Genomic DNA, 288,358 nt, shown 5'->3' on the forward strand with positions numbered 1-288,358 from the left:
AAGGGCAAGGTCCAGAGAACAGTTAGAGGTCGGAGTAGCACTATCTCAAGTAGTACTACGACAGCACGGGTGGATTCTAAATATTCCAAAATCGCAGCTGATTCCGACGACACGTCTGCTGTTCCTAGGGATGATTCTGGACACAGTACAGAAAAAGGTGTTTCTCCCGGAGGAGAAAGCCAGGGAGTTATCCGACCTAGTCAGGAACCTCCTAAAACCAGGCCAAGTGTCAGTACATCAATGCACAAGGGTCCTGGGAAAGATGGTGGCTTCTTACGAAGCGATTCCATTCGGCAGATTCCACGCAAGAACTTTTCAGTGGGATCTGCTGGACAAATGGTCCGGATCGCATCTTCAAATGCATCAGCGGATAACCCTGTCTCCAAGGACAAGGGTGTCTCTCCTGTGGTGGTTACAGAGTGCTCATCTCCTAGAGGGCCGCAGATTCGGCATTCAGGATTGGGTCCTGGTGACCACGGATGCCAGCCTGAGAGGCTGGGGAGCAGTCACACAGGGAAGAAATTTCCAGGGCTTGTGGTCAAGCATGGAAACGTCACTTCACAAATATCCTGGAACTAAGGGCCATTTACAATGCCCTAAGTCAGGCAAGACCTCTGCTTCAGGGTCAGCCGGTGTTGATCCAGTCGGACAACATCACGGCAGTCGCCCACGTAAACAGACAGGGCGGCACAAGAAGCAGGAGGGCAATGATGGAAGTGGCAAGGATTCTTCGCTGGGCGGAGAATCATGTGATAGCACTGTCAGCAGTGTTCATTCCGGGAGTGGACAACTGGGAAGCAGACTTCCTCAGCAGACACGATCTTCACCCGGGGGAGTGGGGACTTCACCCAGAAGTCTTCCACATGATTGTGAACCGTTGGGAAAAACCAAAGGTGGACATGATGGCGTCCCGCCTCAACAAAAAACTGGACAGATATTGCGCCAGGTCAAGGGACCCTCAGGCAATAGCTGTGGATGCTCTGGTAACACCGTGGGTGTACCAGTCAGTGTATGTGTTCCCTCCTCTTCCTCTCATACCAAAAGTACTGAGAATCATAAGAAGGAGAGGAGTAAAGACTATACTCGTGGCTCCGGATTGGCCAAGAAGGACTTGGTACCCGGAAATTCAAGAGATGCTCACGGAAGACCCGTGGCCTCTACCTCTAAGAAAGGACCTGCTCCAGCAGGGACCATGTCTGTTCCAAGACTTACCGCGGCTGCGTTTGACGGCATGGCGGTTGAACGCCGGATCCTGAAGGAAAAAGGCATTCCGGATGAAGTCATTCCTACCCTGATCAAAGCCAGGAAGGATGTAACCGTACAACATTATCACCGTATTTGGCGTAAATATGTTGCGTGGTGCGAGGCCAGGAAGGCCCCTACAGAGGAATTTCAACTGGGTCGTTTCCTGCATTTCCTGCAAACAGGACTGTCTATGGGCCTCAAATTAGGGTCCATTAAGGTTCAAATTTCGGCCCTGTCAATATTCTTCCAAAAAGAACTGGCTTCTGTTCCTGAAGTTCAGACGTTTGTCAAGGGAGTACTGCATATACAGCCTCCTTTTGTGCCTCCAGTGGCACCTTGGGATCTCAATGTAGTTTTGGGATTCCTAAAATCACATTGGTTTGAACCACTCACCACTGTGGACTTAAAATATCTCACATGGAAAGTGGTAATGCTGTTAGCCCTGGCTTCAGCCAGGCGTGTCTCAGAATTGGCGGCTTTATCCTATAAAAGCCCTTACCTAATTTTTCATACGGACAGGGCAGAATTGAGGACTCGTCCTCAATTTCTCCCTAAGGTGGTTTCAGCTTTTCACTTAAACCAGCCTATTGTAGTGCCTGCGGCTACTAGGGACTTGGAGGATTCCAAGTTGCTGGACGTAGTCAGGGCCGTGAAAATATATGTTTCCAGGACGGCTGGAGTCAGAAAATCTGATTCGCTGTTTATCCTGTATGCACCCAACAAGCTGGGTGCTCCTGCTTCTAAGCAGACGATTGCTCGTTGGATTTGTAGTACAATTCAGCTTGCACATTCTGTGGCAGGCCTGCCACAGCCAAAATCTGTAAAAGCCCATTCCACACGGAAAGTGGGCTCATCTTGGGCGGCTGCCCGAGGGGTCTCGGCTTTACAACTTTGCCGAGCAGCTACTTGGTCAGGGGCAAACACGTTTGCTAAATTCTACAAATTTGATACCCTGGCTGAGGAGGACCTGGAGTTCTCTCATTCGGTGCTGCAGAGTCATCCGCACTCTCCCGCCCGTTTGGGAGCTTTGGTATAATCCCCATGGTCCTTTCGGAGTCCCCAGCATCCACTAGGACGTTAGAGAAAATAAGAATTTACTTACCGATAATTCTATTTCTCATAGTCCGTAGTGGATGCTGGGCGCCCATCCCAAGTGCGGATTGTCTGCATTACTTGTACATAGTTATTGTTACAAAAATCGGGTTATTGTTGTTGTGAGCCATCTTTTCAGAGGCTCCTTCTGTTATCATGCTGCTAACTGTGTTCAGATCACAAGTTGTACGGTGTGATTGGTGTGGCTGGTATGAGTCTTACCCGGGATTCAAAATCCTTCCTTATTGTGTACGCTCGTCCGGGCACAGTATCCTAACTGAGGCTTGGAGGAGGGTCATAGGGGGAGGAGCCAGTGCACACCAGGTAGTCCTAAAGCTTTTTACTTTTGTGCCCAGTCTCCTGCGGAGCCGCTATTCCCCATGGTCCTTTCGGAGTCCCCAGCATCCACTACGGACTATGAGAAATAGAATTATCGGTAAGTAAATTCTTATTTTTTTTTGACTTGGCTATCAGCCTCCAATACGCTGCCCTTGGATGGGGGGGGGGGGGGGGGGGGACACAGCCTTGGGCTTCACCCCTGGCCCTTGGGTGGCTGGAGGTGGGGAAACCCTTGATTTAAGGGGTCCCCACTCCCCCAGGGTGCCCCGGCCAGGGGTGACTAGTTGGGGATTTAATTGCACGGCCGCAGGGACCGGTATAAAATTGTCCCCCGGCTGTGGCATTATCTCTCTAGCTAGTGGAGTCCGGTGCTGGTGTTAAAAATACGGGGGACCCCTATGTGTTTTGTCCCCCGTATTTTTGGCACCAGGACCGGACGCAGAGCCCGGTGCTGGTTGTTAAAATACGGGGGATCCCCTGTCATTTTTTCCCACGTATTTTTACGACCAGTACCGACTCAAAGAGCCCGAGGCTGGTTATGCTTAGGAGGGGGGACCCCACGCAATTTTTTTCAGGTTTTTTTTTAATTTTTTTTTTTAACACTTTTGTGCCGTCCATTGAAGTCGAATCCAGGACGCATACTATCGTCAATTGGTCCGTTTTTCGACAGCGGAACTGTCAAATCTGTTTTTTATTGAATATGTCGAATTCGGGTCCCGGCAGCCGGGATTCGACTGTCGAATTGTGTAGAATCCAAAAATGGTCGAATTCCAGACGGAGTTCGACCGCAATTGCATATACCCCATTGTGAGGTACCACAGCAGAAGACAGAGGAGGAAACTCAAACAAGCTGGTTTTTAGAAATCTGATCAGCACAAAGTACTGATAGCAAAAAAAGGAAAAAGAGGTAATGGTGGCGCTGGCAGGCCTGTGTGTGTGTGCACCCTGGGATTAGCTGCCACCTGGTGAGGAGGTAGCCGGCCTCCTCAACAAACAAAGCAATTAGGAAAATTACCAGGTCGGCGCTTAATACCAATTGGTGAACACAATGATAAAAATTAAACCAATTTAATGACAACAAATCACAAAAAACACATAAAAATAAATAAAATTATACATAAACAGGACCACAATATAATAATATAAAACTGAGGTTCCAGGAACCTCTAAATTAAGCAGTAAATTGAACCTTAATTGGGTATACTCAGAGGGCCGTCACAGTACCTATGTTAAAGGATAATTCTTTTTTAGCTGTTTAGCTACATGAAGTTTTCTTGCCAAGATGTAAAAAGGCACAACAGTACTTAGCACAATTGTGCATATAGGTGTCCTCACTTTATAATTTGTTTTCCAATTGGGAAAAGTTCATCACTTGCCAATTTTAGTGTGGACTGTGCAGAGGTAAGCAGTAAAGGGATAGCTGTTACTCACAAACTGGACGGTATTTTCTCTTGTTGTACCGCAATGGTACCGGCGTGCATAGCCGCTCTCTATCACCCTTAGCACGGGTGAGACATCCGTCAGCGGTAGGACTCGTCCGTGGCGTGAGTAGTTGGTAGCGTCAGCTAAACGACCGCTCTCTCCTCCGGCAAAGTGTGAGTATACCGGTACAGCGTGTTCCACTCTCAGTATTGGTGGAATGATGTTCACCAAATTCAGGTGTTCCCAGTGTGATCCGAGGGGCTAAATGAATCAGTCACGCTAGAAAGTGTAGCAATTACCGGCAATGGTTTTTGATAAGCTGCTGGGAGGACACACTTCAGTTCTTATTGGCAGTAGGTACTGGGGCTCCTTCTCTCTGTATCCTCAACGCGTTTCTCCGCACCCCAGGCGGCTTCTTCAAGAGGCAGAGTGTTCTACTCAGAGTGTTGCTTCTCACTCTTTTATACCTTGTCAGTTCTAATTAGTGAGAGCAGGTGTATATGAAAGTTCAACAGGTGCATTCTCATTTGCACTCTCATATAGTAATGCTTAACTTAGAATGTTAAAAATGGTCCATATAAATTATACAGCAATAATTGACATTTAAAAACATTGCAATGCGGACAGAATATAAACAAACGTGATACTTTTTATTTATTGTACAATTATAAAGCAATATATTAGCTTTAGTAGTAAGCAAATCAATATTACTACTTTCTTAATCACATCTAAATTTCTCAATTATATAGATCACTCGTGTTTTGATTCCTTTATCTATGTGTTTACTTTCATTTAATTTTTATTTGTTATTTCTATTTATATCAGTATATTTTTACATTTTTACATTTTTACATATGCATAGCTGTAATGTGAAGACCTCTCAAGCTCTATATTTTTACACATACATTCACAGTATATAAGGAGGAAAACTCTGTTACTATGTGATTTTGACTAGCGTATATATTTTAAAAAAGCATTCTAAACATTTTATCACTAAGGAAACCCAATTAGATAGTGCATGAATGGTTAGATAAAATTTCTCAGATTAACGTATAGACTGATACCCAAAATCGTGAGCCGACCAGGGAAGTGACATGCCGCTAGCAATATAGAGAAAATGTCAAGTCCGCACACGACCATGGGCACCAGCTACAATTGTTCTATTTCGTCCAAGGTAACCTCTTTGGACGTAATCTTATTATAAATAGAGAACTATGAGAAATATAAGAAATAGGAAGAGTTCGACCGCAATTGCATATACCCCATTGTGAGGTACCACAGCAGAAGACAGAGGAGGAAACTCAAACAAGCTGGTTTTTAGAAATCTGATCAGCACAAAGTACTGATAGCACTGAAAGCTGGAAGGCTAGGATGGGACCTAGGAGAGTCCACAGGGTCCAGTTTATACAGTAATATAGAAATGTCTAGGTTGAATCTGGGTACCCAAGAAGAATAGGCACCTTTCAAGACTATTTTTGTAATCTCACACAAAATCAATTCTTAGTAAATTTTCCCCTATGTCTCAGCATGATAGCCCCACTGATTATGTTTACAATTAGGGTGTGCAGTCCTAGGTGTTCAAACACCTCCCCATCCCCACCCCACATTTTGTCCCTAACTCTGTCTAACTTCAAACACTGATTGTGGTACTTAGATGAGCTTCAACATGAAAACTTCTACTGTTTAATGACTGCTCCAGAATTTTCTTCAAAGCCCACTTAGTATCAGCCTCGTATTCTCTGTGATGACCTTCCCATTTCACTTTAACTCTAGTTTCCTGGTGAACGATAGTGTGCACAGGTATTTTTTTTTTTTTTTTGGTCCCTTGCCCTATCCCCTGACTCTGGTTGCAGTCTCTGCAGTTCACGCTGGTGGGCTGTGGGTAAAAGTCAGATCTATACTAAGTATATTGAAAAAGTTGATGCCATCTTAATAGCGAGATGAGGAAATTTCACACGAAAATTCTGTTACATCCTGCCCTTATTTGCCTGCTCACAGGCAGTGCCGAAATTTAGGGTGGGTGGGAGGTACGGACCACATTGGATGACCTCATCAGTGGGGGTGACACCAACCCCAGTGACGCCATTGCATACAAGCATTTTGATTGCCAATATGCAGAATACTAACCTTCCAACGTTTGATGAGTTGTCCCAGTGATGAAAAGACTTATGGGTTTGTGACCCCAGTAGTCCTGTTGCGCATGTGTGGCTACACGGCTTTTCTGGGTGTGCGTGTGTGTGCATTTAGCATGGATCCATTTCTTCCAATAAAGTTTGGTATAGATTCTGCTTTTTCTACATTGTTTGTATAGATCTGCCTTTTCCAGTACAGCTTGTATAGACCCATCAGGATCCATCTTTTACTCTGCCTCTGATGATGACCCCTGTACCACTGTGCCGAGTACCCATCCGTCATGGTGGGCTTCCCTGCAGAACAGTGTGATGGAGCAGCAGAACCCTGGGTTGGGTGAAGAGTCCAAGCTCAGCGCCTAGGTAAGCACAAGCACTTTGGTCATTGGGGCCAGGGCTCTTCTCGCACAGGCACTTTGGTCATTGGGGACAGGGCTCTTCTCGCACAGGCACTTTGGTCATTGGGGACAGGGCTCTTCTCGCACAGGCACTTTGGTCATTGGGGACAGGGCTCTTCTCGCACAGGCACTTTGGTCATTGGGGACAGGGCTCTTCTCGCACAGGCACTTTGGTCATTGGGGACAGGGCTCTTCTCGCACAGGCACTTTGGTCATTGGGGACAGGGCTCTTCTCGCACAGGCACTTTGGTCATTGGGGACAGGGCTCTTCTCGCACAGGCACTTTGGTCATTGGGGACAGGGCTCTACTCGCACAGGCACTTTGGTCATTGGGGACAGGGCTCTTCTCATTGAAAGGAGTACACTGTGGCAATTATGTGATTTTTGTCAGGCAAGAGAATTCTAGTATAAATTGGCAAAACCACTTTGGAGCTGTATTTGTAAAAGAAAATTGCCGTTTTATATCAGCATTTTTCTTCTAACCATCTGGCATTCCTGAAATGCTTGTTAGGCTTGAAATACTCCAGCAGTGTACAGAGTGGGGGCTGGGATGTGCTGCATAATACAGAGAGCTGCTCCAAAGTTGTTGTGTTTAATGTTCTGCAGATAATTGCACAGCAGCAAGTTCCACCAAACTAGTAGTAGACAGCGTTAACCTTAAATGTCCCCGATGTTAAATAAATAGAGAGAAAAAGGGATGACTCAAACTATGAACAGCCCAGTTACTTAACTAGTGGTTTTGGTTTATTGATAGTTACATGTACACTGGTGATAGAGTGGTGGTTCAGTGGAGTTGGGTTTCATATAGGTCACCAGCCAGTGACTGTATGCTGTAAACATGGACTAACAAGGGGGTTGAAGTATAAAACATTGAAAGAGTGGAAAAGTGGGCCAATGGAGAAGTTGCTCATGGCAACCAATCTGCTGCTATGTATAATTTTATAAAATGCACTAGATAAATGTTACCTCAAAGCTGGCCCACTTCTCCACTATTTTCACTGCTTCATACTGTACATCTACCTCCAGTTCTCTTATAGGTGCTAAACAGGAGACTTCTGTCACCCACAGGGTCACGCTGCACAATAAAAAGATGAGCTGATCCCTGCACATTCTCAGTAGAGATCTTGACGGCCATCTTGGGATACTGATTGAAGCCTCCTTGGAGAACAGCAATACTGGAGTCTGCCACAGTAGTGCATGCCTCTTCAACAAGTATGGACCAGCTGGACACATATTCTATATAATAAAAAGCTAATGCTGCTCATCTCTTTGGGGGGAATTCAACATAACATGAACTAAGACACTACAATGGGCATAACATGAACTATGGCACTACTATGTGGTATAAAATCAACCAAGGCACTACTCTGGGATTTAAATGAACTAGGACACTACTATAGGGTAATTACTATTTCTCTGACGTCCTAGTGGATGCTGGGGACTCCGTAAGGACCATGGGGAATAGCGGCTCCGCAGGAGACTGGGCACAAAAGTAAAGCTTTAGAACTACCTGGTGTGCACTGGCTCCTCCCCCCATGACCCTCCTCCAAGCCTCAGTTAGATTTTTGTGCCCGAACGAGAAGGGTGCACACTAGGTGGCTCTCCTGAGCTGCTTAGTGAAAAGTTTAGTTTTAGGTTTTTTATGTTCAGTGAGACCTGCTGGCAACAGGCTCACTGCATCGAGGGACTAAGGGGAGAAGAAGCGAACTCACCTGCGTGCAGAGTGGATTGGGCTTCTTAGGCTACTGGACATTAGCTCCAGAGGGACCAATCACAGGCCCAGCCATGGATAGGTCCCAGAGCCGCGCCGCCGGCCCCCTTACAGAGACAGAAGACAGAAGAGGTCCTGTCTTCAACAAGGTAGCGCACAGCACTGCAGCTGTGCGCCATTGCTCTCAGCACACTTCACACTCCGGTCACTGAGGGTGCAGGGCGCTGGGGGGGGGCGCCCTGAGACGCAATAAAAACACCTTGGATAGCAAAAAATGCATCACATATAGCTCCTGGGCTATATGGATGAATTTAACCCCTGCCAGAATACACAAAAACGGGAGATAAGGCCGCCGAGAAGGGGGCGGAGCCTATCTCCTCAGCACACTGGCGCCATTTTCCCTCACAGCTCCGTTGGAGGGAAGCTCCCTGGCTCTCCCCTGCAGTCACTACACTACAGAAAGGGTTAAAAAAGAGAGGGGGGCACTAATTACGCGCAGTATTAAAAATACAGCAGCTATAAGGGGAAAAACACTTACATAAGGTTATCCCTGTATATATATAGCGCTCTGGTGTGTGCTGGCAAACTCTCCCTCTGTCTCCCCAAAGGGCTAGTGGGGTCCTGTCCTCTATCAGAGCATTCCCTGTGTGTGTGCTGTGTGTCGGTACGTTTGTGTCGACATGTATGAGGAGAAAAATGATGTGGAGACGGAGCAGATTGCCTGTAATAGTGATGTCACCCCCTAGGGGGTCGACACCTGAGTGGATGAACTGTTGGAAGGAATTACGTGACAGTGTCAGCTCTGTATAAAAGATAGTGGTTGACATGAGACAGCCGGCTACTCAGCTTGTGCCTGTCCAGACGTCTCATAGGCCGTCAGGGGCTCTAAAGCGCCCGTTACCTCAGATGGCAGATATAGACGCCGACACGGATACTGACTCCAGTGTCGACGGTGAAGAGACAAATGTGACTTCCAGTAGGGCCACACGTTACATGATTGAGGCAATGAAAAATGTTTTACACATTTCTGATAATACGAGTACCACCAAAAAGGGGTATTATGTTCGGTGAGGAAAAACTACCTGTAGTTTTCCTGAATCTGAGAAATTAAATGAGGTGTGTGATGATGCGTGGGTTTCCCCCGATAACAACTGATAATTTCTAAAATGTTATTGGCATTATATCCTTTCCCGCCAGAGGTTAGGGTGCGTTGGGAAACACCCCCTAGGGTGGATAAAGCGCTCACACGCTTGTAAGAACAAGGGCTCTACCCTCTCCTGAGATGGCCGCCCTTAAGGATCCTGCTGATAGAAAGCAGGAGGGTATTCCTAAAATGTATTTACACACATACTGGTGTTATACTGCGACCAGCAATCGCCTCAGCCTGGATGTGCAGTGCTGGGTTGGCGTGGTCGGATTCCCTGACTGAAAATATTGATACCCTAGATAGGGACAGTATATATTATTGCCTATAGAGCATTTAAAAGATGCATTTCTATATATGCGTGATGCACAGCGGAATATTTGCCGACTGGCATCAAGTCTAAGTGCGTTGTCCATTTCTGCTAGTAGAGGGTTATGGACACGACAGTGGTCAGGTGATGCGGATTCCAAACGGCATTTGGAAGTATTGCCTTATTAAGGGGAGGAGTTATTTGGGGTCGGTCTTTCAGACCTGGTTGCCACGGCAACAGCTGGGAAATCCACGTTTGTACCCCAGGTCGCCTCTCAACATAAGAAGACGCCGTATTATCAGGCGCAGTCTTTTCGTGGGCAAGCGGGCAAAAGGTTCCTCATTTCTGCCCCGTGACAGAGGGAGAGGAAAAAGGCTGCAGAAATCAGCCAGTTCCCAGGAACAGAAGCCCTCTCCCGCCTCTGCCAAGCCTTCAGTATGACGCTGGGGCTTTACAAGCAGAATCAGGCACGGTGGGGGCCCGTCTCAATGAATTTCAGCGCGCAGTGGGCTCACTCGCAAGTAGACCCCTGGATCCTTCAGGTGATATCTCAGGGGTACAAATTGGAATTCGAGACGTCTCCCCCTCGCCGTTTCCTAAAGTCGGCTTTACCGATGTCTCCTTCTGACAGGGAGGCAGTTTTGGAAGCCATTCACAAGCTGTATTCCCAGCAGGTGATAATCAAGGTACCCCTCCTGCAACAGGGAACGGGGTATTATTCCACACTGTTGTGGTACCGAAGCCGGACGGCTCGGTGAGACCGATTCTAAATCTAAAATCTTGAACACTTACATACAGAGGTTCAAATTCAAGATTGAGTCACTCAGAGCAGTGATTGCGAACCTGGAAGAAGGGGACTACATGATGTCTCGGGACATCAAGGATGCTTACCTTCATGTCCCAATTTACCCTTCTCACCAAGGGTACCTCAGGTTTATGGTACAGAACTGTCACTATCAGTTTCAGACGCTGCCGTATGGATGTCCACGGCACCCCGGGTCTTTACCAAGGTAATGGCCGAAATGATGATACTCCTTCGAAGGAAGGGAATTTTAGTTATCCCTTACTTGGACGATTCCCTGATAAGGGTAAGATCCAGGGAACAGTTGGAGGTCGGTGTAGCAATATCTCAGGTAGTGTTGCGGCAGCACGATTGGATTCTCAATATTCGAAAATCGCAGCTGATTCCGACGACTTGTCTTCTGTTCCTAGGGATGATCCTGGACACAGTCCAGAAAAAGGTGTTTCCCCCGGAGGAGAAAGTCAGGGAGTTATCCGAGCTAGTCGGGAACCTCCTATAACCGAGCCAAGTCTCAGTACATCAATGAAAGGGTTCTGGGAAAAATGGTGGCTTCCTACGAAGCAATCCCATTCGGCAGATTCCACGCAAGAACTTTCCAGTGGGACCTGCTGGACAAATGGTCCGGGTCGCATCTTCAGATGCATCAGCGGATAACCCTGTCACCAAGCAGAAGGGTGTCTCTCCTGTGGTGGTTGCAGAGTGCTCATCTTCTAGAGGGCCGCAGATTCGACATTCAGGACTGGGTCCTGGTGACCACGGATGCCAGCCTGCGAGGCTGGGGAGCAGTCACACAGGGAAGGAATTTCCAGAGCTTATGGTCAAGCCTGGAGACATCACTTCACATAAATATCCTGAAGCTAAGGGCCATTTACAATGCTCTAAGCTCAGCAAGACCTCTGCTTCAAGGTCACCCGGAGTTGATCCATTCGGACAACATCACGGCAGTCACCCACGTAAACAGACAGGGTGACACAAGAAGCAGGAGGGCAATGGCAGAAGCTGCAAGGATTCTTCGCTGGGCGGAAAATCATGTGATAGCACTGTCAGCAGTATTCATTCCGGGAGTGGACAACTGGGAAGCAGACTTCCTCAGCAGACACGACCTCCACCCGGGAGAGTGGGGACTTCACCCAGAAGTCTTCCACATGTTTATAAAACTCGACAGTAGACGCTCTGGTAACACAGTGGGTGTACCAGTCAGTGTATGTGTTCCCTCCTCTGCCTCTCATACCCAAGGTACTGAGAATTATAAGATGGAGAGGAGTAAGCACTATATTCGTGGCTCCGGATTGGCCAAGAAGGACTTGGTAACCGGAACTTCAAGAGATGCTCACGGAGGATCCGTGGCCTCTACCTTTAAGAAGGGACCTGCTCCAGCAAGGACCCTGTCTGTTCCAAGACTTACCGCGGCTGCGTTTGACGGCATGGCGGTTGAACGCCGGATCCTGAAGGAGAAAGGCATTCCGGATGAAGTCATTCCTATCCTGATCAAAGCCAGGAAAGATATAACCGCAAAACATTATCACCGCATTTGGCGAAAATATGTTGCGTGGTGCGAGGCCAGTAAGGCCCCGACGGAGGAATTTTCAACTAGGTCGATTCCTACATTTCCTGCAAACAGGAGTGTCTATGGGCCTGAAATGGGGGTCCATTAAGGTTCAAATTTCGGCCCTGTCAATTTTCTTCCAAAAAGAACTAGCTTCAGTCCCTGAAGTTCAGACGTTTGTGAAAGGGGTACTGTATATACAGCCTCCTTTTGTGCCTCCAGTGGCACCTTGGGATCTAAATGTAGTTTTTGGGTTCCAAAAGTCACATTGGTTTGAACCACTTAAATATGTGGAGTTAAAATATCTCACATGGAAAGTGGTCATGCTGTTGGCCCTGGCCTGGGCCAGGTGCGTGTCAGAATTGGCGGCTTTATCCTGTAAAAGCCCTCATCTGATTTTCCATTCGGACAGGGCGGAATTGAGGACTTGTCCTCAGTTTCTCCCTAAGGTGGTTTTCAGCGTTTCACCTGAATCAACCTATTGTGGTGCCTGTGGCTACTAGGGACTTGGAGGACTCCAAGTTGCTAGACGTTGTCAGGGCCCTGGAAATATAGGTTTCCAGGACGGCTGGAGTCAGAAAATCTGACTCGTTGTTTATTCTGTATGCACCCAACAAGCTGTGTGCTCTTGCTTCTAAGCAGACTATTGCTCGTTGGATTTGTAGTACAATTCAGCTTGCACATTCTGTGGCAGGCCTGCCACAGCCAAAATCTGTAAAAGCCCATTCCACAAGGAAGGTGGGCTCATCTTGGGCGGCTGCCCGAGGGGTCTCGGCTTTACAACTTTGCCGAGCAGCTACTTGGTCAGGAGCAAATACGTTTGTAAAATTCTACAAATTTGATACCCTGGCTGAGGAGGACCTGGAGTTCTCTCAATTGGTGCTGCAGAGTCATCCGCACTCTCCCGCCCGTTTGGGAGCTTTGGTATAATCCCCATGGTCCTTACGGAGTCCCCAGCATCCACTAGGACGTCAGAGAAAATAAGAATTTACTTACCGATAATTCTATTTCTCGTAGTCCGTAGTGGATGCTGGGCGCCCATCCCAAGTGCGGATTGTCTGCAATACTGGTACATAGTTATTGTTACCAAAAAATCGGGTTATTGCTGTAGTGAGCCATCTTTTCTAGAGGCTCCTCTGTTATCATGCTGTTAACTGGGTTTAGATCACAAGTTATATGGTGTGATTGGTGTGGCTGGTATGAGTCTTACCCGGGATTCAAAATCCTTCCTTATTGTGTACGCTCGTCCGGGCACAGTATCCTAACTGAGGCTTGGAGGAGGGTCATAGGGGGAGGAGCCAGTGCACACCAGGTAGTTCTAAAGCTTTACTTTTGTGCCCAGTCTCCTGCGGAGCCGCTATTCCCCATGGTCCTTACGGAGTCCCCAGCATCCACTACGGACTACGAGAAATAGAATTATCGGTAAGTAAATTCTTATTTTTGGAAGAAGATTATGGTGATATGAGAGGATGTGAAGATGATGAAGTGACTTGAGAATGTTGATGCAGTAATATAATAGGAGGTAGTAAGCATGCCCACTGGGCAGCACTTGGCATGGTCACTATGGTGGAGCACTGTGGAGAGTGGTGTCCCTTTTATTTATATAAAGCTATGTTTTTGTCTGAAACATGTTGTACCTTTGTTGCATGTTTTACACCTATGTACGCATGATGCTCTGGAGCCTGTGTGGTGCCGTTTAAAGAAAATACAATAATAGTATTAGTGAACAGTTATTTAGCACATACATATTACACAGTGCTTTTACATCTGTACTAGCCCCAGTGGAGCTTTCACTCTATGGGGCAGATTTATTAAGCCTGGTGAAGTGATAAATTGCACGGTGATAAAGTACCAGACAATCAGCTCCTAACTGCCATGGTACAGACTGGGTTTGAAAAATTACAGTTAGTAGCTGATTGGCTGGTGCATTATCACCCTCCACTTTATCACTTTATAAATCTGACCCTATATTCCATACTAAATATACTAGGGTTCATTTTTATCAGCAGCCAATTAACCTACCTATGGACCTTATTCAGTAAGGATTGCAATTTCTGCTAAAAAGCAGTAGCTGCGATCAAATAGTTGCCGCCCGAAACTGAGAAGTTCGCCCAATGCAGAAATTGTGAATGCATCACAAAATATGCGGGCTGATCGCATAACCACACGCAAACATCGAAGAATTTTCATATCTGCGCCATGCAAGGACATTCACAATTCTTGCGACACAAGAGGATGGAAGTGGTCATCGCTGATGTCAGAGGCCCTCCTTAAAAACGCCTGTGCAACGCTGCGTTTTTTCAGACACACGCAGAAAATGTCAAGTTTCCGCCCAGAAACGCCCGCTTCCTGTCGGTCAAACAGCGGCTGCATTCTGATCACGATCTGTACGCAATTTTTTACACTTTTTACTCGCACATGCGCAATGCGAATGCTGCGCATGTGCAGTCATTTGATAATCGGACGGATTGCGAGTCGCAAATTTTGCAGTCCTTACTGAATGAGGTCCTATATGTTTTTGGTTGGGTCTCCTTCGTGTCCTCGGGTGTTCTCCCTCACTCCAAACAAGAGAAGGTATAACTCTACATTTGAAGTCTTAGTTGCTAGTGAATACATGAGCCCAGTGCTAAGGCAGTAATACTAACCAATGTTTTAGGTTGTAATTACCTAAATTATGGTACCCAACCATTCTAGGTTACCCTAATCTGCTGTAGCTGTTATTCTTGAGATTTAAGTCTTGGAACCTGAAGTCAGAGGCTCTTTTAAAAATGTCATGGCAGAAAGACTTTGTTCTCTGTCATAACTTACATTACACCTACTGTTGACAGTGGAGTAGGCTACTGTGCAGGCTCCTTGTTGCTACTCCTCCAGGGAAGCTTCATTCTCTCTACCAAGATGGCCTCCGAGGTTACTACGGAGCATGTGCAGAACCATAGTGGGACTGTGTGAGACTACCACAGTGGAAGACTGAAGAGATACCCGTGATTATCTGCTGTGTTATGCTGGCCATACACCAAGACGACCAGAATTCGATCTGATTCCAGGCGCGATTTCCTTTCATTTTCCCTGGCAGCTCTGGACACATGATTTGGGGCTCTGGACACAGGATGGGTTGTTAAACGATCGATGGTGTGTCTCATTAAAAAAATAAAAAAATAATAAAAATGAAATGTGCCACTCAAAATCGTACGATGTGCATTAAACATGGTACGATGTGCATGCGATTATGACGATCTCATTGGAATCATGCGTAAAACATGCACAATGTGCACACAATCAATCGACGCGTCAATATTGTGTATTCATACACAATATCGACCTGATGTATAGCCAGCATTAACTGCTGCTCCAGCATCCTGCACTGCTACCTGGTACCTACATATACTCACAAGGTGGTGAGCAGTATGACACCCACTCAAGCTCCGCTCCATCTACCAGTATGTATGACAGTGAGTACGGCTGTCAGAGCCGTAACTAGACTGTTTGGTGCCTGTTCCAGAAAGAGAATTGGTGCCCCCTCTCCCTCATTTTTCCAATAGGTACATGACAAAATTGATCCCAGAGAAAGCCCATATTATGATGCCACTTCCCAAACATGCCGTCATTCATCCGCAATACTCCTAATTAAATAACAAATTTGAATATAATGTCACAGCCAGGACTCAAACCCAGAACCTGCTGCATCCCAGCCGAACACCCCACCCACCGAGCCACTTGATCCCGCATAAAAACTTTAAGATTTCTAACTATTTGACGCTACCTGTACCCCATAAAAAAATAACCGGCACCATAATTAAGCAGATCCTTGCAGTGTGCAGCCACACATCCAATCCCATGCAGCCACACACTGCATAGATCTGCTCAGCTGCAACGCTGGTCAGCCCTTCACTCTCCAGCTTGGAATTCTCTAGCTTTCTATGCAAGGGCAGATAGCTCAATGAATAGAGCAGGGGTGGGGAACCTTTCCTCTGCCAAGGGCCATTTGGATTTGTTCAACATCACTCGTGGGCCATTTTTGAAGTGACTCCCCCCCCCCCCCCCCACACACACACACACACAATGTATGCGCTCTCCTAGTAAAGTGGCGTGGCCTTACACATAATGGCCACAATAATAGCTGCTCACACATACTGCCCCCAATAATGCCAGTTAGGCTTAATGCCCCAGTATAGTATCTGTTACACATAATGCCCCAATATAGTGCCAGTTATACATAATGCCCCAGTAATAGTGCCAGTTACACATAATGCCTCAGTATAGTGCCTGCAGGGCACTCCTCACCACTGCAGGACAGGTCCCATCCAGACTCCTGCACACCACTGGTCCAGGTCCTGTATTCAATCTACACCACAACACAGCTATTCCTCCGGCCTGCAGCCAGCAGAGCAGACCTCCGTTGAGAATCTCTCCAAAGCTGCCTCACATCACTGCACGGAGCCGTCTTCTACGCACTGCATCATGGGAGATGTAGTTTTCTTACATTGTACACTGTATACAGTGCACTGTGTGAGAAAACTACATCTTCCATAATGCCGAGCCCGGTGTATAGTTCTACACTCTGCCTTGGCCTTGGCAGGGCCCCAGGCCGGACAAAATGCTTCTCCGGGCTGTATAAGGTTCCCCACCCCTGGAATAGAGCATCTGACTGCAATGTCAAAGGCAACGGGTTCGAATCCTGGGCACATCAGCATCCCGAAATTTAATAAAGGACAGTGCGACTGAACAACAAAGCTCTCAAGTCAAGTCCATGAATGCTGTATAGGTATTAGCAACAAAAGGGGTGGGGGTAGGAGACGGGCAGTTTTGTAAGTATTTGTAAGTAACCCTTCACTATGATATTCTTTTTCATATGAAGACTGTGTTTTATTCACTCACCCAATAGCTCCTTCTATATTTTCTGCCTCAAGAATCAAGTAATTACTGTACAAATATGTTATCACATGCCACTTTGTTTTTCTTAACCACGTAGGTTAATGTGTAGGAGAGTACGACATAATTAAGTAACACACTGCTTTCAGTTTTAGGTATGGGCTTTTTCATTTAGAAGTTGTGTTTTATGGACAGTAATTGCAATAAATGTATTAACAGCAGCTTCTATTACACCTAGGACCCGATGCTGAGACACACCCTATGATAATATGTCCACAGTTGTTCGATGAGTTGAGTACTGTGCATGTGTCTGAGTCGTACTGCGTATGCATTGCAATTGTTACCGCAAGGAGACGCAGAACAAATTTGGTCGCAGGCAGGGCCACCAACAGCTCCACTGGGCCCTGGTACTGGGAGGGGGTGTAGTCAAGTCAGGATGGTATGGATAGGCCCCTCCATGGGAAGTATAAAAAATTAGAGTACATGTACAGCCGCAAAGTGTCAGCGTGTGCTATCACCGGGGGGTGGGTCGGGGGGGGGGGGGCTGATGGCAGATCATGTGGGTGGGGAAAGGGGCGAGTGCAACCGTCACACCCCTCACCCCCGCACCATGCAGGAAGAGCGAGAACTGCCTCTCTCCCTGCCCCAGCACGCAGCAGCAGTCTCTCCTCTGTCCCTGGGGCCGAAGTGCCGCTACCTACAACCAGCGTCGTGGTGATGGGAAAGGCGGTGGCGGGACGCAGACTGGGTAAATAGTGCCTGCCCCCCTCGGCACCTTTGGTTGCAGGGAGTGTGGATTTTGGGCCTAATTGGGCCAAACGTCGGTCACCCATACCCAACCCAATCCATCTTGCTGTATCTTTAGGTTGCACCATTAAAACTTGCATCACCCATAGCCGGGGTTACCTCCCAGGAAAATCCACTAAAGGGGGTAATTCAGATCTGATCGCAGCAGCAAATTTGTTAGCTAATGGGCAAAACCATGTGCACTGCAGGTGTGGCAGATATAACATGTGCATAGAGAGTTAGATTTGGGTGGGTTATTTTGTTTCTGTGCAGGGTAAATACTGGGTGCTTTATTTTTACACTGCAATGTAGATTTCAGTTTGAACACACCACACCCAAATCTAACTCTCTGCACATGTTATATCTGCACCCCCTGCAGTGCACATGGTTTTGCCCAACTGCTAACAAATCAGCTGCTACGATCATGTCTGAATTACCCCCCATGTGCACTGCAATTATTATACGTTCTTCACCTTGACAAAGGGGCCAGGAAGCCCCGAAACGTTGGAGAGTTTTTCTCGTGAAATACAGTTTTGGATATTTACAGACTCCGAGTGCCTAGGCTTACCATACTGTCCCTTTAAACCGGGAAACACATGAATTACACAGGTTCTGAAATGCAGGCTTCAATTAAGCCGGCCACAGAACCTGTGTAATATATGAGTGTCCTAGTTTAAAGGGATAGTATGGTAAGCCTACAGATGGAGCCAGCTTTATCTTGGCCTTTAATAGGATTAATTTAGCCAGGGCAGTTGGACTTAATCCCCTGCTGTAATGACTTAATACCCTGATGTATTGTTCTCTCTGTATTGTATTGCAGCTGAGAACAATAGATGAAGGGTTTATGCTAATAAATCATGTTGTGACTAGGCGCAGCAGAGAAGCCAAGATAACCGTGGCTCCTTCTGTATGTTATATGCCCAGCTTGCACTTAAAGCACTATGAAGAACCAAAGTCACCTCTGCAGACTTTGATTTGGCAAGACTGGAGTGACACTGGCTCTGACTGACTGAACCCTGACTATGTATATTACTAGCGCCCTGCTGCCCGGCTTCCCACTAAGCCCGCACCACTTCTGGTAGCTTCTTGGCTTATTCATTGGCGTCCACACTAATATCAGCCGGATGGCGTGATGTGCTCCATTTAAAGCCAAGAAAGTTTCTTCTTCTTGTTTTTTGTACAGTCACATGAAGTACATCAATGCATAATCTCTGGCACGGAACCCACCAGCATTCCACAAACTCTCATGCCAGGGACGTCAATGCCCTCTTTTACAGCACCCAATGATTTAGACTTTTATCTTTGTTTTAGTTGAGTTATTGATTCATTTTGCTTAAACTGCATAAACTCTGGCAAAGATCCCACCAGCATTCCACAAGGTCTCCTGCCAGATTCTGGCCCCACCCTTGCTAACAGTACTTTGGACATAACAGACGGAAGCAGCTTAGTGCACAGGCAGACAAGATAGTCAGTGCTTATCCCTGAGCGCAGGAGGAGAAATATGTCTGATTTCACAGATGCAAAGGTATATGAAGAGCAGTTTGATCCCCGGCTGTATCTGGAAACATATTTCCATTTGGGATCAGGAAGCCTGGCAGATAACTTCTTGAAGTTTGCTCTTGAAAATCTGCATGAGACTTTCAAATCAGGTATGTGCAGTCCTGTAGCCAAAAGGAAGAGTTCTGCTTTGCTAATTGTACTCTAGTCTGCTGATATATTCTTAGTACTCAGCTGCATATTATTTACTAAGCATCAGCTTTTGCAAGTCGCCACTTCACGGCGCAAACTTTTAAACTGTAATGATATTTAAAGCAAACTATCGACGTTCTTAAATTTTGTGCGTGAACACACCAAAGAGTGGCACCTTGCAAAAGCCTCCGCTAAGTGAATTAACATCGAACGCTGACTTATAAATGTAATTATGTCAGGCTAAAATATAGCTATTTATGGAGCCCTGTAAAGAACGGTCTATGGCAGAGGTTCTCAAGGCACACAAACACTCTAGGTTTTAAGGATAGTCATACTTGAGCACAGGTAACTTTTAATTAGAATCTCTGTTATGTTGAATTACAGTAACCATATGTGTGCTCCAGTAGCAGATCTTGCCCCGGGCAAGCAGGACTTTTGCCCGCGGCGCCGCCTTCCGGAGGGCGCCGCACCATGGCAAGATCCGCTACTGCTGTGCCCTCCACTGCCCGCTGTGTCCCCCGGCTGTGTCCCCCTGTGAAGGGAACTAGACGCTACGCGTCTAGTTTCTTCGTGGATAGGACCTTTGCTGTGCCACCGCACAGCATTTCAGCGGCGCTTATCTACTGTACAGGGGGCGTAACTGACCATGCCCCCTGTATGAAACCAGGCCCCTATTTCCTGCCTGGGGCGCAAAAAGGGCTCGAACTGGCCCTGGTGTGCTCAAGCATGGATATCCCTAAAACCTGGACTGTTAGTGTGCTTTGAGGGCCGAGGTTGGGAAACACGGCTCTATGGTGAAAGCAGCTGTTATCACGCTATAATGAGACATTGGCCCATATTGAGTGCAGACACTCTGTAAATATTGTGAAATTACAATTGGCAGGACGCATCACTGTAATTGTGCAAAAACACGTTTTACCCCTGTTATATATTAACAATGTTCCAGTAGTGGATGGGAACAGTAAAGCAGGTCAGATCCAGAACTCTGCTGATGTTATCAAAGAGTAAAGGGGGGTACACACTAGAGAGGTGTGTGCTGAGCGATCTATCACAGACCGCTCAGCACACATCTCTCCCCCCGCTCAGCACTCAGCGCGATGTGTGCTGAGCAAGGGGGGTGGGAGGCGGGACTGGGGGCCGCTCACTTCACACAGTGCTGAAGTGAGAGACCCAATAGCGACGCGCGAGGCCGCGTATCGCTATCACTGGGGGGCATACACGCGAGAGATCCGTGCTTAAAATCTAAGCAATCTAGTCACATTGCTTAGATTTTAAGCAGGGATCTCTCCGTGTGTACCCCCCTTTAAGTGATTCTGGGCCACTGATTTTACGGGGCACAGCAAACAATGGGATATAGGGGCTCATTTATCAACAAGTGATAAAACTCGTTGCGTATGATAAATGGTGCCCAGCCAATCAGCTCCAAGGTCTCATTTTTCAAACAAGTCCGGAGAAAGCGTAGGTGCGGCATGCAGCCCACATACTCACCGCCATGAGTAATTTCCTTTCAAGTGGTGGTTTGCATCGTATAAATATATTTCTCTAACGTCCTAGTGGATGCTGGGGAATCCGTAAGGACCATGGGGAATAGACGGGCTCCGCAGGAGACAGGGCACTTTAAGAAAGAATTAGGAATACTGGTGTGCACTGGCTCCTCCCTCTATGTCCCTCCTCCAGACCTCAGTTAGAATCTGTGCCCGGACAGAGCTGGGTGCACTTTAGTGAGCTCTCCTGAGCTTGCTAATAAGAAAGTATTTTGTTAGGTTTTTTATTTTCAGAGAGATTTGCTGGCAACAGACTCTCTGCTACGTGGGACTGGGGGGAGAGAAGCAAACCTACTAACTGCGGATAGGTCGTGCTTCTTAGGCTACTGGACACCATTCGCTCCAGAGGGATCGAACACAGGAACTCACCCTTGGTCGTCCGATCCCGGAGCCGCGCCGCCGCCCCCCTCGCAGAGCCAGAAGGCAGAAGCCGGCGAGAGAAGCAAGAAGACTTCAAAATCGGCGGCAGAAGACTCCTGTCTTCATATGAGGTAGCGCACAGCACTGCAGCTGTGCGCCGTTGCTCCCACATTACACCTACACACTCCGGTCACTGTAGGGTGCAGGGCGCAGGGGGGGGCGCAGGGGGAGGGGGGGGCGCCCTGGGCAGCAATTAGAGACCTCTTGGCAAAGTGGGCATATATACAGTTGGGCACTGTATATATGCATGAGCCCCCGCCATTATTTTACACAAAATCGCGGGACAGAAGCCCGCCGCTGAGGGGGCGGGGCTTCTTCCTCGGCACTCACCAGCGCCATTTTCTCTCCACAGCTCAGCTGAGAGGAAGCTCCCCAGGCTCTCCCCTGCAGAAGCATGATAGAAGAGGGTGAAAAAGAGAGGGGGGGCACATAAATTTGGCGTAAAAACAATATACAGCAGCTACTGGGTTAACACTAAGTTACTGTGTGATTCCTGGGTCATATAGCGCTGGGGTGTGTGCTGGCATACTCTCTCTCTGTCTCTCCAAAGGGCCTTGTGTGGGAACTGTCTTCAAATAGAGCATCCCCTGTGTGTGTGGTGTGTCGGTACGTGTGTGTCGACATGTCTGAGGTAAAAGGCTCCCCTAAGGAGGAGATGGAGCTAATATGTGTGTGAGAGGGTGTCTCCGTCGACAACGCCGACACCTGTTTGGATATGTGTAAGTGCTAAGGTGAATTTATTGCACAAAAGATTAGAGAACAGACAGGAAATCTACCCAGGTCTGTCCCTATGGCGCAGAGACCTTCAGAGTCTCACAATGCTCACTATCCAAAATAATAGACACTGATATCGACACGGAGTTTGACTCCAGTGTCGACTACGATAATGCAAAGTTACAGCCAAAATGGCAGAAAAGTATTCAATATATGATTATTGTAATAAAGATGATTTGCATATCACTGATGACTCATCTGTCCCTGACACAAGGGTACACATGTTAAGGGGAAGAAAGCTGAGGTAAATTTCCCTCCTCTCATGAGGAAAAAGAGCGGGAATCTCCAGACAAGAGACTGCAGCTTCCCACAAAGAATTCTCAGGCAGTATCCTTTCCCCACTAGGGCCAGGATGTGATGGGAATCTTCCCCCAGGGTGTCACGTTTGCCCAAAAGGTAGCCCTGATTTAAAAAGCTATCCTCAGGGATCCTGCAGATAGCGTGCACATTTTGGTACACTACTCAGACCGGCGATTGTGTCGGCATGGGTTTATAGCGCTGTGGCAGCGTGGACAGGTACCTTATCAGCAGAAATTGAGACCCTAGTATGTATGTATATATATATATATATATATATATGTAGAGATATATATATATATATATATATATGTAGAGATATATTTATAGATATATTAAAGACAGAGCCGGCCCTAACCAATATGATGCCCTAGGCAAGATTTTGGCTGGTGCCCCCTAGCACCACCGCTGGTTCTGCCTCTGACCTTGCACCTCTTTCCCAGCACCATCACCCCTCACCCATAGCAGTCCTTGTACCCCCTATATTTTAAATAGGAACAGTTCGCACATTTGACGCACAGCCCAAAAAGGGGCATCTTCTTGCTGGGAAGGGGCATGGCCACACAATAGTAACCCCAATTCCAATTACGCCACACAGTACTGCAACTTTATTCACATTTTATAATGCGATAGTGTCCATAATTCATATTACATCCCACAGTAGTATCACTTTACCTTATAAACGTTACTCCTCACAGTAAAGCCCCTTATTCACATTACATCACACTGAATTGCTCCTTATTCACATTACACCACACCTTATTGCTCTTTATTCACATTAGACAACACAGTAGTGCCCTTTCTATATGCAACGCCACATAGTAGAGCACCTTATACACATAATTCCACATATTAGTAATGCATTTATACACAATTCCACACAGTAATGCCCCTTACACATATGAGACACATTAATGTCCTTATAAACATAATGCGCCTTACACATTATGACAACCTTTATTAATGTCCCTTACACATATGCCGCACATTATTAATGCCCTAATACACATAATGACACACACAGTGCCCCCTACACATTTTCTTAGTGCCCCTATACACATAATTACACACATACAGTAGTACCCTGTTATACATATGCTGCACATTATTAATGCCCTTATACACATAATGACACACATAGTGGCCCTTTACACATATGTTGCACAATATTAATGCATTTTTACATGACACACATAATGCTCCTTACACATATTCCGAACACTACTGCACAACCAACCCACTCACATGCACACAGCACTCACACTTCCACTAACACTGTGACCTCTGCCTCTGCTTGGATACAGATATGTCCTCACAAATCTTGCATCAATGCTAACGTCGGGCACATTTTGTTAATGAAAATGCATCTTATTTGCATTGCTATGTGGCTAGGATGCACAAGCAGCTTCTGCTGATTAAACTGATATGCAGCATGCCTATATACTGTGTGAGACTGTGGCTGTATCTGCATATGAAATGCTACATACAGAATATAGGCATGCCGCATATCATTTTAATCAGCAGAAGCTGCTGATGCCCCTAGGCATATCAAATGCCCTAGGCAATTGCCTAGTTTGCCTATGCCTATGGCTGGCTCTGATTAAAGATATATATCATAAAACATGCCCAAAGAGACATGAGTATACTGGGTCCTAGAGGCAAAGCTATGTCGATTTCTGCTTGACGTATACTGTAGAATATGCAATGGACAGATGATGCCAACTTAAGTGGCATATGGAATGCTGAGGATTGTGTGGAGAAGGGTTCTCGGACCTGGTCTCCACAGCTATAGCTGGTAATTCTGATATTTTGCCTTATATTCCTGCACAGCCTAGGAAAGCACGTCATTATCAACTGCAGCCTTTCGAACAAAGAAACAAGAAAGTCCGATGTGCGTCCTTTCTTGCCAGAGGCGGGGGCAGAGGAAACCAGCTGCACAACACAGCTAGTTCCCAGGAGCAGAAGTCCTCCCCGGCCTCTACGAAAATCCAGGCGGAGCTAGGCCCGGTGGGGGCACGCCTTCGTAAGTTCAGCCACAAGTGGGTTCACTCCCTGTTAGATCCCTGGGCAATAGATATTGTGTCTCAGGGATACAAGCTGGACTTTGAGAAGATGCCTCCTCACTGAAGGCCCTGCCGGCTTCTCCCCCCGAGAGGGAAACAGGGTTAACTGCAATTCACAAATTGTATCTTCCACAGGTGGTGGTCAAGGTTCCCCTCCTTTAACAAGGAGGGGGTTATTATTCGACCATGTTGTAGTCCCGAAACCAGATGGTTCGGTCAGACCCATATTGAATTTAAAATCCCTGAACATATACTTGAAAAGTTCAAGTTCAAGATGGAATCGCTCAGAGCGGTCATCGCAAGGGAGGGGGATTTTATGGTGTCTCTGGACATAAAGGATGCTTACCTTCATGTCCTCGTTTATCCACCTCATCAGGAGTACCTCAGTTTTGTGGTACAGGATTGTCATTACCAATTCCAGACGTTGCCGTTTGGTCTGTCCACGGCACCGAGAATATTTACCAAGGTAATGGCAGTAATCATGGTGCTCCTGCGAAAGCAAGGAGTCACAATTATCCCATACTTGGACGATCTCCTCATAAAGGCGAGGTCCAGAGAGCAGTTGCTGATTAGTGTAGCACGCTCTCGGGAAGTGTTACAACAGCACGGCTGGATTCTGAATATTCCAAAGTCGCAGCTGATTCCTACGACGCGTCTGCCCTTCCTGGGCATGATTCTGGACACAGACCAGAAGAAGGTTTTTCTCCCGACGGAGAAGGCTCAGGAACTCATGACACTGGTCAGAGACCTCTTAAAACCAAAACAGGTGTCGGTGCATCACTGCACGCGAGTCCTGGGAAAGATGGTGGCGTCATACGAGGCCATTCCCTTTGGCAGGTTCCATGCGAGGACCTTTTCAATGGGATCTGTTGGACAAGTGGTCCGGATCGCATCTACAGATGCATCGGCTGATCACCCTATCCCCCAGGGCCAGGGTGTCTCTTCTGTGGTGGCTGCAGAGTACTCACCTTCTCGAGGGTCGCAGGTTCGGCATTCAGGACTGGGTCCTGGTGACCACGGATGCAAGCCTCCGAGGGTGGGGGGCAGTCACTCAGTGAAGAAGTTTCCAAGGGCTGTGGTCAAGTCAGGAGACTTGCCTTCACATCAATATCCTGGAACTAAGGGCCATATACAACGCCCTAAGTCAAGCGGAGGCCCTGCTTCGCAACCAATCGGTGCTGATTCAATCAGACAATATCACCACAGTGGCTCATATAAACCGCCAAGGCGGTACAAGGAGCAGGGTGGCGATGGCGGAAGCCACCAGAATTCTTCGCTGGGCGGAGAATCACGTATGAGCACTGTCAGCAGTGTTCATTCTGGGAGTGGACAACTGGGAAGCAGACTTCCTCAGCAGGCACGACCTCCACCCGGGAGAGTGGGGACTTCATCAAGAAGTCTTCACACAGATTACAAATCGATGGGAACTGCCACAGGTGGCAAAAAGCTATAAATGTATTGCGCCAGGTCAAGAGACCCTCAGGCGATAGCTGTGGATGCACTAGTGACACCGTGGGTGTTCCAGTCGGTTTATGTGTTTCCTCCTCTTCCTCTCATACCCAAGGTGCTGAGAATCGTAAGAAAAAGAGGAGTGAGAACAATACTCATTGTTCCGGATTGGCCAAGAAGGACTTGGTACCCGGAACTACAAGAAATGCTCACAGAGGACCCATGGCCTCTGCCTCTCAGACAGGATCTGCGTTTGACGGCATTGCGGTTGAACGCCGGATCCTAGCAGAAAAAGGGCATTCCGGATGAGGTTATTCCTACGCTAATAAAGGCTAGGAAGGACGTGACGGCTAAACATTATCACCGTATATGGCGAAAATATGTTGCTTGGTGTGAGGCCAGGAATGCCCCAACAGAGGAATTCCAGCTGGGCCGTTTCCTTCACTTCCTACAGTCGGGAGTGACTTTGGGCTTAAAATTGGGGTCCATTAAGGTCTAGATTTCAGCCCTATCCATTTTCTTTCAAAAGGAACTGGCTTCTCTTCCTGAAGTTCAGACGTTTGTAAAGGGAGTACTGCATATTGAACCCCCTTTTGTGCCACCAGTGGCACCTTGGGATCTTAACGTGGTGTTGAGTTTCCTAAAATCACACTGGTTTGAGCCACTTAAAACCGTGGAGTTAAAATATCTCACGTGGAAGGTGGTCATGCTATTGGCCTTAGCTTCGGCTAGGCGTGTGTCAGAATTGGCGGCTTTGTCACGTAAAATCCCCTATCTGGTTTTCCATATGGACAGGGCAGAATTACGGACTCGTCCGCAATTTCTGCCAAAAGTGGTGTCCTCTTTTCATTTGAACCAACCTATTGTGGTGCCTGCGGCTACTCGTGACTTGGAGGATTCCAAGTTACTAGATGTAGTCAGGGCTTTGAAGGTTTATGTAGCCAGAACGGCTGGAGTCAGGAAAACTGAGTCGCTGTTTATCCTGTATGCATCCAACAAGCTGGGTGCTCCTGCTTCAAAGCAAACTATTGCTCGCTGGATCTGTAACACGATTCAGCAGGCTCATTCTGCGGCTGGATTGCCGCATCCAAAATCAGAAAAAGCCCATTCCACAAGGAAGGTGGGCTCTTCTTGGGCGGCTGCCCGAGGGGTCTCGGCATTACAGCTTTGCCGAGCAGCTACTTGGTCGGGTTCAAACACTTTTGCAAAGTTCTACAAGTTTGATACCCTGGCTAAGGAGGACCTTGTGTTTGCTCATTCGGTGCTGCAGAGTCATCCGCACTCTCCCGCCCGTTTGGGAGCTTTGGTATAATCCCCATGGTCCTTACGGAGTCCCCAGCATCCACTAGGACGTTAGAGAAAATAAGATTTTACTTACCGGTAAATCTATTTCTCGTAGTCCGTAGTGGATGCTGGGCGCCCGTCCCAAGTGCGGACTTCTTCTGCAATACTTGTATATAGTTATTGCTTAAATAAGGGTTATGTTATTGTTGCATCAGGTTGACCTGTTGCTCTGTTCTTGTTCATACTGTTAACTGGGTAAGTTTATCACGAGTTATACAGTGTGATTGGTGTGGCTGGTATGAGTCTTACCATGGATTCCAAAATCCTTTCCTTGTACTGTCAGCTCTTCCGGGCACAGTTTCCTTAACTGAGGTCTGGAGGAGGGACATAGAGGGAGGAGCCAGTGTACACCAGTATTCCTAATTCTTTCTTAAAGTGCCCTGTCTCCTGCGGAGCCCGTCTATTCCCCATGGTCCTTACGGAGTCCCCAGCATCCACTACGGACTACGAGAAATAGATTTACCGGTAAGTAAAATCTTATTTTTTTCTAGGCAGCATGGAGGAAAGAAAAGAATAAAAAATAAATCTAGGGGACACCGTATAAAAAGTATACTTTTAATCTACAGTGTAGTAATTAGTATTTAATTACAAATATAAAATGACAGCATGTAATGGCAATACTGAAATACAGCTAAATGGATCGCCTACCATAGTCATCAGAGACACCCCGAATCCTTCCCAGGTGGTCACCAGGTGATGTATAAACTGTTCCTTTTGATTGAAGTTCCCTTGTGGTGATAGTATTAAGATCCTCTTCTCCCTCTACTTGTCTTAGTATGGATTCCTTTTTCCAAAAGCAAGTGTCCCTACTACACTGTTGAGGAAAACTACCCTCCATGCTCCCCGGGAGAAATATAATTCTATGATGTAGCACACCACATGAGAGGTAGAACTATGGTTCACATCTAAAGGCTCACTACAAACACATTTAAAGCAAAGGAATTTATTCCACACACGTGTGTATGTTGTGTGCCATCTGAGATTTATTGAGAAGAAATCTATTGGTGATGAAATCTCATTATCTATTGGAACGGGGCTTCTTTTTTTCTTTCTAGTTCTTAATTTCTGCCTTTTGTCCAAGATAATTGTACATCATGGAGTAAATGAGAGATCATCATCCACAACGCTGTGAGGGCAGTACTTGTATGTCCATATTAAAGTAGTTTTGTCCAATGTGTTACTAAAAAGCGGACTCCTATAAATACACATGCTGTATGGTATCATTATAACAGGCCCATGCCTGTTACCCTATTCCACAAAAAATCCCCTTGGTTCCAAGCCAGGCCAGACCTGTTCCCACTGCAGGTCCAACACAGGTTATTCCCGGGTTGACCATGTTCACATTACACACTGGTGCAGTCTGTCTTCTGCCAGTGCTTGGAGATGACATCATCCCCAAGTGCAGGGAAATCTTGGCTCTCCCATCTTTGGTGGAGACCCCAAGGCGTGGCCTTGGTTCCGTTAGGCCATGCTCCCTCATTGATGGCACTCCACGTCCCCGTGGGGGCAAACCCAGAACTCTGGCATCTGCTGAGCTGCCTCCAGCATCCTCTGTGCACCATTCACCGTCACCAGCAGCACAGATTGTCCCCCAACCTCCTGACCGCCCGTGGGAAACTGCAAATGGGAGGTATGGTCCCTCCATGCTGTAAACAGGTCCTGGGCTAGATGACTCGGGTTACACGTTTACATTGCAGCCTTTTCTGGGTCTTTCTAGGGTCTAACCCTGGTCACAACCTGTCTTGGATTCCAGGGTCACTGGTCACCCATTTCCACTGACATACAGTACGTAGGGTGTTGATGTACGTTCACGTGCAAAAACCCTGGGTCTTTCATGTCGGCGGAAAAGGGGTATGATGCAACAGTTACAGGTATTTGGTACTTAGATACCTTCCAGGAAACTCCCAGTTTTTTTGGGGGGGGAGTGGGAGGTGTCCAGTGGTCTCTCCCTCTTTACTGTGAAACTGGGTGGTTTCTGGAAGTATGGACTACATTTACGGGAGTCTCCTGTACATTTCAGGGTGTTTTGCTACAGGGTCATGCAAGGAATACAGTTCATGTCCAGTTTATCCTATAGTATAAATAAATGGTGTCCATGCAAAATACAAATTTCACAATTTTCATAATATACAGATGAATTTATTGTCCTTGGACAAATATACGATGCATAGTACATTGCTGTCACTTGAAACCTCTGACAATGAAAATATCTTGCTTTCCAGGTTATCTGTCATTTCCCTGCATTTCCGCAAGTTGTTATAATATAATGTATGGTAACAATCATTTAATTAGGTGCTGCAACAGGATCCACTCTCATTGACATTGGAACAGCCCCATCTATTTACCAACTTCTCTCAGCGTGTGATCACTTTAATGAAATTACAGTAACCTGGCATACCAAGAGAGAGCTAGAGGAGCTTCAGAAGTGGCTGAATAATGAACCCGACGCGTTTGATTGGTCTTCTATAGTGAAGCATGTGTGTGAATTAGAAGGAAACAGGTGTGTATCAAACAATATAGTTCTATTAACTGGTTGTGGACAACTATATTGTGCAGATACATATGAATCCAAAATGAACTGTGGTTAAACAAATGTAATTATAATATACAAAAATGTTTCAGGGGGAATAAAATATAAAAGTGCTATTTAAATAGTATTATTATTATTATTATTATTATTAGGATTCTGTTTTATACTTCACTACTTTTCTGTTTATCTATCTGGGAGTTCAGGGCAGTTCCAGGTGGGAGGGTTGGGTGTGTGGCACTATAGAATGCCTCATCGGATAGCTAAATGCGTCTCCACACCCCACTATGGGATACAGTATTGCACAGTGGGGTAGTGGTGATTAATAATGTTAATCGTATCACCAACCTTTCCCCCCAATTTGTCCCACCTGGACCTCCCCTCCAAAGTTTTCCTGCATGGGAGTGTGGGGGGTGGGGGGTCCCTAACAGTCCATACAGCTTTCTAAATGACAACAAGGAGGTAGAATTACTATCCTCACCCAAATGGAGCGGAAGCTACATTTGGCTAGATATGTTGAGAGCGATCAGTGTATATTTAACTAGGATGGAGGATCTTATTAATGCGGTGCAGCTATTTGTGATTCCAGCTACAATAAGATCATGCCATCCCCCAAGCAAGCCATTTCCAGTTGGATTAGAGAAGCACTTACACTGACATACGAGAAGACCTGGCATAAGGAGTCATAAACTCTAAGACGCCACTCATCATGAGCGATGGCCGTGGGAGTCATAAAAAAAGAAAAGAAAAATGTATTACGGACGATTGGTCTCTTTTCAATAAAATACACAAATATATGCACGCTTTGTTGTGAAGGCCATTGGTCATTTTATTATTATTATTATTATTGAGAATTTTATTTTTATTTTTTTTGCATTGTCTATTGTAGAGCAAGCTTGAAAGAGAAGGAAGAGAAACTGAAACAAAAAATCAAACAGTGTTTGAAGTGTGATGTCAGTAAGAGGAACCCGCTGGCTCCTCTTGAAGCTCCCAAAGTAGACTGTCTTACTGCAACAGTTTGTCTAGAAGCTGCCTGCAAGAGTTACGAGGGCTACGGTACAGCTCTGAGGAACCTCTCCAATCTCCTTAAACCAAAGGGGCACCTGCTCATGGCAGGAGACCTTGGATGCAACTACTATGAGGTTGGAGCCAATAAAGTATTTTCCCTTCCCGTGAGTGAGGTGTTTCTGAAAAAAGCCTTCAGTGAAAATGGATATTGCATCAAAAAGTTGGTGTCTTTTGGGAAGCCAGAAGATGCAGGTGCAGATGCCTCTGATTATGAGGGCTTTTATTTTGTTCATGCACAGAAAGTGTAGAGATTATGTTCGGTTTCCTTATCTACACCGTGTTTAGTGTGGATTGCTCTAGACCACAAGGGCCGTTAATTAAATAAAAAATATATATGCTGTGTTTTTTTTGTTAGTGGTTATTTAATCTGAAATATCCCAATCATCTAAACAGATGTTGGACTAAAAATTGCATGTTTATTTGTGAGGAACTACAAATCTGTAACAATCAGTAGTAGGGAAAGTACTGGAAAAACTATTAAAAGAAATAGTTGTGGAATATCTTAAATCAAACAATTTACAGGATCCAAAACAGCATGGATTTACTGGTGGGAGATCATGGCAAACAAATCTTATTGACTTTTTTGACTCTGTGACGAAAATAATAGATCAAGGCGGAGCTGTAGATGTAGCATATCTAGACTTTAGTAAGGCATTTGACACTGTCCCACATCGCAGACTGCTAAAGAAACTTGAAAGAGTGGGGGTGGATTATAAAACCGTTAAATGGATAAGAACCTGGTTGCAGGATAGGAAACAATCTATGGAGGGAAATGTTACCAGTGGAATACCCCAGGGATCTGTACTTGGTCCAGGTCTCTTTAATATATTTGTTGGTGACATTGCAGATGGTATTGAAGGGAAGGTATGCCTTTTTGTAGATGATACAGGGTAGACACACCGGGAGGAGTAAAACAAATGATTGATGACCTAGGTAGGCTTGAGAAATGGTCAAGTCATGCACTTGGGTCTCAAAAACCCAAAGGCTAAATATAGTATCAAGGGTACTATAATGGAAACTACTGAGGAGGAAAGGCAAGTCAGATGCTTGGTTGCATAGGGAGAGGAATCAGTAGCAGGAAAAAAGAAGAGATAATGCCACTGTATATATAGGTTATTGGTGCGGCCCCATCTGGAATACTGTGTCCAGTTCTGGAGACCATGGGGGTCATTCCGAGTTGATTGCTCGCTGCCGTTTTTAGCAGAATTGCGATCAGGCTAAAATCCGGCAGTTCTGCGCGTGCGTATGGGCCGCAGGGCGCACGCGCTAAGTACTTTCACACAACAAGATGCAATTTTACACAGGGACGATTTACGCTTTTCAGTCGCTCTGCTGATCGGTGAGTGATTGACAGGAAGTAGGTGTTTCTGGGTGTTAACTGAGCGTTTTCCGGGAGTGTGCTAAAAAACGCAGGCGTGCCAGACGAAAACGCAGGAGTGGCTGGGGAAATGGGGCAGTGGCTGGCCGAACGCAGGGCGTGTTTGTGACGTCAAACCACGAACCAAACAGTCTGCAGTGATCGCAATCTAGGAGTAGGTCTGGAGCTACTCAAAAACTGCAGGGAAATATTTAATAGCAGAACTGCTAACCTTTCGTTAGCAATTCTGCTAAGCTAAGATACACTCCCAGAGGGCTGCGCCTAGCGTTTGCAATGCTGCTAAAAGCAGCTAGCGAGCGAATGAATCTCCAGAAGGATATAAATACATTAGAGTGTTCAAAGAAGGGCAGCTAAAATGATGCATGGCCTACATCACAAAACTTACCCGGAAAGGCTAAAAGATCTTAACATGTATAGTTTGGAGGAGAGAAGGGAAAGACATGATAGAAACTTTCAAATATATCAAGAGTCTTAACAAAGTTCAGGAGGGAAAAATTCTTCAAAGGAGGAGAAATATTAGAACTCAAGGACATACACGGAGACTGGAGGGGGGGAGGTTCAGGGGAAATTTAAGGAAAAATGACTTTACAGAAAGGGTAGTGGATAAGTGGAATAGCCTCCCATCAGAGGTGGTAGAGGCTAAGACGGTAGAGCAATTTAAACATGCTTGGGATAGGCATATGAATATCCTTTACAAAGAATTAAGGTTAAAAAATGGTTGAGATTACCTAAAGGATAAAAAAAAGGGGCAGACTAGATGGGCCAAGTGGTTCTTATCTGCCGTCAAATGCTATGGGGTATATGCAATTAGCTGCGAATCGCGGCAATTTTTCAGCCGTTTTTTAATTCTAGACAATTCGACCGTCTAATTTCGCCAAGTGGGTGCCGAAATTGACCATATTCAATGAAAAACGGATTCGACAGTCCCGCTGACGAAAAACGGCCGATTTGACGGATTTTGTTACGATTTTTTAAAAACGGGGAAAAACGGGAAATAACGGGCAAAAAAAAAAATGGCGTGGGGTCCCCCCTCCAAAGCATAACCAGCCTCGGGCTCTTCGAGCCGGTCCTGGTTCTAAAAATCTGGGGAAAAAACTGACATGGGATCCCCCGTATTTTTAAAACCAGCACCGGGCTCTGCGCCTGGTGCAAAAAATACGGGGGACAAAAAGTGGTAGGGGTCCCCCGTATTTTTTACACCAGCATCGGGCTCCACTAGCTGGACAGATAATGCCACAGCAGGGGTCACTTTTATACAGCGCCCTGCGGCCGTGGCATTAAAATATCCAACTAGTCACCCCTGGCCGGGGTACCCTGGGGGAGTGGGGACCCCTTCAATCAAGGGGTCCCCCCCCCAGCCACCCAAGGGCCAGGGGTGAAGCCCGAGGCTGTCCCCCCCATCCAAGGGCTGCGGATGGGGGGCTGATAGCCTTTGGAAAAATGAAAGAATATTGTTTTTTCCAGTAGTACTACAAGTCCCAGCAAGCCACCCCCGCAAGCTGGTACTTGGAGAACCACAAGTACCAGCATGCGGGAGAAAAATGGGCCCGCTGGTACCTGTAGTTCTACTGGAAAAAAAATACCCAAATAAAAACAGGACACGCACACCTTGAAAGTAAAACTTTATTTCATACATGCCGACACATACATACTTACCTATGTTGACCCGCCGACTGCCACGCCCCCCTCGTCACTGAAGAATCCGGGGTACCTGTGAAAAAAATTATACTCACCTCAATCCAGTGTCCAGGTTATAATCCACGTACTTGGCAAAAAAAGAAAACGAACACCCGGACCAAACGGACTGAAAGGGGTCCCATGTTTACACATGGGACCCCTTTCCCCGAATGCCGGGACCCCACGTGACTGCTGTCACAGAGGTCCCTTCAGCCAATCAGGAAGCGCTACTTTGTTGCACTCACCTGATTGGCTGTATGCGCGTCTGAGCTCAGACGGCGCATCGCACAGCTTCCTCCATTACTTTCAATGGTGGGAACTTTGCCGTCAGCGGTGGGGTTACCCGCGGTCAGCCGCTGACCGCGGGTGACCTCACCGCTAACCGCAAAGTTCCCACCATTGAGTATAATGGAGAGAGGCTTTGCGATGCGCTGTCTGACAGCTCAGACGTGCAGCCAATCAGCAGAGTGCCAGGACGTTGCGCTCGCTGATTGGCTTAAGAGACCTTTCTGTGACAGCAGTCACGGGGGGGGGGGGGTCTCTGCATTCGTGGAAAGGGGTCCCATGTGTAAACATAGGACCCCTTTCAGTCCGGCTTGGTCGGGTGTTCGTTTATTTTTTTTGCCAAGTACGAGGATTTATATCTGGACACTGGATTGAGGTGAGTATAATTTTATTCACAGGTACCCCGGATCGTCGGATCAGGAGACGTGGCAGTCGGCGGGTCAACATAGGTAAGTATGTGTGTGTCGGCAGGTGTTAAATAAAGTTTTACTCTCAAGGTGTGTGTCTCCTGTTTTTATTTGGGTATTTTTTTTCCAGTAGTACTACAGGTACCAGCGGGCCCGTTTTTCTCCAGCATGCTAGTACTTGTGGTTCTCCAAGTACCAGCTTGCGGGGGAGGCTTGCTGGGACTTGTAGTACTACAGGAAAAAAACAATATTCTTGTCATTTTCTCAAGGCTATCAGCCCCCCATCCGCAGCCCTTGGATGGAGGGGACAGCCTCGGGCTTCACCCCTGGCCCTTGGGTGGCTGGGGGGATGACCCCTTGATTGAAGGGGTCCCCACTCACCCAGGGTACCCCGGCCAGGGGTGATTAGTTGGATATTTAATGCCACGGCCGCAGGGCGCTGTATAAAAGTGACCCCCGGCTGTGGCATTATCTGTCCAGCTAGTGGAGCCCGATGCTGGTGTAAAAAATACGGGGGACCCCTACTCTTTTTGTCCCCCGTATTTTTTGCACCAGCACCAGGCGCAGAGCCCGGTGCTGGTTTTAAAAATACGGAGGATCCCCTGTCATTTCCCCCCCCGGATTTTTAGAACCAGGACCGGCTCGAAGAGCCCGAGGCTGGTTATGCTTTGGAGGGGGGACCCCACGACATTTTTTTCCGGGATTTTACCATTCCATCTTAAAAAAAATATAAAAAAATAATAATAATATTTTTAAAAATATATATATAATACTTGTGCCTCCCAAAAAGACAAACCAAGTACCTAATCCCTTCTAATATAAATAGATATGCTATTACCAATAAAAAAAACACCAAAAAAAACATGTTTTAATTTTTTTTATTAGATTCACCCACCAAAGTGTGGCGGATTGAAAATGACGAATTTACTGTCTAAAAGCACTGTTGTCGAACTTCCAAACTTCAATTGAATATACTTTTGTCGAATTGCCGCATTTGTACCATTGCAGAAATGTCGAATTTGACAAATGTTGAATTTCAAAAAGTCGAATTTTGAAAGTCCGTTTTTTTGACGGAAAGTACTGAATTGCATTGTTTTTTTTGGGCGAAAAAGTCAAGTTTTTTGACAATTTCGGGAATTCGACCGCAATTGCATATACCCCTATGTTTCTATGTAACCGTTTACCCCGATGGGGTGATTTTTTTGCATAGTGTTAATGCCAGCGACTTTTTCATCCACACTTGCATCTGCTGCCACAAGGGGGATGCTGGTTCATTGACTTTTTGTCTGGCTTCCAGCAGGTTCCTGGCTGGTCATCATAGAGACATCAGTCCATGCCTAGGATCACCCTGCTCTCTCAGGTGCCATGAGTAATATTGAAAGGGTTGGGATTCTTGCTTGCAGCCTATTGACTAGGGTTAGATTAAATGACTAGGGTTAGATTAAATAGCTGCTTTGTGATTTATCCAGTGCCAGTGATAGTTTCTCTTGCTGAACCTGCAGTATATGTATTGTGGATTTCTCATCGCTGACTTGGTTTTCTTTCCGGGATTAACCTGATTTTCTGCCCCCGATCTTGGCCTGTCTCTGGAATATTTATTGTCTGCAACTAGCACTGACTCAGCCTGCCTAATAGTACATGCCTGTCTACCACCAGTGTGTCTAATAACTTTTGTTTGTCTGCTGCTTGCCCTGACCCAACCTGTATAATCATGTCTGCCGCCAGCCCTCACCGTCTTACCATTTTTGTCTATTTGCTATCTGTCCTTCCTTTTGCTATGTGCATCCAATGTAATGTCTTGTCTATTCTAGCCAAGGCAATTCCTTGTTGTGATAAACCTCTTATTAGCTGGAGTGGAAATCCTGAGGGTTTCCAAGGACTGATCAACATATTTAGCTTTCAGGAAATTGCAGCTTGCTAAAGACTAAGGGGGCCATTCCGAGTTGATCGTTCGCTAGCTACTTTTTGCAGCGCTGCTATCTGATTGTCGCCGCCTATAGGGGAGTGTATTTTCGCTTTGCAAGTGTGCGAACGCTTGTGCAGCCGTGCAGTACAAAAAAGGTTTGTGCAGTTTCTGAGTTGCCCAGAACTTACTCAGCCGCTGCGATCACTTCAGCCTGTTCGTGTCCGGAATTGACGTCAGACACCCGCCCTGCAAACGCTTGGACACGCCTGCGTTTTTCCAAACACTACCAGAAAACGGTCAGTTGACACACACAAACGCCTTCTTCCTGTCAATCTCCTTGCGATCGGCTGTGCGAATGGATTCTTCATTAAATCCATCGCTCAGCAACGATCCGCTTTGTACCCATATGACATGCATGCGCATTGCGGTTCATACGCATGCGCAGTTTAGACCTGATCGCAGCGCAGCACAAAAACCTAGCATGCGATCAGGTCGGAGTGACCCCCTTGAATCTTCAAGACGTGATCAAGATCTTATTAACATTCAACTGGTATTTTCCTAATGCACATTATCCTTTTTAAATGTGATTTCTGATATATTTTATACAAGGTGGAACATTATCCTATGGAAGGACGTTAGGTTTTGTGATCATATAAAATATGGCTGGGATGTAATGATGTCAGAGTTTGGCCGGCATCTTGCATGAGCGCCGAACGCAGATTTCATTACATCTCGCCAATGTCTCAAGCTAATGTCCTTATTTATCAACGAGTAATAGATTTCACTGTGAGTGATAAATTGCACCAGCCAATCAGCTCCTAACTTCCATGTCACAGGCTGTGTTTGAAAAATGACAGTTAGGAGCTGGTTGGCTGGTGCAATTTATCACTCGCAGTGAAATTTATCACTCATTGATAAATAAGAGCATAAGTGCTTTTATAAGGTTCACAAAATTCCAGGGTGTAGGCTTGGGCCAGTTTTGCTGTACTTGTATTTGGGTGAGTTGGACCCAGTTTATTAGCTGGCTGGGGCTGAAAATGTTATAGGGTCTTCTTTTGCAAGTAATAATTATGCTGTTTTAAATTCTACGGCCAAAAACCTGATAATTGGGGAAAAGTCGCTGTTTATTAAATATGCCCCATGGCATAATTTCTTATAATTTGTTTGGGTGATCCCAGACTTGCGAACCCTCTCATACTGTATACAATCGCCTATATCTCCGGAAGTTTAATACATTTTCATGTTACATGTGATAAAACTTGTTTTTCATGACTAGAAAATTTGCACACAGCAAAATGTTTAGATACATGCATAGTTTGTGAAAAGAAACGCATACAAATAGTGTTTTTGCTTTCTTTTTATTAATTTAATACTTTAAATCGGGATTATGGCATTTTTGCATCATATTTTCTTTAGCTGTAAGCATAAACTTGCGGTGTTAAGAGGGATTTTTGCCAGAATAGAGATACGGCACACATCAGCAATAAATATCAGATGTAATATTGATATTTACACATTATGGCACAATGTACAGGTCCGGTGCCTAGATACAATACTTTAACATTTTCCCCATATTGAGAAAGTTAATACGCAAACCACTGTACAGTAAGGGTGTAATTCTAACACAAAGGTTTAAGTCAAGTGTAGCTTACAGTAGACCAGTCTCTATAAGCATTTTATTACATAGTACACATGATTGCCAATATGCCTCCTGCTAATTGCCTCTATTAGAGGTTCTTACTTGTTATACTTATAGTTTAATCACCTATTCCTCACTATGAAGCATTTGGTATAGGTTTGTTATTGTGTTGCTACAATAATGTATGTAGTGGCAGTTTACAATTTATTTATATAATGTTTTAAACATATCAGTGTGTGAAGGTAAATGGATGGGAAATAAGTCTGCTTTAAATAAAGCTATACACTATCCATTCAATGAAGGACAATGATGGTTAATAATCGCTTAAAACAGTATCTTGTACCATTCGCAAACATAGGCATCAAAGTAAGCAATGATTGTAAATATACTGTAAATCATTATTATGCATCATCTAGAGCGAAGATAGCCAAATCCCAATATTCCCTGCCAACCAAATACTGGTAGAATATACTGGGATTTATAACACCACTGCAAATTGGATCTAGAGCAACATACATCCTTCCATACACCGCAATGATTACATTTAAATATGGAAATTATGGAGAACTGGAACTAGTTGATGCACAAGAAAAGATTTTGGGTAGAGAAAGTATCTCCCGTCAATAATGGACATGCCACATTAGTTATTAGGGTGTTGTCCCTTTATTTCCTTTAGGACAAATCATCCATGCCCTACTGGCACACCACCAAGGTTGGGCAGTGTAGCAGAGGCTCTTCATCCCTGTTATGCTACAATAACAGAATCACAGCCATATGATGGCATCATCGGTGACTATTGCTAACCAATCATGGAGTAGCTGGTTGTGACCTCTTAGTCTGTGTCCCAAGTTCTAGGTCAAAGCCCAGAGGGTAGGAAGGGGATTTATGGACCTTGCCTCTGTGACTATTAAGGGTGGTATACAATTGGGGTGATGCGGCTTGAGTGCACTGTGGGCAACAGGTGGAGAATGGGTGGTGATAATTGTGGACAGTTGGAGGAGAGTGTATGTATATGGTCGACAATCTCAGGGCTGTATACAGTTGATAATTGGGGAATGATGTGTGTGTCGTGGACTTAGTATAGACTGCCATTAGAGATACTGATGGAGCATTTGGCTATACTACTTTGGTGGCTACACATTAAACTACACATTAAAAATATTGTGTGTCACTGGAAAGTATACTGGGGCTGTGGGTGTATCTTGCGTGTTTTTGCATTGTGCAAAGCTCCACAGCCAAGTGTAAGAAGGTACCGGTGATGCTGAGTAGTACGCAGCCACTTGTGGCTAAATGGGCATAACTGAGTGGTACCTGGTTGATGGCACCCAGACTAAGTTTAGTGAGTGTGTGCATAAATACTGTATGCTTGCAATCCTATTTTTATGCACTTAGGGGGAAGCAATGTTTTCTTTATGTTCCGGATTCCGGAGTAATCGGAGCTACATCTTTTCGCAAAATATGAACATAATCCCAATGCAACAGATGATTACCCGTATACAGTGCAGAAAGTCAGGAATGGAAAAGAAAAATGAAGTGTTGTGTTTGGTGACTACTCTATACATGTATGTTCCCTCATCTTCCAATCCGATTGCTGCCCCTATTACAGAATACTACTGCAGGAATGGAATCTTGTCTCATATAGCAGTTATCCTCAAAGGTCTCCCTTATACTTAAATTGCCTTTTGGGACTTTTTTGTGTTTTTAATAACCCTTCAATTTAAAAATAAATAAAATAAAATATAAAATAAAAAAATAATTGGTGTTCTTCATATAGATGTTGCTGAGGAACGTCTTTCATATTTATTTTAGGTGCCTCTTGTAATTGCTAAGTGATGTCAGCTGATGCTTTTCCTGAGATTCCTTATAGTCACAATCAATATATTTGTGAACACAATTTTGGATTCTTTCTTTAAAAAACAACTTGCAATTGAATTGTAATTTTTCATTAACCACCAAACGCAAACCTCATCGCTCAGTTCTGTGTACATCTGAATTTGCCAATATATTTGCAGGTGAAAATAATATGGTATTTGGTACAGTGTCTCCAGCGCTGTAACAGGGTGGCAGTGCTCACCGTGCCGGCCCCACCCCATAAACCCATGATGTCATGACATGACATCAAGTGTAGGGGGAGGGGGGGCTGCCAACTCTGGGAAGCCAAGCTCTGCCCGAAGCCTCCTAAGGACACTCTTGCAGGTCTACCGGCTGCAGGGTGCCGGCCAGGAGCGTCCCTTGGATGCATGAAACATATCCCAGAGATGCATAAAACATGTTTACATACCAAGAACTATTCCACAAAGTTGTTCTACAATTATGTACAACTTTCATGTGCCACTTCATTAACAAATAGGAGATGGCTAAACCTGAATAGTAATAATTATACCGAAGAGTAAATAAGAATAAAAGCTAAAGTTATGTGAGGTCTTGAATTTAAAGTGTATATATTTAGTTGGTCCTTAAATTGTATCTGAGCAACCAGAAACACCCGATTTGGCCAAATTTCCCATATATTTGTTAAACATACAGTCATTTATTGCTTGAAAAAAATCACACAAACTGCATTTAATAAAATATCTGAGCATACATTTATAGAATGTCTTTTCCTTCTCCCTTTCATCTTGCGAAACGTGGTTCCCAAGGCTACAGATTGCCAAAGTCTTGGATTATTTTATTTAAAAAAAAATAAAAAAAATTCAAAAGCTTTTTCCTTATTGTCCAGTTTTATAAAAAATATCCAACCACAGACAACTGATGTATGATCATATAGAGAAACCACAGATGATGTTCTGGTGAGGAACTTGACACTGAAACAAAATAAAGAATTATCTGAAAGTAGACCGTAGATTATAAAATAAGGATCATTGATTAATTAAACTTAATTTCCTCTATCTCTAGTATTATTGTTAAACTAGACCCCAAGCACATTTTGCCACCCCCAGATACATTGGTCACAAACATTCTCAGTGCTGTGACTAGTCTCCCTACTTTGCCTATGATACTGAAATGTGTATGGCACATATACTGAATGAAATGCATTACCTCAGGGAGATGTCTCAAACCTTGGAGAGAGATGAAGCAGCAACCAACCAATCAGCTCCTGCCATTCATTTTACAGACTGTGGGGCTGATTCGGTAAGGATTGCAAATTCTGCTAATTAGCAATCCTTTTGTTTGCATGCTGGGGGCCGCCCATCACAGGACAAGGCCACCCAGCATGCTGACCGCCGCCGCCCCCTTTCCCCTTGAGGAAGCAGAAATTGCGATCGCATTGCAATTTCTGCTTCATCGTAGAATTTGTGGTTGCCTCCTGCCGACACAGCTTAGCTGCCTCTGCAGGTGGCCTGCAGCCATGTTTCTGATTGCAGCGGCTTTGTGTGAAGTCACGTAGATGCCGCGATCACGCCCACGCAATGCCCCCAGTTTTCAAAATACCGACCTCATTTGGCCACCCCGTAATGCTCCGTCTCTGCCCCCCCCCCTTGTGACTGCCTCTGCCTGATTGACAGGCAAAGGCGATCACATTTTCTGCGCCCCCCACAGAAAATGCAGGTGCATGCGCAGGATGGACGCGGCGCATGCGTCCGCATCTTTTTTTTTTTTTTGCCGTAGGATCGCGTTTTGCGATCCAACCAGAATTCGGCCCTGTGTTTGAAAAATGACAAACGCTGATTGGCTGGTACTTTCTTTACACATTGTCGCTCTCCAAGCATTGATAAGTCTGCCCCACAGAGTACATACCTTTAGTTACTGCGGTTTCTGTTACAATTGCTATTACTTGCCAAAAGTGTGAGCCATAAACCTATAGGGTGCTGGGGTGCCACTATAAACATTCACCTTGTCAAAACAAAAAGATGGACACAAATGGGGCTGGTTTATAAATGTCCAGCGGTGGCTTTGCCGCAGACAGTCTGTATTCTGCATGGGGATTTGGACATTAGCAAGTGACAAGAGTACATTTTAAACTTTTAAGGTGATAAAAAATATTCCTGGGAAATGATCACTTGGGGTGTTGGGTTAATGTTTCTTGGAACATAACGTATATTGCAGATAATAAACTGCAATTGCTCACATGGTAAATAGGAAATGTTAAAGTCTGCAAAAGTTTTCACAATGTCATCATTTGGACATGCAGAGTTCTGTTTAACAGAGAACGCTGTTGATCTTACAGTATTTACTATAGAGCCCCATGGTTCACAGTCATTAAGAAACACTATCAGCCATAGTACAAAAATGAATATACTGTAGGTTAAGTGATGGCAAACTAAACATTAATAGCTTGGCCCCTATATATGGATTGAATATAATTGACACCTAAATCTGAGGATTGTGGATTTCTACATGGAAAGAAGAAAATCCCCCTGGATCCCTGGACTTAGGACAGAAATACATTGGAGAAAGAGGGCTGTGTGGGGATTATCTATATAATAAAGTCAACTGCTGATAAAAAGATGTCATCATGTTGGAATGTTATGACAGTTGGTATGACCTGTGACTCCTCCCACTAGTGTTAGTGATGCACAGAAGAGAGTGAGGGGGTGGTGTTAGAGAGATAGCAAGGGAAGGGAGAAGGATAGGCGGGGCGAAAGTGATGGAGAGGAGAGATGGATAGAAGCAGAAGGTGGCTGGAAATGGAGAGAAAAATAAATAAATGAAAGCCAAGCAACACAGAATTACAGCTAATAATTTTTAAATTCTGTATTTGTGTCTTTTTAACATCATTTATCCTTGTAACACTCCTTGTGGTTCCTCAAGTCTCAGCGTGTCCTCCAACTGTGGGTGATATTTCTAAAGTGCTTCTCAGCGGGTTATATTTCCAAAGTGCTTCAAGATGGGTTTGACCTCAAAATGTAAAGCTTTAATTTATAGAGTTAGAGTCAATGTTTACTCTACACAACTGTACCACTGCCACTGTGTATGGGAATTTCTCCCTCTCATCTGGGTTTCACATTTCAAACTTGTCTTGGTTGTCTGTTATTCCATTTGTTACTGGCAATGTAACCCTATACAGAACTGGTTCATAAAATCTGCCTGTACTGTATATGGGCCCTCATTCCGAGTTGATCACTCCCTAGCTACTTTTTGCAGCCGTGCAAATGCATAGTCGCCGCCCACGGGAGAGTGCATTTTTGCTTTGCAAGTGTGCAATCGCATGTGCAGCCGAGCAGTACAAAACATTTTGTGCAAAACAAGACCAGCCCTGTAGTTACTTATCCTGTGCGATGATCCTAGCGACGGAGGTCCCGGAATTGACGTCAGATACCCGCCCTGCAAACGCCTGGTCACGCCTGCGTTTCTCCTACCACTCCCAGAAAACGGTCAGTTGACACCTATAAACGCCCTCTTCCTGTCAATCTCTCCTTGCGAATGGCTCTGCGAATGGAATCGTTGCCAGAAGCATTGCACAGCAACAATGATGTTTGTATCTGTACGACGCACGTGCGCATTGCAGTGCATACGCATGCAAAGTTTTGCCATTTTTTTACTTGATCGCTGCGCTGCGAAAATCGGCAGAGAGCGATCAACTCGGAATGACCCCCTTGATGTGCTGCTGCCAATCCAATACCTCATTACCATCTTTTATAAGTTCAGCTCTGGAAAGAAGCCCAGATGATTAAGGTTCCTGAGTATACTGTACAAAGTCGGAAAAAAAAGTGCCAGCATGTACAGCTGGCAGATGGGTTTAACCCCAATTTCTAGCCTTGGTGATCTTAATTTTATCCTTCTTATACAAACTTTTTATTGTGTAATTTTTATTGGAAATTTCAAAAGTTACACCCAGACATTAAAGAGGCATATGAATTGTAAGGCAAACATGAGGAATAATACAGGAGGGCATAAACAGTGTATAAATTACAAAATAAAGATTAGCCACCAAGCCATCGGACATGAGAAATGGAACAATAGCAGGATATAGTAAAAACAATGACATACAGAATACCCCAAATCAAACACTGATAACTTAATCGCCACCCGAAGGCGCCATTCGGGTGTACACATGAGAGAACCAGATTTATAATGGGGCACAGGTGACATACCATAAATGAAAATATAAATAACTCACATCCATCAGAATATCAAAACAAAAAGCCTCACATTCCCCCACACCCCATATACCCTAACCTACAAACAAAACAAATACACAAAATAAAATAAAGACACCTAAAGCAAACCTCCCAAGAACCCCCCACCCTGTATAACCTAACCCCAACCTAGGCATACCTGGATCCCCATAAGAACCCCATCCCTAACTACACTACACCTAAAGGCCTAACATCCCCCCACCCCCCAACCCCATAACACAGGATAAGTATACCGTATAATTGACAGGGGCAGCTAAAATAAATGGTCATAAACTAAGTGGAGCAGGTTACACCCACAGAATAGTATAGTAGTATGCAAATACGGAGTTAGCTGAGCTTAAAGACAGAATATATATATAAATGGCTGTGGAACTAAAACAAGCGACTACAGACTAAGTATGTCAAGCTTCTCTGACAAAATGGTCAAAAGTGCACACGTTCTTAGATACAAGGAGCTGGAAAACAGACATAATACTGATGTAACACTATATTAAGGGCCATTCACCAGTTAGAACAGGATTCTCTCGGAAAGTAAGTGTTACACGCAAATATTTAGCTATAATGAGCACGAGGATAGCAGAACAACAAAACTGTAGCTACAGGATAAGCACACAATATACTGTAAATGAAAGGGGCAATTAAATAAAAGACCATAAACTAAATAGAGCAGGTTATACCCATAGAATAGTAAAGTATAATGCAAATACCAAGATAACTGAGTCTAAAGAACAGACATAATTATAAAGATAAGTGGCTGCGGCATTAAAATAAATGACCACAACCTATATATGGGAAGTTGCTCCTGCAAAATAGTGAAAATGCACATACGGTAGATTTAGATGCACTGAGCCGGAAAACAGACAAATAATTATATAAGTGACAATAACACTAAATAAATGGCCTTAAACATTAGAGCAGAATTCTCCTGGAAAATAATTAGTTGTATGCAAATATCTAGACTGAGCGCAAGAATAGCAGTATAACACAACTGGAACTATGAAAGGACATACAAACAATATGAAATTACGCAGTAGCTAACGAGAATCAGTATACAGAACAGAGCACAGTAAGGGTCTCAGCAGCCAGTGAAATGGTTCCCAGTCCCAAGTTGAGCAAAATCAGCCCGGAGGATGAGTCCACCCTGGAACAAAGTAATCCAGCCAAATGACAGTCCCTCGAGAGTGGGCAGAAGGATAAACTGTGCCATCAGCCGTCACACACATCTGTGTCAAAATAAACGTATAGGGACAAGTGGCAGCTGAAGAAAACCGGATTAGGGACAAAAACCTCCATCCGTGGGTTACACCGAACCACTGTTCCAAATAAATATTAGAGTGGAAAGCCATTCCCTCTCGCGGACTGCCAGCAAACTGGAGGATGTTACATCGCCATTCTCCCTCTTCATCGGATAAGTGACTCTGTGTGACTGCAGATTGAGTCTTCACGCGGGACCATGGAATCACCACTAAAGAAACACAGACTGCTGGAGGATCCACACGCGCCATCACCAGCCGTAGTTTACTGTGAATATGCGTAAGGTCATCCCTCAGCTCCTCCAGTCTATTAGTAATTCGTTGCTCGGAAGAACCCACAGCGGTAAGCACCTGCTGTAGTGTAATAGTAAGTGGTGCAGATAAAGTCTCACTGAGGGGCCCTGAGAGCTGCTGCACTGAATCAGGATAAAAGCACATAGAAGCAAAGCCATCCTGCTCACCAGCTACAGAGTTGTGGTAGAATTCACACATTATGACAAAGCTGGAGACAGGGCACAGAAATCCACAGGATGCTGCCACCAAAACCTCTGCAGAGCACACTGGCCCCAGCAGCTGAGTGAGGACAGAGCTGCAGCAGGAGCACCAGCCACACTGAGAGCAGAGTCTGTCTCAGGATCCAGTCACAGACTTCACCAGCCAGTAAGTTCGGACTCTTGGCACCGAGGATCCCAAAATTCACACTGCAGGAGCAGAGGGGAGTACTGCACTCCTGAAGAAATTTTCAGCCACAGAACACCAGAGAAACAGGAGATAGATCAGGATATTAACAGGAGCTCTGGCAGGAAGCTGCCTACACCATGCTGTGTCAAGCCACGCCCCCTTATACAAACTTTTTAAAGCATTAATCAGATCTATACGTTGGGTAATAGATCAGAAGGAAGCATGTCTATCATTGCAAATATTTTGTACCTTTTTATCTTGTTACTTACAGGTTTTTCTCTTTAGTCTAATCACGTATTTTCTATTTCATGTGAAAGATAAAACTCACCTGTATGGACAAATCATTCTGATACTTACAAAATAAGGGTGTTGGCCTCTCACTTCCTAATATAAGATACCATCTAACATGACCCATGGCAATATAGAAGACCAGATAGTGCCCCAAACAGAAAGGCTTGGGCTGACGTGAAGCATAATACAGTACATCTGACTCCCTATGACTCCCTTTACCCTAACAAGGCAACCTCCCATGCAGATTGGACTAAAGCTATTACATATAGCATCCAGGACAGCTATGGTGGTCTCCAACATGGCTGAGATAAAGGTGCTATGAAATGGAGACTTTTTTTCTCTATTAACTACTCTGACGGTACCGTCCCCCCTTTATATGCTGAGGATCTTTTTTTTCACAGTACATTTTCTCCTTCTGTTGTCATGTATTTAATCCTACATCCTGTTTAGATTATATCTATATCAGTATCTTGGAGCCATCATTCACTGGGTCTCTAGCTATTGTGCCCGGCATTTTTCCTTCCCGTCAGTCTACCTTCTCTTCCCCTCTTTATTCCATATCCCACTTCCACTAGAGACTAGACAGACACATTAGCAGATTACATAACAGATTACTTTATTGTATGTATAATTTCAATTTACAGTCTGTATGCGATTACTATTAAGTGAATACATTTTGTGACCTGTTCCCTGCCCCTCCCTCATCTCCTGTTCTTTGTTCTGCATATCCCTGTCTTACAAAAGTAAATGAAAAAATAATTGGGAAAACAAATGTGCAATGCCTTACCTCGGCAGCTTCGCCCGTCCTCCTGTAGGGTTCCAGTCACACAGCTACATAAAGGTCCATCCAGTCTGCTTGTGCAGATTTGCTCACATCCCCCATTCTCCTCGCACCAGTCCAAACCTTCAGGGCAATAAGAGGTGTAATCACAATCCAATGCTGTGAAGGGGCTGACCCAGAGTTGACCTGAAATCAGCAGCAATTTCTCCCACATTGCCAATATTCACCCATATACAGAGTTACAGTCACCTCAGCTGTTAGACCACCCCTATCTGTATGCTAGCTCTACCCTGAGCCCCATAATCTGCATGTCCAAACCAGTAGCGGATCTTGCCACGGGCAAGCAGGACTTTTGCCTGGGGCGCCGCCTTCCGGATGGGCGCCGCACCATGGTAAGATCCGCTGCTGTGCTACTGTACCCCCCGCTGTGTCCGCTGTGCCCCCAGCTGTGAAGGGAACTAGACGCTACCCGTCTAGTTTCCCTTCGTGGAGAGGACCTTTGCTGTGCGGTGCGCGATGAATTCATCGCGCACCGCACAGCATTGTGGGACTGACACAGACGCTAGGGGTCATGATTGACCTCTAGTGTCTGTCTATGCTGCGCTATGGGAGAGACGTCATGACGTCTCTCCCATAGATCCGAGGAGAGGAGCGGCGCCGGCGGAGGTCTACAGCGATCAGGAATCAGGAGCAGGGATAGTAAGTATTAATTTTTTTTTTTTTTGTGTAAGCGGCACTACTCTACAGGGGGTGTAACTGACCATGCCCCCTGTATGAAGCCATGCGCCTATTTTCCGCCCAGGGTGCCAAAAGGGCTAGAACTGGCCCTGGTCCAAACTAACCTGCATAGCACTTCACTAGGGTGTTCTCCAATATATACTTCTATTTCTGAATAACCTAGCTTACAGTATTTCATACGATACTTATATCTCAAGCATTACTGGAAGATATAAATATTGGAATTGTTGCTTCATTGACGACTGCAATGAAGAGTAATTACTTATCTGATTTTTCCCTGTTAAACTGCACAATGGAGCTTTGTTACCAGGGGTTTATATTTACTAAAATCTGCAGGAGAGGATAAAAAGCTCACTCTGGGACACTCAGGGTATACTCTGTCTCTTGACAAAGCCACACCAAAGTGCGGAGAAACGCGTTGAGGAAATGGAGGGGAGACCTCTGGAGTGACAGACCAGTGAGACAAGGCACCAGCTCACGGCCCATCTCATCTTATGCTTTGCCGTTACCGATTCATCAACCTGTGCCTGTGACGGTTTTCTGCAACAAACCCTGTGCAGCGCTACATCCAGCGGCAGCATAAAGTGACTGCTCGACATCAAATCCGTCCCGGGATACCAGCAGCCGATTCAGCGGCATTCAGCATTTCTATCTGCCGCTTAAACGTACGGGTGAACATACCCCTCTGACAGACCGGGTGCTGGATGTAGCAGCCACACTCAGCATTCAATAGCACCACTGCACTCAATACCCGCTGGGCAGCGGTCTGTTTAGCGGCATTACACCACCGGGTAGGATTCCCACCGTTCTAAACAACGGCATATGGTTCCGGTATCTGCTCAATTAGTGACAGCACAGCACTCTTATTGACCATCTTCATATGGACTTAAGCGTTGAGACTGACTGAACTGTACTGAGAGTCTCCGCTTGCTATATACTGCACTGGTAATTATACTTAGTAATCAATTTCTATCTTTCACTCCAGAGACTCCAAAAGCTACAAATTATTTGTATCAGCTTGGTCACTACTACTTGGTCTCTACTACTACTATTTTGTGATTCAGGCTGATTATTATATATATTTTTTAACTGTGTCTAATATGTGTGATATGTGTATATTAAACTGTATTATTATTTTTAACTACCTTGGTCAAGCGCCTGCCTGGTATATTTTTGTTTTTAGGTTTACACACTAGAAGAGGCCAGGTACCTCTTCACCAGGTGGCTGCTGACCAACAGGTTCATTAACATATCTGCCTGCACGGCGCCAACAGACCCTTTAACTTTCTTCTTATATTTACTAAAGGTTGATTTCTAATAGATGAAAATAGATCTAAATCGATGTATTTAGAGGCACACGTTTACTAACATTTAAAAATTACTATAAAAAACGATCTGTTAGTACATGTGTGTTTCACCTCAGAATCACAACATTGATTCAGATCATTTTTCATTGATTTAAAATTGACAGAAATTGATCATAAAAGTAAATACAGTGCATCCCCAAGTTGAGCTGTTAGTACTATGACCTGCAGGTGGTGCTGTCTAGAGGGGATAACTGCCTTTTTATTTATGGGTTGTATCTAACCTTTTCAGTCACATATAACTAAAATGTGCTCCAGACAGGAATATGTTGTATAACCAGGTCTCTGTAACAATTTTGTGACTAGACAGATTTAATATCTCAATAATGAGACCACAAAATGATGTGTCAATGAACAATTTGTCTCAATGGACAAATTGTATTTTTCCAACCTCAGAAACTATGTTACTATACAACTATGGGCACCATACTACAAAAAGGATTTCCTGGAACTAGAAAAGGTTCAGAGACGGGCGACTAAATTGATTAAGGGGAGACACTAGAATACGAGGAAAGGATTGCTAGGCTAGGCATGTTTACACTGAAAAAAAGGAGATTAAGAGGGGACATAATTAACATTTACAAATATATAAGGGGTCAATACACAGAGCCAGCGGGGGATTTGTTTTTGGTTAGATTATCACAAAGGACACGTGGATACCCTCTTAGGTTAGAGGAGAGGAGATTTCGCACACAGAGACAGAAAGGTTTCTTCACAGTAAGGACAATACCTATTTGGAATTCCCTGCCTGAGAGAGTAGTAATGGCGGACTCGGCCATTACCTTTAAGAATTGGCTAAATAAATTCCTAATTGATAAGGATATACAGGGTTATGGTGGGTAAATCATGCATTACAGTAATAAAATCAAATAATTAAAAAAAGGAGAAATTTACATAACAGCTAAACATTCACCACAGTTAAAATTAGTCTTAAAAATATTACAGTGTAGGAGATCACCAACAGGTTGAAGTTGATGGACAAATTGTCTTTTTTCAACCTCAGTTCAATACAGACACAGGAATAAATATATTCCTCATTTATGCTCATTATATGGGGAACACCAAACAAAACTGAGCAATGTATAATTTATCATGATTCTGTTCTTCCGTCACATTTACATACTGTATCTCCCAAGTATGTCTTTTTTTTTTTTTGATGGGGAGCATTCCCTTGTACTACATTCCATACATTGTCCCTGTTTGCTTCCAAATAGTCCCTCTTTCATATCAAAAGAGTCCAGTTTTTGATGGACAGTATTGATTTCCAATGGACGGAAACTGGAGGCATAGTCACGCGCACTCCAGGGTATGCTCTAATTAGTTTTGCTGCATTTTATGATCATCTGTAGAGGGAAATCTGCAGAGGTGCATGGAACAGGTCCTACTGCAATATGAAATCCATTTATCTTGCAATTCTAGCAGTTATTTCTAATTCTGAATGTGATATACCATACACTGGCCCCTGGTACCAGCACTGATGAAGGAGCATATCCTATACAGCTGTCGGCTAGCTAAATCATTTTGGACTCCCGACCTCTTAAAAGGCCCACAGACAGAAATGTGTCTGCCTCCAAAGTAATACATGGACAGTACTGATCTATAGCAGCAGCAGAGAGGGAAAGTGAAAGGTATTAAATACTAACGTTTTCGTCTAATGGGACCAACAGAAATAATTTGCTCCTTGGAATCCTGCACATGGTCAGCGGCACTTCTGGAGTTCTGCGGACAGTTCTGCCAAAGTGGGAAAATGATGGAAGACAGTTAAGAACAATTTTTTTTTCTTTATTTCATTCTGTAGCATTAAATGAGTCCATTGGCAAAAGCATTCCTCCAGTCACACCCTATCCTTCCGCCATAATGATTACCCGCCTCCAGTCACACCCTATCCTTCCGCCATAATGATTACCCGCCTCCAGTCATACCCTATCCTTCCGCCATAATGATTACCCGCCTCCAGTCACACCCTATCCAACCTTCCTCCCTGAGATGCCATAATGATTACCCGCCTCCAGTCACACCCTATCCTTCTGCCATAATGATTACCCGCCTCCAGTCACACCCTATCCAACCTTCCTCCCTGAGATGCCATAATGATTACCCGCCTCCAGTCACACCCTATCCTTCCTTCCTCTCTGAGATGCCATGATGATTACCCGCCTCCAGTCACACCCTATCCTTCCGCCATAATGATTACCCGCCTCCAGTCACACCCTATCCAATCTTTCTCCCTGAGATGCCATAATGATTACCCGCCTCCAGTCACACCCTATCCTTCCTTCCTCTCTAAGATGCCATGATGATTACCCGCCTCCAGTCACGCCCTATTCTTCCTTCCTCTCTGAGATGCCATGATGATTACCAGCCTCCAGTCACACCCTATTCTTCCTTCCTCTCTAAGATGCCATAATGATTACCAGCTTCCAGTCACACTTCATCCTTCCTTTCTTCCTTCCTTCCTCTATCCTTTCCTTCCTTCCTTCCTTCCTTCCTTCCTTCCTTCCTTCCTTCCTTCCTTCCTTCCTTCCTTCCTTCCTTCCTTCCTTCCTTCCTTCCTCTATCCTTCCTTCCTTCCTTCCTCCTTCCTTCCTCTATCATCCTTCCTTCCTTCCTTGTGCAACAAAATAAAATCTTGTTTTTGCATGTTTGTGTAAGATGCAGCGACACTGGTGTCTACAGTAGACTGCGTTTAGTTATCAATGCCTCAATGCACCTAACTTGTACCCTGCCAATAACATTTTACACCCATGAAGACTCCACAATCTAGGGGCCTAATGCAGACTGCCCAATCTAGGGGCCTAATGCAGACTTCTCAATCTACGGGCCTAATTCAGACCTGAACGCTCCTCTGCGATTTTGCTGTGGTCTGCGATCAGATAACCGATAGAGAGTGAAAACCAGCCCCGTGCAGGTGTGCAAATGCATGTGTACGCCATGTGAAAACTTCGCCAGACAGCGGACATCTGCAAATCCGTTCGCAACTCACTGACCATGGAATGATTTTTCCAGTCTGTGCAGTCTGTGCACAGCCCAGGACTTACTCCTACAGTGCGATAGAATCAGGCTGATCGGGGCCAAAGCTGACGTCACACACCCTCCCTGAAAACCCTTGGGCACGCCTGCGTTTTTCCTGACACTCCCAGAAAACGGCCAGAGTCCACCCCCAAACGTCCGCTTCCTGTCAATCACTTGCGTACGCCTAGCAATCGAAATTTTCGCAATGATTCTTTCGCAGTATGGCCTCACGCGTGCACATTGTGTTCCATACGCAGTCATTCGATAATCGGCCACTGTGCGATTTCGCACAACAACGATCCGGACTGAATTAGGCCCTAGGCCTGCAAATACATTAATCTGTCAGAACAACGGGCACATTTACCCAACCACAGGCACATTACGTCACAAAACAGCATTTAGACAGCTTTGGACTTAGGTAACTGACACTATGAGCATGTGAAGCCTTTCTATCAATGCTACTTTTCCAGAGCACTTTATACACAAAGTACTGTAGCAAGTGCTTATCACTTCAATCAGGACTGGGTTCTGCCATCATTCTTTATACACAGATCGTCTCAGCCACAGAAACTCTAACACTCTCCGGGTTTAGTCAGAGCTCTCAGTCTTTGTTGATTCCACAAAAGATTTCAAGATGACCTACAGATATTTTGTTATTCCATTAGGTTCTAAAAGAAGGTATCAGCCTCTTTCAGGACCATTGTGCATTGATTTTTCAAGGTGATCCAAACAGCCTATTGTTTATAAGGAGAGAACATTCCTGGAGGGATGTGATACACAGAAGTGGAAGAAAAGGGCTGAGAATCACTGGAGAAGACAATGGTACCAGCTAATTAGTAATATCAATTTCTATTTATTTTTTGCAGCACAGTAACAAGTGATCAGACATCGGAGAGGCAGAAATTGAATGAACTACTAATGAACACACTAAAAACTCTATTTCTATACAAAAACAAACAAACAAAAATATTAATCTAATTAAATTCCACCAAATGGGAACAGCAATAATGAACTAGACTGTACGGCACTCTTGCATATCTAGGTCAGCGATATATTAGTAATTGAGTTGACATGATGTATTCATATAGTCCTAATCATTATATAGTAAATAGCTTCAATTTAGGATTGTTCTTCCTTGAAGACAGAGGCCCTCATTGTTTGTGTGTCTGATTTCCCTAGGGAATTCATCCCCATGGTGAACAGGCTGGGGCTAAGTCCCACCTTGACAGGGAGACGCCATACTGTGGGTTTCCAAGTTATTGGGGTATCTCAGTTAGCGTCTGTCTTTACTGTGCAGCTAAAGATCAGGAACTATCAAATTAATAGCAATTTCCCCATGTGGTAAACCTATGGCTTACTGCGTGTTAATCCATAGATTCTGGGTTAAGTGCCCAGGAATTTATGGGTTACCCCATGCGGTAAGCCCCAGAGGGTGCATTTAACACAGATTTTTCTTTGCAGATCCTGAGGCTGTGCGGAAAAACCCACAATAAGGTGGTCATTCCGAGTTGATCGCTCGCTAGTTAGTTTTAGCAGCCGTGCAAACGATATGCCGCCGCCCACTGGGGAGTGTATTTTAGCTTAGCAGCCGAGCTCTGCAAAAACAGTTTGTGCAGTTTCAGAGTAGCTCTGAACCTACTCAGCGCTTGCGATCACTTCAGCCTATTCGTGCCCGGATTTAACATCATACACCTGCCCACGCCTGCGTTTTTTCAGACATGACTGTGTTTTTGCAAACACTCCCTGAAAACGGTCAGTTGACACCCAGAAATGCTTCGCTAGAACCTGTTTCACAACCACAAAGAGCTTTGTACCCGTACAACGCACGTGCGCATTGCGGCCCATACGCATGCGCATAAATGCCGCTTTTTCACCTGATCGCTGCTCTGCGAAAATCGTCAGCGAGCGATCAACTCGGAATGACCCCCTAAGTGCACTCTCTTTGGCTTACCACATGGGGAAGTGGCATTAATTGAATAGCTCAGGGCAGAGCTTTAGCCCCGTGTTAAGCCCCGTGGCTAATTGAATCTGCCCCATGGCGTAACCTGCCCATAGCTTGGTGCTGGTTGTGGCTCTTGAGGGGGAACTCTGCAAAGTTTGTTCCGCAATGATTTATTAATTTCATTATTATTATTTTTTTTTCTTACACTGCAAAGGTTTGTAGTGATGATGAAGGTGATGATGATGATCAAAATTTGCTTGGATATTTACTCTAGGGATCTCACCTAACAGCCCCATCTGCAGAAATGCTAAGGGGATAATTCAAGAAGCTGTGAAAAGTGTTGAGAAGTGAGCCAGTGGAGAAGTTGCCCATGGCATCCAATCAGTGTTGACATAAAATGTATAAAGTGCATTCTATAAAAGTATAAGTAGCTGCTGATTGGTTGCCATGTCCAGCCTACTCTACTGGCTCATTTATCCACACTTTTCACTGCTTCATGAATAGACCCCTTAGTTGTAATGAATGTAAATATTTATATTAGATATTATATATTCCCTATATTCACTTACAGAACCTAGAGCAGCACAACTGTACATATAGCCTTGCTTTATATGGAAATCTAATAATGATGAAAGTGCCATTAGTTGTTCTATTCTCTGTACATTGCACCAGTTTACATTTATTGATGACCAATGAGATGAATGCCTTTCTGTTGCTCTTGTGTTGATGGATGGTGAACGAGGATACAAGAAGACAGCACTATATCATATTAAATATATATTTGCGCTTTTCATGTCATTGTACGAGTAACGTCACTGGACCCATGCTTTTGTCACTTAGACCTCCCAGAGACTACAGTAAATCCCAAAAGGGACATGCATCCCAAGATATCAGCCATTGCACCAACTTCATACTGATATAACTGGTGGACAAAATGACTCTCAGTGACTGGCTGTTGAGGATCATTTTAAAAGTCTTGCCAGATATTTTCTAAAATTGGTTATTATTAAACCATTATCAGCAGCAGAATTATTATTCCAGATTTATACATGGAAACTAATTTCCTAGTACGGTACAATATGGCACACATCAATAAACTGGAATAAGAGGGGTAGAAGTCTCACTTAAAGGGTAGGGGGGTACACACTAAGGATCCATGCTTAAATTCTAAGCAATCTGACTAGATTGCTTAAATATTAAGCATGGATCTCTCCGTGCGTATACCCATAGCGATGCGTGGCCCCGCGCATCGCTATCACTGGCTCTAGATTTGGCATGTATGCATGCCATAACACTTATTATAAAACAAAAACTTTGTCACCAAAAGTTGGTTTTGAATCCACAGGTCAGATGCAAACCTTTGATTTCTTGTTGAGACAATAGTTTCAGAAGGTCTATTAGGGTGTAACCAGGGGCGGATTGGGAACAAAAAGCGGCCCTGGAAAAAAATGTGTACTAGTGTCCCCACATGGGCAGCACCAGAGGTGTAAGGTCTAGCCATGGGCCATGGCAGCAGCACCCTCCCCCCAAGACTTTCCAGATAGTGGGGATGTCCAGCATCAAGGGGGAAGTTAAAAGGAAATAAAATTAAATATTATGAGCACATTATATGATACACCTTTAGAATTTAGGAAACTATATAATTCTTTAGAAAGATATATTTTCTTGCTTATTACACCAACCGTATCCCAATCACTATTCACTCAATCTTATATGTCAGCCAAGCAGGCAGACAGAGCATACACTAGATCATCTGCAATCACAGGCTAAGTGGCAAAGTCATTTTCATATATGCAAATTATTTATCATCTTATTCAGTATGTCTATAAATAGGACCACGTGTCCTCAAACAAAACAGGCCCCACGGGTGCGTCGGCCCACCGGGAATCTTCATGTGTAAACCCTATGGCCAATCTGCCTCTGGGTGTAACATGGTAGCTAACTGGAAGTACAGATGCATCGCAGTTCCTAGAACTCCAAGTCTGCAGCATTTGCACATTGGCACTTACTGATACTACTGGTGGAGCTTGATTAGTTTATATATATGGACCTGTCATACAGTACATTGGTTGCACCATACTCTTCTAATTACTGTCACTGTTCTACATTGGGGTGTGGGGACAGTTTAACACAGTCAGGCATATCCACTGCAGTAAAGGTATCATCAGTTTATACCAAACTCCCCATTAACTCATGATCCAGCTGTGTCTTCTTTTTCACAAATACAAAGTGACAACTACAGTATAGATCATGAAGATGTGGGTGACTCACAGAAGAGATTGTGTGGTAGGTCTGGCTCTATTTATCTGTAGAAAGTTCTCTGTGGGATATTGCGATATTACAGAAGAAGCAAACATACAAAATAAACCAGCTTCCACGCCGTATTACATATAACAGTGTTTCTCTAACATACTGGGCAACAGTTTGGTTAAAACGTTATATACATATGAATTAAGAGATACCTAAAAAATAGCTAATTCATAAAAAGTACAGTAGTAGGTGCTTAAAAGTCTATGACTGGAGGAAGGCATGGAGTGGTAGATTTACATTTTCTAAAAATATACTATGGATCTATTTAATAAAACCTTGGATGGCAATAAAGTGAACCCTCAAGGGCCCTCATTCTGAGTTGATCGCTCGCTAGCTACTTTTAGCAGCCGTGCAAACGCATAGTCGCCGCCCACAGGGGAGTGTATTTTAACTTTGCAAGTGTGCGAATGCCTTTGCAGCCGAGCTGTGCAAAAACAGTTTGTGCAGTTTCTGAGTAGCTCTGGACTTACTCAGCCCTTGCGATCACTTCAGTCTTTTTGGTCCCGGAATTGACATCAGACACCCGCCCTGCAAACGCTTGGACACGCCTGCGTTTTCCCAAACACTACCAGAAAATGGTCAGTTGACACCCATAACCGCCCTCTTTCTGTCAATCACCTTGCGATCGGCTGTGCAAATGGATTCTTCGTTAAATCCATCGCCCGGCTATGATCCGCTTTGTACCCATACGATGCACGTGCTCATTGCGGTGCATACGCATGCGCAGTAGTAACCTGATCACTGCGCTGCGAAAAAATGGCAGCGAGCGAATGACCCCCAGAGTACCAGCCAAAAAGCTCTTAACTGTCGTTTTCCAAACCCAGCCTGTAACATGGCAGTTAGGAGCTGATTGGCTGGTACTTTAGCTCCGTCCACTTTATCTCCATCCAAGACTTAGTAAATAGACCCCTAAAAGTTATGCTGTAGCCCGTAGCAATCAGATTTTGTCTATCATTTCTCTGTTGCATCCTAGAAAATGATAAACAAAATCTGATGATATGGGCAACACTTTCACTTGTCTGTTTTAGACACTTTAGTAAATCTCCCCAGTAAAATCACCTCATTTGAGATCCAAGGGCATCTATCTGCACAACAAACTGACATTAGTACTCACAATTTTACAGGAGGTTTTTTCGGCGTCACACAAAGACACAGCGCAGTGCAGGTGAACTTCGTCATAATCCCCTATGAATTTAAAAACGGTCACGTGAAAACGACAGGTTAGAGAGATCCCATTCTCTTCAATGCCAATGGTGTTGTCTTTGATGTTCGGGCACCTACAGCAGTTAGGAAAATTTTTCAAAGTAAGATATTAACTTATACAATGAGTGTAATCCAACACACCTTTCAGAGAGTTTGTAAATGCAATGGAAATAATAGTGATTTTATTAGACTGTTGATGGTCAATGTAGTCTTAAGAATTGCTGCTTGCAATCTTCATCATCTGTTTGAATGTATGTGATATAATGTGTTTCTTGTCATTACATATGTTTATGAAGGAATTTATTGTGGATTAGTTTAGAGTAGTTTTTGCCTGTTTACCCACCCAGTGTAATCTATGTTCTTGATCAATTAGCATTTCAATCAGGTAACCAAATGTTCAGAGGTAGGACTGTATCTTAATCAGAGACAGTATTTCTTTAGATTCAGTCAAGGGGTCAGCTTGCTGGGGGTTAGCTTGCGTGGAATTAACAGGTGTGAAATTAAAGAAGTGTGTTATCTGAACAGTTAAAAAAAAACAGTTGAAAAAACATTGAGCACCATCAAGGAAAGGTAACTTACTTTAAATAACTTATTCTTACACCACTTGAACCCAAATTTAACTCACAAATGACCACAGCATGTTCACCAAACTACTGTTTCTTATTTCAATTCATGGAGTTCTCACCAAATTTAACACATTCTACACTCACCCTAAAACTCACCCCTCTGTGCACATTACAGCTTCTATTCTCCACTCCCCTCTTCTAAACACTCATGAGCTTTATACTTACTTCTCTGCAAGTACTTTGACAACCACAATTGGCCACCAGAATAAACACTCGCAAACATCCACCAATATTTATCTCACTCTTCTGCTTTTATTAGCTGGTGACATATCACCAAATCAAAGCCTAACCACCTGTCCCACTCACACTCAGCTGATCCGCTCTGTCAGTCAATGGAGGATTGGTTACTGGTAAATATTAAATATTAAATATAAAATACTTTTACTTACATACAAGACTATTAACCAAACTGCACCATCATACATCTCCTCACTCATCTCAAAATATCTCCCTACCAGACCTCTCCGCTCTGCACAAGATCTGCATCTCTCATCCACATGTATTACTTGTTCCCACTCAAAATTACAGGACTTTAGCCGGGCTTCACCCACTCTGTGGAATACCCTCCCATGCACAATAAGACTCGCCTCTAGTCTCTAAACCTTTTAACGTTCCCTGAAAACTCACTTCTTCAGACAAGCCTACCCTGAGCCGGCCCTAACCAATATTATGCCCTAGGCAAGATTTTGGCTGGTGCCCCCTAGCATCACCGCTGGTTCTGCCTCTGACCTTGCAATTCTTTCCCAGCACCATCACCCCTCATCCATAGCAGTCCTTATTTTGGTGTTTGTACCCCCTATATTTTAAATAGGAACAGTTCGCACATTTGGCGCACAGCCCAAAAAGAGGTGCTTTTTTGCTGGCAAGGGGCATGGCCACACAATAGTAACCCAAATTCCAATTACGCCACACAGTACTGCACTTTATTCACATTTGATCATGCGATAGTTTCCATAATTCATATTACATCCCACAGTAGTATCACTTTACCTTATAAACGTTACTCCTTACAGTACAGCCCCTTATTCATATTACATCACACTGAATTGCTCCTTATTCACATTACACCACACCCTATTGGTCTTTATTCACATTAGATGACACAGTAGTGCCCTTTCTATACGCAACGCCACATAGTAGAGCACCTTAAACACATAATGCCACACAGTTATGCCCCTAACATATATGAGACACATTATTAATGTCATTATAAACATAATGTGCCTTACACATTATGACAACCTTTATTAATGCCCTTTTACACATAATGTCCCTTACACATATGCCGCACATTATTAATGCCCTTATACACATAATGACACACATAGTGCCCCCTACACATTTGCTGCACATTATTAGTGCCCCTATACACCTAATGACACATACAGTAGTATCCTGTTACACATGCCGCACATTATTAATGCCCTTATACACATAGTGCCCCTTACACATATGTTGCACATTATTAATGCATTTTTACATGACACGCATAATGCTCCTTACACATATTCCGAACACTACTGCACAACCAACCCACTCACATGCACACAGCACTCACACTGCCACTAACACTGTGACCTCTGCCTCTGCTTGGATACAGATGTGTCCTCATAAATCTTGCCTCAATGCTAACTTCGGGCACGTTTTTTTTAATGAAAATACATCTTATTTGCATTGCTATGTGGCTAGGATGCATAAGCAGCTTCTGCTGATTAAAATGATATGCAGCATGCCTATATACTGTGTGAGACTGTGGCTGTATCTGCATATGAAATGCTACACACAGAATATAGGCATGCTGCATATCATTTTAATCAGCAGAAGCTGCTGATGCCCCTAGGCATTTCAAATGCCCTAGGCAATTGCCTAGTTTGCCTATGGCTATGGCCGGCTCTGAGCCTACCAAATTCCAGACCCACCCACATAACCTTCAATGCTTCACTATCCAATTACATCCTCTCTGTACAGTCCACAAAACCTCACATATTTTGTCTTCCAACATTGCAGGGCGATCATATCATACAACCCATTAAGAACCTAGCAATCTGGTGGACCATTATGCAATAGGTAGCATCTATCCTTGTGTATCAATGCCTATTTCCATATAAATTGTAAGCTTGCGAGCAAGGCTCTACCTCTATGTCTGTCTGTCTTTTCCCAGTTTTGTTCTATAACTGTTCTAATTGTAAAGCGCAATGGAATATGCTGCGCTATATAAGAAACTGCTAATTAATAATAATAATAATAATAATAATAATAAAAAATAAATAAAGAATTACTGAACACAGAGACACCCAAAAAGGTGTTATCTCTGTAACCATTGTTTCCTCAGACAAGATTTTCCAGTTCATTCATGAGATCTAGGCTTGGACTGGCCCACAGGGGTACAGTGGAAACCACCGGTGGGCCCTACTGCCTGGTGTCCCACCTCCTGCTCTAAGGATCAGGTTCCAGACTGTGCACTTGATTTATACATTATACATATGTTACCTTATACTGGACTATGGTGTATTTTCTACAGTGCATTGCTGTTATTAATGTTATTAATCTGGTACATTATCATGCATGCAGCAGCTGAATTTACTGTATATATTTTAGAGATGAGCGGGTTCGGTTTCTTTGAATCCGAACCCGCACGAACTTCACTTTTTTTTCACGGGTCCGAGCGACTCGAATCTTCCCGCCTTGCTCGGTTAACCCGAGCGCGCCCGAACGTCATCATGACGCTGTCGGATTCTCGCGAGACTCGGATTCTATATAAGGAGCCGCGCGTCGCCGCCATTTTCACACGTGCATTGAGATTGATAGGGAGAGGACGTGGCTGGCGTCCTCTCCATTTAGATTAGATTTAGAAGAGAGAGAGAGAGAGAGATTGCTGTGATACTGTAGATTAGAAGAGAGTGCAGACAGAGTTTAGTGACTGACGACCACAGTGACCAGTGACCACCAGAGACAGTGCAGTTGTTTGTTTTATTTAATATATCCGTTCTCTGCCTGAAAAAAACGATACACAGTCACACAGTGACTCAGTCTGTGTGCACTGCTCAGCCCAGTGTGCTGCACATCAATGTATTGTATATAAAGCTTATAATTGTGGGGGAGACTGGGGAGCACTGCAGGTTGTTATAGCAGGAGTACATGATAAATAATATTATATTAAAATTAAACAGTGCACACTTTTGCTGCAGGAGTGCCACTGCCAGTGTGACTAGTGGTGACCAGTGCCTGACCACCAGTATATTAGTAGTATTGTATACTATCTCTTTATCAACCAGTCTATATTAGCAGCAGACACAGTACAGTGCGGTAGTTCACGGCTGTGGCTACCTCTGTGTCGGCACTCGGCAGGCAGTCCGTCCATCCATAATTGTATTATAATATATACCACCTAACCGTGGTTTTTTTTTCATTCTTTATACCGTCGTCATACTAGTTGTTACGAGTATACTACTATCTCTTTATCAACCAGTGTACAGTGCGGTAGTTCACGGCTGTGGCTACCTCTGTGTCGGCACTCGGCAGGCAGTCCGTCCAACCATAATTGTATTATATACCACCTAACCGTGGTTTTTTTTTCATTCTTTATACCGTCGTCATACTAGTTGTTACGAGTATACTACTATCTCTTTATCAACCAGTGTACAGTGCGGTAGTTCACGGCTGTGGCTACCTCTGTGTCGGCACTCGGCAGGCAGTCCGTCCATCCATAATTGTATTATAATATATACCACCTAACCGTGGTTTTTTTTTCATTCTTTATACCGTCGTCATACTAGTTGTTACGAGTATACTACTATCTCTTTATCAACCAGTGTACAGTGCGGTAGTTCACGGCTGTGGCTACCTCTGTGTCGGCACTCGGCAGGCAGTCCGTCCAACCATAATTGTATTATAATATATACCACCTAACCGTGGTTTTTTTTTCATTCTTTATACCGTCGTCATACTAGTTGTTACGAGTATACTACTATCTCTTTATCAACCAGTGTACAGTGCGGTAGTTCACGGCTGTGGCTACCTCTGTGTCGGCACTCGGCAGGCAGTCCGTCCAACCATAATTGTATTATATACCACCTAACCGTGGTTTTTTTTTCATTCTTTATACCGTCGTCATACTAGTTGTTACGAGTATACTACTATCTCTTTATCAACCAGTGTACAGTGCGGTAGTTCACGGCTGTGGCTACCTCTGTGTCGGCACTCGGCAGGCAGTCCGTCCAACCATAATTGTATTATAATATATACCACCTAACCGTGGTTTTTTTTTCATTCTTTATACCGTCGTCATACTAGTTGTTACGAGTATACTACTATCTCTTTATCAACCAGTGTACAGTGCGGTAGTTCACGGCTGTGGCTACCTCTGTGTCGGCACTCGGCAGGCAGTCCGTCCATCCATAATTGTATTATAATATATACCACCTAACCGTGTTTTTTTTTTCATTCTTTATACCGTCGTCATACTAGTTGTTACGAGTATACTACTATCTCTTTATCAACCAGTGTACAGTGCGGTAGTTCACGGCTGTGGCTACCTCTGTGTCGGCACTCGGCAGGCAGTCCGTCCAACCATAATTGTATTATAATATATACCACCTAACCGTGGTTTTTTTTTCATTCTTTATACCGTCGTCATACTAGTTGTTACGAGTATACTACTATCTCTTTATCAACCAGTGTACAGTGCGGTAGTTCACGGCTGTGGCTACCTCTGTGTCGGCACTCGGCAGGCAGTCCGTCCAACCATAATTTTATTATATACCACCTAACCGTGGTTTTTTTTCCATTCTTTATACCGTCGTCATACTAGTTGTTACGAGTATACTACTATCTCTTTATCAACCAGTGTACAGTGCGGTAGTTCACGGCTGTGGCTACCTCTGTGTCGGCACTCGGCAGGCAGTCCGTCCAACCATAATTGTATTATAATATATACCACCTAACCGTGGTTTTTTTTTCATTCTTTATACCGTCGTCATACTAGTTGTTACGAGTATACTACTATCTCTTTATCAACCAGTGTACAGTGCGGTAGTTCACGGCTGTGGCTACCTCTGTGTCGGCACTCGGCAGGCAGTCCGTCCATCCATAATTGTATTATAATATATACCACCTAACCGTGGTTTTTTTTTCATTCTTTATACCGTCGTCATACTAGTTGTTACGAGTATACTACTATCTCTTTATCAACCAGTGTACAGTGCGGTAGTTCACGGCTGTGGCTACCTCTGTGTCGGCACTCGGCAGGCAGTCCGTCCAACCATAATTGTATTATAATATATACCACCTAACCGTGGTTTTTTTTCATTCTTTATACCGTCGTCATACTAGTTGTTACGAGTATACTACTATCTCTTTATCAACCAGTGTACAGTGCGGTAGTTCACGGCTGTGGCTACCTCTGTGTCGGCACTCGGCAGGCAGTCCGTCCAACCATAATTGTATTATATACCACCTAACCGTGGTTTTTTTTTCATTCTTTATACCGTCGTCATACTAGTTGTTACGAGTATACTACTATCTCTTTATCAACCAGTGTACAGTGCGGTAGTTCACGGCTGTGGCTACCTCTGTGTCGGCACTCGGCAGGCAGTCCGTCCAACCATAATTGTATTATAATATATACCACCTAACCGTGGTTTTTTTTTCATTCTTTATACCGTCGTCATACTAGTTGTTACGAGTATACTACTATCTCTTTATCAACCAGTGTACAGTGCGGTAGTTCACGGCTGTGGCTACCTCTGTGTCGGCACTCGGCAGGCAGTCCGTCCATCCATAATTGTATTATAATATATACCACCTAACCGTGGTTTTTTTTTTCATTCTTTATACCGTCGTCATACTAGTTGTTACGAGTATACTACTATCTCTTTATCAACCAGTGTACAGTGCGGTAGTTCACGGCTGTGGCTACCTCTGTGTCGGCACTCGGCAGGCAGTCCGTCCAACCATAATTGTATTATAATATATACCACCTAACCGTGGTTTTTTTTTCATTCTTTATACCGTCGTCATACTAGTTGTTACGAGTATACTACTATCTCTTTATCAACCAGTGTACAGTGCGGTAGTTCACGGCTGTGGCTACCTCTGTGTCGGCACTCGGCAGGCAGTCCGTCCAACCATAATTGTATTATAATATATACCACCTAACCGTGGTTTTTTTTTCATTCTTTATACCGTCGTCATACTAGTTGTTACGAGTATACTACTATCTCTTTATCAACCAGTGTACAGTGCGGTAGTTCACGGCTGTGGCTACCTCTGTGTCGGCACTCGGCAGGCAGTCCGTCCAACCATAATTGTATTATAATATATACCACCTAACCGTGGTTTTTTTTTCATTCTTTATACCGTCGTCATACTAGTTGTTACGAGTATACTACTATCTCTTTATCAACCAGTGTACAGTGCGGTAGTTCACGGCTGTGGCTACCTCTGTGTCGGCACTCGGCAGGCAGTCCGTCCATCCATAATTGTATTATATACCACCTAACCGTGGTTTTTTTATACCACCTAACCGTGGCAGTCCGTCCATAATTGTATAATAGTATCCAATCCATCCATCTCCATTGTTTACCTGAGGTGCCTTTTAGTTCTGCCTATAAAATATGGAGAACAAAAAAGTTGAGGTTCCAAAATTAGGGAAAGATCAAGATCCACTTCCACCTCGTGCTGAAGCTGCTGCCACTAGTCATGGCCGAGACGATGAAATGCCAGCAACGTCGTCTGCCAAGGCCGATGCCCAATGTCATAGTACAGAGCATGTCAAATCCAAAACACCAAATATCAGAAAAAAAAGGACTCCAAAACCTAAAATAAAATTGTCGGAGGAGAAGCGTAAACTTGCCAATATGCCATTTACCACACGGAGTGGCAAGGAACGGCTGAGGCCCTGGCCTATGTTCATGGCTAGTGGTTCAGCTTCACATGAGGATGGAAGCACTCAGCCTCTCGCTAGAAAACTGAAAAGACTCAAGCTGGCAAAAGCACCGCAAAGAACTGTGCGTTCTTTGAAATCCCAAATCCACAAGGAGAGTCCAATTGTGTCGGTTGCGATGACTGACCTTCCCAACACTGGACGTGAAGAGCATGCGCCTTCCACCATTTGCACGCCCCCTGCAAGTGCTGGAAGGAGCACCCGCAGTCCAGTTCCTGATAGTCAGATTGAAGATGTCAGTGTTGAAGTACACCAGGATGAGGAGGATATGGGTGTTGCTGGCGCTGGGGAGGAAATTGACCAGGAGGATTCTGATGGTGAGGTGGTTTGTTTAAGTCAGGCACCCGGGGAGACACCTGTTGTCCGTGGGAGGAATATGGCCGTTGACATGCCAGGTGAAAATACCAAAAAAAAAAGCTCTTCGGTGTGGAGGTATTTCACCAGAAATGCGGACAACAGGTGTCAAGCCGTGTGTTCCCTTTGTCAAGCTGTAATAAGTAGGGGTAAGGACGTTAACCACCTCGGAACATCCTCCCTTATACGTCACCTGCAGCGCATTCATAATAAGTCAGTGACAAGTTCAAAAACTTTGGGTGACAGCGGAAGCAGTCCACTGACCAGTAAATCCCTTCCTCTTGTAACCAAGCTCACGCAAACCACCCCACCAACTCCCTCAGTGTCAATTTCCTCCTTCCCCAGGAATGCCAATAGTCCTGCAGGCCATGTCACTGGCAAGTCTGACGAGTCCTCTCCTGCCTGGGATTCCTCCGATGCATCCTTGCGTGTAACGCCTACTGCTGCTGGCGCTGCTGTTGTTGCCGCTGGGAGTCGATGGTCATCCCAGAGGGGAAGTCGTAAGCCCACTTGTACTACTTCCAGTAAGCAATTGACTGTTCAACAGTCCTTTGCGAGGAAGATGAAATATCACAGCAGTCATCCTACTGCAAAGCAGATAACTGAGGCCTTGGCATCCTGGGTGGTGAGAAACGTGGTTCCGGTATCCATCATTACTGCAGAGCCAACTAGAGACTTGTTGGAGGTACTGTGTCCCCGGTACCAAATACCATCTAGGTTCCATTTCTCTAGGCAGGCGATACCGAAAATGTACACAGACCTCAGAAAAAGAGTCACCAGTGTCCTAAAAAATGCAGCTGTACCCAATGTCCACTTAACCACGGACATGTGGACAAGTGGAGCAGGGCAGGGTCAGGACTATATGACTGTGACAGCCCACTGGGTAGATGTATGGACTCCCGCCGCAAGAACAGCAGCGGCGGCACCAGTAGCAGCATCTCGCAAACGCCAACTCTTTCCTAGGCAGGCTACGCTTTGTATCACCGCTTTCCAGAATACGCACACAGCTGAAAACCTCTTACGGCAACTGAGGAAGATCATCGCGGAATGGCTTACCCCAATTGGACTCTCCTGTGGATTTGTGGCATCGGACAACGCCAGCAATATTGTGTGTGCATTAAATCTGGGCCAATTCCAGCACGTCCCATGTTTTGCACATACCTTGAATTTGGTGGTGCAGAATTTTTTAAAAAACGACAGGGGCGTGCAAGAGATGCTGTCGGTGGCCAGAAGAATTGCGGGACACTTTCGGCGTACAGGCACCACGTACAGAAAACTGGAGCACCACCAAAAACTACTGAACCTGCCCTGCCATCATCTGAAGCAAGAAGTGGTAACGAGGTGGAATTCAACCCTCTATATGCTTCAGAGGTTGGAGGAGCAGCAAAAGGCCATTCAAGCCTATACAATTGAGCACGATATAGTAGGTGGAATGCACCTGTCTCAAGTGCAGTGGAGAATGATTTCAACGTTGTGCAAGGTTCTGATGCCCTTTGAACTTGCCACACGTGAAGTCAGTTCAGACACTGCCAGCCTGAGTCAGGTCATTCCCCTCATCAGGCTTTTGCAGAAGAAGCTGGAGGCATTGAAGGAGGAGCTAACACGGAGCGATTCCGCTAGGCATGTGGGACTTGTGGATGCAGCCCTTAATTCGCTTAACAAGGATTCACGGGTGGTCAATCTGTTGAAATCAGAGCACTACATTTTGGCCACCGTGCTCGATCCTAGATTTAAAGCCTACCTTGGATCTCTCTTTCCGGCAGACACAGGTCTGCTGGGGTTGAAAGACCTGCTGGTGACAAAATTGTCAAGTCAAGCGGAACGCGACCTGTCAACATCTCCTCCTTCACATTCTCCCGCAACTGGGGGTGCGAGGAAAAGGCTCAGAATTCCGAGCCCACCCGCTGGCGGTGATGCAGGGCAGTCTGGAGCGACTGCTGATGCTGACATCTGGTCCGGACTGAAGGACCTGACAACGATTACGGACATGTCGTCTACTGTCACTGCATATGATTCTCTCAACATTGATAGAATGGTGGAGGATTATATGAGTGACCGCATCCAAGTAGGCACGTCACACAGTCCGTACTTATACTGGCAGGAAAAAGAGGCAATTTGGAGGCCCTTGCACAAACTGGCTTTATTCTACCTAAGTTGCCCTCCCACAAGTGTGTACTCCGAAAGAGTGTTTAGTGCCGCCGCTCACCTTGTCAGCAATCGGCGTACGAGGTTACATCCAGAAAATGTGGAGAAGATGATGTTCATTAAAATGAATTATAATCAATTCCTCCGCGGAGACATTGACCAGCAGCAATTGCCTCCACAAAGTACACAGGGAGCTGAGATGGTGGATTCCAGTGGGGACGAATTGATAATCTGTGAGGAGGGGGATGTACACGGTGATATATCGGAGGGTGAAGATGAGGTGGACATCTTGCCTCTGTAGAGCCAGTTTGTGCAAGGAGAGATTAATTGCTTCTTTTTTGGGGGGGGTCCAAACCAACCCGTCATATCAGTCACAGTCGTGTGGCAGACCCTGTCACTGAAATGATGGGTTGGTTAAAGTGTGCATGTCCTGTTTTGTTTATACAACATAAGGGTGGGTGGGAGGGCCCAAGGATAATTCCATCTTGCACCTCTTTTTTCTTTTCTTTTTCTTTGCATCATGTGCTGATTGGGGAGGTTTTTTTGGAAGGGACATCCTGCGTGACACTGCAGTGCCACTCCTAGATGGGCCCGGTGTTTGTGTCGGCCACTAGGGTCGCTAATCTTACTCACACAGCTACCTCATTGCGCCTCTTTTTTTCTTTGCGTCATGTGCTGTTTGGGGAGGGTTTTTTGGAAGGGACATCCTGCGTGACACTGCAGTGCCACTCCTAGATGTGCCCGGTGTTTGTGTCGGCCACTAGGGTCGCTAATCTTACTCACACAGCTACCTCATTGCGCCTCTTTTTTTCTTTGCGTCATGTGCTGTTTGGGGAGGGTTTTTTGGAAGGGACATCCTGCGTGACACTGCAGTGCCACTCCTAGATGTGCCCGGTGTTTGTGTCGGCCACTAGGGTCGCTAATCTTACTCACACAGTCAGCTACCTCATTGCGCCTCTTTTTTTCTTTGCGTCATGTGCTGTTTGGGGAGGGTTTTTTGGAAGGGCCATCCTGCGTGACACTGCAGTGCCACTCCTAGATGGGCCCGGTGTTTGTGTCGGCCACTAGGGTCGCTAATCTTACTCACACAGCTACCTCATTGCGCCTCTTTTTTTCTTTGCGTCATGTGCTGTTTGGGGAGGGTTTTTTGGAAGGGACATCCTGCGTGACACTGCAGTGCCACTCCTAGATGGGCCCGGTGTTTGTGTCGGCCACTAGGGTCGCTTATCTTACTCACACAGCGACCTCGGTGCAAATTTTAGGACTAAAAATAATATTGTGAGGTGTGAGGTATTCAGAATAGACTGAAAATGAGTGTAAATTATGGTTTTTGAGGTTAATAATACTTTGGGATCAAAATGACCCCCAAATTCTATGATTTAAGCTGTTTTTTAGTGTTTTTGGAAAAAAACACCCGAATCCAAAACACACCCGAATCCGACAAAAATAATTCGGTGAGGTTTTGCCAAAACGCGTTCGAACCCAAAACACGGCCGCGGAACCGAACCCAAAACCAAAACACAAAACCCGAAAAATTTCAGGCGCTCATCTCTAATATATTTATGAAGGGGCCCAGATGTTGCACTCTCTAATGGTTAGTCAAACCAATGATGTGGCAGGCCACACCCCCTCTGCAGACTGGCCACACCCCTAACATAGGCCTCTACCACTGCATTCCCCCGGCGGGCCCTACATGCCCCAGTCCGACACTGATGAGATCTAATCATGGTTAAGCAACCACTAGAATGCTTACTTACATGTTGTATGCAGACTATGGGGGCCATTCAGGTAGTGGAGATGGATGTGAGGTGACTGTGTTCCAGTTGTTTCTCTGCCACCTCACTGCCACGAACATCGAACATCTTCCATGTTGAAGTTGCAGCTGCATATTGCAACTACACATTGCTGGGCACTGAATTGCCTCCTATATTTTTGGAGATATAGCTTCAAGCAATAGTTTCACAGAGACTTCACAGAGGAGTCAGAAAGTTATATAACTGCTCTAAGATGATTTAATTAAGGTTTAGGAACTTTCCTGGAGAGCTTTCTTTTTTAAATGAATATCCAGTTTATTACATAAAGAGAGAAGACAGAATAGAATGTAGTAACTGTAGGTTCATCCTTGAGCAAATCTGAAAAATCTTGCCAGAAGATGACAATAAAACAGTCATAATTTCACATGGATTTAGAAGCAAGGGTCCGTAACTGAACAGCATATCGGCTTACAGTCCAATTACACTGTTGAAGTTGCCAAAGAAAGGGTATTTGAAGTCATATAAAAGGATATGTTAAACGGGAAGAACCCAAGCATGTTACTAGAATCCACTCAACCAGTCGATATACAGTATACATGAACACCTAAAGATAACATGACCAGATATGTGTAGAGAATAGAAACCACAGAATTTCCTCCCTCACTATGTGTAAATCCATCCAGTGGAAGGACCATAACAGGCTTCCTGGGTCAAAATTCTGAACAGCGCGTTCCGCTGTGAGGTTCGACCGGGACCTTATCACCCATAAAATCTGGCCAGGAAACAACGGGACCACCTCGCGTTAGTTTCATCCCAATCAGTGCAGGGGTGTCTGAATGCATAACCGGACAGGCAAACACACAAACAGAGCAATTCATTTTAAATACAGGATATATATATGGCTCTGGCCCTGACAGGGGTGGATTTTCAAGTTTGCAAGTATTTTCAATTGTGTAATGAGGGGTATGTGTGCAAAGTTAGGTCCAGATCCATACATCTATACATACATATTTCCACTTTAATATATATATATATATATATATATATATATACACACACACACTGCTCAAAAAAATAAAGGGAACACTTAAACAACACAATGCAACTCCAAGTCAATCACACTTCTGTGAAATCAAGCTGTCCACTTAGGAAGCAACACTGATTGACAATCAATTTCACATGCTGTTGTGCAAATGGAATAAAATGGAATAGACAACAGGTGGAAATTATAGGCAATTAGCAAGACACCCCCAATAAAGGAGTTGTTCTGCAGGTGGTGACCACAGACCACTTCTCAGCTCCTATGCTTTCTGGCTGATGTTTTGGTCACTTTTGAAAGCTGGCTGTGCTTTCACACTAGTGGTAGCATGAGACGGAGTCTACAACCCACACAAGTGGCTCAGGTAGTGCAGCTCATCCAGGATGGCACATCAATGCGAGCTGTGGCAAGAAGGTTTGCTGTGTCTGTCAGCGTAGTGTCCAGAGCATGGAGGCGCTACCAGGAGACAGGCCAGTACATCAGGAGACGTGGAGGAGGCCGTAGGAGGGCAACAACCCAGCAGCAGGACCGCTACCTCCGCCTTTGTGCAAGGAGGAACAAGAGGAGCACTGCCAGAGGCCTGCAAAATGATCTCCAGCAAGCCACAAATGTGCAAGTGTCTACTCAAACGATCAGAAACAGACTCCATGAGGGTGGTATGAGGGCCCGACGTCCAAAGGTGGGGGTAGTGCTTACAGCCCAACACCGTGCAGGACGTTTTGCATTTGCCAGAGAACACCAAGATTGGCAAATTCGCCACTGGCGCCCTGTGCTCTTCACAGATGAAAGCAGGCTCTCACTGAGCACATGTGACAGACGTGACAGAGTCTGGAGACACCAAGGAGAACGTTCTGCTGCCTGCAACATCCTCCAGCATGACCGGTTTGGCAGTGGGTCAGTAATGGTGTGGGGTGGCATTTCTTTGGGGGGCCGCACAGCCCTCCATGTGCTCGCCAGAGGTAGCCTGACTGCCATTAGGTACCGAGATGAGATCCTCAGACCCCTTGTGAGACCATATGCTGGTGCAGTTGGCCCTGGGTTCCTCCTAATGCAAGACAATGCTAGACCTCATGTGGCTGGAGTGTGTCAGCAGTTCCTGCAAGATGAAGGCATTGATGCTATGGACTGGCTCGCCCGTTCCCCAGACCTGAATCCAATTGAGCACATCTGGGACATCATGTCTCGCTCCATCCACCAACGCCACGTTGCACCACAGACTGTCCAGGAGTTGGCGGATGCTTTAGTCCAGGTCTGGGAGGAGATCCCTCAGGAGACCATCTGCAACCTCATCAGGAGCATGCCCAGGCATTGTAGGGAGGTCATACAGGCACGTGGAGGCCACACACACTACTGAGCCTCATTTTGACTTGTTTTAAGGACATTACATCAAAGTTGGATCAGCCTGTAGTGTGTTTTTCCACTTTCATTTTGAGTTTGACTCCAAATCCAGACCTCCATGAGTTAATAAATTTGATTTCCATTGATAATTCTTGTGTGATTTTGTTGTCAGCACATTCAACTATGTAAAGAACAAAGTATTTAATAAGAATATTTCATTCATTCAGATCTAGGATGTGTTATTTTAGTGTTCCCTTTATTTTTTTGAGCAGTGTATATATATATATATATATATATATATATATATATATATATATATATATATAATGTAGTCACATTTCTTTTAGATTTTCAACCGAACCAAAAAACAAATCTGTACCACAATACTTGAGGGTGGTTTTGCCAAAACCAAAAGATGATGACCAGTTAGAATCAAAACACGGGGGTCCGCGCACATCTCTCAGTATAATAATAATAATAATAATAATAATAATAACAACAATTTCCTCTGGAAATCCAAACAGGTGATCCGATGAAAGATCAAAAGCCTTCTCAGTGTCCAATGATAGCAAAAACTGAGATTCTGTTATAACAGCGGACAGGGTTGGACTGGCCCACAGGGGAACAAGGGAAACCCTCAGTGGGTACCACTGCCTGGGGGCCTACCCCCTCCTCTAGGGATCAGGTTCCACATTGTGCATTTGAATTATACATTAAGCCTATGGTACCTTATACTGCACAGGACTATGGTATATTCTCTACAGTGCATTGCTGTTATTAATCTGGTATATTATCATGCATGGACTAGCAGTATTTACTGTGTGTATATATATATATATATATATATATATATAGCAAAATAATATAAGACTATTAAGTCTTAACAGAGGGCACTCACCAATCCACAGTTTATAGAACTTTATTTAGTACATCCAAGACATGAAGTCTATGTCGACGTTTCGGCACAAATGGCCTTTTTCAAGACGACCATCAGAGGCAACTGTCCAGCATGTCAAATGTGAGCATGCTGGACGGTTGCCTCTGATGGTCGTCTTGAAAAAGGCTATTTGTGCCGAAACGTCAAAATAGACTTGATGTCTTGGATGTACAAAATAAAGTTCTATAAACTGTGGATTGGTGAGTGCCCTCTGTTAAGACTTAATAGTCTTATATTATTTTGCTATATTGGAAAACCTTATCAGGCTTTTCTGTTGAGCACCCCATTGACGACAGCCTTACAGACGAGAGTGCGGACACAATATTGGAATATATATATATATATATTTATTTATTTATTTATCAAGGGGCCCAGCCCATGCACTTTAATGGTTAGACAAACCTCTTGGGTGGCTGGCCACACCGCTTCTGAAGGCAGGCCACACACCCAAACATGGGCCCCTACCACTGCACTCTCCCCCCGGTGGGCCCTTTATGCCCCAGTCCGACACTGCCAGCGGATGAGATCCATTCTACTGCTGTTAATACCTTACGAATATTGCTTACCAAATGCCAACCACAAATATATCCTGTCTGGTCTGCATCAATAACATCTGGGAGTACTAACTTAATTTGGGCAGTACGGATGGTGTAATGGTTAGCATTACTGCCTCACAGCACTGAGGTCATGGGTTTGATTCCCTCTATTGCCCTAACGGTGTGGAGTTTGTATATTCTCCCCATGCTTGCGTTGGTTTCCTCTGGGTACTCTGGTTTCCTAATTGATGAAGTTTTATATAGTAAACAAAGTTCTCTTCTTCTTTGAGGGACACGATTAATTATACGACCTCGAATAACTGTCTTTGAGACTTGCATCAAATAACAGTGTCCTTATTGTACGTGCTGTGCATTATCTATCTAGAACTCCTCCCAAAATAACTAAATTTTCACCTTAAACTTCACAGATGATAATACATTAGCTGAAAATCTCCATTACCTATAAGATCACCTAAATGCTACTTTAATACAAAATGTTGAGGACAAAACTGAGGCCCTTTGGGTCACCACGGAAACTGGGGAGAAGGACATTATTCGCATTGGGGTGATCTATAGACCACCAGGCCAGGGGCAGGATTTGGACAGGAACCTATTGTTGGACATCTCTAAAATGGCTTTAAAGGGAGAAGTCATAATCATGGGAGACTTTAATTTACCTGATGTAAATTGGGAGGGGTCCTTTGCAAGTTCAGCTACAAGTGGCAAATTTCTAAATTCCTTACAGGGAGCATCTCTCAAGCAATTGGTGAGGGAGCCCACTCGCAAAGACTCAATATTAGATTTAATTCTAACAAATGGTGACAGGATATCAGACATATATGTGGGTGAGCACCTGGGATCCAGTGATCATCAAGCAGTATAAAGACAGGATCCAACTCCTGTCACACAAAAACAAAGGTGTTGGATTTTAGAAATGCTGACTTTGCAAAAATGGGGAGATGTTTAAGTGATTCATTGGCGGACTGGAGGAACTTGGAAGGGGTGCAGGAGAGATGGGAAAAACTGAAAAGTGCAATACTAAGGGCAACAGACTTTTGTATCAAAAGGGTTAGGAAAAGCACCAGGAAAAGGAAGCCAGTGTGGTTCACAAAAGAAGTATCAACTAGTGTGAAAGCAAAAAAGATGGCTTTTAGGAAATACAAACAGACTCAAAATAACAATGACAAAGAGGTGTATCTTGACAGACGGAAGGATGCTAAGAAAGTGATCAGACGTGCAAAGGCAGAAGCGGAGGAGAAAATGGCCCAGTCAGTAGATAAAGGGGGCAAAACTTTTTTTAAGTATATAAATGAAAGGAGAAAATCAAATGGAGGAATAATAAGACTTAAGACAGAGAGTGAGAATTTGGTGGAGGGAGACAAGGCAATACCAGATCACCTAAATAATTATTTTTGCTCAGTATTTACTACAGAAGGAGAAGGGAAGGGTCCCCAGTTATGTTGCAAGGACATTCATAAAAATAAGGTAGATGAAAGTACATTTACAGAGGAGAAGTTCCTAACTGAACTTTCAAAACTAAAAGTGGATAAATCAATGGGGCCAGATGGGATACACCCAAGGATACTAAAAGAGCTAAAAGATGTGCTGGTGGCACCATTAACAGAATTATTTAACCAGTCACTAAATACAGGTGCCATTCCAGAGGACTGGAAAAGAGCAAATGTAGTTCCACTGTACAAAAGTGGAAGCAAGGAAGAAGCAAGTAACTACAGACCAGTAAGTCTTACATCAGTAGTAGGGAAAGTAATGGAAAAACTACTAAAAGAAAGAGTTGTGGAATATCTTAAATCAAACAACTTACAGGATCCAAAACAGCATGGATTTACTGGTGGGAGATCATGCCAAACAAATCTTATTGACTTTTTTGACTCTGTGATGAAAATAATAGATCAAGGGGGAGCTGTAGATGTAGCATATCTAGACTTTAGTAAGGCATTTGACACTGTCCCACATCGCAGACTGCTAAATAAACTTGAAAGTGTGGGGGTGGATTATAAAATAGTTAACTGGATAAGAACCTGGTTGCAGGATAGGAAACAGACAGTTGTAGTAAATGGAGTGCAATCTATGGAGGGAAATGTTACAAGTGGAGTACCCCAGGGATCTGTACTCGGACCAGTTCTCTTTAATATCTTTGTTGGTGACATTGCAAATGGTATTGAAGGGAAAGTATGCCTTTTTGCAGATGATACAAAGATATGCAACAGGGTAGACACACCAGGAGGGGTAAAACAAATGATTGATGACCTAGCTAGGCTTGAAAAATGGTCAATAACATGGCAACTACAGTTTAATGCTAAAAAATGCAAAATCATGCACTTGGGTCTCAAAAACCCAAAGGCTAAATATAGTATCAAGGGTACTATAATGGAAACTACTGAGGAGGAAAGGGATTTAGGAGTCACTATTTCAGGTGACTTAAAGGCAGGAAAGCAATGCAACAAAGCAATGAGAAAGGCAAGTCAGATGCTTGGTTGCATTGGGAGAGGAATCAGTAGCAGGAAAAGAGAAGTAATAATGCCACTGTATAGGTCATTGGTGCGGCCTCATCTGGAATACTGTGTCCAGCTCTGGAGACCATATCTCCAGAAGGATATAAATACATTAGAGAGTCTACAAAGAAGGGCAACTAAAATGGTGCATGGCCTACATCACAAAACTTACCCGGAAAGGCTAAAAGATCTTAACATGTATAGTATGGAGGAGAGAAGGGAAAGGGGAGACATGATAGAAACTTTCAAATATACCAAAGGTTTTAACAAAGTTCAGGAAGGAAACATTCTTCAAAGGAAGAGAAGCAATAGAACTCGAGGACATACACTGAAACTGGAGGGGGGGAGGTTCAGGGGAAATGTAAGGAAAAATTATTTCACAGAAAGGGTAGTGGATAAGTGGAATAGCCTCCCATCAGAGGTGGTAGAGGCTAAGACTGTAGAGCAATTTAAACATGCTTGGGATAGGCATATGAATATCCTTACAAAGAATTAAGGTTCAAAAAGGGTTGAGATTACCTAAAGGATAAAAAAAAATGGGCAGACTAGATGGGCCAAGTGGTTCTTATCTGCCGTCAAATTCTATGTTTCTATGTTTCTATGTATCAGTCATCAGGCCCGTAGACAGTTTCATAGGGCCCCCGGTAATGAAAGCGGGCGTGGCTAGTCAAAGAGGTGTGGCTACGTCCCTTAAAAAAAACAGCTATAGAAAAGACTATTAATGCGCCACGAAGTGCCGCTGACCTGCACAGGCGGGTGCCGTGTGTCCTCCAGCCATGGTCAGATCCAGGTAGGGGGCACGATTAGTATAATAGCTTCCCCTCACTGCAGACAGAGAAGTCTCCCTGGACCTGCTCCAGCCAAACACACAGCAGCGTGTGCTGGGCTGGGGAAAGCAGCTGCTATTAGTTATAGGTAAGAGGGGAGACAGTGTGGGTGGGTTGTGCCGACCCCGGCCCCTTCAGGAAGACAGGACCTGGGTAATTAGTACCCATTTCTCCCCCCTCTCTGGACCACTGTCTGTTGTGATGGTGATCCTCATCCAAATGAATGAATGATCAGACAAGCACATAGGTTTCATCCCAGTATCTAAAACATTAGGAAATAAGAAATCAACCACAAGTATGTATGTAATCTATTCCTGATAGAGCACCGTGTGCTGCTGACAACCATGAATATTCCTTATCCAAAGGATGATGAGCTCTCTATACATCTGTCAGTAACAAATACTGCGTAAAATAAGGAAGACCAGCTTAACATTAACTTTAGTATTAGTGTCCATATATTTGGATGGTAGAAGATTGAAGTCACCGCCTACAATTAAGAGAAAAGACAGGGCCGGTCCTAGACCTTGTAGCGCCCAGGGTGAATGTTTCCTTTGGTCCCCTTCCCCCCCATTCAAAACAGGGACAGTGCACAGCAAAAATATAGGGACGTGGCTTCATGGGGAATGCGCATGGTCACAGAATAGTACCGATTCACATTACACCGCACAGTAGTGTCCGGCAGTCACATTACATCACATACTAGTACCCCTTATATACATTATGCCATGTAGGATCCCCTTACAAGCATTACACTACAGTAGGGCAGAGCCCCTTATACACATTATGCCAAGTAGAGCCCCTTATATATGTTCAGGTAGAGCCCCTTATACACAATATGCCAGGTAGAGCCCCTTATATATGTTCAGGTAGAGCCCCTTATACACATTATGCCAGGTAGAGCCCCTTATATATGTTCAGGTAGAGCCCCTTATACATATTATGCCAGGTAGAGCCCCTTATATATGTTCAGGTAGAGCCCCTTATATACATTATGCCAGGTAGAGCCCTTTGAGAGAGTGAGTGTGAGTGTGTGTGTGAGTGCTTAGCTCTGTCTGGACGCAGCAGTAGGTCCCCCCAGCTCATCTCTCCTACAAGCTGGACTTCACTAGCAGGAAGTGCCCGGCAGGGTGAGGACAGCGGAAGGCGACTGGTAAGGTACAGGCTGGATTTCACTACCAGGAAGCGCACGGAGTGGTGCAGACAACGGAAGGCGGACATCAGGGATTGGGAGCCGGCCAGCGCAGTGCAGGAAATGGGCGGCCACATGAACATCTCATGGCGCTGCCGGGATGACGGCAGCCGTGCCCTGCTAGCCCGCACCTAAAACCGCCACTGCTCTGATTATGTATTAAGAGTATATACTGTATATAGCACATATCTGGTTTGATTAATATGCACATCTGTAATCAAATATTGGCCTTATGCCGTATGTAGCACATCGTCCTTCAATGGTTTTCTAACCTTAATGTGTTTTAATTACTGTATTTAACAACTGTTTAACTTGATGTAATAAGTTATGGCATTGTCAGTGTATTGACTATATTTGCAGGTAAATTAAATTTTAATTTCATGTAATCTTTCAAAAACTATAAATTTTTTAGCACTTCCAAACTCCTGTCCACTGTCACTGTCCTATCCCAGGTCTTGTACTCACCCTCCTTCTATGATGAAGTAACGGAGTTTGTCATTGCTGTCTCTCGATGGGGTGGCATAGCATTTGTTTAAGGTCAAAATCAGGTGAGTGGAGTCCGCTCCCACCACAAAGACACCAACAAAGAGCACATCCCGAGTGGTAAGTACTACTTCTCCTTGTCGGTACGGGTGCTTGTATGATGCATTTTTATAGAGAGCCATCTTAGTGGTGAAGCTTCCCTCCTGAGTGGGGACGGTCAGATTGATTACACTGCAATTGTTAAGTAAAACAATTTTATGCTCCATGCAATTAGAAAGCATCAGCAATATAATCATGTTAAACATACAATACTATCTGTTGCAGGACTGTGCAAATTAAGTAATTAATATTTGTATTGTTTGAAAATAGGATTTTAATTACCTACCGGTAAATCCTTTTCTCGTAGTCCGTAGAGGATACTGGGGTTCCATCTAGTACCATGGGGTATAGTCGGGTCCACTAGGAGCCGTGGGCTGGCTCCTCCCTCTATGCCCCTCCCACCATACTCAGTCTAGGAAACTGTGCTCGAGGAGACGGACATGCTTTGAGAGAAGGATATACAAGGATAGTGGTGAGATTCCAACCAGCACACACACACAAGAGGAAAGCCAAGCTAACCAAACTTAAACAGGAACAACAACCAACATTACTTAACCAAGTAACAGTGCAGGACGAACGAAGCACTGGGAGGGCGCCCAGTATCCTCTATGGACTACGAGAAAAGGATTTACCAGTAGGTAATTAAAATCCTATTTTCTCTTACGTCCTAGAGGATACTGGGGTCCATTTAGTACCATGGGGATGTACCAAAGCTCCCAAACTGGGTGGAAGAGTGCTGAGGTTCCTGCAAAACTGATTGACCACACTGAAGGTCCTCAGAGGCCAAAGTATCGAACTTGTAGAACTTAGCAAACGTGTTCGAACCTGACCAAGTAGCTGCTCGGCAGAGCTGTAAAGCCGAGCCCCCCCGGGCAGCCACCCAGGAAGAACTAACTGACCTAGGAGAGTGGGCCTGTACAGATTTTTGGACATGGCAAACTTGCTGTGGTATAAGCATACTAGATAGTAAGTCTGATCCAGCGTGCAATAGTCTGCTTTGAAGCAGGACACCCAATCTTATTGGGATCATAAAGAACAAACAGCGAGTCCGTCTTACTGTGACGAGCTGTTCTTTTCACATATACCTTCAAAGCCCTCACAACATCCAAAGACTTTGAAGTAGCAGAGGTGTTGGTGACAAATGGGACCACAATAGGTTGGTTGATGTGAAACACAGACACCACCTTAGGAAGAAATTGCTGACGAGTTCTGAGTTCAGCTCTGTCCTCATGGAAAATCAAATAGGGACTTTGTGAGACAAAGCCCCCAGCTCCGACACACGTCTTGCTGAAACCAAGGCCAACAGTGTGACGGTCTTCCACATAAGAAATTTTACGTCCACCTCCTGTAATGGCTCAAACCAGCCCGATTGGAGGAAATACAGCACCACATCAAGATCCCAAGGTGCCGCGAGAGGCACAAAGGGAGGTTGGATGTGCAGAACAACTTTCAAGAACATCTGGACCACAGGGAGAGAACCCAATTGTTTCTGAAAGAAAATGGACAAGGCTGAAATATGGACTTTTATGGAGCCCAGACGTACGCCCACATCTACCCCTGCATGTAGAAAAAGCAGGAACCGTCCTAGATGGAATTCCACCGCAGAAATTTTTCTGCTCTCACACTAAGAGACGTATTTCTTCAAAATACGATGGTAATGCTTAGACGTTACCCCCTTCCTGTCTTGGATCATAGTTGGGATAACCTTGTTAGGGATCCCTCTCCTGGCAAGAATCAGCCGTTCAACTTCCATTGCGGAAGATCCTCGCGAAGAGGTAGAGGCCACGGATCTTCGAGGAGCATCTCCAGAAGGTCCGCGCCGTTCAACTTCCATTGCAGAAGATCCTCGCGAAGAGGTAGAGACCACGGATCTTCAAGGAGCATCTCCAGAAGGTCTGCGTACCAGGCCCTTCTTGGCCAGTCTGGCGCAATAAGAATTGCTTTAACCTTTTTCCCTTTATTCTCTTTAGTAATCTTGGGATCAGAGGAAGTGGAGGAAACACATACACCATCTGATAGACCCATGGAGTCATCATGGCGTCTGCTGCCACCGCATGTGGGTCTCTTGACCTGGAACAATACCGCTTGAGCTTCTTGTTGAGACGAGAGGTCATCATGTGGATCTGTGGATATGATTGGAAGGATGACTTCCTGACTGGACCATCTTTCTTGAAACTGCACCCCCTGAGTGACTGCTCCCCAATCTCTGAGGCTTGCATCTGTGGTTAGCAGAATCTAGTTTTGAATTCCGAACCTCCGACCCTCGACGAGGTGAGAAGGCTGTATCCACCACAGAAGGGATATCCTGGGTTTTGGCGACAGACGGATCCTCTGCTGCATGTGAAGATGCGATCCGGACCATTTGTCCAACAGATCGAGCTGGAAGGGTCTTGCGTGAAACCTTCCATATTGAAGAGCCTCGTAAGAGGCCACCATTTTCCCCAGAAGGCGAATGCATAGATGCACCGATATCCAGGTTGGCTTCGGGACATCCTGAACTATCAACTGGATTACTAATGCCTTTTCCAACGGAAGGAACACCTTCTGTGACTCCGTATCCTGTGTCATTCCCAGGAATGAGAGCAAGGTGAGATTTTGCAAGGTTCAGAATCCACCCATGATCCTGGAGAAGTTTGGTTGAGAGAGCAATGCTGTTCAGCAACCTTTCCCTGGATGGTGCTGTTATCAGGGGATCGTCCAGGTACGGAATTATGTTCACTCCCTTTTTGCGGAGTAGAAGCACCATCTCTGTCATCACCTTGGTGAACACCTTCGGTGCCGTGGAGAGGCCAAATGGCAGGGCCTGGAACCGGTAGTGACAGTCCTGCAGTGCAAACCGAAGATAAGCCAGATGAGGCGGTCAGATCGGAATGTGAAGGTACGCATCCTTGATATGCAGAGACAATAGGAATTCCCCCTCCTCCAGACCTGAGATCACTGCTCTCAGAGACTCCCTCTGGAATTTGAACACACGTAAGTACGGGTTCAACGACTTGAGGTTCAAATTTAGTCTTACCGAACTGTCCGGTTTCGGTACTACAAACAAGTTGGAATAGTACCCCTTGTTGAGCTGATGAGGTGGAACTGGAACAATGACGTGAGTCAGTACCAGTTTTTGGATGGCATGTTGTAAAGTTATACTTGCCTCTTGTGAAACTGGCAAGCCTGATTTGAAGAATCTGTGAGGTGGGAGCTCTTAGAACTCCAGTCTGCAGCCCTGGGAAACAAAATTTATGACCCTGGAATCCTGGCACGGATTTGACCAGATTTTACTGAAGAATTGTAGGCGTGCTCCCATCTGACAGCCTTCCAGGCATTGCGGTCCACTGTCATGCTGAAGTCTTTGAGGAAGCAGAGCCTGAGCTCTGTTCCTGAGTACCTGCTGTTGCTGGTTTGCGCGGTTTACCTCTTGCGCCACTGGAGGACGTAGAAGCACCTCTGGATTTGCCCTCGAACTTGGCCGTCCGAAAGGACTGTAACTTAGAAGCTGAATAAGTCTACTTGGTTGGGGGGGGGGGGCTGCGGCAGGAAGATACAAAGACTTACCCACAGTAGCTGTGGAGATCCATTTGTCTAATTCATCTCCAAACAAGGCCTCTCCTGCGAATGGTAGGCCTTCCATGCCTTTCTTGGAATCCACATCAGCAGTCCACTGGCGTAGCCACAATCCCCTGCATGCCAACACTGCCATAGCGGTGGTGTGTGCGTTAAGCACGCCTATTTCCTTTATGGCTTCCACCATAAAGTTTGCAGAGTCCTGTATATGCTGCAGGAGTAAGACAACATCCCCCCTAGATAAGGAATCTAACCCCTCAATTAGGTTACCTGACCATTTAGCAATGGCTTTAGTGATCCATGCACATGCAATAGTGGGTCTCTGGGCCACCCCAGCAGCTGTGTACAATGATTTGAGGGTAGTCTCAATTTTACGATCAGCCGTGTCTTTCAGGGAGGCTGCACCAGGAACAGGCAATACAATTTGACGTGACAGCCTAGAGACTGATGCGTCCACTATCGGTGGATTTTCCCATTTTTTCCTATCCTCCAGAGGAAAAGGAAAAGATGAGAGTAACTTTTTAGGGATCTGAAACTTCTTATCAGGATTAACCCATGGTTCTTCAAACAGGGTTTTCAATTCCTTTGATGCAGGAAAAGGACTTCTTTTTCACATTAAAATAAGATTCCTCACACCCCTCTGACACCTTATCAGGAATATGCAGAACATCTCCGATAGCCTCTATAAGAGCCTCTATTCCCTGTGACAGAGCCGCATCCCCCCCATATGAGTCCACCTCCTGCTCCTCCATGTCTGATCTGTCAGCGTCAGAGTCAGACTGCAGGATATGGGCCAGAGGTCGCTTCTGCAGACAAATGAGAGGGGACCGAGACGCTGTCTTGGGGACTGAGTCTCTGTTCATAAACTCATCCACAGTATGTTTTAAGTATTGTGCCTCTTTCTCATTGCGGGACAACTTTGTAGAAAGAGTTGAGATCATTCCCTTAAGAGAATTAACCCATTCCGGTTCAGCCCCGCTAGCCTGTGAACCCTGAGTACCCAGTAGTGAGCCCCTTGGTGAAGAGGAACACTCTGCGGTACAAGAAACACACTTTTTTCCTGACATAATGTATATGTTACAGCACACACACACACACACACACACACACACACACACACACACAAAAAGGTTAAGCACAAATAACCCACAAGGAGCCCTTCAGGGAGAGACAGAGTTCTTTGGAGCCAGCCCCCGCCACGCCTTTACCGCTTATGTCATGCTCAGCTGGGTCGCAGACTAAGTACCCTGATCGGGGGCTTAGTACACTAATAGTCACTCCCCCCCCCCCTGCTATGACCCCCTGGTACCGCTGAGGTAATCTGGAGTCACACTGGAGGAGCTGCGCATCCCTGTCCTGTCAGTATCTGTGTCCACTGCAGAGGGAAAATGGCGCTGGTGAGCTGCTGGATCCTCTCACAGTGATACACCGCCCCTTCAATGACGCAAAGTCTTCCCGCTTTTTTTATACTGGCTGAGGAATCTGGTGCTTAAAATGGAGAGAACCGTTTTAAGGCTGTTGTGCCAGTATGGGTACTGTGTACAGGGACGCAGTTGTGTATTGTGTCCAGAGACGCATTCCGCCCCGTTTAGAAGCTGTGCATCTCCGTACCCTCATCCCGCCATAATGGCCAGCGCCCCGCTAGTCAGGACACCATCTTAGTACTCACCACTCTTCATTCTTCTGGCTCTGTTAGGGGTGGCAGCGTGCTGCGGGAATGTACGCTCACCATGGTGGGGCTTGCGAATAGTTCCCTCAGGAGCTCAGTGTCCTGTCAGCGGGGAACGGGACCATTAACCCTTCAAGAGGTTGGGACATTCCCCCCCTAAGTCCCACGAAGCAGGCAGGCTGGTGCCAACCAGCCCTGCCTGAAAATAACAAACATATAAAATAAATGCAGAAAACTCTTCAGGAGCTTCCTTCAGCGTGACCAGCTCCTCCGGGCACATTTTCTAAACTGAGTCTGGTAGGAGGGGCATAGAGGGAGGGGCCAGCCCACACTATCAAATTCTTAAAGTGCCCATGGCTCCTAGTGGACCCGTCTATACCCCCATGGTACTAAATGGACCCTAGTATCCTCTACGACGTAAGAGAAATATTATTTAGTATGTCCTCATTGTTTAGGCACATTATTAATGTCAACAATGGGATTTTTAATACAAAGCCTCTGACCTGACTTGAAGATTTTCCATAGCAACTAGGTGAGACTTTATACTGTTTTTAGTTATAGCTACCAGCAAGTAGCTGTAACTAAAAAAGGAAAATAGTCAGGTAAACAAAGCAATATGAGAAAACGCAAGCTGATTAGTGATGTGCCTACAGAGGAAATATAGTACATTGGACATTCATTGTCCAATCAAGAGTTACTTTCAATATAGTACCCATATAGTAGTTTCCTGAAGCACGCAGGATGGGTTGGGTGAGCTGTCTTATCCAGAGCCGTCTTAACAGCAGTGTAGGCCCCTGGGCACAGCAATGCACTGGGGCCCCTACCCACCCATCAGCGGTAGGGATGGGGGGTGCTATCAGCGGCAGCTTTGATGTCCAGCGGGGGGTTCTATCTTTCGCTCAGCATGTAGGACCCGGAGAAATCATTTCTACTAATTACTCCTTTACTGCACAAGTGGGGCGGGAAGGAGAAAACTAAACTGTAGAAGGGGACATTGTGCTGAATAAAGGGGCCGTGGTACATGACTTCCAGGATGGTAGGGGGTGTTTAATAAACAGGGGAGGGGTGGATAGTGGAGTGGGCTTAATATTCATCATTTTCCAGGGGTCAGGGCAGCTTGCTTTACTGAAGATATCTCCAGTTCCTGGAAATAGATATTTTAGCTTTAATGGGATAAAGAAAAAGCTAGAGAGTTCCACCTTTCAGGAGGTACTGGGGACTTGGGGATCAGACTTCAGGAGCCAGAGCAATCCACCAACAAAAATATAAAACTGCATATTAGGCGTGTGGAGCTAGAGCAGGGACCAGCTGCTTGAAGGATAATATCTCTGGTTCTGGGCATAGTAGATACAAGCTGCCAGTGTCTACTGAAAGGGGAGAGTCCCATCTTTTGGTCTATATCCTCAGAAAAACTCTAAGTTAGACAAAACCCAAGATATCTGGCTGGGAAGAACAATTAACAGGCTTGGATGGGGACCACTGCTTTGAAGTCATATATCTCCGGTTCCCCAGGGCGGATTTTCAAAAACCTGGTACCGCTGGAAAGAGGGGACCCTCAGCTATCAGCCTAGGGCCCTTTTACTCCTGGGGACCTTGGGCAAGAGCCCAATGAGCCCATACGAAAAGACGGCCCTGGTCTTATCTCCCTGTGGCCGCCACTTTCAGTGGAGGTCCAGGTTAGAGGAGCTTCCCACTAGGCAAGTGATGTAGTGTTGGGAGGTCGGGGGAAGGTGGGGGGGGGGATTAATTTGGTTTTGATGGGTGGTGGGAATGAGGGAGGGGGTTGGGGCTGGCGCATATATTGTTGTGCCCAGAGATGACCTGACCACTAAATCTGTCCTTGCTAGATATCCCAGGTTGTCTGAAAATGAGTGACCCTTTGGCTGCTATAATGAGGACACTGATATGTAGCACACAGTTGCATGTCCTAGAATTTCTGCAGTATCAGACTAAATTAGCCTTCAATAGCAATAGAAATATTTACAGCTTTTCCCGTGACCCTTATCCAATGCAGGCTGGCAGGCCGTACAAAAGATGTATAAGGAAATGCATTTTCCCTTGACAGAAACATATTGGAAGTGTCTTCTGATTAGGTATAGGCTCTTACCTAAGCATGGGTCTTATGACAGAGTCCAGGGAGATTTTGATGTCTAACTCATAGGCACAGGAGAACTCCACATTGATAGTCCTATCTCGTGTAATTATGTTACCAGTGTTGTTTGCGCTCTCTATCCAGACAGTGTTCTTGTACATGATGTGAGTGCCGTTGGACTAGGAGGCAAGAATAAAAGAATACAACGTTAAAATTTAAATTAGTAGCAGTGACTAGAGCAGCAGATCATCCCGAATCATATCACTGCGCCCAGTCCCAGCCACTGTGGCCAGTCCCAGCCACTGTGTCCAGTCCCAGCCCTATGCACAGGACGGAGCCATGATTTCTTTCCTGTAAGTTCTGCAACGTATGCAGCTCTCTCCTCTGGGTTATCACCAAAAGAGCAAAAATAACAATGACCTTGAAGAAGTCCCACACTACAGCCCTGGCTCTCCGTTGTACACTATTTGCATCGCTGCTGTGTCCACAGATGCTAATGCTGCAGGAGGCGTCTGAGATGCCCACTATCCACATTGCAGTCCAAAGAAGCAGCTTAAGATCACCATTGGGCAGCCATCAGCCATTACTGGTAAGCCTAAGCTTACGGAGAATAGACGCCCGAACTTGGCACCCAAGGCCAGTGAGTCTACATCGGAAGACACAGACATTGGCCTTGGCATACTCCCAGAAAATGGGGCCAACATGTCCATATCTTTGGAAACGGCCACTCTCCCTGCTCCCAAACTGACTGACAGGCAGAGTATTTCCGGACACTGCGACCAAAGCTGCATCACAGCACTTGTGTACTGCAGCTGAAGCACATGTGCTCTCCACCCACCAACACAGTTGTACCTAAACCATCAGCTTTACATATAACTCTGAATCCGAACCTATGCAGATTGGCACAGTGGTTTTCAGCCCAGAACCGGGTAACAGCCAGTGCTTTGACTTGATATTTTAGCTTTGTACCCCAGGAACAGGGGAGTGTAGCACAAATAGCCCATAAGAGTGCCTGAGTAGATGGACAGCGTCACGGCATGGTGTGATGTCAGTCATGTCTTTACAGAAACAGGTCATGCTGACGTTGAGACCACAGTGTAAAAGTTTATATGTCAGTCGGTGCCGGGGGTTCCTGTACCTGCACAATATTCCCGCAGTTTCCTTTTGTATTGTTGATTTGGAAAGATATGAAGTCTTCTCCCTCGATGCCAGGGCAGTGTCTGTCATTAATCCGGACTCCTTCCCTCTCAAACCCAAGCTGAAAGAGTTTGCATTTTGATATAGACACTTCCATCTGGGCAGCTTTGCAGGTCACTTCTGCATCGATGATGTCATGGGTGTCTGCACAAACACAAAACACAACATATAGCGGAACAAGAAATATAATAAGAGCTTAAAGGCTTCAGGTAAGAACTGGCAAACTGCTGCCCACTCTTCTCACCATGTCATGTGAAGGGTGTAGTAGGGTATGCCGGCGGCCGGGCTACCGGCGACCAGCATAACAGCGCCGGAATCTCAACCGCTGGCATACCGACAGCTGGGCAAGTGCAAATGAGCCCCTTGCGGGCTCGCTGCGGGCACAGTGGCGCGCTACACGCACCACGATATCTATTCTCCCTCCAGGGGGGTCGTGGACCCCCCATGAGGGAGAAAAAGTGTTGGTATGCCGGCTGTCTGGATTCCAGTGCCGGTATACTGTGCGGCGGGATCCCGACAGTCGGCAAACTGAAGACCACCCCATGTGAAAGGTAGCCTTGGCCATTTGAGCTTACAATCTAAGAGGTGCAGGAACTATTGTAGCTATTGGTGGAAAAAGTTTGTGGCTACTGTAAAGCAGATGATAATGCAGCCACTGGCAATTCTGTGGCAGATACCGCTGGTGTTCTACAGTATAGTTGGAAGCAGATGACAGCCATAACTGTGTTTCACTATTTACATTGACTGAACCTCCTTCTGCCTTTTGGAGATGGATCACACATTTTTAATGCATGGGCAGTCTTGTGGTTATTATATATATAATAAAAGGCTAATGCAGCTCCTCACCTCTATGGGGGAATGCAAGAGTTTTGCACGCCGGTGGCCACTGGATGGCACCTGACGGAGCAATTCAAGTCTTGCTCCGTCTTGCCGCGCACAGGTTCTGGTGCTGATATTACTGTTATGTTGTTCCATCATTTTGACGGGCTGATAACTAGTACTGTATAATAAACTAGACTATAAAAAGACAAATCTGTGTTGACGGTAATTTGCAGAGAAATCCGATCTGACAAACTGTTGCAGTTACTAAGTTTATTTTAATTAAATGAAGGTCTCAGCTGCCTCATATATTGGTAAAGAATACAGACACTGCTTTCTACATGAGGAATTAGTTTTCCGTGTTCTAAAAATAACATTAGACCCCCCCCCAACGTTATACTTCCACCCGTACCAAATACTCTGTTCCAAAAATACTCACGTCTTTCACATTGCAGTTACCTGTGCTGAATTAGTTAATTGAAGAGATAGATGTTGTAAAACATTGGATATATAAAAGTCTACTGAATTTCGAGTTTCTGTAATATTTTATCCCATAAAGCGACTTATCATTATACACAGTTCCTTCCTTTCTGCATGAGGACATCCCCTGTCCTGTCTTGGAATACCCAATTGTTTGGTACTTGTCATACTGGCCATACCATTCCCATAGACCGGGGGATCCATGCAGCCACAAAGCTCTCCTCCATTGTCCACCTCACAGCTCCTGTTGGGGCAGTCTGCACCTACACAAGGATCTTCAATCACTCCTGCTATAAATGAATAATAACAAGGGATAATATGAGCCTCCTATTCAATAACAGGGACATTCGTACTCATATTTTTGATCTACAGTTTTAATATCAACGTTTAAGCAGTGCTACTATGCATCGCATCTGCAATGTGATATCCCGCCAATTGTCACAAAGGACAGTTCTCCCTATAGGAGCTGTCCTCTGCAATCACATGACCTCTGTGCAGGGGTGCTGGGAAGGAACCAACTGGATCCCTCTCAGAGGGAAATGCTATAAGAAGCATATTCAGAGTTTTGATGGCATTTCTGGCCTTAGTACATCCCGGTATCCGGACTCTAGGTCGACACATGTTAGGTCGACACAGGAAATAAGTCGACACAACCATTAGGTCAACATGAACAAGGTCGACATGAGTTTTTCAATTTTTTTAACTTTTTCATACTTTACGATCCACGTAGACTACAATTGGGAACGGTAACCTGTGCCGAGCGCAGCGAGGCACCTTGTCTGAAGAGGACACAGTGCACTAATTGGGGTTCCCCGTCACTTTACGGAGAAAATGACACCAAAAAAACATAAAAAAACTCATGTCAACCTTTTTCCATGTCGACCTAATGGCCGTGTCGACCCATTTCCTGTGTCGACCTAGTCACTGTTGACCAATAGGTGTCGACCTAATGTGCGTCGACCTAGACACTGTCGACCATGAGTCCCATACCCGTACATCCCACCCTGTGGTCTTCACATGGAACATCATTACTGTAGTCACTCCAGGCCCGATTCAGCGTCGCACGCAATGCCGATGTTTATGGAGTTGAGTAATTTTTTGCTAATGTGCGAAAATCCCCATAAACTCATACAGTGCATACAGAATGTTACACAGAGTATACGCACAAAGGTGCAGTTGAGATTGAGACGCACTGTATGAGCTGGGTATTCCTGGGCGGTGACTGGGAGGTGGCTATTTAAGACACACAAAAATGCTGGGCATATATGGAAGTGTCGCAGGTGGGTCGCTGAAGTTTTTGCGTACACAGACTCTTATGTCACTCACAAAGGAGGCCACACTCAGACAAAGATCTGCATCTACCACAGGGCTGGTGTAAGGTTTGATGGTGTAACCAATGGTGGAGTCTAAAGACGCACCAGGCTGTATCACAGCATCTGCAGATGCTCAACGTGGGTGTCCCAGTCCTGGCACATTCATACTCACAGTTGTACACCAGGGGTGGGCTTTGTAGTGGCATTTGCATAACGTCACAGGCGGGGCAACTGCCAAAACATGCAGCCATGACACACCACTGAATCAGGCTCTAAAGTGCACTTACTATGGTTTGCTCTGCAATACTCAGATAGTGTATTAATTGCATTCCAGCCATTTTGCGGGTCATTTCACAACTTACATTTATTGCATCTGGTTTGCAGTAAGATTTTCTTTAGATAGATCAGTGCCTATGTTATTTATAATCAAGAGAATGATCATTATACCCAGAGTAAAACAGGGAGGATTGGGCAGGGGGCGCTGATATGCCGGCTATGTGTCTGATGGAAGCCACGATTACATGTTCCTGACTTCATCACCACAATGCTCAGAAACATCATATACCCTGCAGCCAATGAGCACAACACAAATCAACAGAAGACTTAAACTTACAGCAATTCTCCTTCTCAATCCACTCCGTGCTGAGAATGCCAAATGATCTGCAGGCTTCCCCATAGGCCGCTAAAGAGCCGCACAACTGGATCTTCTTATTGTTGTAGCATCCGTCCAGAAAGCAGGACTCATAGAAGGGCACCGGGTCCAGGAGTCCATAACACGGCTGAAAGAAGCCCTTCATGTCCGTCAGTTTCAGACAGTATCCGTCACTCTGAAGCTTCTGGATTTGGACATTGTCGCAGGTGGAGGCATACTGAGAGTACTGCAGCTCATTGCAGCTGAAACATTAAATAGGAATGACACTTTGTAACTACTACTAGCGATGAACCACATCCACATTACAATGGGCGATCCCTGTCTGCTCACTGTATCCGCTACTACCACAACTAGTAGTCAGTGGGAGAGCAGCATGTGTAGTGGAACTGCTTAGATTGTTGGTTTTCAGTGGAGAATTTATGTGAGGACATTTATAGAGAGGAGCTATAATCTCTGTGCCTGCCGACTGTGTGAAGGTCTTTGCTTTTTATCTAGTTCTCAACTCAGCTCAAACTTAGATACATCAAGCTGGTCCGAGATCCCCAGCGTGCACCAAATTATAGATACTCTGAAACAAGGATCAAGTCAGATGACCTCTCAATGAACAGCATGCTGCACATTACATCGTATGGGCTACAGAAGCAGAAGGCCTGTCCATACACCATTACTATCTGCTACCAATAGGGTGAAATGTCTCCAGTTTGCTCAAAAATACAGGACTACAGGATTTGGACAGTAAATGATCATGTAGTTTGACCAATCATGTTTTCAATTACACTGTGCAGATGGTAGGGTGCGGATATGGAGACCCCAGCGTGAAAGCATGGATCCTTCTGGTTCCACTACCGTCAAACCTTCAGGAAGTGGAAGATGCAGTTCATCATATTGCGACTAATATTCCCAGCGGAACATAACAACATCTAGTAGAATCCATGCCTAGATGAATTCAAGTGTAAAAGATGGCCCAACAAAGTACTAACCTAGGGGGGGGGTCATAATAATTTGCCCACTCAGTATATATACACATTGCCCCTTGGATCAAGTATTTAGTTAGAAGTGTCCTCACTGTGGACAATCTATCCTTGCTGCCTACACCTGACACAGTGGAATGTGATCATTTATCTTATGGTGCTACTCCGCAAGATAGCTAGCGGGGGGTAATCAAAATTATTACTCAGACTCTTAAACAACCATAATTTCCATCCCATGATCACGTCTTTCTCGAAAGATACTATCAGTTGTTTCACCCCGTACATCTGTATATTAGCTCTCTTTAACAGTCAAACCTACAAAGCCTCCAACAATTCTGTCCCACTCTACATGTGCACCACCATCTGATAGTTCTCTCCCCACTCCATGGTTCCCCATATAACACCTTAGTACAAACCTTTTTTGCATGCCATTTGTTTTCCAGCTCTGTGCCAGTACCACGCTGCTGACTACAGGCTTCCCTCTCAGGGTAACATAGTCATCAGTTAGGTCTCCATTGAAGTTGCCACATAGCCCGCAGACTTTGTTCTGGAGTCGCTCACTGATGGTAATTTTAATGATGTTGAATCCATTGTAATGAATCTGAATGTCAGGGCTTGTGTCAATGACCAAAAATCCCTCCATGTTGTATATTTTAGTTGACAATCCAGTTACAAATGGGACAGATACTTGTGTTCCATTTACCTATAATAAAAATAGATAGATAGATAGATAGATAGATAGATAGATAGATAGATAGATAGATAGCTATTGACCAAGCTGGTAATAAAATATTAGTAAGTGCATCATAAAAGCTTAAAATTGCACTGTCCTTTAGTGATATGAGTGCAGAATAAAACTGCTGCTTTTATGTCTGTCCAATGATTACTGTGAATACTCATGTATAGTCTGGGCACTTTATACCTTAGCACAAGCAGACGCAGGGTGGTTCCCAGTTGCCCAGAAACTGCCTCGCCTGGCCTGGCCAGCAGCTCCAATCATGACCACAATAGCAGTTGTATATAATATGATTTTACTAGATCTGCAGCCACAACATTCAGTATAAAGGATAAGACAGGCAGACTAGAGAGCAACTGCCAGCAAGAAGAGACAGGTGTCTTACCATGAGGCGGGAGAACTCACCTTGTGAGAAGAAGTATAACTAACAATGCAATAGTTTACATTACTTAAAATATAACAAACAACTTGGATATGTATTTTGTATATATTGGATGAACATGTATATTCTAGGTTTTTTGAAGAATGTCTGAACACAAATTCCCCGAATATTGACAGCAGCAAAATGGGCTTCCTACAGAGACAGCTGTACATAATAAGAAAAAAAGTTAAGTTTCCTGGAGAAGCCCGGAGAGGTGACTCTGCTGTCTAATTCGGGGGAAAGGGGGGTGGTGTTGGGGTTTGTCACGTCACTAGGCTCTGCCCCCGTCATGGCAAAATGCAGCAATTAGAGGGTTAACATGTTGTGACATCATTTAGCCCCGCCTCCTCCATATGGACCCACAAATCCTTCTCAGCCTGCCCACTTCACTAGGAAGCGGTGGGATGCCCGAGATCTTGCGGGCAAGTATACATAATACTCCCCATCCCACTGTGTTACTGATGAAATTCATCATAGGCACTGCTATCTCTGGAAATCTAATAGACTGTAATTGAATCTTATCACTGCACTAGAAGGAAACGGTCTCTGTGAGATCTTTGGGACATACTGTGTCATATTTAATGAGCCGCAGTCTTACCACGGGAGGATAACGTTAACACCCAGAACTATTCCATTTTAAGCCCATTAACCCATAGGCCCTGTGTTAAGTGCCCAGATCTATGGGTTAGTGTGCTTGCAGTCATCCAGTAACATTTACTTAAATAATTATCCTCTGAGACGTCGGTCTTCTTTTTATATTTATTGTGCGTCTTGAATGGGTCTCTGGCATCAATCGCTGAATCCTCTTGAAGGCTGGTCCTCCCTCTGACACAGAGACATACAGTAGTTAAGTGTAACAGGACCTCACTGTGGGGATCCGGTCTGAAGATCGACAGTGCCTAGGTCGACAATTTTTAGGTCGACCACTATAGGTCGACAGTCACTAGCCACTATAGGTCGACTGGGTTTCTAGGTCGACAGGTCAAAAGGTCGACATGAGTTTTTCAAAAAATGTTTCTTTTTTTGAACTTTTTCATACTTAACGATCCACGCGGACTACGATTGGGAACGGTAAGCTGCCCGATGCTCTAATGAACCACACCCCTCACTGTGGAGGTGAGATAACTACAGGGTAAGAACAGTTACATGCTCCAGTACTACAGAACTGCACACTATACTTTTTCAAGCTGTCAGGCAGGGATTATGGTATAATTACACAGCGCTGGTGTATCAATTTACCGAAGTAATGTCCTACTCAGGAATAAAATCTTGCACCTCACTAGAGTCAAAGTCAGGTTATTTAATTTATACTCCACACTTCCAGGTCTGCATGAGTGAACTTCAAATCAAATTTACTTGGCTAGTGACCAGCAACGCTTTCCCTCCTACAATATGCCAAACTGTCTTATCTCCTATATTATCCATACTTGCAGACCTTTGGGCAGCCAGTTTGGCACTGCAGGGAACACGGCAGAAGTGGGCGGTGTGGGGGCATGGCAAGACGGTTGCATCATCATGGCCCCGCCCCCTCTGTAGAATGCTGCGAATACTGGCATTGTGAAGAGGAGGGGGGCACTATGTCAATATTCATGTCATCAGCTGAAGCGGGCAGCTCCAGGAGACTTTCCCACTGCTCCAGGTGTCCTGACGTGCCCCCTAATTTTTAGTAGTCTCCCGGGTGATTCGTGAGAGTAGGCAAGTATCCTCTAAATCGGCGCATTGTATATCAATAAAACATATGCCAACAGGTTTGTTTACATACTGTATCTCATTTCCCTCTTCCCCTTCGGTGTTCTCTCTTCTAAAGTAATTCTACATTCCCTTGTGGGAAATGTAATCAACAGCGTCATATATTGTTTTTTTTAAAGACAAAATCAGCCTGGTGCAATAGTGATTTATGGGGAGATGTACTAAGCAGTGATAAAAATGGAGAAGTGAGCCAGTGGAGAAGCTGCCCATGGCAACCAATCCGCATTGAAGTAACATTTATAATTTGCATACTATAAAATTATACAGAGCAGCTGATTGGTTGCCATGGGCATCTTCTCCACTGTCACTTCTCCACTCTTAACACTGCTTCTTACATCTCCCACTTAATTCGAAGATGCTGGCTAGTAGGAGTAAAATGTAATACCAATTTTATATTTCATTTAAATGTATGAACTCTGTTTTCTATAGAGGTGTGTCTGACACACCAATCTTACCACAACAGTTGGAGAGGAGCCATGGGGGGCCTAATTCACAGTTGATCGCAGCAGCAAATTTGTTAGCAGTTGAGCAAAACCATGGGCCTAATTCAGACCTGATCGCACACTAGCTATTTTTTGCAGCGCTGTGATCAGATAGTCGTCGCCTACAGGGGAGTGTATTTTTGTTTTGCAAGTTTGCAGCCGAATGCATGTGCATCCGAGCGGTACAAAAATGTTTTGTGCAGTTTCTGAGTTGCCCAGAACTTACTCAGCCGTTGCGATCACTTCAGCCTGGCCGGGCCTGGAATTGACGTCAGACATCCGCCCTGCAAACGCTTGGACATGCCTGCATTTTTCCAAACACTCCCAGAAAACAGTCAGTTGACACCCACAAACGCTTTCTTCTTGTTAATCTCCTCGCGATCGGCTGTGCGAATGGATTCTTCGTTAAATCCATTGCACAGCAACGACACGCCTGTGCATTGCGGTGCATACGCATGTGCAGTTTTGACCTGATTGCAGCGAAAAAAACTAGCGTGTGATCAGGCCTGAATTACCCCCCATGTGCACTGCACATGGGGGGTAAATTGCAGTGTAAAAATAAAGCAGGCAGTATTTACCCTGCACAGAAACAAAAAAACCCACCCAAATCTAACTCTCTCTGCACATGCCCCACCTGGAGTACACATGGTTTTGCCCATCTGCTAACAAATTTGCTGCTGCGATCATCTCTGAATTACCCCCATAGTACGTACACACTATGGGGGGAATTCAATTGTTTTTCTCGCAGCCACCACTAGATGGTGCCCGACAACAACAATTCAATTGTTCTGCTGTTCGGGCACCCAGCAGCCACAGAGTACACATTTTTTCTCGCAGCCTCTGGAGTTTGGATGCCCAAAGCAGGCATTTAGATGGGTGTAGCCATTTTACGTGGTTAAACCCTGTCTGTTTAGGTGCAACATGCATGATATACATGTGCGCCCAAACAACAATTGAATAGTGACAATTGTTTGGGCGTCTAAAAAGTCCCATTTAGATGGGAAAATTAGACGCCCAGAACAATTGAATTCCCCTCTATGTAATAATAAGGACGGTCAAATGAATGCTCGCTCCGATAATATCAAAGTGTGCACAGCACCTTATCGTTTCAAAAGCAGTTGGACCAGATGATTGGATCGGAACTCATGCATGACATTTCTCCAAACCAGGAGCTGATATTTTATAGTGTGTATACAGCAAATATCCGTTCATCTGTCTGTCATTTCTGCCCATAGTTTATTAGAAACATCACCTTTGCGACGATCTTAGGACAGATAACTTGCTTAAAATAATATGGGGTCTATTTACTAAGCCTTGGAGAGAGATAAAGTGGATGGAGATAAAGAGACAACCATCAGCTCCTAAATGTCATTTTTTAAACACAGCCTGTAACATGACAGTTAGGAGCTGATTGGCTGGTACTCTATCTCTGTCCACTTTATCTCCCTCCAAGGCTTGGTAAATAGACCCCTAAATCACTAGTGTGTACACTCACAATCTGATGTTCTCAAGACTGTCTAACAACTTTAAAAATCATAAAATCTGTCGGATTGTGAGTGAAAGGTGTGTACCGAGCCTAACTCTGTGCTGTCCGGGGTCCTGCTGCTCCCACTCAGAGACCATACGCTAATATGGGCCCTACACACTGGGCGATATTACTGAAAGATATGAACGATCCTGTTCATTAATGAACGAGATACCGTTCATATCTTTCAGTGTGGAGGCACCAGCGATGAACGATGCGCGGCCCCGGGCTCGTTCATCGCTGGTGTCCCGTTGCTTTTGCATGCAGGCCAATATGGACGATCTCGTCCATATTTGCCTGCACTGCTATGGAGCTGGGTGACGGGGGGAGTGAAGAAACTTTACTCCCCCCCGTCACTGCCCCCCCCCCCCCCCCGCCGCCGGGTCGCCCGTCGGCCGTATCCACCGTCGGGCAGCTCGGCGGCAGATTGCAAAGTGTGTAGGGCCCTTAAGTCTGACTTCACATGACTGGCCTCCATTCCTGGCAGCCATGGCTTCACTTACACAATCCTACAACTGGACAGATCACTGCTCCTCATGAGACCTGCAAAGTCACCTCCTAAAGTACTCAGTACTAATGTCAGCAGCATTCTGGTGATCTGACGGTATCCGCTCTGTAGATCTACACTAAAAAGGTATACACTCACTAGGTCGACCACTGATGGTAGACATGCATTAGGTAGACAGGGACAACATTTTGACATGTAAAAGTTACAGTTCAAAAGGTCGCCAGGGTCGACACAAGTTTTTTTACATTTATTTTTCATTTCTTTCAACTTTTTCATACATTACCATCCACGTGAACTATGATTAGGTATAGTAACCTTGCCCGAAAGACTGGCGAGTGAAGCGAGCCGTGCGAGGGGACGTGGTACACTAATGGGTCTTGTTTGTGGCAGATCAGTGACAAAACACCTAAAAAAAATGTCTACTTTTTTTGTGTAGACCATTTCCATATTGACCTTTTGACCCTGTCTACCTCTCCTACTGTCTACCTATTTCATGTCGAGCTTTTCACGCTGGTGACCTAATGCATGTCTACCATTAGTGGTCCACCTATTGACTGTAGACCTTTTTAGTGTAGATCTAATAATCCACACCACACCTGAAGATAAATACAAAATTTGATTGAGAACCTAGTCAAACGTTCCTTAAAAATGTTAATACAAGGAAAATCAGCAATTGCAGACTATAGTACAGCATTGGACAGCCAAAGTATGAGAAGCGCTATGAGAGGCAACATCAATAGATATTGGGCGGGATGTACTAATGTACATCGCCGTCCATCGCCGCCCTGCGCCACGATGCTGATCGCATATGTACTAACATATGCGATCAGCATTGCGGAGGACAGCTCTTCCGATAAGAGCTGTCCTCCGCGATGCGCAGCGGCAGCCTGACTTCCGGGATTCGGCCCCAGGAGTCAGTCTGCGCATGCGCGGGGTGACGGGGGGCGGCCGCAGGGCATGCTGGGAGGGATCCCTCACACAGCGCCGCGGAGACAAGCCCATAGGCTTCTATGGACGTACGTACCCCGCCGCGGCGCTGTCCTGCCGGCCGGCGGTTAGTACATCAGGAAAATGCGGTAAACAGGGAGTTTACCGCATTTTCCGCTTAGTACATCCCGCCCATTAGGTTTATTGCCTCAGGGAATGTACTCAGGTATCCCACCTCCCATCTCCATGAATGGAAGCCCTACACCTTAGCTGCATCAAACACTGACCTGGACATTATTCTGTGACGGCGATGGGTCGGTTGTGGGTGGAGGATAACCAACTTGACGTGACAGTCCCTTACAAAAGTCTTCATACCCTGGGGCATTTCTTACAGTCTGCTGCCTAAAATTAAAAATGCATAACAGAAGAAGTTTGTCTCACCGATCTACATAAGACATTCTACACTTTCAATGTGAAAGAGCAATTATACAAATAACTAAAATGTATTTAAGGATAAAATATCCAGATTTTTAGGAAAATCCCTTTCGAGAATTGATAGCAGTGAGCCATTTAGAAGTAACATCCACCATTGCTAAATAACACTATGGTACAATGTTTGTCCAATCTTTTTATTTTTCTTTAATCAGATGCGATTGGCTGTGGATTCCAGTTTTCATGTGTTTGTACAGATCCAGGGTTTTGGCTTTACATGGACCACATGATATTTACTTATCCCCGCCTAGTCCCTCCGCTGTCACTGTTCCTTTTTGTTTAGGGTCAGTATTCTTTAGGAAACGATACGGAGCCTTCTGTTGTCCATCATAGGTCTGATCATAGGTCTCTACGACTTCTCCAAAAACGTTGACAACTATCAACAACTATTATTAATTGTCGAACGTTGATGTTGACATTGGTGTTTTATACTACAGTATATTGCCTAACATTGCCACTGAGAATTTCAGTTGGGTCTTTTCTTTATGCACCATCCTGTATATGTTTCTACATGGCGTAAAATCTGGCTCTTCTTCAGGGATGGCTTCTCCTTGTAACTCTCTCATACAGGCAACGTTTATGAAGGAACCTAATGTGTTTAACCATCAGTATTTCCTTCATTCTCCAAGGTCACTGTAATCCATTTAAAGGATGTTCTTGTTAATGTTAAAACAATGACATTTTCCATTGAGGAATCAGGAACCACTCAAGATATTTTCTCATCTTCAACTATATAAACTTTTCATTCCGTTTATCCTGACGATCTTCCGGAATGTCCTTATTGCACCTGTATTGTTTGTCCTTTCATGTCACCTTCACACAAGTGATACATATTTGGCTCCAATCATTTCAGTGGACTTATGGCTGCTATTGAGGATTCCTAGGTTCAATGTCATGTACTGCTGAGTTCTAACAATTATTGTTGCTAAACTAATTAGGGTTGACAATGGCAAGAAGAAGATGTGTACAATGTTTTTTTAATTCTTAATTGGCAATTTAAAAGTTGTATAATTGTTATATCACCTTGAAAGTGTAGAGAATGTAGTATAGATCAGCAAAACAAAATCCTGCTCTTATGCATCATTTAACCCTCATCCTTTCCACCTTGATACATACAGGTTTTTAATACCAAGTCCAGCATTGCGCTTCGTAAATGCTGTGAACAAAGATTAAGGCCCGGATGTAATGCCAGCCTAGTTGGGCGGCCATGCGGGATGCCGACCGAACTCTGACTTTTTTTTAAAGGGGCAATCACTTACAAGGCAAAACCATGACTGTGGTGATTGCCCCTTTAAAAAAACGTCAGAGTTTCGTCTGGCATCCCACACAGCCGCTGAATTTGGGCAACATTTCATCCGGCCCTATATAGCAAATAGGTTTACAGACTGTATAATAAAAGTATCAATAGAAAATCATTTCTGTATGACGCAGCCTTTTAAAATGTACTTGTAAGCTGTGTTACCCCGCAAGTGTCTGGACAAATTCCATTTAAAGAATTACCGATACTATGGGCAGATGTATTAACCTGGAGAAGAGATAAAGAAGAGATAAGCCAGTCATAAGTGGAAGGTGATAACGCACCAGCCAATCATTATGGATTTGAAAAATGACAGTTAAGAGCTGATTGGCTGGTGCGTTATCACCTTGCACTTATCACTGCGTTATCCCTTCTCCAGGCTTAATACATCTGCCCCAGTATGTCCTCATACACCTATCATTTTTGTGATATATGCGGCGGGATGTAATGGCGTCCGAGATCGCCGGAGGTGTGGGATGTTAGACGGTGTTGGACATTTTTTTAAAGGAGCAATCACTTACAAGGCAAAACCATGCCTTATAAGTGATTGCCCCTTTAAAAATCTGCCCAATAGTTTCCTAGGTATTTAGGATTAATGTTTTTGCAGCAGAGGAATTGGTATGAATTACAGATTAAGCATAGCGATGCATAACGTGAATCACTTATATCAGTCCCACCGGTCTTTTGCCTTTTTACCCAGGTTAGAGTCTGAGTCGCACACAGCAGTTGCATGAACTGGTAGCATCAATATCCAGGGTACCCGTATATTGTACTTTTGTCACATTAGTGATGTGAATCACTGGCATCACTAGGGGTATTCAGGGGGTGTAGACCACACCAGGTGTCACTTTCTGTGGTGGTGACAGCAAAATGCTGGCTCCTCCTCAGTGACTGGGAGTCGGGTTCTGCACTGTTACGTTATCGTGCAGCACCTAGCCCCTGTCACCGACGAAGAGCCAGCAGTTTGGGTCTTTGAGTGAAGCCCAGCATCTACAGCAATGCTGGCCACGCCCCCGGAGTGATGAAAACAGAGGCATTCCATAAGGCCACGCCCCCAGGGTGATGAAAACAGGCGTTCCATGAGGCCACGCCCCCGGAGTGATAAAAACAGAGGTATTCTCCACAAGGCCATGCCCCTTTACATCGAAGGAGCGTGCGGGGGAGATATTTGGCACACTGGGTGTCACTGGCCCCTGTGACTCCAGTGATGCAATAAGATGCATATTTTGTGAATAAGTGTGTGGTGAGACACATGGGGGGGGCTTATTGCAAAGTCTGTGGTGCCCCGCACAGATCTATATGGTTCAGTTTACAGATAGCTGTATGTGGACACATCTGCAATGCTAATATAATTATACATACAAAGTGAGCTATGCAAGCACTTTACCTTGACGGTGTTGCGATCGCTAATGAGGATTTGCTCTTCGTTGATGTAAAAGTAAATAGGCGATATAACAGTTAGGTTTGGGGAGGACCATTTGTCAAAGTTGATGATTAGCTGGAAGGATATATCTGGCAGCTTTTGGCAGATTGTAGACAATACAAATGCGCAGTTTGCGGGAAAGCGTAGGAAAGCCCCATCAAAGGTCCTAAAGACGCCGCCTCCTGCGGCAATGCAGTAGGAACTCTTCTTGCTGAAGCAGCCACGTACTCCATTCCTTAGTGCGCACTCTTCGTCGGACTTACAGTGCCGCGGGTCACACTGGATGAGATTCCTGCCGAAGCAGCGGCAACGCCTAGTGCAGTCACTGTTCCAGAAGAGCTGCTTGGGCTGCAGACAGAATACAGCAAACACAATATCAAAAATGAACCAAAGCAAGATGGCTGCACAATTTCATACCACAGTCTCACCTCACCTGCTAGGAATGTGGCATTACTATCCTGGGCTGCTGTTCATGTTTACTGTAATTGCCTTGCAAATCTGTGCTGCTACTAACATTCTATTATATAATAAATGAATAATCAACTAGAAACACCCACAGATATAAAGTCTGCAATAAGGTATATACAGTAACCAGCACTGCTGCTAATAGTGGATGTATCTCACTTGCCATTCCAAGATGTGTGAGACATGGGGCCAAATGTAATAGAGTGAGAGTTTCAGAAAGTGAGAGATTTGGTAAGGTTTTTCAGGTTTTTTTTTTAAAGTGGCAATCATTTACACTGCAAAACCAGGTTGATCTTGCTGTGTAAATGATTGCCACTTTAAAAAAAAAAGCAAAACCTTACCAAATCTCTCACTTTATGAAACTCTCACTCTATTACATTTGGCCCATGGTGTTGTGGGTCATACCATCCTCCCTCCCCCCTTCACACACACACACACACACACACACACACACACACACACACACACACACGCACGCACGCACGCACGCACGCACGCACACACACACACACACAAACACACACTTTTCATGCCACAACTGTGCCATCGCGGAGTGTGGGGCCAGGTCACAGAGACACTATTCACCACAAAGTGTGTCTTCAATCCCAAGTCCACCCATTTCACTGGGGAAGTTTTCAGAATACGGGAGGCTGGTCTGCTAATTCAGGACTTGGGGAGCTCCCTGCAATTCTGTGGTTTCCCTGACATTCTGAGAGAGCAGGAAAGTGCGACTGGAGCGCAGAGGAAGTAGGCCGCAGAACAACCTCTCTGACCATGTGACTAACAGTCCATCTCTGCTAAACCCTGGCTCAAAAGGACCAAACCGTGAGCCTGAAGAAACATTAACCGTGGTTCATACTGACCCACAGTATGTAGGTTATCCATACTGACCCACAGTAATTAGGTAATCCATACTGACCCACAGTATATAGGTAATCCATACTGACCCACAGTACTTAGGTAATCCATACTGACCCACAATCCTTAGTTAAACCATATTGACCCATAGTACTTAGGTAATCCATACTGACACACAGTACGTAGGTTATCCATACTGACCCACAGTACATAGGTGTATTTAGGTAATCCATACTGACCCACAATCCTTAGTTAAACCATATTGACCCACAGTACGTAGGTTATCCATACTGACCCATTGTACTTAGGTAATCCATACTGACCCACAGTACTTAGGTAAACTGTACTGACCCACAGTACTTAGGTAAACTGTACTGACCCACAGTACTAAGGTAAAACTATACTGACCCACAATCCTTAGTTAAACCATATTGACCCACAGTATGTAGGTTAGCCATACTGACCCATTGTACTTAGGTAATCCATACTGACACACAGTACGTAGGTTATCCATACTGACCCACAGTACATAGGTGTATTTAGGTAATCCATACTGACCCACAATCCTTAGTTAAACCAAATTGACCCACAGTACGTAGGTTATCCATACTGACCCATTGTACTTAGGTAATCCATACTGACCCACAGTACTTAGGTAAACTGTACTGACCCACAGTACTTAGGTAAACTGTACTGACCCACAGTACTAAGGTAAAACTATACTGACCCACAATCCTTAGTTAAACCATATTGACCCACAGTGTGTAGGTTATCCATACTGACCCACAGTACTTAGGTAAACTGTACTGACCCAAAGTACTTAGGTAAACTGTACTGACCCAAAGTACTTCGGTAATCCATACTGACCCACAGTACTTAGGTAAACCGTACTGACCCACATTACTTAGGTAAACCATACTGACCCACAATCCTTAGTTAAACCAAATTGACCCACAATCCTTAGTTAAATCATACTGACCCACAGTACTTAGGTAATCCATACTGACCCACAATCCTTAGTTAAACCATATTGACCCACAGTACGTAGGTTATCCATACTGACCCATTGTACTTAGGTAATCCATACTGACCCACAGTACTTAGGTAAACTGTACTGACCCACAGTACTTAGGTAATCCATACTGACCCACAGTACTTAGGTAATCCATACTGACCCACAATCCTTAGTTAAACCATATTGACCCACAGTACGTAGGTTATCCATACTGACCCATAGTACATAGGTTATCCATACTGACCCACAGTACATAGGTTATCCATACTGACCCACAGTACATAGGTTATCTATACTGACCCACAGTACTTAGGTTATCCATACTGACCCACAGTACTTAGGTAATCCATACTGACCCACTATCCTTAGTTAAACCATATTGACCCACAGTACGTAGGTTAGCCATACTGACCCATTGTACTTAGGTAATCCATACTGACACACAGTACGTAGGTTTATCCATACTGACCCACAGTACATAGGTGTATTTAGGTAATCCATACTGACCCACAATCCTTAGTTAAACCATATTGACCCACAGTACGTAGGTTATCCATACTGACCCATTGTACTTAGGTAATCCATACTGACCCACAGTACTTAGGTAAACTGTACTGACCCACAGTACTTAGGTAAACTGTACTGACCCACAGTACTAAGGTAAAACTATACTGACCCACAATCCTTAGTTAAACCATATTGACCCACAGTATGTAGGTTAGCCATACTGACCCATTGTACTTAGGTAATCCATACTGACACACAGTACGTAGGTTATCCATACTGACCCACAGTACATAGGTATATTTAGGTAATCCATACTGACCCACAATCCTTAGTTAAACCATATTGACCCACAGTACATAGGTTATCCATACTGACCCATTGTACTTAGGTAATCCATACTGACCCACAGTACTTAGGTAAACTGTACTGACCCACAGTACTTAGGTAAACTGTACTGACCCACAGTACTAAGGTAAAACTATACTGACCCACAATCCTTAGTTAAACCATATTGACCCACAGTGTGGGTCTGACCAACAGTACTTAGGTAAACTGTACTGACCCAAAGTACTTAGGTAAACTGTACTGACCCAAAGTACTTCGGTAATCCATACTGACCCACAGTACTTAGGTAAACCGTACTGACCCACAGTACTTAGGTAAAGTACTTAGGTAAACTGTACTGACCCACAGTACTAAGGTAAAACTATACTGACCCACAATCCTTAGTTAAACCATATTGACCCACAGTGTGGGTCTGACCCACAGTACTTAGGTAAACTGTACTGACCCAAAGTACTTAGGTCAACTGTACTGACCCAAAGTACTTCGGTAATCCATACTGACCCACAGTACTTAGGTAAACCATACTGACCCACAATCCTTAGTTAAACCAAATTGACCCACAATCCTTAGTTAAATCATACTGACCCACAGTACTTATGTAATCCATGCTGACCAACAATCCTTAGTTAAACCATATTGACCCACAGTACGTAGGTTATCCATACTGACCCACAGTACTTAGAGCAACGTCAACTATAAATACAGCACCAAGCAGAGTGAGCTGTGGTGTCCGGAGGCGCTGAGGTAGATTCAGGCATTACATATCCGACCATCTTGTGATTTAACATATTAATGGAATACATACAGCACATTTCCCATGACTATTATATATTAGTATGCTCTCGCTATATCCTGTACTACAGTAAGAGAAGCTTTCAGGCAGCCACAAACACATCTAATGTATGACAAATGGTATTGTTTCTTACCTCATAGTATTTGCCGTCAGCGTAGCAGCCGCAGTTGTGAGGAAGGATGCAGCTCTTCCCATTCAGCACATAGCCAAGGTCACACTGGCAGCCCTCCACACAGTAATGGTTACAGTCACTCTTCAGTCGTATGGCAGCACAGCGAGGCTGGCACACACTCACACAGCTCTCATAGTGACTGTACGCAGGACAGGTGACATCTGCAGGTCACACCACAATGCATGTAAGACAAGACAGAGGCCACTGGCGAAGGTGTAATGTTACTATAGCACTGTCCCAAATTGATGGCTGATTACATATGAGGGTCAGATAAAGTTCTTTACAAGAAAAGATAAATGTAATGAGGGAACAAGTCTAATGCAGGCCATACACTAGGTTGATAGCGTTATCTCTGTGGCTCTGAAGCTTTCTCGGTGAACAAGTGCAAAGCCAAACTGACAGTGCTATCTGGATTTTTGCTAAATCATAAGAAAGAAAGAAATAAAAATGTTTCTTTGTCTTTACATTTTTTTTCTCTACAAATATTAATAATCAAGAGATGTCATATTTTGTACAAGTGATGTGATAAAGTTGAGACTTACAGCAAGACGTATAGTTCCTCCAGGCAGTGACAGCAATTCCCTGAGTTTGGCATGTACTTGCGTAGTTCTGAAGCCAGCTACAAGCCGTCTGCACAGCTCCGCCATCAATGCACGAGTCAAATAGGCAATTTTTGAAGAAAAATCTGGGATTGACCTTACTATGGCACTTGGCAAACACGCTGTTCCTGTTGGGAATGAAGCTGCACAGCTGCTGGGCCTTCCAGAAACCGTCCACCTTTGTGCAGGTCGGACATCTATCCCCACAGCCAACTTGGCAAAATGTATCTCTCTTCACCCAGCTATGGCCAAACTCGTTGACATTCATACTTATAAAGCCACTTGAAGTCTGCAGGTCATCCTCCATATTGCCGTTATACCTCCCGCACAGGCCGTATGTGCTGTTCTGCAAGTAGCGCGGGATTGTGACAGAGAGGAACGTCTTCCAGTCATAGACAACCTTCAGGCCAAACTCTGTCTCGATAACGATGTGAAAACCGAAGGCAAAAATATTCACTTTCCCGTGGCCCAACTTCAGAGGCAAGTACAGTCGTTCATTATTCACCTGACAAAAGAGGGAACAATTATATATTGGATGGCATCGTAATAGGCTGCAACTAGACTTGCAATGACTTGTATATAGGAGGAAGATACAGTGGGGGCCTGATTAAGGGGTGATTAAGGGGTGAACGCAGTCTGGGTCGGTACTGCGTCCTCGGTCGCAGCGGATCTGAGAACTTATGCCAGTGCCGCAGAAAGTGTCTTTTGTAATGAGACACTTCTCAGATCCACCGCTAGCGTCCGAAGATGCCGCAAAAGATCACCAACCCAACCATTTTGTAAGCCAACGGACATCTATGGGCCCTGGTAGAGGTATAATATCTATGGGCTCTCATAGAGGTAAAATACCTATGGGCCTTGATAGAGGTATAATACCAATGGGCCCTGATAGGTGTATAATACCTATGGGCTCTGATAGCGGTATATTACCTATGGGCTCTGATAAAGGTATAATACCTATGGGCTCTGATAGGTGTATAATACCTATGGGCTCTGATAGAGATTAAATACCTATGGGCCCTGATAGAGGTATAATACCTATGAGCTCTGATAGAGATATAATACCTATGGGCCCTGATAGAGGTATAATACCTATGGGCTCTGATAGAGATATAATACCTATGGGCCCTGATAGAGGTATAATACCTATGGGCTCTGATAGATGTATGATACCTATGGGCCCTGATAGAGGTATAATACCTATGGGCTCTGATAGAGGTATAATATCTATGGGCTCTGATAGGTGTATAATACCTATGGGCTCTGATAGCGGTATATTACCTATGGGCTCTGATAAAGGTATAATACCTATGGGCCCTGATAGATGTATAATATCTATGGGCTCTGATAGAGGTATAATACCTATGGGCCCTGATAGAGGTATAATACCTATGGGCCTTGATAGAGGTATAATACCTATGAGCTCTCATAGAGGTATAATACCTATGGGCCCTGACAGAGGTATAATACCTATGGGTCCTGATAGAGGTATAATACCTATGGGCCCTGATAGTGGTATAATATCTATGGGCTCTGATAGAGAAATAATACCTATGGGCCCTGATAGAGGTATAATACCTATGGGCCCTGATAGATGTATAATACCTATGGGCCCTGATAGATGTATAATACCTATGGGCCCTGATAGAGGTATAATACCTATGGGCTCTGATAGAGGTATAATACCTATGGGCCCTGATAGAGGTATAATACCTATGGGCTCTGATGGAGGTATAATACCTATGGGCTCTGATAGAGGTATAATACCTATGGGCCCTGATAGAGGTATAATACCTATGGGCCCTGATAGAGGTATAATACCTATGGGCCCTGATAGAGGTATAATACCTATGGGCTCTGATAGAGGTATAATATCTATGGGCTCTGATAGAGGTATAATACCTATGGGCCCTGATAGAGGTATAATACCTATGGGCTCTGATAGAGGTATAATACCTATGGGTCCTGATAGAGGTATAATACCTATGGGCCCTGATAGTGGTATAATATCTATGGGCTCTGATAGAGGAATAATACCTATGGGCCCTGATAGAGGTATAATACCTATGGGCTCTGATAGATGTATAATAACTATGGGCTGATAGAGATTAAATACCTATGGGCCCTGATAGAGGTATAATACCTATGGGCTCTGATAGAGGTATAATACCTATGGGCCCTGATAGAGGTATAATACCTATGGGCTCTGATGGAGGTATAATACCTATGGGCTCTGATAGAGGTATAATACCTATGGGCTCTGATAGAGGTATAATACCTATGGGCCCTGATAGAGGTATAATACCTATGGGCCCTGATAGAGGTATAATACCTATGGGCTCTGATAGAGGTATAATATCTATGGGCTCTGATAGAGGTATAATACCTATGGGCCCTGATAGAGATATAATACCTATGGGCTCTGATAGAGGTATAATACCTATGGGCCCTGATAGAGGTATAATACCTATGGGCCCTGATAGAGGTATAATACCTATGGGCTCTGATAGAGGTATAATACCTATGGGCTCTGATAGAGGTATAATACCTATGGGCTCTGATAGGTGTATAATACCCATGGGCTCTGATAGATGTATGATACCTATGGGCCCTGATAGAGGTATAATACCTATGGGCTCTGATAGAGGTATAATACCTATGGGCCTTGATAGAGGTATAATACCAATGGGCCCTGATAGGTGTATAATACCTATGGGCTCTGATAGCGGTATATTACCTATGGGCTCTGATAAAGGTATAATACCTATGGGCTCTGATAGGTGTATAATACCTATGGGCTCTGATAGAGATTAAATACCTATGGGCCCTGATAGAGGTATAATACCTATGAGCTCTGATAGAGATATAATACCTATGGGCCCTGATAGAGGTATAATACCTATGGGCTCTGATAGAGATATAATACCTATGGGCCCTGATAGAGGTATAATACCTATGGGCTCTGATAGATGTATGATACCTATGGGCCCTGATAGAGGTATAATACCTATGGGCTCTGATAGAGGTATAATATCTATGGGCTCTGATAGGTGTATAATACCTATGGGCTCTGATAGCGGTATATTACCTATGGGCTCTGATAAAGGTATAATACCTATGGGCCCTGATAGAGGTATAATACCTATGGGCTCTGATAGAGGTATAATACCTATGGGCCTTGATAGAGGTATAATACCTATGAGCTCTGATAGAGGTATAATACCTATGAGCTCTGATAGAGGTATAATACCTATGGGCCCTGATAGAGGTATAATACGTATGGGCCCTGATAGAGGTATAACACCTATGTGCTCTGATAGAGGTATAATATCTATGGGCTCTGATAGAGGTATAATACCTATGGGCCCTGATAGAGGTATAATACCTATGGGCCCTGATAGAGGTATAATACCTATGGGCTCTGATAGAGGTATAATACGTATGGGCCCTGATAGAGGTATAACACCTATGTGCTCTGATAGAGGTATAATATCTATGGGCTCTGATAGAGGTATAATACCTATGGGTCCTGATAGAGGTATAATACCTATGGGCCCTGATAGTGGTATAATATCTATGGGCTCTGATAGAGGAATAATACCTATGGGCCCTGATAGAGGTATAATACCTATGGGCCCTGATAGATGTATAATAACTATGGGCTGATAGAGATTAAATACCTATGGGCCCTGATAGAGGTATAATACCTATGGGCTCTGATAGAGGTATAATACCTATGGGCCCTGATAGAGGTATAATACCTATGGGCTCTGATAGAGGTATAATACCTATGGGCTCTGATAGAGGTATAATACCTATGGGCCCTGATAGAGATATAATACCTATGGGCTCTGATAGAGGTATAATACCTATGGGCTCTGATAGAGGTATAATACCTATGGGCCCTGATAGAGATATAATACCTATGGGCCCTGATAGAGGTATAATACCTATGGGCTCTGATAGAGGTATAATACCTATGGGCCTTGATAGAGGTATAATACCTATGAGCTCTGATAGAGGTATAATACCTATGAGCTCTGATAGAGGTATAATACCTATGGGCCCTGATAGAGGTATAATACGTATGGGCCCTGATAGAGGTATAACACCTATGTGCTCTGATAGAGGTATAATATCTATGGGCTCTGATAGAGGTATAATACCTATGGGCCATGATAGAGGTATAATACCTATGGGCTCTGATAGAGGTAAAATATCTATGGGCTCTGATAGAGGTATAATATCTATGGGCTCTGATAGAGGTATAATATCTATGGGCCCTGATAGATGTATAATACCTATGGGCCCTGATAGATGTATGATACCTATGGGCCCTGATAGAGGTATAATACCTATGGGCCCTGATAGAGGTATAATACCTATGTGCTCTGATAGAGGTATAATATCTATGGGCTCTGATAGAGGTATAATACCTATGGGCCATGATAGAGGTATAATACCTATGAGCTCTGATAGAGGTATAATACCTATGAGCTCTGATAGAGGTATAATACCTATGGGCCCTGATATGGGTAAAATACCTATGGGCCCTGATAGAGGTATAATACCTGTGGGCCTTGATAGAGGTAAAATACGTATGGGCCCTGATATATGTGTAATACCTATGGGCCCTGATAGAGGTATAATGCCTATGGGGTGCTGACAGAGGTATAAAACCTATAGGCTCTGATAGATGTATAATACCTGTGGGCCCTGATAGGTGTATAATACCTTTGGGCCCTGATAGAGGTATAATACCTATGGGCTCTGATAGATGTATAATACCTATGGGCCCTGATAGATGTATAATACCTATGGGCCCTGACAGAGGTATAATACCTTTGGGCCCCGATAGGGGTATAATACCTTTGGGCCCCGATAGGGGGTATAATACCTATGGGCCTTAATAGAGGTATAATACCCATGGGTCCTGATAAAGGTATAATACCTATGAGCTCTCATAGAGGTATAATACCTATGGGCCCTGACAGAGGTATAATACCTATGGGTCCTGATAGAGGTATAATACCTATGGGCCCTGATAGTGGTATAATATCTATGGGCTCTGATAGAGGAATAATACCTATGGGCCCTGATAGATGTATAATAACTATGGGCTGATAGAGATTAAATACCTATGGGCCCTGATAGAGGTATAATACCTATGGGCTCTGATGGAGGTATAATACCTATGGGCTCTGATAGAGGTATAATACCTATGGGCTCTGATAGAGGTATAATACCTATGGGCCCTGATAGAGATATAATACCTATGGGCTCTGATAGAGGTATAATACCTATGGGCCCTGATAGAGGTATAATACCTATGGGCCCTGATAGAGGTATAATACCTATGGGCTCTGATAGAGGTATAATACCTATGGGCCTTGATAGAGGTATAATACCTATGAGCTCTGATAGAGGTATAATACCTATGAGCTCTGATAGAGGTATAATACCTATGGGCCCTGATAGAGGTATAATACGTATGGGCCCTGATAGAGGTATAACACCTATGTGCTCTGATAGAGGTATAATATCTATGGGCTCTGATAGAGGTATAATACCTATGGGCCCTGATAGAGGTATAATACCTATGGGCCCTGATAGAGGTATAATACCTATGGGCTCTGATAGAGGTATAATACCTATGGGCCTTGATAGAGGTATAATACCTATGAGCTCTGATAGAGGTATAATACCTATGAGCTCTGATAGAGGTATAATACCTATGGGCCCTGATAGAGGTATAATACATATGGGCCCTGATAGAGGTATAACACCTATGTGCTCTGATAGAGGTATAATATCTATGGGCTCTGATAGAGGTATAATACCTATGGGCCATGATAGAGGTATAATACCTATGGGCTCTGATAGAGGTATAATATCTATGGGCTCTGATAGAGGTATAATATCTATGGGCTCTGATAGAGGTTTAATATCTATGGGCCCTGATAGATGTATGATACCTATGGGCCCTGATAGATGTATAATACCTATGGGCCCTGATAGATGTATAATACCTATGGGCCCTGATAGATGTATAATACCTATGGGCCCTGATAGGGGTAAAATACCTATGGGCCTGGTAAAGGTATAATACCTATGGGCCCTGATAGATGTATAATACCTATGAGCCTTGATAGAGGTATAATACCTATGAGCTCTGATAGAGGTATAATACCTATGAGCTCTGATAGAGGTATAATACCTATGGGCCCTGATATGGGTAAAATACCTATGGGCCCTGATAGAGGTATAATACCTATGAGCTCTGATAGAGGTATAATACCTATGGGCCCTGATATGGGTAAAATACCTATGGGCCCTGATAGAGGTATAATACCTGTGGGCCTTGATAGAGGTATAATACGTATGGGCCCTGATATATGTGTAATACCTATGGGCCCTGATAGAGGTATAATGCCTATGGGGTGCTGACAGAGGTATAAAACCTATAGGCTCTGATAGATGTATAATACCTGTGGGCCCTGATAGGTGTATAATACCTTTGGGCCCTGATAGAGGTATAATACCTATGGGCTCTGATAGATGTATAATACCTATGGGCCCTGATAGATGTATAATACCTATGGGCCCTGACAGAGGTATAATACCTATGGGCCCCGATAGGGGTATAATACCTTTGGGCCCCGATAGGGGGTATAATACCTATGGGCCTTAATAGAGGTATAATACCCATGGGTCCTGATAAAGGTATAATACCTATGGGCCCTGATATATGTATACTACCTATGGGCCCTGATAGAGGTATAATACCTATGGGCCCTGATAGGTGTAAAATACCTATGGGCCCTGATAGGGGTATAATACCTATGGACCCTGATAGGGGTAAAATACCTATGGGCCCTCATAGGGGTATAATACCTATGGACCCTGATAGGGGTATAATACCTATGGACCTTGATAGGGGTATAAAACCTATGGACCTGATAGGGGTATAATACCAAGGAGTACTGAGTACAGTAACTCTTTCAGTGACTTTAATTAGTCCCAGCAGTGTGGTGAGGAAGAAACCCCAGGTCGAAATTATTCTATTCAAAACAATCAAAACTATTCTTAGGAGGTAATCCCATCCATCAATCCTTATATGCAATAACATAAACATTAGAATCAGGCTAATCATACAAAAATGTATCACTTGCATAACTGACACAATGGTTTTCCAGTTTTCTTCGTGATATACACAATATATTTGCTGATCAATTGGATTTGTGTGTATAGCATCGTACTGTCCAAGAATTAGCAAACTTGGGGCCTAATTCAGCGTTCCATGCATTCTGGATCCATGAAGAATTTCATAGATTTTTACTTCAAGATAGAGGAAACTTCCCTTGGTTCTGAAAGTCAAGTCAATGGTACTAGAAGCTGTGGATGGACAACCCATAACACCAGCAACTGTAACCCAAATGTCTATCCGGATGCTAAAATGGGTTGATTCCAATAATTGGGAGCTGATCTCATTCAGCACATCCACTTCCTGAAGAGCATCCATCCTGGGTTAGCCATCGTTCTACACATATAACACAAGGGAAAATGCATGCCCAATCACTTGTCTACAACCAAGTAAAATGACAACTGGCCATATGGATGAGACAACTGAAACTGACTAGCTGCACTTAGAGTACCAGGGTTTCTGCAGGGATTTTGAGAAAGCAGACAGAGGCACTAACACCTCACAGAAAATGTAGCTGCTCAATTGAAATGCTGCCTGGTGCCATACCATCAAATGTTAGGAAATTCTCATTACCAGATTCTTAGATAAGGTCCAAGATCATGTACATACAGAATAACATTGAGCAAAGGTTCACCACAAGCCCAACTCCCAACCCATTGTTGGGGTGATTTTCATGGCAAAGAAGGGTGATTTTAACTAATGTGGTTCAACAAAATCACAATGCAGAACTGGTACCTCTTTAACTGATATTGGACGGAAACTGTGAGAAACCTACAACGTGATATGTGTCCAGTATGGGTATGAATGAAAGAGATCAGCTAGCCATTGTGAACAATGGATCGTGCTGTTCATCCTTTGCAAAGCCCCAACTGTCTTCCATGCATGTGTTATTTACAGTACCTCTTTAAGGATTTGCAAGAAACATCAGCACTCTCTCTGGATGATATACTGATGTCTCAAGCAGCTTCAAGAGCACTGTGAATATGTGAGAGTGGTATTGCAGAGGCTCCTAGATAATAATGTGTTTGACAAAAAACTCTTCCTTCCAGTTCAGAGTCATTACCTAGGACACATTATTTCAGCATAGAGCATAAAATGTACCTGGTGAAACTCTCAATTAGTTGATGCACAGATGAGTCAAAGAAATACAGGGGCTTATTTGGTTTAGCAGCTACTACAAATTTTGCAAAGTGTTAACCCTGTAATTGTTTTGGCCAAACAAAGAGTATCCAAGGACTCATGTACTCCCAAGCACAGGAGGTTTTTGAAATCTTGAAATGTCTCTTCCCCTCAGCGCCAATCCTGAGCATATCCTGACCCCAGTTTAACCTATAGCTTTGAAGTTGAAGCATCAGAGAGCGGAGAAAGAGCTGTGTATTCCCAGGGTTACAACAAAGTGTTGCTTCACTCCTGCACTTTCTTTTCAAAGAGCGTCACGTCTGCCAGGGTCAACTACGACATGGGAAACAGGAGTCACTGGCCTACAATACTCCATGAAGGGTGAAGAACTTTAACTTTCAGCAGGCCCCGAGGGCACTACTTTATCAGAACATACCTGTCTGGATCCAACAATGTTAAGGCTTCATGTTCCTGGGAGATTAACCCTCTCCTGACTTTTCTCCCCTGAATAATCTATCATGTAGAGCAAAGCCATCATCCCTTCATTTCTGATTCTGGAAGTACAGTATCTCCCACTCTGTACTTGCTGGACAGTATCCAGATCAAAATGGCAGAAATCACTAAGGTACTCATAGAATCTGGAGACAAGAAGTGTGCATTCCTGGCTGCCTGCTGAATGTCCTTCAGTAGGAAACATATGTATTGGCAGTGCATCCTGGGATCAGGAAACTTGTGTATTTGCTCCACCAGGAAGTTTGGTGACCTTCTGCATGCAGCAAGGTGCCCATTCTACAGAATTCACAGACCAATGTCTACATGGATTTCATCACTGACTTCAAAAGTCACCATGACATTGCTGCTTTTTTGTTTCTGGGCTGTTGTCATGGAAACCCCTGCAGCATCCATTTCTTCCTCTGGGCTGCCTCACTTTCCCTTGTGTAGTGCCTGTCAGTTGCGAGAGGGCTTAAATTTGCTACTTGACTTGCTACTGGAGGTTTAAATAGCTTCTAGGCCATTTCACCTGTGCTGGTGACAGTTCCCACATTACTAAAAGATGAAAGCTGACTCATTTTGGAATTTATTACTCTATTCTGTACTGACTTTGGATTGCTGTCAGCCCTGACTTTGGATAGTATTATCCCAGATAGTGCATTTATTATTGCTTGTCTGTCAACAGCCCTGACCCCAGGATTATATCCCTGTCATTGGATAGTATATCTGTGAAGTCTGCCATGCGTTTAGTTCTCTTGCCTGCAGGCATAACATTGTTAGCTAGGTTAGCTAACAAAGTTAGCTTTGGCAATACCATCGGCCAGCTGCTGCCCTGTTCCTGTACCACCTAGCTAATAGAGGGTGCTCTGACCATTGTTGAACCCAGGTAATTCCTTGGAGTGATAAGCATTTACTACCTGGAGTGGGAGACACGGGGTCATCCCAGTACCAGTAAACAAGAACAACTTTATGGAAAAGGTGGTTTGCTATAAGTGAAGACCTTCTGTAGGCGTTCTAAAAGGTCTTGTTACTGCTGGTTTTGCCCTAACATCAGCATTCTAACACAAGATAACACAGTGTATACTAACAGTAACAGAAAGATGTCCACTCTTTACTGAGCTATGAATCATCTAACCCAGTGGATCTCAAACTGTGTGCCGTGGCACCCTGGGGTGCCTCGGGACGCTTGCAGGGATGCCTTGGGTTAATGGCCCAGGACCAATTCAAATTATTTATGGTCAAAGTAATAGGCAAAACCATTGCTGGTGGCTGTCAATCATAAAATATGTGGACAGAAGCACATTTTGTCCCTCACCACATAACTGAGCCTAAGGATGACATATAAACACAATTTACTTAAATTCATATTTCTTCTAAAATTCTCAATACAAAACTTTTGGCCTAGGGGTGCCATGACAAAAATTCTAATACTCTGAGGTGCTTTGATTCAAAAAAAGTTTGGGAACCACTGATCTAACCTATCTGTCCCTGAGCACTTTTATCTTAATCATTAATAAATGGATATGATGGAGAGCCTGGACATCCAATGCACTGTCAAATTAATAATGCCACCTAATAACTGGGTATCTCCTGCACTTAGTCAATCAGGTACAGTACTACTTCTCATTTGAAACAGTGTGCTAGATCTTCAGGTTTCATAGTCAGCAAAAACTAGTAAAGAAAACTGAGAGGTGGGTTTACATTTTCTGCCACCTTTTTTGCTGTGCTGCCCCTCTAATCCCATTGTCACAATGTAGCGTGTCCTTAACCCGCACCTTATCCCATTTCTATAATATAAATAAATGTATTCGTCTACTCTAATTTTCAAAGTTCCCAAGTACACCAGTACACTAATGAAAACATAGTGTAAGATGAAACAATGGCAAACGTTCTGTTCTCTGAATATTGCCACCATAAACCCAACCGCTTTAATTAGTAAAAAAAATTTTATATTTAGGTTCATGTCTCTCTCTCTACAAAAAGAAGTTATGTTAATGGGAATATACTGTGGTTTCATGTCTATGGCAGCACCCAGGACTAGCTGAGGGTGAGTCTGTGCTTATGTCTACACTAGGACCAGATAAGACGACTGTTAGCAGTACTCAAATTATTTTAGAGTAGTGAACTGTGTCGAATTATTAGTAAAATCTGCTACTCCTAATGAACATGATTAGTGTTAGCTTCCCTTTGGAAGTGAATGATTTGTCTTTCTTTACTTCAACATAAGTTATTACTACCTTGTACATTGTTTTTGCTCCCAGTACCATGCTATACTTTGTATCGGAATGCAGTCATATCAACAATGTGCACCACAATGTCAAGCTGTACAGGGAGTTCAAAAAGTCCCTCTGCACTGAGCACTGTCTCAGGCTGCAGATCTCCTCTACAGCCGTGGGAGGCCAGAGAGGGACAAAGCAGTGGGGAAGCACAAGCTTAATTCATGTATGTAAAGTGTTTAAATATAAATGATGTTGTCATATTACTTAGCACACATTCTCTGCGGGGAGAATTGCTTAGCACACAGTCATTGCGGAGGGACTTTTTGAACTCCCTGTACCCCGCTGAAATGGTTAAAATGTCAGCATGCTAAGGAAATGGAAAATTACTTACAGTAACAGCCAATTAAACATGCTGGGACTCTTGAATAATGTCGCTGCAATGATAATATTGGAATACAAAGCAGTGGCAGCAGATAAATTATTGTTGATTGTCTTTGTATAATAAGTAACATTCTGAAAATGTAGGCTAGGAAGGACGACAACATTCTATGGCATTTGGTGAATGGAGCCATTAGAGTTTGTGTTAGTAGGAAGCTAATGCTATTTGCATATAGGGAGTAATTCCAAGTTGATCGCAGCAGGAAATTTTTTAGCAGTTGGGCAAAACCATGTGCACTGCAGGGGGGGGGGGGGGGGGGGAGCCAGATATAACGTTTGCAGAGAGAGTTAGATTTGGGTGGATTATTTTGTTTCTGTGCAGGGTAAATACTGGCTGCTTTATTTTTACACTGCAATTTAGATTGCAGATTGAACTCACCACACCCAAATCTATCTGTCTCTGCACATGTTATATCTGCCTCCCCTGCAGTGCACATGGTTTTGCCCAACTGCTAACAAAGTTCCTGCTGCGATCAACTCAGAACTACCCCCATAGTAACATAGTAACATAGTTAGTGAGGTTGAAAAGAGGCAAAATGCCTATCGGGTTCAACCTGTATTTGTATCAAGCTGAGCACATTATAATGCACCAGCTGAAGTAATGGTATCGTACCAATGAACAACTATATTTCGTGCCACTCCCAGATACTTAATGTCAATATATTAAATGCTATAGCCTTGGATACTTCTTTCTGCTAGAAAACTGTCCAATCCGTTTTTAAATGCATTTACAGAGTCTGCCATTATTACCTTCTCCGGCAGGTAGTTCCAAATCTTTATTGCCCTTACCGTGAAGAACCCTTTCCTACATTTTGTATGGAATTGCTAACTCCTTGTCAGTGGCGGATCTTGCCACGGGCAAGCAGGACTTTTGCCCGGGGCGCCGCCTTCCGGAGGGCGCCCCACCATGGCAAGATCCGCCACTGTGCAGAGTGCCCCCCCAGGAGTGCCCCCGCGCTGTGCCTCCCCCCGCTGTGAGAAGGGAACCAGACGCTACGCATCTAGTTTCCCTTCGTGGCGCTGGTCCATCCCGCTGTGAAGGGAGTCAGACGCTAAGCGTCTAGTTTCCCTTCATGGAGAGGACCTTTGCTGTGCGGTGCGCGATGACGTCATCGCGCACCGCACAGCATTGTAGCACAGACGCTAGGGGTCATAATTGACCTGTAGTGCCTATGCTGTGCTATGGGGGAGACGTCATAACTGACGTCTCTCCCATAGATTCGAGGAGAAGAGCGGCGCCGGGGGGAGGTCTGCAGGTCTGGAATCAGGAGCGGGGTATAGTAAGTATACTTTGTTTTGTTTTGTTTTTTTTCCTTTCAGCGGCGCTACAAATGGGGGCGTGACTGACCACGCCCCCGAATTAAGCCACGCCCCTAACTTTTGCCCGGGGCGCCACAAGGGCAAGAACCGGCCCTGCTCCTTGTAATGACCCTTTACATATATCCAACTTCTTTTGAACTATACAGCAGTTATACAATTATGCTAAGTATCACTTACTGTGCAATAAATTGCAGAACAATAGGTATTTTTAGAATACCCAGTAAATCAGGATATTAATGTTGCCGAACACGTTACTGGTGAAAGGTCAAAGCTCTTAGGTGCAATTCACTTACCAGAACGGTGTGCTTGTATGCGCGATAGATGACAATATTGTAATTGTAAATCTCCACCTCCACTTGCTTTACCCAGAGTGCGAGGGAAGGATCTCTGTCCTCATTCTTGGCTGTGACTGTAAATTTCGGGACAGTGTCTGCTTTAGCACTAGTCACAGTAGTGCAAAGGATCAAGGAACAGCTGCTCTGGAAATCAAATGGTAGCCCATCAAATGTAAGATAGTGTCCATATCCCGAGACTATACAGGATGCATCTGTACGTGGCTGGCAATAGTACAGCCGATTATCCTCCATGCAGTACTCCTCATCCTTACACGGTGTAGTCTCACAGTACACACTGTTGTCTGACCCATTGCAGTAACAAAGGGATTTACAATCCATGTCAATCCAGAAAGTCTGATTCGTTGAAACTTGGTGGCCCTCAAAGTTACAGCCACACTCGCTCTTCGGGACACACTGACTGCCCTGCAAGGCAAACCCTTCATCACACTGACATCCTTCTGTGCAGGTGTCAGAGCAGACCCGGCCGGAAGAGAGCGTCTCGCACGTTTCTGTACACATGATGCATTCTTCAAAGTGGCTGTTCTCAGGACACATGAGAGCTACAACAGGATGAACAACATCATTATCACAACTTTTTCTTTATTCATACTATAACAAGCAAAAAAAAAAAATCTATTTTAGAAGAATTCTACAACAGATTGTTTGCATTCGACGCGTTTTACCTCCTTGGAAATGGAACAGGGATGCGATTTATCTCATCAATTTTTTTTTTAGCTATTTATGCCTCTAAAGATAGAATATTAAAAATGTTTTATTTGAGTGCTCTTTGCACTTGCAAAGCTATCTGGGTATTGCAAAGGCCTATCAAAAATATGCATGGAAAGATGTGATAAATAGAATAGTTATTATTCATTATATGATCATTCTCCAATACAGGTTGAGAATCTCTTATCCAAAATGCTTGGGACCAGAAGTATTTTGGATATCGGATTATTCCATATTTTGGAATAATTGTATACTATAATGAGATATAATGACGATGGGACCTAAGTGTAAGCACAGAACGCATTTATGTTTCATATACACCTTATACACACAGCCTGAAGGTCATTTAATACAATATTTTTTATAACTTTGTGTTACTTTGTGTGCAATGAGCCATCAGAAATCAAAGGTTTAATTATTTCACTCTCACTCAAAAAATTCCGTATTTCGGAATAATCCGTATTTCGGAATATTTGGATATGGGATACTCAACCTGTAATAGATTTGCGAATAGCTGGTATAATCTTTATATCATTAATAATATTATTCTTTCTACCACTTCTGGAAGAATATCAGTAGATCATAGAGTATTCTCTGGTTTTCTGCTGACATAAACCTACTATATGCAAACACAAGTAAACACAAGTCTTGATCACCACTAAAGTGCACAAATTGAAAGAAAAAAAAGGAAACAATAAGAAATGTTCTCATCTCATACGAAGATAATTTCTGAAGGTGAAAGCACTGGTTGGGCATGACGGGAAACCAAACTAAAATGATACAATGCTTAAACTTACGGCAGAAATTCCTGCTCCTCCACTGACCAACGTCTACTGCAGCATTTTGGCAGGCCATAGCATAACGGCTGACGGAGTCACAGAGTTCTGTTTGGTTACCTCCACTTTGGCACAAGCGAAATAGGCAAGTCCTGTAGTATGCCGATACGTTAACCACAGCGTGGCAGTCCAGGAAAGAGCTGTTGCTGGGATCGTTAATAATTCCACACTTGGAACGACTTCTATAATACTTGAGAAGCTCAGAGTCATTGTTGCAGGCCTTCAGCAAGTCTCCACATTCCCCGTTGCAAATCTCATCAAAAGTGGTCCAGCTCTCTAGGAATACAGCCACGTTGTCTGTACATTTACCGTTTGGGAAGCAGAACTCATCGTCGCTATTTCCATTGAAGTAACCACATAGTCCTCCAGTGCAATTGTAGTAAAAGGTAGAAAGAGTGATGTGAAGAAGTCCTTGGTCGGAATATTGTATTCTAACAAGTCCTTCAGACTCAATAACTGTTCCATTTCTGTTACGGTACATTTCCAGTTCACCAGATGGCAGGTAATATGGCAGCTCAACTAGAAATCCATTAACCTAGAAAAGGAAGAAAGTACTCATTAGCAGTGATTACAGGAAAGGGCTCTTTTCCAGAGTAAACATACTTAAGGGGTCTATTTACGAAGACTTGGATAGAGATAAACTGGACAGAGATAAAGTACCAACCAATCAGCTCATAACTGTAATTTTTCTAACCCAGTCTGCAACATGGCAGCTAGGAGCTGATTGGCTACTACTTTACCTCAATCCACTTTATCTACTTCTAAGGCTTAGTAAATAGACCCCTAAGTTTGTATGATCTGCCCTAGAAGTATGAGCTTCATTATTGAGTGACAGATACCTTAATCGGACAATGGGGGTCATACCGAGTTGATCGCTCGTTGCCAATTTTCGCAGCGATCAGGTGAAAAAACGGCATTTATGCGCATGCATATGGGCCACAATGCGCACGCATATGGGTACAAAGCTCTTTGTGGTTGTGCACAGTTTCTAGCAAAGTTTTTCTTCGCACTGACAGCCGCAAGAAGATTGACAGGAAGGGGCATTTCTGGGTGTCAACTGACCGTTTTCAGGGAGTGTTTGCAAAAATGCAGGTGTGTCCGAAAAAACGCAGGCGTGGCTGGGCGTTCGCTGGGCGGGTGTATGATGTCAAATCCGGACACGAATAGGCTGAAGTGATCGCAAGCGCTGAGTAGGTTCAGAGCTACTCTGAAACTGCACAAATTGCTTTTGCAGAGCGCGGCTGCACAACCGGTCGCACTTCTGCTAAGCTAAAATACACTCCCCAGTGGGCGGCGGCATAGCGTTTGCACGGCTGCTAAAACTAGCCAGCGAGCGATCAACTCGGAATGACCCCTAATGTTTTATAGTCCTACCAGGTGTTGCTGTATAAGCATTATCGTACCTGTGTACTCATATGAAATTATTATTTTTTCTCAGTTATTGATGGTAACTGACACATACTGTATTTCTGATGCATGGTTTTATACTTTCCAGGGGGACTATCCAGCTTGTTAGATGCAGGTGCAGAACGGGTCCTGCGATCACGGTGCAGGTATACGAATGCTTCTGCTTGATTGACACGCAGAGGCATTCATAGGGAGGGACGGAGGAGTGGCTGGCCGAACGCAGGGCGTGTTTGTGACATCAAACCAGGAACTAAACGGACTGAGGTGATCGCAATCTGGGAGTAGGTCTGGAGCTGCTCAGAAACTGCAGGGAAATATTTAATAGCAGAATTGCTAATCTTTCGTTCGCTATTCTGCTAAGCGAAGATACACTCCCAGAGGGCGGCGGCCTAGCGTGTGCAATGCTGCTAAAAGCAGCTAACGAGCGAACAACTCGGAATGAGGGCCTATAACCATAATCAAGTATATAATGTAGACAAAAGTGATTAGACACCGCACACACACACACCCCCTGCTCGCAAGCGAAATGGCGTGCTCCTGCAGTAGACACGTGTTCGTGAATGGATAAAACGGGTAGAGGGGCACGGATGAGATCATTTGCTAATGAAATGGATTACTGGAATTAGCAAACCGAATCCGGGGATCATCGCAGGGTGCGCAATGTCATGTTTCCAGGCGACGCTGGTCTGGATACAGAGAATTCGGTAACCTGGATGGACTGACCAGCTCAGAGTCCAGATTTTACCCCAATTGAGAACCTCTGGGATGAATTGGAGTGACGGGTGCGTTCTAGACTGACTCAACCTTCTTCTGTGTCATAGCTGGTCACTGTACTGCCGGCGGAATGGTAAAAGATACCGCCTGCAGTTATCCTGGAACTTGTGGACAGTTTGCCAGGAGGGGCTTCTGCAGTAATCACTGCACATAAATCAAAGAGCACAGTATTAGTACTACACTATTGGAGGTGTTAGTCATTGACTGCAGTCTATACAGTTTGCTGTGTTAAGTGAGGTTAATATTAAGATTGTATTTCATGGACCAGAAACAAAATATATCAATAGTTTTCAATGTTGACAAACTGCACAGTACAATTTCAACTAGGACCTAGGGCCTAATTCAGATCTGATCACTCCTCTGAGAATTCGCAGAGGTTTGTGATCAGATAGTCGCCGCCCAGCCAGAGTGAAAATACGCCACGTGCAAGTATGCGTACGCCGTGCAAACAGTTTTGCAAACAGCGGTCAGCTGCAAATCCGTTCGCAACTCACTCACCATCTAATTATTTTTCCAGTCTGTGCCTAGCCCAGGACCTACTCCTACGGTGTGATAGAATCATGCTGATCAGGGCTGGAGCTGACGTCACACACCCTCACTGAAAACACTCGGGCACACCTGTGTTTTTACAGACACTCCCAGAAAACGGACGGTTACCACCCCCAAATCTCCGCTTCCTGTCAATCAATCTGCTTACGCCTAGCGATCAAAAAAGACGCAGGATATTTTCGCAGTTTGGCCTTGCGCATGTGCATTACAATCTGTACCCATGCGCAGTCGTTTGATAATCGCCCGTTTTGCATTTCGCGATTTCGCACAACAGCTCAGGTCTGAATTAGGCCTCTGATTCACTAAGGATTGCAATTGCAAAGCTGTTTGCAGCAGCTTTGCAGTTGCTGCGTTTTAGCCTGACACGCCTGCGTTTTTTAGCAGACTCCCGGAAAACGCTCAGTTTCCGCCCAGAAACACCCACTTCCTGTCAATCACTCACCGATCAGCAGAGCGACTGAAAAGCGTTGCTCGGACCTGTGTAAAATTGCATAGTTTTGTGGCCCATACGCATGCGCAGAATCGCCCATTTTTAGCCTGATCGCTATTCTGCTAAAAACGGCAGCGAGCGAACAACTCGGAATGACCACCACAGTTCCTTACCTTAATCTCAGATGTGCTGCCCCCGCCAATTCTTATCTCTTGTTTGGCCACTTGGATTCTTAGAGGTCTCAACCAATTGGCACCGGAGTCTGGTTTCTTCTTGCTGATGTCAATCTCAATAAACTCTGCTTTGTCAGGGCAAGTCTTTAACAGGGTGTAAGAATACTCCATAGGATATGGGAAGCTTACAGAGTCGAATGTGTGGATCACTTGGTTCTGGCTCACCAGGCACACGCTTTCCCGCCTTGGATAGCAGCCCTGAAATCCATTCTCCACTGAGCAGATCTCCCCATCCCGGCAGGAGGTGTTGAAGCATGCCATATCCCCTCCATCTTCACACCAACATTGTACCATACAGTCTGGAGATGTCCAGAAGGAATCACCGACCACATAATATCTGCCATCCATCTCGCAGCCACACTTGTTTATGGGAACACATAAATCTGCACTGAGCACGTACCCGTTATCACACTCACATCCTTCTGTACAGGGGATATTGCAGAACTGCGGAGCTGTCAGGTCAGAACAGGTAGCTGGACAGCTGCTTGTGCAAACTGAGTAATGGCTGAATTCAGTGCACTGTATAGCAGAGGCTGCAAAGGGAACACAGAGAAAGGAAGAGAAGTAAATGGCCAGTCACTTCAAACAAGTGGTTTCTATTAAATATATTAGGTCCAAACATTCACATATGCCAATGTAATGTATCATCATTGAGTTTTGGTTTAGAAGATGAAACATCATCTGGCTGCCTGTGGAGTAATCCTGTGAACCACTTGTTATGTATCATTAAGTATATGTCCTCAGACTTTCTACTACATTACATTTAATACCTTCTTTGCAACTCAGTTCATTAAAGGCACTATATAACTACAATAAAATGCAAATAAAATCTGGCACGCTCTGCGGTACTATAGGCATGAACTACAGGCATCTAGAAGCACTTACCGTATAAACCTATGGACAGTTATTTGTGCAAGGGAGTAGCAAAACTAAAGAAACCACCCACCTACAGAGGATCACACTATGGGGGTAATTCAGACTGCATCGCTGTAGCGGCAGCGATCGCAGTCTGAATTACTTTGTGGAGTGCGAATGCGCAGCGGCCGCACTGCGTGTGCACACCCCGGGTGCCCAGTGAGATTCTATCAGCATCTCACTGGCTGCGATCGCCTCTGCCGGATTGACAGGCAGAGGCGGTCGCGGGGCGGGAGAGGGCATGCCCACGGCGTTAGAACGCCTTTGGTGGGGCACGGTCCGGACAATGGAGGTGTCTCCGAACCATTGGAGGGTCAGGACGCGCAGCCGCTGTGACCCGGAAGTGTCGAATACTGTGACAGAGGCAACCTGCTGTAGGCCTAACAGTTATATATATGTACTACGGGATAGTACGTATATTATGCATACATATGATAATTATAATATCAAGGGTCCTCATATTCACTAGTATAGTATAAAAGCATAAGAGAATCCATCTTGATTCTAGCTAGATGATACAGCAAATTCATCTTCAACTTTGTACACACTGAAAGACGAGAAAAACAATTTTGTTGGCTAAGTATTAATTCCACCTACGCACATCCTAAAAGCTCATAGAGTCCAGATTTAATTCCTAATATGGACACAGTTGAAGATCACGAGTATCTTTGAGTATTCTTGACAATTGTCCTAATATTGCATAACACTATTGCATAACACTGTATTCCAGATGTATGAAATCATATGGGAGGATTTATAAAAATGGGGCGTAACTGTGTATTATATAAAACTCATTGTTGTTACGTGTATCTGTTGTTAAAGTATTTTGATTCAGGCGTGAGAGGATGTCCCTCTCGGCCTGTATACGGGCGTGGCCTTTTTAATAAATAATAATTTATTTTTATAAATCCATTTTCAATTCATTCTTTTACCTAACAACCCAAACAGCAACAAGATGGTTAATTTAGTTAACCCTAGAAATTCAACAATTTGGGGGCTATGTCCTTGGAACTATAGATCTCGATCTCTTCATCAAATTCTCAAAGGGGTGTGCCAGCCAGCCAGCAGTTGAGGATGGAAGGAATGTCCCAAGTCATTACAGCACTGGTAAGTATAGAATACCATGGTATGTGCTATATTCCAGTACATGCTGTTTCTATACCTGCCAGCTGTCTGTGTGATTGTATTTTTTATAATATGAGAATTAGGAGTGGAGAGATTGACTAAACTAGGAAAATAACTCAGGGACCTGTTTGTTGTTGCTTGTTTGTAAAATGAATACCAAAGGTGTGTTCAAGTCGGTTGAAGGACCAAGTAACTCGGGAATGATGGTGATAAAGAAAGCTATAGCATGTTTACTGCAGATGTTTGGGTTGATTAGAAGTGTACATGGTGTTTTGGCATGGGACCAAAATAACAAATTATGTGATAATAAGAGGGATCGTGATGGTGATAAAGAAAGCTATAGCATGTTTACTGCAGATGTTTGGGTTGATTAAAAACAACATTGTTTTAATACAACATAGTTTAATGCTAAAAAGGAACTATAGTATGTGTAACAGGTGTTAAGGGGTTTGAGAAATGAATAATAAGGCCAGAGCTGTGAGCTATTGTTTCAAAGACAGTAAAGTTTCTTTACTGATAGAAAGAGTTTATAGGAGTTTGAAAAATATTTTGTGTTTAATATGTGTAATGTTGAGGAAAAAAAAAAGTCATAATGTGACAAGGAAGGTTTAAAGAATCAAGCATTATTAATCTACAAAAGAGACAGGAAAGGCAGAATTTGAATCATGGCATGGTCCAATCGTTGGTTCAATAGCGGTAGAATTACACCTAAGCCTCTGCTTAGTCTCTCTTCTATATCATTTTTTGTTATTCTTTTTGGAATCCAGCAAAGATATATTATCCAGAGCAAATATATATTATCCAGAGACTGATTCAAAAACTACAAAATGATTTGACGATTCAGATGTGTCACACAAATATTTAAACAGTTACAAGAATATCAAAAGCTGCAAGAACCTTGGAAAGATATTTAACCAACACGAAAACACACAGTCCGGCACAGGACAATCACTAAGAGAGTGAAGATGGTGTTATTGTGAGAAGTTGCTTATGTTTCGGTTCCATTACAGATCGCATAGGATGGTCCTTGGCAAGTACCGCTGACTACTGATACAGCCGTTGCAAAGGCTGTAGAAGAAGGACACCTAGATCCATGAGCTTGCAATGAAATGAAAAGGTCAGAGACCAGAGCTTAAAGGAACCTAACACTAAAAAACAATTGCATGGAGATACAATACAGAGACTGTTACTACCACAGAGTTGTATTTGAATGAACCCTTCAATCAAGATAGAGATTATTATGATCATTGATAATAGACTATGTGCTTATAAGCTAATATCCTACAGAACTTTTAACATTTCTGAAAGTATACGGGAGCGACGTTATTTATAACAGCATTAGGACTTAATTTATTTATTTTTCTTTGAAGAGAGAGCGAGCAAACGTGTGGTGTAGGTATGAGTACTCATCCATTATTGTGGATGGGAATTATTTCAATAAGACCCTTCCTTCCTCTTTTCTTTTCAAAGCAGGAAATCCAGAGAGATTTATGACCGGTGTAACAAACGCACTTTGAAAAATGTGGTTGTGAGTATTATACTCCACTTGAAGACAGATGTATAGATAAATGCATGGATAATTTAAATAATTTAGGATATTATTCTGAGGAGTATCCAGTCCAGCAATACCATTAATTGTTGGAAAGATTTTAAGTACTGCAGCTATATAAATTGTATTGCTAATCATTATTTAAGATTATTATAATTGTTAGATATGTATACATAGACACTAGCATTGTATAATAGCAGGCCAAAGTTCTCTATGCAAGTTACATTTGATGTGATTACCAAAACTTTATAGAGTCGTGATAATAGTGAAACACGGTACATGTGTATAGATACAACAGTATCTCAAGAAAGAACCACTGGTGATAATATCAGCTACACATATCGGGTGTATTTCAGTTAATGGAAATAAAATAGGTCAATGATACAGGGAAAAAAAAAAATTAACTTATGAAGATAGGAAAGATTGATTTAAGGGAATGTGAAAGGATTGTTACAATATACTAACCTAGACATAATGAGTTAGGTATATAAATAGTAATGGTTACATATGATGTTCATTAAAGTTTATGATTTAATAAATGTATTTTACCAGGAGTAGATTCAAAGGTTAAAAGAAGATATCATACATAACGGGGAATGGTAGTTGTCACCATGTCCTTAGGATATGATATATAATTGGTTACCTATTAATTCTAAAAATGTTTGTTATTTAAGAAGATTGATTTAGCAATTTTATACAAAAACATATATTAACTTGAGAAAAGTTTTCTTGCAGAATGAACTATTCCTAAAAAGAGTAATTGACTCAGTAATCAGGAAACATGTTCCTGCCACCAGAGTATCAATAAAACCTCGAATTGGTAAAGGTGGCTAATAAGTTCTCCTATGGCTAATGAAGTCGTATGATTAATCAACTGGGAGTTGATGTTTTATTTCATTTACGTTATTGATAACATGATTGGACATTTGTGATGATTCCAGGACATTGGACATGAACTATTACGATACCATATTGTTCTACATTCTTTAATACCACAAATTGGAGGATATTGTTGATTTCCGGAAACAGCACTTTGAGCTCACTGCTGTGCTTATTTGACCAAAGACATTACGGATCCTGATACGTGTATTGCCAAGTATATAAAGGAGGCCCATGATAAAAAAAGAACTTTAACCAAGGCATTATGATATGGACTGGAAAAGATAAATGTTTATATCCTAGTATTCAATTCTCAGGATTAGGAAAATGTTTTTTAAGTATATTGTATGTGATTGTATGTGATGAAGTATTCTGTGAGGTTTATTCTTTGGTGACCCCGACCCCGATGTGATTATAGCCATTCATCTGATGTTCACCGCCTACAGGTGCGGCCTATGTTGTATTTAGAAGGCTACTGCCTGGCGCAGAATAGTAATATTACATGAAATGATTATTAGTGAACTATACGTTCCCAGAAATTCTCCTGAGATGACAGGGCACATGGATAATGTCCCTGATCAAAGGGTGGAGCTGTCGAATACTGTGACAGAGGCAACCTGCTGAAGGCCTAACAGTTATATATATGTACTACGGGATAGTACGTATATTATGCATACATATGATAATTATAATATCAAGGGTTCTCATATTCACTAGTATAGTATAAAAGCATAAGAGAATCCATCTTGATTCTAGCTAGATGATACAGCAAATTCATCTTCAACTTTGTACACACTGAAAGACGAGAAAAACTATTTTGTTGGCTAAGTATTAATTCCACCTACGCACATCCTAAAAGCTCATAGAGTCCAGATTTAATTCCTAATATGGACACAGTTGAAGATCACGAGTATCTTTGAGTATTCTTGACAATTGTCTTAATATTGCATAACACTATTGCATAACACTGTATTCCAGATGTATGAAATCATATGGGAGGATTTATAAAAATGGGGCGTAACTGTGTATTATATAAAACTCATTGTTGTTACGTGTATCTGTTGTTAAAGTATTTTGATTCAGGCGTGAGAGGATGTCCCTCTCGGCCTGTATACGGGCGTGGCCTTTTTAATAAATAATAATTGATTTTTGTAAATCCATTTTCAATTCATTCTTTTACCTAACAACCCAAACAGCAACAAGATGGTTAATTTAGTTAACCCTAGAAATTCAACAGAAGGAGCCGGGTTGCTCCCTGCCAGAGTGCAGGAGCTGCACAGGAAGGGATCTACTCCCCAGGTACAAAGGGGATAATTCAGACCTGATGGCTGCTGTGCATTTTCGCACAGCAGGCGATCAGGTCTGTACTGCGTATGTGTATGCACCACAATGCGCAGGCACGATGGACCGCAGCAACGGGGATCGCCGGTCAGCGATGGGTTTGTGCGAAGGATCCATTCGCACGGGCGTTCGCAAGGAGATTGACAGGAAGAGGGCGTTTGTGGGTGGCAACTGACCGTTTTCGGGGAGTGTCAGGAAAAAACACAGGTGTGTTGTAGCGTTTGGAAGGGGGGTGTCTGACATCAAATCCAGTCTCAATCAGGCTGATGTGATGGCAGCGGCTGAGTAAGTCCTGGGCTGCGCAGAGACTGCACAAAATCAGTTTGCGCAGCTCTGATACACATGTGTTCGCACACTTGCTCAGCTAAAATACACTCCACTGTAGGCGGCAACTATCTTTTCACAGGGCTGCAAAACTCGCTGCCCAGCGATCAGGTCTGAATTACCTCCAAAAGCATCGCCGACATGCAATGCTTTTATACCTGTGTGGGGGTGGCAGGGCCTGACATGCGGGGCGTACTAGCCCTGTGCTGGGCGTCCCCCGGCATGTCAGAGTAAATGATCGTAGATGTGCTACATTTATCACATCTACGATAAAGTCTGAATTACCCCTCCCCCATGTACTTACAACCTGTATTCATAAAGAAAACCCTTCTTCCTGCAGATTACAAAGTCTCACCAATCACCATCCAGTCAAGACACTGACATTTATTTCTACTGCAGTCATAGCCATGTATAGCATACAAAGGGTGTGAATTATACATACCTATAGTTCAACTATGAAATCCCCGCGCACGGCATCCCGGCATTTGTAATACTGACGCCGGGATCCCACTGGTGAAATAGCGGACAGGGATGAGTAAGGGGTGTTCTCCCCTCTCCCCACCCCCCTAACCCTAACCCTCCCTACCCAGTGCCTAACCCTAACTACCCCCCGGAGGTGCCTGAACCTTACCCTTCCCATCCCCCTTTTTACTTCTTTATACAGCTGTAATTAGTGTAATCCAGTCTTATTTTTCACCGGATGAGTCTCTATACTCCCCATATACTTTAAAAATGTTCTCTTCTACAGCTACACATCTCATTGACCATAGTTCAACATTGCTGTGTGACTGGATCATATAGCCCACCGAGCACCTCTGCAATCTGTCAGGGCCAATATGTAGCACCTATCCTTGTGTATCAATTACTATTTCCCTATAGATTGTAAGCTTGCGAGCAAGGCCCTCTTTACTTGTCTGTCTGTTATTACCCAGTCTTGTTTTATTACTATTCTATTACTGTTTATTACTAATTGTAAGGTGCAACATAAGATGCCGGAGCTACAGAACTTAGGTGGTCATTCCGAGTTGATCGCTCGCTTGCAGTTTTTAGCAGCCGTGCAAACGCTATGCCGCCAACCACTGGGAGTGTATTTTAGCTTAGCAGAAGTGTGAACGAAAGGATCGCAAAGCGGCTACAAAGTTTTTTTGTGCAGTTTCTGAGTAGCTCTAAACCTACTCAGCGCTTGCGATCACTTCACACTATTCAGTTCCTGTTTTAACGTCACAAACATGCCCTGCGTTCGCCCAGCCACGCCTGCGTTTTTCCTGGCACGCCTGCGTTATTCCGAACACTCCCTGAAAACGGTCAGTTGACACCCAGAAACTCCCATTTCCTGTCAATCACTCTGCGGTCAGCAGTGCGACTGAAAAGCTTCCCTAGACCCTGTGTGAAACTGCATCAGTCGTTGTAATAGTACATTGCGCGTGCGCATTGCGCCGCATACGCATGCGCAGAAGTGCCTTTTTTTGCCTCATCGCTGCACATCGAACGAATGCAGCTAGCGATCAACTCGGAATGACCACCTTAGATATGTAAGTATGTATGTATTTGTTAATCAATAAAAATAACATAGGGGCAGGCTGGCAGTACTGTTGGGAGGCTTCATTTCCCCAGACCAGTATATTTTTCCTTTTTTAGGCACACCAGCTGTCTGCAGCCACATTCTGTAAGGATGTGGTTGATGGTTGTGAAGCAGGCTTAGAAAATTCCATGGCTGTGCTGATTGTATTTTAAACACAAAGAGAACAACTGAGGAGCATCCTTTGCTGGCTTCTTAATGACCAGCCACCTCCATGCCTTGTGCATCCATACAGTTATTGTCCACTCAACATTCAGAGTGGAGGGAGGTTTCTACACACTGATTGCTAAATGGATCCATCCAACAGTAAGAGTGCAGGAAGCTATCACATACTCTCAGCGAAACAATCAAGAGTCAATAAAGAGTAAGCTGAAATCTGATTGTCTGATGATTACAGATATATTTTATTTTGAAATTCTATCGTTTTTACTGAGCTCATAAAGATTGAATAGTTTTATCACATGCTGTAGCAGTCAATGGTAAAATCAGATCCTCTGTCACATGAGAGTTCTTCAACGATAGGTAGTAGAGGTAGGCTGAGTATGAAAGATATGAGACAGGACAATAGAGGTAGGCTGAGTATGAGAGTTGTGAGACAGCACAATAAAGGTAGGTTGAGTATGAGAGATGTGGGGCAGGACAGTTGAGGTAGGCTGAGTATGAGAGATGTGAGACAAGACAGTAGAGGTAAGTTGAGTGTAGGAGATGTGAGACAGGACAGTAGAGGTAGGCTGAGTATGAGAGATATGAGACAGGACAGTAGAGGTAAGTTGAGTGTGGGAGATGTGAGACAGGACAGTGGGGGTAGGCTCAGTGCGAGAGATGTGAGGCAGGACAGTAGAGGTAGGCTGAGTATGAGAGATGTGAAACAGGGCAGTAGAGGTAGGCTGAGTATGAGAGATGTGAGACAGAACAGTAGAGGTAAGTTGAGTGTGGTAGATGTGAGACAGGAGAGTAGAGGTAGGCTGAGTATAAGAGATGTGAGGCAGGACAGTAGAGGTAGGCTGAGTATGAGACATGTGAGACAGGACAGTAGAGGTAGGCTGAGTATGAGAGATGCGAGGCAGGACAGTAGAGGTAGGTTGAGTATGAGAGATGTGAGGCAGGACAGTAGAGGTAGTATGAGTATGAGAGATGTGAGACAGGACAATAGAGGTAGTCTGAGTGTGAGAGATGTGAGGCAGGACAGTAGAGGTAGTCTGAGGATGAGAGATGTGAGGCAGGACAGTAGAGGTAGGCTGAGTATGAGAGATGTGAGGCAGGACAGTAGAGGTAGGCTGAGTATGAGAGATGTGAGACAGGACAGTAGAGGAAGGCTGAGTATAAGAGATGTGAGACAAGTCAGCAGAGGTATGTTGAGTATGAGAGATGTGAGACAGGACAGTAGAGGTAGGTTGAGTATGAGAGATGTGAGACAGGACAGTAGAGGTAGGTTGAGTATGAGAGATGTGAGATAGGACAGTAGAGGTAGTCTGAGTATGAGAGATGTGAGGCAGGACAGTAGAGGTAGGCTGAGTATGAGAGATGTGAGGCAGGACAGTAGAGGCAGGCTGAGTATGAGAGATGTGAGAAAGGACAGTAGAGGTAAGCTGAGTATGAGAGATGTGAGACAGGACAGTAGAGTGAGGCTGAGTATGAGAGATGTGAGACAGGACAGTAGAGGTAGGTTGAGTATGAGTGATGTGAGACAGGACAGTAGAGGAAGGCTGAGTATGAGACATGTGAGACAGGACAGTAGAGGTAGGCTGAGAATTAGACATATGATACAGGACAACAGAGGTAGGCTGAGTATGAGAGATGTGAGACAGGACAGTAGAGGTAGGCTGAGTATGAGAGATGTGAGACAGGTCAGTAGAGATAGGCTGAGTATGAGAGATGTGAGGCAGGACAGTAGAGTGAGACTAAGTATGAGAGATGTGAGACAGGTCGGTAGAGGTAGGTTGAGTATGAGAGATTTGAGGCAGGTCAGTAGAGTGAGGCTGAGAGATGTGAGATGGGACAGTAGAGGTAGGCTGGGTGTGAGAGATGTGAGACAGTAGAAAAAGGCTAGTGGAAAATGTGAGACAGGAAAGTAGAGGTATACTGAGTGTGGGAGATGTGGCAGGACAGTTGAGATAGGCTTGGTATATGAGATGTGAGACAAGGCAGTAGAGATAGGCTGAGTGTGGGAGATGTGATTGGGCAGCTACCATTGTTTGTTTGCATGTGGGAGATATGAGGCAGGACAGTCGAGACAGGCTGAGTGTGAGAGATGTTTCAGGACAGTAGAGGTAAGCTGAGTGTGAGAGATGTTACAGGACAGAAGAGGTAGGCTGAGTGTGAGAGATGTTACAGGACAGTAGAGGTAAGCTGACTGTGGGAGATGTGAGACAGGGTAGTAGAGATAGGCTGAGTGTGGGAGATGTGATGGAGCAGCTACCATTGTTTGTTTGTTTGCATGTGGGAGATGTGAGGCAGGACAGTCGAGATAGGCTGAGTGTGGGAGATGTGAGGCAGGACAGTAGAGATAGGCTGAGTGTAGGAGATGTTACAGGACAGTAGAGGTAAGTTCAGTATGGGAGATGCAAGGCAGGACATTAGAGGTAGGCTGGGTGTGAGAGATGTTTCAGGACAGTAGAGGTAAGCTGAGTGTGAGAGATGTTACAGTACAGAAGAGGTAGTCTGAGTGTGGGAGATGTTACAGGACAGTAGAGGTAAGCTGACTGTGGGAGATGTGAGACAGGGCAGTAGAGATAGGCTAAGTGTGGGAGATGTGATTGAGCAGCTACCATTGTTTGTTTGCATGTGGGAGATGTGAGGCAGGACAGTCGAGATAGGCTAAGTGTGGGAGATGTGAGGCAGGACAGTAGAGATAGGCTGAGTGTGGGAGATGTTACAGGACAGTAGAGGTAGGCTGAGTGTAGGAGATGTTACAGGACAGTAGAGGTAAGTTCAGTATGGGAGATGCAAGGCAGGACATTAGAGGTAGGCTGGGTGTGAAAGATATTTCAGGACAGTAGAGGTAAGCTGAGTGTGAGAGATGTTACAGGACAGTAGAGGTAAGCTGAGTGTGAGAGATGTTACAGGACAGAAGAGGTAGGCTGAGTGTGAGAGATGTTACAGGACAGTAGAGTTAAGCTGACTGTGGGATATGTGAGACAGGACAGTAGAGGTAAGCTGAGTGTGGGAGATGTAAGACAGGACAGTAGCAGTAGGTTGAGTGCAGGTGATGTGAGGCAGGACAGTAGAGGCAGGCTGCGTGTGGGAAATGTGAGACAGGACAGTAGAGGTAAGCTGAGTATGGGGGATATGAGGCAGGACAGTAGCCTGCCTTTCAATTGGTTTTACTGTAAGTTGTGGCTGCTATTCAGATGGTTTTACTGTAAGTCATGCCTGCTTTTCAGTTGGTTTTACTGTAAGTCCTGCTAGCTTTTCAGTTGGTTTTATTGTAAGTCATGCTTGCTTTTCAGTTGGTTTTACTGTAAGTCATTCCTGCCGTTCAGTTGGTTTTACTGTAAGTCATGTCTGCTTTTCAGTTGGTTTTACTGTAAGTCATGCCTGCTTTTTGGTTGGTTTTACTGTAAGTCATGTCTGCTTTTTGGTTGGTTTTACTGTAAGTCATGCCTGCTTTTCAGTTGGTTTTACTGTAAGTTATGCCTGCTTTTCAGTAGTGATGAGCGGGTTCGGATCCTCGGGATACGAACCTCCCCGAACTTCACCCATTTTACATGGGTCCGAGGCAGACTCGGATCCTCCCGCCTTGCTCGGTTAACCTGAGCGCGCCCGAACGTCATCATCCCGCGGTCGGATTCTCACGAGATTCGTATTCTATATAAGGAGCCGCGCGTCGCCGCCATTTTTCACTCGTGCATTGGAGATGATCGTGAGAGGACGTGGCTGGCGTCCTCTCAGTTTCTATGTTCAGTGGGCTGCAAATTGTGCTGCAAATATCTGTGCTCAGTGTGCTGCAAATATCTGTGCTCAGTGTGCTGCAAGTGCAAATATCTACGTTCTCTGCCTGAAAAACGCTCCATATCTGACTGTGCTCAGTGTGCTGCAAATATCTGTGCTCAGTGTGCTAATTGCTTTATTGTGGGGACTGGGGACCAGCAGTATTATATAGTAGGAGGACAGTGCAGAGTTTTGCTGACCAGTGACCAGTGACCACCAGTATTATACGTTCTCTGCCTGAAAAACGCTCCATATCTGTGCTGCATTGTAGTATATAGCAGGAGGACAGTGCAGAATTTTGCTGACCACCAGTATAACTATATATATAGCAGTACGGTACAGTAGTCCACTGCTCTACCTACCTCTGTGTCGTCAAGTATACTATCCATCCATACCTGTGGTGCATTTCAGTTTTGCACAGTTTGCTGACCACCAGTATATACTATATAGCAGTACGGTACAGTAGGCCACTGCTCTACCTACCTCTGTGTCGTCAAGTATACTATCCAGTCATACCTGTGGTGCATTTCAGTTTTGCACAGTTTGCTGACCACCAGTATATACTATATAGCAGTACGGTACAGTAGGCCACTGCTCTACCTACCTCTGTGTCGTCAAGTATACTATCCATCCATACCTGTGGTGCATTTCAGTTTTGCACAGTTTGCGGACTACCAGTATATACTATATAGCAGTACGGTATAGTAGGCCCCTGCTCTACCTACCTCTGTGTCGTCAAGTATACTATCCATCCATACCTGTGGTGCATTTCAGTTTTGCACAGTTTGCTGACCACCAGTATATAATATATAGCAGTACGGTACAGTAGGCCACTGCTCTACCTACCTCTGTGTCGTCAAGTATACTATCCATCCATACCTGTGGTGCATTTCAGTTTTGCACAGTTTGCTGACCTCCAGTATATACTATATAGCAGTACGGTACAGTAGGCCACTGCTCTACCTACCTCTGTGTCGTCAAGTATACTATCCATCCATACCTGTGGTGCATTTCAGTTGTGCGCAGTATATATAGTAGTAGGCCATTGCTATTGATATATTGGTATCCGGACTCCAGGTCGACAACAAAAAGGTCGACACACCTTAGGTCGCCGCCAATTGGTCGACACACCTTAGGTCGACATGGACAAAAGGTAAACATGGACAAAAGGTCGACAGGAACAAGGTCGACAGGAAAAAAGGTCGACATGAGTTTTTCACAATTTTTTCTTTTTTGGAACCTTTTCATACTTAACGATCCACGTGTACTACGATTGGAACGGTAATCTGTGCCGAGCGAAGGCACTATGCCCGAAGCGAGCCATGCGAGGGGATGCGGTGCACTAATTGGGGTTCTCGGTCACTCTACGAAGAAAACGACACCAAAAAAACATAAAAAACTCATGTCGACCTTTTTCCATGTCGACCTTGTTCCTGTTGACCTTTTGTCCATGTCGACCTAAGGTGTGTCGACCAATTGGCGTCAACCTAAGGTGTGTCAACCTTTTTGTTGTCGACCTGGAGTCCCAGACCCTGATATATTACTGGCATATAATTCCACACATTAAAAAATGGAGAACAAAAATGTGGAGGGTAAAATAGGGAAAGATCAAGATCCACTTCCACCTCGTGCTGAAGCTGCTGCCACTAGTCATGGCCGAAGACGATGAAATGCCATCAACGTCGTCTGCCAAGGCCGATGCCCAATGTCATAGTAGAGAGCATGTAAAATCCAAAAAAATAAAGCTCAGTAAAATGACCCAAAAATCTAAATCAAAATCGTCTGAGGAGAAGCGTAAACTTGCCAATGTGCCATTTACGACACAAAGTGGCAAGGAACGGCTGAGGCCCTGGCCTATGTTCAAGGCTAGTGGTTCAGCTTCACCTGAGGATGGAAGCACTCATCCTCCTGCTAGAAAACTTGAAAGAGTTAAGATGGCAAAAGCACAGCAAAGAACTGTGCGTTCTTCTAAATCACAAATCCCCAAGGAGAGTGCAATTGTGTCGGTTGCGATGCCTGCGCCTCTTTTTTCTTTCATTTTTCTTTGCATCATGTGCTGTTAGGGGACTATTTTTGGAAGTGCCATCCTGTCTGACACTGCAGTGCCACTCCTAGATGGGCCAGGTGTTTGTGTCGGCCACTTGGGTCGCTTAGCTTAGTCACACAGCTACCTCATTGCGCCTCTTTTTTTCTTTGCATCATGTGCTGTTTGGGGACTATTTTTTTGAAGTGCCATCCTGTCTGACACTGCAGTGCCACTCCTAGATGGGCCAGGTGTTTGTGTCGGCCACTTGTGTCGCTTAGCTTAGTCACACAGCTACCTCATTGCACCTCTTTTTTTCTTTGCATCATGTGCTGTTTGGGGACTATTTTTTTGAAGTGCCATCCTGTCTGACACTGCAGTGCCACTCCTAGATGGGCCAGGTGTTTGTGTCGGCCACTTGGGTCACTTAGCTTAGTCACACAGCTACCTCATTGCGCCTCTTTTTTTCTTTGCATCATGTGCTGTTTGGGGACTATTTTTTGGAAGTGCCATCCTGCCTGACACTGCAGTGCCACTCCTAGATGGGCCAAGTGTTTGTGTCGGCCACTTGTGTCGCTTATCTTAGTCACACAGCTTCCATCTTGCACCTCTTTTTTTCTTTGCATCATGTGCTGTTTGGGGACTATTTTTTTGAAGTGCCATCCTGCCTGACACTGCAGTGCCACTCCTAGATGGGCCAGGTGTTTGTGTCGGCCACTAGTGTCGCTTAGCTTAGTCACACAGCGACCTTGGTGCGCCTCTTTTTTTCTTTGCATCATGTGCTGTTTGGGGACAATTTTTTTGAAGTGCCATCCTGCCTGACACTGCAGTGCCACTCCTAGATGGGCCAGGTGTTTGTGTCGGCCACTTGTGTCGCTTAGCTTAGCCATCCAGCGACCTCGGTGCAAATTTTAGGACTAAAAATAATATTGTGAGGTGTGAGGTGTTCAGAATAGACTGAAAATGAGTGGAAATTATGGTTATTGAGTTTAATAATACTATGGGATCAAAATGACCCCAAATTCTATGATTTAAGCCGTTTTTGAGTTTTTTTTGTAAAAAACACCCGAATCCAAAACACACCCGAATCCGGCAAAAAAATTTCAGCGAGGTTTTGCCAAAACGCGTCCGAATCCAAAACACGGCCGCGGAACCGAATCCAAAACCAAAACACAAAACCCGAAAAATTTCCGGTGCACATCACTACTTTTCAGTTGGATTTACTGTAAGTCATGCCTGCTTGTGCATCTATATCAGCGCTTCCCTGTTTCAACATATACACTTGAACATCTTGGAGTAAACAATAGATACACACCGTGTATTTGAACACACCCAGGGATTCATACCCTCCAACTGTACCTTTTTAATAGGTACAGTACCTTTTTTTTATGGTCTGCTCTGTACTGATTTTTGGTTCTCCAAACTTCCATTGAAAGTATAGGAAAATGGGCGTGGCCAAGCCCCCTTTACCCGTGGCCATGCCCCCTTTTCTAATTTGTACCGATTTTTATGTGTAAAATGTTGGAGGGTATGGGGATTTAAAACAAATAATTATCTTTTGAGAATAGTCCTAATAATGCTGGATAGTCCAATAAAGGTGCACTTTTCTTTGAAGTAAATCCACAGCAATATCCAAATAATACAGCCACTTCCTGTTTAGATCCTGGAACAACAGATGTGTCCTCCTTCCATATAATGGCTGTAGTCAGTAGCTGAGAGGTGGTAGTGACAGTCCACAACGGCCCCCCCTGGGGCCACTCCATGGTCACCCTGTGGCTGCAGCTGGTGGTGATGGCGTCTGGCTGCAGCACTGTCAGTGGAGAGGGGGCATAGACACAGGTGTGAAGGAAGACAAAAATACAGGTGGGGAGGGGAAGATAGAGGCAGGGAGGGGGAGATACAGGCGGGGAGGGGGGAGATACAGGTGGGGAGGGGGAGATACAGGCGGGGAGGGGGGAGATACAGGTGGGGAGGGGGAGATACAGGTGGGGAGGGGGGAGATAGAGGTGGGAAGGGGGGAGATACAGGTGGGAAGGGGGGAGATACAGGTGGGGAGGGGGGAGATAGAGGTGGGAAGGGGGAGATACAGGTGGGAAGGGGGGAGATACAGGTGGGGAGGGGAAGATAGAGGCAGTGAGGGGGAGATACAGGTGGGGAGGGGGGAGATACAGGTGGGGAGGGGGGAGATAGAGGTGGGAAGGGGGAGATACAGGTGGGAAGGGGGGAGATACAGGTGGGAAGGGGGGAGATACAGGCGGGGAGGGGGGAGATAGAGGTGGGAAGGGGGGAGATACAGGTGGGAAGGGGGGAGATACAGGCGGGGAGGGGAAGATAGAGGCAGGGAGGGGGAGATACAGGTGGGGAGGGGGGAGATACAGGTGGGGAGGGGGGAGATACAGGTGGGGAGGGGGGAGATAGAGGTGGGAAGGGGGAGATACAGGTGGGAAGGGGGGAGATACAGGTGGGAAGGGGGGAGATACAGGCGGGGAGGGGGGAGATACAGGCGGGGAGGGGGAAGATAGAGGCAGGGAGGGGGAGATACAGGCGGGGAGGGGGAAGATACAGGTGGGGAGGGGGAAGATACAGGCGGGGAGGGGGAAGATACAGGTGGGAAGGGGGAGATACAGGCGGGGAGGGGTGAGATACAGGTGGGGAGGGGTGAGATATAGGTGGGGAGGGGGAAGATACAGGCGGGGAGGGGGGAGATACAGGTGGGGGAGGGGAGAGATACAGACGGGGAGGGGTGAGATACAGGTGGGGAGGGGGGAGATACATGTGGGGAGGGGGAAGATACATGTGGGGAGGGGGAAGATACAGGTGGGGAGGGGGAAGATACAGGCGGGGAGGGGAAAGATACAGGCAGGGAGGGGTGAGATACAGGCGGGGAGGGGGAAGATACAGGCGGGGAGTGGTGAGATACAGGTGGGGGAGGGGAGAGATACAGGCGGGGAGGGGTGAGATACAGGTGTGGAGGGGGGAGATACAGGTGGGGAGGGGGAGATACAGGCGGGGAGGGGGAAGATACAGGTGGGGAGGGGGAAGATACAGGTGGGAAGGGGGAGATACAGGCGGGGAGGGGTGAGATACAGGTGGGGAGGGGTGAGATATAGGTGGGGAGGGGGGAGATACAGGCGGGGAGGGGGGGAGATACAGGTGGGGGAGGGGAGAGATACAGGCGGGGAGGGGTGAGATACAGGTGGGGAGGGGGGAGATACATGTGGGGAGGGGGAAGATACATGTGGGGAGGGGGAAGATACAGGTGGGGAGGGGGAAGATACAGGCGGGGAGGGGTGAGATACAGGCGGGGAGGGGGAAGATACAGGGGGGAGTGGTGAGATACAGGTGGGGGAGGGGAGAGATACAGGCGGGGAGGGGTGAGATACAGGTGGGGAGGGGGGAGATACAGGTGGGGAGGGGTGAGATACAGGTGGGGAGGGGTGAGATACAGGCGGGGAGGGGTGAGATACAGGTGGGGGAGGGGAGAGATACAGGTGGGGAGGGGGGAGATACAGGCGGGGAGGGGTGAGATACAGGCGGGGAGGGGGGAGATACATGTGGGGAGGGGGAAGATACATGCGGGGAGGGGTAAGATACAGGCGGGGAGGGGGAAGATACAGGCGGGGAGGGGGAAGATACAGGCGGGGAGGGGTGAGATACAGGCGGGGAGGGGTGAGATACAGGCGGGGAGGGGTGAGATACAGGTGGGGAGGGGAGAGATACAGGTAGGGAGGGGGAGATACAGGTGGGGAGGGGGAAGATACAGGTGGGCAGGGGGAAGATACAGGTGGAGAGGTTAGATACTAGTGTAAGAGCAGCAGATGACAGGGGAGGAGTAAAAATGGCATCAGGGGGGTGCAGCATGTTCACAGGAAGAGCTGCGACCCCTGTGTTAACGGTGCATCGTTAAATTCCGTGCAACTAAGTAGCAGACCTCTGTACTAAATGATCTACTACTCACAAACGCCCCCCCCCCGGCAACCACACTGACCCCCAGCTCTACCCACCTGCTGAAGATCCAGCTTCAAATTTCTGACACTGTCAGCAGAGTCTGCAAAGCTTCAGACCATCCATGATCCAATGGTGCACAGGAGGCGGGGCTTTGGACGGGTCCCGGGGGCGGAGCTTGGATGGATCCCGGAGGCAGAGCTTTGGATGGGTCCCGGGGCGGAGCTTGGATGGATCCTGGAGGTGGGGCTTTGGACGGGTTCCCGGGGACGGAGCTTGGACGGATCCCAGAGGATGAGCTTTGGATGGATCCCGGAGGCGGAGCTGTGGCCGGATCCCGGAGGCGGAGCTTCTTTCAGGTCTGGGAGGTGGTGCTTACTGCTTAGGGTGGCGGTGTCCCACAGTCTGACAGGAGGGACTAATGTCGGACGGCTCTGGTCAGGGGGATAGTGAGCTGGGCTGGTGGTGACAGGAAAAACTTTTTCCTGTCAACACTGGCAATACTGCAAGGGATGCTGTGGGCCTATTTTGAATGGGGGGCCAGGAGCTGCAGCTCCATCTGCCCCATTGATAATCCGGCCCTGCCTGCAAGTGTCCCGAGGCACCTCAGGGAGCCACGGCACACAGTTTGGGAACCACTGCTGTAAGTCATGCCTGCTTTTTGGTTGCTTTCACTGTAAGTCATACCTGCTTTTCGGTTGGTTTTACTGTAAGTAATGTCTGCGTTTTGGTTGTTTTTACTGTAGATCATGCCTGCCTTTCAGTTGGTTTTACTGTAAGTCATGTCTGCTTTTTGGTTGGTTTTACTGTAAGTCATGTCTGCTTTTCAGTTGGTTTTACTGTAAGTCATGCTTGCTTTTCAGTTGGGTTTTACTGTAAGTCATGTCTGCTTTTCAATTGATTTTACTGTAAGTCATGTCTGCTTTTCAGTTGGTTTTATTGTAAGTCATGTCGGCTTTTCAGTTGGTTTTACTGTAAGTAATGCCTGGTTTCAGTTGGTTTGGTTTTTACTGTAAGTCATACTTGCTTTTCAGTTGGTTTTACTGTAAGTCATGCCTGCTTTTTCGGTTGGTTTTACTATGTCATGCCTGCTTTTCAGTTGGTTTTACTGTAAGTCATGCCTGCTTTTCGGTTGGTTTTACTATAAGTCATGCCTGCTTTTCAGTTGGTTTTACTGTAAGTCATGTCTGCTTTTCGGTTGGTTTTACTATAAGTCATGCCCGCTTTTCAGTTGGTTTTACTGTAAGTCATGCCTGCTTTTCAGTTGGTTTTATTGTAAGTCATGCCTGCTTTTCAGTTGGTTTTACTGTAAGTCATGCCTGCTTTTCAGTTGGTTTTATTGTAAGTCATGTCTGCTTTTCAGTTGGTTGTACTGTAAGTCATGTCTGGTTTTCAGTTGGTTTTATTGTAAGTCATGCCTGCTTTTCAGTTGAGGTGCACTGCTGAAAAAGCCTGGTGCACTTGCTTGTGTTTGCGATCCAACCACTGGTGAGGACCAGGGCAATTATTAGTAAGACTGGGTCTAATGGAGTGTCAGTTGTGCCACCCCAGTTGTTCCAATATACAGAAATGGACAGAACAATTTTTCTAATAAACTGAAATGAAATAAAATACTCCCTCTCAATTCCTTGTTTACCACATAAAACATATTTCATCTATTTTGCTTTTTGGATCCAAATTGAAAAATAGTAATAATGATATAAATGTCTAGAGAATTACCATCACAATACTGGCAACCAATACTAAATTATTATAGCCTACAGTCCAAAGTGCTCCCCTTCGCCAATCAGGTAACACCAAGTGTTTTCCTTTGCCAGATAGCTTCAAGTAGCTAGCAGGGGAAAATCTGAGGAATCTATGGTAGATGCAGGTAGGTCATGTTTTATGAGGATTTGTCTGGTTAATTGGTTCTCTTTTCATTTGGATAGCATGCAATGAAAAAAAGAGAGAAGATGCTTTTTCTCTAAATTAATAAAGCAATATTGATGATTCAAATCATGTTAATTACCCTGGCCACCACAGCCAAGGAGGCTCAGAAAGAAGAACCCAATTTATTTTTTTGTCTGGTAGCTTCTGAGGTACAGTAATTGGCACACTGGTTTCAGTATCTCCTCAACTAGATGGGAAACCTGCTTATAGGGGGCCATTCCGACCCGTTCGCACACAGCGGTTCTTCGCTGCGGTGTGAACGGGTATGGAAAGCACATGCGAGGCGTGCGCATTGCTGCCCGGCGACAAGCGTCACCGGGCAACGCCGCTGGATACGAAGAAAGCAGTCGCAGCAGCGACCGCAAGAAGATTGACAGAAGGAAGGCATTCCGGGGTGTTACCTGTCCATTGGCGGCCATTTTCGGGGAGTGGTAAGGAAAACGCAGGCGTGTCAAGGCAAACGGAGGGCAGATGTCTGACGTCAAAGCCAGGAGGAACGTCGCTGGATCCGTCGCACAGGGTAAATAGTTCCAGCCTTACTCCTAGGTTGCTGGAAACTTTTTTAGCTTAGCAGGGCTGCACAAGTGATCGTAGCCCTGCTAAACTAAAATACACTGCCCCATAGGCGTGGATTAGTTGATCGCACCAGCAGCAAAAAGTTGCTGGCTGCGATCAACTCGGAATGACCCCCATAATGTCTAGTGCTTGGACTGGTTTAAAGTTTGGGAAGGGGGAAAGTTCTGATGCAAAAGACGTGAGTAATTTTCACATGGATGTTTCCGTCCCAAGTGAGGCAAGTGCAGGAGGGTTAGTGTTCACTCATAGAAGTACTCAACACTACAACAGAGTGGGGAAGAGTGTGATCGAGAAATATAGAATAGGGCTTGATATGATCAGATAGAACATGGGTGACTGTATCTAAGAATGTATATATGTAATAGTCTGTATTTTGAGTAAAATGGATCCAGTTTTATAGACTCACTTACTGTCCATTTTCCACAGGAGAAACGCAGTAATTAAAAAGAAAAAGGAACATTAAGGTCGGTTGCACATATTTTGCCAATATCCTGTTAATGTTCTCTGGGAGATACAAGAGGGAAGTCACAGGTGGCAGGTGTGGGAGCCACGGGTTGCAACAAAGGTGGGTGGTGCTTTTATGATGCAAATCACTGCAAACGCCGTCATCAAGCTCCCGGATCACTCACTTCACTGGGGAAGAGGATGGTCTATTCTTTCAAGAGTCTGGGATATCACCCTGAAATTCCAAAGTCTCCTAGACATTCCAGGAGAGAAGACCACTGTGTATTTGAAAACATTCTAGTCACCAGGCATAAGTCTGCATTTGAGTCCAGTAGGTGCTTTAGTGTGAAAAAGCATAACAATACCAAACACTAGCCAACAATGGATTGAGCTTGAGGTTGGTTTTGCCTTTTTTAATTATTGGCACTGTAAAAATACAGGCAGACTCCCTGCAATCTCGCTTGAGCCTGCATCTCGCAGACTAGTGTACATAAGCCCCCAAGAGACTTTAGGCTAATCCTACTGTAAGTGGTGGTCTTCCACTCAAAGGTAGTCATAAAGGCATACAAACTCTTAGGAATCAGCAGGGATATCTTTCTGAACAACACAAGCAGGCATTCAGTCTGCTTGCCACAAGCTCCATCTGTGTCTGCTGGAGCTCTTTGGGTTGCACCACCAACTGATGCAAAATTCAAAAATGACTCTATGTTAGCACATTAAAATAATCAAGGACAGGACCAAACTTTATCCCACTCTTACACCAAGTTGTCACAGGTAAGCTTGAAGACACAAGATAGGAACCTGCATTCAAGTTCAATATTGTGGAAAACTACAGCATAGCACAGCACAGAACAAAACAGCATTGTAGAATTAAATACAAAATTCCAGTAGATAAAGGATCTTTAATGCGGAGGTGTAGGTCAAGTTCCCCAAACACTTGCCAAGTGTTGACTGAGCTTTGGGCTTATCCATGCCATTCCTCGTGCTGACATAACCTAGTGTCGCTCACCCACCCCACCACCACCCATTTTGGCCTCCTTCTCCAGCATCTACTGGGTAGACCAGGTAAAAAGTCAGGAAGTGGGAGGGGCGTGGCTTGGCAGCCATACAGGAGAGACGTGCATCCTCTGAGCTCCAGCCCTGGGCAATCTAAACTGCGGCTACCCGGAGCTATCTTCCCTCATCTTCGACCCCAGTATACTGCAAGAGAGCACGCTTGTCCGCCCCCTAGTGTGGCGCCGGGTTCGCGGAGCCGGGAGGGGGTTTTACTCCCCTCTGCAGGTTGCGGCCTGGTTCGTGCGCTGGAGCCGGGGTGTCGAATTCCGGCCAGGCCCGGGACCGGAAGTCCCGTATTTCACAGATACAGACGCGGCTGAACATCTAGGCCGGGCGAGGAGTGACGAGCTGCCCGCCACCCACTACATACTTGGCCGAGGATGGGCTGGAGCTGCCCCTAGCGGGGGTGCTCGCCCCATTCTGCCGCCAGCCAGGCCTCCGGAGCTGCTGCGTCTTCTGCACGCTCCCTCCCTGCAAGCCTTCAGCCTGGGACTGTGACCGCTGCTGCGGCCCCTGCGGTGTGCTCCTGGCGTGCCCGCTGGGCCCCTCTTTGTCCCTCACAGCTACCCTAGGACTCATTACACTGCCCCAGCAGCACTTGGCCTCCAGAAGCTAACGCTGCCGCCCGCAATTTTGCCACCCTCCCACCCTGCTCCATTGCTCTCTGGTGGCTTTACAGCAGCTGCAGGTGGACAAGTGCCCTGGAGACTACATGATACACCCCTGCATCACCACCAGCAACACCCTTGTATAGAGGTACTTTGGGAGATTGGCGGGGGGACCTGCTGAAGTGGGGAGGGATTTCTGTGCCCAGCTGGAGGTGAATGGGAGCGGATGAGAGGCAGTGGCAGTGTCTCTGCACAAGAATTTCTCTCATAGTGAGAAGTTGGCTTCTTTTTCATTAACCATCCTCTGCTTCTCACCAACGCCTCAGGTTGCGTGTTGCTATATGTATACAGCGCAGTCCTCTCTGCTTGCTCAAAATATGCCCGCAGGGCAGATGGAAGATTGTAATACACTAGAGATGGCTGCCTATCCCTCCTGCCACTAATAGTGTTTCTAAATGGGTCTCTGGCTCTAAAGAATTGTTTATATGCCTCATAGTGTGCAGCTCAGCTTACCTATGCCATAGCCATACTACTGTGATGAACATAATCGCTCTGCTCTGTCTTCATATTCAATTGATCTCCTGGGAAACCCAGTTTTATCATTATGTCTCTAAAGAGAGGGGGGAAGACCCCCAGGAAGCTTGCACCTATACAGTTTCCTAAAGCTTCCAATACTAATCGTACCTTCCCCTCCCCATCACCTGCAAACACCAGATCGCTCATAACCTTGCCGAAATCTTCGGCTCCCCAGCCATCATCTGACCTGGATATGAATCTAGACCCTCAAGTGCCCCTTACCACTCAAACGATGCTCAAGTGTTTTCAGCGTTCCGCTCAGATATCTTATCAGGGGTAGATTCTTCAATCCAAACACTTAGGGCTGATCTTAGTGGCATAATGGGGCGGACCGAACATCTCAAAGAAAAAATGCAGGAATTGGTGACTTCGCATAATAATCTTCTGGTATCCCACTCGGACCTACAAAATGATGTCGTTTTGATGCGAGAAGATTGCAGACCTGGAGGACAGATCGAGGAGAAACAACCTCAAAATTCATGGTATACCCGACTCTGTAGCTCCGTCAGAATTGCGGGAGTATGTCTCTAAATTATTTCAGACTCTTCTCCCAATGGCATCTGTTCAGGATTTGCTGCTAGACCAGGTCCACCGATTGCCTAAACCAAAAAGCGGGTATTCCTCCAGCTTTTCGAGAGATGTCTTATTAAGAGTCCATTTCTTTCACGTCAAGGAGGACATTCTTAGAGCTGCCATACAAGCGGAGGATTCTGACGTTATGGGCGGTCTGCAAATATACCCGGATCTTTCTCAATTCACCTTGGATAAACGGCGTGTATTACGCCCGATCACATCGGCATTAAGGGACAACGACAGCCTTTATAAGTGGGGTTTCCAGGTCAAATTGATTATCGGCTATAAATCTTCTTCCTACATCATCTTTTCCTATGAAGCTGGAGTGAAACTACTCGACGACTGGGACAATCCAATTGCACAGCCAAAGGCTGCCGCACCTGCTCCGGTGTCGGATACCTGAGTTGCAGAACTTTTGTTTAGAGCGTTTTCACTTTGTTGCTCTTAGATACGCATTTGAAGATAGAGCGGGTTAGTATGGTAACCCCAGATTCACATGTATATTGGGGCTTCATGTACACCTTGATTTAGTTTTTCTTATTGCTTTTATGCTATATGTCACGATCCGGGTATCTGGACGCCATTTCTTACCCATCAGATGCCTCCTAAGGCTGGCTCAGCGCTCCAGGACCGGATCCCATCTGTTATCCTAATGTTCACATTCCTGCATCCTCTCCTGTCTCTCTGAGACGCTGTCACAGTAACGCCTTATTACATCTGGCATGGCGTCTCCCGCGGCCTCCGCCGCCGTCCCTGAACTTCTGCATGCAGAGTGTCTGAGTGGCGATTACGTCAGCCGCGGCCTCCGCTGTGTCCGCGTGGTTGGATGTGCATCTGTCAGCCTGGCGCCTCCTGTCTCCAGTGGCCGGCGCCGCCATTACTGTTTTCATTACCACATGGATTACAAACCAAACTTCCCTCCAAGTGTCTGCATGGGCGCAGCCATCTTGGATTCTGTCAGCTGATCATTTACTCCAATCTGTTGTCAGTATTGTTAATCTGCATAATTGCCTAGCCAATCCCTTCCTTGCTGCAGGTATAAATACACTGTGCCTGAGCAAGGAAGGCGTCAGTGCTTTGGTTGTCAAACCTAGTTCCTGTTTGTCTCTCTCCTGTGATTGTCTTCCAGGTTCCAGCTCCTGTCTCAAGACTTCCACCATAGAGACCCGCACCAGCATTCCACCTGCGGTGTAGCCTGACTCTCCAATCCATTGTGGATTCATCTGTTTCCAGCTACAACATTACCTGCTTCCAGCCCAGCTTCCAGCAGAGTACAGCTTCTCTTAAAGGGCCGGTGTCCTTTCTACACTTTACCACTCTCCACCGGTATTATTATTTCTCCGCTCTCAAGTTCTACATTTCAGTTCATATTTCATCGCTCCCAAGTTCATTTATTATTTAACTGGTTCCAGCCAGTATCCACTCCGTGCTAACAACAGTCTGGTTCCAGCCAGTATCCACAGCAGCCGTTTTATCTTCAGCAACCCAGCTTTTCCTGGAACACCAGCTGGTACAATCCTGGGTTATCTCCATTGCTACAGTCGGGCCTGGTAAGGACTTTCCATCTAGAAGATTATAAGAACTATCTCACACTACCAGTGCCCTGTGGCTCCTGCCATCCTGTAGTACCCAGGAACTGTATTTATTCTTTGCTGACTTTTACGTTTTCTTTTACTGCTGCTGTGTTGCGGAGTTGTCATAATAAACATCATTGACTTTTATCCAAGTTGTCGTGGTCACGCCTTCGGGCAGTTATTATTCATGTTACTTACATGTCCAGGGGTCTGATACAACCTCCCAGGTTCCGGTACATCTCAGCCCCTACAACTGAGGCTGCCTCCCGTCAGCTCAGGCCCTCAGTTGTGACAGTAAGCACTGACCTAATGAATCCAGCCGGAGACCAGGATCAAGCGGCCAGGCCGATGCAAGAACTGGCAGCCCGACTAGAACATCAGGAGGCTGCACAGGGCCACATCATCCGCTGTCTCCAGGATTTCTCTACTCGGCTGGATGGGATTCAGACAACTCTCCGTGGATCAGGCGCGTCTGGTGCGTCAACCACAGTGACTCCAGCTATAACCCCACCCACCTTACCCATTTCTGCTCCACGTCTTCATCTGCCAACGCCAGCAAAATTTGACGGATCTCCAAGATTCTGCAGGGGATTTCTCAACCAGTGTGAGATTCAGTTTGAGCTACAACCTGGCAATTTTCCCAGTGACCGTACAAAAATTGCCTACATTATTTCTCTTCTCAGTGGCTCAGCCCTTGATTGGGCATCACCGTTATGGGAGAGGTCCGACACCCTGCTATCTTCCTACACTGCCTTCGTGTCAACATTCAGGCGCATCTTCGACGAGCCAGGCCGGGTAACCTCAGCTTCATCCGAGATTCTCCGTTTACGCCAGGGGTCACGTACTGTAGGACAATATCTGATACAGTTCCAGATCCTGGCATCCGAACTGGCATGGAACGACGAGGCCCTGTATGCTGCATTCTGGCATGGCTTATCTGAGCGTATTAAAGATGAGTTAGCTACCAGAGACTTACCTTCTAAGTTAGATGAGCTAATCTCACTCTGCACGAAAGTTGATTTACGTTTCAGAGAGAGAGCAACTGAGCGTGGAAGATCATCTGCTCCAAAATCTTCTGCTCCTCCTCCTCGTCAACTGTCACCATCTAAAGATGAGCCCATGCAACTTGGCCGTTCCCGTTTAACTCCTGCTGAGCGCCGAAGACGTCTCTCAGAGTCTCTCTGTCTCTATTGTGCAGCTCCGTCTCACACCATTAATGCCTGTCCCAAACGTCCGGGAAACTCCAAATCCTAGCTCGCCAAGGAGAGGGCCGGCTAGGAGTAATGATCTCCTCTCCATCTCCTCAAGATTGTAATCTCCCAGTCTCGCTTCAAGTTGCTCAACGTTATCGGAACGTCATTGCCCTCCTTGATTCCGGAGCAGCTGGGAACTTTATTACCGAAGCCTATGTTAAACGGTGGTCCCTACCCACCGAGAGACTTCCTTCGTCCATTTCTTTAACTGCCGTGGATGGCAGCAAAATTTTTGATGCAGTTATTTCTTTAAGGACTCTACCAGTTCGTCTGAGAGTGGGAGTTCTTCATTCCGAACTTATTTCTTTTTTAGTGATTCCAAGAGCCACACATCCTGTGGTCCTGGGCCTTCCATGGCTCCGTCTTCACAATCCTACAATTGATTGGACGACTACGCAAATCCTGGCATGGGGTTCCTCCTGTGCTGAGACATGTTTGTTTAAAGTATTGCCTGTCTGTTCTTCCTCCCCCAGGTCGTCTGATGTTCCACCTCCTCCATATCAAGATTTCACGGATGTGTTCAGTAAAGCTTCTGCTGATATCCTTCCTCCTCATAGAGAATGGGACTGCCCGATTGATCTCGTTCCAGGGAAGATTCCACCTCGAGGCCGAACTTATCCGTTGTCTCTGCCTGAGACGCATTCTATGGAGGAATACATTAAAGAGAACCTAGCAAAGGGGTTCATTCGACCTTCTTCTTCCCCAGCCGGCGCAGGCTTCTTTTTTGTAAAAAAGAAAGATGGTGGTCTGCGGCCGTGCATCGACTACAGAGGTTTGAACGACATTACCATCAAGAACCGTTATCCTTTACCCCTGATTACTGAGCTCTTTGACAGAGTTAGCGGAGCTACCATCTTTACAAAGCTGGACTTGAGAGGTGCATACAATCTCATCCGGATCCGTGAGGGTGACGAGTGGAAGACCGCCTTTAACACCCGTGACGGACATTATGAGTACCTCGTCATGCCCTTCGGATTGAGTAATGCTCCAGCTGTCTTCCAGCATTTTGTCAATGAGATCTTCAGAGACATTCTATACCGTCATGTCGTGGTCTATCTAGACGATATCCTCATTTTTGCCAACGATTTAGAGGAACATCGTTTTTGGGTTAAAGAGGTTCTGTCCCGTCTCCGTGTCAATCATCTCTATTGCAAATTAGAGAAATGCGTCTTTGAAGTCAAGTCCATTCCGTTTCTAGGGTACATTGTGTCCGGTTCCGGACTAGAGATGGATCCTGAGAAACTACAAGCAATCCAAAATTGGCCGATACCCTTAACCCTCAAAGGGGTCCAGAGGTTCTTGGGGTTCGCCAACTATTACCGAAAGTTTATACGAGACTTTTCCACCATTGTGGCGCCTATTACTGCTTTCACTAAGAAGGGTGCTAACCCGTCCAAGTGGTCTGAAGAAGCCATGCAAGCATTTCATCTTTTAAAACAAAGGTTCATCTCTGCGCCTGTTCTGAAACAGCCTGACATCGACTCTCCTTTCATCTTAGAGGTGGATGCCTCCTCCGTTGGAGTAGGAGCGGTGTTATCTCAGAGGGCTAAAGATGGCCATTTACACCCTTGCAGTTTCTTCTCCCGGAAGTTCTCCCCAGCTGAGCGCAACTATGCCATTGGCGACCAGGAGTTGCTAGCCATCAAGCTCGCTCTAGAAGAGTGGAGGTATCTGTTGGAGGGAGCTTCTCATTCAATCACCATACTTACAGACCACAAGAACCTTTTATATCTGAAAGGCGCACAATGTCTCAACCCTCGTCAGGCCAGATGGGCACTTTTCTTTTCCAGGTTCGATTTTAAACTCCAGTTCTGTCCGGGCTCTCAGAATCGCAAGGCCGATGCCCTTTCCCGCTCATGGGAGCAAGAAAATGAGTCAGAGTCTTCAGACAAGCATCCTATTATAAATCCGTTGGCATTCTCCACGGTAGGGATGGACTCTACACCCCCATCAGGGAAAAGTTTTGTGAAACCGATGCTAAGGAAGAAGCTCATGCATTGGGCCCATGCTTCCCGTTTTGCCGGACATACAGGTATCCAAAAAACCCTGGAGTTTATCTCTAGGTCCTATTGGTGGCCAACTCTGAAAAAGGACGTCTTGGAGTTTATTGCATCTTGCCCAAAGTGTGCTCAACATAAGGTATCCTGCCAGTCGCCTGCGGGGCAACTGGTTCCACTATCTGTTCCCCGTCGACCTTGGACCCATTTGTCGATGGATTTTATTACAGATTTACCCATGTGCAACAAGTTCAATACCATCTGGGTGGTAGTTGACCGGTTCACCAAGATGGCACACTTCATTCCTCTCACCGGTCTTCCATCAGCTTCCAAGTTGGCTCAAGTATTCATACAAGAGATCTTCCGACTCCACGGTCTTCCTGAAGAAATTATCTCAGATCGAGGAGTTCAATTCACAGCCAAATTCTGGCGAAGTTTATGTCAAGTCCTTCAAGTCAAGCTAAAGTTTTCCACGGCTTACCATCCTCAGACCAATGGTCAAACCGAGAGGGTGAATCAGGACTTGGAGGCCTTCCTCCGCATCTATGTGTCCTCCTCTCAAGATGACTGGGTTCAATTACTTCCCTGGGCCGAGTTCTGTCATAACAACCAGTATCATTCTTCATCTGCTTCAACACCATTCTTCACTAACTTTGGATTCCACCCTAAAGTCCCTGAGTTCCAACCGCTTCCAGCAACTTCTGTTCCCGCAGTGGATATCACCTTGCATCAGTTTGCCAATATCTGGAAGAGCGTACGATCAGCTCTGCTCAAGGCATCGTTCAGGTACAAGAAGTTTGCGGATAAGAAGCGTCGAGCAGTTCCTGCTCTCAAGGTGGGTGATCGGGTATGGTTATCCACGAAGAATTTGAGGTTAAGAGTTCCCAGTATGAAGTTTGCACCTCGCTATATCGGTCCTTTCAAGATTGAACAAGTCATCAATCCTGTTGCTTACAGACTTCAGTTGCCTCCCTTCTTAAAAATACCCAGGACATTCCATGTTTCCCTGTTGAAACCGCTGATCTTGAATCGGTTTCATTCCTCACTTCCTCCAACTCCGAAAGTCCAAACTCAACGAGGCGTTGAGTATGAAGTGGCCAAGATCCTGGACTCACGTCACCGTTACGGTCAACTACAGTATCTTATTGACTGGAAGGGTTACGGCCCTGAGGAACGTTCATGGACCAATGCTTCTGATGTCCATGCTCCTGCCTTGGTCCGGAGATTCCATTCCAAGTTTCCTCAAAAGCCAAAGAAGTGTCCTGGGGCCACTCCTAAAGGGGGGGGGGGGTGCTGTCACGATCCGGGTATCTGGACACCATTTCTTACCCATCAGATGCCTCCTAAGGCTGGCTCAGCGCTCCAGGACCGGATCCCATCTGTTATCCTAATGTTCACATTCCTGCGTCCTCTCCTGTCTCTCTGAGACGCTGTCACAGTAACGCCTTATTACATCTGGCATGGCGTCTCCCGCGGCCTCCGCCGCCGTCCCTGAACTTCTGCATGCAGAGTGTCTGAGTGGCGATTACGTCAGCCGCGGCCTCCGCTGTGTCCGCGTGGTTGGATGTGCATCTGTCAGCCTGGCGCCTCCTGTCTCCAGTGGCCGGCGCCGCCATTACTGTTTTCATTACCACATGGATTACAAACCAAACTTCCCTCCAAGTGTCTGCATGGGCGCAGCCATCTTGGATTCTGTCAGCTGATCATTTACTCCAATCTGTTGTCAGTATTGTTAATCTGCATAATTGCCTAGCCAATCCCTTCCTTGCTGCAGGTATAAATACACTGTGCCTGAGCAAGGAAGGCGTCAGTGCTTTGGTTGTCAAACCTAGTTCCTGTTTGTCTCTCTCCTGTGATTGTCTTCCAGGTTCCAGCTCCTGTCTCAAGACTTCCACCATAGAGACCCGCACCAGCATTCCACCTGCGGTGTAGCCTGACTCTCCAATCCATTGTGGATTCATCTGTTTCCAGCTACAACATTACCTGCTTCCAGCCCAGCTTCCAGCAGAGTACAGCTTCTCTTAAAGGGCCGGTGTCCTTTCTACACTTTACCACTCTCCACCGGTATTATTATTTCTCCGCTCTCAAGTTCTACATTTCAGTTCATATTTCATCGCTCCCAAGTTCATTTATTATTTAACTGGTTCCAGCCAGTATCCACTCCGTGCTAACAACAGTCTGGTTCCAGCCAGTATCCACAGCAGCCGTTTTATCTTCAGCAACCCAGCTTTTCCTGGAACACCAGCTGGTACAATCCTGGGTTATCTCCATTGCTACAGTCGGGCCTGGTAAGGACTTTCCATCTAGAAGATTATAAGAACTATCTCACACTACCAGTGCCCTGTGGCTCCTGCCATCCTGTAGTACCCAGGAACTGTATTTATTCTTTGCTGACTTTTACGTTTTCTTTTACTGCTGCTGTGTTGCGGAGTTGTCATAATAAACATCATTGACTTTTATCCAAGTTGTCGTGGTCACGCCTTCGGGCAGTTATTATTCATGTTACTTACATGTCCAGGGGTCTGATACAACCTCCCAGGTTCCGGTACATCTCAGCCCCTACAACTGAGGCTGCCTCCCGTCAGCTCAGGCCCTCAGTTGTGACACTATATATGTTTTCTTTTCCTCTAAGTGGGCCATTACTTCCTCAGAATCCAGATACAATTCAGATACTTCTTCCGATGAAGATGGCGTATATACTGACCCCTCAGACACTGATGCAGATGCTTCTGATGGGGAATCTATTTCACAGGTGGATGTTCCTGACCTACTGGAGGCTATCAGGCTGATTCTTCAAATTGATGATGAAACAGAACCTGCAGATTCCTCTAAGAAACCTGATAGGTTCAAACGTCAGAAGGTTACTAAATTAGTTTTGCCTCATTCTGACCCCTTGGTTGAAATACGTCAGGAATCCTGGGAGAATCCACGAAAGAAATTCACACCTCATAAGAAGATGCTAGCTCGCTATCCCCTCACTGTGGAGTTAAGTAAAAATTGGGAAACGCCACCTCCGGTGGACTCGCAAGTCGCTCGGCTGGTGCTGTCATCTGCTCTGCCTGTCACTACCGTCACCTCTCTGAAGGAACCGACGGATAAGCATGTGGAGGGTTGCTTAAAGACTATTTACACACTTGCAGGAGCTGTGCATAGGCCCACTATTGCAGCTCAAATGGAAAAGCAAAGGCCAGACGCACTGTCACTGCTGCCACTATTGCGGCTTCTTGGGCTGCAGAAGCTATTGCAGCCTGGGTTCAGGAGGTGGAAGCGGAACTGCCGTCTAATTTTCCTGATAATGCTAGACAACGTCTTTCATATATTGTTACAGCCTCTCAATACATTCAGGAGGCGGCTTCTGATGCCAGTGTTCTGGCGGCCAAAATGTCTACTACGTCCAATCTGGCTGGCCGGATTCTCTGGTTGCAGTCCTGGTCTGTAGATCTGGACTCTAAGAAAACCTTGGAGGTGCTCCCTTTTAAGGGGAACATCCTTTTTGGAGAGGATCTCAACAAGATTGTTGCTGACTTAGCTTCAACAAGATTGTTGCATGTCTACCTAGTACTGCTCCTTTGGCTCCGAAGGTTAAGAGTACCTCCTTTCATTCCTTTCAACCTCCAGGTAAAGCAAATGGTCAGGCGTACCCGAAACAGTCTCGCACTTCCAAAACCAATAAGCCCAAACCTAAGCGTGCCTGGGCCACCCGTCAGCCTGCTTCCAAAACAGACAAGCCTGCTGTATGACCGAGCGGGCGTCCCCCTGGGGGATCCCAGGATGGGAGGCCGACTTCTACGGTTTACCCAGGTATGGTTGAGGACCACTTTGGAATCCTGGGTAAGGGAAGTCGTCACTCACGGATACGCCATATCCTTCAAGAAACGTCCCCCTCATCAATTTGCCTGACAAACATCCTTTCGGATCAGGTAAAGGCAAAAACTCTCCGTCTGGTGGTACAATCCCTCCTGGATCCCTCCTCCTTTGTGCGTAAGTTTTCTCCGCAATCATATTGTCTTTCTTGTTGTTGTGGGCCATATCTCTCTCTCTCTCTCTTCTCCTCTTTCTCTCGTATTCTCTTAAACGTAATAGTATTGTATTGTATTTCATGTGTAGTTATCTGGTTAGGTAGTCTATGTTATATTGTAGTGTATGACTTGTATTGTATTAATTCTTTTGCAAGTATAACATTCATAATATATATATTAGGCGTTGAACCCTAAGCACGGTATCTGTGTATTTCTTATAGTGTTAAGTATTCTCAGAGCGTCGGTGACGCTCAAACAGCTTTTAAGTTAATAAGGTTACACTGTGTTGCATCTACACCCTATCTCTACACTAAGGTTTTACAGCATATTACATTGTTTATGGTTTAGATATAAAGGTTTAACATTGTGAGCGTCTGCGCCGCTCGTGATCTCCTCGTGGTCTCGAGCGTCCGCTACGCTGATAGCGTAGCATTACGGTAGTCGCTCACCTATAAGTGTGCCTGATACCAACAGCGTATTCTCGTGAGCGTCTGTATCGCTCGAGCAGCCTGCTCCCGATACAGCGTCCGTTACGCTATAGCGAATCATTACGTTAGTCGGCAGCCAATAGCGTGCCTGCCTGTGATCTCTTGGCCGTGAGCGAACGTGACGCTTGAGCGTCTCGACCACGGCTAAGCGATTGTTACGCAACGAGCGTACCCTTACGGTACTCCATACGTAAACAGCGTACAGTGTTCTTAGACCTCATAAAGGGTTTTATATAAGATAAATATTTAGCTTTATCAATTGGCGGCTCGTCCTGTCCTTCACATATCTCTGCTAGGTAATTTCAGCAGACATTATCCATCAGCAAAGGGCGGGAGATCATATTCTTCGCAGTGCTGACGGGATAAGCGTCTGCTTCGCTTAGTAAAGGGTGCTGAAGGAATCCGGAACCGGAGGTAAGAACAACACACTAGTGTCTTTTAAAACTGTTTATTTCTGTCTTGCGTACACACGCACATATCTGCATTTCTTTTTCATTCGTGTATTTTCATATATCACTCTCCTGTTTGCCATTTTATAATTGATAAAACGTGCTAAAGAGAGATTTGTCGCTATTTCATAGTTAAAGTGTAAAAGTAATGCGTTAAGGGATAAAGTGTAAAGCACACACAGCTCTACCTAAAGGTAAAAGGAGAGATTGGTGTGTTGCGCGGTAGACGATCAAGGATCATCTACATTGATAAAACGTGTTAGTTGTGTTACGGTGGACATTGGTTTTGTGTACACGTGTCTCTAACAAAGGACTGAGACTCGCGTGCGCAAAGGCCGACGCACGCAGCGTAAATTACGCAACGGAGCGTCTAGGTACGCCCACGTAACTCAAGTCACACGATAGTGTTGATTTTTAAGTAGCGCAACAGGCGATAAGTAGCGCAACAAGCGATAAATAGCGCATCAGGCGATAAGTAGTGCAAATCTATTTTAAATCCGAAATTTAAATTAACAGATCCTTCTCCAAATTTACAACACATCTGGTCTAAAGAAAAATTTCTGCGCAGAAATAGAAATAGAAACAAAAGTGTGTATGTGATGAGTGAGTGTTTTTAAGTTTTACAATTTTGGGGATTGAACCACAGAAATCATCGAGTTCTCGTGAAGGTACATACGTGTAAGTGACATACATGGTGGCTAGGGAGGCATCTCTGGTTAAACATATATAAAATTTGAGCATTAGAGTGTAGCAGACTAGGAGGTCATACTGTAACAGACCAGGAGGTCAGACCAGGAGGTCGCATAACAGACCAGGAGGTCCAGGTACAGCAGACAAGGAAGTCCGCTATAGAGACAAGGCACAACACCAAAGAAGGGTTGGTGCGACACCCATATAGGAAAATAAAGCTCAGGCTGAAGGAATTCGCAGCTGCTGAATGTCGATTCCACTGGTCGCTCCGTACATAAGATTAGTTGCTTATGTGCTGAACGACTGTACCGCACGTAATTGTGTGCATTAGTAACCTGACCAGTACCATTTGTGTACGAACCCGGTCATAAACGCTATTTGTACATTCTAACGTGATTTGTGTAATTTTTTATTTTAACCAAAAAGGGAAATTCTCTGGTCACTCAGGAATTATCCGACAACCCCACCTTTACTGGAAAGGGTTAATGCTCTTCGGATCACACCCACATGTTCCAGTAAACTCAGGTTAATAGGGGCCCTGGGTCGAGTACGCCAGCACTATATCAGTGTGTGGGCATATTGGTCGGCGTGGGCGAGTGAGTGAGGTGCTCGGTAAACTTCACCGTCAGCCTATCTTTGAATATTTTGGTTTTTTTGTAAGGGTTCGCTGAAGACCCTGATATAAAGGTCAAAGGTAGAGCAAGCAACACCTGCAAATTATGGGGGCCAGTTGTTCAAGAAGGGGGCGATCAACCTCGGTTCGGGTTGATTCTGTAAACCGACCAGTCGGGTCGGCAAGGTACGTAATGTGTGAAAAATACGGAAGGCACACAGAAATTTTATGTGATGAATGGGAGAAAATGACTGTACATGACGGGGAGAAATTCCCAAGAGTAGGTAGCTTCAGCCCAGAAGTGTTAATGAATTTAAGGAGAAGGATATGTCTCATTAAATCAGCAAAGAGACGAATCCAACATTATGATTATTTGCAGCTATGGCAACAGGAGGGTGAAATACAGAGAGGATTGGCTCAGGTGGCGGGATCTGGCCCTATCAGAAAACTGATAGCCACGGCCCCGCCGCCACCATACATATCAGGAGAGAAATTGGTTGCGGAGAATGACGCATCAGGGGGTAACAAACAGGCACTTAGCAACTGTATAAATGTTAAGGATAATGTTAATAAGTTAACCCATGCAAGTATTAACCCGTGCAAGTTGTACCCTGTTTTGAACTTTCCCCAGGAGTGTGATCAGGAAGACGAATCGGCAACAATATCGGCGCTCTCTCTAGCAGCCACCATATCAGAAACAACAGTAGGCACGGCCCAACCCATAAGATTAGTAACAAAGCCCCCTAGCGGAGGGACAGGTGAGGTCGTATCAACGGGTAAGTACGGCACCATACACTATGCTGAGACTATTTCACCACAGACTGTAGAACCTACACAGAATGATGTTGTTAGAATTAATCCTGTTAAGGTAATAGTAGTGCCAAATGGGAAAACGGACACTTCAGGAGTCACTCCTGTTAGGAACATTGCCATGTACAGCCCGTTTTCCCGAATGGAATTAAGGACCATAGTGTCTGAATTCCCTGACCCCAGAAAAGATTTAGTTGCTAGCCAAAAATACATCAGAGACCTAGGAAACACTTTAGAGCCCAATAACAAAGATTGGCAGGTATTGCTGAGGGCATGTTTACCCTCCAATGTCGACGCAGCTCAATTTTTAGCTGACTGTGGACTGGATCAGGATGTACCTCTTACAGATGTGTACAACAAAGATAACGTAAAAAGAATAAATTTACAGTTAAAGGAGTATTTCCCAGCTGTAGCCAAATGGAATAGAATTTTTTCCATTAAACAAAAAGAGTCAGAAACAGCTGCAGAATATTTTCACCGGGCATTATTAGAAATGGCAAAGTACACTGGCATAGAGGACATTAGGACCAATGCAAATCATCAAGAAGTAGCAGTATCTGTGCTAATGGATGGTTTAAAAGAGGCATTAAAGACCAGGGTACAGACCACACAACCATGTTGGCGAGGTCTGTCGGTGGCTACTTTGAGAGAGGCTGCTATTGATCACGACCGGAATATCACCAGACACAGGGAGTCGCAAGGTGATAAGTTAATGGCCGTAAGTATACAGGCCCTGACCACAAAACAGCCTGTGTTTATATCACCAAACCCTGTGGGTAAGTCAAAGGTGGTAACATGTTATTTTTGTCATAAACAGGGACACATAGCACGAGACTGTAGAGCGAAAAATTCGCAAAGATCATACCAACCCCCTAGACAACGACACGACACACGACATTGGGAGCAAGGTCCGCAGAGACGGAGTTATGAGCCACATACAGGGGAAACAAAAAGATACCCCCCGAACAGAGACTGGCAAGCCACTGGTAGTTCCCATTTCACCCCTTCACAAGTAGTTGCTGCCAGCGGGATTCAGGGAGGTCACCATACCCAATAGGGGTGTGGCCATACCTGTAATCTGCAGCCAGTAAAATTGATTGCAAGTCTTGGGAGTGAACCAGAAATTGCAATCAATGTAGCTGGTAAATCATTAAACTTTCTTGTAGACACAGGGGCGGCCAAATCAGTGATAAATTCGACAGTGGGCATGAGAACCACTGGTAAGACAATTCCAGCCATAGGAGTAACAGGAGTAGTCCAGCACTACCCCGTTAGCAAACCAGCCGAGATTACAGTAGGGCCGTTACATACCAAGCATTCCTTTTTGCTGGCTGCATCGGCACCGACTAATCTCCTGGGAAGAGACTTATTGTGCAAAATGGGGTGCGTCATTTATTGTACTCCTGAAGGTGTATTCTTGGACATACCTGAGAATCACGCTCAGGAAGTGCGAGACATGTTAGACTCCCCGTCAAAATTAATGTCACATACCATTATGACAAATAGGACTCCATCCCAAGTAGAGGAAATGACATCCCAGATACCAGAGTCACTTTGGACTAAAGATGGACAGGACACTGGATTAATGGCAAACGTAGCTCCGGTAGTTGTACAAGTAAAAGATGGTAGGATAGCTCCAAAAATCCCACAGTACCCTCTGAAGCCAGAGGTGGAGTTAGGAGTGTATCCCGTAATAGAGCGCTTGCTACAACAGGGCATTCTGGTAAGAACGTCCAGCACTGCCAATAGTCCCATCTTCCCTGTTAAAAAGAGTGGGGGGAGGGGTTACCGGCTAGTGCAGGATCTAAGGGGGATTAACAAAATAGTTGAGAGTCAGTTCCCCGTGGTGCCAAATCCAGCTGTCATCCTTATGCAAATCCCTCCCACTGCGAAATTTTTCACTGTTATTGACCTCTGCTCCGCTTTCTTTTCGGTACCTCTGCACCCTGACATCCAATATTTGTTTGCATTCACATACAGAGGAGTCCAATACACATGGACTCGATTACCACAAGGTTTCATAGACAGTCCAAGTATCTTTTCCCAGGCTTTGCATGATTGTTTACAGTCTTTCCAACCAGAGAGTGGATCAGTATTAATACAGTACGTGGATGATCTACTACTGTGTTCTGATTCATTGGAAGCATCCCTGAAGGATACGAAACAGCTCCTGTTTCATCTTTCAGACACAGGACACAAGGTTTCCAAAGACAAGTTGCAATTATGCCAAACTAGGGTAAAATATTTGGGACACTGTCTAACACAAGGACTGAGACACCTGACCGCTGATAGAATTCAAGCAATTAGAGACATGACTCTGCCACAAACCCAGCAACAGATCAGAACATTTTTAGGAATGTGTGGGTATTGCCGTAACTGGATCCCAGGGTTTTCCATTCTAGCGTTACCTTTGCAGGAGATGGTTTCCTCAAACAAACCTGATCGGATTTCGCATACAGACGAGTCCGAGATGGCATTTGAGAGACTTAAACAGTGCCTAACGCAGGCACCAGCATTAGGTATGCCAGACTATGGGAAACCCTTTGAGCTGTACGGAACAGAAAGTGCTGGTTGCGCGGCAGGCGTCTTAACCCAAAAGCACGGTGATGCCAGCAGGCCAGTAGCATACTACAGCGCTCAGCTAGACACGGTAGCGCGATCCCTCCCCACATGCTTGCGAAGCGTTGCTGCGATAGCATTGCTAGTAACGAAAAGCGAAGATGTAGTGCTAGGTCACAACCTCACAATTCATACACCACATGCAGTGTCAGCCTTGCTAAATTCTGCCCAAACCAGGCACGTCTCATCAGCGCGGTTTACAAGATGGGAATTGGCACTAATGGCCCCCGTAAACATCACCATAAGGAGATGCAGTGCATTAAATCCTGCAACATATCTCCCAGGTGTGCCTGGACAGGCACAAAGGGTGGAGGATGAGAGTGGTGGGGAAGGAGAATTTAACACAAAGGAAGACACACATGATTGTATGGAATATTTGACCCAAAATGTTACCGCAAGGCCTGACATCAGTGACAACCCACTGGAAGATGTAGATCTAACTTTCTACACGGACGGTAGTTGTCACAGACAGTCAGACTCGGGAGACTTGTGTACTGGATACGCAGTCGTAGATGACCAAGGCACCATAGAAGCGGAACCGCTAGGCCCACCTCACTCAGCCCAGGTTGCTGAACTGGTCGCCCTAACCAGAGCATGTGAATTGGCTAAGGGCAAATCAGCCAATATCTACACCGACTCTAGATACGCATTCGGGGTAGTCCATGATTTCGGAGCCCTATGGCGCCTCAGAAATTTCATGACGGCAGCTGGTACACCGGTAGCGCATGCAGCTCACATCAAAAGGCTTCTAACAGCGATACAGGAACCCAACAGAGTGGCTGTTATCAAGTGTAAAGCACACACATATAGCCAGGACCCAGTATCACTTGGTAACAGCCGAGCAGATGAAGCAGCTAAGTTAGCAGCTGGTACCCCCAGACAGACAGACACCACGCAACTGATGGTATTTAATACCATCAACACACAGAAGTTGTGTGAAATGCAAAATTTGTGTTCCACACAGGAAAGGGCAGTCTGGAAGGCAAAGGGATATGGCCAGGAGTCCTCAGGACTCTGGACGGATGGACAAGGTAAACCGGTGGCCCCCAGAGCATATCTTCCATGTTTAGCTGAGGCAGCACACGGGCTGACTCATCTGGGCAAGGAGGGAATGTGCAAGTTGGTAAGAGCATATTGGTGCGCCCCAGGATTTTCATCTCATGCAGGTAAAAGAGCAATGTCATGCCTTACCTGTTTGAGAAAGAACATCGGAAAGGCAATACCAACAGAACCATCTCATATCCCACCTGCAGGCGGCCCTTTCCAGGTAATACAGATTGACTTCATTCAATTACCCCCTTGTCGAAATTTGAAATATGTACTTGTTTGTATAGATGTTTTTTCAAATTGGGTCGAAGCATTTCCTGCGGCCACAAATACCGCTATGTTTACTGCTAAGAAAATTGTGCAGGAATTTGTATGTAGATATGGTATCCCTAGAATAATTGAAAGTGATAGGGGTACCCATTTTACAGGTGATGTCTTTCAAGGAATGTGTAAGTTGATGGGAATTGATAGCAAGCTGCACACTCCATACCGTCCACAGGCGAGTGCGAAAGTGGAAAGAGTGAACAGCACTATTAAAAATAAACTGAGCAAAGTTATGGCAGAGACCGGATTGACATGGCCAGAAGCTTTACCCATTGTACTATACAGCATCAGAACCACTCCCAGGTCCCCTCTTAATCTGTCTCCCTTTGAAATCTTGTTTGGTCGACAACTGCATGTTATGATTAACCCTCAGGATGATTTGAAGTGTAACAATGAAGTGACTGTAAAGTACTTGATTAACATGAGTAAACAGCTAAGGAATCAAAATGATAATTTGAAGTTAGTGATTCCTGATTTACCAGATAGTAATTGTCATGACATTGAACCTGGGGATTATGTAATGATACGGAATTTTCTACGCTCAGGTTGCCTTATTGACAGATGGGAAGGACCATACCAAGTCTTATTGACTAGCACTACAGCATTGAAGGTTGCCGAGAGAGAGACTTGGGTTCATTCGTCCCACTGTAAGAAGTTTGCTGATCCAGAGAGGTCCCGTGATAAGGAACAGACGGTAGAGGAAGTTGTATCACTGGAGTGTCTGTTCCAGGAGGACTGAGGCGGCACCTGAGCATCGAGAATCACAAGATCAAAAGCAGTTGTCGATCCCCCGTTTCCCTTTTATTGTTTTTCTCCACTTCCCATCCCCTCTCCCTCAAATTATTTTTCCCCCTTCTCATTCTTCTTCGTTTCCTCCTAAAATGGACTTGCCTCAAGAGACTGTGATCCGGATTTTCCTGTTGACCATGATGTTGACCAGAGCAGTCTGTTCCGGCGAGAGTACCATGGAGTTCGAGAGAGGTTCTGGAATGGGTTCTGATGACAGAGATGGAGGCGTAGTTTTCCAAGAACAACTTAACCAACAAGCAAAGGCGAGTATCAGAAAACGATCCGATAGCATTGACCATAGAAGGAATTGTGAAGGATTGTTAGCTGAGGAAAACTGTATCTGTAGACTCTGTGACAACGTAGTTGAGGATGGGTGCATCAAGAAATGCCAATCCAGTTTTAATATCCACATGGACCGGCATCCATTGAGTGACTATCACTCCTTAGTGGGTAGTGTGTTAAATCAAACAGATTGTTGGGTATGCTCTCAAGTACCTCAAGGTCATAGCAAATCAGGACTAGTACCATTTCCTTTAACGATAGGGGAGGTACTTGAGCTAAGTGGTGGGAGGCCGGTGGACAGGAGGTTTAATATCTCCAGTCCTCCTAGTTTGAAGCTCCACCAATATCATGTGGATAGATCCCTCATATGTTTTAACATTTCCAATCCCCGAAAGCCGGGAAATTGGGAAGTGTCATGGAGTAACCAAACCATGACCTTTTCATATAGAGCAGATAGAATGCCGACAGATACAGAGCTTATACGCCACATAGCCAGTAGAGGAAAATCTTTCCGATATAGGTATACCCTAGGAAATAGGATTACGAGAGTTGGAGAGGTATCACCAGGATACTGTGCACATATCGTACAAGCTGATACGTGTACTAGACAGATGGGAGAATTAGGGTTAGGAGATTTCACATGGAAGATGTGTAATATGGTTATGTCCTACTCCGTCCCATATGTTCTCCCCGATGATGCATATTTCATATGCGGGAGGAAGGCGTATAAGTGGCTTGCCCCAAACTCTGAAGGATTGTGTTATATTGGAAAAGTACTGCCTGAAGTAATGACTGTATCACATGCCAAAATGAAGGATATACACCGTGTTGCCCAAGCTCCTTATACTCACACCCATTACGAGCACGTAGTTAAACGGCACCTGATAGAAAGAACAGAGCATCCGGCCTCTGACATGATCCATGAATCCACCGGGATTCAGGTTCTAATCGCGTTAGATTTCACTCGCACCGCCAGAGGAGTGTTGAATTATAAATACATATCTGCGCTCGCAAATTTGTTAGACAATATCACAGAAATGTATGATGACACGTTTAGGTATACTGGAAGAGAACTTCAAGCTTATAAAACAGAACTAGTTAAGCATAGAATGATTCTCAATTATCTCACAGCAGTAACAGGTGGATATTGTGTCACACTGGCAACGCAGTACGGCGTGAAATGTTGCACATATATTACAAATAGTACCGAGGACCCGGTCGAGGTCATAGACCAAAAGATGGACGATATTCTCCAATTGAAGTGGGAATTTCGCAGGAGACACAATCTCACCCTTGCTGCTGTGAGTAATGAGCTGACTGGTTGGGTGTCATGGTTGAACCCGCGAAATTGGTTCTCCGGTTTAGGAGAATGGGCTCAAGGAGTCATAATGGATGTAGGGAAGTTTCTCCTATGTATCTTAGGTGTTATCATAACGATTGGCTTGATATTTAGATGCGGTCAGGCTTTAACGAAGTGCAAACGAAGTACCAGGGTGATGAGTTTAAGGAGTGAGGAAATTGTAATTCCAATGGATTTGATTTATGACCCAAATGTAGAAACAATGATGTGATGAAAATGCGATTTCTACGGTCCGTTTCTTTCACCTGTTTTTCCGTTTTCTCCAAGGTAAAAAGACCCACTTGGACGAGGAATTTGATGATCCTGTATACAGACAACAGATGGATTAAAGAAGAAGTTTTGACAACCTTATATACAGATTTTTGATGAACTATGCCATAGATCCCCAGTTTCCCTAGAAATTTTAAAATTACGCTAGCCCAACACTTTTGTAAATCTATGGACATTGACAAAGCTTTTGCTCGCACCTTATGGGCAAAAGCACAAAGAAGACTGCAACCAACAGACACCGAACAAGACTTCAACCGACAAATGTTCATTTACCTGACATAGAATACCACTGCATTTACCGTAATTATGTCTTTTCTTCATCTCTACAACCTTCAGGTAATTACACACATAGTATTGGGAATACAGGCACAGATATCAGCAATCACATATTCCCCAATTTATGTATCATCAACTAAAATGTGCTCCCCATTTTGTTACAACCACAGCCGAAAAGAGCTCGGTAAAGTTTGACAGCCCATCCACAGACCCGTACCACGGGATAAGAAGGAATTCAAATGTATACTTCGCAATGCCTCGAAGCTTGATTTAAAACACGTACGGCACGATGATACATGACCCCCAAGCACGGATCCATACACACATGCTTCTGCTATCACACTAGGTCATGCCCTTTTCCTACCTTCTCCTCTCCTCCCCTACCCAACCATGTAAATGTATTAACCCCTGACATATATTTTTCTCTTTTTGAAATGTTTTAGGAAGTGGCAGTTATTGTTGACTGCCAAAGGGTGGACTGTCAAAGTCAGAAAAATATCACGATGCACACTGCCATATTTGCACCTCACACAGGTCTGCGCTGCGCATGCGTGCGCTCTCCCGTGCGTGCGCATACTCGCTGTTGCAGGCACCCGCGGGCGCGCGGTATGTGCATTTACGGTAGAGTTCATGTGTTCGTAGCGTGCGACTCAATCGTTACATATTTCCACTATATAATGTATTTTGTAGATCATGGTCCCTTTGATAGAATCTGAAAGTTTGGTTAATGTAGAATGTTCATGAACAGAGAAATCCCCCTTTGTTTGATACGAAGGGTCAGACAGGAGTAATACAGTGGTGTTTAGTATCCATCGGAAGAGTATTTAATTAGCAATATTCCGGTGTTGGTTTGAAGCGGATTAATCGCTCGTGCGAATAGTTATGGACATAAGAAGTTTATGTCCATTTACTATTATTTGCACTTAATTATCCATGCGGCGGGAAACCTAGTTTCCCACCCACCTGAGCAGTTGGAAATCGTCACAGCCCACCTGTATGAAGCAACCTATGACCTTTTGTTATAATTCGAGGAGGAATTCCTGTGTCCAATGAACAATGAGATTGTAGGGACTATTGAATTGTATTGTGTGTGGGGCATAAATAGACAAGCCGATCACATCCAGCTCTCACTCTTCAACGGTTATCATTGCTGAAAATCGGGAGCTGGATGTCCAGAGGCGCATGCGATCGTTTCCTTTGTGCGTAAGTTTTCTCCGCAATCATATTGTCTTTCTTGTTGTTGTGGGCCATATCTCTCTCTCTCTCTCTTCTCCTCTTTCTCTCGTATTCTCTTAAACGTAATAGTATTGTATTGTATTTCATGTGTAGTTATCTGGTTAGGTAGTCTATGTTATATTGTAGTGTATGACTTGTATTGTATTAATTCTTTTGCAAGTATAACATTCATAATATATATATTAGGCGTTGGACCCTAAGCACGGTATCTGTGTATTTCTTATAGTGTTAAGTATTCTCAGAGCGTCGGTGACGCTCAAACAGCTTTTAAGTTAATAAGGTTACACTGTGTTGCATCTACACCCTATCTCTACACTAAGGTTTTACAGCATATTACATTGTTTATGGTTTAGATATAAAGGTTTAACATTGTGAGCGTCTGCGCCGCTCGTGATCTCCTCGTGGTCTCGAGCATCCGCTACGCTGATAGCGTAGCATTACGGTAGTCGCTCACCTATAAGTGTGCCCGATACCAACAGCGTATTCTCGTGAGCGTCTGTATCGCTCGAGCAGCCTGCTCCCGATACAGCGTCCGTTACGCTATAGCGAATCATTACGTTAGTCGGCAGCCAATAGCGTGCCTGCCAGTGATCTCTTGGCCATGAGCGAACGTGACGCTTGAGCGTCTCGACCACGGCTAAGCGATTGTTACGCAACGAGCGTACCCTTACGGTACTCCATACGTAAACAGCGTACAGTGTTCTTAGACCTCATAAAGGGTTTTATATAAGATAAATATTTAGCTTTATCAGATTGAGCAGGGGTCGTCCCTCCTGGATCTCTGACTGGGTCCTCCTGACAACGGATGCCAGTCTGAGGGGTTGGGGCGTGGTGTTGGAGCAACACTCTCTTCAGGGTCGATGGACCAGGGAGGAGTCTCTCCTCCCGATAAACATTCTGGAATTGCGGGCGGTGTTTAATGCTCTGAAACTGGCCCAGCATCTGATACAGAACAGGCATGTTCAAGTATAGTCGGACAACACCACCACGGTGGCGTACATAAATCATCAAGGCAGCACTCGAAGCTGCATGGCAATGATGGAAGTGTCAAGGATTCTTCAATGGGCGGAACGCCATCTGCCAGCCATATCGGCAGTGTTCATTCCGGGGGTCCTCAAATAGGAAACGGACTTCCTCAGTCATCAAGAGGTACACGCTGGAGAGTGGAACCTTCATCCAGAAGTATTTAAACTCCTAGTGGACAAGTGGGGCCTACCAGACGTAGACCTGATGGCGTCTCGACACAATCACAAGGTTCCGGTCTTCGGAGCAAGGACAAGGGATCCTCAAGCAGCATTCGTGGACGCACTGGCAATTCCAAGGATCTTTCGGCTGCCGTACGCATACCCTCCGGTGTCACTCCTGCCCAGGGTAATAAGGAAGTTCAAGCAAGAAGTAGGAATCCTACTGTACTTCTGATCGCTCAAGCGTGGCCCAGACGGCATTGGTTCTCAGACCTACAGGGTCTCTCGTTAGAGCGTCCTCTTCTGCTTCCGCAACACCCAGAACTCCTCGTTCAGGGCCCTTGTGTCTACCAGGATTAAGCCCGGCTGGCTTTGACGGCGTGGCTCTTGAAGCATCAGTTCTGAGGGCCAAAGGATTTTCTGAGGCGGTCATTCAAACTATGTTGAAGGCCCGTAAACCGGCTTCTGCTCGGATTGACCATAGGGTCTGGAATTCTTACTTTGCTTGGTGCGCGTTTAACAATCATGACGTATACAAGTTTAGTACGGACAAACTTTTGGCTTTCCTGCAACAGGGCCTGGACTTGGGCCTTCGTCTGGCCTCCCTCAAGGTTCATATTTCTGCCTTGTCGGTATGGTTTCAGAGAAAAATTGTGACTCTGCCTAATGTTCATACATTCACTCAGGGTGTTTTACGGATTCAACCTCCCTATGTCCCGCCTGTGGCTCCTTGGGATTTGTCGGTTTTTCTGGAGGCCTTAAAAGTGTCTCCATTTGAACCTCTTGAATCTGTGGACCTTAAGTGGCTTACTCTTAAGGTCTTGTTTCTGCTGGCTATTGCCTCTGCTAGACGGGTTTCAGACTTGGGTGCCCTGTCCTGTCGGTCACCCTTTCTGATTTTTCACCGTGACCGGGCAGTTCTCCGAACTCGTCCTGGTTATTTGCCTCAGGTGGTGTCTGCTTTCCACCTTAACCAAGAGATTGTGGTTCCGACCTTTACCTCTCAAGGTTTATCCCCCAAAGAGCGATCTTTGGATGTGGTACGGGCTCTTCGTATTTATGTGAAGAGAACGGCTTCGCTTAGGAGATCTGATTCTCTCTTTGTCCTTTTTGGTTTTCACAAACGTGGCTGACCTGCTAACAAGCAGACCTTGGCCAGATGGATTAGAATGGTGATTGCCTCATGTACAGGCTGGCCTTCCAGCTCCTGATACCATCAAAGCCCATTCTACTCGGTCTGTTGGACCTTCTTGGGCGGCCCGCCGTGGTGCTACCCTTGAACAGTTGTGCAAGGCGGCTACGTGGTCCTCAGTGAACACCTTCATAAGGTTCTATGCCTTCGATACTTCCGCCTCCCAGGATGCCTCCTTTGGACGCCAGGTTCTTGTGCCGGCTACAGTGCTTCCCCTCCCATGGGAACTGCTTTAGGACATCCCCAATGTTATCCCTGTGGAACCCCAGTGTACCCCGCTGCAGAAAAGGAGATTTATGGTAAGAACTTACCTTTGTTAAATCTCTTTCTGCGACACTGGGTTCCACAGGGCTCTCACCCTGACGCACTTAGCTTCTTTGGGTTTGTGTGGCATTAGCCGCTGACACCTTCTCCTGTCGTGAGAATGTGGTGTATGTGGCTACTAACGGTTGTCATCTCTTTTACCTGCTACTGCATTGGACTGGTCAACAAAACTGAGCTCCTGTGCATGAAGGTGGGGTTATAGAGGAGGTGGCACTGTGCATACTGGGAAGAGTCAAAGCTTTTAACCTGTTGGTGCCTCAGATCAAGATTCTACTCTACACCCCCAATGTTATCCCTGTGGAACCCAGTGTACCTCGCAGAAAGAGATTTAACAAAGGTAAGTTCTTATCATAAAGCTCCTTTTCTGCAGCAGATTACATTGTTTTCCACAGGGAAACATCGGGGTGTAGAGTGGATCTTGACCCAGAGGCACCAACAGGCTAAAGCTTTAGGCTGTCCCAGGATGCACTGAGGCCTTCTCTATAACTCTGCCTCCAGGCATTGTGAGCTCAGTTTCAGCTGGTGTCTGCAGCAGTAGGTCACTTAACAGGTGGGCTGCACTGAGCAGCCCTGAAAAGCTTTTTCTGACAGAAAATTTCTCCAAAACTGGGCTGCCAGCACTGTATGTTATGGTGACACTTCAGCGCTGTAGCTCCATCACCTCCCAAGCGGGGTCGCATACTCCTGCGGCCTGTTCCCAGGTACTTGAGGCGGAGATGCTCTGACTTTAGGCACACGTTCGCAGTCGCTCTCCTGGTTCGCATGGCTGCTACAGGGAGGAGGTAAGAGGGTCCCCAGGCGGGACCCGCCATTAAATTGCGTTCCGTCCATGACCTAGGGAGACGGGTCCCAGCGCTGGCGTGGACACTGTCACTGAGCAGGGACCTCACGAGACCACCAGGGCAATAGAGCACAGGTCGGGTGTACTAACGCCCCATTTAATAAGGCTCACTAGTACCTGTGGTGGAAGTCCAGCATATGGGAGCTGGCGCTTGACCTGTAGCCTCTCCCCGGCCCAGGGTGACATCTACTGCAGAGTTTCCTGCCCTGGAGCTGCCTCACACTCTCCCTCACTCCCTGACTGAGACGCAGGGCACTTTCTTATAAGCATAGTTGCGGCTAGTCTCTGGGACTGCAGAGCAAGGTCTCCCTTGTAAAGCCACCTGTATACAGTGCTGTGTCTTTACAAACTCTTGAGTATTCTACATGTCTTTATACAGACAGCGTTAGTTAAGAAAATGTGTACCTATTACAGGATATATTGTACGAGTATTCTGATATATACCTCTGGTCTAGGACTATGCTGTGTTTTATTTATATATATATATATATCTCTGTACATATACTAGTCCAGTGCAGTTTTATTGTCATAATAATTATCTGCATTGCTTGTGACTGTGTGTACCTGTATCTGCTGTGTGGTTTCACTTTGTGTTTCCCAGATATATCTATCACTATATTCTGTATCCTAAGGGACTAGGTGCGTCAGGGTCATATATATAGTGCGTCACAGTATTTACCAATTACGTGTATTCTACTGTGTACTCAGTAGAGATGAGCGCCTGAAATTTTTCGGGTTTTGTGTTTTGGTTTTGGGTTCGGTTCCGCGGCCGTGTTTTGGGTTCGACCGCGTTTTGGCAAAACCTCACCGAATTTTTTTTGTCGGATTCGGGTGTGTTTTGGATTCGGGTGTTTTTTTTTTAAAAAACACTAAAAAACAGCTTAAATCATAGAATTTGGGGGTCATTTTGATCCCATATTATTATTAACCTCAAAAACCATAATTTCCACTCATTTTCAGTCTATTCTGAATACCTCACACCTCACAATATTATTTTTAGTCCTAAAATTTGCACCAAGGTCGCTGGATGACTAAGCTAAGCGACACTAGTGGCCGACACAAACACCTGGCCCATCTAGGAGTGGCACTGCAGTGTCACGCAGGATGTCCCTTCCAAAAAAACCTCCCCAATCAGCACATGACGCAAAGAAAAAAAGAGGCGCAATGAGGTAGCTGACTGTGTGAGTAAGATAAGCGACCCTAGTGGCCGACACAAACACCGGGCCCATTTAGGAGTGGCACTGCAGTGTCACGCAGGATGTCCCTTCCAAAAAACCCTCCCCAATCAGCACATGACGCAAAGAAAAAAAGAGGCGCAATGAGGTAGCTGACTGTGTGAGTAAGATTAGCGACCCTAGTGGCCGACACAAACACCGGGCCCATTTAGGAGTGGCACTGCAGTGTCACGCAGGATGTCCCTTCCAAAAAACCCTCCCCAAACAGCACATGACGCAAAGAAAAAGAAAAGAAAAAAGAGGTGCAAGATGGAATTGTCCTTGGGCCCTCCCACCCACCCTTATGTTGTATAAACAAAACAGGACATGCACACTTTAACCAACCCATCATTTCAGTGACAGGGTCTGCCACACGACTGTGACTGATATGACGGGTTGGTTTGGACCCCCCCCAAAAAAGAAGCAATTAATCTCTCCTTGCACAAACTGGCTCTACAGAGGCAAGATGTCCACCTCATCATCATCCTCCGATATATCACCGTGTACATCCCCCTCCTCACAGATTATCAATTCGTCCCCACTGGAATCCACCATCTCAGCTCCCTGTGTACTTTGTGGAGGCAATTGCTGCTGGTCAATGTCTCCGCGGAGGAATTGATTATAATTCATTTTAATGAACATCATCTTCTCCACATTTTCTGGATGTAACCTCGTACGCCGATTGCTGACAAGGTGAGCGGCGGCACTAAACACTCTTTCGGAGTACACACTTGTGGGAGGGCAACTTAGGTAGAATAAAGCCAGTTTGTGCAATGGCCTCCAAATTGCCTCTTTTTCCTGCCAGTATAAGTATGGACTGTGTGACGTGCCTACTTGGATGCGGTCACTCATATAATCCTCCACCATTCTTTCAATGGTGAGAGAATCATATGCAGTGACAGTAGACGACATGTCCGTAATCGTTGTCAGGTCCTTCAGTCCGGACCAGATGTCAGCATCAGCAGTCGCTCCAGACTGCCCTGCATCACCGCCAGCGGGTGGGCTCGGAATTCTGAGCCTTTTCCTCGCACCCCCAGTTGCGGGAGAATGTGAAGGAGGAGATGTTGACAGGTCGCGTTCCGCTTGACTTGACAATTTTCTCACCAGCAGGTCTTTCAACCCCAGCAGACTTGTGTCTGCCGGAAAGAGAGATCCAAGGTAGGCTTTAAATCTAGGATCGAGCACGGTGGCCAAAATGTAGTGCTCTGATTTCAACAGATTGACCACCCGTGAATCCTTGTTAAGCGAATTAAGGGCTCCATCCACAAGTCCCACATGCCTAGCGGAATCGCTCCGTGTTAGCTCCTCCTTCAATGTCTCCAGCTTCTTCTGCAAAAGCCTGATGAGGGGAATGACCTGACTCAGGCTGGCAGTGTCTGAACTGACTTCACGTGTGGCAAGTTCAAAGGGCATCAGAACCTTGCACAACGTTGAAATCATTCTCCACTGCGCTTGAGACAGGTGCATTCCACCTCCTATATCGTGCTCAATTGTATAGGCTTGAATGGCCTTTTGCTGCTCCTCCAACCTCTGAAGCATATAGAGGGTTGAATTCCACCTCGTTACCACTTCTTGCTTCAGATGATGGCAGGGCAGGTTCAGTAGTTTTTGGTGGTGCTCCAGTCTTCTGTACGTGGTGCCTGTACGCCGAAAGTGTCCCGCAATTTTTCTGGCCACCGACAGCATCTCTTGCACGCCCCTGTCGTTTTTTAAATAATTCTGCACCACCAAATTCAAGGTATGTGCAAAACATGGGACGTGCTGGAATTTGCCCATATTTAATGCACACACAATATTGCTGGCGTTGTCCGATGCCACAAATCCACAGGAGAGTCCAATTGGGGTAAGCCATTCCGCGATGATCTTCCTCAGTTGCCGTAAGAGGTTTTCAGCTGTGTGCGTATTCTGGAGACCGGTGATACAAAGCGTAGCCTGCCTAGGAAAGAGATGGCGTTTGCGAGATGCTGCTACTGGTGCCGCCGCTGCTGTTCTTGCGGCGGGAGTCCATACATCTACCCAGTGGGCTGTCACAGTCATATAGTCCTGACCCTGCCCTGCTCCACTTGTCCACATGTCCGTGGTTAAGTGGACATTGGGTACAACTGCATTTTTTAGGACACTGGTGAGTCTTTTTCTGACGTCCGTGTACATTCTCGGTATCGCCTGCCTAGAGAAGTGGAACCTAGATGGTATTTGGTAACGGGGGCACACTGCCTCAATAAATTGTCTAGTTCCCTGTGAACTAACGGCGGATACCGGACGCACGTCTAACACCAACATAGTTGTCAAGGCCTCAGTTATCCGCTTTGCAGCAGGATGACTGCTGTGATATTTCATCTTCCTCGCAAAGGACTGTTGAACAGTCAATTGCTTACTGGAAGTAGTACAAGTGGGCTTACGACTTCCCCTCTGGGATGACCATCGACTCCCAGCAGCAACAACAGCAGCGCCAGCAGCAGTAGGCGTTACACGCAAGGATGCATCGGAGGAATCCCAGGCAGGAGAGGAATCGTCAGAATTGCCAGTGACATGGCCTGCAGGACTATTGGCATTCCTGGGGAAGGAGGAAATTGACACTGAGGGAGTTGGTGGGGTGGTTTGTGTGAGCTTGGTTACAAGAGGAAGGGATTTACTGGTCAGTGGACTGCTTCCGCTGTCACCCAAAGTTTTTGAACTTGTCACTGTCTTATTATGAATGCGCTGCAGGTGACGTATAAGGGAGGATGTTCCGAGGTGGTTAACGTCCTTACCCCTACTTATTACAGCTTGACAAAGGGAACACACGGCTTGACACCTGTTGTCCGCATTTCTGTTGAAATACCTCCACACCGAAGAGCTGATTTTTTTGGTATTTTCACCTGGCATGTCAACGGCCATATTCCTCCCACCGACAACAGGTGTCTCCCCGGGTGCCTGACTTAAACAAACCACCTCACCATCAGAATCCTCCTGGTCAATTTCCTCCCCAGCGCCAGCAACACCCATATCCTCCTCATCCTGGTGTACTTCAACACTGACATCTTCAATCTGACTATCAGGAACTGGACTGCGGGTGCTCCTTCCAGCACTTGCAGGGGGCGTGCAAATGGTGGAAGGCGCATGCTCTTCACGTCCAGTGTTGGGAAGGTCAGGCATCGCAACCGACACAATTGGACTCTCCTTGTGGATTTGGGATTTCGAAGAATGCACAGTTCTTTGCTGTGCTTTTGCCAGCTTGAGTCTTTTCATTTTTCTAGCGAGAGGCTGAGTGCTTCCATCCTCATGTGAAGCTGAACCACTAGCCATGAACATAGGCCAGGGCCTCAGCCGTTCCTTGCCACTCCGTGTGGTAAATGGCATATTGGCAAGTTTACGCTTCTCCTCCGACAATTTTATTTTAGGTTTTGGAGTCCTTTTTTTACTGATATTTGGTGTTTTGGATTTGACATGCTCTGTACTATGACATTGGGCATCGGCCTTGGCAGACGACGTTGCTGGCATTTCATCGTCTCGGCCATGACTAGTGGCAGCAGCTTCAACACGAGGTGGAAGTGGATCTTGATCTTTCCCTAATTTTGGAACCTCAACATTTTTGTTCTCCATATTTTAATAGGCACAACTAAAAGGCACCTCAGGTAAACAATGGAGATGGATGGATACTAGTATACAATTATGGACGGACTGCCGAGTGCCGACACAGAGGTAGCCACAGCCGTGAACTACCGTACTGTACTGTGTCTGCTGCTAATATAGACTGGTTGATAAAGAGATGTAGTAGTATGTATGTATAAAGAAGAAAGAAAAAAAAACCACGGGTAGGTGGTATACAATTATGGACGGACTGCCGAGTGCCGACACAGAGGTAGCCACAGCCGTGAACTACCGTACTGTACTGTGTCTGCTGCTAATATAGACTGGTTGATAAAGAGATGTCGTAGTATGTATGTATGAAGAAGAAAGAAAAAAAAACCACGGTTAGGTGGTATACAATTATGGACGGACTGCCGAGTGCCGACACAGAGGTAGCCACAGCCGTGAACTACCGTACTGTACTGTGTCTGCTGCTAATATAGACTGGTTGATAAAGAGATGTCGTAGTATGTATGTATAAAGAAGAAAGAAAAAAAAACCACGGTTAGGTGGTATACAATTATGGACGGACTGCCGAGTGCCGACACAGAGGTAGCCACAGCCGTGAACTACCGTACTGTACTGTGTCTGCTGCTAATATAGACTGGTTGATAAAGAGATGTCGTAGTATGTATGTATGAAGAAGAAAGAAAAAAAAAACACGGTTAGGTGGTATACAATTATGGACGGACTGCCGAGTGCCGACACAGAGGTAGCCACAGCCGTGAACTACCGTACTGTACTGTGTCTGCTGCTAATATAGACTGGTTGATAAAGAGATGTCGTAGTATGTATGTATAAAGAAGAAAGAAAAAAAAACCACGGTTAGGTGGTATACAATTATGGACGGACTGCCGAGTGCCGACACAGAGGTAGCCACAGCCGTAAACTACCGTACTGTACTGTGTCTGCTGCTAATATAGACTGGTTGATAAAGAGATGTAGTAGTATGTATGTATAAAGAAGAAAGAAAAAAAAACCACGGGTAGGTGGTATACAATTATGGATGGACTGCCGAGTGCCGACACAGAGGTAGCTACAGCCGTGAACTACCGTACTGTGTCTGCTGCGACTGGATGATAAATAATGATATAAAAAATATATATATATCACTACTGCAGCCGGACAGGTATATATATTATATAATGACGGACCTGCTGGACACTGTCTGTCAGCAGAATGAGTTTTTTATAGAATAAAAAAAAAAACACCACACAAGTGAAGTCACACGGCGAGTGTTTAACTTTTTCAGGCAATCACAATATAGTATACTACTAACTATACTGGTGGTCAGTGTGGTCAGGTCACTGGTCAGTCACACTGGCAGTGGCACTCCTGCAGCAAAAGTGTGCACTGTTTAATTTTAATATAATATGTACTCCTGGCTCCTGCTATAACCTATAACTGGCACTGCAGTGCTCCCCAGTCTCCCCCACAATTATAAGCTGTGTGAGCTGAGCACAGTCAGATATATAATATATACATAGATGATGCAGCACACTGGGCTGAGCAGTGCACACAGATATGGTATGTGACTGTCTTGTACTCCTGGCTCCTGCTATAACCTATAACTGGCACTGCAGTGCTCCCCAGTCTCCCCCACAATTATAAGCTGTGTGAGCTGAGCACAGTCAGATATATAATATATACATAGATGATGCAGGCATGCTGCACACTGGGCTGAGCAGTGCACACAGATATGGTATGTGACTGAGTCACTGTGTGTACCGTTTTTTTCAGGCAGAGAACGGATATATTAAATAAAACAACTGCACTGCTGGTGGTCACTGTGGTCAGTCACTAAACTCTGCACTCTCTTCTACAGTATCAGCCTCAGGTCAATCTCTCTCTCTCTCTCCTAATCTAAATGGAGAGGACGCCAGCCACGTCCTCTCCCTATCAATCTCAATGCACGTGTGAAAATGGCGGCGACGCGCGGCTCCTTATATAGAATCCGAGTCTCGCGAGAATCCGACAGCGTCATGATGACGTTCGGGCGCGCTCGGGTTAACCGAGCAAGGCGGGAAGATCCGAGTCGCTCGGACCCGTGAAAAAAAACATGAAGTTCGTGCGGGTTCGGATTCAGAGAAACCGAACCCGCTCATCTCTAGTACTCAGTCAGATAATACCGGATTTATTTGCCGGTGTTATGTACTGTGTCTACAGTCACATACTAACGGATTTATTCACAGGTATTGTACTCTGTCTGGCTTTATCGTACTAACTCGCTCTGTTGTTGCATTTGTGTACAATGTCTAATAAGAAGGGCAGTAAGTCTGTGGACGGTCCTGCATCATGCAGAGCATGCACCAAAGATTTACCAGAGGGGGAAGCTGTGTATGATGGTCTGTGTATCATACATCTCCCAGTCAGTACACAGCTCCTGTAAACAATCAGTAGCCACCTTGGGCTGCGTTCACAAACCTACTGGGTACTCTGGTGAAACGCCTTATGCCCCCTATGGGACCACCTGTGCCATTACAGCCGCAAATTGTCCCTATGGTTAATCCGCCTTGGGCGGAAAATTTGTCTAACCAGTATCAGCAATTAAATCATTCCTTGGTCAGACAAAAATCTACTCAAGGTCACTTTAGTGTCTCTGGGTCATCTAAGTGGGCTGCTTCCTCCTCACAATACATTAATCTCTCAGATGTTTCATCTGAAGAGGAAGGGGTGCATACTGTCCTGTCAGTCACTGAATCAGGTGTTTCTGACGAGGATTCTCCATTGCAAATTGATGTCCCTGCCCTTGTGGTTGCTATTAAGCAAATCCTACAAATCACTGATGAGGATTCCACTACTGTGGCTAAGAAAACTGATATGTTTTAACGGTAGAAGGTGGTTAAAAATCTATTACCCCATTCTGACCATGGGTATGGGTCGTTGGGTCAACACAACTTAATTTGACGGTGATTATGTCAACCACTATTGGTCAACATGCATTAAGTCAACGGGGTCAATAGGTCGACATGATCATTAGGTCGACATGTACTAGGTCGACAGGTCAAAAAGTCGACATGAGTTTTTTTTACTCTTTTTGGTGTAGTTTTCTTCGTAAAGTGACGGGGAGCCCCAATTAGTGAATCATGTCCCCTCGCATGGCTTGCTTCGCTCGCCATGCGAGGGCAAGGTGCCTCGCTCAGCTACCGCTGCACTTGGCACAGATTACCATTCCCAACTGTAGTCCACGTGGATTGTAAAGTATGAAAAAGTTCAAAAATTTTAATTTAAAGAAAAAAAACATGTCGACCTTATGGACTGTCGACCTAGTACATGTCGACCTAGTGATCATGTCGACCCAGTGACCCTGTTGACCTAATGCATGTCAACCAATAGTGGTCGACCTAATGACTGTCTACTAGAGATGTGCGGCGGGCACTTTTCGTGTTGTGTGTTTTGGTTCTAATTCCCAGCTTGTGTTTTGGATTGGTTTTGCCAAAACCACCCTTTCATGTTTTGGTTTTGGTTTTGGATCTGGATGATTTTTGAAAAAAACATAAAACTGGCTATTAACCTCAGTAACATTCATTTACACTCATTTCCAGTCTATTCTGAATACCTCACACCTCACAATATTGTTATTAGGCCAAAAGGTTGCACCGAGGTGGCTTTATGACTAAGCTAAGCGACACAAGTGTGCGGCACAAACACCTGGCCCATCTAGAAGTGGCACTGCAGTGGCAGACAGGATGGCACTTAAAAAAAACTAGGCCCCAAACAGCACATGATGCAAAGAAGAAAAAGAGGTTCAAGATGGAATTGTCCTTGGGCCCTCCCACCCACCCTTACGTTGTATAAACAGGACATGCACACTTTAACAAACCAATCATTTCAGCGACAGGGTCTGCCACACGACTGTGGCTGCAATGACTGGTTTGTTTGCGCCGCCACCAAAAAAGAAGCAATCAATCTATCCTTGCACAAACTGGCTCTACAGAGGCAAGATGTTGATCTCATCCTCCGATTCCTCACCCCTTTCATTGTGAACATCCTCCTCCTCACAGAGTTTAAATTCGTCCCCACTGGAATCTACCATCACAGGTCCCTGTGTACTTTCTGGAGGCAATTGCTGGTAAAGGTCTTCCCGGATGATTTTATAATTCATTTTGATAAAAATCATCTTCTCTACATTTTGTGGAAGTAACCTCCTACGCTGATCGCTGACAAGGTTTCCGGCTGCACTAAACACTCTTTCGGAGTACACACTGGAGGGGGGACAACTTAGGTAAAATAAAGCCAGTTTATGAAAGGGCATCCAAATTGCCTCTTTTTCCTGCCAGTATACGTACGGACTGTCTGACGTGCCTACTTGGATGCTGTCACTCATATAATCCTCCACCATTCTTTCAATGGTGACAGAATCATATGCAGTGACAGTAGACATGTCAGTAATCGTTGGCAGGTTCTTCAGTCCGGACCAGATGACAGCACTCGCTCCTGACTGCCCTGCATCACCGCCAGCGGGTGGGCTAGGAAATCTTATCCTTTTACTCGCAGCCCCAGTTGCGTGAGAAGGTGAAGGAGGAGCTGTTGACGGGTCACGTTCCGCTTGAGTTGACAATTTTCTCACCAGCAGGTCTTGGAACCTCTGCAGACTTGTGTCTGCCGGAAAGAGCGATACAACATAGGCTTTAAACCTAGGATCGAGCACGGTGGCCAAAATGTAGTGCTCTGATTTTAACAGATTGACCACCCTTGAATCCTGGCAAAGCAAATGAAGGGCTACATCCACAAGTCCCACATACTTTGCGGAATCGCTCAGTCTTGGCTCCTCCTTCAATTTCTCCAGCTGCTTCTGCAAAAGCCTGATGAGGGGAATGACCTGACTCTAGCTGGCAGTGTCTGAACTTCATGTGTGGCAAGTTTGAAGGGCTGGAGAACCTTGCACAAGACGGAAATCATTCTCCACTGCACTTGAATCAGGTGCATTCCACCTCCTTTGCATATATCGTAGGTGGATGTATGGGCTTGAATGGCCTTTTGCTGCTCCTCCGTCCTCTGAAGCATATACAGTGTTGAATTCCAGCTCGTTACCACATCTTTCTTCAGGTGATGGCAGGGCAGGTTCAGGAGTGTTTGCTGGCGCTCCAGTCTTTGGCTCGCGGTGGCTGAATGTCAAAAGTGGCCCGCAATATTTCGGGACACTGACAGCATCTCCTGCATGCCCCTGTCATTTTTCAAAATATTCTATACCACCAAATGAATAATTAATTGTATGTACAAAACATGGGACATGCTGGAATTTGCCCAGACGTAATGCGCGCACAATATTGATGGCATTGTCTGGTATCACAAATCCCCAGGAGAGTCTAATTGGGGTAAGCTATTGTGCAATGATGTCCCTCAGTTTCCGTAAGAGGTTGTCAGCGGTGTGCCTCTTACAGAAATCGGTGATACATAGCGTAGCCTGCCTAGGAACGAGTTGGCGTTTGCGAGATGCTGCTACTGGTGCCGCTGCTGTTGTTGCTGTGAGAGGCCATACATCTACCCAGTGGGCTGTCACAATCATATAGCCTTTAGTCTGCCCTGTTCCACTTGTCCACATGTCCGTGGTTAAGTGGACAGTGGGTACAACTGCATTTTTTAGGACACTGAGGACACTTTTTCTGACGTCTCTGTACATTCTCGGTATATCCTGCCTAGTGAAGTGGAACGTAGATGGAATTTGATACCGGGGACACAGTACCCCAAACAATTATCCCACTGAACTAATGGCGGATACCGGACGCACGTCTAACACCAACATAGCTGTCATGGCCTCAGTTATCCGCTTTGCAAAAGGATGACTGCTGTCATATTTCATCTTCCTCACAAAGGACTGTTGGACAGTCATTTGCTTAGTTGAAGTAGTACAAGTGGTCTTCCAACTTCCCTTCTGGGATGACGATCGACTCCCAGCAGCAACAACAGCAGCGGCAGCAACAGCAGGCGTACCACTCAAGGATCCTCCGGAGGAATCCCGGTTAGGAGAGGACACCTCAGTCTTGCCAGGCACATGGCCTGCAGGACTACTGATGTTCCTGACTGAGGAGGAAGTTGAAGTTGAGGGAGTTGGTGGTGTGGCTTGCAGGAGCTTGGGTACAAGAGGAAGAATGGATTTAGGCGTCAGTGGACTACTTATGCTCTTACCAAAAGTTTCACAACTTGACACTGACTTCTGATGAATGCGCTGTAGGTGACGTGTAAGGGAGGATGTTCCTAGGTGGTTAACGTCCTTACCCCTACTTATTACAGAGTGACAGAGGCAACACACGGCTTGACACCTGTTGTCCGGATTTGTGGAGAAATAATTCCACATTGAAGATGTGGCTTTTTTGGTATTTTGCCCAGGCATCACAATGGGCTTATTCATTCCACGGACAACAGGTATCTCCCCCGGTGCCTGATTTAAACAAACCACATCACCATCAGAATCCTCATCGTCAACTTCCTCCTCAGTGCCAGCAACACCCATATCCTCATCCTGGTGTACTTCAACAGTGATATCTTTAATTTGACTATCAGAAACTGGACTGTGGGTGCTACTTCCAGCAGTTGCAGAGGGTGTGCAAATGGTGGAAGGAGCCACCTCTTCCCATCCAGTGTTGGGAAGGTCAGGCATCGCAACCACCGACACACTTGGACTCTCCTTGGGGATTTGTGATACCATCTTAGAACGCACAGTTCTTTACTGTGCTTTTTCCAGCTTAACTCTAATCATTTTTCTAGCGGGAGGATGAGGGCTTCCATCCTCATGTGAACCTGAACCACTGGTCATGAACATAGGCCAGGGCCTTAGCCGTTCCTTGCCACTCCGTGTCGTAAATGGCATATTGGCAAGTTTATGTTTCTTCTCAGACCATTTAAATTTATTTTTTTGTGTCTTTTTACTGAACTTTGGCTTTTTGGATTTTACATGCCCTTTACTATCACATTGGGCATCGGCCTTGGCAGACGACGTTGATGGCTTTTCATTTTCTATTTCTATGACTAGTGGCAGCAGCTTCAGCACTTGGAGGAAGTGGTTCTTGATCTTTCCCTATTGTATCCTCCAAATTTTTGTTCTCCATTATAATTCTGGAGTTATATAACAATATGCGGTACAGGAGAGCGTACCTCTACACCACACAGGGAAAACCCTGTGAAAATTATTTGGATTAAATATTAGTAACCCCTTTATTTGGAGTAAATAATATACAGCACAGGACAGCACCACTGAATTTATATGGCAGCACCACTGTACTGGACTTATACGGAATTATATGGATTTATATGGAATTATACGGCAGGATCACTGGATTTATATGCCAGTACCACCAGAATTATACACAGGATCACTGGATTTATATGCCAGTACCACTGGAATTATACGGCAGGATCACTGGATTTATACGCCAGTACCACTGGAATTATACGGCAGGATCACTGGAATTATACGGCAGGATCACTGGAATTATACGGCAGTATCACTGGACTGGATTTATACGCCAGTACCACTGGAATTATACTGCAGGATCACTGGATTTATACGCCAGTACCACTGGAATTATACGGCAGAATCACTGGAATTATCTGCCAGTATCACTGAATTTATACTGCAGTACCGCTGGACATATACGGCAGTATCAATTTACATACATGGCAGTATCACTGGACATATACGCCAGTACAACTGGAACTATACGGCAGGATCACTGGAATTATTTGGCAGGATCACTGGATTTATACGGCAGTACCACTGGAATTATACGGCAGGATCACTGGATTTATACGCCAGTACAACTGGAATTATACAGCAGGATCACTGGAATTATACGGCAGGATCACTGGAATTATATGGCAGTATCACTGGACTGGATTTATATGCCAGTACCACTGGAATTATACGGCAGGCTCACTGGATTTATACGCCAGTACCACTGGAATAATACAGCAGAATCACTGGAATTATACGGCAGTATCACTGAATTTATACTGCAGTACCGCTGGACAAATATGGCAGTATCACTGGACATATATACGCCAGTACAACTAGAACTATACGGCAGGATCACTGGAATTATTTGGCAGGATCACTGGCTTTATACGGCAGTACCGCTGGACATATACAGCAGTATCAATGGACATATACGGCAGTATCACTGGACATATACAGCAGTATCACTGGACTGGACTTAAACGCCAGTACCACTGGAATTATACAGCATTATCACTGGACTTATACGCCAGTACCACTGGAATTATACGGCAGGATCACTGGATTTGTACAGCAGTACCGCTGGACATACATGGCAGTATCAATAGACATATACGTCAGTATCAATGGACATATATGCCAGTACTACTGGAATTTCTCTTATGTCCTAGAGGATGCTGGGGTCTACATTAGTACCATGGGGTATAGACGGGTCCACCAGGAGCCACTGGCACTTTAAGAGTTTGAGAGTGTAGGCTGGCTCCTCCCTCTATGCCCCTCCTACCAGACTCAGTTTAGAAAATGTGCCCGGAGGAGACGGTCACAGCTAGGGGAGCTCTACAGAGCTTCTTTAGTAAAGTTTGTTGTTAGAGTTTATTATTTTACAGGGAGGCTGCTGGCAACAGCCTCCCTGCATCGGAGGACTAAGGGGGGGAGTAGTGTCTGCCCTAGGGGGTCTGAGCGACTATCTCCGCTGACAGGACACTGAGCTCCTGAGGGGATAGATCGTTCCCCGCCACAGGGTATCGCTCACCCCAGCAGCATGCCACCACCCCCTTACAGAGCTGAAGTTCAGTGGCGAGTGAGTCACCGACCCACCTAACAAGCGGGGGGCCGGTGTGAAGATGGCGGCAACAGGGTAGGAGCACAGTGCTAACTGTGTTCCGGAGGCTCAGCTGTACTTAGTGCGGCGCTGTGAGGGGCGCCCTGGGCCAGCGCCTACACCCTACACTGGTCATTAAGCGTGTCGGGGTCCGTGGATATCAGCCAGCACTTTACCTCAGGCCAATATAATCTTTGGGAAGAGCGGGAAGACAGCGCCATTTTGGGGGCGGAGCTTCTCCTCAGAGCGGACCCATCAGCGTTTCAGCACCATTTTCCTGCCTGCACAGTGCTGTCCAGGAAGAGCAAGTCCCTCCACAGCAACTCCAGCTATCTCTCACAGTACCAGGGGGTTGTAGAAGAGGGGGGAGGCTGCATTAAGACTGTGCAACCTATTAAGGTGCACAGTCAGCGCTAGTAGGGGTCTCCCTTTACTTTAAAAGTGCTGTGTGTGTGTTGGCTCCAATCTCTGTGTCTCTCTTGCCATTCTTGGGGGTGAAACTGTGTGTGTGTGTGTGTGTGTGTGTGTGTGTGTGTGTGTGTGTGTGTGTGTGTGTGTGTGTGTACCCAGACTCTCAAAAAAGGAGGTGGTTTTACCTGTTCCAGGATCTACCGCCTTGAAAGAGCCGGCTGATCGTAAAATTGATAATACGCTCAAATCCATGTACACGGCTTCTGGAGCAATACTACGTCCCACTATTGCCAGTGCTTAGATTGCCAAAGCTATAGTAAAGTGGTCAGGCACGTTACTTGAAGACTTGGATACTATGGAGAAATGTGATGTTGAATTGTTTTTATGTAACATTCAGGATTCGGAAGGATTTCAAGTAGAATCCATGAAAGACCTGGGTTCCATGGCTGCGGGGATTTCTTCCATATCTGTATCAGCTCGTCGAGGACTGTGGCTCCGCCAGTGGTCTGCCGATGCAGAATCTCCAGGAGAAGTGTGGAGACCCTACCCTACACAGGTCAGGCTCTCTTTGGGGAAGCGTTAGATACGTGGATCTCCACGGCTACGGCTGGTAAGTCACCTTTTCTTCCCTCAGCTACACCTGCTCTGAAGAAACCCATTTCTTCAGCTACTTCACAGCCCTTTCGGTCTACCAAGCCCAGAAAGGCCAAGCTGTCCAACACCTTCTTTCGGGGAGGTCGGCCCAAGTCCAAGAAACCTGCGGCTGCAGGTTCCCAGGAACAGAAACCTGCTTCAGGTACTCCAAAGTCCTCCGCATGACGGTGGACTGCACGCCCCAGAGGTGGGGCTGGGCGGAGCGAGACTCAGGCATTTCAGTCACGTTTGGTTGCCTGGACCCCTGGGTGCAAGATATTGTGTCTCAGGGGTACAGGCTGGAATTTCAAAATCTCCCTCTCACCAATTTTTCAAATCAGGCTTGCCAGCTCTGCTGGCGGACAGGACTGTCCTGCAAGAAGCCTTCCAGAAGTTGGTGGAGGCACAGGTCACTGTACCAGTACCACCTCATATGCAAAACAAAGGTTACTATTTGAACCTTTTCGTGGTACCAAAACTGGATGGTTCGGTCAGGCCCATTCTGAACTTAAAATCACTAAACCCCTTTCTGAGGGAGTTCAAGTTCAAAATGGAGTGTCTAAGGGCAGTGATATCAGGTCTGGAGGAGGGGGAATTCCTGGTATCCCTGAATATCAAGGATGCGTACCTCCACATTCCGATTTGGCTGCTGCATCAAGCTTATCTTCGATTCGGACTGTTGGACTGTCATTTTCAGTTCTAGGCCCTGCCATTTGGCCTCTCCACAGCACCGAGGGTGTTCACCAAGGTGATGGCGGAAATTATGATTCTCCTCCGCAGACAGGGGGTGAACATAATTCCATATCTGGACGATCTGCTGATAAAAGCATTGTCCAAGGTGAAGCTGATACGGTCCATAGCTCTCACGACCCAGCTTCTCAGGGAACATGGCTGGATCCTGAATCTTCCAAAGTCACATTTGGAACCAACCAGGAGGTTGTCCTTTCTGGGAATGATCCTCGACATGGAAAAGCAGAGGGTGTTTCTTCCAGAGGAAAAAGCGTTGGTGATACAAACAATGGTCCGGGATGTCCTGAAGCCAACCCGGGTGTCGGTTCATCAGTGCATTCGCCTTCTGGAAAAGATTGTAGCCTCTTACGAGGCCCTGCAGTACGGGACGTTTCACACTCGGTTCTTCCCACTGGTTCTCCTGGACAAGTGGTCAGGATCCCATCTACACATGCACCAGAGAATACGTCTGTCTCCAAAGGCCAGGATTTCACTCCTCTGGTGGCTGCAACTGTCTCACCTTCTGGAGGGCCGCAGGTTCGGGATTCAGGACTGGATCCTTCTAACCACGGATGCAAGTCTCCGGGGCTGGGGCACAGTCACTCAAGGGGAAACCTTTCAAGGAAGGTGGTCAAATCTGGAAGCCGGCCTGCCGATAAACATTCTGGAACTAAGAGCCATCTACAACGGTCTTCTTCAAGCGGCCTATCTTCTGAGAAATCAGGCCGTTCAAGTACAGTCGGACAATGTGACAGCGGTGGCTTACATAAACCAACAGGGCGGAAGAAGAGCAGAGCTGAAATGTCAGAGGTAGCGAGAAGCATCCTTTGGGCAGAAAAACACGCATTGGCGCTGTCAGCAGTCTTTATTCCGGAGGTGTTCAAGGAGATAACAGATCTTTGGGGCGTACCCCAGATCGACATGATGGCCTCTCGTCTCAACAAGAAGGTTCGGTGGTATTGTTCCAGGTCGAGGGACCCGCAAGCAATGACAGTGGATGCCCTAGTGACTCCGTTGGTGTTCCAGTCAGTGTATGTGTTTCCTCCACTTCCACTCATCTCAAGAGTTCTAAAGCTCATAAGGAGAGCAAGGGTTCAAGTGATCCTCATTGCTCCGGACTGGCCAAGAAGGGCTTGGTACGCGGATCTTCTGGATCTACTGTGAGAAGAGACGAGGCCTCTTCCTCTTCGGGAGGACCTGCTGCAGCAGGGGCCATTCGCCTATCAAGACTTACCACGGCTACGTTTGACAGCATAGAGGTTGAACGCCTGATACTAGCTCAAATAGGCATTCTGAAGACGGTTATTCCTACACTGATACAGGCTAGGAAAGGAGTAACGTCTAAACATTACCATCGTATTTGGAAAAAATATGTATCTTGGTGTGAGTCCAAGAAGTTTCCTATGGTGGAGTTTCAACTGGGATGGTTTCTCCTCTTCATGCAAGCAGGTGTGGATATGGGCCTCAAATTGGGATCTGTAAAGGTCCAGATTTTGTCCCTATTCATTTTCTTCCAAAAACAGTTGGCTGCCCTCCCTGAGGTTCAGACTTTTTTGAAGGGAGTTTTGCACATCCAACCTCCCTTTCTACTGCCTACGGCGCCCTGGGATCTTAACGTGATGTTGCAGTTCCTCCAGTCGGACTGGTTTGAGCCTCTACAGGAGGTTGAGGTCAAGTTTCTCACGTGGAAGGCTGTCACTTTGTTGGCCTTAGCTTCTGCTAGACGTATGTCGGAGTTGGGAGCTTTGTCATGTAATAGCCCATACTTGATCTTCCATGAAGATAGAGCTGAGCTCCAGACACGTCAGCAGTTCCTTCCCAAGGTTGTGTCGGCATTTCATATCAACCAACCTATTGTGGTGCCACTGGCTACTGACTCCTCAGTTTCATCAAAGTCCTTTTATGTTGTAAGGGCTCTTAAAATCTATGTGAAGAGGAATGCTCGTCACAGAAAATCGGACTCTTTGTTTGTCCTGTATAATCCCAAGAAACTTGGGTGTCCTGGTTCTAAGCAGACTATCTCCCGCTGGATCAGGTTCACTATCCAGCATGGTAATCTACGGCAGGTTTGCCGTGTCCTATGCAGGGCCGGTTCCAGGGCTTCTTGCGCCCCAGGCGGCATTAGTGGTCGTGGCTTCATACAGGGGGCGTGGTCAGTTACGCCCCCTGTACTGTAGTAGGATGTGCGGTGCGCGATGACGTCATCGCGCACCGTACAGCAAAGGTTCTCTTTACGAAGGAAAACTAGACGCTAAGCGTCTAGTTCCCTTCGTGGAGAGGACCTTTGCTGTGCGGTGCGCGATGATGTCAACGCGCACCGCACATCATTACAGTTAAGGTCCTCTCCAGGAAGGGAAACTAGACGCGTAGCATCTAGTTTCCCTTCACAGCGGGCAGCCCACGAAGGGAAACTAAATGCGTTGCGTCTAGTTTCCCTTCACAGCGGACAGCGGGCAGCGGCAGCGGGGGGCACCACAGCAGCAGCGGATCTTGCCATGGTGCGGCGCCCTCCGGATGGCGCCGGCGCCCTCCGGACGGCGGCGCCCCGGGCAAAAGTCCTGCTTGCCCATGGCAAGATCCGCTACTGGTCCTATGTCTGTTAAGGCCCACTCTACTCATAAGGTGGCTTTTTCCAGGGCGGCTGCCCGGGGTGTCTCGGCTTTACAACTTTGCCGAGCTGCAACTTGGTCTGGGTCGAGCACATTTGCAAAGTTCTAGAAGTTCGATACTTTGGCCTCTGATGATCTGAAGTTCAGTCAATCAGTTCTGCAGGAGCTTCCGCACTCTCCCTTCCATTCTGGGAGCTTTGGTACATTCCAATGGTTCTAATGTGGACCCCAGCATCCTCCAGGACGTAAGAGAAAATAGGATTTTGGTTACCTACCGGTAAATCCTTTTCTCGTAGTCCGTAGAGGATGCTGGGCGCCCGCCTAGCGCTTCGTCTTCCTGCTAGCGTTATTTGGTTCAGTACAACTTTGTTTTAGTTGAGTACTGCATTGTTACTTAGTAAGTAATGTTTCAGTGGTTGCTGAGTTTTCAAGCTAAGTTAGCTTGCCGTGCCTTGTATGTGTGAGCTGGTATGAATATCGCCACTATCTGTGTTAAATCCTTCTATCGAAGATGTCCGTCTCCTCGGGCACAGTTTCTAGACTGTGTCTGGTAGGAGGGGTGTAGAGGGAGGAGCCAGCCCACACTCTCAAACTCTTAACGTGCCAATGGCTCCTGGTGGACCCGTCTATACCCCATGGTACTAATGTGGACCCCAGCATCCTCTACGGACAACGAGAAAAGGATTTACCGGTAGGTAACCAAAATCCTATTTATACGGCAGGATCACTGGAATTATACAGCAGGACCATTGGATTTATACGGCAGTACCACTGGACATATACGGCAGTGTCAATGGACATATACAGCAGTATCACTGGACATATACGGCAGTATCACTGGACTGGACTTATACAGTAGTACCACTGGAATTATACGGCAGGATCACTGGATTTATACGGCAGTACCGCTGGACATATACAGCAGTATCAATGGACATATACGGCAGTATCACTGGACATATACGGCAGTACCACTGGACATATACAGCAGCACAGGGACACCACCACTGGATTTATGCAGGACAACACAGTACCACTGCAATGGACTGGACTTATACTGCAGCACTGGACATATGGCAGCAGAGGACACCACCCCTGTGACTGGACTGATGCAGCACAACACACCACCACTGGACTGATGCAGCACAACACAGCACCACTGGACTGGACTCATACAACAGCACTGGGCATATGTCAGCAGAGGACACCACCACTGTGACTGGACTGATGCAGCACAAGACACCACCACTGGATGATGCAGCACAACACAGCACCACTGGACTGGACTTATACAGCAGCACTGGACATTTGGCAGCAGAGGACACAACTACTGTGACTGGACAGATGCAGCACAAGACACTACCACTGAAGACGGAGACACATCCTCTCTCTACACTCTCCAATGCCAGAGTGAAAATGGCGGGGACGCACGGCTCCTTATATGGAATCCAAACCCCGCAAGAATCCGAAAGTGGGATGATGATGTTTTGCCTCATTCTGGTTTCCGAGTCAGGCGGAAAAACCCGAGCCTGACTTGGATCCGGGCTCAGATAGTGAAGTTCGGGGGGGGAGGGGGGGGGGGGGGGTTCGGTTCTCTGAGAACCGAACCCACTCATCTCTACTGTCGACCTAATGACCGTATCCCCTGACCATTTGGCGGACATCAGGCAGGAGCCCTGGTCTAATCCAAGGAAGAAATTCCCTCTGTCTAGATGGGGCTTGGCTCACTATCCTCACTCTGCAGAGTTCTGTAACTAGTGGGAAAATTCACCACCAGTGGATTCTCATGTCACCTGTCTAGTGGTGTCGTCCACCATACCTGTCACCACTGTCACTTCACTGAAGGAACTGACAGATAAGCATGTGGAGGGATGCCTGAAATCTATTTACTCCCTTATAGGTGCTGTACATAGACCCACTATTGCGACCTCTTGGGCTGCAAAAGGAATTGAAGCATGGGTTCAGGCATTAGAGGAAGAGCTGCCCGAGGATATATCTGACAATTCCAGACAATACCTGTCTCACATTACCACCACCACCTATTACATTCCGGAGGCGTCCTCTGAGGCGGGTGTGTTGGCAGCCAAGGCGTCGACTACGTCTGTCCTGGGTCGCCGTATTCTGTGGTTGAGGTCATGGAAGGTGGACCTAGACTCCAAAAAGACCTTGGAAGTACTCCCCTTTAAGAGGGAGATTTTGTTTGGGGAAGACCTAAATAAAATTGTGTCTGAATTGGTGGCTGCTAAGACTGCCTTTCTCCCGAATACTAATCCTTTTGCACATAAGGCTAAAGGTACCACTTTTCGTTCCTTTTGGCCTCAAGGGAAAGCAAAAGGTCAGGCATACCCGAGACAATCTCATGCTCCCAAAACCACTAAGCCCAAGGCAAAGCAGTCCTGGGTGGCCCGTCAGCCTGCTTCTAAACAAGACAAGCCTGCCGCATGACAGGGCGGGCCTTCCCCTGGGGGACCCCAGGGTGGGAGGTCGACTTCTGCAGTTCACCCAGGTCTGGTTAATGACCATTTTAGATGCATGGGTGCGAGAAGTTGTCTCTCACGGGTACGCAATCTCCTTCAAGAGATGTCACACTCGCCAGTTTTGCACCACGGTTATCCCTTCAGATGTGTTAAAGGCGCAAGCTTTGCAAAAGGTTGTGAGTTCTCTCCTGAATACAGGAGTGGTAGTGCCGGTTCCTCTGGCCCAGAGAGGCTACTCAACCCTGTTTCTAGTTCCGAAACCCAATGGGTCTTTCCGGTCTATACTTAACCTCAAATCACTGAACAAGTTTGCGAGAGTGTCCAAGTTCCGTATGGAAACACTGCACTCAACTATACTGGCTATGGAACCTGGAGACTATATGGTATCCCTGGATATACAGGATGCGTACCTGCATATAGCTATTGCCATGTTGCATCAGCATTATCTGTGGTTTGCTATTGGCAACCTCCACTATCAGTTCCAGGCTCTGCCATTTGGACTGGCTATGGCTTCTCGGATCTTCACCAAGGTCATGGCCGTAAGGACGGCCCATCTCCGTCGCCAGGGAGTCAGGATCCTGCCGTATCTGGATGATTTGCTGATTCTGGCAAACTCCCACGATGTCCTTCTCAGTCATCTACAACTGAAGATAAGCTTCCTACAAGCCCACAGTGGCTCAACAATTGGTAGAAATCCTCGCTGGTCCCAGCTCAGAGCATGGTGCACCTGGGTGCACTCCTGGACACACATAGTCAACGACTATTTCTGTCTCCAGAAAAAGTCCTGAGACTTCAAGACAGGATAAGATACTTCCTTTGTCACCCCAGAGTGTCGATACATTCGACGATGCAAGTACTTGGCCTGATGGTGTCGGCATTCGACATGGTAGAGTATGCTCAACTTCATTTTGCCCTCTGTAGAGGTTAATCCTTTCCAAGTGGGACAGCCTACCTCATTGGATCAGATCTCACATGATCACTTTGACTCTGGAGGTTCGTCTGTTGCTGACTTGGTGGCTACAGGACCAGCAATTGAGCAGGAGTCATCCCTTCTGGATCCCCGACTGGGTCCTGCTGACAACGGAAGCCAGTCTGAGCGGATGGGGTGTGGTGTTGGAGCAACACTCTTTTCAGGGTCGCTGGACCAAGGAATAGTTACTCGTCTCAATAAACATTCTGGAGTTGCTGGCAGTGTTCAATGCATTGACTCTCGCCCTGCCTCTGGTACAGAACAGGCCGGTTCAAGTACGGTCAGACAATGCCACTTAGGTGGCATACATAAACCATCAAGGCGGCACTCAAAGCCGCATGGCTATGATGGAAGTGTCAAAAATCCTTTGTTGGGCGGAACGCTATCTGCCAGCAATATCGGCAGTGTTCATTCAGGGTGTCCTAAACTAGGAAGCGGACTTCCTCAGTCGCTAGGACGTGCATGCCAGAGAGTGTAATCTTCATCCAGAAGTCTTTCAACTCCTAGTGAACAAGTGGGGCCTACCAGACGTAGAACTGATGGCGTCTCGACACAATCACAAGGTTGTGGTCTTTGGATCAAGGACAAAGGATCCTCAAGCAGCGTTCGTGGATGCACTGGCAATTCCATGGAACTTTCGGCTGCCCTACGTGTTCCCTCCAGTGTCACTCCTGCCCAGGGTCCTGCGGAAGATCAAACAAGAAGGAGGATTTCTACTTCTATTCGCTCCAGCGTGGCCCAGACGGCATTGGTTCTCAGACCTGCAGGGTCTATCGATAGAGCGTCATCTTCTACTTCCTCAGCGCCCAAACCTCCTCGTACAGGGCCCTTGTCTTTATCTGGACCTGGCCAGGCTGGCTTTGATGGCGCGGCTCTTGAGGCATCACTCCTGAAAGCCAAAGGATTCTCTGAGGCGGTCATCCTAACTATGTTAAAAGCCCGCAAACCGGCATCTGCTCAGATGTATTACAGGGGATTCTTACTTCACTTCACTTCACCTGGTGTGCAATAAGAATTATGATGCATACAGATTCAGAACTTCCAAAATTCTGGCTTTTCTGCAAAGAGGCCTGGACTTAGGCCTTCGTCTGTCATCCCTCAAGGTTCACATATCTGCCTTGTCGGTATGGTTTCAGAGAAACACTGCGTCTATACCTGACGTTCATACATTCACTCAGGGTGTCTTACGGATTCAGCCTCCCTATGTCCCTCCTGTGGCTTCCGGGTGTCCATTAATTACAGGTTGTTCCAGAAGGGGCGCGCATCTGCAATTTTGTATTCATATTTAGGACTTTCTTGGAGTGGTGGTGACCACTCCTGCAGCTGCTGCAGCACCATTGAGTTGGAGCGCGGGTTTTAAAATATATCTTTTTGCTCCATGGGATCTGTCTGTTGTCCTGAATGCCCTGTGTTGAATGCTCGGATTTTTGTTTGCATGATCTTACTCAATCACGTGGATATATTAGCATCTAGTGAATATTTCATGGTTACGTATAAGGGAACACAGCCAGGAAAGGTGCTGGCATTTCAAACCACCTGGAAGGCACTGAATGCACCCATTGTGGCTGACAGATGTAATAGGAAGCTGTGTTGTGGCTGTTTAAGGCAACCTGTTTAATTCTGTCAGCTGCACTATGTCCTAGTTTAAAACAGGATTCTTTATTTGAACTTCATGAACAAGCAACTCCCCCTTCCCAATACACCACCATCCAAATAGTTCATAACAAAAACTTTTTCTGGGATAACCAGATAATAAAAGCAAGTTCATATTATGCCGTATATCATAAAGCATGACCGGCTTTCCCATAGACTATACTGACCAGAACTGAGTACACTTTAAATACTTCACGGCTCCCTATTCCTCAGTGGTCTATTAAATAATATATGCAGGATATATTACGGCAGTTTTGGGGGGGGATATGCACAAATATTAAGTGTCCCCCCAGTGGCAAATGCAGGATTTAGTAAGGGGGGTTTCCACCATGGAGTGAGTGTATGTATGTATACAGAGTACATATATATATATATATATATAAATCCAAAAGTAGATCCGGCACTCAAATAGTCAAAAAACCAATCACCTGTGTGCCATTGCAATAATCCATACATCTACCAAAGTTCCGAATGATGCACATTTAGAACAGGCAAGGCACTCCAGGACTTTTTAAATGAGATGATTTAATGTAAGCAAGAAAGTTAGTACATCACCATGAGCACTTAAACATCCAAACGATGCTGCATTTCGGGCCCCGCAGGGTCCCTTCTTCAGGTAGGTGAAAGTGCTGTAAAAAGAGGACAAACATGTACAAACAACATAAAACACTTACCTAAATAGACTCACCCTGCTTGCATGTGCGGCTTCAGCACGGCGTGGTGCTTCCGGTGGGCGACGGGCGCAGTCCTGGTGACATCATCCAAATGCGCGGTAACCATGGCAACCCGTGTGCACCGCAGACTTCACAGCCGCTGGAACGCATGACGCTTGCACTGGGAGGCTAATTAGGGAAAATACATAAATAGAGAACACATCACTGATAACAAAGTACATTGTAGTAGCATGTAACAAAAACATATACCGCATGAATATAAAATAATATGCTCAGGGGCAATATAACAACCCTGAATAAACATGCATATTATATAAAGGGAAATAAATATTCAGGAGGAATAGATAAGAAAACTGACTAGAGAAGACTATATAATATATAATGCAAAATCTAAAGTCATAACTCAAAATAACTAGAAGACTCCAAATTAGCCACAAGCGCAAAAAGCTGGAAATAATGAGACTAATCAAAAAGAAATGTTAAGACTAATAAACAAAAATGACACAGTCAAAAAGTGCGAAGGGCATTCCAATTAATTTTTTCATTTAAGCCAGATGGTTGTAAGGCATTAAGTTTTAGAATCCATCTAGCTTCTAATCTGTGTAAAGCCAGAATTCTATCACCTCCCCTATGCAAGGGGGGAACATGATCAATAAGTTGATATTTTAAATCAGATAAAGCATGGGCTTTAGCACAGAAATGCCTAGATACCGGCTGGTCATTAGACTTACCGGCTAGTGCTTGATTAATATTAGAGCGATGTAATGCCATTCTATCTCTCAAGGTGCGACTAGATAGACCTACGTAAATTAATAAGCAGGGGCAAATGATACAATAAATAATAAAACGAGTGGTACATGTCATGACGTGTTGTAATTTAAATTTGTGTTTAGTTGAGGGGTGGACAAACTCAGATCCCGGTATCAAAGCAGCACAGGTTGTACAAGATAGGCAACGATAGCTGCCAGGTTTTTTGCTGGTACCAAAAATACCCAATTTAGGTAAATAGTCAGTGATGTCAGTCTTGACTAAAAGATCCCGTAGATTCCGTCCTCGTCTATAGCTGGTCATGACTTGTGTGTCATGAAAACAGGCTAGTGATTTATCTGTCTTGACAATGGGCCAAAGCGCTCTAGTGGCCCGAGGGATAATAGGACTAGCCGTAGAGTATTTAGTCGACCAGATGAATTTATGCTGAGCCGGATTAGACTGAGATCGTGAATGAAATAGGGTCTCTCTATCCATGTCCATGATCTTAGATTTGGTCTCCTTTAGATCTCTCATGTTGTAGCCCCTTTTTGCAAATTTATCCACTACTATTTGTAGTGCGTCATCTAAAAGTGCATGATCACTCGTAATTCTTGCCACCCGGAGCATCTGTGAGCGAGGCAACCCTCTCTTCAATGCAGGTGGGTGGTGGCTGCTGGCATCTAATAACGAATTCCTATCAGTCGACTTGTAAAAGACCGTGGTGGTCAATTTACCTTCTTTCAAATGGACTGTGACATCCAGATAGTCTATTTGATTGGTACTATAAAGATATGTAAACTTAATCGGGCCAGGTTGAGCATTGATGGTATTCATCATGGTTTCAAATGACGAACCGGTCCCATTCCATAAGATGAATAAATCATCTATGTATCTGATGAACCATAAAATTTTTTGTGAGTAGGCAGGATTGTCAAAAAATAGATGTTGTTCTTGTTGGAACATAAAAACGTTGGCATACGCCGGGGCCACGCTACTCCCCATGGCACAGCCTGCCAACTGAAGATAGAAACTGCCGTTAAACAAAAAATAGTTCTTAGTGAGAATCAATCTAAGTAGCTGTAAAAATAATGGTTTGTCAAAATTAAAGTCTTCTTCCAAGTTGTAAATAAACGACTCCATGGCCTCGATGCCAGCTTCATGAGGAATCGATGTATATAAGGAAGAGACATCCATGGTACATAGTACCGTATCTGGAGGTAGATCTTCTAAAACCATGATTTTTCTCAAAAAGGTAGAGGTATCTTTCAGATATGTCGCACGTTTGGTGATGTGTGGTTGTAATATAGAGTCCAAGAGTTCAGCCACTGGTTGGTACAGGGAACCCCTCGCCGAGACGATGGGGCGACCTGGAGGGTTATCAAGGCTTTTGTGAACTTTAGGTAGTGTGTACAGGCAAGGAATAATCGGGTGTTTGGGGATCAGCGCCTCTTTCAGTTTCAAGTCGAGTTGTTTATTCAACACCGCCTGATCCAGTACCTGTAATAGTTCTTTCTGAAAACTCTCCGTGGGGTCACGATCTAATTTGATGTAGGTAAGAGTGCAGGATAACTGTCGCAGCACTTCTTTGACATATTGAGATCGATCCTGTATAACCACACTACCACCTTTGTCTGCTGGTCGTATTACGATTGTCGTGTCCTTGCTTAGTTCTTTCAGGGACCTTCTTTCTTGAAATGTCAAATTCTGATGTACTTGGCCTGGTGTGGCTAAGAAGCGGTTCACGGAATCGTTCATCAGACGACTGTATGTTTTCAGCGACGGATTGGATGATACAGGATCAAAAGTAGAAGTAGTATATTTCTGTGTGATGTGATGCCTAGGTTCTTGATCCTCATCCATGTGCTTATTCTGAAAGAACTCTTTTAGTCTCATCTTGCGGTTCATCTGATGTAGGTCGGTTTGCCATTCAAAAGGGTCATGGAAGTTGGTAGGGACAAAGGAAAGGCCTTTGTTAAGTACAGACATTTCGGTAGTGGTGAGAGGACGTGATGATAGGTTGAAGATCAAGTTGTCTTCTTTGCTTTGCTTGCTTTTATTGATCCTTTGGTTTTGTCGGCTCCTCCTTGTGGGCTTGGGCCAGCATCTGCTCTGGCCCTGGTGGTAGCCCCTAAAGGGGGACGCTGTGCCGACACTGAATCATCTGAATCTGCCATGGCGAAGTCACTGTCACTATTTGAAAGTTGAGATCCCTTATCAGATCGTCCCCTGCGTGATCTCTGCGATGGTCTACCGTATGCTCTATTCTGAAACTTCAAAGTGTCTGTACCCGTTAGCCAGCGATACACTTGATGGTCTTCATAGTCATTGCGGACTGTTTGTAGCTTAGATTTTTTAAATTTCAACAGGTCACGTTTATGATTCTCAACCTGTTGAGTTAATTTAGCCCATGTCGCGGCATATCCTGGGTCAGACAGTGTTTCCATTTGAGATGTATTTAATGCATCAATCTTAGCTCTGGTGATTGAAAGCTCCCGACCTGACTCCTCTATGACGAGGAGCATCAGATCGAAGCTGCATTTATTGAGCACAGCGATCCATCTGCGACAAAAGTCTGGATTCGTTCTCCCTATAGTGGGAGCATTCCGGACACAGAATCCGCGGGGGATCATTTTCTGTCTATAATAGTCGGACAGTGTGGAGCCATGTAGTAAGTAGTAGTCAGTCTCCCGCTTGCGAACTCTGATAAGGGATCTCAACTTTCAAATAGTGACAGTGACTTCGCCATGGCAGATTCAGATGATTCAGTGTCGGCACAGCGTCCCCCTTTAGGGGCTACCACCAGGGCCAGAGCAGATGCTGGCCCAAGCCCACAAGGAGGAGCCGACAAAACCAAAGGATCAATAAAAGCAAGCAAAGCAAAGAAGACAACTTGATCTTCAACCTATCATCACGTCCTCTCACCACTACCGAAATGTCTGTACTTAACAAAGGCCTTTCCTTTGTCCCTACCAACTTCCATGACCCTTTTGAATGGCAAACCGACCTACATCAGATGAACCGCAAGATGAGACTAAAAGAGTTCTTTCAGAATAAGCACATGGATGAGGATCAAGAACCTAGGCATCACATCACACAGAAATATACTACTTCTACTTTTGATCCTGTATCATCCAATCCGTCGCTGAAAACATACAGTCGTCTGATGAACGATTCCGTGAACCGCTTCTTAGCCACACCAGGCCAAGTACATCAGAATTTGACATTTCAAGAAAGAAGGTCCCTGAAAGAACTAAGCAAGGACACGACAATCGTAATACGACCAGCAGACAAAGGTGGTAGTGTGGTTATACAGGATCGATCTCAATATGTCAAAGAAGTGCTGCGACAGTTATCCTGCACTCTTACCTACATCAAATTAGATCGTGACCCCACGGAGAGTTTTCAGAAAGAACTATTACAGGTACTGGATCAGGCGGTGTTGAATAAACAACTCGACTTGAAACTGAAAGAGGCGCTGATCCCCAAACACCCGATTATTCCTTGCCTGTACACACTACCTAAAGTTCACAAAAGCCTTGATAACCCTCCAGGTCGCCCCATCGTCTCGGCGAGGGGTTCCCTGTACCAACCAGTGGCTGAACTCTTGGACTCTATATTACAACCACACATCACCAAACGTGCGACATATCTGAAAGATACCTCTACCTCTTTGAGAAAAATCATGGTTTTAGAAGATCTACCTCCAGATACGGTACTATGTACCATGGATGTCTCTTCCTTATATACATCGATTCCTCATGAAGCTGGCATCGAGGCCATGGAGTCGTTTATTTACAACTTGGAAGAAGACTTTAATTTTGACAAACCATTATTTTTACAGCTACTTAGATTGATTCTCACTAAGAACTATTTTTTGTTTAACGGCAGTTTCTATCTTCAGTTGGCAGGCTGTGCCATGGGGAGTAGCGTGGCCCCGGCGTATGCCAACGTTTTTATGTTCCAACAAGAACAACATCTATTTTTTGACAATCCTGCCTACTCACAAAAAATTTTATGGTTCATCAGATACATAGATGATTTATTCATCTTATGGAATGGGACCGGTTCGTCATTTGAAACCATGATGAATACCATCAATGCTCAACCTGGCCCGATTAAGTTTACATATCTTTATAGTACCAATCAAATAGACTATCTGGATGTCACAGTCCATTTGAAAGAAGGTAAATTGACCACCACGGTCTTTTACAAGTCGACTGATAGGAATTCGTTATTAGATGCCAGCAGCCACCACCCACCTGCATTGAAGAGAGGGTTGCCTCGCTCACAGATGCTCCGGGTGGCAAGAATTACGAGTGATCATGCACTTTTAGATGACGCACTACAAATAGTAGTGGATAAATTTGCAAAAAGGGGCTACAACATGAGAGATCTAAAGGAGACCAAATCTAAGATCATGGACATGGATAGAGAGACCCTATTTCATTCACGATCTCAGTCTAATCCGGCTCAGCATAAATTCATCTGGTCGACTAAATACTCTACGGCTAGTCCTATTATCCCTCGGGCCACTAGAGCGCTTTGGCCCATTGTCAAGACAGATAAATCACTAGCCTGTTTTCATGACACACAAGTCATGACCAGCTATAGACGAGGACGGAATCTACGGGATCTTTTAGTCAAGACTGACATCACTGACTATTTACCTAAACTGGGTATTTTTGGTACCAGCAAAAAACCTGGCAGCTATCGTTGCCTATCTTGTACAACCTGTGCTGCTTTGATACCGGGATCTGAGTTTGTCCACCCCTCAACTAAACACAAATTTAAATTACAACACGTCATGACATGTACCACTCGTTTTATTATTTATTGTATCATTTGCCCCTGCTTATTAATTTACGTAGGTCTATCTAGTCGCACCTTGAGAGATAGAATGGCATTACATCGCTCTAATATTAATCAAGCACTAGCCGGTAAGTCTAATGACCAGCCGGTATCTAGGCATTTCTGTGCTAAAGCCCATGCTTTATCTGATTTAAAATATCAACTTATTGATCATGTTCCCCCCTTGCATAGGGGAGGTGATAGAATTCTGGCTTTACACAGATTAGAAGCTAGATGGATTCTAAAACTTAATGCCTTACAACCATCTGGCTTAAATGAAAAAATTAATTGGAATGCCCTTCGCACTTTTTGACTGTGTCATTTTTGTTTATTAGTCTTAACATTTCTTTTTGATTAGTCTCATTATTTCCAGCTTTTTGCGCTTGTGGCTAATTTGGAGTCTTCTAGTTATTTTGAGTTATGACTTTAGATTTTGCATTATATATTATATAGTCTTCTCTAGTCAGTTTTCTTATCTATTCCTCCTGAATATTTATTTCCCTTTATATAATATGCATGTTTATTCAGGGTTGTTATATTGCCCCTGAGCATATTATTTTATATTCATGCGGTATATGTTTTTGTTACATGCTACTACAATGTACTTTGTTATCAGTGATGTGTTCTCTATTTATGTATTTTCCCTAATTAGCCTCCCAGTGCAAGCGTCATGCGTTCCAGCGGCTGTGAAGTCTGCGGTGCACACGGGTTGCCATGGTTACCGCGCATTTGGATGATGTCACCGGGACTGCGCCCGTCGCCCACCGGAAGCACCACGCCGTGCTGAAGCCGCACATGCAAGCAGGGTGAGTCTATTTAGGTAAGTGTTTTATGTTGTTTGTACATGTTTGTCCTCTTTTTACAGCACTTTCACCTACCTGAAGAAGGGACCCTGCGGGGCCCGAAATGCAGCATCGTTTGGATGTTTAAGTGCTCATGGTGATGTACTAACTTTCTTGCTTACATTAAATCATCTCATTTAAAAAGTCCTGGAGTGCCTTGCCTGTTCTAAATGTGCATCATTCGGAACTTTGGTAGATATATATATATATATATATATATATATATACTCTGTGTGTATATATATATATACACACATATATATACTCTGTATATATATACATATACTGTGTGCGTGTGTGTGTGTGTATATATATATATATATATACACACACATGAAAACTTATATGCAGTATATATATATATATATATATATATATACACATACATACACACACACACACACACACACACACATACATAGCATACGCATTCATACATACACAAACACACATACATACATACATACATACATACATACATATATAAACACAGAAGCACACACACATACATACATACAAATTTCATATACAGTATACATACTGTATATGTTATACTTACATAGGGCATAGGAGGCGGGGGCAAACCAGCGGCAATGTGTGAGGACGGAGGGAGCTGCTGTGGCTGAGCATGCGCAGCCAGCAGCTCCCCAGGGACACTCTCTATACTCTCTGCTGCAGCAGCTCTGCTATCGCGGTCGTGTACGCGATCGCAGCTTTTACTGAGATGGAGACACTGCAGTCTCCGTCTCAAAAATAAAAAACTTGTCTCATCAGGGGGGGTTTCCAGGTACTCGGAACCCCCCCCCCCCCTGTGTGTGCGAGTGTCCCCCTGTGCCATTGAGGCACAGCAGCAGCTTTCTCCATATCTGCTGCGGTCCTTCCATTTCAGACTGCAAATACATTCCCCATGGGGACCTGACCCAGGAAGCAGTGTGAGACCGTTATACTATGTTATCGAACCTGGCAAGAGAAATTTAGCAAATTTGTGGGAAAATATGAATAATAATTACATTAATAATGCGGATTGTGATAAATATGTCCCATAGATAGATCAGTAAAAGCATTGCAATATGATGTCAGTTCTGGACAAATTCAGATAGAATTGTCTCTAAGGGGTCTATTTACTAAGCCTTGGGTGGAAGTAAAGTGCACGGAGATAACGTACCAGCCAACCAGCTCCTAACTGTCATTTTTCAAACCCAGCCTGTGGACATGACAATTAGGAGCTAATTGGTTGGTACTTTATCTCCGTCCACTTTATTTCCATCAAAGGCTTTGTAAATAGACCCCTAAATCTCTGTGCACTGTATCGCCGTCCCAGGCTTAGTAATTAGACCCCTAAATCTGCAAGCACTGTGCAGGCACCCTTTGGGGCAGATGTACTAGTCAGGCTTGTTTAGCATTTACGGGTCTGTGTACTAAGCCTTGAAGAGAGATACAGTAAAGTGTACAGAGATAAAGGTGGTCATTCCGAGTTGATCGCTAGCTGCTTTCAGTCGCTGTGCAGTGATGAGGCAAAAAAACGGCACTTCTGCGGATGCGCATGCGGCCTAATGCGCACAAGCGGCGTACTATTACAACGAACGATGTAGTTTCACACGGGGTCTAGCAATGCTTTTCAGTCGCACTGCTGGCCGCAGAGTGATTGACATAGGCCCTCATTCCGAGTCGTTCGCTCGGTATTTTTCATCGCATCGCAGTGAAATTCCGCTTAGTACGCATGCGCAATATTCGCACTGCGACTGCGCCAAGTATCTTTGCTATGAAGATAGTATTTTTACTCACGGCTTTTTCATCGCTCCGGCGATCGTAATGTGATTGACAGGAAAAAGGTGTTACTGGGCGGAAACAGGCCGTTTTATGGGAGTGTGGCTGAAAACGCTACCGTTTCCGGAAAAAACGCAGGAGTGGCCGGAGAAACGGGGGAGTGGTTGGGCGAACGCTGGGTGTGTTTGTGACGTCAAACCAGGAACGACAAGCACTGAACTGATCGCACAGGCAGAGTAAGTCTGGAGCTACTCTAAAACTGCTAAGTAGTTTGTGAGCGCAATATTGCGAATACATCGGTCGCAATTTTAAGATGCTAAGATTCACTCCCAGTAGGCGGCGGCTTAGCGTGTGTAACTCTGCTAAATTCGCCTTGCGACCGATCAACTCGGAATGAGGGCCATAAAGTGGTAGTTTCTGGGTGTCAACTGACCATTTTCAGGGAGTGTTTAGAATAACGCAGGCGTACCAGGAAAAACACAGGCGTGGCTGGGCGAACGCAGGGCGTGTTTGTGATGTCAAAACAGGAACTGAACAGTCTAAAGTGATCGCAAGCGCCGAGTAGGTTTAGAGCTACTCAGAAACTGCACAAAAAAACAGGATAACAGGGTGTGGCTCTGCATTTGTGGGTGGTAACACGGTGTGTCTATTCAAATGCAGGTGTGTTGCTACCATTTTGGGGCGTGTCACAGCTTGTGGTGGCTGCGATTCTGTATGAAGTAAAAATGGCTCCGGCATCTTACTGCTGATGACCATGCTGCGTGACCACAGGGTTACTTAAAAATTTGAGGATCGACTGATGTGCGCCTGACCGTTGCATCATTGTCATAGATGGCGGATCTGAGATGCTGCCAGTGGACATCTCATTTCTAATCCTGAGGGCTGAGCCATTTGCATATGTTCACACAACAGCTGCGTAAAGCTGCAACCATCTCTGAACCACACCCTAAGACGCTTATGTAGATTGTTTGTGGTACCGGTCCAGATTAAAGTGGGTCGGATGGGACTACAGCCCCAGGCCTTTACATAAAAATAGGCACATCACCATGACAGCATGATGATAACCATCCGCCCCGCTAGCCACACGGTCGCCCCCACAGACTGTAAGGGGTCTATTCATGAAGCAGTGAAAAGAGTGGAGACATGAGCCAGTGGAGAAGTTGCCCATGGCAACCAATCAGTGTTGAGGTAACATTTATAAAGTGCATTCTATAAAATTATACGTAGCAGCTGATTGGTTGCCATGGGCAAATTCTCCACTGGTTCACTTCTCCACACTTTTCACTGCTTCATGAATAGACCCCTAAGTAATAAAATTGTACTTCTATTTTCCTAAAAAAAATGCTGCAATGTTTCCACTTTTAGATAATTAAAGAGACATTGGGGGTCATTCCGAGTTGATCACTAGCTGCATTTGTTTGCAGCGCAGCGATCAGGCTAAAAAACGGCAGTTCTGCGCATGCTTATGCGCAGGGTCTAGTGATGCATTTCAGCCGCACTGCTTGCCGCAGAGTGAGTGATTGACATGAAATGAGCGTTTCTGGGTGGCAACTGACCGTTTTCAGGGAGTGTGCGGAAAAACGCAGGCATGCCAAGAAAAACGCAGGTGTGGCTGGGCGGGTTTGTGACGTCAAATCCGGAACTGAATAGTCTGAAGTGATCGCAAGCGCTGAGTAGGTTTTGAGCTACTCTGAAACTACACAAAAAAAATTTGTAGCCGCTCTGCGATACAACCGTTCGCACTTCTGCTAAGCTAAAATACACTCCCAGTGGGCGGCGGCATAGCGTTTGCACAGCTGCTAAAAACTGCTAGCAAGCGATCAACTCGGAATGACCCCCCTTATGACTGATAGTGTAGGGCAGTGATTTTCAACCTCTTTGAACTTGTGGCACACCGAACAATATTTTAAAATTGCCAAGGCACACCATCAGACACCCACAGGAAAAAAACACACACATTGTCCCCCACAGTAAAAAAACAACAACCCATACACACATTGGCCTCCACAGAAAAAAAAATTACATTACTCCCCATATAAAAAACAATGACATTGCTCCCCACATAAATCACAATGCTCCCCACATAAACCAATCATACTGTATTGCTCCCCACATAAATTACATTGTTCCCCACAAACAAATCATACTGTATTTTTCCCCACATAAATTACATTGCTCCCCACATACAATACATTATTCCCCACATAAGCTACATTGCTTTCCACAGGAAAAATAAATTAACAAATATTGGCCCCTACCGTCATCTGTCCTCCTCCCTGTCCCTCAGCGGTGGTGGTTGCTTACAGTGCTGCAAAAACCCACCCACACAGCACTGGCCACACCCACACAGCACTTTCCACACCCACATGGCACTGGTCACACCCACACGGCACTGGTCCCACCTCCTTTGCTTCTCACAATAGGCCCCTGATATTTTCAGACCTAGGCCCATGCGCTATTAATACTGCCCTGTGCGGTGTCATTACTTAGAGTGGAGGTCAAGAGATAAAATATTACAGGAAAATTACATCAGCATTCAGCATTCATTCAGGTCTACTTACCACAACCAGTCTGAGTTCTCCAATCACCCACCGTAATCCCCAAAGCTTGGCACACAAGTGCATACGCTTGGATGGCCTGGCACAGGCTTGTGCCATTGTCCTTGGTCCCGCAAAGGTCATAAACACAGCTGTGGACAAAGGCAGTGGGATCCACCACAGTGCCGCATTCCCACAGAGGGCTCCCGGTAAGATTTATAAACCCACAATATTCCGAGGTAAAGTAAAGTGATTCCATAGCTGCATCACACAAGCTGCAGTTATCTACACAGCCAGCAGAGCATTTCCAGTCTGGGTGATACACTCTCCAACTCTCTCCTAAATCTATCACAGATACAGCCAGCCTTCCATCGGAGCGGAGCGTGTCATCCTCTGGGTTCTTATTGTAGTTCCCACACAGCCCACAGGTGGAATTAATGTATGTGCCAGGCACTGATATAGAGGCATAGTGTTCTCCATCGTACATCACCAGTAAGCCAAAATCACTTTCCACAGCTGTTGAGAATCCACTTTGGTATATTTTAATGGCTCCATGTTCCAGAATTACTGGAAGTGAAAATATCAAATTGTTTACCTGTAATCAGAAAAATATGATTGAGCTTTAGTTCTATTTGACAGCTGATAAAGTCTCTACCTATGGGGTTTGCAATTCCCCTAGAATAATAAAATTAAATACCACACGCTTTATACTGTACCAGGTGTAGGCCATTCATATTGTACTAATGTAAATGCTAATGAACTCCATGAAGTAAGCAGCCTAGTTTATGTTTATTTGTATTGCTGACTATGTTATTTATCTAAATATGGTGACTCAGAAAGGGCAAGCAATTCAGCTGCATCAGAAATAAATCGGGTTCTGTCTGTATTTAGAGTTGCTTGCACCTAAGCCGCACCACCCCCTATCAGCCTGTGAGAGAAGCCAATTGCACCAGCCCTATCTTTGGAGAAAGAGATTTGTTTGAAACCAGATGGATCCCTGCTTAGACTTACCTCTGAATAGATCACAATTCCACCTAGGAGACCACAATACACCTACAATCTACGTAGACTTTCTCAAAACCATATACAGTGAAACGTACGTTGTCTTTCATGGTACATGGCAGACTCTTCCTCTATGTCATAGGTTCTCAAACTCGGTCCTCAGGACCCCACACAGTGCATGTTTTGCAGGTAACCCAGCAGGTGCACAGGTGTATTAATTACTCACTGACACATTTTAAAAGGTCTACAGGTGGAGCTAATTATTTCACTTGTGATTTTGTGAGGAGACCTGCAAAACATGCACTGTGTGGGGTACTGAGGACCAAGTTTGAGAGCCTGTGCTCTATGTCATATGATCATATGCTTCATATATTAGTGAAACAAAGTGAACATATATATATGTCTATTGATACGAGTTCAAAGGGCTTTGACTTATGAGGGAACCTAGCCAAGTGTGTGTCTGTGTATGACAGATATACTGTTAGCGGGCACTGACCTGCGTAGGATCTATTTAGTGAATGCAATATTTGCATACCCATTGGGATCATCTTTACATATTCCTCTTTACCAATAATTACTTGCAGTGACCAATGATTATGATTATTGACATTATCATTGGGTATCTAGTAATGATGGTGATATTGGATATGAGTGGCAATTGAAACTCAGAGTAATTGCAGAAACTAATAAAAAGATGACATTACATTCACCACCAATATACTAATGATTATAAGTTATACTATGTATAATGATCCTATCTATTCTGATCACCCAGACGTATTACTTTATCTCTCTCTACTTTATCGCTCTCCAATATTTAATAAATCTCCTCCCCAGTTAGAGCCACCGTGCATTTCGCTTGCATCTTGTTTTAAGGGGATAGTCATTTAGAAAACTATTTTTTAATTACTGAAATATCACATAAAAAAGTAATAAAGACTACAATGTACTGTGGAGCAAAAATAAATGTAATATATTTTCTTTATTTTTGAAAGTTGAGTACAGGCTAAATAACGTTGCTTATGGGATACATAAGCAATATAAGGAAAATATTAGGAATGTGACCAATGATGCAAGCTGAGCTAATAGTTTTTCCACAAAGTTACTGTATGTTATATCAGATTATTTACTGCAGTTTAATTTGTCTGCCTAGATTTTGGCTTGATTTTCTAGGGAGAACAGACTGTATTATAGACACGTCCGTCTCTAAATTCATTATAGCTCTCTATCGTATCTTTTAGATAATTGACTTAGGGTGTTAAATGTCTTAGAGCTTTAAACATTTTTTTAAAAGCTCTCTTTGTCTCTTTTTGTATAATCATTTGGTTAGAATTCAACCCACTTTTCTGTTTCTCTTCTGTTCTTCTTACCCCTAATGAACCCTTAAGTTACAGAATGTAACAAAATCCGTTTGGAAGAAATAGCTGGACTTGTTCCATAGATGCTAACAGGATCCTAAGAGAGCCAAATTATTCCAGTTGTTGAAGTAAATTGACAAGGATGTGTATCAAAAACCCTTTATCTGACTTAATGAGCATATTAGAATAGTAAACCTTGGGAAGCGCCATCTCATCCTATTGACCCTCTGTTTCTAGACTGAAAGATTCGCATTTCAGTATTAGAAATATGATTACCTCAAGGTTTATGCCCTATAATTCTATTACACTTAATGAGGAAAATTGGAGATTAAACCTCATTTTTTAAATAAACAATAAATTGTCAAGTTCACTTTTATCCAAAAGTGTCACCTGAATTTATTAATTTTAGCAGTTGTATTATTTCCTCAGATCTTTTTATTTTTTATTTCCATTGCAGATTATCATTAGGACATGGACTCTGATTAACTAAATCTTAAATATATATTTTTTAAAAAATCTTGTGATTTTTACAGGTTTCCTTATTTATTTATTTTTAATTTTTATTTAAGAGCTCATCGGATTAGGAATATATGTGAAGGAACCTCACACAGTGACAGGGGCCAAATGTCAAGGTGCTGATTTAGCAAAAGTGCTGATTATTTGGCAATCTAGAGTGCCAGTTTTATTATTGGCATAACTACAGTAGGTTGGTTTTTGCCTTTCAAAGATTTGCACATTAAAAACTGCACTAAAACCTTGGAGAAATATGCCCTCTTGCCATATCGGACAATTGGTCCAGAAAGTCATCCACCACCACTAATCTTACAATGGTGTGGTATATGTCTTACTATATGGTGTGCCTCAGAAACCTGAATAGATTAGCATAATTATAAGTAAGGTAAAAGGGAAGGATTTTGTGCTGCAAGAACTGTTTTATTTATTTTAATCCCATGATTATTATTATTATTATTATTATTATTATTATTATTAACAACAATAAGACAATTTATCTACTGATAATGCTTTTATAATGGCAGTCCGCCATTAGAAAGGCGTTATCAGTTGATAAATTACCTGTCTTCTTCTTATTATTATTATTATTATTATTATTATTATTTTTACAGTACTAATTATTTTTAATTATTTTTAAAATAAATAATTGACCGCCATTAAAAAAATGCATTATCAGTAGATAAATAATGTCTTATGTTTATTATTATTATTATTATTATTATTAGTAGTAGTAGTAGTAGTAGTAGTAGTAGTAGTAGGAGCAGCAGCAGCAGCAGCAGTAGTAGTAGTAGTAGTAGTAGTAGTAGTAGTAGTAGTAGTAGTAGTAGTAGTATTACAGTTCTAATTATTTGTAATTATTTTTTAAATAAATAATTGACCGCCATTAGAAAGGCATTATCAGTAGATAAATGATCTGTTTTACTACTATTATTATTATTATTACAGGTTTAATTATTTCTAATTAATTTAAGAAAAAATAGGCGGTCAATTATTATTTAAAAAAACAATTAGAACTGCACTCCCCAGCAGGAAAGTTGGGAGGAGAGGGCAGTTACGGCGTACCTGAAACCTGACCTCTCTGGGTGCTGGCACGCCAGGAAGACATAACCATGCCTCAAGATGGCCACACTCTTGGCACACACAGTATTCACAAAGAACATTTGACTACGTGGTCATGCCGATGCCGCCACACATTACCACGCTCCCTTGTACCGGGAACCAGTTGCTATCTTGGCGGTCCTGCTCAATAATGTCACCAGTATATGTACTGCGCTGTGTGCCTCTATCTAAGCAGCACATTTGCAAAATTGTAGGCATGTAGAACTGCTTATACATTTTCTTACATATAAATAAAACTAAACAATGTTCTTGTTGATAGTTTGATCCCTATTTGCTGTTTATTTGCTATACCTTGCATTTCTACTCATATATTTCAAAATCAAAAGTATATGTTGTTTTAGTATGCAATGGCATCTGGTTGCCCATAGAAACTAACTCCTACACACTGAAACATTAATGGTTCTGACTCACCTTTACTTTTCCAGCGTTTCCCTTGGGAATGACAATATTATGGGAATAGACCTCAACAGAGATGTCCTTCAGCCATGACACTGATGAACCTCCACGGTTCTCATTCTTGGCTTCTATGCTAAAGAATGGTAGAGGACTTCCTGGAAGGCAATTCCGCGCTAGCAGATATGAGCAGGAACCTTGAAAGTGGAAGAGAAGTCCGTCAAATGTGTGGTAATGTGGGTCTCCAAAGACCACACAAGTGCTGCTTTCAACTGGCAGGCACTGGAAGTATTTCTCCTTCGGTTCGCATACTTCGTATGGGCCACAGACTGTCTCTTGGCATGATATTTCATTATTGAAATCAAGGCAACGACATCTAGTGGAGCAATTGGCATTTTCCCAAAACAACTGCCCTTGGCGCAAAAAGTGACCTGATTAAAGAAAAAAAATAATTAGATTTTTTAATAAAAATAAATAGTTAAATAAAGATGGGTCTACAGTCATGCACTTCAAATCTACTCCATCTACAAGGAATAGTAGCCATCACTACAATAATATTGTTGCCATATAATTGATCATAAAAAGGGCTAATGCTTTTCAGCTGGTGTTAAACACAGATCATCTCACATGTCACTATTCCTGCAATGCTGACATCACTACGATGACTACAATGGAAATAAAATAATTTAGGTGCACAGTACTTCCATGGTACTTGGGTCTCAGCTGGTTTCCACTAAGTGTCCTGCCTCTAGGCCTATAGTAATAACAGCTGCAGAGATCAGCAATTAGACTGCCCATAAAAGCAATCATTTGCACAAGAATTGTGGCCATTGTACATCAAAACGGCCCCAAATTACGGCGTTGACCCATTGAAATGAAGGGCAATAACGAACAATATCAGTATCTGGATCAGGAGAAATTACATGAAACCAGGGAATGGCATTAATAGTGGCTGGTTATTGGCAGGTATTGGGTATGGTTTGCCGGCGTCCAGGCTCCCGGCGGTCAGCACTCCGACGCCGGGATCCCATCCGCTAGAATGCCAGCAGGAGGGCAAGTGCAACAAAGCCCCTTGCAGGCTCGTTGCGCTCACCATGCTGCGGGCTCGGTTGCTCGCAGCGCTCGCCACAGGTTCTATTCCCACTCTATGGGTGTACGAGTGGGAATAGCCCCTGTTAGCTGGGATTCTGGCTGGCGGCATTGTCAGTGGTTGGGATTCCGGCATCGGTATCCTGACGGCTGGGAACCTGACTGCCGGCAATGTAACTGTACCCGATTGGCAGTGATGTGAAAGCCCATATATATTCTGATTGGTATTTGCAGCACGTCTATAAAAATAACATATGTTCCATTTTTATTACTACTTGGTCTCACGAAAGTGCATCATTATTTAGTACATTATTGTCTTGCTTTATTATAAGATTACAGCACCAATAGTGAGATGTTTCAAACCTTGGAGGGAGATAAAGTACCAACCAATCAGATTCTAACTGTCATGTTACAGGATGTGTTTGAACAATGACAGTTATACCCCTTCTACACCTAAAGGTGTATACACATGGTGAGATCCTTGCTGTGCTTGATGTTGACTATGCGATTTCCCCCAGAGCCCAGAAGCACTGATTTTGACTATCTGTACATTCGATTTTGATTATGTACAATTTCGACTAAGTGACAATTTTGACTATACTTTGTACTAAATAATACACTAGATAGTCAGGATTGACTTGCCTGCAAAGTCTATCTAGCTTTACGATACCAGCCCTGCAGGACTGCGCATCGGGATCGAATCGGTATCGCAAGCTGCCTAAGACCATGCGATTTCCACTAACTTTCCTTGCGATTTTGACTATTTATTAAAAATCGAAAGGATATATCTCACTGTGTGTACACACCTTTAGTCCCAGGATTAACCCCTTTCCACCACTGCTCTGACCCGGATTACTCCCAGGTCGGAGCCGTGTACACTGCACATGGGTGCAGTAGCTCTGGGAGTCTCAGTAGCAGCATTATCGCCAGTAGAAACTCCAGCTCCGCCTCCTAACATCACTGGCCCTGCCCCGGTTCAGTGCTAGCGCTGCAGGAACCAAAAATTAGCATCTCATGGATCTCTCCACGCTGTACACGGGAGCTGGGTTGCATGACCCTGCTTACCCATTTACACTGCCCCTTAACCCCGGTCCTTCCTGGGACCAATCCTGCAAGCTAGCCAAGTTGGACTCCAGGGTCACTGGCCCCAGATTAACCCTTTTACATTGAGCTGCGACCTGGCTTATCACAGCAATAACCTGGATTTTAGCAGCAGTGGAAAAGGAGTAGGAGAAGCTGATTGGCTGGTACTTTATGTCTCTCCACTTTATCTCTCTCCAAGGTTTTATCCATCTTCCCCTATAAAGTTTCCTCCACCGTATACCTTTATGACTGCAGCCGCTAGCTGGATCAATCTCCTTCCCGTCTATCTTGAATAACCAGCGTCCTGGCATGTTCACATTTGTGGTTTCTTCAATATTGACAATGTCAGGAGAACGTGATCCTGGGACACTGAAGAACGTGGTGAGATTTCCACCAATAAACCCAGCCTGAAAACAGAGAGAAAACCAGTTTGCTTCCCCTAAGGGTGAGTTAAGGCTTCTTGTTTATGTAATCGGGTTAGTTAATGCATGTAAGATTGTGCTATAGAAAGGCAGCAACAGATACATTGGGGCAAAAAAGTATTTGGACAGCCACCGATTGTGCAAGTTGACCCACTTAAAAAGATGAGAGAGCTCTGTAATTTCCATCATAGGTACACTTCAACTGTGAGAGACAGAATCTGAAAAAAAAACCCAGGAAATCACATTGTATGATTTTGAAACAAATTACTTGTATATTCTTGTGGAAAATAAATATTTGGACACCTACCAAGCAGCAAGATTTCTGGCTCTCACAGACCTATTACTTCTCCTTTAAGAAGCTCTTCTATCCTCCACTCGTTACCTGTATTAATGGCACCTGTTTAAACTGGTTATCTGTATAAAAGACACCTGTCCACACCCTCAAACAGTCAGACTGCTACCTCTCCACCATAGCCAAGACCAGAGAGCTGTCTAAGGACACCAGGGACAAAATTGTAGAGCTGCACAAGGCTGGGATGAGCTACTCGACAATAGGCAAGCAGCTTGGTGAGAAGAGATCAACTGTTGGCGCAATTATTAAAAAATGGAAGAAATACAAGATCACTGACAATCTCCCTCGACCTGGGGCTCCATGCAAGATCTCACCTTGTGGGGTATCAATGATCTTGAGAACGGTGAGGAATCAGCCCAGAACTACACGGGGGGACCTGGTCAATGACCTCAAGAGAGCTGGGACCACAGTCACAAAGGTTACCATTAGTAACACACTACATCGTCATGGATTGAAATCCTGCAGCGCCCGAAAGGTCCCCCTGCTAAAGCCAGCACATGTCCAGGCCCGTCTAAAGTTTGCCAGTGACCATCTGGATGATCCAGAGGAGGATTGGGAGAATGTAATGTGGACAGATGAGAGCAAAATCAAACTTTTTGGTCTAAACTCCACTTTGGAGGGAGAAGAATGATGAATGAAGAAGTGGAACACCATACCCATTGTGAAGCATGGGGGTGGAAACATCATGCTTTGGGGCTGCTTTTCTGCAAAGGGGACAGGACGACTGATCCATATTAAGGAGAGGATTAATGGGGCCATCTATCGTGAGATTTTGGGCAAAAACCTCCTTCCCTCAGTAAGAGCATTGAAGATGGAACATGGCTGGGTCTTCCAGCATAACATTGACCCCAAACACACCGCCCGGGCAACTAAGGAGTGGCTCCGTAAGAAGCATTTCAAGGTCCTGGAGTGGCCTAGCCAGTCTCCAGACCTCAACCTAATAGAAAATCTGTGGAGGGAGTTAAAAGTCCGTGTTGCCCGGCGACAGCCCCAAAACATGACAGATCTAGAGAAGATCTACATGGAAGAGTGGGCCAAAATACCTGCTACAGTGTGTGCAAACCTGGTCAAGAACTACAGGAAACGTTTTACCTCTGTTATTGCCAACCGAGGTTATATTACTAAGTATTGATTACTGTACTGATTGTCCAAATATTTATTTTCCGCAAGAATATACAAATAAATTGTTTAAAAATCATACGATGTGATTTCCTAGTTTTTATTTCAGATTCTGTCTCTCACATTTGAAGTGTACCTATGATGGAAATTACAGACCTCTCTCATCTTATTAAGTGGGTCAACTTGCACAATCGGTGGCTGTCCAAATACTTTTTTGCCCCACTGTATACATACATTGATTCATATTCCCGTATATGAATACAGTGACAACAAATATGGCTCATTCACTAACTTTGCATGTAGGTACAGAATTTTCAATGAACCATGGCAACCAATCAAATTCTTGTATTCACTGTCCGCCTTGCAATAGAGCGATAAAAGCAAAGTGCTGGATGGTTGCACTGGTTTAGTGCAGACATGGCTCCCACAAGCACTGTGGAGGGTTCTCGCTGCCTCGGATTCCGGCAGACGGGATGCCACTGTCTGTATACTGACAGCCGGAATCCCGCCTGACGGTATACCATACTGGATCCAGCACAATGTCATCAATAAAATCATTATAAACACATAAGCCAATAGAATCACTGGTGTTGAGTAGGGTGAAGGTAACTTTAGGCCTTAGGTTGGTATTAGATAAACCAAAACATTTCAGCCTAGAAAAACTATATTAATGCCTAAAATATTTTAAAACTTCTGTATGAAATTGTGTAAAGCAAATAAATTAGACTAAATATCTGGATAAAACTATTATCCTTTAGTCTGCAAATGTGTCCATCTTATGTATCACCAGTTATTTATATAGCGCACACATAGTCCGCACTGCTCTGCAGAAAATATTTTACCATTCACATCAGTCCCTGTCACTGCTTCAGTAATCCATTATGTATATTGGGTACAATATTCAGTGGCGTCATAAGGGGGGTGCGGCCCGCACTTGGGTGTAAACCTCGTAGGGAAGGGGGGGGGGGGATACCAAATTGCCGGCTCCTCCGCAGTGACAGGAGCCAGGTGCTACAGTGTGACAGCCTCCTACAGCACCTAGCTCCTGTCATAGATAAGGAGCCGACAGCGCAGGAAGACTTTCTCTAGGGGCAGCCCAGTCCAGTCCAGCATGCACGCCCCCAGAGTGACAATCTTGGGATCCCTGTGAGGCCACGCCCCTTCTTTATATGACCACACCCATTTATATGTAGCCACGCCCCTTTTCACAGCAAGCGCGCCTCAGGTCTGCAGGGGAGATCCAGGGTGCACAATATCTCTACACATTGCCTCTTATAGGCATAGTCCACGATGTAGTCATAAACATCTATTGCAAATGTAGACATCTTCTAACGTCCGTAGTTTTGATTAATTTCGCTAAATATTCTAAAAATATTCAGAGATTTCAATTCAATGAGTAGCATACTTCAGTCACATTAGCATAACCAGGGAGAGATAAAGGGGGTCATTCTGACCTGGTCGCTCGCTGGAGTTCATCGCAGCACAATGATCAGGTCAGAACTGCGCATGTCTGCGCATGCGTTGGCGCCGCAGTGCACCAGTGCATGGCTGACAGCTGACGGCTGATGTTGCCTAGTGATCGCCTCTGCCTGATTGACAGGCAGAGACGGTAGCTGGACGGGAGGGGGCGGCACGGTGGCGTTTGGCCGCCATTTTGTGGGCGCAGTCCGGCAAATGCAGGTGTGGCTGGACCGTGTGGAGGGTGGGCCGCAGCAGCTGCGTGATGTCACACGCAGCCGCTGCGACCCAGGCAGCGACAAGTAACTCCCGGCCAGCCGTAGGAGCTGCGCTGGTAGGGAGTTACTCTACAAGTACAAAAGCATCGCCGCTGTGCAATGGTTTTGTACTTGTGCGGGGGGCAGGGGGCCGGACTGACATGCGGGGGGGGGGGGGCTAGCCCCGTGCTGGGCGTCCCCCCGCATGTCAGTGATCATAGCTGTGCTAAATTTAGCACAGCTACAATCAGGTTGGAATGACCCCCCAGTGGAGAGAGATAAAGTTCCAAACATTAAGCTCCTGTCATTTTCAATCACCTGTAAAATGACAGGATCTGATTGGTTGACATTTTATCTCTCTCCACTTTATCTCTCTCCAAGATTTTATACATATCCCTCCCATAGACAAAGATATAAAAAAAAAGTTTTAGTCTTAGAATATATTTTCTGGAGTATGTTTTAAATACTATTAATAGGATTATTCAAATAAATAAAATAATGCTTATTAATTATAAACAATATTATATTTAAGTTTTATATTATGTATGTATAGGCCGGTATGCAATGAACCCCAGTAATTTACAAAAGCTAATTACTGCCGACGGAGTTATCCAATTATCCCCGATGCCGGCGATTATCAGGGATTTTGTTTCTCTTACCTATTAGGTCCATGACTTTTCACGAGTCTTATGTATATTTGCAAGATAACGGTAAATTTTTTGGGCGCAAAATGTGGGCCTAATTGGATAGGTTGTTCCTTGGAAGCAACTCAGCCTTCTACGCAGCCATTGTGGAGTCTGTTTTATGCTCTTCAATCACAGTCTGGTATGGAGCTGCCAGTGAGTGTGACAGATGGAGGCTACAGCGGGTGGTGAGGACCGCAGAAAAGATCGTTGGTGCCGTTCTCCCCTCTGTTCAGGACCTCTACCTGTCCAGAGTCAAGAAGTGGGCAGGAAAAATCGTAGCAGACAAGCTGCACCCTGGCCATGTCCTGTTTGAAACACTTCCATCAGGCAGGCGTTATAGGTCCATCCTCGCCAAGTTGACCAGAACCAAAAAAAGCTTCTTTCCGTTAGCTGTCCACTTACTAAACTATGCCTAACACGTCTGGCACAACGAACTGCTATGTAATTGTAAACAGTGTTTTATAAACAATGTATGTTATGTGTGTGTGTTTTGTTATGTACTATGTAATGTTTATTCTTTTTATGTTGTTATTTGGCGAAGCATTGTAAACCGCAAACAATTCCTAGTATACGTGAGCATACATGGCCAATAAAGTCGATTCTGATTCTGACAGACCAGAATAAAAAATTGTGAAAACTCCCGTTTTTTTGCACCCCAATTTTTTGGGGGAGACTAATTGGATGGGTTTGTGTCTCTATGTTTTTCACACTTTCTCTCTTTCTTTCTTTGTAACCAATAGAATTTAAAGTCCCAATCTGGTGTCTCAAGACGATTGGTAAGTGTGAGTCGCCACGCCAGCTCACATATCCATCAGGTAGCTGAGTATTCCTCAACCAGCTTGGTGACATTTTTCATATAAATGCAGGTGATCATTTTTACTGGTGGAAAAGACAGTAATAGGAATTACAGTTATTGATGTGGTCGCATAAATTAGGGAATCCTCATGCTAGCGCAGCCTGGCTGCGACGGCAGGAGGCATGCCGCCATCTTTTGTTCGTAACGGCTGCGTGTGACATCACGCAGTCACCCTGATAATGTCGCCACCACGCCTGCATTCGGAAGCCGCCGCCCCCACAATGCTCTGTCTTGGAAACGGAGCATCGCCACCCCGCAAACACCTCTGCCTGTCAATCAGGCAGAGGCGTTCGCAAATACTGCGGGCGCCCGCAGTATGCAGAAATTACGGTTGCATTGTGATTTGCGATCCAACCTGAATTAGCGCCATAGACCTCTATATTTGTGTAATAAACACTTTAGTTTCGAAGTTTACATTTCTTAAAATCATGCAATGTGTGTTAATAATTTTAGATTGCTATGTTTACTAGTAAAAGAAAGTACCGCATTTGTTTAGTTCAGCCCTATTCGCAGTTGTTAGAAAAGTTGAGTCCAGTTTACTGAAGAAATAAAACAATCCTACTGTATCTATGGAGAAATTGTTAGCCAGATCTTTCTTTTTGCTTCACAATATCCCATCACCATTTATTTTTTTGTTAGCCTCAGGTGACTTCTATATTTGTATATTCTTTGGTATTGTAACCCCTGTAATTGGCGTTAGTTTGCACCTAATTGAGATTCCATTTGTTAGCCTATTTAATTATGTATATTTTAATTTTAATGCCCTAAAAGAGGGAAAACTTGTAAATGTAAAAAGCAAACACTGAGGAATTATTTTCAAACTTACTGGAAATATTTATCACTTTGGTCTATTAAGTTTGCGTTGTGATTAGTTTTTAAGTATTTTGTGTAAATACGAGTACGACGCTGTAAAAATAAGATTTTAAACCTACCGGTTAATCTTTTTCTCGTAGTCCGTAGAGGATGCTGGGACTCCGTAAGGACCATGGGGATAGGCGGGCTCCGCAGGAGACATGGGCACTTTAAAAAAGACTTTGACTCTGGGTGTGCACTGGCTCCTCCCTCTCTGCCTCTCCTCCAGACCTCAGTTAGAAAAACTGTGCCCAGAGGAGATAGACAGTACGAGGAAAGGATTTTAGTTAACCCAAGGGCAAGATTCATACCAGCCACACCAATCCCACCGTATAACTTGCATTAAACTAACCAGTTAACAGTATGAAAAACAACATAGTTTCAGTCCAAAACCGATTAAACTATTACATAACCCTTATTTAAGCAATAACTATATACAAGTCTTGCAGAAATAGTCCGCACTTGGGACGGGCACCCAGCATCCTCTACGGACTACGAGAAAAAGATTTACCGGTAGGTTTAAAATCTTATTTTCTCTAACGTCCTAGAGGATGCTGGGACTCCGTAAGGACCATGGGGATTATACCAAAGCTCCCAAACGGGTGGGAGAGTGCGGATGACTCTGCAGCACCGATTGAGCAAACAGGAGGTCCTCCTCAGCCACGGTATCAAACTTATAGAACTTTGCAAAGGTGTTTGACCCCGACCAAGTAGCAGCTCGGCACAGCTGTAGTGCCGAGACCCCTCGGGCAGCCGCCCAAGAAGAGCCCACCTTCCTAGTGGAATGGGCCCTAACCGATTTTTGTAACGGCAATCCTGCCGTAGAATGCGTCTGCTGAATCGTGTTACAGATCCAGCGAGCAATAGTCTGCTTTGAAGCAGGAGCGCCGACCTTGTTGGCTGCATACAGGACAAATAGTGCTTCTGTTTTTCTGACACTAGCCGTTCTGGCCACGTAAATTTTCAAAGCCCTGACCACATCCAGGGACTCGGAATCTTCCAAGTCACGCGTAGCCACAGGCACAACAATAGGTTGATTCATATGAAATGATGAAACCACTTTAGGTAGGAATTGAGGACGAGTCCGCAATTCCGCCCTATCCACATGAAAAACCAGATAGGGGCTTTTATGTGATAAAGCCGCCAATTCCGAGACTCGCCTAGCCAAAGCCAAGGCTAGCAACATGACCACCTTCCAAGTGAGATATTTTAACTCCACCGTTTTGAGTGGTTCAAACCAATGTGACTTAAGGAAACTTAACACCATGTGAAGGTTCCAAGGCACCACCGGAGGTACAAAAGGAGGCTGAATATGCAGTACTCCCTTAACAAAAGTCTGTACTTCAGGTAGAGAGGCCAATTCCTTTTGAAAGAAAATGGATAAGGCCGAAATCTGAACATTTATGGAGCCTAATTTTAGGCCCAAATTCACTCCAGTTTGCAGGAAGTGAAGGAGACGACCCAGATGGAATTCCTCCGTAGGAGCATTCCTGGCCTAACACCAAGAAACATATTTTCTCCATATTCGGTGATAATGTTTCGATGTCACGTCCTTCCTAGCCTTTATTAGCGTAGGAATGACCTCATCCGGAATACTTTTTTTTGCTAGGATCCGGCGTTCAACCGCCATGCCGTCAAACGCAGCCGCGGTAAGTCTTGGAACAGACAGGGCCCCTGCTGCAGCAGGTCCTGTCTTAGAAAAAGAGGCCACGGATCTTCTGTGAGCAATTCCTGTAGATCCGGATACCAAGTCCTTCGTGGCCAATCTGGAACAATGAAGATTGTTCTCACTCTTCTCTGTCTTATTATTCTCAACACCTTGGGTATGAGAGGAAGAGGAGGAAACACATAAACCGACCGAAACACCCACGGTGTCACCAGGGCGTCCACAGCTATCGCCTGAGGATCTCTTGACCTGGCGCAATACCTTTTTAACTTTGTGTTGAGACGGGACGCCATCATGTCTATTTGGGGCAGTCCCCACCGACTTGCGATCTGCGCGAAGACTTGCTGATGAAGTCCCCACTCTCCCGGATGCAGGTCGTGTCTGCTGAGGAAGTCTGCTTCCCAGTTGTCCACTCCCGGAATGAACACTGCTGACAGTGCGCTTACATGATGTTCCGCCCAGCGAAGAATCCTGGTGGCTTCCGCCATTGCCACCCTGCTCCTTGTGCCGCCTTGGCGGTTTACATGAGCTACTGCGGTGACATTGTCCGGCTGAATCAGAACTGGTTTGTCGCGAAGTAATGCCTCCGCTTGACGCAGGGCGTTGTATATGGCCCTCAACTCCAGGATGTTGATGTGGAGACAAGTCTCTAGACTCGACCAAAGACCTTGGAAATTTCTTCCCTGTGTGACTGCTCCCCAACCTCGGAGACTTGCGTCTGTGGTCACCAGGTTCCAGTCCTGAATGCCGAACCTGCGACCCTCTAGGAGGTGAGCACTCTGCAGCCACCACAGGAGAGACACCCTGGCTCTCGGGGACAGGGTGATCCTCTGATGCATTTGTAGATGTGACCCGGACCATTTGTCCAGTAGGTCCCATTGGAAGGTCATCGCATGGAACCTGCCGAAGGGAATGGCTTCGTACGATGCCACCATTTTCCCCAGGACTCGAGTGCAGTGATGCACTGACACCTGTTTTGGCTTCAATAGGTTCCTGACCAGAGTCATGAGCTCCTGAGCTTTTCCACTGGAAGAAAAACCTTCTTCTGGTCTGTGTCCAAAATCAAGCCCAAGAAGGTCAGACGCGTCGTAGGAACCAACTGTGACTTCGGGATATTGAGAATCCAGCCGTGTTGCTGTAACACCTTCAAAGACAGAGACACGCTGTCCAGTAACTTCTCCCGAGATCTCGCTTTTATGAGGAGATTGTCCAAGTACGGGATAATTGTGACCCCTCGCTTGCGTAGGAGCACCATCATTTCCGCCATTATCTTGGTGAAAATCCTCGGGGCCGTTGAAAGCCCAAACGGCAACGTCTGGAATTGGTAATGACAATCCTGTACAGCAAATCTCAGGAACGCCTGATGAGGAGGAAATATTGGAACATGAAGGTATGCATCCTTTATGTCCAGGGAAACCATAAAATCCCCCCCTTCCAGGCTGGCGATGACCGCCCTGAGCGATTCCATCTTGAACTTGAACTTTTTCAAGTATTAGTTCAGGGATTTTAAATTCAAAATGGGTCTGACCGAACCGTCCGGTTTCGGAACCACAAACAGGGTTGAGTAATAACCCTTTCCTTGCTGCAGTAGAGGAACCTTGACCACTACCTGTTGAAGTTACAATTTTTGTATTGCATTCAACACTAACGCCCTCTCTGAGGGAGCCGCAGGTAGAGCCGATTTGAAAAAACGGCGAGGAGGCACCTCTTCGAATTCCAGCTTGTATCCCTGAGAAACAATTTCTATTGCCCAGGGATCCACCTGTGAATGAACCCAGATGTGGCTGAAAAGTCGAAGACATGCCCCCACTTGAGCGGACTCCCCCAGGGAAGCCCCAGCGTCATGCGGTGGATTTTGCAGAGGCAGGGGAGGACTTCTGTTCCTGGGAACTAGCTGTGTGCAGCTTTTTTCCTCTGCCCTTACTTCTGGCAAGAAAGGACGATCCTCGTACTCTTTTGCTTTTATTCGAACGAAAGGACTGCATTTGATAATGAGGCGCTTTCTTAGGCTGTGAGGGAACATAAGGCAAAAAATTAGATTTACCTGCCGTAGCTGTGGAGACGAGGTCCGAGAGGCCTTCTCCAAATAACTCCTCACCTTTGTACAGCAAAGACTCCATATGCCTCTTTGAGTCAGCATCACCCGTCCACTGCCGGGTCCATAAGACTCGCCTAGCAGAAACAGACATAGCGTTTATTCTGGAACTTAGCAAACAAATGTCTCTTTGAGCATCCCTCATATATAACGCAGGTCATAGGGTCATTAAAATGGTATCCTTATCCATGCTGCGACAGCACTACAAACCCAGGCCGACGCCATTGCCGGTCTAAGAATTGTACCTGAATGTGTGTAAATGGACTTCATGGTAACCTCCTGTCTGCGATCAGCAGCATCCTTGAGGGTAGCCGTATCTTGTGATGGCAGCGCTATCTTTTTTGATAAACGTGTTAAAGCCTTGTCCACCTTAGGAGAAGACTCCCATCGTATCCTATCCGTCTGCGGGAAAGGATACGCCATAACAGGGGCGTCAGAACGTTTTTTGGTTGGGGGGGCAGGATAAAATCTCAGTTTGGCGCCCCTAACTTCTGGCCACCTTAGACAGGTCTCTATGAAGCAGCTGGGAGTGGCTGCTTGCACAAATTACACCTGGTAGATCCCCTTATACACATTATGCCAGGTAAAGCCCATTACACACATTATGCCAGGTAGAGCTCAATACACACATTATGCCGGACAGAGCCACTTGTACACATTATGCCTGGTAGAGCCCCTATACACATTACGCCTGGTAGAGCCCCTATACACATTACGCCAGGTAGAGCCCATTATACATATTATGCCGGATATAGCCCCTTGTACACATTATGCCTAGTAGATCCCATTACACACATTACGCCTGGTAGAGCAGCGTTTACACATTACACCTGGTAGAGCAGCGTTTACACATTACGCCTGGTAGAGCAGCGTTTACACATTACACCTGGTAGAGCAGCATTTACAAATTACGCCTGGTAGAGCCGCTTGTACACATTACGCCTGGTAGAGCCCATTATACATGTTACGTTGGATATAGCCCATTATACACATTACATGGAGGAGAAGGACAGAGGTACAGATGGCATAGGGAGCAGAGGTAAAGAGGGAGGGAAAGGGGGGGTATCAGACACAGACAGAGGGGACAGAGGCATGAATAGGGAACATACCATAGATATACAGACTGTACAGTATATAGCAAAGTGAGCAGAGGCACTAATGGGGAAGAGGACTGAGGCATAGAAAGGGTAGGGGTAAGGCACAGTTGGAGGGGTGGGGAAAGAGGTGCACATGGGGACACAGGGGTAAGAGGCACAGATGGGGATATAGGGGGAAGAGGCAGACATGTGGATATAGGGTAAAGAGGCACACATGGGGACATAGAGGAAAGAGGCACACATGGGGACATAGAGGAAAGAGGCACACATGGGGACATAGAGGAAAGAGGCACACATGAGGACATAGAGGAAAGAGGCAAAGATGGGATATAGGGGAAAGAGGCACAGATGGAGATATAGGGAAAGAGGCACATAGACATTTTGGACATAGGGGAAAGAATCACACCTGGGAATCTTGTGAGGGCCTCTATCCAGTCCAGCCAGGGGATTCACAGGGAGGAGGAGGAGAACAGAGGAGTAGCAGGAGACCTGGGGCGGGGCTACATGCAGATGGGTGAGGAAAGGAAGTTGAGCTTGTCGGGAGATCTAAACATTCCCCTGGTAGGGGGGGGGGGGGGGGCATACAACTACAGTGATGTAATGATATATTGCTAGCAGAGGAGGGCCGCTGGCATTAATAATCCCAGCTCCGAGCTGCTCCTTCTTACCCAGTCGCATGTCTGCAGCTGCGAACATCAGGGCAGAGGCGTCACTAGGGTTGGTGTCACCCGGTGTGGTAACTCACGGTGTCCCCCCCATGGACTTCCTCCCGTATCACACCACATGGAATCCTTAGTAATGTCATAATTCAGGAGGAGGCAGTCAACTGACCATTGGACAGGATCCTGGCAGTCAATATACAGACGCCGCAATCCCGTCACCCGCTGCAATACCGGCTGGTTTCCCCACTTGGGTGGTGGTCCACATCACAGCCCAAGGGGGAATAGAACCCTGTGGCGCCCAACAGTCGCCACCGGGCCCAAAGCATGGAGAGTGCAGCAAGCCCACGAGGGGACACGCTGCGCCCACTGCCGGGATCTAAGACTTTGCCTTTTATACATAACATCCACAGGAGGAGAGGGGTGTAGTGCTGAACACTAAATTGAGAGGTGGGGAGGAGAAGGAAGGGAGACCGTGACCTCATCTGACTCTAGAGAAGATCGCCGGGTGGACGGGTGAAGAAGATACGCTTCTTGTTGCCAGCACCGCAACGAGAAGAGGAAGTGAGGTAGCCGACGCCGGGAAGAGACGTGCTTCTCACGCTGACGGTGCTGCTGCCTCTACAGTATGACAGGCGGCAGATGCACAGCAGGGAGAGCAGCTCTCCAGCCCGGCGCCTCCCTGTTTTGCATACCCTTGCTGAGCGGATTACACCGGGCCTGACTGCAAGACAGGTCCTCCTCTAGTTAGCAACACAGTACTTCTCCCTCCCAGAATGGCATGTGGTGCCGGCGTGCTTGATGATCACCGTACAGCGCTGCACCCAACATCCTGAGAGAATAGTACGGACCCAGTAGCAGTGTACAGGCAGGCGGGTGTGTGAAGTCGCATTGAAGACAAAGGGCGATCAGGCACTGGTCAAGCAAAGTAGAGAAGTATTATTGTATTTAACCAAAAGTTGGACAATTATGGTCAGGAAGAATCCCAAATTCCCGTCCTACTTGGTGGTGCACCCAGATCAAGACACAACATGTACTGCTAGGGAGAAAGAAAGAAGGCTCTTTAAGAGTGCGCCCACACAAGAGCATTCTTTCTTTCTCCCTAGCAGTACAGGGTGTGTGAAGTCAGCGGGGATGCGGGCGTGACTGCGGTGCTTGGTGCCGGGGAGGAGTTGGTGTGGATGCGCCGCTGATGTGTCTCTGTCAAGTTAGTGGATGGGATGGGAGTGCGCAGTGGAGGAACTTGCGAGTGGTGGGCACAGATGCAAATCTATGCTCTGGCCCACCCTCCCCCACCATAAGGGCAGAGGAAGTGGATGACTGGGAAGAAGCAGTGGGTGACAGCAGGAGAATCCAATGGTGACTGGTGAGTCAGTGGGTGTCAGGTAGAGGTGGCTATGAGAGACAGAGGGTGACAGGGAGAGGCAGTGATTGTCAGGGAGCGGTAGATGGGTGAGGAGACAATCAGTGATGGGAGAGGCCGAAGGTGGCAGGGGGAGGCAGTGGAAAGCAGGTGGTGACTGAGGAGTCAATAGGTGACAGAGAGGTAGAAGGTGATAGGGAGAAGGTGACAGAGAGTCAGTGGATGATGGGAGTTGCAGACAGGCAGAGGCAGTGCGTGGCTGGGTAGTCAGTGGGTGAGAAAGATGGGAGGCAGTGGGTAACAGCGAGAGAGGCTGTGTGTGATGAAGAGACAGGTAGTGACAGGTAGAGATGAAAGGAAGAGGCAGTGGGTGACAAGGGAAAGGCAGTGGGTGACAAAGGGAAGCAGAGTGTGACAGGAAGTGGCATAGGGTGACAGTGGATGACAGCGAGAGGCATATGGTGACGGGAAGGCAGACGGTGACAGTGAGAGGAAAAGGATGATAGGGAGAGGCAGCGGGCGACTGGGGAAAGGTAGTGGGTGACTGGGGAGAGACTGTGGGTGACAATGACAGTGTTCTCACCAGAATATGTTTGAATCCAGCCGCCGTTATGAAATACAGTAGGTGGGAAGGGGAGCAGGGTGGGGAGGGGTGGACCTGATGTATGTGGTGGCATCAGGTCTCAGGGGCCCCTGGGGCCATGTTTGCCTTCACAAATGTTACTGGAGTCTCAGGTGGCAGCAGCATGCCTGCTGCGTGTGTGTGAGCAGGAACACAGCCTGATACTGTGGCTGGGGACAGAGCTTTACTCCCTCCAGGGGCTGCACTGGTTGAGCAGATGCAGAAGAGGAGATGATTTAATTACAATAGTAGTGATGCTTACTTCTGCGGCCGGGTTCTCTTCACGTCTGTGTGGCTAGGCTGTCACAATGCTGGTGAGCCACGATATTTGTAATATGTGCACTGTGCAGGCAGGGCTGTGCCTCACTTCAGTCTAGCCGTGATCGTGCCTCCCCCTCACCGCACATCCAGTCCCCGGCCGGCACTCAGGAGGCAGAGCAGAGAGGAGGACTGATAACAGGGGAGGTTCCCATTGCCTCTACTCCTGACCTCTGTGACTCTGTCCTCCTGACCCAGGATCCACTCCACTGACGGGCGCCTGACACTGCAGAGCGGTGCATCAGAGTAACGAGGGGGGAGAGACCCAGCCAGGGAATCGCGGTGAAGTGCTCCCTCCTCCACCGCTGTAGCTTGCCACAACCTGTCAGCAGTGTGACAGGTGCAGCAAGCTGCGGAGCGGGGAGAGCGGCTTTCCAGGCAGGCGCCTCCGTGCATCGCGAGCCACGCTACTGGGTAACGTGCTGCTGTATTAGCAGTGGTGCCGGACACACTGCTGCTAATACAGCAGTACGGGCAGCGCTGAAGCTGGCGGCTGCACAGGCGTCCGGGTGGATGGCGCCTCTCTCAAGTTTTGGGGGGAGCGAGCTGCCCCCTTGCCCCCCCTATTCCGACGCCCCTGCGCCATAAGAATCGTTTTGGGAATCTGCAGCCTCTTGTCTGGAGATTCCCAAGCCTTTTCGCACAGCTCGCTCAGCTCATACGAGGATGGAAAAGTGACCTCAGGCTTTTTCTCTTTATACATGTGTACCCTCTTGTCAGGGACAGGGGGTTCCTCCGTGATATGCAAAACCACTTTTATTGCAATAATCATATATCGAATGCCCTTAGCCACTTTTTGCTGTAATTTTGCCTCCTCATAGTCGACACTGGAGTCTGAATCCGTGTCGGTATCTGTGTCCATTATTTGGGACAATGTGCGTTTCTGAGACCCGGAAGGTCCCGGTGACACAGGGACAGGCCTGACTGTTCCCTAGCCTCAGCCTTGTCTAATCTCTTGTGTAATAAATTAACATTAGCACTCAAGACATTCCACATCTCCATCCAGTCCGGTGTCGGCGCTGCCGACGGAGATCTGACATTCATACACTCCCTCTCATCCTTAGGTGAGCCTTCCACTTCATACATGTCGACACACGCGTACCGACACACCCCACACACACAGGAAAGCTCTTATCTGAAGACAGTTCCCCACCAGGCCCTTTGGAGAGACAAAGAGAGAGTATGCCAGCACACACCCCAGCGCTATATAACCCAGGCAAAACACAGAATGTTTTCCCCAGTAGCGCTGACATAACTTGTTTTTCGCTAATTATGTGCCCCCTCTTGAAAAACCCACTGTTACCTCAGTAAGCAGGGGAGAGTCCGGGGAGCTTCCTCTCAGCGCTGTGCTGTGGAGAAAAATGGCGCTGGTGAGTGCTGAGGGAGAAGCCCCGCCCCCTCGGCGGCGGGCTTCTGTCCCGCTCAAATTATTCAAAAACATGGCGGGGGCTCTTTATGTACATGTACAGTGCCCAGCTGTACATGTATATATGTGTTTATGCCATAATAGAGGTTTATATTGCTGCCCAGGGCGCCCCCCCTGTGCCCTGCACCCTTACAGTGACCGGAGTGTGTGAGGTGTATGGGAGCAATGGTGCACAGCTGCAGTGCTGTGCGTTACCTCAGTGAAGATCACGAAGACTTCTGCCGCCTTTGAAGCCTTCTTTCTTCTCATACTCACCCGACTTCTATCTTCTGGCTCTGCGAGGAGGACGGCGGCGCGGCTCTGGGACGAACTCCAGGGTGAGACCTGTGTTCCGACTCCCTCTGGAGCTAATGGTGTCCAGTAGCCTAAGAAACAGGACCTTGAAACTCAGAGAAGTAGGGCTGTTTCTCTCTCCTCAGTCCCACGATGCAGGGAGTCTGTTGCCAGCAGTGCTCCCTGAAAATAAAAAACCTAATTAAAATACTTTCTCAGCAGGAAACTCAGGAGAGCTCCCTGCAGTGCACCCATCTCCTCTGGGAACAGTATTAAACTGAGGTCTGGAGGAGGGGCATAGAGGGAGGAGCCAGTGCACACCCAGAGTCAAAGTCTTTCTTAAAGCGCCCATGTCTCCTGCGGAACCCGTCTATCCCCATGGTCCTTACTGAGTCCCAGCATCCTCTAGGACGTTAGAGAAATAGAAATCAATGTGGCATACATTAGCGGTAAACAATAAATACTCTGGATGCAACACAAAGGTTATGTAGCTAGAGTATAACAAGTAGAACACACGGGTAACAGGAATAAAGAGCATGTAAAGTCCTCTAGGAGAACTGGACAACAGGTGTAAAACTCCTCATAGATCAATAGTGCACGTTTGTGTGCAACAGTATATTTTAAGTTTATAGGAAAGTCTTTCACGTGTCAGTGATCTCATATTGCTGGTATGTGTTAGAACCTATTTACTTACGGTCAGATCGCACTGGGTATGCCCAACCTCATCTGATCTTGGAAGCTATGCATTGCAGGGCCTGGTCAGTACTTGGATGGGAGAACGGCCAGTGTGAACGGGCCTTATGGGCCAGATGTGATACATTTCACGGTGATAAAGTAGCAACCAACCAGCTCCTAGCTGTCATTTTTCAAACCCAGCCTGTAACATGGCAGTTAGGAGCTGATTGGCTGGTACTTTATCACCCTGCAATTTATCACTTTTCAAGGCTTAGTACATCTCCCCCCTAATTCCAATTTGCAAATAATTCAAAGGGCAGAAATGTCTGTACAGCTGAATGTCCTACACTACCTTGAAAAAGTCTTAACAGTGGAAACGCGTTGGTGGCATTTTCATGATTAGCCACAGAGACCAAGGTGTGTATGTATCAAAGGAGCTTGGAGAGAGGCAAAGTGGAGAGAGATAAAGTACCAACAAAACAGCTCCTAATTGACATTTTTTTCAAACATAGCCTATAACATGACCAGTAGAAGTTGATTGGTCAGTACTTTGTCTCTTGCTTAGCTTTGATTACCCCCCCCCCCCCCCCCAAACACTCCCCACCACAATCCAAATAGCAAGGACAAAGAGAGGTGTAAATGAAACTGAAGACTCATCCAGAATATACAGAATATTTGTATTTTTTTTTAAATACTTTTATATTTAAAGGTTTTTCAGTGGTAACGTGAAGCACTTATTTCAACTCTGTTGGGGAAATCCATGACTGGAAAGTATATTTGTGCACCATAGAATTTGACAACTACATAGAATGTAAAACTGCGGCATCTAGAGCAAGATATTTATAAAAAGGACATGGATATTTTATTACATGGCACTTTTCAGCCGATGGATTTAAAGGAGTAAAAATATTAAATACAAAACCAGTGGGGGCAGATGTATTAACCTGGAGAGATTGGCTGGTGCGTTTATCACCTCACTGGTTTATCACTTCCTTATGCCTTCTCCAGGTTAATACATCTGCCCCCAATCGTGTTATTTAATATTAATGACTCTTAAAATCCAGTGATTGAAACCACCTAAGATGTGGTGCCTTTGAAAAGTTCCATATACTGTAGTAAATTTACCCCTCGACTCAGAAGAAAGAATACATAATACTGGTGAAGCATCATCTAGCATACAGTATGTATTCTTTGCAATGTATTAAATCAGAAAACAGGTGTGGAGCAAATAACATTTGAGATGACTTCTATTGCAAAACACCTAAATGAAACTAGAATACAAACACCAATGATTTCAAATATGAGCCTCATTTACATGCATTTTACAAATGTGAAAAGAAGTATATAACAGTCATTTTAGAAACACCAGCATGTATGTACCATTATGCGGAAAGACTGACAGATTTTTTTACAGCAGACCAGACATTTATTTGGAGATATGATCATTGTACAGTATAGAAACATATTCCCAGTCTGGAGATGGAAGTCTCTGGCAACCAGAGCAGTATCAGGTCTCCGCGGAGAACACTAGGTCACCCCTTGTGGGTAGGAGAGAAAAGATTTCATCTTCAGTGGCCAAGCGGGTCCTTTATAGTGAGAACAGTGAATCTTTGGAATGCACTCCCACAAAAACTCATATTGGCAGACAAAATAGATAGATTCAAGACAGGATAAGGCAGAGCAAAGTGTACAGGGTTACCGCCATTAGAGAATTGCATATTGCAGGGAGTCTATCCCGGGAGAAGTACCATTCCTGATATAAAGTAGGGAATTCATTATTCTCTAAACTGGACATTACTGTGATGGGTGTGGACCAATAGCTCTCCATGTAAAAGACAGACCGTCAATATGTCGACCCCTAGTGGTTGACATGCAAAAGGACGACAGGGTCAAAAAGTCAGCAGGGTCAAAAGGTTGACATGGAAAAGGTACAAAGTAGAAAAGGTCGACAGGGTCAAAGGTTGACAAGGAAACAACTGACAATATGGACTAGACAATACATAGGAATACAAGGAAGCAGCAGATTTAGCATTAAGTTAGAAATAAGGCAACATTATGTCTGCAGGAGCCAATAGACCAACTAACGCTGAGAAACTCCAGCTGACAGTGATGTGTGCATCAGGGACGTGCATCGAGTTAAATGGCTCAGGAGGCACTGGCTAGTAACAGAGCTAGATTTACACACAATATATGAGCCAAAGGTTTCATATGTGCATTATACACAGGTGCAGCAGTACATATATATGGGCATTATACACAGGTGCAGCAGTACATATATATGGGCATTATACACAGGTGCAGCAGTACATATATATGGGCATTATACACAGGTGCAGCAGTATATATATGTGTACATTATACACAGGTGCAGCAGTATATACACATACCTCCCAACTTTTTCTTCGCTGACAGAGGGACACACGCGCGGCAAAGCCGCGCGCGCTCCCAAAGTCGGGGGCGTGACCAAAAAAGAGGGCGTGGCTTCGCGGGAGGACCGCGATCACGAGCCACGCCCCTGTTTTCGTCACTGAGGGGGCATGCCCAGCGCTCTGTGAGCCGCTGGCATGCCCCCTCTCCCTCTGACTCAAGTGAATAGACGCTGTGCGCATGCGCACAGCGTCTATTCACCGCTGCTCTGCTAAGCAGGGCAGCGAGAGTCAGAGACTCCCAACTGCCCCCCCCACCGCGGGTGGGACCGCGGGACAGTCCCCAAAAAACGGGACTGTCCCGCGAAAATCGGGACAGTTGGGAGGTATGTATACATGTGTGCATTATACACAGATGCAGCGGTATATACATGTGTGCATTATACACAGGTGCAGCAGTATATACATATGTGCATTATACACAGGTGCAGCAGTATATACATGTGTGCATTATACACAGCTGCAGCAGTATATACATGTGTACATTATACACAGGTGCAGCAGTATATACATGTGTGCATTATACACAGGTGCAGCAGTATATACATGTGGACATTATGCACAGGTGCAGCAGTATATACATGTGGGCATTATACACAGATGTAGCAGTATATACATGTGTGCATTATACACAGATGCAGCAGTTTATACTGCTGGAATTTTGGTAAGTTTTGCTCAGAGATGTGTGGATAAGATAGGCTGGGGGGGCGGCACTGCCTCACCTGCCATAGACTTTTTACTGCAGCGATTTGACTATAAAAATCATTAGAATAATAAAAAGAAGATATTTCTAACATATTCTTTGTATTTGTCATATACTTTATACAGTCAAACCCCTGGTTTAACGTTAGTAAGACAGGAAAGGCTCTGCCTCACCCCCATCGCATGTAACTGGTGTGCATGTGCGACCAGTAAAACCCGTAAGTGCCGGGTATATTAACCTCTAACTAGGAGAGTCAAGTTCACTACCCTGTAACACATTTGTCTTCATTAGCAATTTATAGCCTGTATTAATTGTCTTTAATTAAATCCTAATTTTGCTCTGATTTTGTTCACTTTATTATGTTCTGTTATAAAATAATAATAAACGTTTTAAATACACATAGTGTGTTCATTAATGACACAACATAGGACCACACACCCCTCTCATGCTGCAGCCTGCGGACATAGAAGGGGCCCGTCCCTGGCTCCTATCACTTACAGCTGGAGAGCTGCAACAAATCTTCCCTGAGCATCAGCCCCCCTGTGAATCGTTCCTGCAGGTCAGAAGTGTACCACTTATATGTGATGTCATGAAGGGTGACATCATATAGGGTTGGAGTGCTGCGTTCAGTCTTGGGCCCACACAATTTCTAATGGCAGCCCTGCTCGGATGCAGGAGAGGATCACACAATCATGCAGGTGGCATCTAATCACAAAAGATGCCTCCTGCTGCCGTTGCATATTTTCATAGAACAGGGGGTCCAAAGACGTCCATTTTTTAATCAGGCTCATAGGGGTCTATTTACTAAGCCTCTGATGGGGATAAAGTGGATGGAGATAAAGTATCAGCAAATCGGCTCCTAACTGTCATTCTTCAAACCCACCTGTGACATGTCAGTTAGGAGCTGATTGGCTGGTACCTTATCTCCATCTAAGGCAGTGATGGCTAACCTTAACACTCCAGCTGTTGTTGAACTACACATCCCAGCATGCCCTGCATCAGTTTTAGAATGGCCAAATAGCAAAACTGTAGCAAGGCATGCTGGGATGTGTAGTTCAAAAACAGCTGGAGTGTCAAGGTTAGCCATCACTGATCTAAGGCTTAGTAAATAGACCCCTTAATCTGTAGCAGGGTATTATTTAATAATACTACAGATCTGACAGCTGTCCAGAACATGTGATTGCTCAGTACTATGAAGCAGTGCAGTTTAATACCAATATCCTGACAATCAGTGCAGCCCTGGGAGACTCATATTGAGGATCGGTGTCCCTGATTGATCAGCTGACATCAGTGACCTTAGCACTAGAGGTTAGGGAGAAACCTCTGTACTGACAACACGCTACAAGGAAACCTTCCATGCATGCAGAGCTGAATGGACACAGAGTGAACAGTAACATGAGAATGCATTGCACAGAATATAGTAGATTCATTCATGACCTTGCAATACATAAGCCAGTGGTTCCCAAACTTTTTGGAATTGCGGTGCTCTAGAGCGTCAGAATTTTTTTCATGGCACCCCTAGGCCCATAGTTTCTTTTTGAGAAATGTATAAAGAAATATTAAATTAAGTAAATTGTCTTTATCTGTTATGCTTAGGGTCAGTTATGTGGTGTGGGACAGGATTTGCATCTGTTTGTCCACATATTTTATGACTGGCAGCCACTAGCACTTGTTTTGCCTATTACATTGACCATAAATAATTTAAATTGGTCCTGGACCACCAATCTAAGGCACCCCTGCAAGTGTCCTGAGGCACTCCATGGTGCCACGGCACACAGTTTGAGAACCACTGCATTAAGCAATACAATTGTGCACAACAGATTTAGAAGGTTTTTGTTTATATATTACAGCAATAGATAAATATTGAGAAAACATTACGATGCTGAAAAGGTTTTACTACTATTACAGTTGTTATTATTTTAATATACATCTGTTTAGTATTTGCAAAAAAATTGTCATAATATCGGTAAAGTGGCATTTGGGGGGCATTCGATTGCTGGTGAAGAGTGTGAATTGCAGTTGCCGCAGTGTCTAAATGCCAGCAACGGCAGTCCATCTCGCACCCTTCGCCCAGAAGTACACACAAAAGTGCTTGCTGCCCTATTGGGTAGCAAATAGTTTTGTGCGAAATCCTGCTGCTCTAAAGCACAGCAGCCACGCTGATTCAGCAGGCTAATGCATTCGTCCACAATTGAATTCCCCCCATCATGCCAGAAGACATGTTTTTTTGTTTTTTTCTGTATTTCCTGATAAAATGTATATAAACATCAAAAGCTAAATGAATCTTTCTAAAAGTCATATTCGAAAACGTTTCTCCATTCTTACCTGTGCCATGACACCGCCTAAGCCAGTGAGAGGGTCTCCGCCACTCGCTGTCCCTGTGGTCCACGTGATCTCCACATAATTAAACATTGCAAAGCTTGATGTCCCGTCTGAAACCAGCAGAGCTTGAAATGTATTCACCTAACAATGTAATTAAAGTATCATGAAAAGCCCTTCTATCTTCTCTTATCATCTTTTCCAGACTGGCAGGTGACATTGAGACAGAAAATCCTCAGAACAATTGGCGTGTATGATTATTTTACAGTCAACAAAGAGCCATTTGGACTCTGGGGCTTGCATCTATTGTGATGGGGCTTTGCTAGCAGCTAATGTAAAGCCAATGTAGCCCATTTAGGGGGTCATTCCGAGTTGTTCGCTCGTTATTTTTTTCTCGCAACGGAGCGATTAGTCGCTAATGCGCATGCGCAATGTCCGCAGTGCGACTGCGCGAAGTAAATTTGCTATGCAGTTAGGAATTTTACTCACGGCATTACGAGGTTTTTTCTTCGTTCTGGTGATCGTAATGTGATTGACAGGAAGTGGGTGTTTCTGGGCGGAAACTGGCTGTTTTATGGGCGTGTGGGAAATAACGTTTCTGTTTCTGGGAAAAACGCGGGAGTGGCTGGAGAAACGGAGGAGTGTCTGGGCGAACGCTGGGTGTGTTTGTGACGTCAAACCAGGAACGACAAGCACTGAACTGATCGCACTGGCAGAGTAAGTCTCGAGCTACTCAGAAGCTGCACAGAGAAGTCTTTTCGCAATATTGCGAATCTTTCGTTCGCAATTTTGATAAGCTAAGATTCACTCCCAGTAGGCGGCGGCTTAGCGTGTGCAAAGCTGCTAAAAGCAGCTTGCGAGTGAACAACTCGGAATGACCCCCTTAGTTTGGAGATGTAGAATAATAGGCTCACAAACATATTATTTTAGGTTAATTAATTAATCATTTTGTGAAAAAAAGAATCTATTTTTCTTACCAACAATCTTGGGAGCTGGAGCAACAGTCATGCATTACACATATAAGCTTAAGGTTGATTAGATGGACAGTTGTTAACCTATCAACAATGATGCTTTGAAAGAAGAAGGAGGAAAAGGAGGAGGAGGAGGAGGAGGAAAAGGAGGAGGAAGAGGAAAAGGAGGAGGAGGAGGAAGAGGAAAAGGAGGAGGAGGAGGAAGAGGAAAAGGAGGAGGAGGAAAAGGAGGAGGAGGAGGAAAAGGAGGAGGAGGAGGAGGAAAAGGAGGAGGAGGAGGAGGAGGAGGAAAAGGAGGAGGAGGAGGAAAAGGAGGAGGAGGAGGAAAAGGAGGAGGAAAAGGAGGAGGAGGAGGAGGAGGAAAAGGAGGAGGAGGAGGAAAAGGAGGAGGAGGAGGAGGAGGAGGAGGAGAAGGAGGAGGAGGAGAAGAAGAAGAAGAAGAAGAAAAAGAACTGCATTCCTAGCAAAATCACTTAAAAAAGAACAGTTTTTCTAAGATTTTAAAATGAATTATCTACTATAGATTTGATTTGTTGCATTACAGGAGTGGTGCTGCTGCCTCCGTAGAAGGTGACCTCATCCCATGTGACCAGGAAGACCCAGGTGGCTGTGAAAGAGAGAGTTCTGAAGTGCTTCCTGATTTCCTTGGTAGCCCTTTTCAGGATGGCCCGATCTGTGGTTTCCCGGTAGTAGATTTCCCCTCGTATTCCATTGTGAACATCTGCCCAAAAAGGAGCAATGAAGGCGCGACCATCGGATAACGGGAAAGCTTCTGGAGTGAACTGGCTGACAAGAACATTGAAGGAGATCACTCCATTGTTGTTAACCTAGGAAAAGTCAAAGGACAGTCATTGAGCAAGCCACAATCACAGTCGATGACATCAACTCCAAGCGCCGGTGATCCGGCTCTCTGAAAGCTTTTACCTCAACCTGCGTCACACCGTTCACATCATGGGCTACCTGGGTTGGTGACAGGTTTAACCCAGGTAGCTACTAGTGTTGGATTCCCAGGTAACACGACCCGGGTAGACCCTTTCACACCATACTTGGACCTGGCTGGCCCCGGTTTGGTGAGAAAGGGGTATTACAAATTTTAACAATGACCCTGCTGCTCAGTGCTTGGCAGGAGAAAGCCGGGCTTACAATAGGTTCCATTTGTCTAACCAGCACAGTTCCAGATGACGTTTCATGCAGATTACAGCTATTTAAATAAACTTTTCTGTATCCTGTCCGCACTACTGGATAGAAAATAGCTAACATTCCTGTACATGCATTTTAATGGGAAATACTCAGATCTGATTCATATGAAACATTGGTGTTATAAACACATTAGAAAAAAAATCTGATAGTGCAGGGTTATTATTACTATCCTTTATGTAAATGGTGCCACAAAGGTTCTGCAGTGCCCAACAAAATGCATCAACAGATGACCAAAGCAAGAAAATAGTGACTTACAGTACAAGACAATCCAGGACAAGTACATGGGGGTCTATGTACTAAGCCTTGGGTGGCGGTAAGTGGACGGAGATAAAGTACAAGCTAATCAGCTCCTAACTGTCATGTCACAGGCTGGGTTTGAAAAATGACAGTTAGGAGCTGATTGGCTGGTACTTTAACTCTGTCCACTTTATCTCCATCCAAGGCTTAGTAAATAGACCCCATGGTTTATAAACATTGCTGCATCAGCGCCATAACAGTCTAATAGGAAGCACAGCGGCAGCAACCAAGGGTTAGGTACCATTGTAGGAAACATTCTTGTCACACTCTCTCTATTGTTCTACATCAGGGGTTCCCAAATTTGGTTCTCAAGCACCCCCAACAGTTCATGTTTTCCAGATCACCTGGCAGGTGCACAGGTGTATTCATTACTCACTGACATATTTTAAAAGATCCACACGTGGAGCAAATGATTTCACTTCTGCGAGGAGACCTGAAAATCGTGACCTGTTGGGGATCCTTGAGGACCGAATGTGGCAACCACTGTTCTACATGAACAGCTATTATAGACAAAGAAGAGTTCCATCCAGTGGCATTTCAGAGCTGTATATGGAATTAATGCAGATTCAATCAATTTCTTGCAATTAACAATTACCAAATTCAGACCTACTCGTGGAGCAACGTGCTTTTGGCCATATAATAAAGAAAATGCAATATCTTACAATTATAGATTATAGATTAGTAGCTACTTACATAGAGTGCTTTGTATGGAACACCAAAGAATATAAAAGGGAGGGACAATTTAATTTCTGAGGAACTCCCATCATCCACCTTTGGAGTTTTAGTGTCATTCTGCCAGAATGGGTACAATATTGACTTTGATTGAGCTGTGAAGAAATGAGGAACATTTTAGCACAGACACATTGTAGAATTATCTTAGAGATACATGGGCTCATTAGAGTTGTCTGCGTCCATCACAAGAGTGCACTTACACATACTTACCTAGTTTCCCGGAAGGTACGGGAGTCTTCAGCATCATGCTGGCCTGGGTACACACAGGCTGATATATTCTCAACATTCAGAATATTGACATGAAGAAGGGGTATAGGGGTATATCGAACACGACATGCCGACATACTAGTATTGTGATCCTTAGTGCTGGGAACAAAATAACGACAGTCGGGATCCTGACAGACAGAAGATCGACAGTGGGATACTCACGGTCAGAATCCTGATGGCTCCAGGGAAAGTGTTTCACCCTACCCCTACCCTTATTCCTATCCCTAACCCTAACTCACCCTTCCCGAAGCCTAAGCCTAACATCCCACGCATGCAGGCTAACCCTAACTGCCCCCTGCTGCCTAACTCTAACCTCCCCCACCACTGCAGCCTAACCTTAACCTCCCATGCATGCAATCTGAACCTAACTGCCCCCTGCTGCCTAACCATAAACTCCCCCACCACTGCAGCCTAACCCTAACCTCCCATGCATTCAGTCTAAACCTAACTGGCCCCTGCTGCCTAACCCTAACCTCCCCCACCACTGCAGCCTAACCCTAACCTCCCATGCATTCAGTCTGAACCTAACTGGCCCCTGCTGCCTAACCCTAACCTCCCCCACCACTGCAGCCTAACCCTAACCTCCCATGCATTCAGTCTGAACCTAACTGGCCCCTGCTGCCTAACCATAACCTCCACCACCACTGCAGCCTAACCATAACCTCCCCCACCACTGCAGCCTAACCATAACATCCCACGCATGCAGGCTAACCCTAACTGGCCCCTGCTGCCTAACCATAACCTCCCCCACCACTGCAGCCTAACCCTAACCTCCCATGCATTCAGTCTGAACCTAACTGGCCCCTGCTACCTAACCCTAATTTCCCCCCACCACTGCAGCCTAACCCTAACCTCCCACGCATGCAGTCTAAACCTTACTGCCCCTTGCTGCCTAACCATAACCTCCTGCACCACTGCAGCCTAACCCTAACCTCCCACGCATGCAGTCTAAACCTTACTGCCCCCTGCTGCCTAACCATTAACTCCCCCACCACTGCAGCCTAACCCTAACCTACCACGCATGCAGTCTAAACCTTACTGCCCCCTGCTGCCTAACCCTAACCTCCCCCACCACTGCAGCCTAACCCTAACCTCCCATGCATGCAGTCTAAACCTTACTGCCCCCTGCTGCCTAACCCTAACCTCCCCCACCACTGCAGCCTAACCCTACCTCTAGTGCCTAACCCCAACCCCTGTACTTACCTCCGTTATCTGATGGGATTCTGACTTGATGCAACAAAACTACATTGCTGCTCATACTGATCTATATGATGTGCAACATTTGTGTTTCTGTGTGCGACTGGGTATGAATCTGTATACAAAGTGCTGTGATGCAGTGTCCGTGGCTTTTCTCACAGCATGTTCCGTTGTGCTTCATCTGTGACTTTGCAAATGTTTAATACTAATTCCTGAACGGTGTAAGTTGCTGCCTCTGCTATGTGCTTAAGAGCGGCTCAGTGGCGCTGGGCGTCTTGCGCCAGATGGATTATTGAGACTTGGTGAATGAGGGCACATCTGTACATACTGATGGAGATGACATGTACACCAGGCGCCTGTGTAACCATCTGGAGATGCATACAGCTCCATATATGTGTGAAAATCTACTATGTTTGCATGCGCATAACTTGAGCAATTTACGCTTAACCGGCAAATGGAGATGCGATTAAACTGCTTGTGCATCAGATTGGCCTGTGGATGTGTACTCATCAGCAGCGTGCCAACGACTTATGACCATCCAGTTATGCCCATGTGACTGATGTTGCGTTTGACTCTGATTCACCCATAGTTGCTCACTGGCGTACATGCAAGAACTGTGAGCAAAATGGACTCACTGTATGTGCAACTTCACACCAGCCCACAGAGCCGGCCATAGACATAGGCAATCTAGGCAATTGCCTAGGGCATCTGGCATGCCTAGGGGCATCAGCAGCTTCTGCTGATTAAAATGATATGCGGCATGCCTATATTCTGTATGTAGCATTTCATATGCAGATACAGCCACAGTCTCACACAGTATATAGGCATGCTGCATATCATTTTAATCAGCAGAAGCTGCTTGTGCATCCTAGCCACATAGCAATGCAAATAAGATGCATTTTCATACAAATGTGCCCGACGTTAGCATTGAGGTAAGATGTATGAGGACACATCTGTATCCAAGCAGAGGCAGAGGTCACAGTGTTAGTGGCAGTGTGAGTGCTGTGTGCATGTGAGTGGGTTGGTTGTGCAGTAGTGTTTGGAATATGTGTAAGGAGCATTATGTGTGTCATGTAATAATGCATTAACAATGTGCAACATATGTGTAAGGGGCACTATGTGTGTCATTATGTGTATAAGGGCATTAATAATGTGCGGCATATGTGTAACAGGGTACTACTGTATGTCTGTCATTATGTGTATAAGGGCATTAATAATTTGCGGCATATGTGTAACAGGGTACTACTGTATGTGTATCATGTGTATGGGGGCACTAAAAATGTGCAGCAAATGTGTAGGGGGCACTATGTGTGCCATTATGTGTATAAGGGCATTAATAATGTGCGGCATATGTGTAAGGAACATTATACGTAAAAGGGCATTAATAAAGGTTGCCATAATGTGTAAGGCTCATTATGTTTATAAGGACATTAATAATGTGTCTCATATGTGTAAGAAGCATTACTGTGTGGAATTATGTGTATAAATGCATTACTAATGTGTGGCATTATGTGTATAAGGTGCTCTACTATGTGGCATTGCATATAGAAAGGGCATTACTGTGTCGTCTAATGTGAATAAAGAGCAATATGGTGTGGTATAATGTGAATAAGGAGCAATTCAGTGTGATGTAATGTGAGGAGTAACGTTTATAAGGTAAAGTGATACTGCTGTGGGATGTAATATGAATTATGGACACTATCGCATGATCAAATGTGAATAAAGTTGCAGTACTGTGTGGCGTAATTGGAATTGGGGTTACTATTGTGTGGCCATGCCCCTTGCCAGTAAAAACACACCCCTTTTTGGGCTGTGCGCCAAATGTGCGAATTGTTCCTATTTAAAATATAGGGGTACAAACACCAAAATAAGGACTTCTGTGGGTGAGGGGTAATGGTGCTGGGAAAGAGGTGCAAGGTCAGAGGTGGAACCAGCGGTGGTGCTAGGGGGCACCAGCCAAAATCTTGCCTAGGGCATCATATTGGTTAGGGCCGGCTCTGCCAGCCCAAGTATGTGCAAAGCAATAAAACAATTATACTTCTGCAAAGGTAAATGCATGGGATGCGGTTAGCATTCCAGCAGTCGGGATTCCGGCGGTCATGTGACCGACGCCGGAATCCCGACACCACTCAGAATCACAGTGCAGGAACACTGAACGCTGGCATCCCAAAGGAAAGTATCGGGACCACTATTAGGGTTAGGACCCGGGTTAGGGGTGGGGGGTGGGTGTTAGAGTTAGCCACTAGAGGGGGTGGGGGGGGGGAGTCGTAGCCGCCAACCCCCGAATCTTAGCCATAGCTGCCACCCCCGGCGACTTAGCCCTAGTCTCCACCACCACTATCTTAGCCCTAGCCACCACCCCAGGTGGGCTAGGGTTAGGGTAGGGGACAGAGAGGAGTGAAATAATTACCCCATCCACTGTTGGCATTCTAATTGTCAGAATGCTGGTGTCAGTCATGTGACCACCGCCACCACTTACCTGTTGATTGGCCTAGGTTTTGTAACATACTAAGAAGGAGATTTAGCCAATCCTGGAAAGTGATAAAGTGGAGAGGGATAATGTACTAACCAATCATCTCTTGCAATTTTTCAAACACAGCCTGTAAATGACAGTTAGGAGCCCAGTGTTTGGTGCTTTATCCCTCTCCACTTTATTCCTCCCCAAGTTTTGATAAATATGCCCCCGAGACAGGTTAGCAAAACGGAAGTGGCACTGTAGGAGGTAGTGAGCTTTAATATAATTTAAAATATTAAATACTGTAGTTTTTAAAATACTTAAAACTAAATTGAAAGATACACAAAATGTAAAGAAGAAAGTTATTACACAAAATAAGTAGCTATGTAGTGGGAGTTACAATTGGAGTAAAGGGTTAGGACTTTGCAGACACGTTATTACAGACAGGTTATTACATTTATAATGAATTTTATGTTTAAGCTGCACACCAACCTTGTAGGAAGCAAAATGCAGACCACAGTCCCAGCAGAGAGGAATAATTCATTCTAGAACAATAAAACATCAGTTACTGACAGGTTTTCACACTACTCACCTGACTACACTAACAAATAATATTGCTTATTTTAATGAATGTTGTCCGTTGCCCTTAGTGATGACGGGGTCACTGCAGATGTGAACAATGTCAGCTCAGTGAATGGCACAACAAGCCTCCCAACATGAGGAATGAAATATCAGACGTATAATGTTTCCTGGTCTACCTGTTATAGCTTGAAGTTGTCTGAATCACTAAACGAGCATTGCGGAGTAAGGACAACGGCTTTGTTGAGTTTGACATTTGGAGACCTTTGGGAACGGTAAGTTATAGCACTGTACTCGCATTATCAGAGTATTTCACAGAGGAAAATGCAGTAGGAACTGCTGGTTCTATTTAATTGGATTCCTAATTATGGTAGTTTGTCAGTTGTATAGTAATAATAGATTATATTGAAACCCAAAGCATTTGTTCGAGTGTCAACTATAAATAATATATGTGACAGTTGCTATGGGCGACTTCTCCACTCTTTTAGAAAGTTTGATCAAAGCTCCCTATGCAGGCCCCGTCCCCTTTGCACATGGGGGGTCATTCCGAGTTGATTGCTCGCTGCCGATTTTCACAGCGCAGCGATCAGGTGATAAAACGTAATTTATGCGCATGCGTATGGGCCGCAATGCGCATGCGCGACGTACGGGTACAAAGCTCTTTGTGGTTGTGCTCAGGTTCTAGTGAAGTTTTCCTTCGCACTGACGGCCGCAAGAAGATTGACAGGAAGGGGGTGTTTCTGGGTGTCAACTGACCGTTTTCAGGGAGTGTTTGCAAAAACGCAGGCGTGGCTGGGCGTTCGCTGGGCGGGTGTATGACGTCAACTCCGGACAGGAATAGGCTGAAGTGATCGCAAGTGCTGAGTAGGTTCAGAGCTACTCTGAAACTGCACAAACTGTTTTTTCAGAGCTCGGCTGCACATGCGTTCGCACTTCTGCTAAGCTAAAATACACTCCCCAGTGGGCGGCGGCATAGTGTTTGCACGGCTGCTAAAACTAGCTAGCGAGCGATCAACTCGGAATGACCCCCATGATGTCATGATGTTGCACATAGGGGGTGGGGCTTCAGATCTCAGTAGGGCGGCAGTGAACACGGAGCATCTTGAAGATGTTGCATACACCGGTATACACGGTAGGGTGCATGCCTGTAGCATCCAAAGGATGCTACCGTGCTCTCTGTGTGGTCGCACACCCCTAGTTACGGCCCTGAGCTTGATACATCTCCTCCTATAAGCATATGTACACAACTACACATTCAGAGTACAGTGTATTCACTCAGAAGTGAAATACTCAGACGTCAAATATACTGGAGATACTGTAGAAGAAACACATGCCCTATTTTAGGTTTTATTTTTTTTTAACTGTGCACCATGTTGCAGGTAGTGCAGACGTAAGATGTGCAGAGGGACTTAGGCAGAGTACATATCCGGGTCCCGGGATGCGATCGCATAATGATTGGCCGCACTCGCGTGCTGCACATGCGCAGTGTTCTGAAAATCAACTGTTTGCAATTGTTCCATTGTGTATGAAGCCATCATGAAACATCGTGACATCGTACCACTGCATCGTGTGGTGTGTACGACTACGCACTGTGTGAGTTGTCAGGCTGGCCGATTGGCTGGGAACACATCTTTCTGATGTGTACCCGGCCTTAGATTTTAGAGCAGCGTGTCTAACTCAAATCTAACTTGCGCTCTAAAAATAAGGCTGTCCAGCATGTGTGGGCTACACGCAGAAGCAGCCAGTATTTACCCTGCATGCAAGAATAATAAATGGATTTGTTCCCCTTGCATGGCAGCATGGTTTATACAGGAGCACAGTTACTTGCTTTTTTAGCTTTGTTCAGAATCAGACCCTTAACTGAAAACAAACTTAATTTGTAGCTTTCTAATTAAAAGCAAATTCTCTAAATTATATATTAAAAAAAAATCATATTCACAAAATTAAAAAATATATTTTTTAAGTGCGCTGGGCATTTAATTCTTAGCTGACACGGATCAAGTGATTTTATAAAGAAGTCTGACACTCACACCCCTTTTACTCCACTGTCACTTAATGTTCCACACAAGGGCCCTCATTCCGAGTTGTTCGCTCGTTATTTTTCATCGCATCGCAGCGATTTTCCGCAAACTGCGCATGCACAATGTTCGCACTGCGGCTGCGCCAAGTAAATTTGCTAAGAAGTTTGGTATTTTACTCACGGCATTACAAGGTTTTTTCTTCATTCTGGTGATCGGAGTGTGATCGACAGGAAGTGGGTGTTTCTGGGCGGAAACTGGCCGTTTTATGGGTGTGTGTGAAAAAACGTTGCTGTTTCTGGGAAAAACGCGGGAGTGGCTGGAGAAACGGGGGAGTGTCTGGGCGAACGCTGGGTGTGTTTGTGACATCAATCCAGGAACGATACTGACTGAACTGATCGCAGTGGCAGAGTAGGTCTCGAGCTACTCAGAAACTGCTAAGAAATTTCTATTCGCAATTTTGAGAATCTTTCGTTCGCAATTCTGCTAAGCTAAGATTCACTCCCAGTAGGCGGCGGCTTAGCGTGTGCAAAGCTTCTAAAAGCAGCTAGCGAGCGAACAACTCGGAATGAAGGCCAATAATAGATCCCGCCAGGGAGCCACTACTGTACCAATGGGAATTTTTCTACTTGTTGCAACTAGAGATGAGTAAAGTGCAGCAAAATGTAACAAGAATGGTGTCTAGCTGTGGAAATGTTTTTTTCACATAGGTTTAAAAGTGTCATCTGCAAATTCTGCTTTGCCACTCAGCGAATCCTCTCGCCATTTGTAAATTTGCAGTTTGCAGAAACTGAAGTCTATTCTTCAGTAGAGACGTGATAACGTAGGTTGACACAATCTTCTATATCAGGGGCGGCCAACCAGTCAGAGACAAAGAGACAAAAAATCTTGGGGGTAATTCCAAGTTGATCGCAGCAGGAAATTTTTTAGCAGTTGGGCAAAACCATGTGCACTGCAGGGGGGCAGATATAACATTTGCAGAGAGAGTTAGATTTAGGTGGGTTATTTTGTTTCAGTGCAGGGTAAATACTGGCTGCTTTATTTTTACACTGCAATTTAGATTGCAGATTGAACTCACCACACCCAAATCTATCTCTCTCTGCACATGTTATATCTGCCTCCCCTGCAGTGCACATGGTTTTGCCCAACTGCTATCAAAAATCCTGCTGCGATCAACTCAGAATTACCCCCCTTGTTAGGTACATCAAAGAGCCGACATCAAGCCGAAGGCGCGTGTGCAAAAATGGGGTGTGGCCTTGTGCCTGCTAGGCCACATCCCTGGTATAAAAGACAATGGAAATGCCAGATCCACATAAAATACATTTTAAAGCCAGAATCAACATAAAATATATTGAAAAAGACACTTCCACATAAAATAATTTAAAAATACAGATCCACATAAAATAAATTGAAAAAGCCATATTCACATAATACACTTCAGCTCCTCCATGTGTCACTCCAGCCAGCTCCCCCATGTGTCAATGTGTCACTCCAGCCAGCACCCCATTGTGTCTCTCCTGCCAGGAATCTCCTTTGTCACTCCAGCCAGCTCCCCATTGTGTCACTCTTGTCAGCACCCTCCTGTATCACTTCAGTCAGCTCCCCCATAATGTCTCTCCTACCAGGATCCTTCTGTGTCACTCCAGCCAGCTCCCCCATTATGTCTCTCCTACCAGGATCCTTCTGTGTCACTCCAGCCCACCCTCATATGTCACTACAGCCCAGTATCTGGCTCCCCAGTTTCCAGTCGCTGTAGTGCTGCTGTGTGTCTGGTTGGAATGCACCAGTTTCCAGGAACTGTTGTGGTCAGGTGACTGAGTGTCGGGAGCCACATTTGAATAAAGAAAGAGCCGCATGCGGCTCAAGAGCCACAGGTTGGCCACGGCTGTTCTATATACTGTAATAATGTAACTGGGGTATGGCTGGGAACACATATGGTCTAATTGTACAAGCAAAACTTGTACAACATCATGGTCAACTGCGGGACGAGACAAAAAGTTAGCTAAATAGTTTTGAAATGTTCACTTATCTCCAATGTTGCTGTTACATTTGGCCTGATTCAGGGATGTATGTAAACCCAATGGTTTATGTGCATCTCCGATGTTCGAGGGACTGCACATGTGCTGGGTCCCCTCTGCGCATGTGTAGAATGAGTTCTGCATGATCACACACAGTAACCCCAAGCCATTACATGCTGCAGTTGTTTGGGGGTGGTTTGGCGCTGCCTGCATTTAAAAAAACCAGAGGTGTGTCGAGTGACAAGGCAGTTGTGTATATCCTTGGACACAGAGTTACTGGCCTCGCTAGTGGGTAGAAGGCAGCTACTCTGAGTACACTTAGGCCGATGCTGCAAACATCGTAACCGATGGTCACAATGATGATACGATGCTGCATGTTTGGACGCAGCACTCGGAACTGGGATGCTGACAGGAGGCGTCTTTTCCCATCAGACGCCTTCTGCCGGCATGAGCATATTTTTGCAGATGCAGCTGCTTTGCAAAACTACCTGTCTCAATCATGCCCATTGTTAACTTAGAGGGCGGAAAATTTGATACAGTACATTTAAAGTGTAAGCATCCAGGGTTGGACTGGCCCATAGGGGCCCAGGGGAAACCCCCGGTGGGATCGGCTATCTGAAGGTCCGCCCCCCTACTCTAGGGATCAGGTTTTAGACTGCATATGTGAATTATATATTATACATATGTTACAGTATACAGCACAGGACTATGGAGTATTCACTACAGTGCATTGCTGCACTACATTATCTATGCACTCTCTAATATAGTTTGCCCTTCCTCTGTGGTGGATGGCTGCACCACTAAGCATGGGCCCCTACTACTGCATTCCCCCGGTGGACCCTTCATGCCCCAACCCAACACTGTACGAATCACGTACTCACAGTGGAGACAGAACCAATGAGGGATGAACCATCTGGTCACTGCTAGATCTAAAGGCAATTGCTCACTTCTTATTCTCCTTGATCTCTCTGCTGCATGTGACACTGTTGACCAATCTCTTCTCATAAAAACACTACAATCCCTAGGTCTTCAGGACACAGCCCTCTCTTGGTTCTCAACCTATAGTACTTATCTAATCGCTCCTTCAGTGTCTGCTTCTCTGGGAGGAATTCAAATGTTTGAAAAGTCGGGTGGGTGTCTGGTTTTTCCTGTCTATTAGATAGGAAAAAAGAGACACCCAACTGACTTTTCAAACAATTGAATATCCCCCCTCTGAATCCACCTCCTCTACACAACCTCTATCAGTTGGAGTACCGCAAGGCTCAGTCCTAGGTTCTCTGCTTTTCTCAATCTATACCACATCTCTTGGTAAACTAATCAGCTCTTTTGGATTTCAATATCATCTGTATGCATATGATACTCAAATCTACCTATCCTCCCCAGATTTGTCACCATCTGTATTGGTCCGCATCACTGATTATCTTTCGGCTGTTTCCTCTTCAATGTCATCTCGCCACCTCAAACTTAATATTTCCAAAACAGAATTAATTATGTTTTCACTGGCCAATAATAGTTATCAATCTGATGTCTCTATCACTGTTGACAACTCAAGAATCAACCCTACACCACAAGCTTGCTACCTAGGTGTCATCCTGTTCCCACATTCAATCTGTCTCAACATCATGTTACATACCGTACATCTAAGTAACATATCCAAAATATGACCACATCTTACAGAAGACACTGCAAAAACTGTAATCCATGCTCTCATTATCTCCTGCATTGATTATTGCAATAGTCTCCTTACTGGTCTTCCCCCAAAAAAGCTCTAAACACTACAATCCATTTTGAATGCAACTGCAAGGCTGATTTTCCTCTCTAGACATTCATCAGCTGTGAATCCACTCTGTCAGTCCCTCCATTGGTTACCGGTATTCTACCGTATTCAATATAAAATACTTTTACTTACATACAAGGCTATTAACCAAACTGCATCAGCATACATCTCTTCGCTCATCTGCAAATAACCCAACCCAACCTCTCCGATCTGCACAAGATCGGAGTCTCTCATCCACATGCATTACTTGCTCCCACTTAAATTACAGTACCTTTTCCGGGCTGCACCAACTCTATGGAATGTCCTCCCATGCACAAAAAGACTCACCTCTAGTCTCCAAACCTTCAAGCGTTCCCTGAAAACTCAGCTCTTCAGGCAAGCTTACCAAATTCCAGACCCTCCCACACAACCTTCAATGCCTCCCTATCTAATTACATCCCCTCTGTACAGTCCACACATAACCTCACATATTTTGTCTTTCTTCACTTTCTCATCCTTTTGACCCCAGGCCAACATCACTGTGTAACCATATCATGCCCATTAAGAACCTTTGCAATCTGGCAGGACCATTATGCAATAGGCAGCATCTATCCTTTTGTATCAATGCCTACTTCCCTATAAATTGCAAGCTTGCGAGCAGGGCCTTCCTACCTCTATATCTGTCTGTTATTACCCATCTTTGTTCTATTACTGTTGTTCCAATTGTAAAGCGCAGCAGAATATACTGCGCTATATAAGAAACTGTTTAATAAATAATTAAATAACCAATTTTCATGAGAATGCAGCTTCTGAGTTCGCTAGGATCTAGTGACCTCACTAAGGTGCAAGTCACGTGATGCCTGACCTAATAGGCCTAATGTTAGTTGGCTGCCTCCACTTCCTGTAGCAGATGTGACAGTTTTCAATGTTGTATGTATTTACATTAAAGCTACTGACAAATGAAAAGCAACAAGACATTATCCTCTTGGGAGTACAAGTTTTTTTTTTAAAACATCTCCTTGAAGGCACATGGAAATATCTTGGCATTAGGGAATGCAAATCATAAGATAACAGCAAACTGGGAAACCTCAATTAAGACTGTAGATGATTATAAACTGATCTGTCGCACAAGGGTGGAACATACCTATGGAAATGCCCAAGTAATGGAATGTTACCCTTCTTTCACATTGCACATATGGGATACGGTCATTAGGGTGACCACACTTAGGTCGACAGTCATTAGGTTGACCATTATTGGGCGACATGCATTAAGTCAACATGGTCACTAGGTCGACATGGAAAAAGGTCGACATGCAAAAAAATTCATTTTGTTGAACTTTTTCATACTTTAAGATCCACGTGGACTACGATTGGGAATAGTAACCTGCGAAGTGAGCCATGTGAGGGGACACGGTGCACTAATTGGGGTTCCCCGTCACTTTACGAAGAAAACTACACCAAAAAAAGTAAAAAAAAAACTTATGTCGAACTTTTTCCATGTCACCCTAGTGACCATGTCGCCCTAATGCATGTCGACCAATAGTAGTCGACCTAATGACTGTCAACCTGGTGGTCGACCTAATGACTGTCGACCTTGTGGTCGCTCTAATGACCCATACCCGCACATATTGACCATCAAGTTTGTAAAATATAACAGAATATATTATCACTAGTGTGTGTGTTGTGCTCGTGTGTGTGTGTGTGTGTGTGTGTGTGTGTGTGTGTGTGTGGTGTGTGTGTGTGTTGTGTGTGTGTGTGTGTGTGTTACAACAACTACAGTGTGACTGATCACTATTGTATATGTAATAGCCAAATTCAGAAATAAAATGTACTTTTGAATGAATGACCTAGAATTTTTGCCCACCACCAGCCAGTCCCGCGGCATTGGAAAATAGCTATATCCGCTTGTATGGGACACCACTGGGACTTTTCAAGTTTAAGATGCACTGCAAAACAATAAGCTAATATATTGCAAATAAATAGCACATTATGTTTAATATAGTTCAAATAATAAATGTATAGCGAAGGCAGAGCTCTGCAAACGTATGATGTCCCGTATGGTACATAGCTACACATTATTTTCTTATATGCCACCCCAGGACACGTATAAGAACTATACATGTAGTAAAGAGACAAAAAGTATACCCATGACACCCAAAGCTTTATGTAATTCTCCTTGTTTGGTCCGAATGCTTATGTAGTTATTGCATGTTTAAAATAATCATAGAAATAATTGTATCTAATATTGCTATATTTGCTGTCCAAAATTCTCCCATATGGTGAGTCAACTTTTTGGTGAATAAGATCGATGTCGACGAAACATTGCTAGAGTGCATAACAAATGCTTAGGAGTACTTAAAAATTGGGGAACATGTTTAGCATCATATAAATGAATAACCGTATATAAGTGTCAGTACTAAATGCCAATGATTAACCAATATGTTTAAATCTCAACTGTCACCTTTTCCTACTCTTTATAGAAAGCACAGGATAGCTTGGCAGCGCTTATCGTATTGGTTCATCATGTATGAAATATGTGTCTTTCCTGGTCCAATGAAACAGGTTTTCCTAAAGCAGTCTTAGAAACACATGAAGCATGGTATGCATGGAGTTCTAGCGCCACAATATTGTATAAATCTCTTTTTGAAAGTCACATAAGCACATATAAAACCATATTATCTATGATTATGCTATTATGCAAATATTCTTCTGAAAGATATCTTGGATTCTAGCAATTTATTTGACTTTATGTAAATGATAAATCTCAATGTCATCTTTTGTGACTTGTCAAATAAAAATCTATCACCAGATTGCAGAACACTCCATCAGTTATGCTAATCATCATTAATATGGTCTCACTGCATTTTACTAGTGTAGTCATGCTAAATCCATCCAGCTCAAGTTATTACTGGAAATACAAAAAAAACTGCTTACACCAACGTAAAAAGATTTTCAGCATAAAAAATGCACAATTTTCAATTATCCTGCAAATATCAACATCAAATTCTCTTATAATTCAAATGCAAACTCTATATCCAAGTGTGCACTGAGTTTCCTCCATATCACAATCATGGATGTAAAGATGTATAAGACCCCCACTATATATAAAAGCGATGAGAATGGACACTAAATATACTGTACATGAAATACATATTGAATAAACATAAATGGTTGCTCATTAACCACCCACAAGCCGCACGTGAGTATAACATACATACTTCATTCAGTCAATCAGTGGAATAGTGTTTGACTGTCCCCTTAGCAAACAGCATCTGAAAGCAAAGAATAAATTGCCTTTACTTTCAAAATACACAACTTGCAGACTACGCTGTCCTGAACTACATGTAAATCCCTAGTATTCGGTGCATATTTGTGAATTAAGTCATATTTTAATTTTTGCATGATCATCTATGAGAAGTATTTTCTGCAGCCTCACAAATCCGTATGGATGTATATCCATTAAAAGACAGAACAACTTTCCAGCTGATAGCATTGGTTTCAGGTGAAGTGCGTACCTGGCCAGGTTTAATTGTTGAAGTGTACCGGTTTTACAGCTCTTGTGTCCGTTCCCCCAGCCTTGTTGTTTCTGGAAATAAATGTCAATCCTATGGCCCTTGCTCCGAGATGGTATGTCGAGTGTGTAATGATGATATAGGAAGGCAAAGGGAGTGGAGCAAAAGTCCAGTCTATTGCTATTGATTACGCTGATTTAACAATCGTTTTGGGTTGGTGTTTTTTTTTTTTTTTTGGGCTGTGAAATTAGAGTGGGGTCCTTTCTCTGAAATCTTACCTGCTTAAAAAAAAACTCAGATGAAAATGTCAACTACTTGGAATAGTTTAATCTTCCTGACCAGAAATACTTTCATCTAAAGAACACAAGAGAAAAACCCCTTTCACCTTTCCAAAAAAAGAAAGAAAAAAACCCCAAAAAAACAACTTGGGCTATTACATTACAGAATTAGCATCTGCCTAAAAGACTATACAAAGGAGCAGAGTTTGCATTTAAATGAGGAAGTCAGCTTTGCATAGAGGAGTTTTTGTTCATGAACAATCTAGCAAATTGATTTTATCTGTTATTTTCCTCTTCCTTAATAGAAAAGGAGACTATAGAACGCTGGAATAGACAGCTTGGTTTATTTGCTGTAATGCTCCTCCACTTCATTATTTCATCGTCTTCCACAGAATGGGATGAATATATCGCTATCATCCTGTAAGGAAAGCTTACAGCCAGCAACCACACCCATTGTGTGTCGGCACAATGCTGTCATTACTACAGATTAACAAGAAACGATATTATACAATAAATAATATAATCAATATTTAATAATGTTCTTCTGCATGGAATTGCAATATTAGAGTGCCATTACATCCTGTGGGGGACATGTACTAAGCAGTGATAAAAGTGGAGAAGTGAGCCAGTGGAGAAGTTGCCCAAAGCAACCAATCGGCTGCTCTGTATACTTTTATAGTATGCAAATTATAAATGTTACGTCAATGCTGATTGGTTGCCATGGGCAACTTCTCCACTGGCTCACTTCTCTGTTTTTATCACTGCTTAGTACATCTCCCCCTAAGTGTTAAGTAAATGATGAGTGAATGGAGAGAAATGAGCTGAGACGGGTGCTTTACTTTATGATAAAGGGTGGGATACATCAAGCATCGCAGTTTGCATGAGATACAACCCGCCACTCACTACCTGCATATCAGCATTTATTAACCCTGTATGTCAGGCTTTTTCAACCAGTGTGCCGCGACCAGTTGCAAGGTGTGCCGCGGAGTCAGAGTCGCTGCCTGCACCTTCAGAGCTAACTGTGGCCCAGTCTCTTCTTAGAGGATCAGTCGTGCCCCGCCTGTGACCTATGACTTGAAGACGCGGTGGTGTGACATCATAGGTCACGGCCACCGCGTCTCACCACCCAGCCAGCCCACTTGCCTGCATACACATCTTCCAGTTCCCGCCTGCATACACAGCTTTCCTTGCCCACCCACATCCACACCTGCCCGACCGCCCGCTGCTCAGTATTTGCAGTACTCCACTATGAACAACCCCCGCCACTGAGAGACAGGGAGGAGGACAGCTGACAGGTAGGGGCTAATATTTATTATTTGATTTCTCCTGTGGGGAGCAAAAGGATTTATGGGGGGAACACTGTAAATAATTTATGTTGGGAGCAATGGGACTAATTCATATGGGGAGCAATAGGATTTATGTGGGGAGCAATGTGATTGTTTTTTCTGTGTAGGCCAATGTATGTGTGGAGTATTTTTTTTTACTGTGAGGGCCAATGTGTGTGTTTTTTTTTCCGTGGGGAACTGATGGTGTGCCTTAGCAATTTTAAAATATTGTATGGTGTGCCGCGAGTTAAAAAAGGTTGAAAATCACTGCTGTATGTAGAAACATTTTGAGTCCTATGAGGAGAAAAGTCTTCTATAAATATCATTATTATGAATATTAGAATTATTAGCACAGAACAGCTCTTCCGATAAGAGCTGTCTTTGCGGTGTGGGGACTTCTGGGTCCCTCTGCATGAGTCCTATGATGCATAAGCCGCGCGGGGGGATCCGGTGTAGTCAATGGGTGCAAGCCCCAGAATGCATTGCACGAAACGTCCATACCTACCTCTGCTTCTAGAAACAATATGAAGGCATATAAAAGAACCATTCCGTGGGTGTATCATGGACGTGTAGCCAGAGTTGCTTCCCATTTTGTCTTGCGTATGCAAAGTGGATGCCAAATAGCCTGCACCCAGGGGTATATATACTAATGGATGATTTTCATTGATGTGTATCAGCGGCTAAAACACATATGTACTAACTAACATTTATAAATGATCTGTTAGCAAATGTGTCATTTAGTCCCTGAAATAAAACATAGATAGAGATCGCTTTTCAGTCATTTGAAAATGATGAAAATAAATAAATAAAATTGATGACAAAGGGCCTTTGGTAAATAATATACCCCCCAGCCTGGGGTAGGTGTAACTCCTGAGGACAATGTACAGAGAAGTGGGGCAGTGCAATCACATAGATGCGTATGACTCGGGTGTATAGTCACATCAGATGCATTCCATCCATAGTACTAGGCGTCTGGGCTTGTGCTTGCATTATGTGTGACACTGACACACCTATCAAATATATTACAATTGTGTCCAGGGTTGGACTGGCCCACAGGGGTACAGGGGAAGCCACCGGTGGGCCCCACTGTCTGGGGGGCCTTCCCCTCCACTATGGCTCAGGTTCCAGACTGAGCACTTGAATTGTACAATATACATGTTACCTTATACTGCACAGGACTATGGTGTATTACCCTGGCACATTATCAGGCATTCATTATATTTACTACAGTATATACATTTGTCAAGGGGCCCAGCCCATGCACTCTCTCATGGCTAGGCAACCAATGTGGTGGCTGGCCACACCTCTTCAGGAGACTGGCCACTCCTCTAAACATGGGCCCCTACCAATGCATTCCCCTGGTGGGCCCTTTATGCCTCAGTCCGACACTGGATGTGTCTACGTACACCAACAGTGATAGTTATGGCAGGAGGGACAATGGCCTGATATGCAATTCCAGCTGTCAGGAGGCATGGCCAAGCAGCTCTGCATGATTGGGGGTGCCTCAAGGACACAACCCCATGAATTCACAGTACATCCCAGTGTCAAGTGGCCATGTCCCCTTTCCCCCATGCGATGCAAGAAAGCCGGCCCATTTTAAGCCCCAATCCAGCCATGCATACACTTATCCTCAAATAGCCCCCTGGAAGGGTGCAGCTAAAATTACCCAGGACCGCCCTCTCTACCACTCCCAGCTCACCTCCTCCTCCCATGCATTGCGGTCTCCAATGCACTGCGGTCTGGGTTGGGGAGGAGAACACTGCAAGGAGGACACGCTGAGGCCGGGTCAGCTGCAGGAGGAGGTACCACTATGTCACAAGATTGCCACAGCTATCACTAATATTGCGAGTGCTGATTCTACCCCACGCTGGTTTACAAGTCTCCTGGGAGCAAAGTTGGAGCAAGCGGCATTCTACCACTGGGAAAGGGTGAGAGAGCTGCAACTCATATTTACATAGCATAAGTGTTTAAAGTGCGGTAATTGATGCATATATGATTAGGCATTGTTCCATACATAAATCAGCATCAGAACGCTCACTCAGTGCTGGTTTTACACTAATTTATTAGTGATTAGAGAGAGAGAGAGAGAGAGAGAGAGAGAGAGAGAGAGAGAGAGAGAGAGATTTTATTTCTGCTGGACGTTGGCATATATATGGTGCATGGTTTATCTTAATCAATATTCCTCTGTGGTTATTTTATGCTTTTGTTTCCTTTTTAAAAAAATGTTTATTTGCTTTATTGCATTAAACTGTATTTTACATTTACTACTGTAGTTGACGGTGCTCCATCCTGGTTTACTGGTTTCCTGACTCAGAGCCCCTGGGCTAAAAGGTGTGCATTTGTAAGAGGGCGGCGATGCGTGTGGTGGTACCTGCTGCCGTGCAGGTGTAGTTTCGGTACTCACCAGGCGCCGCTCTCTCTCACCTTCAGGTACCGGAACCTTCAACGGACCTGGCAATCTTCAGTCGGATCCGGACATGGCGATTCCCTCTCGGAGCTGACCGACGACCGAGCTGAGGAGAAAATAGTCTACCTTAAGGGGGGGTATCAACCCTTCTTCCACCGGAAAAGGGGATACCCCAGGGGTGACGGCGACCTTCACCGGTTGGGTGAAAGGTCATCACTGGCACAGTGTCACGATCCGGGTATCTGGACGCCATTTCTTACCCATCAGATGCCTCCTAAGGCTGGCTCAGCGCTCCAGGACCGGATCCCATCTGTTATCCTAATGTTCACATTCCTGCATCCTCTCCTGTCTCTCTGAGACGCTGTCACAGTAACGCCTTATTACATCTGGCATGGCGTCTCCCGCGGCCTCCGCTGCCGTCCCTGAGCTTCTGCATGCAGAGTGTCAGAGTGGCGATTACGTCAGCCGCGGCCTCCGCTGTGTCCGCGTGGTTGGATGTGCACTTGTCAGACTGGCGTCTCCTGTCTCCAGTGGCCGGCGCCGCCATTACTGTTTTCATTACCACATGGATTACAAACCAAACTTCCCTCCAAGTGTCTGCATGGGCGCAGCCATCTTGGATTCTGTCAGCTGATCATTTCCTCCAATCTGTTGTCAGTATTGTTAATCTGCATAATTGCCTAGCCAATCCCTTCCTTGCTGCAGGTATAAATACACTGTGCCTGAGCAAGGAAGGCGTCAGTGCTTTGGTTGTCAAACCTAGTTCCTGTTTGTCTCTCTCCTGTGATTGTCTTCCAGGTTCCAGCTCCTGTCTCAAGACTTCCACCATAGAGACCCGCACCAGCATTCCACCTGCGGTGTAGCCTGACTCTCCAATCCATTGTGGATTCATCTGTTTCCAGCTACAACATTACCTGCTTCCAGCTCAGCTTCCAGCAGAGTACAGCTTCCCTTAAAGGGCCGGTGTCCTTTCTACACTTTACCACTCTCCACCGGTATTATTATTTCTCCGCTCTCAAGTTCTACATTTCAGTTCATATTTCATCGCTCCCAAGTTCATTTATTATTTAACTGGTTCCAGCCAGTATCCACTCCGTGCTAACAACAGTCTGGTTCCAGCCAGTATCCACAGCAGCTGTTTTATCTTCAGCAACCCAGCTTTTCCTGGAACACCAGCTGGCACAATCCTGGGTTATCTCCATTGCTACAGTCGGGCCTGGTAAGGACTTTCCATCTAGAAGATCATAAGAACTATCTCACACTACCAGTGCCCTGTGGCTCCTGCCATCCTGTAGTACCCAGGAACTGTATTTATTCTTTGCTGACTTTTACGTTTTCTTTTACTGCTGCTGTGTTGCGGAGTTGTCATAATAAACATCATTGACTTTTATCCAAGTTGTCGTGGTCACGCCTTCGGGCAATTATTATTCATGTTACTTACATGTCCAGGGGTCTGATACAACCTCCCAGGTTCCGGTACATCTCAGCCCCTACAACTGAGGCTGCCTCCCGTCAGCTCAGGCCCTCAGTTGTGACAGTAAGCACTGACCTAATGAATCCAGCCGGAGACCAGGATCAAGCGGCCAGGCCGATGCAAGAACTGGCAGCCCGACTAGAACATCAGGAGGCTGCACAGGGCCACATCATCCGCTGTCTCCAGGATCTCTCTACTCGGCTGGATGGGATTCAGACAACTCTCCGTGGATCAGGCGCGTCTGGTGCGTCAACCACAGGGACTCCAGCTATAACCCCACCCACCTTACCCATTTCTGCTCCACGTCTTCATCTTCCAACGCCAGCAAAATTTGACGGATCTCCAAGATTCTGCAGGGGATTTCTCAACCAGTGTGAGATTCAGTTTGAGCTACAACCTGGCAATTTTCCCAGTGACCGTACAAAAATTGCCTACATTATTTCTCTTCTCAGTGGCTCAGCCCTTGATTGGGCATCACCGTTATGGGAGAGGTCCGACACCCTGCTATCTTCCTACACTGCCTTCGTGTCAACATTCAGGCGCATCTTCGACGAGCCAGGCCGGGTAACCTCAGCTTCATCCGAGATTCTCCGTTTACGCCAGGGGTCACGTACTGTAGGACAATATCTGATACAGTTCCAGATCCTGGCATCCGAACTGGCATGGAACGACGAGGCCCTGTATGCTGCATTCTGGCATGGCTTATCTGAGCGTATTAAAGATGAGTTAGCTACCAGAGACTTACCTTCTAAGTTAGATGAGCTAATCTCACTCTGCACGAAAGTTGATTTACGTTTCAGAGAGAGAGCAACTGAGCGTGGAAGATCATCTGCTCCAAAATCTTCTGCTCCTCCTCCTCGTCAACTGTCACCATCTAAAGATGAGCCCATGCAACTTGGCCGTTCCCGTTTAACTCCTGCTGAGCGCCGAAGACGTCTCTCCGAGTTTCTCTGTCTCTATTGTGCAGCTCCGTCTCACACCATTAATGCCTGTCCCAAACGTCCGGGAAACTCCAAATCCTAGCTCGCCAAGGAGAGGGCCGGCTAGGAGTAATGATCTCCTCTCCATCTCCTCAAGATTGTAATCTCCCAGTCTCGCTTCAAGTTGCTCAACGTTATCGGAACGTCATTGCCCTCCTTGATTCCGGAGCAGCTGGGAACTTTATTACCGAAGCCTATGTTAAACGGTGGTCCCTACCCACCGAGAGACTTCCTTCGTCCATTTCTTTAACTGCCGTGGATGGCAGCAAAATTTTTGATGCAGTTATTTCTTTAAGGACTCTACCAGTTCGTCTGAGAGTGGGAGTTCTTCATTCCGAACTTATTTCTTTTTTAGTGATTCCAAGAGCCACACATCCTGTGGTCCTGGGCCTTCCATGGCTCCGTCTTCACAATCCTACAATTGATTGGACGACTACGCAAATCCTGGCATGGGGTTCCTCCTGTGCTGAGACATGTTTGTTTAAAGTATTGCCTGTCTGTTCTTCCTCCCCCAGGTCGTCTGATGTTCCACCTCCTCCATATCAAGATTTCACGGATGTGTTCAGTAAAGCTTCTGCTGATATCCTTCCTCCTCATAGAGAATGGGACTGTCCGATTGATCTCGTTCCAGGGAAGGTTCCACCTCGAGGCCGAACTTATCCGTTGTCTCTGCCTGAGACGCATTCTATGGAGGAATATATTAAAGAGAACCTAGCAAAGGGGTTCATTCGACCTTCTTCTTCTCCAGCCGGCGCAGGCTTCTTTTTTGTAAAAAAGAAAGATGGTGGTCTGCGGCCGTGCATCGACTACAGAGGTTTGAACGACATTACCATCAAGAACCGTTATCCTTTACCCCTGATTACTGAGCTCTTTGACAGAGTTAGCGGAGCTACCATCTTTACAAAGCTGGACTTGCGAGGTGCATACAATCTCATCCAGATCCGTGAGGGTGACGAGTGGAAGACCGCCTTTAACACCCGTGACGGACATTATGAGTACCTCATCATGCCCTTCGGATTGAGCAATGCTCCAGCTGTCTTCCAGCATTTTGTCAATGAGATCTTCAGAGACATTCTATACCGTCATGTCGTGGTCTATCTAGACGATATCCTCATTTTTGCCAACGATTTAGAGGAACATCGTTTTTGGGTTAAAGAGGTTCTGTCCCGTCTCCGTGTCAATCATCTCTATTGCAAATTAGAAAAATGCGTCTTTGAAGTCAAGTCCATTCCGTTTCTAGGGTACATTGTGTCCGGTTCCGGACTAGAGATGGATCCTGAGAAACTACAAGCAATCCAAAATTGGCCGGTACCCTTAACCCTCAAAGGGGTCCAGAGGTTCTTAGGGTTCGCCAACTATTACCGAAAGTTTATACGAGACTTTTCCACCATTGTGGCGCCTATTACTGCTTTCACTAAGAAGGGTGCTAACCCGTCCAAGTGGTCTGAAGAAGCCATGCAAGCATTTCATCTTTTAAAACAAAGGTTCATCTCTGCGCCTGTTCTGAAACAGCCTGACATCGACTCTCCTTTCATCTTAGAGGTGGATGCCTCCTCCGTTGGAGTAGGAGCGGTGTTATCTCAGAGGGCTAAAGATGGCCATTTACACCCTTGCAGTTTCTTCTCCCGGAAGTTCTCCCCAGCTGAGCGCAACTATGCCATTGGCGACCAGGAGTTGCTAGCCATCAAGCTCGCTCTAGAAGAGTGGAGGTATCTGTTGGAGGGAGCTTCTCATTCAATCACCATACTTACAGACCACAAGAACCTTTTATACCTGAAGGGCGCACAATGTCTCAACCCTCGTCAGGCCAGATGGGCACTTTTCTTTTCCAGGTTCGACTTTAAACTCCAGTTCTGTCCGGGCTCTCAGAATCGCAAGGCCGATGCCCTTTCCCGCTCATGGGAGCAAGAAAATGAGTCAGAGTCTTCAGACAAGCATCCTATTATAAATCCGTTGGCATTCTCCACGGTACGGATGGACTCTACGCCCCCATCAGGGAAAAGTTTTGTGAAGCCGATGCTAAGGAAGAAGCTCATGCATTGGGCCCATGCTTCCCGTTTTGCCGGACATACAGGTATCCAAAAAACCCTGGAGTTTATCTCTAGGTCCTATTGGTGGCCAACTCTGAAAAAGGACGTCTTGGAGTTTATTGCATCTTGCCCAAAGTGTGCCCAACATAAAGTATCCCGCCAGTCGCCTGCGGGGCAACTGGTTCCACTATCCGTTCCCCGTCGACCATGGACCCACTTGTCGATGGATTTCATTACAGACTTACCCATGTGCAACAAGTTCAATACCATCTGGGTGGTAGTTGACCGGTTCACCAAGATGGCACACTTCATTCCTCTCACCGGTCTTCCGTCAGCTTCCAAGTTGGCTCAAGTATTCATACAAGAGATCTTCCGACTCCACGGTCTTCCTGAAGAAATTATCTCAGATCGAGGAGTTCAATTCACAGCCAAATTCTGGCGAAGTTTATGTCAAGTCCTCCAAGTCAAGCTAAAGTTTTCCACGGCTTACCATCCTCAGACCAATGGTCAAACCGAGAGGGTGAATCAGGACTTGGAGGCCTTCCTCCGCATCTATGTGTCCTCCTCTCAAGATGACTGGGTTCAATTACTTCCCTGGGCCGAGTTCTGTCATAACAACCAGTATCATTCTTCATCTGCTTCAACACCATTCTTCACTAACTTTGGATTCCACCCTAAAGTTCCTGAGTTCCAACCGCTTCCAGCAACTTCTGTTCCCGCAGTGGATATCACCTTGCATCAGTTTGCCAATATCTGGAAGAGCGTACGATCAGCTCTGCTCAAGGCATCGTTCAGGTACAAGAAGTTTGCGGATAAGAAGCGTCGAGCAGTTCCTGCTCTCAAGGTGGGTGATCGGGTATGGTTATCCACGAAGAATTTGAGGTTAAGAGTTCCCAGTATGAAGTTTGCACCTCGCTATATCGGTCCTTTCAAGATTGAACAAGTCATCAATCCTGTTGCTTACAGACTCCAGTTGCCTCCCTTCTTAAAAATACCCAGGACATTCCATGTTTCCCTGTTGAAACCGCTGATCTTGAATCGGTTTCATTCCTCACTTCCTCCAACTCCGAAAGTCCAAACTCAACGAGGCGTTGAGTATGAAGTGGCCAAGATCCTGGACTCACGTCACCGTTACGGTCAACTACAGTATCTTATTGACTGGAAGGGTTACGGTCCTGAGGAACGTTCATGGACCAATGCTTCTGATGTCCATGCTCCTGCCTTGGTCCGGAGATTCCATTCCAAGTTTCCTCAAAAGCCAAAGAAGTGTCCTGGGGCCACTCCTAAAGGGGGGGGTGCTGTCACGATCCGGGTATCTGGACGCCATTTCTTACCCATCAGATGCCTCCTAAGGCTGGCTCAGCGCTCCAGGACCGGATCCCATCTGTTATCCTAATGTTCACATTCCTGCATCCTCTCCTGTCTCTCTGAGACGCTGTCACAGTAACGCCTTATTACATCTGGCATGGCGTCTCCCGCGGCCTCCGCCGCCGTCCCTGAGCTTCTGCATGCAGAGTGTCAGAGTGGCGATTACGTCAGCCGCGGCCTCCGCTGTGTCCGCGTGGTTGGATGTGCACTTGTCAGACTGGCGTCTCCTGTCTCCAGTGGCCGGCGCCGCCATTACTGTTTTCATTACCACATGGATTACAAACCAAACTTCCCTCCAAGTGTCTGCATGGGCGCAGCCATCTTGGATTCTGTCAGCTGATCATTTCCTCCAATCTGTTGTCAGTATTGTTAATCTGCATAATTGCCTAGCCAATCCCTTCCTTGCTGCAGGTATAAATACACTGTGCCTGAGCAAGGAAGGCGTCAGTGCTTTGGTTGTCAAACCTAGTTCCTGTTTGTCTCTCTCCTGTGATTGTCTTCCAGGTTCCAGCTCCTGTCTCAAGACTTCCACCATAGAGACCCGCACCAGCATTCCACCTGCGGTGTAGCCTGCCTCTCCAATCCATTGTGGATTCATCTGTTTCCAGCTACAACATTACCTGCTTCCAGCTCAGCTTCCAGCAGAGTACAGCTTCCCTTAAAGGGCCGGTGTCCTTTCTACACTTTACCACTCTCCACCGGTATTATTATTTCTCCGCTCTCAAGTTCTACATTTCAGTTCATATTTCATCGCTCCCAAGTTCATTTATTATTTAACTGGTTCCAGCCAGTATCCACTCCGTGCTAACAACAGTCTGGTTCCAGCCAGTATCCACAGCAGCTGTTTTATCTTCAGCAACCCAGCTTTTCCTGGAACACCAGCTGGCACAATCCTGGGTTATCTCCATTGCTACAGTCGGGCCTGGTAAGGACTTTCCATCTAGAAGATCATAAGAACTATCTCACACTACCAGTGCCCTGTGGCTCCTGCCATCCTGTAGTACCCAGGAACTGTATTTATTCTTTGCTGACTTTTACGTTTTCTTTTACTGCTGCTGTGTTGCGGAGTTGTCATAATAAACATCATTGACTTTTATCCAAGTTGTCGTGGTCACGCCTTCGGGCAATTATTATTCATGTTACTTACATGTCCAGGGGTCTGATACAACCTCCCAGGTTCCGGTACATCTCAGCCCCTACAACTGAGGCTGCCTCCTGTCAGCTCAGGCCCTCAGTTGTGACACACAGAGCCTCAGCCACCCAGATTTCACACACTCGCAATCTCGCGCGTAGTGTGATGAAGGGGTTCTCACATCCGTGAGCAATCCCTATTCTGGCGCTCGGGGACAGACAAGGGACAAGGGAACACAGATGCTACTCACCGTTACAAGTCTTGCACTCCGATCTACTCCACTTACAGGTCCCTGTAAGGAGGTAAAGAGAAAACAGCCGTGCAGGGCCAAGAACTACCCTAGTGTGCGTCCGCTACACTAGCTACATAAACAGAGCCCTCAAACTAGCTCGTGTGGGTGGTGCAACACAACTATGCACAAACTTAAAACAAACAGACATTTTGCCCTGCACGGTAACAACATACATCACAGTATCGGATTACAAGACCCCCCGGTGCTGTTCCTTTAAATCCCTAGCTACCGCTGGAAGGGGGTGGGCGCCACACAGCCTGCCCACCTCCTGTACACTTCTTTCTATGGGCTCAGGCCGAGCGGGCCTGCCTGCCTAAACACCTTGGGGTGAATTGGGCCTAGTGCCTAGTGCCACCTCTATTCACTTTGGGGGAACCGCTTATTTATTGGGCCTAGCGCCCCCTATTTGCGCATGGACCCGAGGCCTGACCTTACCCACGGGCCTAGTGCCCGCCTAACTCGTCCCTCGTTGGGTGACCTGGGCCTGGTGCCCAGGGTCACCTTATGTTAACCTAATTGGCCAAAAATACACTAGGGCCTAATGCCCTCTAATGCCCCACAGGCCTATTGCCTGATGTGCCCCCGGGCCTAGTGCACGCCTACTGCGCTGGGAGAGGGTGGCTTGGGCCTAATGCCCAAACCACCGCACCAAATAATGACCCCCAAACTCCTATATGCGCTCGGGCCTATTGCCCGTCCGTGCCCACGGGCCTAATGCCCGAACACCCGGTGGTCTAGGGAGGAATGGGAGGGGGGCACCTCACAAGGGCCTACCTTGGTGGAGAAGGCTGCAGTGGGGAACTGCACAGCTCCATTGCTTCCCACCACTGCAGCGCTTCTCAATCCGGGATGGCCTCTTCTACCGCTGGCCCGTCCTGGCCAGCGGCGCCGCCGTCGCTTCGCCACGTCCAGCCGCGGCTGGACATCTCCTTCCCCGAGCCTGGAGTCTTCTGGCCTCTTCCGCGGCCACCCGAGCTCTTCAGCGCTCTTCCGCGCGCCGTCCGTCTTCTGCTCCCGCCCGGCGTCTTCCTCTTGCTCCGCGCTCCCGCGCGCGGTCTTCTCCTTCGGCTCCCGCCCGGCAGACAGCGTCCACCTTTTTACACATTACGGCAGACAGCATCCCCTTTTTACACAATACGGCAGACAGCGTCCCTTTTTTACACAATACGGCAGACAGCGTCCCCTTTTTACACATTATGGCAGACAGCGTCCCCCTTTTTACACATTATGGCAGACAGCGTCCCCCTTTTTACACATTACGGCAGAGTTATCGTACAGGTTTTGGATACCTGCGCTCACCCTCTATTTGGTGTTTGTATGTGAGAAATGATGTATCTCTATGATCTGTAAATACCTTTATAAGTCACAATGCTTAGTATAACAGATGGTACAATAATTCATATATAATTGATGATATTGTGATTACACATAAATGCCCTTATAGTAACATGCATATTGGCCCTCATTCCGAGTCTTTCGCTCGGTAATTTTCATCGCATCGCAGTGAAATTCCGCTTAGTACGCATGCGCAATATTCGCACTGCGACTGCGCCAAGTAATTTAACAATGAAGATAGTATTTTTACTCACGGCTTTTTCTTCGCTCTGGCGATCGTAGTGTGATTGACTGGAAATGGGTGTTACTGGGCGGAAACACGGCGTTTTATGGGCGTGTGGATAAAAACGCTACCGTTTCCGGAAAAAACGCAGGAGTGGCCGGAGAAACGGGGGAGTGTCTGGGCGAACGCTGGGTGTGTTTGTGACGTCAAACCAGGAACGACAAGCACTGAACTGATCGCAGATGCCGAGTAAGTCTGAAGCTACTCAGAAACTGCTAAGTAGTTTGTAATCGCAATATTGCGATTACATCGTTCGCAATTTTAAGAAGCTAAGATTCACTCCCAGTAGGCGGCGGCTTAGCGTGTGTAACTCTGCTAAAATCGCCTTGCGAGTGATCAACTCGGAATGAGGGCCATTGTGTGAACATCCGATGTATAGGGAAAATAAACACAAAATGAAAGAAAATATGGTATTGCCGCGTGATGAATATCCTAAAGAAAAGTCTTGTGAGAAAAGGAATATCTTTGTTCCAGATATATAGGAGTCAGTCTTTATCTGAAGGGATTTCCTTTCCCCTCAGTGTGAGTCTAAGCAGTGTGCCCAGAGGCGGTTCTTTGTCAATAATTGATCGTAGGTGGAGGTCGTGTTCTGGGAGGCCGGCGTTCCGGCCTGCCAGGTGCAACTTACCCTCACGATGTGATGTTTAGTTCTCTTTGTTCACTCTGTGGTGATTGATGATGTGGCCACTTGCGCTGTTTCCGCTGTATCCGTCCCCGGTGGTGCTCCTCAGCAGACAGGGCTGGAAGCCTTCCTGGCTCTGCTGGCTCAGCTTCTTCCTATGTCCTGTGCGGTCTCAACGGCCGCTCCACTCGCCGGAAACAGATCCATACAAACACCTCAAGCTTGCCAGCACATCACCGCAAACTACATCCACAAGACTCCTCGCCGTCCGGCGAGTGGAGCGGCCGTTGAGACCGCACAGGACATAGGAAGAAGCTGAGCGTTGTGGCAACGCAACTTCCGGTTGTTCAGTGCGGCTTCCGGCGGGACCCGGCAGCCTAGCAGCAGAGCCAGGAAGGCTTCCAGCTCTGTCTGCTGAGGAGCACCACTGGGGACGGATACAGCGGAAACAGCGCAAGCGGCCACATTATCACTCACCACAGAGTGAACAAAGAGAACTAAACATCACATCGTGAGGGTAAGTTGCACCTGGCAGGCCGGGACACCGGCCTCCCAGAACACGACCTCCACCTACGATCAATTATTGACAAAGAACCGCCTCTGGGCACACTGTTTAGACTCACACTGAGGGGAAAGGAAATCCCTTCAGATAAAGACTGACTCTTATATATCTGGAACAAAGATATTCCTTTTCTCACAAGACTTTTCTTTTTTTTTTTTTTAGGATATTCATCAAGCGGCAATACCATATTTTATTTCATCTTGTGTTTAATTTCCCTATACATCGGATGTTCACACAATATGCATGTTACTATAAGGGCATTTATGTGTAATCACAATATCATCAATTATATATGAATTATTGTACCATCTGTTATACTAAGCATTGTGACTTATAAAGGTATTTACAGATCATAGAGATACATCATTTCTCACATACAAACACCAAATAGAGGGTGAGCGCAGGTATCCAAAACCTGTACGATAACACTAGCCCTAGAGTCTGGACAACTCTCCAGATACCAGCAGCCCCCTTGAACAAGATACACATACTGTGCGCTCCATGCAAACCCCTTGATTACATTACGGCAGAGAGCATCCCCCTTTTTACACAGTACGGCAGACAGCGTCCCCTTTTTACACATTATGGCAGACAGATTAGATAGATAGATAGATAGACAGACAGACAGAGGCGTCGGAAATGGGGGGGTCAGGGGGGCAGCTCGCTCCCCCCAAATATGGAGGGAGGTGCCGTCCACGCGGATCCGCGATTGCCCACCTGTGCCTGCTGCCGCCGATGCTAGCGGCAGCACTACAATTCCGTCCCTATAGATACAGTACGCGTCCGGGTAAGGCGCCGCACATTGAGCGCGCTCCGGCCGCGTACCTCGATTCACTGACTTCACTGTCATTGACAGTGATAGTCAGTGCTTCCGCGGACATGCACATACTCCCCCCACCTCTGCCGCATCGATTATGAATATGTAATGAGCGGCGGAGTGTCATGATGTCACGCCGCTCATTACATATGCTCAAATTGTGCTGAGGCCGGACAATACAGACTTGTTTGAAAGTGCGGGTGGCGCCCGCTCCTGCCCGTCCACTCGCTCGCCTGCTCCTGCCCGCCCGTTAGTCATCCTGTGGGGGCATGTGTTTTTGCACTGTGGGGGCATCTGCGTATCTGGCACTGTGGGGGCATATTTAGCACTGTGGGGGCATCTGCATATCTGGCACTGTGGGGGCATCTGCGTATCTGGCACTGTGGGGGCATCTGCGTATCTGGCACTGTGGGGGCATCTGCGTATCTGGCACTGTGGGGGCATATCTGGAACTGTGTGGGCATATCTGGCACTGTGGGGGCATATGCGTATCTGGCACAGTGGGAGCATATGCGTATCTGGCAGTGGGAGCATATGCATATCTAGCACTGTGGGGGCGTTTGCGTATCTGGCACCATGGGGACGTATGCATATCTGGCACTGTGGGGGCGTTTGCGTATCTGGCACTGTGGGGACGTATGCGTATCTGGCACTGTGGGGACGTATGCATATCTGGCACTGTGGGGACGTATGCATATCTGGCACTGTGGGGGCATCTGCATATCTGGCTCTGTGGGGGCATCTGCGTATCTGGCTCTGTGGGGGCATATCTGGCACTGTGGGGGCATATCTGGCACTGTGAGAGCATATGCGTATCTGGCAGTGGGAGCATATGCGTATCTAGCACTGTGGGAGCATATGCGTATCTGGCACTGTGGGGGCATTTGCGTATCTGGCACTGTGGGGGCATTTGCGTATCTGGCACTGTGGGGACGTATGTGTATCTGGCACTGTGGGGACGTATGCGTATCTGGCACTGTGGGGACGTATGCGTATCTGGCACTGTGGGGGCATCTGTGTATCTGGCACTGTGGGGGCATCTGTGTATTTGGCTCTGTGGGGGCATATCTGGCACTGTGGGGGCATATCTGGCACTGTGGGGGCATCTGCGTATCTGGCACTGGGGGGCATCTGCGTATCTGGCTCAGTGGGGGAATATCTGGCAGTGTGGGGGCATATCTGGCACTTTGGGGGCATCTGCGTATCTGGTACTGTGGGGGCATCTGCGTATCTGGCTCTGTGTCGGCATATCTGGCACTGTGGGGGCATATCTAGCACTGTGGGGGCATATGCGTATCTGGCACTGTGGGAGCATATGCGTATCTAGCACTGTGGGGGCATTTGCTTATCTAGCACTGTGGGGGCATTTGCGTATCTAGCACTGTGGGGGCATTTGCGTATCTAGCACCGTGGGGACGTATGCGTATCTGGCACCGTGGGGACATATGCGTATCTGGCACCATGGGGACGTATGCGTATCTGGCACTGTGGGGGCGTTTGCGTATCTGGCACTGTGGGAGTGTTTGTGTATCTGGCACCGTGGGGACATATGCGTATCTAGCATCATGGGGGCTTTTGCGTATCTGGCACCGTGGGGACGTATGCGTATCTGGCACCATGGGGACGTATGCGTATCTGGCACCGTGGGGACGTATGCGTATCTGGCACCGTGGGGAGGTATAAATATCTGGCACTGTGGGGAGGTCTAAATATCTGGCACTGTGGGGGCTTTTGCGTATCTGGCACTGTGGGGACGTATGCGTAACTGGCACTGTGGGGACGTATGCGTATCTGGCACTGTGGGGGCATCTGCGTATCTGGCTCTGTGGGGGCATCTGCGTATCTGGCTCTGTGGAGGCATATCTGGCACTGTGGGGGAACATCTGGCACTGTGGGGGAACATCTGGCACTGTGCGGGCATCTGCGTAGCTGTCACTGTGGGAGCATATGCGTATCTGGTAGTGGGAGCATATGCGTGTCTGGCAGTGGGAGCATATGCGTATATAGCACTGTGGGGGCGTTTGCGTATTTGGCACTCTGGGGGCGTTTGTGTATCTGGCACTGTGGGGACGTATGCGTAACTGGCACTGTGGGGACGTATGCGTATCTGGCACTGTGGGGGCATCTGCGTATCTGGCACTGTGGGGGCATCTGTGTATTTGGCTCTGTGGGGGCACATCTGGCACTGTGGGGGCATATCTGGCACTGTGGGGGCATCTGCGTATCTGGCACTGGGGGGCATCTGCGTATCTGGCTCAGTGGGGGAATATCTGGCACTGTGGGGGCATATCTGGCACTTTGGGGGCATCTGCGTATCTGGTAATGTGGGGGCATCTGCGTATCTGGCTCTGTGCCGGCATATCTGGCACTGTGGGGGCATATCTAGCACTGTGGGGGCATATGCGTATCTGGCACTGTGGGAGCATATGCGTATCTAGCACTGTGGGGGCATTTGCTTATCTAGCACTGTGGGGGCATTTGCGTATCTAGCACTGTGGGGGCATTTGCGTATCTAGCACCGTGGGGACGTATGCGTATCTGGCACCGTGGGGACGTATGCGTATCTGGCACTGTGGGGACGTATGCGTATCTGGCACTGTGGGGGGCGTTTGCGTATCTGGCACTGTGGGGGCATTTGCGTATCTAGCACTGTGGGGGCATTTGCGTATCTAGCACTGTGGGGGCATTTGCGTATCTAGCACCGTGGGGACGTATGCGTATCTGGCACCGTGGGGACGTATGCGTATCTGGCACCGTGGGGACGTATGCGTATCTGGCACTGTGGGGACGTATGCGTATCTGGCACTGTGGGGACGTATGCGTATCTGGCACTGTGGGGGGCGTTTGCGTATCTGGCACTGTGGGAGTGTTTGCGTATTTGGCACCGTGGGGACATATGCGTATCTAGCATCGTGGGGGCTTTTGCGTATCTGGCACCGTGGGGACGTATGCGTATCTGGCACCATGGGGACGTATGCGTATCTGGCACCGTGGGGACGTATGCGTATCTGGCACCGTGGGGAGGTATAAATATCTGGCACTGTGGGGAGGTCTAAAAATATCTGGCACTGTGGGGGCTTTTGCGTATCTGGCACTGTGGGGGCTTTTGCGTATCTGGCACTGTGGGGACGTATGCGTAACTGGCACTGTGGGGACGTATGCGTAACTGGCACTGTGGGGACGTATGTGTATCTGGCTCTGTGGGGGCATCTGCGTATCTGGCTCTGTGGAGGCATATCTGGCACTGTGGGGGAACATCTGGCACTGTGGGGGAACATCTGGCACTGTGGGGGCATCTGCGTAGCTGTCACTGTGGGAGCATTTGCGTATCTGGCAGTGGGAGCATATGCGTATCTAGCACTGTGGGGGCGTTTGCGTATTTGGCACTCTGGGGGCGTTTATGTATCTGGCACTGTGGGGACATATGCGTATCAGGCACTGTGGGGACATATACGTATCTGGCAGTGGGATCATATGCGTATCTGGTACTGGGAGCATATGCGTATCTGGCACTAATGCGTATCTGTCACTGGGGTCATATACATATCTGTCACTGGGGGCATATGTGAATCTGGCACTGGGGACATATGTGAATCTGGCACTGGGGACATATGTGAATCTGGCACAGAAGATTGGGGTAAAAGTATATGGCCATGCCCTTTTCTTGTGAGACCACACCTCTTTTTATGGCACACACTGTCCATTTAAGAAGTTTATCCCATCAAAGGGCCCCAGAAATTTTATTTTGCTTACTAAAAAAAATAGGCTCGGGCCAGCCCTGGCTACATGCTGTGTAAAGTAATAGCAGCGGTGCTGGACGCACCTTTGCTAATACAGCGCGGGCAGGGCTGAAGCTGCCTGCCACGTGTTCTCTACCCCTCAAGTTGTCTCCGCCAGTGTCTGAGCTCTGCGACGTGCTGCCAGTGAGGTGACAATGGAGGTAAGCAGCTGCACAGTTGCTTCCTTCTAATACCGCTTTCAGATCACAAATGCCAGATCCCACCCGGTAAGAGAAACGTGTCCTTACCAGGTGGGATCCGGCATTTGCTCTGCTTTGCTGGCTTTCCGGCCTGGCAATATACTGGGTCGGTTGCCATAGCAGCGGGGGGGCGCAGCAGCAGCAGGGGTGGAGGCGGCAGCGCTGGGAGATGAGCTCATCTCCTGCGCCGCCTCTCCCTTTGCTGTGTAAGGGAACCGTGCCACATCGACGCGGCTCCTATTCACACTGCGCCTGACCAGGTATTCAACCCGGGAATAACCCTTCTTATATACCGGGTTGAATTTTCGGGTCAGGCGACCCGCTAATTCGGGCAAAGTGCTTTCACATCGTACACTGACCCGTGTCGATACCGGGTAATTTGGGCGAAGTGAAAGGGGTACAAGATACACCCACAATATTGTATCAATAATACAGATCAATTGGGCAAACTTATTCAGGCATAAACAGATATAGGGGGTCATTCCGAGTTGTTCGCTCGTTATTTTTTTCTCGCAACGGAGCGATTAGTCGCTAATGCGCATGCGCAATGTCCGCAGTGCGACTGCGCCAAGTAAATTTGCTATGCAGTTAGGTATTTTACTCACGGCATTACGAGGTTTTTTCTTCGTTCTGGTGATCGTAATGTGATTGACAGGAAGTGGGTGTTTCTGGGCGGAAACTGGTCGTTTTATGGGTGTGCGCGAAAAAACGCTACCGTTTCTGGGAAAAACGCGGGAGTGGCTGGAGAAACGGAGGAGTGTCTGGCCGAACGCTGGGTGTGTTTGTGACGTCAAACCAGGAACGAAACTGACTGAACTGATCGCAGATGCCGAGTAAGTCCCGAGCTACTCAGAAACTGCTAAGTGTCTATTCGCAATTCTGCTAATCTTTAATTCGCAATTTTGATAAGCTAAGATTCACTCCCAGTAGGCGGCGGCTTAGCGTGTGCAAAGCTGCTAAAAGCAGCTTGCGAGCGAACAACTCGGAATGAGGGCCATAGGCCCTCATTCAGTTGATCGCACGCTGCCACTTTTTGCAGTCCATGCGATGAACCAGAGCCGGCCATAGGCATAGGCAAACTAGGCAATTGCCTAGGGCATCTGGCATGCCTAGGGGCATCAGCAGCTTCTGCTGATTAAAATGATATGCGGCATGCCTATATTCTGTATGTAGCATTTCATATGCAGATACAGCCACAGTCTCACACAGTATATAGGCATGCTGCATATCATTTTAATCAGCAGAAGCTGCTTGTGCATCCTAGCCACATAGCAATGCAAATTTTCATAAAAATGTGCCCGACGTTAGCATTGAGGCAAGATTTATGAGGACACATCTGTATCCAAGCAGAGGCAGAGATGACAGTGTTAGTGGCAGTGTGAGTGCTGTGTGCATGTGAGTGGGTTGGTTGTGCAGTAGTGTTCAGAATATGTGTAAGGAGCATTATGTGTGTCATGTAAAAATGCATTAACAATGTGCAACATATGTGTAAGGGGCACTATGTGTGTCATTATGTGTATAAGGGCATTAATAATGTGCGGCATATGTGTAACAGGGTACTACTGTATGTCTGTCATTAAGTGTATAAGGGCATTAATAATTTGCGGCATATGTGTAACAGGGTACTACTGTATGTGTATCATGTGTATGGGGGCACTAAAAATGTGCAGCAAATGTGTAGGGGGCACTATGTGTGTCATTATGTGTATAAGGGCATTAATAATGTGCGGCATATGTGTAAGGAACATTATGCGTAAAAGGGCATTAATAAAGGCTGTCATAATGTGTAAGGCTCATTATGTTTATAAGGACATTAATAATGTGTCTCATATGTGTAAGAAGCATTACTGTGTGGAATTATGTGTATAAATGCATTACTAATGTGTGGCATTATGTGTATAAGGTGCTCTACTATGTGGCGTTGCGTATAGAAAGGGCATTACTGTGTCGTCTAATGTGAATAAAGAGCAATATGGTGTGGTATAATGTGAATAAGGAGCAATTCAGTGTGATGTAATGTGAGGAGTAACGTTTATAAGGTAAAGTGATACTGCTGTGGGATGTAATATGAATTATGGACACTATCGCGTGATCAAATGTGAATAAAGTTGCAGTACTGTGTGGCGTAATTGGAATTGGGGTTACTATTGTGTGTCCATGCCCCTTGCCAGTAAAAACACACCCCTTTTTGGGCTGTGCGCCAAATGTGCGAATTGTTCCTATTTAAAATATAGGGGTACAAACACCAAAATAAGGACTGCTGTGGGTGAGGGGTGATGGTGCTGGGAAAGAGGTGCAAGGTCAGAGGTGGAACCAGCGGTGGTGCTAGGGGGCACCAGCCAAAATCTTGCCTAGGGCATCATATTGGTTAGGGCCGGCTCTGCGATGAACTAAACGCCAACTATGGGGGAGTGTATTTTTGCATAGCAAGGCTGCGATCACTTGTGCAGCCCTGCTATGCAAAAAAAGTTGTGTAGAACAAGACCAGGGTAAGAGTTACTTACCCTGTGCAATTAATCCAGCGTTGCAGGTCCCAGAATTGACGTCAGACATTCGCCCTCCAAACGCCTCGACACGCCTGCTTTTGGATCTCCACGCCTAGAAAATGGTGAGTTGATGCCCGGTTCCGCCTTCCTCCTGTCAATCTTCTTGCGGTCACCGCTGCGACTGCTTTCTTCATTAGCATGCGCAGTTCCGACCCGATCGCACGACTGCGAAGAAGTGCAGCGTGTGATCATGTCGGAATGACCCCCATAATGCAGTAATTATATACGTTTTTGTCATAAGCTTTTTTGCTTTGCATGTTATTCCAACTTTAAGCTTCTGATGCAGATACCTTTTTCCCTTGCGAAAAAGGTATCACTCATAGTGGGTCATTCCGAGTTGATCGCTCGCTAGCTACTTTTAGCAGCCGTGCAAACGCATAGTCGCCGCCCACGGGGGAGTGTTTTTTCCCGAACAGCTTTGCAGCTGAGCTCTGCAAAAACAGTTTGTGCAGTTTCTGAGTAGGTCTGAACTTACTCAGCGCTTGCGATCACTTCAGCCTGTCCGGTCCCGGAACTGACGTCAGACACCCGCCCTGCAAACCCCTGGACAAGCCTGCATTTTTCCAAACACTCCCAGAAAATGGTCAGTTGCCACCCACAAACACCCTCTTCCTGTCAATCTCCTTGCGATTGGCTGTGCGAATGGATTCTTCGTAAAACCCATCGCACAGCAATGATCCGCTTTGTACCCGTGCATGCGCATTGCGGTGCATATGCATGCGCAGTTCTGCCCTGATCGCAGCGAAAAACACTAGCGAGCGATCAGGTCTGAATGACCCCATATATCTGTTTATGCCTGAATAAGTTTGCCCAATTAATCTGTATTATTGATGCAATATTGTGGGTGTATCGTAGAAGGGTGCGCCTGGAACAATTGATACACAATTCTTTTTGTTACTGCTCACTGGGGTGTTGGAAGCGCCCCACAAATATACTAATTGTTAAGACTGACCCTATTTTGTGCACCAGAGAAAATACAATTTTTTTCTCAGCTGCATTGTTACTGAACGTGGGGAAGGGGTTGGGAAGTGGAGCACAGGAATGAGAAGGAGAGAGGAAGGAGAGGGGGCGCTCTACAATGTATATAATGGGCACTGTCAGGCGTAATGTGTGTAAGAGGCTCTACCAGACATAATGTATATAAGTGGTCACTCACTCCCAGCTGCTCCATAGAGTTCCGTACAGGTACAAGTGACCCGTCTAAGGTTTCCATAAATTAGGGGCGCCAAACTGAGATTTTATCTTGCCCCACCCCCCCAACTGAAAAACATTCTGACGCCCTTGCAGACAGATAGATAGATATGGCAGCTCCGGAGGCAGGGGAGGAGGAGGAGGAGGGAGGAGGAGGGAGGGGGACTCGGGAGCCGCAGCAGCACAGTGTAATTGGTGGCGGCGCCACATGCAGCTGTACCTCTCCTTCCGCATTGGCTGGCCGCCGCCGCTGTGAATGCTGGGATGAGGAAAGCGCATTCCAGCATTCACAGCAGCGCCGGCCAGCCAATGCGTAAGGTGAGGGACAGCTGCAGCGGTGCCACTACCAATTATTACATAGCGCTGCTGCGGCTCCGGAGTCACCCTCTCTCCTCCTCCTCCCCTGCCCCCGGAGCTGCTCCTCTCCTCCTCCGGCGCACACAGCACAGGTGGCTTGTAATGAGTCAATTTGACTCATTACAAGCCGCTGACCTGGAATGCTGGTAGTTGCGTCCTCAGGGCATGGCCACAGTTATCCACCTGTACTTGTGCCCCCCTGTAGCTGTGCCCCCTGTAGCTGTGCACCCAGTAGATTTGCCCCCAGTAGCAGTGTCCCTGTAGTAGTGCCCCCAGTAGTTGTGACCCCTGTAGTAGCGCCTCTTGCAAACACCCAAAAAAAAAACCTTACCAGCCCTGCTCCTGCTTCCGGACCGCTGCTGCGCTGTCCTCCGTCTCCGGCTGCCGGTCCTCTCTATGGGAGAGACGTCATGACATCTCTCCCATAGCATCGCCGCACAAACACTAGAGGTCAATTATGGCCTCTAGTGTCTGTCACTGGAGCCGGCTGCAGTGGACGCCCACACAGCCCACGGCGCCTGCTGCAGCAGGGGAGAGCGGGGATCAGGAGTAGCGGCTCTTGCCAGAGCGGCGACAGCACCCTCGGGGCAGCAGCAGCACACCCGGCAAAAAGCCTGCTTGCCCGTGGCAAGAGCCACTACTGAATAACATCACATCAAAATAAACTATACTATACCACATAGAAGTAATATATGTCAAGAACTGGATCACAAGAAATAGAAATGACAGATAATAAAGTGTATAAACAATACCAATAGCTGGGGTCTATATTTAGGAGCCAAGGGTTACTTCCTGAACAGCACATATGCACTATTCGGTATGTAACCCTTGGCTCCTAAAAAGTCAAACAAGTAACGTTCTCCCAGCATCCGCCAAACCCAGACTCGCCCATCTAACTGCCAAACAGAGAAGTGTGATTCGTCACTCCACAGAACACGTTTCCAGTTTCCACTGCTCCACAGTCTAGTTCCGGTGTGCTTTACACCACTCCATCCGTCGCTTGGCATTGGACTTGGTGATGTGAGGCTTGCATGCAGCTACTCGGCCATGGAATCCCATTCCATCAAGCTCCGGCCGCACAGTTTTTGTGCTTACTGTACATCAATACCAGTGGAAGTTCAGAACTCTTCAGCTATGGAATCAGCAGAGTGTCAGCGACTTTTACGCACCATGCGCCTTAGTAGTCATTGACCACGCTCTGTGATTTTACGTGGTCTTCCTCTTCGTTGCTGAGTTGCTGTTGTTCCTAAACGCTTCCACTTTATAATAATATCACTTACAGTTGACTGTGGAATATCCAGCAGGGATGAAATTTCCCGAACCGTCTTATAGCAAAGGTGGCATCCTATCACAGAACCACGCTTGAAGTCACTGAGCTCTTCAGAACGGCCCATTTTGTATCACAAATGTTTGCAAATGGAGACTGCATGGCTAGGTGCTTGATTTTATACACCTGTGACAACAGGTCTGATTGAAACACCTGAATTCAATAATTAACAGGCGTGACAAATACTTTTGTCCATATGGTATATACTATATATGGACAAAAGTATTTGGCCACAGTGATAACAAAAATATCACTCGTTAAATCTACACCTAATATACCATATGGATTGTGTTAAATAGATTTTGCAAAATACTTTTCTCTTACGTCCTAGAGGATGCTGGGGACTCCAAAAGGACCATGGGGTATAGACGGGATCCGCAGGAGCTTGGGCACACTAAAAAGACTTTGACTGGGTGTGAACTGGCTCCTCCCTCTATGCCCCTCCTCCAGACCTCAGTTAGACTTTGTGCCCAGGAGTGACTGGTCACACACTAGGGGAGCTCTACTGAGTTTCTCTGGAAAGACTTGTTGTTAGGTTTTTTATTTTCAGGCAGACCTGCTGGCTACACGCTCCCTGCATCGAGGGACTGAGGGGAGAGAAGTCAGACCTACTTCTTCTTAGTTAAAGGCTCTGCTTCTTAGGCTACTGGACACCATTAGCTCCAGAGGGTTCGATCACTTGGTTCGCCTAGCTGCTTGTTCCCGGAGCCGCGCCGTCACCCCCCTCACAGAAGCCAGAAGACAGAAGCCGGGTGAGTATTAGAAGAACCGAAGACTTCAGACGGCAGGAGACTTCAGTAACGAGGTACAGTGCAGCGGTAGCACTACGCTCCATGCTCCCACACACATCACCAACGGCACTTGCAGGGTGCAGGGCGCTGGGGGGAAGCGCCCTGGGCAGCAGTTACTGAGGTCATTAGGACTGGCTAAAGGCATATTCGGTGCCCGGGCACCGTATATAATACCCCCGCCAGTATAAATATTTCAAATTTGAGCGGGACTGAAGCGCGCCGGGAAGGGGCGGGGCTTAGCCGCACAGCTCACCAGCGCCATTTTCTTCTCTCCACAGCCGCTGCAGAGACGCTGGCCCGGACCTCCAAGCTCCTCACAAGTACAAGTAAAAGGGAGCAAAACGGGGGGGGGGGGGGGGGGGGGGCACAGACAATTTTGGTGCTTTCTTATTATCACAGCGCTACTGACATATATTATAGTTGTGTAGTATATGGGCGCTGGGGTGTGAGCTGGCATACTCCCTCTGTGTTTCTCTCTCCAGGCTTCCTTGTAGGCTGTCCCCTTTATTTGGCCAGTGTGAGTGTGGGGGTGTCGGTACTACGTGTCGGCATGTCTGAGGCTGAGTGTTCCTCCCCGGAGGAAGTTACTGGGGGCGCAGAGAAGGGGCTGGAAATGGCTCTGTCGGCGTATCCTTTCCCCTCTGATGACAGGGAAAATGGGAGTCGTCTCCAAATGTCGACAAGGCTCTATTCCGTTTGTCCAAGAAGGTGGCGCTTCCGTCCCCTGACACGGCTGCTCTCAAGGATCCAGCGGATCGCAAGCTGGAGACGTCTTTGAAGGCCATTTTCGTTAATACTGGTGCATTGCTCAGACCTGCTGCGGCGTCGGTATGGGTGAGTAGTGCTATTGCTAAATGGGCTGATAATTTAGCTTCTGATATGGATACCCTTGATAAGGATAATATTCTTTTGACTCTTGGTTATATCAGGGACGCTGCAGATTACCTAAAGGATGCGGCGAGAGATGTTGGCCTCTTGGGATCAAGAGCCAATGCCATGGCGTTCTCGGTCAGGAGGGCGCTGTGGTTCCATCAATGAAATGCTGATGCCGACTCCAAGAAAAATATGGAAGCTCTCCCCTTCAAAGGTAGTGTCTTGTTTGGTGACAGCCTTGCTGACCTGGTGTCTACCGCTACTGCGGGTAAGTTCTTTTCTTCCTTATGTTCCCACTCAACAGAAAAAGGGGCCCCATCAGCAGATGCAGTCCTTTCGGCCTAATAAATACAAACGAGGTAAGGGCTCGTCCTTCCTCGCTTCAAAGGGTAGAGGAAGGGAAAAGAAGTTGCCTGCAAGGTCACGCACCCAGGACCAAAAGTCCTCCCCCACCTCTACCAAGTCCACCGCATGACGCTGGGGCTCCCCTGCGGGAGTCCGTGCCGGTGGGGGGCCGTCTCCGAATCTTCAGCCAGGTCTGGTTTCAGTCAACCCTGGATCCTTGGGTCTTAGACATAGTGTCCCAAGGGTACAAGCTGGAGTTTCAGGAGATTCCCCCCCGCCGCTTTTTCAAATCGGCCTTGCCAGTTTCTCTTCCAGAAAGAGAAGTAGTAAATGCTGCGATACAAAAGTTGTGTCAACGGAGGGTCATTGTCCCCGTTCCCCCGTCCCAACGGGGGGAAGGGTTCTATTCGAGCCTCTTTGTCGGTCCGAAGCCGGACGGTTCGGTCAGACCGATTCTGAACCTAAAATCCCTCAATCCATACTTGAAAACTTTCAAGTTCAAGATGGAATCTCTTCGAGCTGTGATCTCCAGCCTAGAAGGGGGGGGATTTTATGGTGTCAGTCGACATAAAGGATGCCTACTTACACGTCCTCCGCATCAGGCCTTCCTGAGATTTGCAGTGCAGGATTGTCATTACCAATTTCAGACGTTGCCGTTTGGGCTTTCCACGGCCCGAGGGTTTTCACCAAGGTTATGGCAGAAATGATGGTACTCCTTCGCAAGCGAGGGGTCACAATTATCCCGTACTTGGACGATCTCCTGATAAAGGCGAGGTCAAAGAAACAATTGTTAAAGAATGTGGAACTCTCCCTGACGGTTCTGCAACATCACGGTTGGATTTTAAATTTGCCAAAGTCTCAGTTGATTCCGACGACTCGGCTGCCCTTCCTGGGCATGATCCTAGACACGGAGCTTCAGAGAGTGTTTCTTCCGGAGGACAAAGCTCTAGAAATACAGACCATGGTCAAGGAGCTTTTGAGACCGACAAAAGTGTCGATTCAGCAATGCACTCGAGTGCTAGGGAAGATGGTGGTGGCTTACGAGGCCATTTCGTTTGGCAGGTTTCATGCCAGGGTGTTTCAGTGGGACCTGCTGGACAAATGGTCCGGGTCTCACCTACACATGCACTGGAAAATAAGTCTATCTTCCAGGGCCAGGATCTCTCTCCTGTGGTGGCTGCAAGGCTCTCACCTTCTAGAGGGACGCCGTTTCGGAATCCAGGACTAGGTCCTGCTGACCACAGATGCAAGTCTCCGAGGCTGGGGCGCAGTCGCGCAGAGAAGAAGTTTCCAGGGAAAATGGTCAGGCCAGGAATCTTCTCTCCACATAAATGTTCTCGAGTTAAGAGCCATTTACAACGGCCTCCTGCAAGCGAAGAGCTTTCTTCAGGGTCTCCCTGTCCTGTTCCAGTTGGACAACATCACAGCGGTGGCGTACGTAAACCGCCAAGACGGAACAAGGAGCAGGGCGGCAATGGCGGAAGCCACAAGAATTCTCCGCGGGGCGGAACAGCACGTGAGCGCTATGTCAGCAGTCTTCCTCCCGGGCGTGGACAACTGGGAAGCAGACTTTCTCAGCAGACACGATCTCCATCCAGGAGAGTGGGCTCTTCATCGAGAGGTATTTGCAGAAGTGACAAGGCGTTGGGAAACTCCTCTGATAGACATGATGGCATCTCGCCTCAACAAGAAACTTCCGAAGTCTTGTTCCAGGTCAAGGGACCCCAAAGCCTGTGCGGTGGACGCCCTGGTAACTCCGTGGGTGTTTCAGTCGGTGTATGTTTTCCCTCCGCTTCCTCTCATTCCAAAGGTGTTGCGGATCATAAGGCGAACAAGGGTTCGGGCAATACTCGTCGCTCCAGATTGGCCTCGGAGGGCCTGGTATCAGGATCTTCAGGAATTACTAGTGGAAGATCCCTGGCCGCTTCCTCTAAGAGAGAACCTGTTACTGCAGGGGCCCTGCCTGTTTCCGGACTTACCGCGGCTGCGTTTGACGGCGTGGAAGTTGAACGCCAGATTGTAGCTCGGAAGGGTATTCCCGGGGAGGTCATCCCTACTCTCCTTAAGGCTAGGAAGGAGGTCACGGCAAAACATTATCACCGTATTTGGAGAAAATATGTGTCGTGGTGTGAAACCAAAGCAGCTCCTGCGGAGGAGTTTCACTTGGGTCGTTTCCTCCATTTTTTGCAGGCACGCATGGATGCAGGCCTCAAATTGGGTTCCATCAAAGTGCAGATTTCGGACTTATCTATTTTCTTTCAAAAGGATTTGGCCATCCTTCCTGAGGTTCAGACTTTCGTGAAGGGAGTGCTGCATATTATCCATCCTCCATTTGTGCCACCCGTGGTGCCGTGGGATCTTGAAGTGGTGTTGCAGTTTCTTATGTCTCACTGGTTTGAGCCTTTGCGTAAGGTTGAGTTAAAGTTTCTCACTTGGAAAGTGGTCATGCTTTTGGCTCTGGCGTCTGCCAGGCTAGTGTCCGAGTTGGCGGCCTTGTCTCACAAGAGCCCATATTTGATCTTTCATTCGGACTCGTCAACAATTTCTGCCAAAGGTGGATTCTTCGTTTCACATAAACCAACCTATTGTGGTGCCTGTGGCTACGGATGCTGTGGCGGTTCCAAAATCTCTTGATGTCGTGAGAGCTTTGAAGATTTATGTCGCCAGAACGGCTCTTGCTAGGAAGACAGAGGCTCTGTTTGTCCTGTATGCTACCAACAAGATTGGAAATCCTGCTTCTAAGCAAACTATTGCACGCTGGATTTGTAATACGATTCAGCAAGCTCATTCTTCGGCTCGGCTACCGTTGCCAAAGTCAGTAAAGGCCCATTCTACTAGGAAAGTGGGCTCAACTTGGGCGGCTGCCCGAGGGGTCTCGGCACTTCAACTTTGCCGAGCAGCTACGTGGTCGGGTTCAAACACTTTTGCTAAGTTCTACAAGTTTGATACCCTGGCTGATGTGGACCTCATGTTTGCTCAATCGGTGCTGCAGAGTCGTCCGCACTCTCCCGCCCGCTCTGGAGCTTTGGTATAGACCCCATGGTCCTTTTGGAGTCCCCAGCATCCTCTAGGACGTAAGAGAAAATAGGATTTTAATACCTACCGGTAAATCCTTTTCTCCTAGTCCGTAGAGGATGCTGGGCGCCCATCCCAGTGCGGACTGTTCCTTGCAGTTGAGTTGATACTGGTTATTTTCGGTTACACGTGGTTTGTGTATCAGTTATGTTCAGCTTGTTGCTGTTGTTAGTTCATACTGTTATCTGGTTTCAGGCTACTCCAGTTGTACGGTATGTTTGTGGTGTGGGCTGGTATGTTTCTCGCCCTTAGTTTAACAAAAATCCTTGTCCGTCTCTCCTGGGCACAGTTCCTATAACTGAGGTCTGGGGGAGGGGCATAGAGGGAGGAGCCAGTTCACACCCAGTAAAAGTCTTTTTAGTGTGCCCAAGCTCCTGCGGATCCCATCTATACCCCATGGTCCTTTTGGAGTCCCCAGCATCCTCTACGGACTAGGAGAAAAGGATTTACCGGTAGGTATTAAAATCCTATTATTTTCTTGTGAAACATGTTTTAGATTTAATGGGATTCCATCATTTATAGAAGGAGATGTAATGTATCAAACTATCATAAAAGGACAAGTTGTTCTTAACAACCAATCAGCATTTAGCTATCATTTCTCCAGCGCAATCTATAAAATTAAGGTAGAAGACAATTGGTTGCTATGGGCAACTTCTCCACCTATCCTATTTAGAAGGTTTTATACATCCCCCCCACCGTGTCTGAGAGAAGATGCAATGCACAGTTCTGATATCCAGTCAGTAATATTCTGGGTAGACTGGCGTATTTATAATGGGTGCAGTGTGTGCGGTGCACCCGGGCCCCTGAGTCCAGAGGAGCCCCCCACTGCACACGCTGCACCCATTTTTTGAATACTCAGCACTCCAAAGTCCGCTGATGTCAGTACCGCTGTTAAAACACCATGAAAATGGCGCAGCTTCCATTTTCACGGAGTTCTGCGCATGCGCAGCAGAGAAATCACTGTGCAGTAGAGTCTGGGCCCTCTAATGCTCAGACTCTCAGCACTGCTGACAGAGGAGGGGGCCCGAACAGAGGAGGCTGCAGATGGGGCTCCTCCTCTCTTAAAGCGGTGTATTAGTTTTGCCAGTGGCGTCACAACGTGGGTGCGGGGGGTGCGGCCCGCACCCGGGTGTCACCCGCTGAGGGGTGACACCAAAATGCCGGCTCCTGCTCAGTGACAGGAGCCGGGTGCTGCACTGTAACAATACGTGCAGCACCTGGCTCCTGTCCCTGTGTAGGAGCCGGCACTGCATTCGCCGCAGCTTCACCCGCCGGCAGCGCCGCACACTCACCGGACACAGGTGAGAGACTCAGGAGCCCCAGCAGGCTTAGGAGGGGGGAAGCGGTGGGATGGGGGAGGAAGGGATAGAGGCACTTCCCGGGGGGGGGGCAGCCAACATCTTCTTAACCCCCTGGAGTACCGAAAACGGGGGTCCGCCCGCAAGGCCATGCCCCCTTATGCTAGGCTACGCCCCCGTTTCGCGACCTCCCGCACCGGGTGTCACCAGGGGCAGTGACGCCCCTGGTTTTGCATTGGCATATTATACCATCCACAAGCTCAAGGCCTGACATATTGAAGCAATATCTCTGGTGTGACCCTCCTCACTCCTATGATAATTGAGTAGAGTCACCCACAAGGGCAGGATATGAGTACATAATGCCTTATGCCACACAGCAGGTATTTTACCATTTTATTGCTTGCGTAGGCAGCTTCTGAGGGACATTTCCAATGTGATACAAGCTGTGACTGGAGATGACTTCCTGTAAGGTTAAAGAGTGCACATACAGATGTGTCCTCATACACTTGCCTCAATACTCCATGTAGTGGGAGATGGCTGGAGCGAGTGAGCCGTCAGCCCCCGTCCAACTGTGTTAGCACCGGGCATATCTTTTTTCCGAAAATGTCTCTCATTCGCATCACTGTGGGAATAGGACGCACAAACAGACTCTGCTGATTAAAATGATATGCAGCATGCCAATATTCTGTTTGCGCCTGTAGCTGCATACGAAATGCTACATTACAGTGTTTTATAGGAAAACACTGCAACATACCATTTTGCAAGCAGATACAGCCACGGTCACACACAGAATATAGGCATGCCCAGTGGTTAAAGTGGGCCGGAACGGGGCGGAACTGCGTTCCGTCACCTCTAATTGCAGGCGGAACCAGTTCCGCCTCCGTCCGGCCACAGCATCAGGTCCCCACTGCATTGTAAAGGTGGCAGCGGCCGCCAGCCAATCCTGGCTCGCGGACCGGCTGCTGCACCAATCAAAAGAAGGGGCGGCATTTTTAAAATCGTCCGTGAGCCAATCACGGCTCGCGGACCACCAGCAAATGAGAAGCTGCCAAGTGTCAGCTTCTCATTAGCTGGCGGTCTGGGAGCCGTGAATGGCGCACAATCAAAGTGCAGCCCCGCATCTCCTCCCCCAACCGCTACTAACACCGCATCTCCCACCTCCACCCCTCTCCTGCCAGGGGCAGCCAAGGCGTGGGAATACTAATGTATTACATGGTGGCACAATTTTCCAGCGCGGCGGCACGTCCTCTGCTGTGTGACGTTACACACCACTGCCGTCAGGTGTGAAGGAGGCGGCGGAGGCGGCCAGCAGGATTTGTGACAAGATTGATGCTGCTGTCTGCTGCTGCTAATCAGAGGTGACCACCTAGCAGCTGCTAATCGGGGATGGGGTCCGTGTCCTGCAGCTTCAGTCTATTAGGGCAGTGCCTCTGAAAAAGGTATGAGTGCACCTGCCACTGACTGTGAAGACTTTAATGTGCATAATGTTTCATGTGTCAGAAAGGGGTGTGACCTTACAATGAAGGGGTGTCGCCACACAAAAGTTGCAGTTGGAAAAAAGCGCAGGAGGTGAGTACCCGGGTGGTATAGGGGTTGCCTGGGGTGCATTGTGAGTCACAGTGCACCCCAGGCAACCCCCATGCCACCCGGGTACTCACCTCCTGCGCTTTTTTCCAACTACAACTTGTGTGGCCACGCCCCTTCCTTGTAAGGTCACACCCCTTTCTGCGGCGCGCGCGCCTTCGGCGCACGGGGTCGTGGGGGAGGTGAGTTCCCCCACCTCTCCAGGACCACTTTAAGCCCTGGGCATGCCACATATTATTTTAATCAGCCAAGTCTGCTTGTGCGTCTTAGTCATATCATTTTGCGAATAGGACACATTTTAATGGAAAAGGTTGCACGTAAAGACTATTCGCTACTGAGTTACTAAAAGGACTGTTTAACATGCAGGGAGGCTAGATGTAAGTGGACACATCTGTAGCTCTCTCCAGAGCTGGAAAACAGGGGGTAGGGTTGGGGGAAGGGATGGGGGGGAGGGGGAATCTTTTTTCACCATAAAAAAAAAGTTTTAGATTTAAAGTTGGAATTTATCTTTCATGAAGATAGGTCCTGCCTTTCAGCTAGAAATACATGTATGCATGCTGAAAATCATCTGCAGAAGCCTGGTCTTTGGGGCTTGGCCCCTTTTAACAATATAGGTACACATCTTTAATCCATCCCCTTGCTTTTTCTTCATAGGGAAGATAAGAAACATCAATGTGCATACAGTAGGCTCAGTGTCATAGTGAGAACCCTTATATTTAAATATTATTTTATAAAACTCTGTCCCCCTTTGTTGGCCACAGTCTCTAACATGTCTACTGATCAGGAGGATAAGCTGAGGTAAAAAAAACAGGAAATAATACAACAAACTGACCCGGAGAACAGATAATATCCACTGAGGCAGAAACTACCACCGGCATTGGTGAAATAGCAAGGCGGTTAACTAAACGCTGGGTAGCCAATGGAGTAGGGTCTAAATTCTATCCTGCTCCAAATGAATGACCCCTTACACTAGGTACAAAATACTCTGCTCCTGGATTTCACTCTTAATTTATAACTAATGTACTAGAGGAGTGGTTTAGAGAACAATGTCTATTTACTGTACTACGCCTTGGGTGGAGATAAAGTGGACGGAGATAAAGTACCAGCCAATCAGCTCCTGTCATTTTTCAAACAGCATGTGACATGGCAGTTAGGATATGATTGGCTGGTACTTTGGGGTCTATTCATGAAGCAGTGAAAAGAGTGGAGAAAAAGACCAGTGGAGAAGTTGCCCATAGCTACCAATCAGCTTTGAAGGAAGCCTTTATCAAGCACATTCTATAAAATGTAAGGGAGTTGCTGATTGGTTGCCATGGGCAACTTCTCCACTGGTCTGTTTCTCCACTCTTTTCACTACTTCATGAATAGACCCCTTTATCTCCATCCACTTTATCTCCATCCAAAGCTTAGTAAAAAGACCACATAGTTTGGAATAGTTGTGATCTGGCACCCAATATATTGGATTTTCCCTGCACAACCAGGGGTGAAACACTTGGAGAAGTTGCTCTGGGTACCAATGGCAGTGGAAGGTCCTGATTGAGCGGGTCAGTTAGTACGATGATGGTTCAATAAGCAAGGAAACAAGACCACTCATGTGTGTAATGTTCTCTATTTCATTCTAATTTCCCGCCAAGCCAGAGCAGTCAGACCGCTGCTTCCCCTCACAGCCATTAGACTGCGCCTCATATCAGTCATACTGTCCCAGCATCGGTGTGAGATGGCGGGGCCGACAGAAACATAGACATTGATGTGTGTGGTATGATCTGATCTCTGCGTCTAAAGGGCACATCAGCAGCTGAAATTCATCCCCAACTTGGCAAAGTGTACAGTGATATCGTCATGCCCCTACTACATCTAGTGGCTTACTGTGATGGCTGGCTCTGAATAACTCTGAAGTACCGTATTAGCAATTTGTATGAGGTAGACTACAGCTTGTTACAGTACGTGCTAATTATGCTCTCTTCGGCCCAGATTTATCAAGCCTTGGAGAGTGATACATTGCATGGTGATGAAGTACCAGCCAATCAGCTCCTAACTGTCATTTTTAAAACACAGCCTGTGACATGGAAGTTAGGAATTGATTGGTTGGTACTTTATCACCATTGCTTGATAAATGGGGGCCTTCATGGGCTGGAACACTTGCTCTATCTAGCATTTGGGAACAGCCCTGGAGAAATCCTGCACCTGGGAATGTAAGTGTGCGGTATGTAGAGTCAATCTGAGAAATGGGAGTACTGGGAAAATACTATAATGAAGGCAGGGGTAGATTTAAATAATAATCAGTGCTTGGTATTTTAGAATATACAGAACAAATTCAAGCCACAGAAGGAAATATTACAATAAAATTATTAATTATTGGTAATCTATACAAAATAATTTCGGGATCAAAAAAATGTAGTTATTGATAAAAAAAAAGAAACAAATACTGTGTATTGCTAAAAAATATTTTTAATACTGTAGTAATTTGTATGTAATTATATTATCTAAAATTTGTTTTCGCGGCTTACGGTCATTAGGTCGACAAGACTTAGGCCGACAGTCATTAGGTTGACCACTATTGGTCGACATGCATTAGGTCGACATGGTCACTAGGTCATCATGGTCATTAGGTTGACATGATCATGATCGACATGGAAAAAGGTCGACATGCGTTTTTCACTTTTCCCTCCCATTTTTTTAACTTTTTCATTCTTTGCGATCCATGTGGACTACAATTGGAATCGGTGACCTGTGCTGAGCGCAGCGAGGCACCTTGCCCAAAGCATGGCGAGCAAAGCGAGCCATGCGAGGGGACGCAGTGCACTAATTTGGGTTCCCCATCACTTTACGAAGAAAACGACACCAAAGAAAGTAAAAAAACTCATGACCCATACCAGTTTTAGCAGTCAAGACACTTTATACGTGGTTACTGACAGTGATGCCATCGAAATAAGAATAGCTGTCACCACACAACCACAAGAAAGGGTGAAAGTGCCAGCCAAGGAGGGGAAAGTGCATGTTCGGCACATTGTCCCCAGTCTAAAAAAAAAGTGGGTCAATATCAAAGTTGCTCTGTTAAAAGATAAGTTTTCGGGTTAGGTTTAGTCTGTGGGAGTAGAGGCTAGGTTTAGACATTAGTGGGAGGATTAGGGTTAGGCTATGGGAGGGGTTAGGCTTAGACACTAGGGGGAGGGCTAGGGTTAGTCTGTGGTAGGGGAGGTTAGGGTTAGACATTAGTGGGAGGATTAGGGTTAGGCTACGGGAGGGGTTAGGCTTAGACACTAGGGGGAGGGCTAGGGTTAGTCTGCGGTAGTGGAGGTTAGGTTTAGGCATTAGTGGGAGGATTAGGGTTAGGCTATGGCAGGGGTTAGGCTTAGACACTAGGGGGAGGGCTAGGGTTAGTCTGTGGTAGTGGAGGTTAGGGTTAGACATTAGTGGGAGGATTAGGGTTAGGCTACGGGAGGGGTTAGGCTTAGACACTAGGGGGAGGGCTAGGGTTAGTCTGTGGTAGGGGAGGTTAGCGTTAGGCACAGCGTTGTAACTGGTGCCTAATAGTAGGAGGCATGGCCACTCCCCTTTAGAAAAAAAGTTGATAAAAAGGTATTTACAGCACCACTTTCAAATTGAACAGAGAGGCTCCATAAACCCCTCAGCCAGGGGTAAATACAGGGGGGACTGAGGCTGCTGGCCCCACTGCAGCCCAGCACAAGACAGCATGTGCTGGGCTGGGAGAGAGGCTGGTGCTACTGCTAACAGGTAAGAAGGGGGGTGGGGGTGGCATTGGATTAGGGACCCCCCAATAAGCCCTTTCTCCACCCCCTCTTGGCTGTTCTGGTTATTTTTAGGCACTAGGAGGAGGGTGAAGGTTAGGGATATAATCAACCACCAGAAGCACTCCATAATGAGCCGGATGTCATCAGGACATCACCGCTGTACAAGCAAGACATAGCTGGAATGTCCAGAGCAATTACTACTCAACAGGCTGAATGTTGACATTATGACCATGCAAAATATCACTGGAAAGATGGCTCCGCGGGGGAGGAGGGACCCACTTGCCAGCACAAGGTAAGATGCGGAGGTGATGGGGGCCCATTGCTCAAAGGAAGGGGCCAGATGCACACTGTGGCTAACAAAAAATGGTGGTCATTCCGAGTTGATCGCTCGCTAGCAGTTTGTAGCAGCCGTGCAAACGCTAAGCCGCCGCCCCCTAGGAGTGTATTTTAGCTTAGCAGAAGTGCGAACGAAAGGATCGCAGAGCGGCTACAAAGAAAATTTGTGCAGCTTCAGAGTACGCCCTGCGTTCTCCCAGCCACGCCTGCATTTTTCCTGGCACGCCTGCGTTTTTCCGAACACTCCCTGAAAACGGTCAGTTGACACCCAGAAATGCCCCCTTCCTGTCAATCACTCTGCGGCCAGCAGTGCGACTGAAAAGCTTTGCTAGACCTTGTGTGAAACTACATCGGCCATTGTGAAAGTACATCGCGCATGCGCAGAAGTGCCATTTTTTTGCATCATCGCAGCGCAGTGAACATTTTTAGCTAGCGATCAACTCGGAATGACCACCCATGTTATTATGTGACGTCTATGGGCTATCTCTCTAGTAGTTAATTTAACAGTTCTATCAAATCATTCCATACCACGGTACCCCTGTGTGGCTGGGATCTTTTATTATATATCACTGTGAGATTCAAATGTGACTTTTGTTCACTACTGAGTTTCGGAATGAGGAAACACTGCATTGCTTGTTATAACTAGAACGGGATGCTGTCACCATGTCGGCAGTTATAATACCGACAGCAGAATCCCGACACTAGTCAGGAGACCGACGCCAGAATCCTGACATTGCTCACAATGACGGCGCCAGGATCCTGACTGTTGTCATCCCAAACATAAGTATGCAGGCCGGGTTAGGATAACACCGTGGGGGGAGGGGTTAGGTTCTAACACCACTGGGGAGGGTTAGGGTTAGTCTGCAGCCAGGGAGGGTAAGGGAGGTAGAGGGGGAGGCTAAGGGTACTTACCTAGAAGGTGTCGGAATCCTGCACATTGGGATGCTGATGTCGGTATTATCACCACCTGCATCCCGAGCGCCGAGATGCCGATACCATTCCATGAGAACTGTTACATGTAGGATTATTATCCATCTACCATATATCAGGAGGAACAGTTTATGATCATAGATTAGATTTACTTCTTTTACATTTAGATACATTGGGGTGTATTCATAATTGCCTACTCTCCCGCATTCTGCAGGAGACTCCCTGAAATAGTAGCAATCTCCCTGACTCCCTGAATAGACCAGCAATCTCCCTGATTGCACCTTACCCCCATTATGTAGCTGTTACGTTCTTGGGGGGAAAAACAGAAGTCAGAGATACACACATTCATATGGACTCATCAGTGCCATTTCCCTGCATTGGTTATAAGGAGAAAGAATTGACTGCATAGGAGAGGAATGGGTTAAACATCCTGTGAGGGGTGGAACTAGCTGTGAGGTAGTACAGCCTTAGGAAAAGGGGGAGGGTTAGGGTATATATAGGCTGCAGTGGCCATT

The 288,358-nt window shown here is 45.8% G+C and overlaps 2 protein-coding genes across 2 annotated transcripts; one reads left to right on the forward strand and one right to left on the reverse strand.

Moving 5' to 3' along the window:
- The first annotated feature begins 19,195 nt into the window (after positions 1 to 19,195).
- LOC134966611 (nicotinamide N-methyltransferase-like) lies at positions 19,196 to 31,310 on the forward strand. The gene is made up of 3 exons (XM_063943495.1): positions 19,196 to 19,442; positions 29,666 to 29,873; positions 30,790 to 31,310. The coding sequence occupies exons 1-3, from the start codon at positions 19,295 to 19,297 to the stop codon at positions 31,214 to 31,216; spliced, it is 783 nt and encodes a 260-aa protein (XP_063799565.1). The 5' UTR covers positions 19,196 to 19,294; the 3' UTR covers positions 31,217 to 31,310.
- A 6,667-nt stretch (positions 31,311 to 37,977) lies between these two features.
- Positions 37,978 to 241,215, reverse strand: TECTA (tectorin alpha). The gene is made up of 23 exons (XM_063943496.1): positions 241,164 to 241,215; positions 236,714 to 236,847; positions 235,066 to 235,350; positions 233,559 to 233,696; positions 212,150 to 212,315; positions 209,755 to 210,167; positions 205,376 to 205,946; positions 123,783 to 124,375; positions 120,411 to 120,984; positions 118,846 to 119,447; positions 105,704 to 106,265; positions 105,123 to 105,322; positions 100,971 to 101,354; positions 91,851 to 92,149; positions 90,437 to 90,717; positions 88,690 to 88,800; positions 87,153 to 87,355; positions 86,030 to 86,193; positions 78,582 to 78,830; positions 57,827 to 57,989; positions 51,092 to 51,179; positions 47,353 to 47,469; positions 37,978 to 41,064 (listed from the first exon to the last, which is right to left on the reverse strand). Exons 1-23 carry the CDS (start codon positions 241,213 to 241,215, stop codon positions 40,982 to 40,984), a joined length of 6,432 nt encoding a protein of 2,143 aa, XP_063799566.1. The 3' UTR covers positions 37,978 to 40,981.
- Positions 241,216 to 288,358: the final 47,143 nt, after the last annotated feature.

This window comes from Pseudophryne corroboree, chromosome 10 (genome assembly GCF_028390025.1).
Source record: "Pseudophryne corroboree isolate aPseCor3 chromosome 10, aPseCor3.hap2, whole genome shotgun sequence".
Taxonomy (NCBI): Eukaryota; Metazoa; Chordata; class Amphibia; order Anura; family Myobatrachidae; genus Pseudophryne; species Pseudophryne corroboree.

Bases quoted from the DNA above. Each gene is read 5' to 3' on its own strand.
- LOC134966611 (XM_063943495.1), top strand. From the start codon at position 19,295: ATGTCTGATTTCACAGATGCAAAGGTATATGAAGAGCAGTTTGATCCC. The intron at 19,443-29,665 runs GTATGTGCAGTC...TCATTTAATTAG, and splicing joins GCATGAGACTTTCAAATCAG to GTGCTGCAACAGGATCCACT. The intron at 29,874-30,789 runs GTGTGTATCAAA...TGTCTATTGTAG, and splicing joins TGTGAATTAGAAGGAAACAG to AGCAAGCTTGAAAGAGAAGG.
- TECTA (XM_063943496.1), bottom strand. From the start codon at position 241,215: ATGAATTATTCCTCTCTGCTGGGACTGTGGTCTGCATTTTGCTTCCTA. The intron at 210,168-212,149 runs GTATACGGTGGA...TTCTTTAATCAG, and splicing joins TAGCGGCTGCAGTCATAAAG to GTCACTTTTTGCGCCAAGGG. The intron at 101,355-105,122 runs GTAAGAAACAAT...TTCTGTCTGCAG, and splicing joins CTGACGGCAAATACTATGAG to CCCAAGCAGCTCTTCTGGAA.